This window comes from Callospermophilus lateralis, chromosome 2 (assembly GCF_048772815.1).
Source record: "Callospermophilus lateralis isolate mCalLat2 chromosome 2, mCalLat2.hap1, whole genome shotgun sequence".
Lineage (NCBI taxonomy): Eukaryota > Metazoa > Chordata > Mammalia > Rodentia > Sciuridae > Callospermophilus > Callospermophilus lateralis.
In genome coordinates this window covers 73,032,452-73,288,175 of record NC_135306.1, presented here as the reverse complement: position 1 = coordinate 73,288,175, position 255,724 = coordinate 73,032,452, and the positions used below count along the sequence as shown (strand labels likewise).

The 255,724-nt window shown below is 36.9% G+C and overlaps 1 protein-coding gene and 1 non-coding gene across 2 annotated transcripts; one reads left to right on the top strand and one right to left on the bottom strand.

Annotated features, from left to right (window-relative positions):
• Positions 1–21,487: 21,487 nt before the first annotated feature.
• Rorb (RAR related orphan receptor B) lies at positions 21,488–197,859 on the bottom strand. Its single transcript, XM_076843494.1, has 10 exons — positions 197,237–197,859; positions 74,147–74,232; positions 68,210–68,351; positions 60,331–60,732; positions 44,750–44,871; positions 43,193–43,325; positions 39,646–39,753; positions 38,058–38,168; positions 35,105–35,217; positions 21,488–21,959 (listed from the first exon to the last, which is right to left on the bottom strand). Exons 1-10 carry the CDS (start codon positions 197,241–197,243, stop codon positions 21,804–21,806), a joined length of 1,380 nt encoding a protein of 459 aa, XP_076699609.1. The 5' UTR covers positions 197,244–197,859; the 3' UTR covers positions 21,488–21,803.
• Positions 25,464–25,541, top strand: LOC143393296 (small nucleolar RNA SNORD121A). Its single transcript, XR_013090590.1, has one exon. It is a non-coding gene; the product is annotated as a small nucleolar RNA SNORD121A (small nucleolar RNA).
• Positions 197,860–255,724: the final 57,865 nt, after the last annotated feature.

Sequence of the window (255,724 nt, the reverse complement as noted above, 5' to 3'; positions counted from 1 at the left end):
CTTCATTTGTTGTTCAACTTCTAATTTTTCCATTGGGTGAATAATTTGTCATTTTTGAAATATATTGAGAATTTCTTTGTGACCCCAAATGCCATCAATTTTTATGAATGTTCCATGTGTTTGAAAATAACTTGCATTTTTAAAATTATTGGGCACAGAGTCAAGTACTTATATATTATATCAAACTTGTTGGCTGTGTTGTTAAAAACTTGTCTAAATTTTCTTGAAAAAAATAGAAAAAAGGTACACTCATACATTGCTGGTGGGATTGCAAATTGGTGCAATCACTATGGAAAGCAGTATGGAGATTCCTCAGAAAACTTGGAAAGGAACCACCATTTGACCCAGCTATCCCACTCTTTGATTTATATTCAAAGGATAAAAATCAGCATACTACAGTGACACAGCTACATCAATGTTTTCAGCAGCTCAACTCACAATAGCTAAACTATGGAACCAATCTAGATGCCCTCCAACAGATGAATGAATAAAGAAAATGTGGTATATATACACAATGGAATATTACTCAGCCTTAAAGAAGAATGAAATTATGGCATTTTCCAGTAAATAGAAGGAGCCAGAGAATATCATGCTAAGTGAAATAAGTCAATCCCCCCAAAAAACAAAGGCTGAATGTTTTCTCTGATATGTGAATGTGCTAATTCACAATAAGGAGGAGGGCTAGGGAAAAATAGAGGTACTTTTGATAGGTAGAAGGCAGTAAAGAGAGGGGAGGGATATGGGGACAAAAAGAATAGTAAGAATGAATTTGACATTATTACCATATATACATGTATGATTACATGCCCGGTGTGATTCCACATCATGTACAATCAGTAGAATGAGAAGTTATACTCATTTATGTATGATGTGTCAAAGTGCATTCTACTGTCATGTGCAACTGATCAGAACAAATTTTAAAAAAACCTCAATTCTTCGATCTTCTAGAATCTGAGCTCTGTGGGCTTCTTGTTCTCTGTGGTATTTTATTTTTCCTCAGAATTTTAATTGATTTTGCTTTATGTTTCAAAACTACAGGGTTGGGTACATAAAAAAGTAGATTAGTAACTTTTTGAAATACTAAATAGTGCACACCATAGTTTTCTTGAGTTCTGTTTTGTCTAATTGCTATTTCTACATCCTTAAGAAGATCTTTTTTGTTAGTATTATCTAGAAATTTTTTAAATTAATTTATTTCCAACTTTCCTATGTCAACTTGCTTTAAGTTTCTTGTTTAAAACATTATACATTTAAATGTTTAAAAACTTAATTTGTGATTATTTTTAAAAGTGTAATTGCCCATATTTTAAATTACTAAAATGCATTAACTTATTTTTGTGTTTTGTTTCAGTTTATTATGTACCTATTCTTTCTTTTCTTCCTTTCCTTTCAGAGATAGTGTGTTCCCCCATGTTCTTAAATATTTTTTTTCTGCCTTAGGATAAAATTTTTATAATTTTGTTCATAGAGATCCTATACTTTTATTGTTAAATTTATTGGTATTTTGTGGTATTCATTACTGTAGTATAAGTTTTCTTTTTCCATTTCACTTCTTACTAATATAGTTCTTTTAAATGTAGATTTTTTTACATACAGCCCTATAATTAAATTCTTTTAAATTTGAATATATTTGTGAAAAGTAGTCTTGCATGTCACAAAATTTTTTCACATATACAATTTATATCATTTACAATATAAAGATGATTTTGTTTCCTTTTTCTATATTTATTCTGATTAATTCTTTATCAAATTTAGCTTTCTTCTAGTCATTTATCAATAACAGTTTTTATTAAGAATGTTTTTTTTGGCAGCTTTTATTAAAATTGTTAGCTTCTCTCCCCAATTTGTTCTTATACAATATTTAGTGGAATGCAAACTTACTAGGTAGGAAGTTTAGAGCTTTTAAGAAGTAAATTATCATCGTATGCAGATCATGAAGGGATTATGTACTACAATAATAATGCAATGTGGCATATAATATATTTTAGTGGTAGGATTAATTTTCATAACTTTATAAATGGTCTTAATCTTGAATTTCTAGGACTGTTAAAATCTGAAGGGCTTCCTTATATTCTTCAGTCATACTTTGCTTCATTTAAGTGGGAAATTACACCCCATAGCTGGATTTTGGAAGTACTGCCTATAAATACTGATCCTCTCTATTATCTGTTTTTCTCTTAATGGGCTGTTATAGTGCTCAAATGAAGAATGTATGTGAAAGACACACGATGTGAAGAACTCTACAACAGTCTGTCTCCATTAGTATAGTTGGCATTCAGTCAGCATGAGTTAATTCTATTTGATACCCAACTTGGCCATCCCATGATTTGGATCTGGAATGTTCTTGAAAAGCTCTAGTGTTGAAGACAATGAAGTATGTCCAGAGGTGGAGCCTTTATGAAATGATGGGATCATGAGGGCTCTAACTTCTTCTGTGGGGTGGATAAATTCATTTGATGGATTAATAACTTGAAGGGATTGGTTGCACCAATTTGTAGTCCCACCAGCAATGTATGAATGTGTCTTTCCCCCAACACTCTCGCCAAAATTTATTGTTGCTTGTATTCTTGATAACTGCCATTCTGACTGGAGTGAGATGACATCTTAGAATAGTTTTGATTTGCATTTCCCTAATTACTAGGGATATTGAACATTTTTTTATATTTGTTGATTGATTATATTTCTCTTCTGAGAAGTGTCTGTTCAGTTCCTTAGCCCATTTATTGAATGGGTTTTTTTTTTTGGTGGTGTTTTTTTAAAAAAATATTTTATTATTTGTTGATGGGCCTTTATTTATATGTGGTGCTGAGAATCGAACCCAGTGCCTCACACATCCTAGGCAAGTGCTCTACCACTGAGCCACAACCCCAGCCCCTGGTATTAAGTTTTTGAGTTCTTTATATATCCTGGAGATTAATGCTCTATCTGATGTGCATGTGGCAAAAATTTGCTCCCAAGATGTAGGCTTTTGCTTCATCTCATTGATTGTTTCTTTTGCTGAGAAGAATCTGGAAAGCAGTATGGAGATTCCTTAATAAACTTGAAATGGAACCACCATTTGACCCAGATATTCCACTCCTCAGCCTATACCCTAAAGACTTAAAAACAGCATACTACAGTGACACAGTCACTTCAATGTTTATAGCAGCACAGTTCACAATACCTCAACTGTGGAACCAACCTAGATGCCTTCAATTGATGAGTGGAAAAAGAAACTGTGGTATATATACACAATGGAATATTACTCAGCATTAAAAGAGAATAAAATTATGGCATTTGCAGGTAAATGGATGGAGTTGGAGAATATCACGTTAAGTGAAGCAAGCTAATCCCCCAAAACCAAAGGCTGAATGTTTTCTCTGATAAGTGGATGCTGACCCATAATGGGGGGGGGATGAGTAGAATGGAGAAACTTTGATTGGGCAAAGGGGAGGGTGGGAAGGGGAAAGGGGATAGGCATAGGAAAGATGATGGACAGAGATGAACATCATTACCCTAGGTATAGGTATGACTGCACATGTGGTGTGACTCTACGTCGTGTACAACCAGAGTAATGAAAAATTGTGCTCCATTTGTGCACAATGAATGGAAAAGCATTCTGTTATCATGTATAACTTATTAGAACAAAGAAAAAAATTAAATAAAAAAAATAACTTGAATGGACTACGGGGTGAAAACTATGGGGGGGGCATGGTTGCAGGAGGTAGGTCCCTGGAGACCTGTCCTTGGGGACAAATTTTGTCCATGGTCCCATCCTCTTTGTTTATATATACTTCCTGGGTGCCATGAGCTGAGCACCTTCCCTCTCCTACATCCTTCCACCACAATGTTTCTGCATGTAGCATCCAACACAGACTGAAAACTTTGAAACTGTGAGCCAAAATACATTTTTTTCCCTAAGCTGTTTATGTCAGGTATATTGGTCACAGTGATGAAAAGCTAACTAACATAGCCATCTTCGTCACATATTTCCTTTTTCAATATCTATGCCTTGTTAAAAAGGGATATGAGATTTTGTGCCCAGGGACATTTTGGATAATGTGGGATTATTTATTTAGAAATGAATTACGACATATAGCTTCCTTTTAAAGGCAGACTTTGGGGTCTTTTTTTTTTTTTTTTTGCTGCTGATTCCGACAACACATCTGTGCAATACATGCTTCCCATGGTCATTTTGGTCAAATACGAAGCTGAGCAGATGCTTGCTCAAGCCTCAGCCACCTGGCAGGCCATTGTTGACTTGGCAAGAGCCTCTAGACTGGGAAATTTGAGGAACACATTTTATCCCAGATGAAGGCAGGATTATGAGTCGATGATTTACTGTGAGACCCAAGGTTTACTATAGGCACCATTCGGAATGGAATGGGAAGCTTGGGGATTTGCATTCATCAGGCACAAGGACCAGGAGCCAGGAGGTGAATTGTAGACCAAAGCTGTTTCACCAGCTGGTCAGACTTAGCAATTTAATTCCAATCCAGGTAGAGTTGCATTCATTAACAGAGGGCAAGCAGACAAGCTGGCAAAGACTTTGCCAGGGTTTTTGCCTACAAGGAAGAAAGAATCTTTCTATCAGGCAAATGGATACTTCGAGGAGATACCTTCTAATTTCTCTTAGATTGAGTTCCATAAATCACTTCCCAAGTAGAGAACCAGAGAGCCTAGATAGTTTTCCCTTGCTCATGGTAATCAGATGTTTCAGGTGTTAGAGCTTCTGGGGATTATGTTGCTCCTCTCAAACAACAATAATACAAAAATATTTTTAAATATTAATATTCATCATAAATTAATGATCATTTTGGTTTAAATATTATTTCATCCACAGTTAAATTCTTGTATAAATAGTATTTAGCCAAGATTTTCTTCTCCTATGAGATTCAGCTTAAATATACAATTTCGTGACTATGGACATTTAATCTCTTCCATAGGTCTCTGTGGATTTCTGTCAAGTAGTATTTAAATCCTCAACATCACATAAACCATTATGAGTGATGAAAATTTGGGGGTATGTGTGGGTGCCATATTGTTCACTGAGCAGGAAATCACCTAAAACCATACATTAGTCATCCCTGTTCCTAAAATCTGGGCCATCCTGTCACAGTTTCCCATGGAACCACTCACCCATTCAGGTTCCAGGTTCACAATCTCATTGGCTCCTTTTTTGAGGTCTCCTTCCCATTTCCTCAGGTACTTCTTTCCTCTTGGAGAGCCTCTGTGTGACGGTTAATCTTGTGTCAACTTAGTTGGATGGAGAGATGCCTGGGAAATTAGTAAAGCATACTCTGGACTTGTCAGTAAGTGTGTTTACAGAGATGATTGGCACATGGGACAGCAAACTGTAGCCTTGAATGTGAGCTGCATTGTCCAATAGGCTTGAGGCCCAAATGGAACAAAAGCTATATAGGAGGAAGCCCTCCTGTGGGTGGAAGCTCTGCCATCTTCCATGAATATCAGACTCCGGCTTCTTCAGCCCTTTAATGTGGACTCACACTAGCAACTGTCTAGGGACCTTCTCTATGTCTAGCCTCAGACTCAGGATACATCATTGGCCTCTCTTTTGGGGGGCTTCAGCTTCTTGGATTGAACAGCTTCTTGGTTTCTCTGGCTCTCCAGCCTGCAGGTGGCCATTGCGAGACCATCTAGCTTCTGAATGTGTGAGCCCATCTCATAACCCCCCTTTGATAATTATATACACACTCTCTTGGGTCTGCTCCTCTAGAGACCCTCACTGATATACTCAGAAACTCTGAGTTCTTTTTTACCGGCACATGTAAGTTCAAAGCTATCAAGTCTCAACAGATTTGAATATTCTCTCTGTAGTAGTAACTGTCTTCCTGAGTCGATAGTTGTGAGTGTAAGTAACAGATCTTTTTTCTTAGCACACCAATATAGATGAGTGGTAACTGTTCCAATGTTTTAAAAAAGAACCATAAGGGAAAACAAAATGACTCTGATTCAGCTTGTAGATGACCAGTTCTGTGAGGGCAGAGTTGTAGAAATATTGAGATAAAAATGGACCTCTCAGGCAGGCATTCCAAAGTTTTCTAACAGTCTGCTTTTGACCTTTCTCAGGGTATCTTCCATCATTGTTCACCATGTTCTCAACTCCCTATGGAACCAGGCAGGTAAGAAATAAGTTGAGAGGAAAATTAGAGAAAAATGTGTCTTGTTTAAAGGGAGCAGTCTTGACTGGGCACTAGTCAATTTTTCCATGTGTCAACATGGGAAATTGTTGCCAGATTTTTTTTTAAAACATTGGAAATTTTGATTTAATATGAAATTTCCTAATTAGTTCTAAACCAAACAAAACATGTCTGGGGTAACATTGGAATGCAGCTGCCAGTTACTCTGCATTCTAGACTTCTCTCTCTCTCTCTCTCTCTCTCTCTCTCTCTCTCTCTCTCTCTCTCCTTTCTTTCTCATGTTTCTTCCACTAAATGTTCTGATAAACATCATGTTATTCAGAGCATTGTTTAAATAACAGTCTTTCTGTTTCCCCATTCTACCCTATAGCTATTCCCAAATACCCTTAATCACTCCTTTTCAGTTACATGTATTTGAAAGCACATTTATCAAGTGTCCCTTTATTTGTTTGTTGTTCTATCTGCCTTGCTACATACACTATGAAAACCTCAAAGAGAGGAACCATGCTTACCAAATCTGTTATCCTGGGAACCTGATATAATATTTAACATATAGTAAGCACTCAATTAATGTTTGTTGAATGGGTGAAGGGCCATGAGTCCTTGAACGCACATCTCTCTGCTCTACCTGGCACATTCTTCTTGCCCAAAGGCAAGACTTTGTGACATATCTCTTTTACACTTGATCACAATACCTTGCCTTTTGGAAATTATTATCCCTGATCTTTGGGGATAAGCAGAAAAATAGCTGATACAATCTATGTCAAAAATCACTGTGAAAAAAAATTACTTGTTGTTTTGAGCAAATGTCTGTGGTTTTTTTTTTTTTTTTGAAGAGTCTATTTTTAAAACTGTTTTATTGTGCAATGCATCAAGGGAAATTTGGCAGGCATTTGTTCTCACCAGGAAGGAAGGATATGTGTGAGTGAGGTAAAAGCTGGAAGTTGGATGGAACCATCTAGATAATATCAAAGACTCTTTTCTGGATTGCGAATTAGAGTAATCTGACTTCTGCCTTGAACCTGTTTGGATCAGACATTTAAACTCTGCAGAGAAATAGACGAGTCTTTGCCTGAGAATGGTGCCACTTAACCATTTGAGAGATGAGGTCTCCACAAGTTCAGAAAAAATTACTTTTAGAAATTCAAATCCTGGGGCTGGGGTTGTGGTTCAGTGGTAGAGTGCTTGCCTAGCATGCAAGAGGCACTGAGTTCAATCTTCAGCTGCACATAAATGTGAAATAAAGATATTGAAAAAAAAAAAAAGAAAGAAATTCCTGCTGGGTGTGGTGGGTGACTTGGGAGGCTGAGGCAGGAGGATTGGAAGTTCGAAGCTAGCCTGGGTAACTTAGTGAGAGACTGTCTCAAAATAAAATTTTTCAAAAGGACCAAGGATGTATCTTAGTGGTAGAAAGCTCCAGGGCTCAATCCCCAGTGTAAATAAATAAATAAATCCTAACTTCATTGGGAATGACAGTTTGGAGAGAAAGATTAAGGATGTCCAGAGATAGAATTTTGCACCTTCCTCCCCCATTAATCTAAAACAACTCGTCTTGATTTTAAAAAATCATCAAGGTGAAGATTTTCTGTTACTTGGATGATATAGAATTAAGATGTATTCCAAAGGGATTATTTTAATAGTAAACATTTTGGTGAATTCTTCCTTCAAGACCAGGAACATCTTAGGGCTCACTGGCTTTCAGTATAAGACAAAAAAAAAAAAATCAAGTTTCTATATTAGTTATATTTTTAACTTGTGTGGTGTGTATCAGGGAATTTCAAGGTTTAATGAACAAGAATTTCCTGGCCAATGATGTGGATGTGTGGTTTGGGAGAGGAAGTTTCTGGGAACTGAGGGGCATGAGAATTACTATTTGTTTTGAGAAAATTTTTTCCTGATTTTACTTTCCTCACTTAACCCCCCACCCTCACCCTGAGCCTGCTCCATCCCACTTTAAAATGATGATTTATCATTTTAAAGGGAGGATTATCCAAATGGCATTATATCTGAACACATTTGAGGACTGCAAGAAGTTATTACATCCGTAATGTGTGGTGGGGGTGGAAAGTACGGATGGGGAAGTTGCTGACCAAGTCTGGAGAACACCAAGTGGTAGCTGAGCGTGGAACACCGCTCTGGTCAGGCTGCCTCGTGTTTGGTCCCTCTCTTCTGCCGCCACTGGAGCTGTCAAAGGGCTGTTAATTCCTGGCTAAATATTTTTACCTGCCTGTGACAAGGTGTTGTAGATCTTCTTGTTTTCATGCTTGGGTTCATAGTGGGGCATTTGGTCCCTAGAAAAAGTCCATGGAAGGGTGAGGGGAGGCTTGGAATTAGGAGTCACGTTGGAGTCTCAGAATTTCCACTTAATCCAATTAATTCTCTCAAGGGTCACTTATAGCTTTCCTCAAATGATCTTGTCCCTTCCCTCTACCTTGTTAATTTCTTATGCTGCTTGATTCTTATCTTTTTCAGAAGAAGCTGTGTGATTTGTGGATTGATTATCAGTCCATAAATGCCTATGTTCAAAGAAGACCTTTATTTTCTTGAAATCAATTTGAAATATCATCATCTCATTGAAAGGGGGGAAATTACAAAATATCCCTGGAATGCACATGATGAGAGGGGAAGAAGCTTGTCTGTGAAAGAATATATTGTGGTCTTAACCCTTAGTACCTCAGAATGTGATCTTATTTAGAGGTCCTGGGAGGCCTGCACAGTGATGAGCAATGTAATACAAGGTCATTGGAGTGGGTCCTAATCCAGTATGACCGATGTCCCTATTACAAGGGAAAATTTGAGCACAGATGTGCACACAGGAGGAGGGACAAGATTGGGGGTAATGTTTTTATAAGCCAAGAAATTCTACAGATTGCTAAAATAAAAACAAAATGTTCCCAGAAACTAGGGGAGAGGCATAGAGCAAGTTCTTCTTCATAGCTCTTGGAAGGAATCAACTATGTGGATATCTTGATCTTGGATTGTATCCAGAAATGTAAGATAGTATATTTCTGTTGTTTAAACCACTCAGTTTGTGATATTTTATTACAGCAGTCCTAGCAAACTAATACACTAATGATGTGTACACTTTTTGGCCATAGTAGGTGCTCAATGAACAAGCACCGAATGAGTGAGTGAACTGAGGTCCCTCACATGGGAGGCCTCTCATTCCTAGAAATTGAGATTAAGTGCTTGTGTTCTGGAATCATCATGGCACGGTTCTTCATGATCCAAACATTGAAGAAAGGAAATTCTCCTTTTTAGTGCCCTGTGTTAGACAAAGTGTAACTTTTGCTGGGGCAGAGAGCTCAGAAGTCAGAGAGTTTGCTTTGTACCTTGTAAACATTCTTGAGATTAGGAGTTGCAATGAGCCTTAGGTATAAATTTGCACCGAAAGGAGGGAAAATACAAAAAATTTTGGAAGATTATCTCAAAAAAAATTTTTTTTCCATGATGGGCAGATATTGCTCTGTTTTTCTTATATAAGGTATGGGATCAGATATTTTCTTTCTTTCTTTTTGGTACTGGGGATAGAACTCAGGGGCACATTGTCACTGAGCCACATCCCCAATCCTTTCTAACTTTTATTTTGAGACAGAATCTCACTAAGTTGCTGAGGATCTTACTAAATTGCCAAGGCCGTAATTCTCCTGTCTCAGTCTCCCCAGTAGCTGGAATTTCAAGTGTACTCCACTGTGGCCAGCATGGATCAAGTATTATCTCACTGTGAGTCAATATGCACAGATCATTTTGTGTTCAGCACCTCTATTGTCCTGAAACTCTGGCCTCTGGGGCCTTGCTAGCCCTGGAAATATTGCCCCTCTCCGGACCAGAAAATTCCCAGAGATAGAAAATGACTTGCTTGTAAACCCACTTTTTATATGCAAAGCAATCAATCCAGAGCCCAAACCCCGACTATCTCCTTTATTGAGTTCTTACATGTGGTGCCACTACCCTCCTGGCCTAACCACGTAAGGGTTGGGTACTAGATAAACTAGAGCCAGCCCCTATTTCCAGAGATGACTAAAGTAATCCAAATTGGCTAATCCTTAACCTGCATACCATGCCTCCCCTGTTCCTTTCTGTTGAAGGAACAGTTCCTCTTGCCCCTTCTGCGTCCTGACTGGCCCCAATAGTGGTACTTCCATGGCCCTGGGAGATGTGGCATGCCCTCTCAGGAACTGTGAGTCACAAACTATCTTTTCAATGGTGAGTGTCTTCTGATATCTTGACCTCACCGTACCTGAATAGTAACAAAACCTACATGTTTAGGCGCAAATGCCTACAAAAGCCATGTTCTCTATGCACATATGACCGACACTGTTGACATAGATAGGATCCCTGACTGATCGTGCATGTGTCACTGATATGTATTACTGGTTGTTCTAATGATTTCCAAATAAACAGATTTATGAGAAAATTAAATTGTGAGAAACATTTGGGATGATCAAAAATCTTTGGTGTGTAAAAAGTCAAGTGGGAGTGAGGACTGAAAGATGTATCTATTTTGTTGACTTATTTAAAAAATTTTTTTAGTTGTAGATGGACACAATACCTTTATTTATTTATTTATTTGAGGTGCTGAGGATGAAACCCAGTGCCTCACACATGGTACGCAAGCACTCTACCACTGGGCTACATCCCCAGCCCCTTATTGAAGGTATTGCCATCACAAAGATAGGTCTGGGTATGCTCTTGCTCTGTGTGATCTCAATGACCAGATCTAACCAAAAATGGAGGTAAAAGATATGAGAAGGAAGATTTTGTCTTTCTTCTAAGAACTTAATTGAACAATCAACATTGTTTAAAACAGGAAAAAAAAACCCAAATTGGTTATGAAGGGTGATAATGAGTTCAAGAGGAGTATTTCAGAAATCCCCCATTCTAGTGTCTGAGAACAGGATGCCAAAGATGAAAGGGGTTGTGACACTGAGGGAAAAAACATGGATAGCCAGGATTTCCCAAAGTGCAATTTATTGGAACCTTATAAATAGAAATGTGTGTCGGTTGGCAGCAAGTTGGGGGGATCTCTGTACCCTGAGGCAGGAGGAAGGGGTTTACATGGTGAGCCAGACAAAGGGGGGCTGCAGCCAACAGCAGTGTACTTGGATTTTCTCAAAAACTATTAACCTGTCAAATGTCAGTCAAGAAGCTGCCTGAGCAGCCACATCTGGTATTCCATGCTTGGTTGATTAAAGACTTTGTGTGTCCTATAGGGTGTGGAATGGCAGTTCACCTGGCAGATAAAATGGAGGTGATAACCAAAACATGACATGTAATTCATGTCGCATTGGATCCCTAGAAGTAGAGTAAAATAGAGAATAAGTGACAATATGTAAGGACTTCTATGATTTTTTGGTGAAAATTATTATTAGATTTATGATTATTTGTTATGCCTTTGCCATCTAATTTTTTACACACCTTTATTGAATTCTATTCTTAGCATTCTATTTTAATGTCTAGAGTATAGATTCCATAGATAGAATCTATACCTGTCCCGTGTTACCATTGTAGTCTTGGTGTCTAACACATAGTAGTGGATTAATGAATATTTATTAAATAAATCAATTGAATAGACATTTATTGAAATATCTGATGAAATAGGATTAGAGACATTTTTAGAATTTCTTTTATATTTGGAACAGGTCTGTTTACTAGTCCCCACACCCTGTTTTCTCTTCCCTGTGGGCACACAGCTAGACTACATTTCTCAACCACTCTTTTTTTTCTTTTATGGTTCTGGGGAGTGAACACAGGGCCTTGTTCGTGTGAGGCAAGCACTCTACCAACTGAGCTATATCCCCAGCCCTTCTCAATCACATTTACTGATAGGTGGTGCCATCTGATTAATTCTGATTGGTGAAATGTGGGTAGGCCTTGTGCATGTAAATCTGCCATGTAATCCTGCAAGTTCATTCTTGTTCCCCTCATATCCTAACCATATTCAAATCATCTAGTGACTAAGATGACATTTAAGATCGCATTTGACCCGCTGTTTTGACTGATGCAACAGAAACACATGGCTACAACCCTAATGGTTTCCATCTCTTAAAAAAAAAAAAAATAGGACCTTCTCTTAAGATTTCTTACTTATGCAACAGTACAGTTTATTAAGTAACCAATTCTCCAAATTCTTTCTTTTTGAATGAGATTTAATGATTTGATCAAACCGCACTGGAGGGTCTGAAAGGGACCTGCTGAGACCACACTTTTATGTTATGTTTGTTTTTACACGTTAGGCTCTCTGATCTCCCTGCTTTGTTTCCTGCCAGCTGAGTCTTCTGTGAAACTCTGAGAAGATTTGTATAATATCTCCTCTCCCAGCTACTCAGTCTCCTTGTCTTACTGCTCTGGGCTAAATTGCTGGAGAAGGGAAGGGAAAGAGCATTCTTTCCCTGCTCATCACTAAATATCTACCCTCTTTACTCACGGCTTATAGTGACAAGCATGTCTATGAATTGTGCCTGTGCTGCAGGATGATTTGATCAAGGGTGAAACCAGTGAAATGACAGCAAATAGATAGTTGGGCAACTAAAATTAGAAAAAGACCCCAACACATGTAGCTCATTGAAGGCTTACGCTAATGCCAAGACCTTGTTTGACTTAAAGGTCTATGAGATCTAGCTGTCAAGAATTGCATAGTCTTTTAGAATAACATTTTTTTTCAATCAGTTAAACTTATCAAGTTCAAATCCAGAAAACAAGGAAAGAAAATTTTTATAGCATGGTCGCTTTGTATTTGGAGACTCTACCTATAAGGATGGCATTAAAGAGTTTGCTTCACTTGTTGCTCTTTTCCAATTGGGTCAAGGAGCTATTGCCATGTAGGAGAGGGAGCCAACCCTGGGCATTCCTTTGGTACCTGACATGGCTTACACACACCAGTGCATCATCAATGGTGTGATTATGGGAACACAGTTCCAGTTCTTGTCCTTAAAGAAAAGAATCTATGACTAGACCCAAACTTTGTGCATCCAAAGGGGTTAATTCATAATTTTTGGTGATTCTATCAAAGGTTAGTAATTGTGATAGAGTATGGTACCAGCTGAGTTTCAAACTGGTAAGTTTCATTTTGTATCTCACTGCTTTCTGGATCTAAGTTTCTGAAACAATTTACACGACTTTAGAGTGAAGAGTTCTGTAATTAGTCATTGGTGACAATTGATAGGAATCTAGGATAGGTTCTGATAATTTGTTTGCCAGCTGATTAATTACTGGAAGACCTGATCAGAAACCCAAGGACATAAATGGTACTGTCACAGAAACATCAGTGCAGTACTGTTTCTGTGTCCTCTGAGCAGAGCCTTGTGGGACCTGAATGTTTAGAGTAAAGATGGTTCTTGAAACATCCCACAAAGGGTTTCCACTAGCTCCAAAGCCGAGTTGGAAGAAACTTTCTGTTGGCTTCTACAGGCTCATCCTGTTGTTTGAGCCAGGGCTTCCACTTTTCAAATTTGTTAAACCTTGCTTTAAGCTACTGTTCTTGGAGCATGTTGACTCTGGGGACCCCAACTTGCAGAAACTTCCAAGCCCCTGAGAAACTGCTGGCCTCTTTTAGAACTGTTTTCTTCAAAATCACTGGGAGGTTGTGTATCTTCAATTGTTATCCACTGTAGGATGGCTCCAAATAAGATTCATGCAGGTGGCATTGATTTCAGTGGTGCTTTATTACAAAAAGATCCAGAGACCTGATACATAATTATTGTCAGAAAGCTTTCATCAAATGTTGGGATCGTCATATTCGTTTGGAACCCATTGCAGCTTATTTCAGCAAAGTGTTTGCAGGGGAATTGCTTAGGGCTCCAATAGCTGGGACTTCTTTTTATGACAGGGTTGAGATGAAGATATTTATTATCTTTGAAAGATGGTGCTTTCATTTTAATTGCAACTGGTTAAGGTGTATGGCTAGAATGAAGTCTGGATCTTTTCTCAATGAACACTTTGACTCAGGCCAGGTCCATGAGGACTAAAGAATTTTCAGAAAATAAATGACAAATCATTTACTGAAAAAAGAATAATTGTAGGTAAGAATCTATGATGGGACCATGTTTATAAAGGTAAATCCATCTATTATTTTCAGCCCCTTTTTGTTCTCTGGGAGTTAAGAAAACCACTAGGCAAGACTTTTTTTTCTTTTTCTTCTTTTAATTTTGTTCAGCATTAAAGGAGGGAACTTCATAAACATTGATTGTCATTTACAGAAAACATTCAGAAATCATGTGTGCATTATCCGGGAATGCTAACAGTTTTCAACTAATAATTTACAGGACATAAAATAAGGACAAAACCTATTACATTCTAAAGTAATATAAAACTCTTTTTTAATTGTTAGGGAGTGCTGTTTTAATCTAGTATATTTATAATTAAAAAAACTCAATGCTTACTTCCTAAATGACTCAGGCTGCAGTTTTACTCACATACACAGAAATTAGGGCTTATATATTAAACAAGGAGAGAGAGAGAAGAAAATTGTAGATTTAAAAACTATATATGTCACTGGGTTTAAGTGTAGTTTGCTTTTTGCCTCTATAGGCTGATAAGAATACATGGTGATGATGTAATTAAACTCCAGAAAAATCAATGGTTGACTATAGGAGGCATTATTCTTTTAAAAAGATATAATTATTATGCATTTCAGAGTGAAGACTTTTATTTTACATACTCATGGCAATGCAACTTTGGTGCATTGCCAAGAGTGGTGTGCATGCTAATGAGATGCAAACTGTACCCCTTCCACACTGCCCCTGCAGGTGCAATGGTGGTTAGTGGGGACAGCCTAGCCCCAGACAGACCATGGTGTCAATCACTGGAGGACATGGAGTCCCTCTGCACTTTGAAAGTATAGGCTGGAGCTAAGGTAAAAACATTAAATCTCTGAACGCTGGAAGTAATGAAAATCATTTCTCTCAATCCTAAACGCAAGGAAGCATTGTCAGGGATTTAAAAAATATTGGAAAGTCTCATTTAAATCTAAATATCTTTTATTATTATTATTATTATTATTATAAATCGATCCTCATAAAATACTAGCCTTTTAAAGTCATATTTGGGATGCAGGAAAAGCATCAGTTTCATCGGACTTGCTCCTGCCTGTGATTCTATATTAATGACACCTTGGATTTTCCTCCCTCTCAGTCTCTCCCCACCCTCCCCCAGGTTCTTTACAGCATTTATTTGGTGAAGGTCAGTTATGGCTTCAGCGAATGAGTGGTCTGACCTCAGATTATTAATAAGAAATAAACGCGTACAAAAATATTTTGTTCATCAGAAAGCAGAGTTTGTTTTCCTTAAGCTATTCCATGCAGAAAGGTTTTGGACAAAGCCATTTGCTACAAGGAAAGATGACTTAATTCAGACAATGATTTTTTTTTTAAACTTTTCTTTTTCATATCATCTAGTTCAGATAGAGTTTGCAGTTCTTAGGCCAATCTTCAATTCAAATTCTTTGGAGCAGATTTAATTGACAGCCCTGTCCCTTTCTCTGTTGTATTACAAAAAGAAGCGTACACTTAACACGGATGACCCGTCAGGATGCTTAAACTGTTACAACCAGTTTCCATTAAAAAACCGAGAAGTACATGACACTCAGAAAGGAAGCAAGTACATATTTGCTCTTTGTTGTTTTCCCCCTCTAAAAAAATTGTTACAAAGTCTTATGCTTAAACAGAGACATAGAAAAATCAGTGTATTCACTGCCTCCAGTTATTTACAGCAAAAATTAGAGACAGCATACATTGTATTAGACCTTCCACAAGCATATATTAAAAGTAATTACATTTGAAAAAATATTTTATTTTTCCTCTACATTTCTACAATACATACTCAGTTTTCTGTGGGTGTAGTTTTCATTCTCGTGTGTGTGTTAATCAGATGAAGCAGACGGTACCGTGTCTGGATGTGGGATTTGTAGCTCTTCAGACATACCTCACGTGTGTCTACATATGGTAGTGACAGAGGTACGACAGTGCTTACCATCAGCCACAGCCAGAAGAGAGTAGTCGAATAAGAGATAAAGTGCTGCTCAGCTGGGGAGCAGGCACCCTGTGTTCCTGAACTAGGCTTATGCAATTCCAGTAACCCTTGTGCTTTCCTTTTGGCCATGAGAATAATCACTGAGCTGCTTTCTCTGATCCGCTGGAGGTCATGCTTATGGTCATGCAAGAGGCAAAGATGACCATGGCCCAGTCAATTCAGAACAATTTCAACATCATAGGAAAAAAGTGCACAGACAACCCCCACCTGGTGCATAGGAACCTGAGGTCTGCACTTCAGAATGTGGGGGGACCACACTATCAATGATTACAGAATAAATTCTTCAGATGCATCCAACTGAGGGAAAGTAAGAACTTGTTGCAGATATTGAAGCCACACAGTGAACCACACAGGTTGAGACTTGAAAACACAAAAGTCATGCATTTGACTTTTAGAAAAAAAAAAGTGGCAAGAAAGCTAGCCCCCTGGCTATCCAAGATGGAAATTTGGGCAAGACAAATAGAAGTATCCTTTATTAGCCATCGGTAAGTTGAATTGTCTTCATTTTTATACCAACATTTTGTTCAATTAACCTCTAACTATATCCTTCAGTAGTGATAGTTCTATATGGAAACTTAACTGAAAGCCAGAAAGGCAAGATCTCTCCTTCCTTCCCTTCCACACTAGTGTTATTCTAATGTCATCCTTGGATGAATCTGGCCACATTTTCTACAGCTGAATAGGCTGCTAAACTGTGATTTTGATTTAAACCAGAGGTTGCAGCTGGCAGTCTCAGGGGACCCTTCTGTTCCCAGGTATGTTTGTTTGGTCTACACTCTGCATCAACTGCCATTATTTACAACTCAAGACATTTTACAGGACTTGGAATCTCTAGCAATGCTGAGCTTCAGCCTCACAGTGGATGTCCTCTTTAGGTGGGTTATTTCCTTGCTAGCTTGCTGCTGGACTGCTTCTCTAATTTGCATCTACTCCCTGGTCCTTTTAGGCTTTTGAATTTATTTGGACATGGGCCTGACACTTGTACCCCCTTACCCGCTAAGAGATTTCAGGTCTTTTCTGAAAGCTCCCCCTGGTTTCCCTTATCAGGCCTTCAGTTCTATTTGCTGTTTGTACTAGCAGTTGCCAACATATCATCAAATAGCACTTCATCTAAAACAGATGGACAGCTTTTCCCTCTTCTTTATAAAGGGACTTTGTGCAAAGTTTCACTCCAGATGCATGCTCTATAGTTATTGCTGTTCTATTGACTGGTGCTTCTGTCCCATTATAGATGTCCCTGCCTGAGTTAACTACCTATTGTAGTAACTTCATTGGAAACAACTGTTTAAAGAGAGAGAGAGAAAAAAAAAGGAATCAGGAAGAAATTATTTTCTCTAATTTCCAATAGCAGTAGAATTTTTCTTTGTTTCTTTAATAAACAGAAACAAAGAATATGGAATGACATTGACATTATTTGCCTCCGACTCATGTGTTTTTTTTTGGGGGGGGTGGGGTGGAATTTGTAAGTTTTCTGTTGACCTTGGAACATAAGAATTGTTTTTGCACTCAGGCCAGGTACACGTAACAGGGTGGAGTGAATGTGCACTGGCTCTCCATCTGCCTGGTTCTCTACAGTTTAGTTGGACTGTTGGAAGTTAGGGGTTGAACCAGGCAGCCAGCCACAAAGGAAATACACTGAATGTCTTTCTCAGATGTCTTGTTGACATACAGAGTTCATTACAATTTAGGGTCTCTTAGATTCTGCCAAAGACATCTACTTACCCCAGAGACCATGATATTCCTTTTTGTACCTACTCAGAGGTCCTTTTATCCAGAACCCTGAAGTCAGTGTTAAGACAAGGGAAATACAGAAGAGCATTTTTACAGTACATATCTTCCCTCAGATTTTAGTCTTTGAGAATAAAAGAGCCGCAGAAAAGGGGCTAGTGCAATGACGCAAGTTGTCATGTGGGATGTGAAAACAGATTTGGAACCTCTTCTTCTCTTCTTCTTCTTCTTCTTCTTTTTTTTTAATTTTTGGTACTGGGAATTGAACCCAGGGATGCTTAACCACTGAACCACATCCTCAGCCCTTTTTATTTTGAAACAGTGTCTCACTAAGTTGCTTAGGGCCTCACTTATAATCCTCCTGCTTCAGCCTCCCGAGCCACTGGGATTATAGGCATGCACCATTGTGCCAGGCTTCTCTTATTTTCCTTTCAAAATTTGCTCTTTCTTCTATGGACACAGATACACTGGCACTCAAATCTGCACAGCTTTACTTCCCTTGTTAACTTCATCCAATGCCAGTTAGATTCCCTTCTTTTTCTTGCTCAGGATTTGCATAGGAAGCTTGGATTTTCTGGGGCATATCTACTCCTAAAAATGGAGCACCTGATTATTTGACTCTTAGAAGATTTTAGAAAATAAATGTAAGTTTTCCTTATTCATCTGCAATTTTTAGACAAGTCCAAATAATGAAGGCCAGTTCAGTTTACGGCGTGAAGTAATTACACATGGGTCTGAAAGCCTTGTCAGAGAGGTTCTCTCACTGACATATTTAATTTGTGCCATTGAAATTTTGTTGTCATTTTCCTGTTTTTCCCCCTCCTTCTTGATGTATATTTTTTTTTATTATTTTATTTTTTAAATGAAACATCCCTGAGCAGAGACAGTGCAACATCTGCAGTGATTGTCATTTACGAAGCACGAAGTGAGGAGTGCAGACTATGGATTCCTTCTTCCATTGCACACCTTATCAGGAGTGTGTTTGTTAGTTCTCAGGGGGAAAGGACAAAGTGCTGGGATTGTATGTTGTAAAGAAAGTCGTTCTTAACCAAATTTTCAAAATATCTTGACATGTAGTCACAAGAGATGTTCAAAGGGCAGCTCTTTAAGGCTTTGTAACTGTGAAAAACATGACTTGATTCTCCTGTCAGGGGAAATTTGGCAACTGTAGCCAAAACTGAAAATCTCTTTTCTCAACTGAAGTGGGCTGAGCTTGTGCTGGTTGGTTTCCATTGCATTGTTCTGGTTCAGTTGCTAGCTCTGTTTCCTGTGTCCCTGGCTTCAAAAAGTTCGTGCAGTCCCAATGAAATGCTTGCACTAGTGGAAATGACACAAAATCAAAACCAGTGTCTCCCGAGACAAATGCGGGGAACAATCTTTTTCCTACACCACCCATGGGACAAGGGAGGAAAAAATTCTCAGCTACTTCATCAATTGAGCCAATTTAAATCCTCTAAGGTAAACTGGAGGCAACGAATGATTCCCTTTGCAACAGAGCAGGAATTACAGGCTGACAATGGGAAGCACTAGGCCAACAGAACAATGAAAACAAAGTTTGACATAAGTTCAAAGCTCAAAGGGAAACACCAAGTAGACACATTAAGCATTGCCTATCACAAGCCAATCATAAAACATACATTGCATTTGGAAACGGCTTGGTTTAATTGAGTGCCTTCCATTACCCTGTTTTCCTAGCAATCAGTAAAGTAATCTTTCCATTAGAAGGAAATATGACTCTTGGAATTAATTCTTTATACAAAGAGCTAGCAGGAGTGACATTTATACCAAAAAGAATTGAGTCCCTGTAGCAGCATAATAAGCAGTCTACAGCTGTCTTCTTAGAACCAAAGGTAATTTGGTTCAATGTAGTTAAATTAATTGAATATAACTAGTTGAGAAAGAGATTCATTATTTTAAAGCCTTTTTGTTTTTCCCCATTGGTTTGGAATTCATCAATCATGAGGTGAGAAAAGCCTTCGTTTTCTAAAAGGAAAAGACTAACACTACTGTTTTGATCATCAATCAGGAGTTCTGAGGCATCAGGGAGATGGCACTCGACCATGAACTTTAGGAGATCATAGGAAATGAAAAACAGTCAAGGTCCCCATGATTTGAAATTTACAAAACAGGTGTGTGTGTGTGTGTGTGTGTGTGTGTGTGTGTGTGTGTGTGGAGGGGGGAGCGCCCATGTGTTTGACAAGGGAAAAAGGGCAGGTCTTTATGCACAGGCTGGCCTACACTTAAGGAGATTGTAATTTTCACTGTCTTAATGTAAATTTCTCTCATAGTTTCCATTTTTAACAATCTTACTGTGGCTCAGATAATACCAAAGACATAGGCCTCAGGGACATGGACAAAACAAATGTCTTGGAATTTATGCTTAATTTTACCTGAGAATAGATGGAGAAATGAGAACTTATACAAGAATGCCCAAATTCTCTGATCCTGATGATCTTGCATCTTACATTTTGCATTCTGTAAGTTTAAGAGTTCCTAAAAATATAATCTAGGATGGATGGATAATGCAATTTCAAACTGCAGAGAAAGTAGTTGTGGCATTGGGTATATTCCTTCCATAGAATAAATAGATATTTTTTAATCTGTCAAGTTTTTGCTATATTTTAATAATACAGTGTTTTGGAGTTGAAGAAATTAGAAGCCCCAGGCTAGAATGACATAGAAAGCTCTGCCTCCCCCATTTTATTGTTGGTTTTTCTAACAAATACATACGGATGAATATCAAGAAATACTTTTTAACCTTGTATGTTCTACTTCTGCCTCTTGGCCAAAAAATGATTAGAGAGAAAATGTTCACCCCAAATGGCTTTGGACACTGGGATATGGTTTACTTTTTTGCTGTTATTTTTCTAGAGCAAATGGCTGGTGGTAATAATGCACAGACCGTAATTTTTTGGTTGAAGACACTGAGCACCAAAATCAAGTTTTTGTCACAACCAGAAATCCAGATCCTAAGAAAAATAGTGTTTTATATGTTCTGGTATAAAACAGGAAATGTCTAATTGTTTGGTCAAAACGCATCCCATGCCTTTTAATATTATCTGCAGCCCAATTCTCAAAACAGGAAAATGGCTCCAAAGTCTTTCCCCCAACTCAGTATGGACCATCTTGACAAGGCTTTGATGTCACTGATAGAAATAAGAGTTTTTATACAGAGGCTGTGCTTTACATGGATTTCTTTGTAGACTTATTTCTGAGCTGGTACCGATCTGCTGTTGACTATAGATGAAAACTCTGGCTGAAAAAACAAAACCCTGATTGTCTAACATAAAAGTAACACATAACACAGAAGGTAAATAATATAAGAGAGTCTGACCGAACCTCCCTTGCTAGTAGGTATGGTATTTTAAGCCACAGTGCGTGTGCATGTATAAGTAATAGTCATATATAATATTCCACATATTATATAGTTATTACATACATGCACAGTACTTGCCAAGACAGCTACAAATTTACACATGCATCCACTATCTAAAAACATAGAAATAGATAAGCCTATTAAGTGGAATTTTCTTAAATTATATTTGAACAATCAACAGGAAAAGTAATCATGTAAAGTACCGCTCTGTTCTCGTATATATCTACAATAAAATTCTATAAACAGTTGTCTCCAAAACATACCCGAATAAAATTAAAAAAAAAAAAAAAAGATAACACCCGGTGTCCTATATTTGTATATTTATGGTCATTTCAAAACAAACAAACAAAAGAGCCCCACTCAGGTGCATATTTACATTCTTCAAACTGTAGCGGTGAAAAATAACTCTATGAAGTGCAGGACATTCCTAATGTTGCAGTAGTGACATTTTTCTTAAGTCTTCATGAACACATTGCTTTCGTCTTAATGGTGATGTACTCCACGACTGTGAGCCAGTTCTCTCGTCCCCTTCATTTGCAGACGGTGGCACAGTCAGGGTTAAAGAGCTCCTTGTATAATGGAGGAAACAGTGTATTCACTATGTCAGGATGAGATTGTTTAAATACCTGCAGCTTCTCCCCGTGCAAGTTGCAAACTGCCGTGATGGTTGGTATCTTGGCTATTAACTGCAGAATGGAGAAACAGGGAGGGAGACAAAGAGGGAAGCTCATTAGTGCTCTGTCTTCTCAGTCTTTCCTAGCCCCAGAAAAAGGCAAATGGCTTTGGAAAAAGATGTTCAGAAAGAACGAACGCTCACTTTCCGCTTCTCTTTAGAATAAAACAAAACTACACCTCTCCTAAGGAAAAATTAAGAGAAGAAAAGAAAGCAGGGCCAAGCTTTCTGATTCACTGTTTGAAAAACAATGTATGGGAAATCGTCTGCTTTAGTAGTTAGGAGAGGGTACTGTGCAGACGGGATGCCTGAATGGAAATCCTGCTTCCAAAATAGCCTAATGATGCTGTGGCTGTGACATAATTCTGTCTCAGTTTTTGCTGTTGTAAAATGGGTTTACTAATGGTGTCTACTTTGTTAGGTTCTTGGGTGAACTGAACAAGTTAATTCTTAAAAAAGTGTTAAGAATGCTGTAGGTGCAGAACATAATTATTAGATAATACTGTTATCATCCATCAACTCCTACATACTTGTACGACATGAATATTAGATGTTTTGCTGTAGAAGGTGATAATGTTAGGTAAGTTTGACAAACTGTGTGAGGTAAAATCCATAATTATCTGTATTGCTGACTCTCCGATTCTCTAAACTTACCTGTGCCTCTCTAATCCCTTTCTATTATAAGGAATAAAATAAAACCTATGCCTAATCAAGAAAGATTGTGGGAGGTCACTGGCATTTAGCAACTTTAGGGAGGTATTTAAAAATGAGTGGGAGAATATTCACTTGAAATTGCTTGATTTTGATGTAAAGGTCTCATGTAGGATGTAACTTTTTGAGTTAAAATACCCCTAAGACAATGTTTTATAACCATTTAGAAGGTTTATAGTTTGTTAAGTGCTGGGCAGGTCTAGGCAGATGAGCAATTCTAGATTTTAACATACCTGCATGTTAGGAGCACATCAAATCTATCCTTTAGTGTCAAATTAGCTTAAACAAATGTCCTCATGGACATTTTACTTACTGTGAGGAATGAGGTATATTCTTCTATACAGAACACTCTATAAGTGTGATGGTTTATATAGCTGACTAAAGATACCCTTGAAAATGATGATGATAAAGTACAATTAAATAAAACCAGTCTTATCACCAATTAAGCTCATTGCACTTCCTGTCCCATTAAATGACAAAAATCCATTTCAGCCTTTGAAGTAAAAGAGGAAATAGTTACTTTATGGTTTTTCAACATTAGAAAATTGCACTCTTTCATTAATGTTCCTTTTAACAACTAATGACTGACTAAGCATACTATGAGCAATTTTAAAATGGCATTAGGATTAAAGCTGTTTATACACTAAAAGGATCGAGAATCCATAAAGATGTTTGGGGGTTCAGACTTCCCAACCTAGCCATCTCCACTGCTCTATAAAAAGGGATACAAATGAAAACTGTGGAATCTTTGTCTACGGAATGGATGTGAAACTTTTGATTGAGAATGCAGACTTTCTTTCCAACATTATGAATTACATTTTTTCATTCATGATACTCCACAGCGATTAATTGCATGTTTACTATGTGACAGGTCTTCAGTTACACACCAGAATGCACAAAATAGTTATGGTTCTTGTTTGTAGTCTACTTGTGAAGACAGATGGGAATAAAGTTACCACACTGTCAAACGCAGATGGAAAAACTGTGGAGCGCTGTAGAAGAACGGCGGCCCGACGGTGGATAATAGGATGCCCTCCCTTCTTGTGGCAGGCCCAGGGAATGCTGCCCTGAGAAGGTGTCTGTGGATCTGAGCTCTGAAGGAACAGTGAGAGCTAAGTAGGTGATGGGGAGGAGATACATAATATACCCCCAAATCACAGGCAAAGATGCTGTGGCACTTAGTGCCTTGGAAGAAGTGAGGGCAGCTCAGGGTCGTTGCAGCAGTAGCTGAGCATGTTTGGGGATAAAGATGGAGAGATGCACATGGCCACATTATGGAAGCCCTCATGGTCTATGTTGTGGTCTTTGAAAGAGTTTTAAGTAAAAATAAAGATAATCAGAAGCCCATTCTGCAAGTCTCACATTGAGACCGTGGTGGAAAACTTTATTTTCTAGAGTGTGAGGGTGTCCACTTAACTGAGTCCCTTGGGAAATTATTCAAGCTCTCTTAACCAGCTGGCTCACCCAGAAGGAAACTACAACAATTTAGGAACACTTCCTGCACATTACAATTCTCCCTGAAATAGCTATTGAATGCAGAGAGGCTTTGAAAGCTTTCTATAGTCATCTACTATTGAATTGATGTGCAGAGCTCCTGAAACTTCCAGATGCAACTCTATAATGACTGTCAATCTTTAGTGTGCCTAAGAATCACCGGGGTGCTTCCTAAAAAGGCAGATTGCTGGGACCTACTCCTCGGGGATTCAGTTTCAGTAAGTCTGGGTAGCACTCAGATTCATGTTTGACACAAATATTCTCCACAAAACTCATGTCTATGGAACAGACTTTGAGCAACACTGCTTTGGTTGTTCATGTCTTATAAATCTACAACTGGCTTTCAAAACTGGAAAGTAAACTCTGTATTGTATTTTAAACAGTCCTGGTAGTTGAGTGTCAATCTCTTTTTCAGAAGGCAGATGAGGACATTATTATGATCTAGAAAGAGAAAGTTGAGGGTCGGTGATGTAGCTCAGTGGTAGAACACTTGTCTAGCATGTGTAAGGCCCTCGGTTCAATCCTCAGCACCAACCCTACCCCCCAAAAAAAGGAGAGAGGGAAGGTTGCATTCTCCTAGTTCTATTATATGGCCAGGGATAAGTAATGAACTTCTAGAGTTTTCCCTGTGACACACAAAGAGTCTAGGATAAAGAACATGGACTTTCAAGTCAGACTGGATTCGGATACTAGTTCTGCCATTTACAGTTATATGACTTTGGGTGAGTCACTTAACCTCTCAATTATCTTATTGGTCAAATTCTGATTGTAACATTACCTTCCTCAGAGGGATATTGAAGGATTTAATGAACCAACACATAAGTTTCCCAGTGGTGCCTGGCACATAGTGGTGTCACACACAAGCAACTGCCATGCTTCCATTCCTACAGAATCCTTCTTTCAAGGAGAAAAATTGCCAAGGCCATCCAATTCAGTCAAATAACTCAGAGGGGCAGGAAACCAACCTCTAAAAATCGAGTCTTTGTATATTGTGTGTTAGTGCATGGGGAAATCAGCTACTTACTTCTATAAAAATGAAAAAGCAAAATCATATTGATTTTCCATTTTCTTATAGCAATAAAACAAGTTGCTCATTTTATTAACTGTGATTTATAAAGAAGAATCCTATGTACTATAGTTCTTCAAGCATTTTTCTTCTCCTTTAATGAAGGGAAGGTATGAGAAATTAAATGCAAAAGAGGATGACTGAGATTCTTCAGCGATTGCTCTTTTGACTGGAAATATGTAACAGTGTGTTTTACTATGGAAAGTGAATATTGGACTCTTGCCCCTTTATGCTAAAAGTTGGTGTCTCGAAACAATGATGAGATAATTTCCAAGCACATATCTGATGTTTCCATGTGGAATTTAAATACTGAGTTTCCTTGGGGCAGGAGGAGCTGCTGTCTCGGAAGAGCCTGGTTCTGCCATTTTTTTTTTTTATGGGCTTTGGATCCAGTCCCTTTTGTTCATCTGTAGAATGGGTCGAATGGTCAAAGAGCACCTGGACAATTTCAGCAAGGTGTGCTGAAAAAGCAAAACTTCCTCAACCTCTTTAGTACCAGAAGAGGCTGGTTGAGAGACATCCAATCAGCTGCAGGTACAGAAGTGCTGATAGTGACATCCACCACTACAGCATGAAGGGCCAGGAGGCCATGCGAAGGCAGTGGCAGCACTTGTCAGAGCCCAGAAGGGCCTGGTGGGGAAGACAGCGGGAAGTCACTTATTGCTCATTAATATTATGTACTGCAGCTGGGGGACCCCCATTTCAAAGGGAGCTCAGAGCAGCCTCAGCAGCAGTTAATGGCTCAACAACTTTTTAAACAGCTGGGGAGGTGATCCAGAAGCACTTGGAGATGGAGGGGGTAGTCAATTTCAAATCATCATGAAATTCCTTCATGTTTAAATAATCCCCATAGCAGAAGTAGACAGAGGGTCTATAAAAAGCCATTTTCACACTCATCTCTTTCTTATGACAAGCATTTCTTATAAGAAGGAAGCTTCAGCTTATACCTACAGGGGTCTACAAGAAGAAAAAGCGGCTGTTTGAGAAGAGATAATAATCCTATGCCTCTCTCCACAGTGTGGTTTCATGAGAAAACTCACAATTTTATAACTGGCACATTTGATGTTGGAAAAATGGGACATGCAGAGGGTAAAACTAGTAATCTTGTTCATGTGGGTTTCCAGGCCACCAGGAAGCCAGGAAGCCAGCAATGGTGTGATCAAAGTGGAAGAAACTTCGGAAGCCCCGATAAAAACAGGGTACATGAAGTGAGGCTGAATACATCCATGTCGCCTGTCCGTTCACATTGCTCTTTGTGATTTTTGTTTGACCAAACCTAGATACTAGGATTCGAATTATGATATTGAACTTGAGATGCATTTCCAGGTCATTAGCCCTCTGCCCACCACCCCTACACCAATCTTGGCATCTGTGTTATGGGGCATATTCTTTCTACCCTGGACATTGTTGGCTAAAGTGGAAGTGGACACTTCAACTTAACTGGGGCTGGAACTGGGAATCAGACAGAGCCTATAAGGTACTTTCTAAATGTAGCAGAGACTGCAAGTAACCTAAGGAGCCAAGGGCTGGCTGTATTTCACCATGTGGACCAGAGAAAACTGGTGTTCAGAAAGGGGGGACACTGAAGTAGATATTTAAAGTAGGAAAATATGTATGAGATGCAGAGTTCCTAAGGCTTCTCAATTCCTTATTTTATTTAGTACCTTCTTGAATGGGGGGGGGCGTCGAAAGCTTGATTTTAGGTTTTGTGATAAATTCTTCATTATTTGTTATTTTATTATTTTGCTTAAGCTAGCTGGAATTGGTTCCTGTTACTTGTAACCAAAGAATCCCAATGAATGTATTAACTTGCAACTTGATGAGTGCGGAATAATACCCAAACCTCTCTTCTCATTTACAGACCTTTAATCTGATGGACAACCCTTGGAATTTTAGGGTGTTGGGCATATAGTGTATGCTAGCAAACTGTCAACTGCTAAAATAGACTGAACTAATCGAGCCTCTCACTGGTGTTCTTTAAGGAAACTGCCATGAATCCTTCACCATTTTCTCCTTGTACCTGGCATGTAGTACATATTCACAATGAATGTAGGTTCAAGTAGAAAACTGTCCCAGGGGAAAGCTGGGTTTCTTGAGTATAGATTTGAAATTTAAAAATTTGGGGGCTCTGTTGAGTTATTTTCTATAATTTTGCCTATTCCTGTGGTTTTTTAAATGGGTATTTACTATATAGTAGAAGCCAGGCGGGGTTCTGGAGTGCCCCAGAAGTGGTTACCAGGTAGGTTAACTTTGTAACAATTCACTGAGATATGCAGTAATGATATTAGTACTTTTCAGTATATGTGTTTTATTCTAAATGAACTATAGACTTTTTAAAAAAATGTTTTATTTTTTAATTGTAGATGGACACAATATCTTTATTTTATTTTTATGTGGTGCTGAGGATCGAACCCAGGGCCTCGCACGTGCTAGGTGAACGCTGTACTGCTGAGCCACAACCCCAGCCCTATAGACTTTTTTAACACATAAAACACATTCCTGGCAAACAGAATGAGGAGGTTGAGACCACAAGTCACATCATCTGGGAAGTGGCTCCTCAAGTTCTGATTAGCCTGCACTAATTTCAAGATGAAATTAAACCAGAATCTTTAGTCCCACCTACTGAAAATTCTAATATAACATCCAGGGCCTTGCAGGAAGATTAAGCAAGGTGCTGGATTTAGGCATAAACATTCCATTATTAATCGCAGTGTGGTCCGTTTTGATCTCATGGAGAAAGTACTGAAAATCAGTGCAAATGACCTTTTTCAGTTTTCATGATCTCTCAGTGTTTGTTCCATAGAGTTTCTGAGCAACGTGATTTTTTCTTCTTATTCGTATCATAAGAGAACTACTAGCATGAGAGTGGCCAAGATGAGTCGTTTCAAGTAAAATTTCAAATATTCACATATACATGGGGTTGTTGAAGCCTTCCATCTTTTAGGCTTTGAGTCAATAACTTGGTATTATCATTCACTGAAAGACAAGCTTCCTTTTCATGTTGATGAAACAGTTTTGTTATCTTTAGGCTGGGACAGGAATTAAGGAGTTAGTGAACCTGTTGGCAGGTACCTTACCAGCTTGATTTACTATAAGTTTGGGGGGAAGTTGGAAGTTTCCAGATACCTGAGCAGAAGTGACTCTTTCTGAGCCTCTCAAACATTTAGGAGCAGCTCCCCACGAATTAACTGTTCAGGTACAGAAATTGGCCTAATTGGGTTCAAATTCTGGTCTTACCTTTTCAAGCTAGTTAACTTTGGGCAAGATACACGGTTGCTTGAATTTTTAACTTTCTCTATTTTAAAATGAGATAAAGTTTTGAAAGTTAAATATCAGTACATTCAGAATCCATCAGTATAGTTAGTGCATGATCCATGGTAAATGCATTATTGCCACTGTTTTTATGTGTTATATGATTTCAATCATGCATTGATTTTCATTTTAGTCATGGAGATACTTTGTATTTTCTCTCTGGGTCATGTAAATTTATAGCTCCTATACGTTTATATATTTTGCATATTTGAACTGCAATAAATATTTGTTGAGTAATTAAAATGGATGAAACTTAGAAACCTTCCCTACTTTACCTATTTCCACGTGAGTCTTTCTTTTGCAGTTTGAAAGCTGTGGCTGATTGAGGCTGTGTTCTCTAGAGAGTGCCTCACCTGGAAGGTGAAGGCAGTGCTCTGGACCCTTACCTAGATAAGAGATTTTTGCTCAGACAGAATGATGGCCTCTAGAGGCTGTGTGTGAAGTAGGCAGGAGAGGTAAACTTCCCTTTTGTCTGAACTTCAGAGAGCCCAGATTAGTGATGCTGAATAGAAATATAATGTAGGCTTTAGAAGTAATCTATAAATATCTAACAGCCACACTAGAAAAAGTAAAAAGAAACAGGTGGTATTAATTTGATTTAACTTAAAATACCAAAGTGTTATTTCAACATATAAACAGAGAAAGTACAAATGAGACATTTTACATTGTAGGTCTTTAAGATCGGTGTAATGTAGGCCTAGAGGCCAAGGAAGGCGATCTCGAATATCTTGCAATGCAGGTGTTTAAGGCTGCGTTCATGCCTAAGTAGGTCAAAAGACCAAAAACAAAGGCAGGCCCCTCCCTCACCTTCCAAGGCCTCCTGGAAAGCAGTGCATGTATGCTGTGTTGGGTGAAGTTGGAACATTTAGCCTGACTACTTGGATTCAGGTTGATCCCCTTTATGCCACAGTCCATATGTATTATTGTCTATTTGAAAAGTGGGACTTTGCAGTGATGCTGTGGGGAATCAGGAAAACATTCTGGTTTTTTCTCTGGGGCTGTGCTGAAAGGAAGCAGCTGTCTCCACAGTAGCCCACTTGGCCATGTCCATAAACGAAGCAAAAGATCTGAGATGGAGTTAAACCTCAAAGGAGGAGATTTGTCATCACTTCTTCTTGACCATAACTAACCTTAAATCTCCACTGCATTTTTTTTTCTCCATTCCTCTCTCTCAGTGCCCCTCTCTTCCCACCCCTTTCCTGTACTGGGGAAATGATTGCATAAAGGGACATGGCTGACACATGCTTATGTGTAGCAAGAGCTTAAGAAGACTAACCAGAAAAGAGAGGGTGGACAGACAAGAACTCTCTGGCCAGCCAGGAATAGGAAGAAAGAGAGAAATGAGATTCTGATCCTCAGCAAAATTACTACAGATACTACCACATGCTGGAAGAATTAGAAAGGATTATCAGGATGCAACTGTGGGTGTAAAGCCACTAGAAGTATGGAGAAGTATGGTGTGTCCCAGGATTCCTGGAAAGCTGGCATCTGTATAAAGTGGCAAGGCACAAGGATTTAGACAGATTTTGAGATGTGAAGGGAAGGCATGGATTCACTGACGTGTTATATCTGTGGCAAAATGAAAAGCAGAATTCCCTCTTGGTGTGCACATGGAGGACTGAGTGGGCTTTGAAGTCTGAGGTACTTCTCCAGAAACTTCTCCTTAGTTTGCTACTTTACACTTCTCAGTATAACTTTGGTCAAGAACACAACGCAGGAGTGTTCTATCTCTTTTCAGGAATGCTGGGAAAAAATACATACACTACCTAACAATATTTCGTGACTCTAATTATCCAGGAGGCACAAAAAGAAGGGCTTAATTGAGAAGTATACATCACACCTGCCTCCAGTTATGGGCCTGACCCAAAGACTACATTTTGAAAAGAGTTGGAAACATGCACCTGAGGGCAAGATGTACACAAGATATACAGATCCAAGCTTTGCCCTTAAAACAAAACAAACCTTTTCTCCTCATGAGTTGTTTACATCAGGTATTTTGTCACAGTGGCAGAAAGCTGACACAGTATTCATACACTGAGAGTGTATTTGTCCTCAGAATGTTAAAACAGCCAGTGCTTTGCCACAGCCTGGCTTGAGGACCGGGCTCCTCCTCCAGTTCGTGTCTCAGCAACTTCAGTCAGGGCAACAAGAAGGGCAGGTTTAGTGACTGGTAATGAAGTTGCCAGAGAACTGAAGCACCTCTAGTCATATGGTCTTTACAGTTCATGTGTTCCCAGTGATTTTCTACCCTTTTCTCTGCCTCAGCAGGGACTCTGACATTCTCAACTGAGAGAAGCAAGAGTACCAGGTTCTGAATTCCCACAGGTCCTCACCTAGGAAGAAACTCCATCAAAATGAGTCATGGCAGCACTAAATACCCAAGGAGACGGAGTCCCTCCTGGAATCCTGACAGAGATCCTGACCTTTGGCTTTATAAACATTGTACACTATGCAGCTTTGGGGCTAGAAGACCATCTCAAATTAAATGATCAGAGTGCACAGAGTACTAATTGGAATCAGCAAGACATGGCAAAATCCGTCTTTTTCTTCACTTTTTTTTTTTTTTTTTTTAATAATGGCAAAACATCTAAAGAGTCCTTAAATAATCACACAGTACCCTGGACTGGAGGGTAAAAGCTGTGAGAAGGAACCTTTGTTTCTCTCTTCTGGGCATGAAAGATGTTATACTGAAGGGACCTTAAAGACCAGGCAGTCCAACCTACTCATTTCCCAGACAAGAAAAATGAAGCCCAGAGAACAGATGGGCTGCCTCCTCTAGTCATATGGGGCTTAAAAATATATATGTATATTTATTTTTTTTCATGAGCTTTAGTGAGAGTGACCAGTGTTATCTCATTTCCTGGCTTCTCAAATCCGGGATCCAGCCAAATCTAACTATTATTTATAGTCTGAACATACCTTATACTTTTCTACCTCCATACCATCGCCCCCATCACGTGGAATGCCATTCTTTACTTCCCCAACCTCCCAACTTCCATCTTTCGAAAAGTTTTCATCCTTCAGTGATTAGCCAACATATACCATCTCTTGGATAAACATTTTCCAGATGAAATGAGATTTCTTCTGTCAACTCCAACAACTATTACAATAACAGCAACAGTGTTCACATGTTACCTATTATGGATTAGGCAGATTACTTATATTTCATCTCATTTAGTCCTCAAACTAACCTTTTGACATTGGTGCTATCTTTAGTCATATGGAACTAAGGAGGAAATGGAGAGTTTAAATCAGAGTCCTGGATCACTTGGCTAGTAAGTGACTCTGACGGTTTAATATGCTACATATCATTATTATGCTGAGAGAGGAAACTAAATTCTTTAATATGATATTTTCTCTAGTCCCCAATTCACCCAACAAAAAAACAACAACAACAAAAAAGCTAGTTAATATATGGGAACTCAAGCTTCTTAGTTTATGGGTACAGGATCTCTGCAATTTCAAAGTTTAAATTTCACAAAAACACTGAACTTTAATTTCAGGAAGTGGGTGTATAAGAAAATGTGTTGGAGTCCTTTTACTTTCAGGATGATGTTTATTGACTGTATGTCCCCAGTATCTGATCCTGATGTCTGTTGTACCTGTTTATGGTCAAACTGGTCAGTGGTATAAATAGTCTTTCATACCATACACAGAAAGGAGATCTAAATGCTAACCCCTCCCCATCTACTGGAGATCAACTGGAGCCTCCAGACTTGAATACCACATTTTGTGTATGTGTGCCTTTTTCTAGATAGGGGTTTTATAGTGTTCACCAGATTCCCCAGAGGTTCTATGAATAACAAATATTAAGAAGAGTCATCACTGTCTCAGGGGTATTATGGAGGTAGAGGAGGTCCATGACTTGAAGAGAGAAGAAGTCTCCTGAACGGATGAGAAGAATCTGTGGTGGGTGGAAGAGTTCCTCTTAGGTCCGAACAAAACTTTTCCTTTGGGGGAGTTCAATAAAAGGGCATCTGTGATGGTTGAGATCTTAAATGCATCTCAAAGGCCCAGATTCTAAAGGCTTGTTTGCAAGTCTATGGCACTATTGGGAGGTAGAACCTCTAAGAATTGGGGCCTAGTGGGAGGAGGTTAGGTCACTTGGGGTGTGCCCTTGAAGCAGATATTGGGACTCCAATCCCGTCCTGTCTCTCTGCTTTCAGGTTGCCATAAAGTGAGCAACTGGGCTTCACCACATATTCCTTGTTACCATGTCTGCCCTGCCACAGACCCCAAAACAACGAAGCCAATCAACTGTGCCCTGAAACCTCTCAAACTGTGAACCAAAACAAACCCTTCCTCCTCATGAGTTGTTTATATCAGGTATTTTGTCACAATGTCAGAAAGCTGATACGATATTTTGTATACTGAGAGTGTTTTCAGAATGTTAAAACAGTCAGGAACTGGAGAGATTCACCCATGGCACCAGCCTTGATGATAAATCTGAGGCTCACACAAATGGAATCCCATATCTGAGTCCACACCATTCAGAAGTGGTATAAAAGAGAGTCCAGTTCTCATTTCATTTTATAGTCCTTCCACTTTAATTCAAATAGCATCCTATTAAAATTATGACTGCTACAAAGAGGGGTCCATACAAAACCCAATATCTGCATATGGCTTGTGGAAGCAGTTCTTTGTGAACTGGATCCAGGGAATTTTATTAAAAACAAACAAACAAACAAAAACTTCTTTTAATGTTTTCTCTGGCTCCCTACTTTATAACATTATCTCTTCATAAATAAAGGATAAAATTGTGTGTTTTTTTCCTAAAGATGGCAAAAGGAGAATTGAGCTAACCTATAGTCATTGCTGTAGTTTTTTTCTTGCCATCAAATGTCTTTTACTTTTCAATTTCTCTGTCTTTTTATATAAAACCTCAAATACTTCAAATCCCCACAGGCCACCAGGATGTATAACAAGGTGTCCACATGAACCTTTTACCCTCCAAGGGGAGAATAATCACAACCCCACAACACATCTTTATAGGAGCAAAAAAAGTGTAATCCTCCTTCTGTAGATTAAGAGACCAGGGTTTTCAAGCAAACTGACAATCTCACCAAGTAAAAGAGCAAGAGCTTTCATCTAACTCAGTTTTCCTTTTCAAGAACTTTACTTTAGAATGGTAAACATGGAGACCAAAGTCTTCAGGAGATCTCAAATGCAAGAAACACATCTCCACATTAATTAACCAGGTGTGTTCATGCATATATGTTATCAAGCAATGACAGAGACACATGCTTATGATCCTGTTACCATTTTTTCCTGCCCAGTGAATCTGAAGGCAAGTTAAAGTTTTGCTCCTGACTGGGAGAAAACTGAGGTGCAGAAAGCAGGTGGCTTGTCCTTGATCACATAATAAGTGAAAAGTTACATCAAAGAGAGTTATCACTGCACAGTGAGTGTGGAAATGTTCTTCCTAGTGATGCATTAATTTTAACAAAATGTTACCATAATGAAGTAGCATATTTAACTCTTGGAGGTTTTTTATAGCAGTTCTCTGTATGTGCAAAGTAAAATCTGATGATGTCTCCAAATAGAGTCTTTACCCTCCCCCCTTTTTTAAATAAAGAATTTCAAGGGCAGAGTGGGAGAATTTAATGATAAAAATATAAAGAGTAGGATTCCTATTATCTTTAACCAAGAATAAGCTCAATTTTCCAGTTTCTTACTCTCTTAAAAAAATCCAGTTCTTAAGAAATCAGAGATACTTCAAAATTGAAAATAATATCCCTCTAAAAATTTTTTGACTTCTTAGGAAATTAAAGATACTTTAATATTTAAAATAATGCTAGCTATCAATCATTGAAAATTACTTCTTCCTTTTATGATTATGTTTCTTTGGTAAACAACTTTTCTCACTACTCTTCTTAAAGATCATCATTCTTAATTAAGCTAAATCAAGAAATTGATGTCATGTTGCATGTATTTGGCTCCTGGGACGCTTCACCATTTTGAAAGAACCCCAGAGCAAGTCTTGCATGAAGAGATTAGAGTTGAAGGGAAATTTACAAGTCATCAGACTAATCTTCCACTTTGGGCAGAAAACTGTTATTTACAATATGCCTGAGAGGCGACCAGGCAGTCTCTACTAGAATGTGACCAGTGACAAGGAGCTCACTACTTCACACAGTAGTCGCCCCCACCACTCTGTTCAACAAGTCTCATTGTGTGACACTAATTCCTAATTTTCAATAAAAATCCAATTACTCTTAATTGTGCCCAGATCTGACTCAGGACCTGGCACAAAGGCTTTTCTTTCTTTACATATGAATTTCAAACACTTGTTTCCTTGCATCAAGCTTGTCTTCCTTTGAGGAAACACCCACAGTTCCTTTGCTTTGTCTTCCTGCACTCTGAGTTCAGACCTGCCAGTATCCTCCTCCTCTAAGAAAGCCATCCTTCTCTCCATCTACCATAATTTACTGTTCTCCTTTTAAAAATGTACACCTCTAAAGTTAAGCAGCTTTTGGTAACTTTCAGAAATTTTTGCTGCTGAGAAAATTCCTTTGCTTTGTAAGAACCCTGCACTCTCTTTTGGTGACAGTGGGTTTGTGATCTGAGGAACTTACCTTTGCCAAGGTCTCATCATCCAGGTGATTCTTCTGAATCACATGTTGAAGTGCAAAATAAATTTTTTCCTGAAGTTTCTGGACCTTCCTTGGTTCTATCAGCCAGGCTCGGTCTGACAAAAGAAAAAAAAAAAATGGGTAAGAAGGTAGGGCAGGATATAGCTTTGTTTTATTTCACCTACATATACAAGTGCTGAGTTTTAGATTCATTTCAAATTATGTAGTACTAAATTGCTTCTGAAGATGTATAATTATATATATAAAACATAAATATTTTATAAGCAATAATACCATGAAGTCAGTAATGCATAGTATAATGAATGACTTAGGGCATATATTTGGAGGAAAAGACAACGGTTCAAATAAATTCCTTTTTGTTTCTTATTGTCTGTGATAGTCTGCATGTCTCTTTTCTGGATGCTTTGAATTTCTTTCAAAGTAGATATTAGTGATTTGTGAAGAAAAGCAATGATAGCAGTGAGAAAAAAATATTATACAGGAATATTGTTGGTATACATGATCCCTTCCTTTTCTCAGATTATTCTTTCATCACATACAGAACTGAAGTTATGTTATACTTTATGCAACATAAACATGAGTTGATTTCAAAAATTTACCCTGAACCCTATTTTTCTTTTTAAAAATCCTATTTTTTTCTATACTGAATGTTTAAATGTGAACAGAATAATCTGTCCTTTCCTTACTTGCTCCCTCCCTGCCTTTCTCTCTCCCACACTTCTCTCTTTTCACCCTTCTTCCTACTCCTTCCTTCCTTTCTGCCTAAAAGCTTTATACACCCTAGTGATAAAATGCAGCTTAGCATCAATGCCTTAGTTTGGTCCTTCAATGAAGAGACACCTAGAAACTCTAAATGCTGAATAAATACTTATGGAAAATAACTTGGCATGATCCTCCTGAACACAGTTCAGGTCAGGTGAGAAACCCAATTCTGTAACCCTAGACAGGGCAAAGACAAGTCTAGCCAAGAGTTAAGCAAACTCTTACGTAAGTGAACACAAAGGCCTTCAGTGACAATTTTCAATCAGAATAAATTAAGTTCCCTCCCTTCCCCTTCCCTCAGCTATTTGGAGTTGAATAGACAGTGACTACTAAGTCAAGAACCTGGGGAACAGCTGGGATAAGCATGAGACAGACACAGACTGGAATCTCTTCCCAGGTTTTGAACATGGCGCTAAGCCAGAGTGGCAAATCAGGTGTTTGGTATTGTGCAGCCTCTGAGTGTGGGTCTGCTCTCAGGGCTGGAAGATTCCACACTAGGCAGAGCTAGCCAGATCTCCTGCTTCCAAACTTTATAAAACTTGATGAGAGCATGTTATTTTGAGATAAAGGCTAAATAGCTCAGCTGATTTCCAACTCATAAAGACCAGCCCTCCTCCTGGGCAATCACTTTCACAACTCATTTAAGTTTGATATGTCATGTGTTAAATATTCCTTGCTAGGAATGTACTGACTTCCACACAAACATATGCACAGAGGAAAGAGATCCTTTAAAGCTCTTCCTTTGAGCAACCAGGAACCATAGCGAAACCACCTTCCTCACCCTTAGATCCAGACTTAGATTCGGTCTCCTATTGAACTATACTCAATGAAAACAACCCAATACAATTAAAAGGAACATTATAGGAGGAACATTATTTGGAATATAGTTGTTCCCAGAAATAAATGTCTCCTTTCATTTCTTCCATCTATCTTTGGGCTTTCAGGCCTGTGAAGCTTTCTAGAATATATACAAAAGGCCCAGAGGAAAAACATGATTTTAGAGTCATAAAAGTAACTGTTGGTAAAAGTGATAACTAATTTTCATTTTTGAAAAAGTGGTTAAATAACCAATTATAGCAAGTTAAAAAAAACTGGAAAATCAAACTCTGATAAGACCATTAAGGAATCATGTTAGGAATAATAGAGCCTGATTTTAAAAAAGTATAGAGGTTGGTATTATGGGCAATTTTAGCTAGAATAACATATCAAAGACCTAAGGTGTAGTCTCATATGACATTAAGAATTATTTCTTCCAGCCTCACTGAAAACTATGTTAGTGTATGAGGAAAAGTGATCTACCTCCAGAGACAAATTGTTAACAAAAGAAATGAATCTCTTAATCTTAAAAACTAGGCAGGAATGTGCTCTTCTCTCAATAGAGTTGTCAATACTGCTGCTGCTATCTCTTGACCAGGAATGTCACTAAACAGACTACAGAGGGACTCTGAATTCTCTTTCTGGTTGAAAGGGATGCACATATTTATTATTATATTATTTTTATTATATTATCATGATTACATGTTTTACGCTATTTATTATTACATTTTAAGCTGGCATATACTTAAAAATTATTTCAATTGCTCTAGTTGATCCATAAATATCACATATTAACTTCTTTAAAACTTTTTGGCAATTTGTTAACATTTTTGAGCTAGGGAATATTTCCTTTATTATAGAATTCAATCCCCTTACTTTGTAGATGAAGGAACTAAAGCTCTGAGAGTTTGAGTGTTTGAGGATAAATGATGAGAAAGCGTTCTTTGGTTTTTTTACTCATTTAGTCCTTATGTTGGATCTTTCATTTAGGTATATTTCTGTAAGTTTCACTCTATTGGATTTTTTTTTCTGTGTCCTTTATTAAGGTCAAATAAAACATAGCCATTAACTCAGGTCATTATCTATCTTTATTTATTTACTAAGGAACAATTTTGCTTATCTGGATCTGGAATGATCCTTACCATAGGTCCTACTCCTGTTTTGAGGGCAAAATTCATCATTTGAAAAAACTTGAGGTCGCTTCTCTTTGCATTACCCGAAAATATCAAAACCTTGCTAAAGAAAACACAGTTCTTTCAAAGTTTTTCCTGAACCCTTTGGCTTGGGTGGGTATAACTGATGTTAAACATAGTAAAGCAGGTTTTTTAAAAAGGTAAGGGATCCGAGGCCTCCCTACCTGGAGATATCAGAACAGCAGATGAGAACAAAGCAATCTCCTCTTCGGTCAGTTGCAAGGAACACAAATTCTTTGCAAAGTCAAATGCTTCATTCACTAGGTCATCAGAACCTAGAAGGAAAGAAGGAAAATGGCTGAAGGTGGAAGAGTAAGAAAAGTCTCAGGATCAAAAACTTATTCAAGGATTTGGATACTAGACAAGTAGAAAAGACATTTTTAAGCACCTAGCCATAAATGGTAATTTTATATTAATTATAGAATGGGGAAACTTGGCGACATCTTGGCCAGGTGACTGAGGGAGCGTAATCAGTGAGGGGGACATGGACGTGGTATGGGAATACATAACCCGAATCCCATCCTATAAACCTGAAATTATTTCCATCTAACAAATTACAAATAAATGACTTGAGAATATTTTTATAATAGAGATAGCATTCATAGAAAACCCAAAACATTACATAAAGGGGCTAAGGACTGCCAGTGTTAGTGCCGTTTGAACCTAGCTATAGATAGTGTTTAGGGGCTTCAATTGAGATGTAAGACACTTCTCACAGGATGGAAATGAGCTTTCTGTCAGTTTGGTAATTTCTCTGGCTATCTGATTGAGGAGCACGAGTTATTTATTTTGACCTTCTGATGCATGATACACAGGTCAGTTGCTTAGCCACTGTAAATTTTGCCAAGACAATAGTGCCTCTACACCTATCCTTGGTAAATGTTTATTTGATGAAGATGGAAATATACTAAAGTCTCTTGCCAAGGCTTTCCCTACTTTCTTGAAAATCTAGCCTTGGGGACAACTTGGATGTGTGTCAGCTGTGGAAGGGAAACACTGCCAGCCTCCATGGGCTGGTGGCTGACTACCGTATCAGCTAACAGCACAGGAGGTGAAAGAGCAGGGACCTTCTTTGGTGTCCATGGACAGGATATGGAACAAATGGCATTATCAATGGTTAAAACCTTTCCTGGCATCAGCCCATCTTTGCTAATGCTCTTCTTATCCCTGCTGCACACTGATGACTGGACATGATGATACGCAGCCCTTCCAAACACAGACCGACTCTATCAGTGCCTCCGGTGACAATGGTCTGAGAATCATTTTGACCCCCAACTCTATAGGTGCTCCCAGAGTTTCACAAGTTCACAGGGAGAACATCATTACTCTGGGGGAGAAACAAGTGAAGAGTTTCTCTTTTAATTATCTTGACTAGTGATTATGAATTTACTAAGAAATTTAGGAGGTCACCTCCATAGACCACCATATAATATAATTTGTAAAGCAGTAAACAGCAAAGAATGACCTACAGTGCCTCCCCAATTTTTCAGCATCAATTTTTATTTTTCATGAAGTTTTAGGCACAGATTCAATAGGGCCCACAGTTCCCTTCTTCCTTTCCTATTAGATTAGCCATAATTGTAGGACCAGCAGAGTTGGATGAAGTTCAGAGGCTCACTGTGCCCTACTCTTACTGAATAATGAAATACTAGCTTGCATTAAAGAATCAAGACATTTCACTTGGCAGTTCAAGTCCAAGTGGAGAAGTTTATGGTAGCAATAAAATTGTACCAGCGGCAAAAGGAAGCTTACCTAAGGCTTTGAACATCTGCATTCCTCCATATTTTCCTTCAAACAGAACAGTGTTGTTTAATGGGTTGAAGGCACGACACATTCTCACTAAAACCACTTCCAAGCAACCTAAGATTAAAAAAAAATTAAACCATTTATACGTATCCAGAAATGAAGTAGTTATTACTGAGTGTAAGTGAAGATGTTCAAGAACTTTAACACAGACCCAGATGCACACAGACATCCCAATACAGAAACCCTTCAAGATTCTTTCCCCTAAGATAACTATTTTAGAAATAAGGCTCTCCTGATAGTCATGTGAGGAAATTAAAGAGAAAATATACTTTAAAGTTGAAATGGAGGGCACCAACAACACTTTTTTGGGGGAAGCATTTCTTACTATTTTTTGACTAATATTATAGGTAGTTTCAATTCTTGAATTCACAATTGATGATAAATGGCTCAGAAAGGGACTTTGCAGGAGGTGAGTCTTGTCTATTGTCTTTTAAAAAAATATTGTTTACTTGTCAATGGACCTTTATTTTATTTGTTTATATGTGGTGCTGAGAATCGAACCCAGTGCCTCACACATGCCAAGCAAGCGCTCCACCACTGAGCCAAAGCCCCAGCCCTTAGCTGGGGTTAACGTCCTTAGTCTTTTGTAGAAGTTATGGTATTGGGGAGATATTACTCTCTGCTTCACCTGCCACATGGAGTTTCTAACAGGCTCTCTCCTTATTTCAGCACAGGATGATATTAAATAGAAACTCTGTGTGTTTCTTGAGAGACACCATTTACATCTAATGCTCTTTGAAATGAATGTTTCTCGGACAAATAGGTTTTTGCAAAATGCTAAATTATCTCACTCCAGAGAGATATAATCAACATTCCCAGATCACAGGCTCTGAGAAGTTACAACTGAAGAAGTTTGATTAACCTTAATGAACTTAGAATGTTTTTGAGTTTGCTATCAGCTCAGTGAGGGCAGGAACCTTGCCTGCAGCAACAGGCAGTTGAGGTCATTGCACTCACTTTTGCATCTCTGGGACCACAAAGAGTACCTGGCACATAGTAGGTGCTAAATGATATTTATTAACTTTGTTTTTCCCTCTGAACATTTATTGATATCATGAGGAACTATTGCTGCAGTTTCTCCACATGTTGGAGAGATGGGCTTTTATCCCACAGTGTATTAGAAATTGACAACTAGACTCCAAAGCCCCAAATATGCATGACAGCATCCTACTGATAATTTGGCTACATCCTTGGTGTCTTCTTATGGCATCACTTTATATTTGTCTAAGTTTTATTTCCTTTGCTGTGCTAATTTCTCATTGCTTCCTAACATAGGGACTTCCACACATGAGAGAATTTGCAAAAATGTATTGAAGCAAGGCTTTCTCACACCAATAAAAATGCTCACCATTGACTGATGTTCTACATTATAGAAGGCACTGTCTTTGGCCCCTTACAATTGTTATCAGGCTTACTCCTTGAAATAACCATTTTAGGTGAGTTTTATTATCCCTGTTTTATGAATGAGTTACAGAAGTTTTAAGGATATTAAGTAGCTTGTCTTTTATACTGGAGTCAACATATTTACAGCAGGGAGAGATGTTAAAGAATACATAGTTTCAGAGGTTTCCAAATGTCAGTCCATGGATTGGTGATATCCGAGTCTTAGAAATACAATGAATGGGGCTCTCTTCCAGGAGGTTCAGATTCCCTGGCTTGTGATGATGGCTGTTTCTGAACTGTCAACAACCTCTTCTGGTGCTCCTGATACAACTCCAAGTTTGGAATTGATTATTTCTCGTATACCATTTTAATTTACAAATGAGAAAACTACCATCTTGAGAGGTTAGTTCAAAGTCATATAATAAGAGGGATAGATTTTATTTTTCAAAGCGAGTCACCAAAATATCTCCTACTCCACATGTTTTTCTAGACCTGACCAAATCAAGAAGTTGTATCCACTTCTGCTACCCCTGAGACCAGGTAGGCTTTTGTTACTGCCTTGAGTGAAGGGTATGGTGGAAGTAAAACCATGTGATTTCTGAGGCTAACTTGGAGAGGTCTATGCACTGTTGTCTTGTTCTTTCAGAGTGCAAGCTTTGGGAACCCAGTGACTATGTCACCAGGATGTCCAAACAGTCCGTGAAGATGCTCATATGGAGGCCCCTAGCCCAGAGCCTAGTCTGAACTCTAGCTGTCAACAAGCACACTTTGCAAGCCATGGGATACAACCAATTTGAAAGTAGGTACTTTTCTCCCCAGAGAAGTCACCTCATGGCACAGAGATAAGCCATTCCTGCTGAATCCTGGCCAAATTGTAGCTTTAAGAGCAAAATAAATGATTGTTGCTGTTTTAACTAAATTTTAGGGTTTTTAGAAAACTGATAATATTCAAATTAGCATGGTTTTTCTCAATTTCCATCATTTGGTAAAGAAGCAGCAACATCGTAGAATAGTGATCATATTTAACCCATGTTCAAACACCAGATTGCCACATATTGGCTTTGTGATATGAACACAGTCTTTCACTTCTCTGAATTTTTACCTCCTCTGCTTTAAGATGAAAATAACCTCAGAAGACTAAATGCGATGACATAAGTAAACATGAAAATGCATACGTATATTGTGACATGTGAAAAAGGATGTTATTATTATTACTGTGTCGTGAAGATTATCACCAACACCACATTGTTCTTATTTTCTGTTTTCAAAGGGAGCAGAGTAAGACAAGTCATCATTTTTCCTATTAAGTAATAGCATCTGCACAGTAAGTTATATGCAGAATTTCTTGGGCTACTTCCTAAGTGATTGCGAGTATGTGAGAATGTACCAGAGAAGAGGTGGAAAAGATTAGAGCATGTTGGAGATTCTCCCAGCATACACTGGCTGCAGGCTATCCTCATTAAAAAGATTGGAAATGACCACAGAGGCAGAGCTCAGCTAGCCTGTATTTTTTTTCCCCCTCACAGAAGGCAAGGAGTAGGTTTTAGCGCCAGCTCAGCAATTCAGCCACCTTGACACACTAATTACTTGCACTGCCTGTTAAGCTGGGTATCTCAACCTACACAATTAATAGCTCCACTTTCAATAAGCAAAATTGTATTTGACTTCAAAGTGGACTGAATGGGGATCAGGGCGTTTGCATTACTGGGCGTTTCCTTTGGGAGTGAGCTGACAATGTGGGTGGTAAAAAAACGGGCTATCGAAAGAATTTTCTAGAACCTTCATGGAGCTAAAGATTGACCACGTCCTGGTCTAAAATTGAGAATATCATGCTAAATGAAATAAGCCAAATTCAGAAACTCAAAAGGTCGAATGTTTTCTCTCATATGGGGAAACTAGAGTAAAATAAAGGAAAGGAGGAAGGAAGGATAGGATACCATTTAAAAAACCTATCAAATGTAAATTAATAGATGAGGGGAAGGAAGTCTAGAGGAGTAGAGGAAGGAGAGGGGGAGAGGGGAGGAAACTCAGTTACTATGTTTAACTATAAAGCTCTAATAACAATAAAAATAAAATCAAATAAGCCCCCATGATTCTACTCCTTGCTCACCTGATTTCAGAAGCAGTATCTGATCATTTTGGCAGAGTTCCATGAAGCCTGTTATCCGTTTTGCAAACTCCACCACATACTGGATGGCATGAGTGATCTGGATGGCACATTGCTGCCACAGTGCTTCCCTGGACTTCAAGAGAGAAAACACAACATGTAAGTAGAGCCAGGAACTTCATGGAGAATCAAAACAAACAAACAAACAAACAAAAAAACACTCAAGATTGCCTTATGGATTACCTGTCACTTGGGACCCAAGGTTGGAAATTAGGAAGAGGAGGGCAAGTTATTTTTATATTTATGTTAGATTTATTTGAACCTCAATATGCCACAATGATCAAAGTACTGAGGCTGAATTGGTAGAGTGTGTGAAGATAGTTATTTTCTTTACTAATTTCACCCCCCTCCTTTTTTAAACTCAAGTTTTGGTCCATCATATAAAAGTAAATCCTTGCTTTGAAGAATAGAAATTTAATTCATGGTCCTCCCTCCTTCCATAATGCCATTTTCACAGGTAGTTGATGGACATTAAACTTGTAATATTTTTATGTTGTGTTCTTTTTCTAGAACGTATGGAGTATTGTTGTTGTTTGTCTGGGTGTATGTAGTACTGAGGATCGAACCCAGGGCAAACGCTCATCCACTGAGCAACATCCCCAGTCTGAGATTCCTTTTTGTATAAGAAGAATTCCAAGGTAAGAGGCATCTGATATATTAAATCACTCTCATGAGTAATACAGAAGCCCAAAAATATATCTCAAAGTTATTTTCTTTAAACTAAGAAATCTAATTCCATATGTGTTAATTCTGCTTTTTACTGACCATAGCAATATCTATGTCTTTGTTTCCATATTTATATAAAAGCAGTAAGAGTTAGCTATTATGTTAGAGAAAAATCAGTATTTTGTTTAAATCATACATTTAGATGCACATGTACATAGTGTGTTAAAATTCCACCATCTACAACATCTTATGATTGAAGATCTCAATCCCAAATTCCAGTAACATGAATACTGAACAGTAAGAATAAACTCTTTCCTTTAAAATCTTCTCCAATGTACGCAAAACAATGCTACTAATACTAATAATATGGGGAGAGTTGTCCTTTTTCCTTGGGTTTCTTTTAATTTTTAAGGCAAAAAAAAAAAAAAAAAAAAGGTTTAGAATGCCATGTTCCACATCTTTGTTGTCTAAGTGTGATATGATTATTGCTGCTCTGATTACTCAATGGCTCTTGCTCTTTGCCTGAATCCAAGAAGCCAACATGAGATGTCCTAAAACCACCTGATGAATGTCGAATCTCTCTGGTCACTACAATGGGACGCTTATGCCTCCTGGGGAACACTGCAACATCTAGAGACATTTTTGGTTGTCACAACTGTGTGAGGGCGGTACTGTGTATTTACACCTAGACAGGGATCCTGCTAAATATCCTGTCATGCACAGAACAACCCTCACAATAAAGAATAATCTTGCCTAAAATGTTGATAGTACTGAGACGGAGAAAATCAGAAGTGGGGTAATCACAGAGAAGTTTCCTGTTGTTTCTCAGAGTACCTTGCTTTGATAGGCTTTGATTTCTTCATAGGTGTGGGTCTGCCATGCCAGCTGGTGCAGCTCTTCCATGGTGTACTGACATGTCTCCAAGTGGGACTTAATGATGTTCTGTGCAATTCGATCTGTGAGAAAGAATATCAGTTCCAGAGTTTGTGAATAAAATAATTCTATTCAATCAAAATTGTCTTTATATGTTAATATAGAATTGCCTTTTAGAGATTCTCCGAGTGCACCAAAGTATCTTTAATGTTATTATCTATCTTAAAATCTCCAAATTTTTTCCTTTTTTCAATTTTCAGTTCTCTAATAAAATTTTTCTGCCCTTTCTCTTTTCTGCCCGCTCTTGCCCACAGCCTTGGTGTCTTACAAATTGTTAAGCATTCAATTAACTATTTAATATTAACACACACATGAAATTACTATACTGCTTGCTTTGGGGCCTAAAAGTCCACTAATAGTTTTAATACACATACTCCAAATACTTTTTTTCCAAATGTTTTGAAAATCACTAAAATCCTATTTTATTACAGAACTAAGGAATTAAAATAGAAAAGCATTTGCTCATCTTTGAAAAATGGGATGATATGGGGACTAGAGGTGTAGTTTAGTGGTAGAACATTTGCCTAGCACATGCAGGCCTGGGTTCAATCCTCAGCACTGTGAAAAAAAAAAGTAAAAAAATAAAATAAACATTTAAAAAAGAGAGGATTAAATAATAAAACTATACAGAAAGAGGGAATAGGGTGGAAGGCAAGAGATGGAAGCAAAACTTTGATGATATTAGTTATAGATTTGGTTTTGGTACCACGTATATATCTTAAGATGACATGATTTGGACCAAGAGTTGATAATTACTTAAGCTGGCTCATGAGAGCCATTATATTCAACTTTATTGTCTTTTGTATGATGACATCTTCCTTTAAGATATTTTAGAGAGGACTGGGAATGTAGCTTGGTGGTAGAGCACTTGCCTAGCATGCACAAGGTTCTGGATTCAATCCCTAGTACTGGAAAAAAAGCTTTAGAGAAAATGATTATATTCATAAAAGGTAGTAACAAACTAAATTAATCTTAGCAGGCAGTCTATCCTAAACGAGTTGTATTTTACATTGTATCTTAAACATCAATCATTTTGGCTTTGGAGATGTGAGAGTTGAATGATGCAACCAGATGCGAGAGCTCTTCTGACAAACTTGCTGTGTCCCTTGAAGTTGCACAGAGCTGGCAGGAGGGCCTTCATACTCCCATCTGCTATTTGAATACATGGAAAGGGGGACAGCTTGGGAAACCAAAATACTTGGGAATTCTGTATGTGGGGTATGCATAGAACAAAGATGACCACATCCGCCTGATAACAGTTGTTGGCTCACCCAGAAATGGAATCTTTCTTGTGTTTCAGGCTGTCCCTTTGCATGTGCAATTTCTGTTTTTTTCTTTTGTTAGATGGCTGTATTTTGTTTCTCCAGGACAGCCCTCAAAGAAGTACTTGGGCACTTTCCTTTGACCTCACAAAACTCCCCCTATATGTGGTGTGAAGTAAATTGAGTTGCTGTGCTATGGAGAATGAGAAATATACATTTAAACTTTGGATGAAGTTTCCCAAATAAAACTCTCCTTAGATGATTGCCTGGCATATTGTATACACTGAATAAACAGTAGCCCAAATTATCATTATTAGGGCATCTTGTGCAGTTTGTTGTCAGGGAAGAAATGTGATGACTGCAAGGGAGAAAAAGCAGATATCTGGTTTTGCAATCACTACTACCAAAGGAAGACATTTCAATATCTTTTAGAGCTTTTCATCAAAACTATAAATGGAGAGAGGTAGAAGATGCAACAAAATGCTAACTTAAGATCATAGTTATAGTCTATTAGTTTCAGCACTGGACATTTCTAGATTTTCATTGCTTATCATATTACAAAATCCTTTCTTTAAAAAAATCTTATATTCAAAGTTTTATTGAATATTTCTCAGTGTTATAAAAAAGGGCAGGGATGATTCTATACATCATATAAAAATAGATTGTCAAGTCATAGCTCATCATTTTTCAATTTCATCTGGGCAGTCTAATTATTTAGATTCTAAAAAATGTATCTGCTTTCTGGTAGGCATATAAAGAAAACACAAGGTTTTATAGCTACATGGCTTTCAAACTTTTATCTTTGTGGAGCAGTTTGTTTTCATCTTCAAGGATATGCTGATTTGTTGGTAATTTATAGGCTCCAGGGTTTATAAGCAAATCTGGAATTGCTAACTCAAAATTGCATTATGAAAAACTATCTGCTCTTTTCGGTTATCTTCTGGGAACTACTGACCAAAGTGAAGAAATCTCTGTCCTTCTATCACCAAAACTTAGGGACCTACAGGGTATGAAGAAGAGCAAGCATAATAAATATGCAGGCAGGCTAATCAAAATTGGAAGTTCAATCCACACACGTGCTCCTGGTCAGGTGTCCATTCCTGGTGAAGTCTTCCCTGCCTCCCTTGACCTCCAACAGAAGGACTGCTGCTGGCATTTGTGATTCGACCCTTTGAGTCATTATTCTGGCAAGGGTTGTTCTGGGATGATTTATGTGGATCTGTTTGGCTCAGATCCTTCAAGATTGCAAGCTCATCAAGAACTGGATGGTAGAGTCCAGCAGCATGGTATCATCAAATGTTTAGTCAACAAGTATTTTTTTTTTTTTTTTAGCAACTACTATATACTTGATTAAGGTACACATTAAAACAAAAGACACTGCCTTCACTCTTAAGGAGCTTCGAATCACATCATATCATGAAGTAATAAGGGCCCTGAGGTATTGTGGGAGCCCAAAGAAGAGAGGATCTGGCTCAGCTGGGGGAGGCAAAAAAATATAACCACAGAGGAGATGACGTGGGTCTTGAAGGATGTACAGGAGTTTGTGACATGGAAGAGAGAGAGATGCAGCTCAGGGAGAGGGAAAAATACTCTGAAGGTACAGAAAGAAAACTAGCTGTAGGCTGGGTAGTTTCAGAATTATCTTACATCTTTATAACCCTTATTTTGTATAACCAACCCCTCTATCCCTGAGGAGACAAGTGAGGTTCAGAAAGAGGGAGTGACTCTGGACCAGTCTTTTCAGAGTTAGCAAATGGTGCTTTGAAATTAGGTCTGTGTTTTCCGGCAAGAGGTCTGGTGTGTTTATAACACAGGGAACCTGGGGAGAAACAAGGGGAGGTTAGAAATTGTGACTGGAACACAAACAGCCAGGTAACCATGCTCCGGAATTTCAATGTCTAGGATTTAAATTTTATCTTTGTATTTTTATCTTGTAGTCAACTGGAAGCTAATGAAGTCATGACACTAACATAGGCATTTTTTTTAGAAGAATGATCTTGGCCATGGTGAAGAGAATGAGATGTCATAAGCAAATGAATGAAATTAATCAGGCTGTTGTGAAAATTTGGGTAAGATATGATGAGATATTCCACCAGGTGATAATGACAGAGATAGTGGAGGTGGAGGGTTTGGATGCAAGACAATTATGAAGGAGAATGCACAGGACCAGTCGAGAGAGTGAGAAAACATTAAATAGAGTAGGCACTTGACCAATGTTGAATTAGCGTAGATAAAGCTGAAAATGTCTATCAATCTATGCAAACATCCTTCCACCTTCTGCTTTATTTCAAAAAAGAATTTGAGAAAGTTAAGATTGGCCCTAAAATCTTTGAAGTCAATACTAAATGTGCATTGCTAGTTCCTGTGCCCTTGTGGTAAAAAAAATAAAACGGAGATCTCTTTGGGACATAAGATGTATACGTGGCCATGAGGGCCAATGTGCTGTAGTTGCAGTTGCAGATTCCATCGACCCCTCTGCTCTCTCCCACTGTTGCAGTGCAGAGGTGAGCCACGTGCAAAACCCAACTTTGACTCTCTTGAGGCTCAGGTCGATAAAGCATACAGTAAAGCCAGACTTGGTATCATGGGAGCAGGGCCGGAGAGCTCATTCTGTCCTTTAGAAAGATGCTTGAACATCAGAGGAGACGGTTTGCTTGGACTGAGAGTCTGCAGTTGTGAAAAAGGGAGAAGGGCTTAAAAAAGAAGTGACAAAGGGAGAAACAATGAATACAGTATGCAAAGTTCCTGCTGGGAGCCAAAAGAATGTTCAAGAGTCCTTGCCTGGAAAAATAGAAAAGGTAATAGTAAACGCAGTCCTCTCCAGGGACCAACCACATGAGAAAGTCCAGACAAAGAGACTGAGGCAAAAGAGCAGAAGAGATGGAATCTACTGGGGCAACCGCACACCCTTCATCTGTTGCCCTGACTTGGATTGCAGCTATTTCTCAGAGCTGAGTTTTTGTTGGATTTGTTCACTGCTTGGGCTGCAGACAATACGTGTTGAGTAAGGAGCTGGCATGCTCTGGGCTGGGATAATGAGTCCAACAGGAATATGGGGGAGAAAATGAAATCATGAGAAATTCTCTCACCTCTAGAGGTGATGTGCATGGACACTACTACACTCTGGCCCACCTGAGATCAGGGATGAGGCTGGTAATTTCTTAAGTGGACGTGGAAGGGAACCTGGAGTGAGAACCACTAAATCGCCTCAGTAAAGATTCTGTACACGTTTAGTTACACAAAGGTTTGTCCAGATCACTAAGAGGGCAAGAGCTGCTTTGATACTTCATAAAGGATGAGGAAGGAGAAAAAGAATTTCATATGCTCAGTCCACTTCTTTATTTTCAGCCATGGGGAGGAACAATGTCAGTATTGATGTAGGAAAGGGAAAGCTGGGTGGCATCACAGGTACACACCAAGTCTGTATTCCTTGTTTTCTATGTAGTAGTTTCATGAAAAATAACTTGGTCTCGTTCTCTCCCTCCCTCCCCTCCCCATTTCCCTTCTGTGGACCCATATGGGTAAACATATAAAACTACCCACCCCCCGCCATAACTGTTTTGTCTGTCTTTTGGTTCTATCTTGTCTTGGGGGTAAGCCTTGTTGAAACCCAAGATTTACATTCAAGTAATATAATCTGGAACTTCATATATCAACTAACTTTTGGGGATGAAAGATGACAATGTGAGATTCAAATGAAATGAAATAACTGAGAATAGCTTTAAACAAATTGACCTAAGTACTTCTCTATCATTTTGATGAAAAAAAAAAAAAAGTAAAACCATGTTGTGAAAATTGTCACACTTCCTTAAAATTCTTAAGGGTAATCTTAATTCCACTTATGATGTGGGCAATAAGAAGAGGGAAATTAATTTTTTGAAGAGAGAAATGGAATAAAATTGGTGGTAATTCTCAGTGGTGTGTGCAATAATTACAGAACCCTGGGGCTGGAGATACCCTCCTTCCTCCACTTCCAGATTGACTCTCTCTAAATAATCCTAGAAGGAAGTCTCTCTTTAAGGCATTTACAGCATGGTTGATAGATATACGTGGCAAAGTTGACGTAGCTCAGTGGAATTTTAAAGGTCAATCATATCAGACGATGTAAAAAATGTAAGAAAAATATTTTGAAGTACTGTTGAGAGAACTGCACAGAAAACAGTTTTTCTTGCATATTGATCCAATAATAAACCAAAGTTGGGAAACAAGTTATCTAATTACTTAAATGGGATGTAGAAAGCCGGCTACCTCTGCTTATTTCAGTGAGAAAGGAGTAAACTGACAAGCAAGGTGACAATTTCTTGTTTATAACTGTGATGCTATAAAATGAGGACCAGCTTGCAGCTACTAAAATAGCAAGTGACCTTCTGCAGCTCTGATTTCAACCACTCAGCGGGTTTTTTTCCACCAAAGGGGCTTATTTTAGCTCTCACTAGACATTTTAGCAAATGGCGCGCGCTCCAAAGGCTACAGTGTCCCAGACACGGGTGGTTTCATTAGAATCCCACATCCTGCGAGTGGGGAAAGTTAAGTATATCTTTAAAACTGCTGCTTTCAGTGTTATTACCAAGAGCACCCGCGGCCCAACTGCACCAAGGCGAGAAAGCTGAGATTCAAAGCTATACATAGTGCAAGGGGTGTTGCATCTGAACTTCCTAATTCTCACCTCACCTTCTTCCTCCCCGCCCCCCAAGCAAAGATGGATGGTTTCTTCTTGGTGAACTATGCCCTCTATTCATTTTTCTCCACGAGGGATTTTTTTTTAAAGCTTGGAAATATTCTTCCTAAAATACTATATCTCAGCCTCAATCCAAATGGTTAATGAATTTTTAATTTGTCACTTGCCTTAAGGATCTACAGAACCACTGAATTCTCTGTTTAGTTTATACTACTAGTGTGAATGTAGAATTCTGAGGGGATTCACTTTGAATTAATGCCAGGATATCTCTATGGACTTGCTCAAGGCATGTTTTAAGTGCCTGCGTTAGGTTTTCCTAATATCAAGATTCCTCAGAATCCCCACTCTGAGTCGGTAACTGTGATATATTAAGACAATTGGCTAAAAGGGAAACATTAACCAAATGCACACATTTTGCTTGGACACCAGTTTTATAAGTTTTCTGTCATTAAGTGGGACAAATTAGTAGGTGTATGTGTATTATAGATGACAATGTCAGAGAAGACAATGTTATTTAAAGACCTCTCTGATTTTTACTTTTTGCATAAATAGAATTGTGTTTTCACAATAAAACCAACAATAACATTTAAACTTAACACAGGATATATAACGAGCTATTAAACTCCAAAGAAAATAGTAGATTTAATATTTATGTTTTAAAAATTCTTTCCAGTATGAATGGGTGGAGGCATCAGTAACTGGTTCCTTACTTGTTGACTCAGTTCATGGTCCACCCACTCATTTTCTTTCATTTTGGAAGTGGGGATTGAACCCAGGGGTGTTTTATCACTGAGCTACGTCTGCAGACCTCTTCATTTTTATTTTGAGATAGGAGCTCATTAAGTTGCTGAGGTTAGCCTCAAACTTGAAATTCTCTTGCCTCAGTTCCTGAGTTCTTGGGATTATAGGTATTCACCACTGCGCCTGGCTGGTTCAAACACTCATTACTCTCTTTCTCTAATGAATCAGAATAGCTTTCAGTTTCCTTTTTATGAAATTTATGTTGTCAACTCATATCAGAGAATGGCATGATTGAAATCTTCTTAAGCATTTTTCAGAAAAAAAAATTTATCAAGATATAAGATAATATTTTTAACTTAAAAAATGCTGAAATGTGATAATACACAATTGAATTAAATATGTATTAGAGGAAAATAATTTAAATAATCAGATTAATGCAAGAAATAATAATAGATTAAAATAATAATTAATGCAAGAAATAATAATAATAGGTTAAAATGTTCTCAAATTCAGGAAACTTGTGTAAGATAACATTTTAATAGCAGGGAAAAAAAGCAGGAAATTAAGCAGAAAGAAGAACTGAAGAAGAAGAACTGAAAGAATCTGATTAAGCCCTGTATATCCAAAAGGGTAAAAAAAAAAAAAATCACAAGCAGCAAAAACAAATTAACTAAGAGGATGCCTTCTTTATTATTGAATAACAGAAAGCTGTTTTGGATCACAAGTGTTTTGTTGCAATAGTGCATGTCTAATTTTTGGGAAATTAGAGTTTCCTTTTTTGAAACTAGTTGACAAAATTGGGAAAGAATCTATTATGAAAACACTACATTTCAAAGTTAACTTTCTTAGTAAAAGACCGCCTTTGCAGAGCAATCAGGGAAGATTAATGCATTTAAGTGTCCTGGAATAGATGAGTTCTGAGGGAGCTTTTTGGTAAGATGGGGGAAACGCACAAGGCCCCTTTCAGACATTTAGTTTGTGCCTCTGGGACAGTCACTTAACCTTTAAAAGTCTTGGTTTCTTTGGGTTTGATTCTCCATCCACAGAAGGATTTTGGCAGCAGCGATGTTTTCCAAGCAAGAAAGCAAGAGCGTCTGAGCGGCTACGTGGGAATCTTTTTTTGTTTGGACTCATATGGGAGAAGACTTACAGGGTTACAGAGGGTGAATGCACAGCTTAGTCTTAAAAGCACTTGAAGAGTCTTAGATAGTACAAACAAAAATGATACAATCTAGAGCCCATTAAAAAATGTTGCTTACTCTCCTTTTAAAACTGCACCTCCGTATACTGCCCAAAGGACGCGTGGGTCACAGATAATGAAACCTAATTATAAAAGTTGCTCAGGGCCATCATTAGGATTGATTTTTACTATGTGAATTTTGTTGACATAGGGATTGATTGTTAATTTAAACAGAAGCAATCTCTCCCCCATCTCACAACCCTTTCAGAAGTTTAGTCAATGTATTTCTGACCTTTAGGAAGAAATAATTTAGGAGTAATCTTTGGAGGCCATTTTTATATTTCCAACACATAGCCGAAAACTTGAGTGCTTAAATAATGCATTTAATTGACTAATGTTTTAAAAGAAGCATTTTGTAAATAGTCCAAACCAAATCACTCCAGAACAAACCTTTATGAAAAATAGCAGTTCCCCAGTAAGCCTCATAAATATGGCTCAAATAGTAAATTTATTCTCTTTAGTATTGAGGTATTATTGTCAAAAGAAAGCTTACATCTAGAAATAAATCAAATAAAAGAAAAGAAAAAAGACCTTTCATTGGGGAACTTTTCCAACAGGTTCTTAAATTTGCAAACATCATAGGCTTTCTCTCCTAACCTGCACAGGCTTTCTCTCCTAACCTGCACAGGCTTTAGTTCTTCAAGCTCTCCTATGCAGGCTTTCTCTCTACCATGTGAATGAGGCCAGAGTGCATTGACTTCTGTTAACCCACTGATCAGTTGGCTTCACTGTGTTCCATGGTCCATCTGGTATTTTAACCCTAACCAGCTCTTCTAAAATCAGGTGCTTGAAAATGTAGCCAAAGCAGTACATACCCACCCCAACCAGTGGCAAAGCAATTCAGAGCTCCTAGCCAATGTTAAAGCTTGCAATGCCTTAAAAACACAACTTGCTTTCAGTATAACATTTTGAAATGCGATTCCACGGGGAAACTGTTAATAGGGGCTGTTTTGAAGGCCACTTATAAGTACCAATATTCCCTCCATTTGCAAACCACAGGCAGCACCTCCTGAAAGTGCCTTTCCTTTTCCTTATTGCAGAATATTTCGTATCTACTATGGCTTTTGAAATTGAGGGTATAAAATGGAATTGGTTTTCCAATAGCTTCTCAATAACTTTTTTTTTTTTGGACTGTTAGATTTTAGAATCTTCTTATGAAGTTCTGAATCCGGAGTCAAAAATTAATCCCAAACTAGTAACTCCAGGGAAAGTGCCCTGAGGAAGACCAATTTTGCACAATTTCAACCCAAAATAGAAAAGGTGTTTCAGAAGATTTACCTAATCTAGTAAATGCTAGCACATTAGGAAAGCTGCATTAGCAGAGATACGAGCACCTAGTGACTAGCACGTACTTACGTACTGTAAATAGAGATGTATGCTTATAAGAACTTGAATTGAGCATATATGTGTATACTGCATGCGGTGTCAATGATCTTTGCATTTATTTGTAGCCTTGCTGGTCACAGCATGATTTGTATATGTTATACCACTTACTCCAATCATGGGAAGTCAATGCACTGAGCATGCCAGGAGACCCACTGTGAGCATGTTACTGGGTGGTTTTAGATCACCTTTGGGAGCTTATTAAAAGATACCTAGAAAGATTTGGATGTGAATGACCCCCAAGAAGAAATGCAGAGCCTTTGTCATGGGTCCCCTCTAGAGCGATTCATGGCTATGCACTGGTAAGTGTCAGAGTTGTAATCATGGTAGAGATCAAAGGGGTTGCAGCAAACTGGGTTGATCAAGCCAGCCCACGCACTCAGGGAGTTCCTTTTAGAGATAGAAAACAGGATTCTGGAACAAAGCAGCCTTTGGGAGATGTTCTGTGGTTGATAAAGAACACGGTGGTGTTAAAATTTCACCTGGTTACCACCCTGTCCTTAAGCTGCTCCTGGTTGTTCTTGATTTCCATTTTAATGCCATCTTTCCCCTTTTATTTTGCCTAGGAGGGTAGATGGAAAGAAGAGATTTGGTAGTCGTTAGTAACTCTGGGACTGGCAGGGTCATTTCACCCATCGAAAAAGCCCTGAGTGTTTTCTGACTCCTTGGAAGAGAGGCTTGCTATATATGCCATGGGCAAGTTGCTCAGCCTACAAGTCCCCTCCTTCCTACTACCACTGTAGGCTTCTTGTAAAGTGACCATAACAAAGGGGAATATCTATTTACATGACCAAGGATCTTTGGGAGATGAGAAAACTGCAATGCTTCAAAATCATTTAGTGCAACTGTTTTAGTTTTCAGATGATGAGACCAAGCCTGAAAAGGCTGAACTAGTTTTGAGTAAGCTTATGCAGGTAGCTTGTGGAACTTGGGCTCCCGTTTTCAGTGTACCCTGCCTAACCTGCCTGCAAAGGGTGTGTAAGGGTGGGGGTGGGGTGGGGGCTTGGAGAACAATGGAAGGTCATAAGGTATTCTCCCTCAAGGCATGAAAGGAAAAACCGGATGCTGAATTTTCCTTTCCTTACACTATTTTGAATGATTCTCTTCTGACTAATTTAGTCTCCTCTTACTTGTTTCAATGCCTACTTGTTCCAGGTGCAATGAAAGGACATATAAAATACATTGCGAAAGTCAACTTCTCTCTACCATTTATGCATGGATAGTTAACTATGTATAATATTTTTAAGCAGCTATAAAATATTTACTTGTAAAAATGCATATCATTAAAAGTGTTCCTTTAAGACTATAGCAGTTGCTTGGGGTTCTTAATAAGCAGCAATCACAACTATCACAATCTAACTTCTATAGAAGTGTGCCAAATAAACACTACTGGTAATATCTTATGTGTTTTTCTGTGGCCCTGACAGAATGAAATAATATATTTCAGGGACTACATCACTTTTTGGCCTTTTTGTAATCTCCTCTAACTAGTAATCCTTAGCTTTCACAATACGTGCATTTAAAATGAGGTTTTTATTTTTATTTTTGATACTTAAAATTTCAAACTCCAGGAAAAGTTTGAACACAAAGGCATATGAAAATATCTGGGTTTAAGATTGTATAGGAGGAGACCAATGAATTTACCTTCCATTGTCTTTATATGGAGAGAAAATTATTCGACAGAACACCAAACTCAGGTGGTATGTGTAAAAGGCAACTTATCCCCTAGCATTACAAGAAATTTGATGGATATTTTGTCTTCTTTAAAGGATGTTGTTTGGCAGTTCGAATAGTCTTGCTGTCTGGTATCTCTAGATACATTGTCAATCACATCTCAGCTTAAATGAGCTTTCATTAAGAGTATTAGACCTGCAGAATCCCACAAACCATCTCAAGAGCTTTAATGGAGGAAAGCAAGCAAGAAAAGAGGTTCCACCTTCTTTGTCTGCTTGTTTGCTGAGTCTTCTTTAACTAACTTCCTCTATCACCAAGCACTGCAAACTCCTTTTATTCTCAAAACATACAACACATGCATAGGAGAGCTTGAAGAAAATTTCCAGCTGAGCCCGATTAACACTGCTGACTAAATATTAATTGACAGCTGATGTCTGTCCTCTTATTTCACGGTTTCTTTCTCCTTTGGGATTTTGGAACACCCAGGTGTCTAATTTCCGGAATGTTTCATGTCATTTCTTTTCTCTTACCTATGTTTTGCTTTCTATTCTCAAAATTTCAGGAATGAAACTTTACTCATGAGAGAGGTGGCTCAGAGTAACTGACTCCCACCAACTCTCCCGAGCCAACTCTCTCATCTCCAGAAGGATGCAATCCCAGGATGCCCAGGACTGCCCAGGACTGCCCAGGACTCCCCAGGACTCATGACCTATGACACTCTGAATTGTAATTACTTATTTTCCTGTGCATTTCTCAGATGGTGAGAGCAGAAACCATGTTCTGCTTGGGTTGAGTGTGTGGCACATTTCAAAAATAAGGTTTTGAAAGAATGCCTGGCAGTCTAGGGTAGTGGGATGGTTTCAGTTAGAATGAACTTTAGCACGCAGCTAATTCTGTGCCCAAGGACAGTCTCTCACTATTTCTGACCCTTAGTTTCTTCATCTGGACAATGAGGTGGTTTCTTCACTGCTGACCTGACATGCTGATTAAAGCTCAAGATGACTAAAGGACACAGAAAACTTTTCTTTATTTCCTTTTATATATGCAGTGTAATTGCTGGGGTCAGTAACCTAGGAAGTTTGAATTCCTTCGGTGCCCTTGGAGTAAAAGAAGTTGTTTTCTTGGCAGATATTCCTGACTCTGATAACATTCATGTAACTGACATCTTGGGATTTGAATGTAGTTGCTTATGTAATTGTGTTATAGTTTATTAATGTACTTTTATTAAAATTTCAAAACTGTAATACCTTATTCTGCATACCCTGATCTGCATACACTGTTTTTTTTTAAAGATCTGTTTTGTAGATGACTCAATTTTAAAATAATGACCTAGTTGTACAGATTTCATCATTCTTTCCAAAACCAGAAGAAGTAGATCAGGACTTCTAGTTACCAAGAACAATGTTAAACAATTCTTTGGTGTGATACAACCTCACATTCACCCAGTCAGAATGTGGCTAAAAATCAGATTTCCTGTTTTCTCTGCACAGGGTTCTTTCTATGACAGCTTGCTACTAACCAGCATGGCTTAGATATTTACTAATCAAATTGAGTCAAAATGTCACCAGGCAGACTCAGTAAGCTCCAATTCCTTCCACCTCGAAGGACTTCAGGTACACAGCAAATATTAAGCATGTTTTGCTGTGGGAATGCCAATTAGCCAATTAGTTTCCTTTTTATGATGAGAGGAAATATACTACAATGGTTAAAAGAATGGGTTTGGATATTACTAGACATGTGTTCTTTGTTTTTACCAAGTTATGTAACTCCCGAGCCTAATTTTACATCTGTAAAATGAGTAGACTAATGAGTAGGCATACTAAGATTGACATAAGAATTAAATATAGGACTTTGCTTAGCAGAATTGGTGCTCAGTAAAAGATCATTATATTTCCTGATATAACCAGTGATCTTAGTAATTATAATATCAATTATTTTATTACAGGTATAACAGATGCTATCCTAAAGAGTCATGAATATTAGCTCATTTAAACTCCCCTTCCCAAGGACTACTGCTGGCCCAGGTTTACAGGAAGATTAAGCAAATTGCCCAACGGAAGAGGCATAAACAGGTTTTGAACTCTGGCAGTGTAACTCCAGAGCCAGAGTTCTTAATTACCACAATAAACTAATGATGCCTCCCTGCATGATGGTACTATTATGGACTTAGTGAGTTAGTGAAATGAGTGGCAATATTTTGTTTAGGAAATATTGCATCACAGTTGCGGCTTGTCATAGGTACCTAGATTAAATACGCATAGCATGGGTTTGTGTCCACTAGGTGGCATTGCTGTTTTAATAAAATGTGAACCAAGTCAATATTTAGACTTAGGACCTGTCTGCTGAATCTGAAAGCACTCCCAGGACAACCTAAATGCACCCCTTAAAGTCTGATGAAAGATGCCTCCAAAATTTAGAGCATATTCAGAGATCTGTAAAAACTAATGATATGTTGAAATGATCAAGGGGAATATATTCTAGTTAATTCTGTGTGTCCATGTCTATGCAGAAAGATTGCCTAACAATTGTGAGTTTTTGTTTCTTTAGAATTTAAACATGTTCCAAGCCAATGATAGACTCAAGGACTTACATATTAAGTAATAGTATAAAAAGTGGTGACTTTGTTATTTTCTTTTTTATAAGCCCTTTCGGAACAGCATGTAAAAAAGAAAATAACAACAACAACAAAAAATTATTAATTTAAAAAGACTGACCCTTTCAGTTGACAATACAGATTGTGCACATTAAACCCCTAGTAAGCAGCAGGTTAATGGATGAATATGAGGACCCTGGCTTCAGACTGCCTGGGGTGGACACTGGCTACCCTGGCTGTATCACAGAGAGTAATAGTAGGACCCTGGGAACTCACAAGACAACTGTAAGCCTCTATTTCCACAGTAAAGTGGGAACAACATTTTTACTTATCTCTTCAGATGTTTGTGAGAATTAAATATTTGAGAAGTGCCTGTGATACAGTATAAGTTAAGGATAATGAGAAAATCGAGAAACTTTGCTATTGCAGTTGATGTTTGGCTTCCTGTCTCAGTTGTGCTCTGTCAACAGCTGTACTCACTGTCATGCTCTGAGCTGCTGAAAGGGAGAAACAACATTTCAGGTTTATAACTTGTGTCACATGGCTCCATCCTTCAACCAGATGGCACAGCTAGCCAAGAATATGACCATGGATCTCACTATGCATTCACAACAACTTAATTTAAAGCTCCTGTGGGCTTTATGCACTCATTTGAAGGTGACTGAGCACATGGGATATAAGTAATAATAATAATGAATAAATAATGGCATATAAATAATAAAATTTCTAAGAGCTTTCGAACACTTGCCAAGTGTTGTAATTCTCACGACGTCCCCAGAAACTATGAACTAATGCTTTTTCCCTTTTAGAGATGGGTGAACTGGGATTGAAGTGCTTGTTCTAGTTTAAGTCATAAGCCACAGAGACAGGATTTGAACTCAGGGAGCCTGGTTGGTAGACCCTCTGCTCTGCCACCTCTTAGGTGGGAAGGGAGGAGACTCAAAAGTTCTGGAGCCCTATGTTGCTTCTCCCAGTTCAGTAAATGACAACCTTGGAGCCTAGAATGGCCATTGTTGGTTTCACTCTCCTAATCTGCTAGGAAAGTGTGACTCTGGTACCCAGGAGGGCCATGTGTTAATTCCATGTCAATATTTTTATGGCAGCTAGTTAATGAGATTAACCAGTTAAACAATCAATGGACTCTTGAGCTTAACAGGGTGAAGCAGAGTGGCAACAGGTCGGAAGTGAGCTTGCCTCGGACGGACGGGGTTTCTGCAGGATCACTCCCTGGGAACTGAAAGGCATAGTTGCCCCCAATGGATCAGGTTGCTGATGCTATGGGGCCCGCCTGTGATGAGCTCATTTGTCACTCATATTCTGTAACATTCCAGACCACACTCTTCCTAGCTGTCATTAAGAATCCCATATGGAATTCATGAATTCAGATTTATGAGAATCTTAGCAGTCTTTTTGTCTACCCCCAGTCTTTACAAAGGGGGAAAAAGAAGACCGATTGCTCAAGGTTGTCCCCAACTATCTTAAGAGGGAGAGTGGACCCCTGTTCATTCGGTCATTCCGCATTGCCTCTACATCCCTTAGGGCTATATGGCTTTGGAGAGCATTGTTTTGGATCCATGCTAAAACTTCTCTGTTTATACCAATAACATTTTTTTTTTTCATCACTGAGAACCCGAATTCAAACAGATAGCATCTGTTCTTTCTTTATAGATAGCATCTTTCTATTTATAATTTTTTTTTCTTTTTTCCTTTGCTCAAAATAAACTTTTATGAGGGCAAGGGAACAATGACAATTTATTAGAATGTGTTTCAAGGTCACTTTACTTTCTCCGTAGAAGCCACGAGGGCAAATCATTCAGTTTACATCTAAGAAAATGACCCTATTTAGATAGGACCAAGGTGACTTCAAAGCAGAACTTGCAAAAGTGAAACTTGGAGGAGACTCCTACTCACCGATTTCTGTCATCGTTATCCCTGGTGCTAACTGCCCGTTGTTGAAAGAGCTATAGGTAAACAAGTTGGGTACGGATGTGAGGTCATAGATAGGTTCTTGCTTTATCTGTTTGATTCCAGTCATGTCAAGTCCTGATTGATCGGGGGATGGCTGACCGGAGTCTACGCTGTAGTAACCTTCAGACTTGGGCAGGTCGATGACATGCCCGTTGGCGTAAGTGCCGCTGGTCTCATTGCTCAGGTTGCTCAGGCCGTTGCTGATGCTGCTGCTATACACCCTGGCAAGGGCTTCCGCCTCCCCACTCTGCTGCTGCCGCTGCTCCTGCAGCCGCTGCTGGTGCTTCTGCACCTCAGCATACAGGCTGTCCCTCTGCTTCTTGGACATCCTCCCGAACTTCACAGCTGGGTCGGAGAGAAAAGCACAAAACAGCACCTGTGGTTATCACTCTGAACTACTTCAAGTCTAAGAATCATGATGGCTGTCCTTTCAATGTCAAATAGACAAATTCCTAGCACCATAACCTAAGCATCCATTCATTTACACTTTATGATTGGTGAAAGGTCCTGTTTGGGGCAGGCCTATACTGGTTTAGGTCACAATGAGAACTAAATCTGAATGTGTTAGTCAGCTTTCCAGCACTGTGACAAATACCTAAGATACTCAACTTATAAAGAGAAAAGGTTTGGTTTGGCTTATGATTTGGAAGATTTGGGCCATATTATGTAAACCCATTGTTTTGGGGCCTGTGGTGAGGCAGCACATTATGGGGGGGGGTAGTGTGTAGCAGAGCAAGCCATTCTCCTCATGGCAGGAAAGCAAAAGGGAAGCAGAGGAAGAGGCCTGTGACCCATTATTCCCTTTGGGAGCACACCTCCAATAACCTGAGACCTCCCTCCTCTGAAGGTTTCCACTACCTCCCAATAGCACTAAGCTGGGGATCAAGCCTTTATCACATGGGCCTCTGGAGAATATTAAGGATCCAAACTATAGCACTAAGATTGGAAGAAATGAAACAAATTTATACGTTTTTTGTTGCCATGAAGTTGGAAGGTACATTTGCTTCTTTTTCACTTATACAAAAACCAAAACAAAACAAACAAGAGACTCCTCAATACCTACCCCTACCCCCCCAATACCAAATTATACCTGCTATTAAAATGTCTACAAGACTCATTACTAACTTCCTTCCTTAAGCATTAGGATTACTGGGTTGTTGGAAAGGACCTTATCATGTTACTATTGGATCTATTGTGTAATTAGTGTGTTGGATAAGACCAAGGATGTGGGGCAGGGTGACAAACACATTTAAAGTAAACTCCATCATTTATCTCCAGATGAATCTAGGGATCAAATGATAAAAATATTGGAAAACAGCAATTTTGTGCATCCAATGCCTAGCAAGTGAGCCAACAGTGACTACCTTTCCTCATTGTACCAGTCCCAACTTTTATTTTGCCTGTTTCTGCCAGTGAAATTCTCAGCCATTTTGAGGAAAAAGGAGAAAAGGCTGTGGTCACCAGTAATATAAAGTGACTCCATTTCAATGTGTTTCTTAACTCGTGGAGCTAAGCCTTCTGAACTGCTGCGGATATTGACATTTTTCCTCACTTTGACTTTTGTTGACTTCCTTTTTAGCATGTAAACATCCTGTTACCAGCATATTCAGGGCTCAGGACTGCCCATTGTGATCATCAAGCACTTTTCAGCTCACATTGGTGGCAGGAAATATGACAAGTGCAGAGGCTCCCCTCTGATTTTCCATTTTCTTTTCTTTGGTGACAGTGTTCCTACTACTTGTTAGTGGTGGAAGTTCCAAGAATGTAAAAAGAAGGAAGTGGAGGGTTCAGTTCCTGGATTCCGTCCTCAGAGTTGTTGCTCTTCCATGAATAACGAAAGGGTGAAATGTTTGAGAACTCTCTAGCTCAGAGGACCCACTCAGGAGGTTCCTGCTGTGAGAGACTTGCCATTCACTTCCCCCAATATTCCACCAAAATTGATTTTCTCCTCCCACTGCAATGGCATAGAGCTACCAACTTTTATCTGAGCATGGACTGTTGAGAATGAACACCATACTCCCTAGCTCCCCTCCCTGAGAGGCATGGCTATGTGATTAAGTTCTGATTGACAGGAAGTAAACAGAGGTGGCCCATCTACTTCCAGGTCGAGGAGCCATGTTTTCCTCCTCGCCTCCTGGACTGTGCATGTGAGGGCTGGGCCCAAAGTCTTCCTATTTCTTCTCAGTCTTACTAAATAGCCCTACATTCTGGCTTTCTGATGTTGCCTAAGTAGGAAAATGAAGTGGTAATTATCCAGTAATTTTTCTGAATGAAGACAAGCAAGATGATTAATCGCCATCAATCTCTCCATCTCAGTGTTGCTTTTATAGGGTCTTGAATCATTTAGATCATTGTGTTTAACTTAGTTTGTAGAGATGCTGCCTTTATTAGATTCTGTTTCTTAGAGACACATTTATTTGCTTACTAATTGCAGTGATATTTCCAGTTTGTTTACGGACAGAATTCTACAATAACTTTTAGGGAAACCTTTCTCTTATATATATATATATATATATTTTTTGTATAAGGAATAACTAAACAATAATAAATATTGATTGAAAAAGAAAATAATGGACATGCTTGTTTATTTGCTCTTCTTCTGTCCTTTTGCATTTATTTAAATTCAGAACGGCTGTTTGTTGCAGTTAAAGAGGTGAATATAAGCACGGCTTCTATTCCTATGGATTACATTTTTTGTTTTGTTCAGGGGAGATTTATTTCCTGACTCATTTTAGTAGAATAGTTTTGTATTTATTTATTTAAAATTTATAAGAATTAGAAATTGTCAATGAGAAACTCGTCTAATATGGAAGTAGAAAGGTAGTCTCTTTAAAAATCAATTTCCTTTTAATCCTGGCTTTAGATTTCTATATGCTCTACATTTAGATGAAATGTATGGTGAATGGATTGCCTTAATATCGTCAGTTCTTCTCACCTGTTCCCTTCCATGCCCTTCTCTGTGTCTATTTGCAGAGCCCTTTCATTCTGTGCAGGCCTGCTACCCACCCCTTGACTCCTGGCCACTGACCTGCTCTAGGCTAATGGGAGATTGACAAATGTGAGACAGACAGAGGCTTGAAAAGGGCTTGTGTGAAATTGGCCCTCAGCTTGGAAGGACATGCCTGAGCTAACCTGCTGAAGAATGAGATACGTGAAGCTGAGGTGGCCTCCTCAGTCGTCTCAGGCAAGGCCAGCTATGGTCAGCAGAGTTGCAGACCTGACCTGCAGCTGGCACAAGCAGAATTGTACTTTCAACCAGAGTCCTCATCATTAAAGTTAACAATGTCAAAAAAGTATGCTGACAAGAGCTCTGCTCGGTTGAACATCTCAAAATGCAGCAGAGAAAGGCTCTTTTCTAAGAGAGATCAACTTCTTAGGCCACCGAGCAACTAAAATATTTAGAAAGAAACAGCTTAAAGCTCCACTTCTTTTCAGGATTATCAGTCTTTATCCTAAATCAAGGACTTCATTGATAACCACTGTAATACTATTCTAGAACAAATTTTCCATTCATTTCAGAAAAATGATAAGCCAGTGTTTCAGGTTTGTGTTCCTCCCTGCAATAAAATTGTCGACATATTTGGGGAAAAATTACAGTATATGCCCAAAAATAAACCTACTGAACTCTTCTGACCTATAAATTATCCCTAGTCACTATGTGTAAGTACACGTGGTGTATTCATCAACCTATTTTAACAAAGGCTATATTACTACAATATTTTCAAGTATTGACAGTCTTCTTATCCCTACCCATCGACAGAAGGCACATGTTTTAAGAGTTTGCCCCCTCAGACTTGAATTGTTTTGTTAATGACATTCACTTGAGCATAGAGGCATCCTCTTGTTAAACTGCTAACTCTTAAGGAAACTTGCACAATTATGTATGTGTTACAAGTACTTTATAAATACTCAGTAATGATGGTATTTGCTCATGGTACCTGTTAATACTCCTTTGTACTTCACACTAGCAAGGAATAATTTTATTCATAAGTATCAGAAATCACTTCATTTTTGTTTGTATTACAGGATTCTAAGTGGAATGGAAATTTTCAGAATAATGGAAAAATAGAGTCATTTATTCCTTGAAGATTTCTGCTTAATACTTCATGACATCAAGACATGTACATTTGGTTTCAAGAAAACTCACTTATACAATGAATATCTATGCCTTTCTATAGTCATTCTGAAAATGATTATATCTTACTATTGTTGGTTCAAGCATTTCTATGTTTACATATTGCTGTTTACCAAATAAATGGATCTTAATTTAATTCTTTTCAATTTTACAGATTTGCTCCCCTTTTTTAGTGCTCTAGTCTGATTCAATGCACCTAACTCTATTCAGTTTAAAATCCTCTCTTTTATTTCCTACTTTTTCTCCAGAAGAGCTTCTAGAGATGGAGGGTTCTCTTGTGTGGCAGCCAGCCATAAGTCACATGCAACTCTTAAGGACTCGAAATACAGCTAGTGTGACTGAAGAACTGAACGTCAAGTTTCATTTAATTTTAATTCATCGAAATTTAAATGATTTAAATGGAAACAGTACAGTTCTGGATAGAAGAAGCCTTATCTGTGAAGCCTGAACCTGTACAGGGCAGTTTCTATGTTTTCATAGAGACACACCTTCTAAGAGGATACATTCTAGATTTTTAAAAATAATAATAATTTTTTTAATCATCTAGATTCTTTGCAAGGTGAGTATTGTGTTTTCTTTTTGAGGGATGATATTTTTCTACTGATATCAAACATTTTCCTGAGATTCCTTTGTAAAAGGTCACTAAAAGGAAGATGAACAAAGATGGTAGAGAAGGTTCTGTGGGCATAGCCTGCTGTCCACCCCTGCCACCCGCCCATTTTCACCTCTTTATAGACACAGACACACGTGCATGTGTTTAAGTGGATTTGACTTTTCATTCTTTGTTTAAGGTAAATTTGAACAAAGTTGTTATTTCTGAGTTTGATGTCTACTCTCAAGTGTGCCATGACTAATAAACTAGTATATGATGGGAATTCAGGAGAGAATGAACATCCAGTGAGTTAAACTGTTATGCTAAGATATCAACTTATAGCCATGTACTTGCAGTGATTAGATAAGAAGGAGACATTCCCCGAGCCAGCATAAGTGACAGAGCAAACACATAGACTGAAATGAAAATGTCACTTTATCTCTGAGGAATGGTAGGGGGTTGTAGAAAGGAGTCAGCTGTGAGTACATTGTACCTTGGCTTAGGTATTACTGCTAAAGTACTTTGAAAGTATTTGCTTAGTCAGTAAATGGTAGGAAAATCAATTGGTGGCAGTAGAAACTCCATCTCTCATTCTGATTAGACATAGCAAACCAGCCATAACTTCAGGGCTTTTGAATTCCTTTTTGAAAAATTCAATTTTATTTTGAGACAGGGTTTTGCCTAGTTGCTAAGGCTGGCCTCCAACTTTCGATCCTTGTCCACAGTCTCCAGAGTACCTAGAATCACAGGTGTGTGCCATTATGCATGGCTTTCTTTGGAAATTCCTTAAAGGTACATACTGGGCATTACTTATCAACAACAGAGAAAACCTAGCCAGCCTCCTAATATTGGTATTCTTTGTTTGTGTAAGGTACTCTTTAAAATTAAGGTTCTGACCAACTTCCTCTATATGACATAGTAAGGAAGCTTTATTCATCCTTAGAATCTCTCTCTCTCTCTCTCTCTCTCTCTCTCTCATCTTCTTGAGCCCCTTCCTCTTTGCATTCCCAACCACCACTCCCACCTTGAATATTTTTCTTTATGAGTGGTTTGACATAAGACATACTTAGGAGGCATTTTAAAGATGAGCCTGTATGTCTGTGGGCAGAGGATTAAGTGGATCATGTCCTTACTCTCCAGTATCCTTAGACTCTATATTGCTTTTACTTGCCTAGAGGTATATGTGCTGCAGTGAAATTTTTCTCCTTGAGAACAGACTGAGGCTCCATCCACTAAATGACCCTCACCCTGCCAGGACCTGTCTTTTATGTCATGGGATTCAGTCAATCTCCTAGACTTTGAGCTGATTTTCTGAGAGTGCTGACTCTTCCTGGAAAATATACCCATCTCTTGTTCATGATTCTGTTCTCCAGATTCACAAGACTCAAGCTTTTAGAAGACAGACTTCCTTGATTGTAGGAAGAAATACAACATATGAATACACCCAGTGGCTTATCTCTTTGCACAATTATTAATGGGTGTTTCAGAAGATATCGATTAATATCCTGCCTCCATATGGGAGAAATGAAGTACAAATTCATCAACTCAAATACCCATAGACTTTTCACTAAATAAATCCTGAATAACATTTAACCCCTCTCTATTCACTTAATTTGCCTTCATTTTATAGAAATACACAGTACTATAAATTTACCCTAGGAGTAAATTTATGTGCTTAGTGAGCCCAGAAAAATAAATAACAAAAAATTAGTTAATAGGAAAAATTTGAAAATTTAATTTCTGCAATGTTAGAAGGAACTTAGAAATTAAAGGGCTAAAGATCAGATTCTTTTAATATATTTTTGGGATAAATTTGTCTTACAGGTATATTTTTGTGCAATACAAGTTTAGATTCATTGGGAATTAGAAAAAAGGTAAAAACAACAACAACAAAAACAAACCTAATAACTGATTAAACCTGAATGTACTAAGTGATAGTGAATACCAACTGACTATTTTTTTTTAAACTTGGATGTTTCTTACTTTTTTAATCCATCTGCTGAGAATTTGAACTTTACTAGAGAGAATGTGACTATAGGCACAGAATCTAGAGTGATTCACATCAAGAAAATAAGTGTCAGAAGTAATGGCTATGTCTCAAACTACAGGTAGTCTGAGAAGAAAGTGCTGTGAGTAGGTCATTTAGCAAACATTTATGTGTTTGATTTAATTTTAATTTTTTTCCCAAGGCTGAGAATCAAACCCAGGGCCCTGCCCCTGCTAGGCAAGTGCTCTCCCACCAAGCCACATCCCAGCCCAAGGAGTTTACTTTGAATCACTCCCTCAGGATACAGTGGACACAGGACAGGAATGGCCCCAAGGCTCAGGGACACTTATAATCTGCTTCAGGAAAATCTCAGCAGGGAAAAAAATGAATGTATATGAGTGCTCAAAATATAAGAAAAACTAGGTGAAATTCTTTGTTCATCTTTTTTTATTTGTTCTCTTTCATTAACCTAAGAAATTCATTCCTAGGAGCCAGGCCACCCAGTTTGGTTGGAGTGCACACTTGCGTCATACTCCTCCGAGTGGGACGCCACCTACACAGCCCTTGTAAGACTTGGACTTCTGCTGTAGCCTCTGCAATCCTCATCACGGCTCAGAATAGTCCAGATGCTCATCTGGGTATCCAAGCTTCTGAACTTCCCAGAGAAGCATATTCTGCTCCTTAGAATCTGCCTGTACACCAAGAAACTTGTGTGCCAGGCAGACCTCCCCAGAGACCAAATGGCTTTTGTTTACCAGGGACTTTCTGGTTTTAGTTCTGAAAGTCTCACATGCCAGGAGACCCCTCTTTACAAGTAAACCTGGATGGATGGTCACTTTCCACCGATGCTTACATTGCTTTCACTTAACCTAGATAGCATAGGCTGATGGATGAGCTACAGTAAAACCTCCCCCTTCTTCTCATTTCTTGAGGCAATACTATATTTTATATGTTCCTACTTTACTTCTTAATTCACTTCCAGAACTATGGTTTTCTTTTCTTCTTATTCCCAATTTCCACATTTAAATCCTTCCAGTGGCTCACATAGCCTCTAAAGAGGCATTCCTTTGAAAACCCCAAAGTAAGAAATAGGAAGGTGTCACTATACCATCTCTCGACATTCCTAGGGCAAGACACTTCTGCAGTCGGCAGTGTTGGCAACGGTTTCTGTTGGTTCTGTCAATTAAACAGTTTCTCTGCCTTGGGCAGGAGTAAGAAGCATTGTTCTGCTGGCTCCTCCTGAAGAATCCCTAGAGGGAAAAAGAAAAGGGGAGGGAAGCAGGTTTAGAAAGAAGGGAAACATTAACTTATACACTTGCTACAATTTCTACACTGAACATAACTGAGCTTATTTTAAAAAAAAATCATTTGGGTACTTCTCCTTGGATAGCTTACAGATGTTCTATGCAGAAAATATGTGCTATCTGCAGAGAGAAGAAGGCGTCATTCATTCCTTCATTCACGTAATGAATGTGTACCAAAGATATTTATGAACTGTGCTGTCCTCTGCAAAGGCAACAGAGTGTCTGCCCCCAAAGAGCACTGGGGACCAATTTACACCAGCAATGTATGAGTATACCTTTCCCCCCACATCCTCACCAACACTTATTGTTGTGTATTCTTGATATCTGCCATACTGACTGGAGTGAGATGAAATCTTAGAGCAGTTTTGATTTGCATTTCTCTAGTTACTAGAGATATTGAACATTTTTTTTCATATATTTGTTGATTTATTGTATATCTTCTTCTGAGAAGTGTCTATTCAGCTCCTGAGCCCATTTATTGATTAGGTTGTGTTTTTTTTGTGTGTGTTAAGTTTTTTGAGTTTCTTTATATATCCTGGAGATTAGTGCTCTATCTGACGTGCATGTGGCAAAAATTTGCTCCCAAAATGTAGGCTCTCTCTTCACCTCATTGTTTTTTTTCTTTTGCTGAGAGGAAGCTTTTTAGTTTGAATCTATCCTATTTATTGATTCTTGATTTGAAAGCAGTATGGAGATTTCTTAGAAAACTTGGAATGGAACCACTGTTTGACCCAGCTATCTACTCCTCGGTCTATACCTAAAGGACTTAAAATCAGCATATTGTAGTACAGAGTCACCTCAATGTTTATAGCAGCACAATTCACAATAGCTAAACTGTGGAACCAATCTAGATGTCCTTCAATAGATGAATGGATAAAGATATATATATATATATATACACACACACACACACACACACACACACAAATACACACACACACACACAATGGAATATTACTTAGCATTAAAAGAGAATAAAATCATGGCATTTGAAAGTAAATGGATTGAATTGGAGAAGATCATGCTAAGTGAAAGAAGCCAATCCCCCAAAACCAAAGGCCAAATGTTTTCTCTGATAAGTGGATGCTCACCTATAATGGGGGGGGCAGAATGCGGAGAATGGAGGAACTCTTATTGGGCCAAGGGGAGAGAGAGAAGGGGAGGGGACAAGCGGGTAGGAAAGATGGTAGAATGAGACAAACATCATCATCCTAGGTACATGTATGACTGCACATGTGGTGTGACTCTATATCATGTACAACCAGAGAAATGAAAAGTTGTGCTCCATTTGTGTACAATAAATCGAAAAGCTTTCTACTGTCATGTATTACTGATTAGAACTAATAAAAATAAAATTTTTAAAAAAGAGCAATGAGGGAAAATAACAAAAGAAGTGTGTTGTTGCTAAACCAAATGTGATGATACTTGATGGGGACAAGGACTGAGCTTGTACCAAACTCAGTGGTGGTGAGAAACTTAGGGTGCTGGTGGCAGCTGCATCACTGAGGAATGTGTGCTCAGTATGTGCTGCTGTTTTCCTAGTTTCTAAGATGCATTTGGCTTCATTGGGGAAAAAAATTAATGTGGTCAGAACATATGTGGAAAGTTGTTTTTTAAGCCAGTGATATATTGCCTATAATAAAACACATCTTGAGTAAAGGAAAATAAACAATAAGTAAAAACTGAACAAATGATTTCTGCTTAGCCTTAAGTTATAGCATATAAGGGTTTTCATAGAAGTGTGTTTGGGTCCTTCTGGTACAAAATGAAATGTCATGGACCATATACTGTCCCTCTAAATAAATCTGCAGCTGAGTTTATTATTATTTTTTAGTTCTCTGCCTACCACTCTCCCTTAGTATCTTACAGAAAACCTTACTGAGAAATGCTGGAGAGGATGTGGAGAAAAAGGAACACTTTGACACTGTCGGTGGGACTATGAATTAGTACAACGCTATGGAAATCATATGGAGGCTTCTCGAAAGACTAAGCATGGAATCTTATCACCCACCTACACTACTTCCTGGTATTTACCTTGAAGAATTAAAGGCATCTTACTGTAGTGATACATGCATACTTACATTTATAGCAGCACAATTCACAAAGTCAAAGTCATTTTGACAGAATAGCTAAACTATGGAACCACCCTAGGTATCCGTTGTTGGAAGAATGGATAAAGAAAATGGATAAAGAAAATAAATAAAGATAAAGAATGGATAAAGAAAAAAATCCATATACACAATGGAGTTTTATTCAGCCATAAAGAAAAAAAATGTCATTTACAGAAAAATGGATAGAACTAGAGACCAATATGTTAAGTGAAATAAGTCAAACTCAGAAGGTTAAGGGTCCTGTTTTCTGTCTTATGTGGAAGCTAGAGAGGAAAAAGGTAAACAAGGGTCAGGGTAGATTTCCTAAAAACCAGAGGAAGATCAGTAGAGGAAAGCGTCCAAAGAGTAGAGGTGGGGAAGAAGGGGAGAGGTGTTGGGGAGTGATATTGGCCAAATTATATTGTTATCTTGTGTGCATTTATGAATATGTAACCACAAATCCCATCAGTAGGTACAACTACAATGCACCATTAAAAATGTGGAAAAAGTAAATAAAAATAAAAAGGAAACCTTATGAAAGAAGACAATCATTTCTCCAGAGATATGAAATGTTGTTTATCCATCCACTCCCCTACATAATCAGTTTCCCTTATCATTTTTGAATTGCCTACAGCAAAATAGCAAACGTGCAATTGCCATGAGCAAAAGGATGATCTAAAATAGATGTACCAAGAGAAATTTTAGGAAATGATAACAGCATCATGTTTTGGGGGGAGGAGTACTTAAAAAGCCCAGGAATGAAATAAGCTTAATGCCTATCTTGCTGAGAAGCTTGAAAAAGTTCCTCTGACTTCTGTCAAATACTTTCTGTGTTCCACAGGAGGAGAAGCAGAGCTGGAACTAGGTGAAGCTAGTGTGGCAGTCACCTTGGTTATGAAAGTTATGGTTCACCAAAAACATTTGGTAGTTATTAAAATAATATTTTAATTCAATGTATGAAAATAAATATCAATGCAGAAAATTACCAATAGTTTAAAGAAAGACAGGATTGATCTTATCAATTTTCCTTTTGCCTTGGATTCCAGTGTGTCCCAGTTTGGCAATGTCAAGAAAACTTGGACAAACTGTAGGAACCTCAGGAATGGGTATGTGTCCAAGGATCTCTTAGAGAAACAGTCTCAGTTGGTTGTGAGGTTTAAGCTCAAAGTCATTCAACAAAAACTAGTTTCATCTCCATATCTCCATGTGCATTATTTATCTACTGGACCAGTGATAGCAGAATGAAATTGTCCATTTTGATTGAATTTACAGAACCCCTTAAAACAGAGATCATGATAAACCCCAGGGACTGAAAGAACGTACTCCATATACCATGAGCCTGTCAGACAGTATAACCTCAGCACATCAGACCTGATTAAAGATGACTTGAAATTTACATTTTTAAGAAAGAATTTTCAGTTTTTAATCTTTGGGTACTATAGTGCTACTGAGCAAAAGAGACCAAAGAAAAGATTTTCCTTAAGTTACAAGCCTTAATTTAAGGCCAATTTGACATTAATTATGAGGTATTTGTTGCTTATCTGTTGCTTATTTTTGCAAATGAGGTTTATGACATGAGACAGAGATTCTGTTTCAAATTTTATTGAATGAATAGGAATTGAGTAAGTGTGTGAGCTGAACTGATGTTATTTTTAAATAAGTTGTTTATGTTTACTCAAAAACAGCATCATAAAAATTCAGAGGTTAATTCTGAGTATGATGATATTGACATCTAATCCTAAATGAGATTTTTTGAGTTTTCTATTTGGAGAAAAATGTAGTGTATTTAAAAATGTGAATTTTTCCATGAAAAATTTTCCCATAAAAATAGTGTGGTGTTCAGTCATTTTTAACTAAAACATCAGAGTATACTTCATAGTAACTGCATAATTTCCTTGATTGTGGATTCTTCTTCTAAATAGAAAAGATGACAGAAGCTTAAACACTTGTTCCTGGCTGTTGACCTGTTGGATTATATTTGTCTAGTAATTAAAGCTTTTAGAAGTTACTATTTAAAATGTTTTTCTCCTTAACATAAATATATCTCCATATTTTGAAAATAGAAAATTTCCAAAAAAGGCTTATCCAATGAAACACTGAATATTTTCATTTTGACTTTGATCTAAAAAAATTTTTTAGTGGATATTATGTAAACTAGACTGCAGCTCTTAAAATTGCAGAACAAGTCAACAGACTGGTAGAAATGCCTTCAGTGGAGAGGGTTCTTCTGTTTTCAAAATTACTAGTGTTTATGAAGAAAAGTTTGCCTTCCTGCCCAGAGAAAATAATAACTTAAGGAGGGTAAAAAAAATGCCACCTTATAATTTTTCTATATTGTTTCTTATTAATGAATTTAAAAAATTGCATTAACGTGGACAACATGCATTTCTTAATTATAGCTCTGTAGGAACAGAATGTAAGGGACATCTCATGATGTTCACATATGGATTATCACTAATCATCTCTAAAGCAGATCAGTATGTTAATCTCCCTCCCTCTTCCATTCTCATTTGTTCCTCTTTTCTTTGCTTCTCTCTGTTTTCAATGGCAGGAATCATCCGTTTTGAGACTCTTAATTAAGACACTGTCAGTTTCCCACACAGCATCAGTATTTGATTGCTACTGTATGTTTTACCTTGTTTACTTTTGAAAGTCTCTTAAGATCAGATTCATGACTGTATTACATCTAATTTAGTTCACTGACCTTAAATTAATGTTTCATTTGCTCACATCTTTGATCAAAAACATAATTGCTCTTGCCAATAAGCCAGCACATCACCATTTACCCCAAGATCATAGGTGGGTTTTCTTGGTTCTGGTTACACATGGCCCTTTTAAAATTACTTGTAAACTTTTTGCTTTCTCCTTGCTATTTAGTTGCTCATTCTTTCCTTCTGAGGATTAATTTGAAAAAGTTACTGTTGATTTTCAAATTTCTCTTGTTTCAGATTAAACCGAGGTTGACTGTTCTCCCAGCTTTTTGTGTTAGAAGGAATTTCCTCTCTGGTATGTACTTGCTGTTGAGAAGGGTTGGTGAAATCTGTCCTGGGAAGGAATATGGGACTAATTGAAAAAAACTAGTGTTATGGTCAGCTTTTTACTCTCTGAATCAATGATACTAATCAAGGATATGATATTGTTTATCCAACAGGACCTCATTGAACAATGTGGAAGTTGGGGGAGGTGACTTTTAATTTACTTGGGGATTATTTGGTCACTTCCAACATCCCATACTTATAGGTTTCTTTTCTTTTCCAGAAGGTAAAGGATGGCCATATGTATATTGTGGCTGTTACCTCAGTGTTGTCTTTCTTAAGCAGTTAGATAAATACATACCATTAGCTTACACTCTTTATTTAATCCTTTAGTTTTAACATATACTAATAAGTGCTCTGGAGTTCACTGGGGACAAGACTGCTAAAACACTAAGACTCTGTATTTATCTCTGTAAATGTGACTAATTCAAGCCTTCAAATAAGAATGCATTTCTAAGGATCTGGCAAAAACAAGAAAAAGTCAAAAGAACAGAAAGAAACAAAAGAACACCACCAAGCCAGTCAGAAGAGACAGGAGTGTCCATCAGCACCCTTCTTTAAGAAGGGTGCACAGGGGCCTGAAGCATGCACCAAATAAAGTAGTGACCATTCCTACCTTGCAGCCTTCACACGTGATGACTCCGTAGTGGATCCCGGAGGATTTATCGCCACAAATTTTGCATGGTATCACTTCAATTTGTGCTGAAAGGGGAAAACAGTTTGAGTTTACACAGTTTCTTTCTTCAGTCTTCTTATCTCTTTCTCCTCCTATCCCAGCCATAATGTTTGTGTTTGAGGATCCCAGGGTGGGAGTGGTAGCGTGCAGGTCACCCACTGCCAATTTGAAAGTCTTCAGAGACTTTCTCTATGTGTTAGGGCATCTGTTTGTCACTGATTGCTTTTCTTATTTTATTTTTTTAATTTATATATATCAATGGAATGCATGATAACTCTTATTACATATATAGAGCTCAAGTTTGCATATCTCTGGTTGTATACATATAGTATACTCACACCAATTTGTGTCCTCATACATGTACTCTGGATAACTAAAGAACCTAAATAAATAAATAACCAGAGATCAGAAGTTTTCTAAAGTCTTGTTTTCACTGTTGTCTCCTTTTAAAACTTGAGCTTAAAATAGAGTAAAACAAAAATCTCTTGAACCCATGACTTTAGACTTCTTATTTTCCTCTTGAAACTGAGAGCAGCTTTCACATGGCTCTATCTCAATAATATTTTAAATAGGTAAAGAAAGTAAAACTAGGGTGGGGATGTGTGGCTTTATCCATTATGTGGCTGGATGTTCACTCTGGAAAATACCAATAAGAAATCAGATCAGGGCTGGGGATGTGGCTCAAGCAGTAGTGCGCTTGCCTGGCATGCGTGCGGCCAGAGTTCGATCCTCAGCACCACATACAGACAAAGATGTTGTGTCCGCCAAATACTAAAAAATAAACAATAAAAAAAAGTCTCTCTCTCCCTAAAAAAAAAAAAAAAAAAAGAAATCAGATCATTAAGTGATCATGTTCTATCTATCCACTAGGATACTGAAGGCTGATGACACAGGAAAAAATAAAGTAACAATTGTAGTAATGCAATTAGTGAAACAATGTGAATACGTGGAGAAATCAGAAAATGTCAATTACTTGATGTTAAGAATGAATTTAATAGGAATTGAAATAGTTTTATTGGAAATTATGTGGAATTTGGTCAGGCTAAAGGGAAAGGCAAAGAGCATTCAATAAAAAAGATTGAAGGTCTGGGGTGATTGTGACTCAAAAATCATAGCATTTGGCTATAATGGAAATGTGGGAAATGTGGTTGCATTGAGGGGTGATGCCAGATTTTGGAGTTCCTGGGGTTGGGTAGAGTTTTTACCTGATCCCACTTGCCATAAGGAACAAAGAAGGGAACTAGATGGATAAATAATGAAAGTGGTAATTTAAGCACTCAGAAAGGTGAATGTGGAAGGCTAACCAGAAAAAATAAAGGTCATTCCTAAAGTGGGTGTGGAGCTGAAGCATAGGTCACATCAGTGGCAGAACAAATGGAGAGGAAGAAGCAAGAACAAAGATGGTTTAAGGGCAGATGTCAGATTATATGATGACAGAAAGGACATAAATTGATGAAGAATCACAGCTTCCAGCTTCCTGGGTTTGACAAAAATGGGGTGTTTGTGGGATTTGATGGAGCGTGGGATTTCCATTTTGCATGTGTGCAATATGGTGTGATGTTTTGCAGGCAAGTCTGTGAGAGTGTATGTGTATATGGACATGTACACATACATACACACATATATGTATATATATATATATACATATATGTGTGTATGTATGTGTGTGTATATATGCATATATATACATACACAAAACATCTCTTAGAAAAATGATCTTAAGTCATCTTTATAGAGATTATCTAGAATATAGTAGTCTCTGATAGTATTCTAAGAGTTGTTACAATTACGCACACTAAGAAGTTCTTCTATTTCCTATCCCAATTTAAAATAATTATGTAAAATATACTTCAAAATTCTTTGTACATAAATCTGCCGCTTGGATACATTCTATAGTTCTTCATTCTTAAATACACAAAACAAATAGATGCAAGACATAACCCTCTTTTTTATTGTTTTACTTTAAAAAATACTTAGCTTTAGAGTAGCACATTAAGATTTTCAAAATTGAATATATTACATAAACTTTAAATCATTTTAGAAAGCAAAAAAAATTCAATGCTATAAGAAAAAATTGAGGATCCAGGTTGTCAATGATATTTTGCAGCTGAGGTGAGAAGTGATAACCCAAAATTAGGCACATTTCCTAATGCTTTGATTAGTAACCTATTCTATGCCTTTTACAAACCAAAGTAAGAACACAATTTTGAATTCTTATATTAGTGCAGAGCAACAGATTAAAAAGCTAATGATAAAAACATCAGAGGAGGCAATTTCCTAAAATACTTTATTTAGGCTCAGTATTTCTGTTTGCTCCTGCTTCTTTTAGTTTTCCTTCAAGATTTTGTGATGGGGGAAAGATAGGAGATTTGATATCATTCTGTTCTGTTCTCCAGAATTTCAGTCCTTAATCTATTAATGATTGAGGTCATTGCCAAGATAAAATCTATGATCTTATGTTTTCTGGTTTATAAATATAAACCTTAACTACTACTTCATAGATTTTTGAGGATTGAATGAATATTTTATGTGGAAGTGCCTTATAAATAGTAAAGAGCTATAAAACAACTTAATCATCATCATCATCTTCACCATCATTATCATCAACTGGTTTTTCCAATGCTACCGGACAAGAAATAGAACAAGCCCCATTGTTATTTCTTTATTAAAGATCTTGTCATTTTAAAGTAATCTAATGAATGATGCTATAAGTTATTTGTATTATGGATTTCTTAAAATGATAGCCTTTTAAACAGTGGATTATTTATAATGATTACAAAATTGACTTTAAAAAAATCCCAGGTATCCATTGTACAGTTTTTAGCTTATATGATATTAAGTTATAGACTCACTTTGCATAGATTACTCCCCAGGGAGTAGCATACACGTGGGGAGAATCTGCTTCAATAAGTTCTTAATTATAAAATGATCTAACTTTAAAGGAAATGAAAATAGAGGTAATTTGCCCCCTGGGGTGTGAGAAGATGTTTTTGAAAGGCACAAAGGTTATCTTATACAATTTCGGAAATACAAATGAGATAAGGAACATTCAGTGGAGCATCTGCATATTTATACATATTTATAATCCTGGCTCAACATGTAATCCTGAAGAGCTATAAACACTTTAACAGCATTTTTAAAGAGAAAGAAGTCACATAAAAGCGTATATATGTTGCTGGTGTGGGAAAGGGATATCGGGTAGAAAATCTTATGACTGTTTTTATTCATTATGGCAGAATAAATCATCTGAGGTTTATTAGAGGTAAGTACAAATTTAAATCATTTAAAGTCACAGTCCTTATCCTGTTCTCCCATTAAAAAAAATTAAGATGCTTCTGGTCACACCTTTATGGTTCATACTATATGTTTTATAAAGCAGATTTATAAGACAGTGTATTTCAGACACTAATTGGGACAACAGATCCCAATATTGCTCCAACATCTGCCCTTTCTAAATGTCTTGCCATGCAGTCACTTAGAATTATCTTGCAGTGTATATAGCCCTGGTAAGATGTTACATATCCTGGCTCTGGCTCCGAACTGAACATCCTGGGAAGATCTGATGGCTTGGACCTCCAGCTGTGAGAAGGAGGGTGATGAAGGGAACTGAGGAAGGAGTTTGTCCTTTGTATTTTTCTTTACTCATGGATTTATTCTACAATAGTATTCCTGGAGATCAAAACTTGGCAGAGCTGAAATACCCTGAGAGGCGGTTTAAATTTGATCATTTTTTCCATTTCTTAACAGATTTCTCTTTCTTATAGTTTTCCATTGATAATCCTTTGTGTAGGCAATAGTTAAAAACTTTCAACTAAATGTTTTTGTTTCTGAAAGCAATTACATGTAGGTTTTTTGTTTTTGAAATAATATTTTTGCAGCATTGGTGTCATAAAATATTTGAAATAAATTGATGCTGTATATACTATTAAAATAATTTATAAAGTACAGTAAATTCCCATGATTTGGTAGGCATAGCCTATTCAATAATATTGAAATAAAATTTTCTCCCTCTTTGGAGATGCCAATTCTTTCCCCCGAGTATTCTTTGCTTAGAGTCTCTGGTCACAACTTCACATGAAGTCACCAAGTCTCAATTCTTTCTGTTTATCAAAAGGGTTAGTTCTGCTTCCTTCAAACCTCCACTGGTGATGGCATGTGTTAAGGTTAGATAAAGTAATCCAGGCTAATGAGTTAACTAGAAAATGCAACACTTTGATGCAGTAAATACTTGAACTCGTTAAATTATTCACTGGGGATGGCAGTGACATTGACCTTTCAGGTACTTTCTGGTTGAAAGAAACATTTTACTGCACGTGCTCTTGTGGCTTTCCATGCTTACCATTCCAACTTTTACAAATTAACCCACCCATCTTTATATTCTGGCCTTCTCAGTTGGGACAGGGATAAGGTCATATTTCTTTTTTTGTTCCCAATGTTGTCTAGAGGAGACTTTTTAAATTCCTTTCTTTCTAAAATTCTTTTTTTTTTCCCTTTAGTGCAAACAAGAGATTTGACATCCTTTTATAAAAGAGGCTTTAAGTAATACTGATTTTCCACATTTGGGGTGAAAAGAAGAAATCAGAGTCTTGAGATTTGGGAGGAGTATATATTTTGGAAAAAGCCTGCAAGTGATTCTGATATGATAGGGTTCCCATTGAGAATTAAAATGAATAAAGTTATTAGCTAGTAATTTTCTCTACAAGTAAACCACCTGTAAAGGTGAGAAAACCTGGAGGGACAGGCCAGATCTGAGAAAACTCAGAAATGGTGAGTAACTTGGATTCCTGCTTTTGGTTTGGGGCTTTACTCACGCCATCTTTTGTTTTCTGCTTTTTGTTTATTACTTATTTTTGCCTAAGGGAAATAGAAAGCACCTACCAGCCTATGAGTCCTCCACCAGACACTGTGTTTCTGGATACTATGCAAGATATGTTCCTGGACATTGGGTTTGCCTGTTTCTGTTTCCTATAATTTTGTAGTTATGCTAAAAGTGGACAGAGCAATTAAATCTCTTAATGTCTGAGTGAAGCAAAACTTAAACACATATAAAAATTTCCAATAAAGATGACTATTTTGGTTAAAAATCCTTTTGCAGATGGTCTCAGTAGCCCAAGATGTAGCTCAACTACCATCTGTGACAAATCCAAGTTAAAAATCTCTGTTTATACTCTTTCTCTTTTTCACTGGCAGACTGATAGGTACCTACCTTTGTAGGTACAAAATTTTCTGATGTCACTTAACAAAAGCCCAAGGACTGTGTTGAAACAGGTATTCCAGGATGCAGTAGAACTGTGATTGTGATTCATCCAACAAAAGCCAGCAGGATGGGATGGGATGGGATGGAAGTGTGGAGAACTTAGTCCCCCAGGGGACAAAAGGAAGAGTCCTGAGCTTTGAGTACTGTATCATGCTTGATGGTGATTCTAAAAGATTCCCGACATTGGGTCAAGATGCTGTCCTTGTCCTTGTTTATCTCATCAGAATAGAATGCATCTTAATGCCATCTTCTTGCCTAAATGCCCAATACAGTATATAAAATTTGGCGTATTTTTTTTTGGTACTATGAATTGAAAATGGTTACAGTTATCCAAGGTCAACCATAGTCTGAAAACAATAAATAGAAATTTTATCTCTGAGCTACCTCCCCCGCCATTTTTTTTTTTTTTTTTTATTTCTTGAGATAGGATCTTATTGAATTGCCAATGCTGGCCTCGAACTTACAATCCTCCTGCCTCAGTTTCCTGAATTACTGGGATTCCAGGCATGTGCCATCATCCCAGCAGTGCTCTTTGATTTCTACTATAACACTCTGACATCTATCGACATCTGTGTTCTCCATATCGTCTCAAACATTTCTCTGTAATATACTGGGTGTTGTATTCTGTTTCATTCAGTTGATAAATAGCTTCTAAATGACCTAGCAATGCATTTAGCTTTATGTTATTATAATTCCCTGCACTGTATGTTAATGGAAGCCAGATTAAAAAATATTACTACCATGTGATAAGGGAAATATTGATTTTTTGCAAAGGCATAATTTGTAGGGTGATCACAATGGGGACTGATTTATATTTTACATATGAGCATTTATCCTAAAGAATTGCCTGCCTACTCCTACTCTGTAGAGGACTGAAACAATAGAAAATGAGACCAATAAATAGTAATGGCAGCAATTAGTATAGTCATTAAAAGTCGTTATAATAGCACCCCTATCTACAGTTCTGCTTTTCATGGTTACAGTTATCCAAGGTCAACCATGATCTGAAAACACTAAATAGAAAATCTCAGAAATAAATAATTCAGAAATTTTAAATCCCATGACACTGTATAGCACAATAAAATATGGCACTGTTCCACTTCATTTTGCCCAGAATATGAATGATAGCTTTGTCCAGTGTATATACTACCTGCCTGTTAGTCATTTAGATGCCATCTCAGTTATCAGATCTATCTGTCATAATTTCAGTATATTGCTATAATTGTTTTATTTTACTACTAGTTGTTGTTAAGCTCTTACTGTGCTTCATTTATAAATTAAACTTTATTACAAGTATTTATAGGGAAAACAATATATATATTATAGAGAGAGTTTGGTATTATCTATGGTTTCACATATCCATTAAGGGTCTGGGACTATATCTCCCATGCATAAGGGGGCATGACTCTATTGATAATAAGAAGCTAAATTTTCCCTTCATCATCAAGTTATATCACATCTATATGTTGTAGTGATTAATTTATGAATTGATTCCCATTAAACACATTTTCTGTCAATGTTTTAATCATAATGAGATAATATGTGTGTAAGACTTGACAACATTCTGGTTGAGAGCAGTTAATGTCTTCAATGACCATTTAAGTGTGGTCCATAGACCAGGGGTTTTGGTTTTGACCAGGGGCATATTAAAAATGCAGACTGTCAACGCTCATCTAAGATCAATTGAAGCAGAATTTGTTTTCTAACAAGCTCCCCTGGGCAGTTTTAAAGTATGAAAAGCACTGTTCAATGATGTTCAGGTGATCACAGTTGTGACTATTCTGAGAACTGACGGACTTTTTTAATTTCCCTGACATTAAGATAAAAAACTTCCCAGGATTCTGGGAAGCAGTTTCTGCTATTGCCTTTTAGGCACTTTCTTTTGTTCATAAGAACAGTAGGATAATTGGAGAGTTAGGAGGGGGAAAAAAACCCTCTTCAAAACTCTGGTGACTAACTGACAAGGCAGAAGAAAGAGAAGCCAGCATATTCTAGAAACATCTTGTATTACTGTACTTAACACTCCAATCTATGGGGTTCTTTACAGATGAATCCATTGTCAGCTACCCAGGGTGATTCTGGAAATGCAACACTTGAAAAGCTACCCCATCTCATTGAGGCATATTAACTAACGGAATTTAGCAGTCATGATAGATATTCAAGGCATTCCTGTCCTAAAGCTGTTCTGAGGCTTGCCAATTCAAAGCGTGGCCCCTGACCACCAGCACCTATATGACCTGTGTGCTTGATAAGCCTGAAGACACTTGGGTCCGTCTTTGTTCCTAACTAATCAGAATCTGTAACCTAAAAACTAGAGTGTGATTCAAATCTCAGTAAAGTCTTGAAGTTCTCTTACAGAGAAAGGCAAGAACTTTTACAATGTATGCCTCAGGATGTCTTCTCTATCCCTGTGTGTGAGAACTCAAACTCCATTAAAAAACAAAAACAAAAGTAAATAAAATCCTCACATGTACTTTACTTGATATTTGATTTTTCCATCTATAAAAGAAAGATACAGCAATTATTTTGCTTCAGTAAAACTTGTCTCTCTATAGCTCTTTATTTTGTTCTGACCCCCCTTTCCTGGTCTCCGTTTAGTTGAAACCTTCAACAAGAGGTTTATATGTATGAGTTACCACCTTCACAGAAGGAAGGCTGCAATGGTGGGACTCACAAATCAGGACCAACAGATGACACAAGATGAGCATGCAGAGTTCATTCTCTGCAGAGTCATTTAAAAAAGCAAGTCCACTTCTGTTCAGAAAATGAAAAAAATTACAGCTTTTCTATGTTAAAAATCAAATTGCACAAAAAGTATGAAGAGAAGTCATGGTATTGAAGAAAATATTATAAAACATGTATCTGATAAAGGAGGTGTTTGCAAAATACACAAATAATTCCTAAGTTGAAAAAAGGGCAAAATATCTAAACAGATACTTCATAAAAGAAGATATATGAATTATAAAGAAGCATATTAAGAGATGATCAACATCATACAGGATTTCAAATTAAAGCAATGAGATGCCACTCCACACCAGTCAGGACGACTATAATCTGAAAAACTGACATTTTTTTTTTATGCTGGAGAGCACGCAGAGCAAGAGAAATACTTGTTGGTGGCTAGTGGGAGTGGAAAGTGACATACCCACCTTGGAAGGCATTTTGACAGTCCTTACAAAATGAAGCTTAGCCTCACCAGCAATTTTGCTCCTCTGTATTTACCAGATGAATTAAAATCTTGTGTCTGCATGGAAACCTGCATGAGGATGTTTATAATTTTATTCATAATCACCCCAAACTGGAACTAACCAAGATGTCCTTCAGTAGGTGATTGGACAAACCAACTGAGGTATAGCTATGCAGTGCAATACTAGGAATACTGTTTGGCAATACAAAAAAAGAGCTAGTACCCCATGGAAAGACTTGGAGGAAACTTAAGTGTGTATTGCTAAGTGAAAGAAGCCAATATGTTTCCAACTACACATGCTTTGAAAAAAGCAAAAGTATGGAGACAATACAATAATAATAATAATAGATGTCATGGGTTTGTGCTAGGAGAGGAGAATTAATAAGTAAAGCACAGGAAATTCTTGAGGTTATGAAACTATACTGAATAATACTGTAATGACAGACATATGTCACGAAATATTCACCAAAACTATAGGAAATGTAAACTGTGGTTTATATGCAAAATATTAATAATAGAGATTATATGTGGGGGACTAGTGGGTATATAACTATGTAATGTGTGTTCAATCATTTTTTAAATATAAAATTGTATTAAAAGTGTTTATTAGCTCTTCAGAATACGAATTACACTGATGTGCTTCTTTAACTGGAGGGAGTAGGTTTATCTGAGACTCTCTAGCAAAGACAAAAATACTTTAAAGACAAGTCAGCAAGCATCTGTTTACCTTAGACCATAGATAAATACAAAATCAAGTTTCTAGCTTCAAAATTAATATGATTGAATAGCTGCAAATATACCTAAATAATCTGAATACAGAACAGACAGATAACATCTGAAAGAATCTGCAAGAGGAAAATGATAACTTCAATTGTGGGCAACTCAGGTTTGATGCTGTGAGGCTTTTGAGCCAGGTCTTGGAAAGCCAGTAAGCAGGCTATAAGTAGGGAAAAGGTAAATTTAAAGTTGGTGGCTAAAGAGTGAAAGAGGAAAATCCAAATACAAGAGTGAATTTCCAGATGAGGTATCTGAACTTATTTTGAGGATCTCATTAATGGAGTTAAACACAAGTAAATTGTAGGAGGATGCATCTAGAATTATTACACAACCGCCAACTTTATCCAGTAACTTATCATATGTCAAGCTGACTCAGATGAAATTGCCTTCTTTTTGTGCAAAACTTGTAGACATTTGCGATCATATGATTCAATCTTGTAGTATTCACTATGTTCTAATATGTAGTTCCTATACTGCAGGGTTTTCAAGAACATTTGAAAAGATAAAAGGTATAGGAACACTTATGATGAGTATAAAAATAAAGCCATTAAATCGTACATTTGGAGTCAGACAATTCAAAGGTTGGACCATTAAAGTGAGAGAGGCAGAGAGAGAGAGAGAGAGAGAGAGAGAGAGAGAGAGAGAGAACACAAGAACACAGTGCTATCTCTCACTTTCCTGTTTGATAGAAGCTTTAATGACCATTCCTAAGTTCCCAGCACTTGATCGGGAGTTTGAAAATAAGGAAAGCATGTCTATTTTTGGTGGGTGTCAAAGAAAGAATAAATCTCTTAAAGTACATTTAAAAAAGAGAGAGACAAGCCAGGACTGCAAAGAAAAAGAGGAGAATATATTCTAAAATATAGTTATTAGAATCCAATTTCAATGCCTTTGATCTTAAAAATCAAATCCTGGTAACATAAATTGACATAATGTCTTCTTATAAGGTATCTGGGTAAATTATTGCTCCACATTAAAAAAATGTCCACATAAGATCAGAATGTTAGTAGCATGCTTACATTTCTTTTCCTAATCCAGTGATAATTTATTTAACTGGCTCATAACATCTTATGATTGTCTGGGTGGCCGAAAGATAAGCAGTAGTATTATTTGTCACTTTTTCATGTTTACACTCATATTCACTTTTTTAAAGGTGCCCTTAGCCATATGTGCAGTAAGTAATATATAAACAAACTACACATATTTACAAACTAGATATTTACATATGCATGGGCGTGTATATGTGAAAGAGAAATACACACGCACACAGAGAGAAAGAAAATAACACCAATGATGTCAATAAGAACTCAGATTTTAGGAACTCATTTTATGTTTATCTGTGAGAGCTGCAATTGTTTTTAACATAGATAATGCTACAAAGGCCAAATATATTGCAAACTTCTTCAGAGAGAATACATTACTATATCATTTATGTCTAGTAAACTTGCTATTCAGTCTCCATTGCTTCAGCATTGAATCCTTAAATGAAAAGAAATAATAGAATTGAAGAGACAATTTGGATTCCTAATTTCATCTCTAGAGACTAGACAATTTCAGCGGTCAGAGAAAGATGTTTGGTTTTAGTCCATCTTTACATGTATGGTCTTATTAAAAAAGTAGACATATAGAATTTAAAGGAAAGTATTCTCGTCTGCATGCAGCACCAGAAATTATTTCAGGGGTAAAATGACCATTCCAAATGTCACTTCAGAAGCTCTGTCTTATATTTTTCACCCTGTATTGAACTTCACAAAGGCCTGTTGTCAGTGTGGGACTGAGACAGAGGTTTAGTCACCGACACATATAGAATTAGTTCCAGCTCCCTCAGAGACTGAAGGGCCTGTTCTGCTGATACTGCACACTTTCTCTAAAGAGATTACTAGCATAATCCTAAATATTACAGGACCCAAGCTATCTTAGTTTTGAGCTCATCAGATCCAGCATGCTGCACATAATCCCTAACAGCTTTATTCGGTGTCGATGTAAGCTCATGACGTTGTTGAACATGATGACCACACCTTCTCACTGCTAGGGACAACATCACTCTGTGTAATTGACACAGAATTTGTACTAAGAATAATATGATGATTTTCAAATTCTATTTGAACAAATGTCCTCCTTTTAAACCATTTCTTTTTTTCCTTTAAGGAGAACATTCCTAACCATTGTTTAACAGTCTTAATATAATTATTATTTAAATGAAGGTGTTTATGGTCAACCCATTAATGTTTCCTATACATTTTTTTTTTTTTTTTTTTTTTACTGAAGGCCTTTTGATGCTACCAGGTGGATTGAACTGGTATACATGAGTTGTTTTTGTGTTTTTTCCTCTCACTTGTTTAGAGGTTTGAATTAATTATAAAATTACAGGGTTTTTTTTTTTTTTTAGAAAATATTAGAGGAAAAGATAGTGGTGAAAACTGGAAATTGCTCACCATAACACCATATATTCTGTGGTAACTTTTAAAAAGTTGCAACTTTAAGTTAGGATAACCCTTTAATTCCACTGATATTTTAGAGAAAAGAGAAAATATGTAGTTCTCTTTGTAAAGTGTAAAAAAGCATGCATTCTCATAGTTCATTTAAAAAATGATTTTTGTATGTCTGTATGTGCATATAAAATCCCTAAAATCAAACACTGTTTTATGTAACTTTATAATAGAACGTAACTACATGCTTGCTTTTTTAAAAATTCCAAATCAGGGAGAAAGAAACGTTTTTGTTCACCTGTGAGCCTCTGTTAATTGTGATTCAAACCCAAAGAGGATTAAATACATAGATGTTTAATACATTCGGTGTTATTAATTTCTGAACAACAATAGCGACAATATCCAGAGTAAATCTGTCCAGTAGTAAGGATAAATCATTGTTTAAAGACGCCGTTGATGTCAGAACTGCAATCTGTTAGCCATGGCTTATTTCAGCAATAAAATCTTTACGCACATACCTATATTTTGAAATACGTAATTACATAGAAATTTTTTTTTTTTTCTAAAAATATAAGCACTGGGAAGCTGTAAGCTGGAAAGATGTAATTCTGAGTTTATAGATTTAAAGGACTTTGTGCTTAATTAGTAACTTTTGGGGAACAAATGTAAGGTTTATATCATTCAAAAAATTGTATCATTTTATATTTTAATATTTCTAATTGTTGCTTATAACTATCCAGTATTAGCAAAAAAATCACAATAAATCATTTTACCCTGAAATATTTTTTAAAAACAAATGCTCAAACCTACCCATGTTATGAGATAATGGGTACTTAGTTGTAAAAAACGTAGGAGAGAATATTATAATTCATCTCTTTGTCAATAATCTTAGCACCAGTTTTTTTAAAAAATGGATTTCTTACATATAACAATATATATATATATATACACACATATATACTAATAAACTGCTATGTAAACTAAACTATTTTTAAAGTAGAAAAGTCAAATAATAATTATTACATTGTTAATGACTAAAATCAAAGCTATAAAATCATGATAAGGATATCCATAGTGTTAATCAAATGTTAGTATGACTGACAACTATTTGAATTTAATCTCTAAGGTATGCACGTGATAATTCAACTCAGGATATGACAATATTTATATATAAATACCTTTTCCAGTGTAGAATCAAGCCTGAATAACTGGCTTACTGTATGCATTCCCAGTCAGAAACAGTTGATTTGTCCCCATACCTTGCTATCAATTTATTTTGCTTAGAGCTTATGCTGTGCCTCTTTTCTCACGTCAGAAGAGAGACAGGAAAAAAAAAAAAAAAAAAAAAAAACATGCAAAACTCACCAGTGGCGTCAGCTTTAGTTTTGAGCTGGTTCTCACACATGTTGACGTTGCAATTAAAAGTCTAACTGAAAAATATTACACTTTTCACTTGAGATCTGATGACTGCCCCTATGTTATTCCACAACCAGATCCCAACAGACTGCATTAATGAGATTAAATGAAAGAGGAGTTAAAGGCATCACTGTTCCATTTCATTAAGTAAGGGCGAAAGGCTGCTTGGGCGAGGAAGGCAGAAGGGACAATATTGGTTTTCCTTTGTGATACTACTTATTTGCTAAAGAATGCAACGTTTGCTAAATTGCATTCAGCAGTTTAAAAACATCACACACCATCACAGCGTTGGATAGATACATATTATTTCTGCATTCAAACCTCCCTTTGTTTTCATCCTATTGAAAACAGATCCTATATGTGTATGCCAAGTAACAAGAGTCAATTCTCGAGCTGGGATTGTGGCTCAGTGGTAGAGTGCTTGCCTAACGTGTGTGAGGCACTGCATTTGATCCTTAGCACCACATCAAGATAAAAATAAATAGAAATAAATGCATTAAGAGAAAAAAGGAGTCAATTCTTGTAATTATAAATGTTTAACATGGATTTCCTTCAGAATTATTTCTCCCCAGTTATTTTTGACTCTCTTATTGAGGTTTAGTGTGGAAGAGTTGCATTTTCCAGATCTTACAAATGCTGGATCACAACAGTCTATGCAATACTTAATAGAACACATAAACATTTTACAGTTGAAAAAAAAAATGTGTGCTTTACAGCAGCAGAGGCAACAAAGCCTGGGGACCAATAGGGGACTTAACACCAGATTGGACCTGGCAACCCCGCTGAGGTCTAAAGACTGCATTCCTCCAGCGTGCCTCAGTACTCTCACTTGTAAAATAAGAACCGGTAAAGACACACAAAGAAAGTTCTGATCCCAAACCTTGTCACTAGGAAGGATAAATATATAGATATGTAAAAATTGCTTTGACTTCCATAGCAAAAAAAACATGCTTTTTATGCGAGAGCAAAATGCTTACATAAGTATCAGCTTTATTTAACTTCTGCTTAGAGTTGCTACATTGCTTCAGTGATGAATCCCAAACTTTTCTCTGTACCCTTTACCTCCCCCTACCACTTGTGAGAGCTTTTGTTTTGTTCCCATCAATCACTTATTTACAAGTAATTTCTTGATCTCCTCCTTTTCTTCTCTTGAAGGTTCTGTTCTTATCTGGTCAATATTATAGTAGAGCTGCATTTTGATGGGAAGAAAGGTAAGGGGTGGCCAGGTGGGTGTGAAGGCTGGATAGTCCATTCAATATGATTGTCAGTGTAGCAGAGCCGACTGAGCCCAGTGGTTCTCAGCCCTGGTTGCTCCTGAAGCAACCCAGTGAGCATAAAGACATTCCTACCCAGGGATGCCCCTCTGAACCCTCCACTAACTTGTTTGGTGCGAGGCCAAGTCTTCTGGAGTTTTAAACACTTCTGAAGTGATTCTAATAGGCAGGCAGGACTGATGGCCCTGGAATGTTCCCCAGAATCACCAGAGATATATTTTTATATTCTTGACCCCACCAGCTGAAACTGAAGGAAACCCTCTAGCTTCACATGCTTTCAGTTATTTGATTTTAGTAAATTTTTAAAAATCACTAATTTGGAAGGTCATGCAGCTGAGCAATATATTTTTAGCCCCCACTGGCTTTGCCATAGAGGATACCTTTGATGTGCGACTCATGATGATACCAATTGCTTAGATTACTTTTCAGGGACTTGAAGGCAGCTTTTGTTGAAATCACTGACCCCTTACTTGGCCCTCTATGGATGTCTGATGGGCCACATTTTGACATCAGAGCGCTGAGAGCTCCACCCCAGATCATGTCAATACTGCTGTTTTCTGAACCTGTCCCGTGCAGTGTCATGGAATTTGATTATGCATGTGCAGACCACTGATTACTTCAGCTCTAATGGTAATTACCATTCCCTATACCTTAAATCACCCCACCCCTTTGATAAATATCCTCAAACTCTGTCCTCAGAGAGATGAATTTGAGACTCAGTCTCCTGTCTATGCATAGCTACTTCGTGAATGAACTCTTTCTCTTTTGCAAAATTCATCATTTCAGTGATTGACATACTATGGTGGCAGGCAAAACCTGCCTGGTTTGGTATCAACCACTGAATTGGACTCTGAGACCAGGTCTGGGAAGCTATGGTGTTAAGTATTTAGGTACTCGTTACTGTTAGATACATTTGAGAAAACTGGAGGAATGGACCCTGGACTTTGAGTTGGCAATTTGGTTGTGAATTCTTGGGTAAGGAACTTAACTATTTTTTGTGCCTCAGGCTGTGTATCTCTGAAATAAGATAGTATACCTACTTATCAAGTTGTGTAAGAAGTAAGCATAAAAATGCTTAACGTACTGGAATATGTTGGAAATTCAGTAAATACAGGTGAATACTGAGACTACCTTCCTCTGTTTATTTTGGGGGTATGCATTTAGATTTTAGACTCTTGTTATAGTCTCATACATTTATTCATTCAATATTCACTATAAGTCACTCATGCTATTTATACTACACATGAGGAAATAAACACGATGAGGCTCATAGTTACAAGTATATTTAAAATCTATGGATTTAATTCAGTAAATCCTTTCATTGTCATTGTTAGTATTCTATAAAATCCTAAAAGATGTATATATTCTTACAAACCTGAAGGTAATATGGACAAATAAGAAGAATTATAAAATGAACTTCCTTTTTTTTTCCTTGTAGAAATCAAAAACATTTAGGGAATACTGAGTGTTTCATGTGTTATAGTTTAAATATGGAGACAGAACTAGCCCCTGCAAACTATTTGAAGATTATAATCTTAATTTGTTTGGGGTGGAATTTACAGGCACTGTTCATAGTGGATTGAAAGGCAAATGTCAGGAGTAGAAACTTAAGCCTCCTCATGCCTCCTGAACCTTGAAAAAAAAATCCAGCTCCTACCCTGGCTACTTAGTTAAACCAGAATTGGTAAAATCTTGACACGCCGAGCACCCTCTCCCTAGAAATGAAGGATTAGAGGGAGCTAAGAGCTCATGTGTGAGGGGATAGTCCAGCCTGTTTTCAGGAAAGATGAGGGAAATGGTTGGTAGTTTTCTTGCACCAGTATATATATATATTTAACTAATACCTAGTCTACAAGATAAACCCAGGCTCCTCCTTGGCTGGGCTCATTACTCACCTGGTCAGCTGTCTTCAGTGCACTCACATGTGATCCTAGGCCCAAGCTATCTTTTCCCCTGAGCCACCCTGGATGTCCCCTCCTCTCCTTTTTCACACCACTTCTTCCTTCTCAATGTCCTTCTGAGGCCCTCTCTACACTGCACCCCAGTTACCCACATATAACTTATTCTTGAGGACCCAATCCAACTCTCACCACCTCCATGAAGCATCCCCTGAACCTCCACCCACAGTGACTATGCTTACCCTGGACTCCTATGTCTACCACTTATTCAGTCCTGGCATTCTTCATTAATCCTATTTATATGCTTACCTTTCACCTTGAGTGTAAGCTCCTTAGGGATTAAAAACCTCTCTTTGAGTCTCCCTGTATCTAGCAGGGATTCAGTAAAATATATGGCATCCATGAGGGGCTGAGAGCATACTTGCTGATTAATTGCAACCCTGGGGGAACTATACATGAGTCTTATTGCCTCCGCATACAATTTCCCCTAACTCATGTTTTTACATTGATAGTTCTGCTTATCTCTGTGGTGCATTTGCTTGCTTGCTTATTACTCTACAGTGGACAAGAGGGTGAGGTTGAGAAGGAAAAGTCCTTGCTCTTTTTTACTCTTTATTTAATCCTGGTTTGTTCCTGTGTAAGAACAAGGTTGGAACAGAATATTTTCTCTTGATTTCCTGTTTCTCTTAATACACTAGTTCTCCTTTCATCCCTTTTGACATCCAATTGTCACTTAGAATGGTTGCACCATTGGTCTAAGTCTTTCTTCTGTCCTGTCAATAGATTTCTTTTTCTCTGGTTATGGTTATTATTGTTAAGAGGTCAAGTGAGTTTGTGTCTCTTCTGAGTGGCTCTCCCTTGATCCTACCCCACTGAAGGCAGCAATCATTGTACATTCTTTATATCAACATGGTATTTGGGGACTGTCCCTGTTATCACAAGACATAAAGCTATGGGACAGAAAAATGCTACCAAACTCCCCTAGGATTCAGAGGGAAATAAGGAATGAATCTCCTTAAACAAAAGAAATGTCATAGAAAGAAACAGCTTGATTTCATAGGAAGTTGTTCTAGTTGAGCACAGTTTATGATGTAGTGCCTGGATGAGCAGGGTCAACAGCATCGCTGGGAACTTGTTAGAAATGCAGATTCCTGGGCCCTTCTCCAGACCTGCTGATTCAGACACTCTGGGGGTGGCGCCCAGCCATCTGTGTTTTCACCAACTCTCCAGATGGTTCTCTTGCATGCTTATGTTTCATAGCGCCTGGTTTGCAGCATGGGTTTTCAAGTCAGAAGGAGCTGCATTTAGTTCATAGCTCTGTCACACATTAGCTGTGTGCCTGGGATAGGTTATTTGATCTTCAGATGTTTTTGTTTCATCATCTGTAAAATGGCAATGCTGTGAATCTGCATGTTTGTGTCCCCTCTCCCACCTCAAAGCTCATGTGTTGAAATCCTAATTCCCAAGGTCATGATATTAGGGGATGGGGTCCTTCGGGAGGTGATTAGATAATGAAAGCAAAGCTCTCATGAGTGGGAATAGTGACCTTAAGAAGAGATTCCAGAGAGCTGCCTTATCCTTTCTACAATGTGAGGACACAGTGAGAAGGTGGCATCTGTGAACCAGAGAGAACCCCAGACATCCAATCTGCTGGTGCTTGGACTAACCAGCCTGTAGAACTATCTGAAATAAATTTCTGTTGTTTATAAACCACCTGGTCTATGATACTTTATTATAACAGCCTAAGTAGACTAATAGAAGCATAAGAACACCTACCTACCTGATAGAGGTGTTGGAGAATTTAGAGTGGATACCTTCTATAAAGTATTTAGTGCAATCCTGGGCATGTAATAAGCATTCAGTGACTGTGAGCCATTGCTATGATATTACTTTAGTGGAGACTAGAAAGTGTTGCATACTTTAAAAGTGTCTGCCAATTTTTCTCTATACAGCTCTCAAAACCTGACAGGACATTAAAATCACTTGGAGAGCTTTAAAAATTATCTGATTTCCAAGAAACTTAGGACAGACTAATTCAGTAAGGATTTGGGGAACTGACACCAGGAATTTCTATTTTTACAAACAATACCAAGATGATTCTGATGCTACAGCATAAGATAATGTTGTAATGTATTATAATCAGTATTGCTGTAAGAGTTGAGAGATTTAGTGCAGATAAGAATTAATCGTTGATAATGTGTAACGTCTTGTTCATTTTGTCCATGATTTTGCTCAATTAAATTCAGTGGTAGAAAAGTACAGAGAAATGCCCAAAGACAGGTTCTAGAGACAGGTTTCCCTCTGCAGACACTTCAGGCTATATGGTTCTTTTTTTCTGGGGAGCTGTTCTGTGGAATTTAAACATCTTGGCTTCTATCCACTAGAGGCCAGCATCAACTACTCCCTTTACTTGTGACAATGCAGAAGATTTCCAAAATATTGCCACATATGCACTGGGAACAACATAGTCTTCAGGTGACAATCTCTGTTCTGGAGTTTTAGTGCTCGGCTACAAATCTAAGCCTTTTTTTTTTTTTTTTTTTTTTTCTTCTTCTTCTTCTTCTTCTTCTTCTTCTTCTTCTTCTTCTTCTTCTTCTTCTTCTTCTTCTTTCTTCTTTTTTGTTATCAGGGATTGAACTTAGGAGCACTTGGCCACTGAGCCACATTCCCAGCCCTATTTTGTATTTTATTTAGAGATAGGGTCTCACTGAGTTGCTTAGCATCATGCTTTTGCTGAGGCTGGCTTTGAACTTGTGATCCTCCTGTTTCAGCCTCCTGAGCCACTGGGATTACAGGTTTGTGCCACCACACCCGGCAGGCCTTATTCTTAACAGTATGATTACAGTAAGTTACTTTGCCCTTGCCCCATGCCTCAATTTAATCTCCTGCATAGTAGAGATGGTAACAGTACCCAACTCGAAAAATTCTGTTTTGCTGTTTGAGAAATAAAATATATGTGAAGTACTGACCACCATGGTAAATATTCAGTAAATGTTAGCTATCATTTATGTATGTATTGATAATCTCATTTTGATTCCAAACCATTGGAAAAAATCTTCTCTTAAGGTCTTCACATAGAAGTTGTATATCTATTCCTTAGTTTATCCTTTGAGTAGAGAATCGGAATGACTAAGTACTTATACACATTTTAACAGACAGACAGATAAAAAAGAGCAAGGGTGTATCAGAATTAGACCAGGGCTCCATTTCCATCCCCCCCACTTTTTTTTAGCAGTGCAATTTTAAGAAGGAACTTAATCTCCCAGAATTACTGTTTCTGCAATTGTGAATTGCAGAAAATAATTTCTATTTCATGATTTGTTGAGAATTAAGTCTGATAATTCATGCAAAAGCATTTAAACCAGTATCTTGGTATGTGGTAGACATTCATGAAGCATTTAATTCCCTCAAAATTATAGCAGATGAGAGGATAGTAGGACACAAGGTTCACATTCTTCACCAATCTTGAATTTGTATGACATCATTTCATCCAAATGGGTAAGTAAGCTGTAAGAAAGATTTCTCCAATCATGATGGCATTTTTCCTGCCAAATTGGATCTATAAGATGAGATATTTGAAGGGTAATTAGTAAAATTAAATATGTAATTTGATGCAGTATAAACTGTATAATGTCCAGAAGTCTAAGAGTATGCCCTGGGAACAACATAGTTGTTATGATTAATCTAAAGCTAAATTATTCTGAATACTGAATTTGCAAATATTGTAATTTTGACTTAAACCCATATTATTAAAAAGCCTTTGAGGTTTTCAATCACTTTTCCTATAATTATCCTGCCTATTTTTTTTTCATCTAAGATAAAGTTTTATGGGTAACAGAATAGAAAACTAAGAGACTAATAAGTATTTTATTGAATGACTTGAGGAAAAGATCCCCATATTCAAACAGCAGAAATCCTGATCCCTGATTGCTGATCTATTAACACATTTCTCAGTTTCCTTCCAATGTTGCAGGTTGTAAACTTTAAGAAAATTAACAGGAGTGACTTCACAGTATCAAGTAAAATACATTCCTTTCATTCTATGAGTAATGTATATAGAAAAAAAAGGGCAGATATTTAGGAGCAATTTTTATTTGCATAAAAAGTGCTGAATATTTTTGATATTAAGCAAATATTTTCTAACTCAGCAGAAATCCAAGCTATTTAAGACTATAGATCTAAGTATTAGTAAACAGCTGAAATGCAGTCACTTTTTTAAAATTTGACATTTGTTCATTTAGCAAATACTTGTTTGTTGAGTGCATATTTCAGCAAATGAAGTAAGTACCCCATCTCATGGAAATTCCAGCCTATAAGCTAATTGTGTAGGAAGAGGATGGATTTGCCTGGTTCTTGTTCAGCATCTATTTAGTGTCACTCAGTGATGGGGAGTTCAGCACTTTGCAGGACAACCAGTTTCCATATGGTGATTTCTGCTGATCAATCACTCATACATCACTATGATTCCCTCCAATTCAAGTGACCATAGAATGCCCACAAACTTTGCTGAAGTTTAAAAAAAATCAGTGTTATTTTGTTGATCTTATCAATATAGTAAACTCTGTCAGAATTGCTAAGGGTTGGTGCTGGGGTTGTGGCTCAGAGGTAAAGCGCTTGCCTACCATGCATGAGGCAACAGGTTCAATCCTCAGCACCACATAAAAATATACATTGTGTTCACCTATAACTAAAAAATAAATATTAAAACAAACAAACAAAAAATAAATGCCAGAGGTTAATTTGTTATTACTCAAGTTCTTTTGTGACCAAGATGATAACCAGTGAAACTGCTCTACCTACAGAGTCCTATGGCTCTAGTTAGTAATTTGTCCTAGGGCCTTGTTATTGAGCCTTTATAGCATATATATATATATATATATATATATATATATATATATATATATATATACACACACACACACATACATACATACATATTTGTAATTATGGTTATATATTTATACATTTATTTATGTATATGTAATATAAACAAATCTCTCTATATAGCATACTCACATTTATATATAATTTACTCCTCTCTACTTGTTTTTGAATGTGGAACATGCTACTTATTTCTAATTCTCTCAAAACATTTCAGTGCTTTAAAAATCTCAGATTGCCATGTGGGAAGAAACAAATCTGTAGTCCCCAATGTATCTTACATGTAGAGACTTGAGTTTACCCAAAGTGGCAAGCTTCACCATGTAACCCCCGTCTGAAGGTCATTTTCCTGTGCAGAGGAGATATAGTTCTTAAAAATACATAAAAGTCAGGCATGGTGGCATACAACTGTAATCACAGTGACTCAGAAGTCCAAGGCAGGAGGATCTCAAGTTCTAGGCCAGCCTAGGCAACTTAGTGAGATCCTGTCTCACAATAAAAATTTTAAAAAGGCTGGGGATGTAGCTCAGTGGTAAGGTGCCCCTAGGTCAATCCCCAGCACTACACATACACACGTATGTCCTTCCCAAGGGATCTTAACTTGGGAAGCTGACCTCTAAAGGAGTTCATATGTGATAAGACTACTATCATCTCGTGTCAGCAGGTGACAGAAGTAATATTGTGTGTTGCTGAACATGCCACATTCACAGGGTGAGATTGGATTGTTTTGGTCAGGAGACATGGCCATCAGCTGCTGTACTTGGGACCTATGTAATTATATGCCTCTTGCATTAGCTTCGTCCACATTAGCTCAGAACCATTCTTACTTTCTCAAGAGGCTTCTTCCATTGTGGCCATGAAAACAAAAACAAAAACAACACAACAACAATTAAAACAAAAACAAAAACAAAAACAAAAACAACTTCTTTCTTGAGACACACTAGTGATTTTTTTTAACCTGATATATCTGGGTTGGGTTCATTTATTACTATTGCTTAGATTCTATTCTGTTTTTATTTTTTTCTATCTGTACAAAGGCTTCAACAACATAGCCTTATTTACATGAGAACAAACTAATACAGTTAGAAAGAATTCAGGTACAGTTATTAGTGCTAAACCAACTCAGCTTTACTTCAAAACCAGCAAAAGAGCTGACTTTCTCATCTTATATCTTTTAAAAAAATTTTTAAAAGGTTTTATTCTCTTTAATATTTTTTTAGTTGTAGGTGGACACAATACCTTTATTTTATTTGTTTATTTTTATGTGGTGCCAGGAATCGAACCCAGTGCCTCACACATGCTAGGCAAATGCTCTACCACTGAGCCACAACCTGGCCTCATCTTATATATCTTTTAAGGAACATATTCCCCAAGAGACAACCAAGCCAGCAACTTTACTTAAAAATGTAGAAGAGTCCAAGAATGGTAGCACTATCTCTATATGCAGCCCAAGATTGCACTAGCAGGAAGAAATCTGTCCCTGAAGTATCTTACAAGGTAGAATTGTGCATGGTTCTTTCCTCTCATTCTGGGGCATCTTACAGCATCTTATAGTCAACTAAAACTGTGAATATTTTACTGAACAAAGTGAGAAACAAATAAAGACTATAAAACCACATAAACAAATCCCATGTTGCAAAACTAAATGTAGATTCTTTTTTTTTATTGGTTGTTCAAAACATTACATAGCTCTTGACATCTCATATTTCATACTTTAGATTCAAGTGGGTTATGAACTCCCATTTTTACCCCGTATACAGATTGCAGAATCACATCGGTTACACATCCACATTTTTACATAATGCCATACTAGTAAACGTAGATTCTTGAAGAACAAAATCTTTCTAACTCAAAACAGCAGTTTAGTCTGATCTCAGATTAAAAGGAGAAAACCTAGAGAAGCAATCAAAGAAAATATATCAAGGTATTTATTCTTTTCATTTCCATACTCCTCAAGGGTACATAGAATCAACAAATAATCACAGCTGGCATAGATTGAGAACTTTGTGTGCTCAGGGCACTGAATTAATAGGTTTAAACGAATCACCTCATTTCTCTATCATGACAACTCTGGGAGGTAGCTGTTAGCACTCTAAAGTAACTGGTGAGGAAACTGAGGCATGGACAGCCTAAGGAATAGAATTTTAGAGTTATTTCTCCATCACCTCTTACCTCTACATTACTTGTCAGAAGTACAGATTCTCTGGCCCACCTCAGACCTAATGAGATGAGTTCACTCCAGAAACTCAGGAAGTAAACCATCTAGCAATCTCTGCTTTGAGAAGCCCTCCCGCTGACTCTCATGCCTGCTAAGATCTGAGAAAATGACTTAGATTACATAATAATGGTGGATCACTGTTTCACCTTTTAAGCCCATTCTCACAACATACAGATTTATTCACAAAAGTGAGTGATAATTAGAAGCACTCCAAGAAAGATATACTTTTAAATGTTTAAATACTATGTGTTACTTATTTCTTCTATTTGAAGAAATCTGGAAGAATTATTTTTCCAAATCCTGTAATTTCAGCAGGGCTTGGGTTGTTCTCACAAACCAAAGAAAGCCTGCATGTTACACAAGTCTTTCCCTCTTGAATAAAAGGAGCAGACGGACACTGCCATCGTCTCCTCCCAAGTTCAATTTAGTGGTTGCCTTGGTGGATGGACTGCTTGTACTGTGGACAGTTGTTGTTGGTATTAAAATTTCCCCAAATGTCTCCCTTGGAACACTATTTTCTATGTGAAGTTACTGACCTACAACACCATGAGTTTTGGGTTTTAAGTTTACCTCTTTATCTTCCCCTCCTGAAATTGTACTATCTGTCATAAATCAGTGTCTCTGAAAGAGAATTAGAATCGTGACCTGGTTTCTTTTTATACCTTCTTTTTTTTTCCAGTACTGGGGATCAAACAACCCAGGGTCTTGCACATGCTAGGCAAGTGCTGTACCACTGAGCTCAACCCCCCAGCCCTCTTTTTCTACCTTTTCCATCATGGATATTAGACACATTAGACTGGGTTGGCATTTTCTTCAATAGTAATTTTACTTATTGTCATGAGTACTTGTGACATTTCATATTCAGTATTATTTCTGGAACTGAATGGAAAGTTTAAACTCTTCTTCCTAAAGAAAGATAAAAGAAAGAAATACATGTTCATGATGATCTCTCTCCTTTGCTTTCTAAGATAACAGGGCTGCCTTATAAAACTTGGAGGCTTTACACTATTTTGTTGGAACAAAGGGGAAAAAATACTGAACATGGATGAACTACTCAGTGAATATGTGGTATCTGCAATCTCATTGTATTTACTCATTTTTGGTTCTTATCTTTGAAACTTATTAGGTGTTCAAGTTGCTGTCCTTAGCACTATTAAATGGTAAATTAAAGTTATTTTCAAACTATTTAAAAAGCATTATCAAAACATAGCTGCTTTGGGGGTCAACAAAGCCTGGGGAATTTTCAGTGATAAATGTCATACCAACAACTTACAAGACTTTTTCTTTAACCCTATTTAAACTTTTCTTTTTTTTTCCTGTGCTAAGATAAAAATTGCCAAGTAGAAATAATTGCTATTTAACATCACCACATTTACTAACAGATAATGATAGGATGATTCTGGAGGAAGAATCATGGAATTATTGTTTTATGACTGAAAATTAAGAACTGTGTCCTAATGACTGAAGAATTTTTCAGATGAGTAAGGCATGAATGCTGTGGGAGAATTTCAATAAATAAAAGCTGATATATATCTTCTATTTGGTGACAAAAACACTCACAGAGTGAATAATCCAATTTGCCCATGCCCTTGCAACTAATGGGTCCAAGAATAGTTAGTGCTTAGAATCTAAAAATCATCTTTTGTTTGCTAAAGGCAGTTCAGGGTGATGTGTTGAAGAAGCAGCCGCTTTAGGTATGTTTCAGAAAAGTGCTTATTCTGATTTTTTGAAGAGACACTAAATGGCCTCACTGAGGAATTTATACTGCTTAGGGTATGAAAAGGCAGGCTGGTTAGGATATTTGAAATAAGAAAGGAGTTGAACAATATTTACTCAGAAAATAAATTGACATAAGATTGAAGACACAGCTAATCATGAGCATTGGATGTGCCCTGCCTTATTTGAGATTCTAGATCATTAGTTCAGAAGCTAACAATGCAACATTCTTCAAGGGGATCATGTTCTGTGTAAATGCTAGATATATGGGGAAAATAAAATGATATTTAAAAATAATATTAATTCTAAAATAATATAATCATACTCTCTTCCATACACATACAAGGGAATAAACTCCTTTCTCCTTTCATTTCAGCATAGTAGTGAAGATAATGGTACTCAACATTTTAAAAATATTTATTGCAGCACACTAAAGCAAGGCAAGGACAGCACAAGCCTCCCACCCCACCCACCCCCATTTTCTAGTGGATTTTCAACTGACTGTAGAAACTTTACAATAAAAATTTACAATGTGACATATTAGCCTGAATTCTTAGTGGATTAATAAATAGAAGCCATAAGCTATCAAATAGCATATTAATTTTACTTTGTGAATACCAACATTTAATAACTTCTAGTAATCAACTAAATAAGTTCTAGTGAATTGGTCCTCATTCTTATGTAAAAATGAAATGCAATAGAATTGTCCTTTGCATATCATAAGACCCTAAGAAAAGGCTTTTAATATTTATTTGTGGTCTGGTCTGGAAGAACCATGACTGGATGAGACACTGGGAAAGACTGGTTTGTGGCACAGGCTCTTGACCTGTACTCATTTTCTGACTAGTCCACTGAAGAGATTCTTAGTCAAATGGATCAGCTTTTCTGTGTTGAAGGTTTCCCACTTAACCAACTGGTATGATGAGTCCTACTTCATAGGATTGCCAAAAGAATGAAATGAAGTCCTGTTCAAAGGTGATTGACCCTTGTCTGGTACATGGAAAGTGTTCAGTATAGGGTGGCCTCATTAAGCATAGAAACTGCCACCCCATAGCTGAGCTCACTGCCACTGCATGAGAAAAGAGCCACAGCCCCAGACATGTTGGGTGCCTGTGTTTCCTCTTTACTGGGGGCTGAGAGTCCTCCCAGAGGGATGACATAGTTGGTGTGGTGTTTGGGGGTTCAATGCTTGAAAGTTTTCTGCCAGTTCATGCATCATGCAGAGTTGCCCTCAGACCATGCATTCCTTCCCTCAGAAATGACTCATGCTAACTTTCACTTCCAGTAGTTCCATGACAGGGAAAATTACACCTACTGATTAATTCAGCAATAAATTCTTATCAAATGTACACTAACGGCCCAGGACCCTGCTCATTTACATTCACTAGTTGCCTGTTATTTTAGGAGAACATTATAAACATTATCATTCTTATACTAATTATAAGAGCAATAATAGTTATCATAAATAATAATACCTTATATTTACATGGCACTGTACATTTTTTAACTTGAAAAGTTTCACTATTTGTAAAATGAAACCAATTTACATAGTGAAGAATTTCTCAGCACAGCACAATGAAAGGTATTAAATAACCAAAAAGAGAGAAAGTAATTGTTGACTAAATTGGAGTTCATTGGGGGGGGTACCATTTAATTCAAGGGTTGTTCATTCCCCCCACCCCAAGCCAAAGGGCATGAGGGTCTGTGAGTGAGGTCAGTGGCTAAGTGCAGAACAACACTCACACATTCTGAAGTCATTGGTGTTTTGGAACCAAACACTGCACCAAATCTTCCTCAAGCACAAGCTCAGAAGTTTTTCTTTTCTCAATACCAGGTCTTGCACCTGAGCTGTTTTTACTTAATACAATGTGCAGTACCAAAAGGTATCGTGCACACATCTTTAACACTTGTCCTTTGAAACAACAATACAGAATTAATTCATTTAGATATTCCTTTGAAAATTATTGAATGCTTATTGTGTGTTAGGTTTAGAAATTTGATAAACAGTTTGTATAACAAATTTTGCATCTTATGATTTTAATGCAAGGAAGGAAGACAGAATCTCAGCAGAAAGGTCATTGTGGAAGATTATTTTAACCTGTCTGGGGAGATGGCAGAGGATGGTTGCTCTCCAAAGTTTGTGAAGCTTTCTGTAAGGAGAGCAAAGAGGTATCATTGATGGAGGACCACCATGGAAATTGGATGTTACCCCATGAATAAGGGCAAGACCTTTGCCTTAGCATGAAGGAGAGTGGGAACAGTTGGTCCTGGAGTGACCAGCACATACTGCTGACTTGTGTTATGCTAGATTCAGGTTTATTTTGATTTTAAGATGAGAATGTAGTTCTTCCTTGTCACTGTAGCCAATACCAAGATTTGGAGGTCACCTTGCCTATTGTGTACATCTCTTCTAGTGGGTGAGTGGTTCTAGACTAGGCTTAGAGAGAGGACATCACTTTCATTCCCATCCATTCATGAAAACAGAATCGGCTATTAGGTGTTTAATGGGAAAATATTTATATGACTAAACCTCTTTATTTCTTTTGCTCCTATTCAACAGGGTCCTATCAACCAGTGGGCAAATAGGATTTGTAGTAATGTCATATGGTATGAAGTCCTTCTACATTGAAAAGTTTGTAAACTTAATAGGAAGCACTATTGTGAGACATAAGACTTGAGTTAGTTATCTTGTTTAAAGCTCCCAATTTAATATATTGTTCTCAAGGGAAAACAAACTTCAATTTACACAATTTAGAACTTACATATGCATAAAATGTATATTAGATGATAAACAAACATGATATTACCTTTTTTTTTTTTGGTATCAGGGATTGAACCGATGGGTACTTAAACACTGAGTCACATCCCAGCCCTTTAAAAATTTAAAAAAAATTTTTTTTGAGACATGATCTCGCTAAATTGCTTAGGGCCTCAGTAAGTTGCTGAGGCTGGCTTTGAACTTTTGAATTTCAAGAGGAAGGGGATAAATATGTCCAGAGCTTCCCTGAGAACCTTGACTGGCATCTAGTCGTGATGAAGCAGTGGCCAAGTGCTGGTTATCTAAGGAAATGAATTAAGATTGGCAGGAGAAGGCAACATAAAATGGGAAGCTAGAAATTTGCTAAAGAAAATTTTAATATCACATTTTGCCTAACACTGGTTCTTGTTCAGTTTATTAATTGGTTATGGGAAGCTTCATAGCTCCTGGTTTTTAAAATGGCTTGATTTTGCAGGCTGTTTGAGGTTGGTCCCATAGTCTGGCTCAGGGTTTTGGACCTCCTATGAAGACTAGATATGGTACAGGTAGAACCAGATCCTGGAGGCAGAGTCCTGGTCCTGCCACTTCTCACATTTTTGACCTTGGGCATGTCACTGAACCTTACTTCTCAATGTATCTAACTATGTACAGAACTTACAACATGGTTAGCAGAATAAAGCAAAGCACTTCATTTAAAAACGTTTGGTAAAATACTGGGCAACTTCAAAATGAATATTATTGTTAAGATTACTATAATAACTAGTGACACTCTGAGATTTGGTGATCTAGTGACAGTAGAAGAGATAGTGGATAAAACTCATAGTGTTAGATAATTTGTGGGTTTGTTTTAATTTTTCAAAATATGCTAGTTTTGCTTGGTCAAAGTAGATTCTATATTTTTAAATTTGGAAGCCACTGAATAAAATTGGCCTTTTAATTTGTGGCATTTTTATGACTGGTGGAAAGAATATTTGGAGTTGGGAGTCCAATGCTATATAGAAGAAAAGCAAGTGCATTCTCACATGGTGTATACTTATGTGTTTCAGAAGTTCAGTCCTTTTAGAATAGTGTGTGTGGGCCTGGCACACAGTCCTCTGTGGCTTTAGGAGATTCAATCATCATCTTACTTTTTCTCTGAACTGCAGAAGTAGAATAGGCTGTCATGATCTCCAGAGGGGAATAATTGGCAGGTTTGCCCAGTGTTTGGAGGAAAAACAGAAGAAAAAGGATTATCTCCTAGCAGGTTGTCTCTTAGGAATCACAGACTTTTAGAGCTGTAAGGAGCCTTAGAGATAACTAATCTACTCTTCCCCTTCAACGCCGGAGCTCCAGTTGATTGATGGGCAATTGATAGACCAAGAGAGTGTGGTTAAGTTCTAGGTTAACACAAGACAAAAGAAACATAATACAAACCACATATGTAATTTAAATTTTTCTACTAATCACATTTAAAAAGTAACATACACGGGTAAAAAAATTAGATATTTTATTTAACCCAGTACCCCTCAAATATTATTAGGCCATCTAATAATCTACATAAAAATTAATGGGATATTTTGCCTTCTTTTTTTTAATACTAAAAAAATTGTTTTCATTTAATTTTCTCAGTTTGCTTCAGTGTTAAAGTTTCCATGGTTCAAGTAAACTATAGTCCTGTCAAAAGAATACAGTTATGCTTCATAGAAAAAAATTTATGCCTTTTTAATATTTAAATGTAAATTGTGATTAGTTAAAATGAAATGACATTAGTTCTTTCTGTGCATATTTCAGGTGCTCACTGGTCACATGTTGGCAATGGCTGCTGGCTTACTCTTTCTTATACAACAGTGCTTCTCAAAGCATCGTCCTTTAATTGGAGCATCTGCATCACATAGGGTATTATTAGAAATGCCTTGGGCCCCTATTCCAGACCTACTGAGTCAGAAACTCTGGGACTGAGCCCCAGCAAACTGTGTTTCAACAAGCTCTCCAAATGATTCTGATGCATGCTTAAGTCAGAACTACCACTATAGGTCTGAAGGAGTCTTCTTTTCCTTGAAGCAAAGGGATGCCAAGAGAGTGTAGTGGCTCATGCCTCTAATCCCAACAACTTGGGAGGCTGAGACAGAAGGATTGCAACTTCAAGGCCAGCCTCAGCAATTTAGCGAGGTCCTAAGCATCTTAGTGAGACATTGTCTCAAAAAATGAAAAGGGCTGGGGATGTAGTCCAGTGGTAAAGTGCAGCTGGGTTCAATCCTGAGACAATGAAAATGTCCTATATCTGCATATATCCAACACGGTGGCCACTAGGCAGATGACTATGGACCAACTGAAATGTGGTTAGTGCAATTAAGGAATTAAATCTTAAATTCTATTTAATTTTAATTAGCTTAAATATAAATGTAAGCAGCTGCCTGTGCCTAGTGTCTAATGAAACTCAATCACAAACAGGTAGGAAATGCATAGGGCTCCATTATTGTGATGGGACATCTTTGATCCCAAGTTAGAGTGAGTTCAGGGTTAACTTGGAGGCAGAACTGATTAGGTAATCATCCTGTCTGCTCCCGAGCTTCTCTCTCAGAAGGGAGAGATGTGTTGTAAACCCAGGATTAGGGTGATCAAAACAACCTGTAGCCCATTGCCTGATGCAGACCCACGGACTTACTTTTCCAGGTCAGAAGTAGAACCATGTTGCTTGCCAAGGAGGCCACAATTCACAACAATCATATTTTGTAATTAAAAATTACATAAGCTGTTTTCTTCTTTTGACCCCTGAGTTATCAGAACTGGCAGTCTATTAATTTATTAATGGTTCGGTCTATCTGGCTGTGCTTATGGTGACCTTTTCTTATTCCTTAATTCTCTTTTCTAAAAAGTGCTTTCGGGAGCTGACAAATGTCTCCACCTTTGTCCCCAACCCTTTCTTCCTCCACTGTTCTTGGGCAATTACTATGATTTCCTGCACTTCCAAAGTACAGGCGTTTTCCATAATGACACAGAGAAAAAGAAAATGACTGGGTTTCAAGGGATGAGACAGAAAGCCCTCAGTGCCACAGCTCTTATTACTTAAAATAAGACTGAATAAGAAGAAAAATGACTTGCATTTTTTTGTTGTTGTTGTTCAGGTCATCACACCTTACTTAAACCAACTCAAACCCCTAGTTTCCTGGTCCAAATCATATTTGATCATGAAATTGAAGTGGGCACCATGGAGCTGGGATGTGGTTCTTGAAGAAATTTTTACCTGGTACAAGAGAGAGGCTGCACAGGTCTGGGGGACCTCTGGGCAGCCTATCCCCTTAGAGGGTAAGTGTGACCCCCAAACAACCCTACCTCCTGAGCGTGGTACCCTTTCATCTATCATTTTCTCAAAGAGAAAATGTAGTTTGTATTTAGTTGTAAAACTTATAGCACAGATAAGTCATTTTTATTTGCAAGTAAAAGCAAAAACCAATATATTATGAATGGAGGGTATCTTGTAAACTGGCAAAATAATTCTTTGACAAAGGGCAAGGTGATCCAAAGCTGTTGTTTTCCATATGTCCACCTGAAATCTTCCTGAACAGTGTTCTTGCTCTACCTCATCGATCTAATGCTTTAATTGGCAGACAGTAAAGTCTGATGGGAAAATAATGGTCTCTTAAATACCTGAGAATGAAAAGCAAATTAAGTTAGCATGGTGTAAAAGGCAAGTAATTACATGATGTCAATCCCATTTTATACCGTTTAGATGTAAACAGCATATTAAAAAAAGAGCAGGTTTAGGAGAGAGAGGGGGAAAAAAAGATTGTTTCTGTAGGTGACTCAGGCCCTGCTTACTTGGTGAGCAGAGAGCTTCAGGGGAAGTTTCTAGAACCAGAGTTAGCCTGTATCCAAGGTCTTCACTTTCTATGGCCTATCTTAATTTGTATCAATCTGAGACAAGGTGACCACCATTGTGAGCAAGGCTTGTTTTTTGGTTCACAGACAAGTTCCTGAATTAGAAAGCAACCTAACTGCATTGTGGGATACACCCAAGACTCACCGGAGGACTTCAGGTTGTTGGGAGCCTAGTCTCGGCTGGTGGAAGGTCTCCGTCCTCGACTGTGACTGAGGCTTACCTTGAGACTCAAACAGGTTTTCATCCTTAGGGACTGGATTTAATCATCTACCGAATAGGAACATCTTTAGGGACTGATATGTAGAATAATCAATGCCAGTGACAGTAAAGCCCCATACAAATAAAAGTGCAGGATATTCTGATGTGGAGAAAGATGAGGGTCACCTGATAGGATGAGCTGCGATTGGGAGATCAGTGGGCCAACTGCCTTCACTCTCCCAGTTCTTTCTTTTTCCTTCCCTCCTTTCCTTCCCCCTTCCCTTCTTTTTTCCTCCCAAATGAGAAGAAGTTTCATATTTATGTGTATGTTTGCAAGTTCATATGTGTATGTATGTACTGTCTACAAATATTTCATTGAATAAACAGATGTAGGATGAAAGGAAAAGTCAAAGTCATTCTATTTCTGAGAAAAATAAATCACTGTTAAGAGTATAGAATCTATTTTTAGGGACTTTCCCCATGCCTGTTCCCAACTCTCTGTCTCTCTCTGCCTCTTATATATATGTGTGATAATATAAAATATATATCTGTATGAAATACATCAACATACATATTATATATAGATTGTGTGTGTATATATATATGATTTTTATTACATTTTATACCCAAGTATTGTCATTTTTAAATGTTCCTTAAGGAGTAAGCAAATAAGCATTATGGTTCTTTTGTCTACAGTTTCCTGGAAGTTTGATGGAAGTTTGATTGAATTAACCGTCAAAGATCTGCAAACAGGGACTGAAGTATGAGAAGGGTGTGGTGACAGCTGCGAGACCTCAGATGTATCCTGAGGAAACGCCAGGCACTGTTCATAAATGTACAACTGGGGCTGATAATGCATAAGCCTCGCTCATGCAAGAGATATAGAGATAAATTAGGGTCCTTCTGAAGGAGCGTTCCTTATTTCAGTCTATTGATATTACGCCGAGAGAGTTTTGCCCTTTTAAAAACACACTGAGTCTGAGCTATTCAGAATTTTATACATTGAGCTTTTGCAAATTCCCTAAAAGTACTGTGGTCGCTATTTCAAGCACCATGATTTCTCTACTGGTACCTCTTTAGAGATCTTTCTAAAATATATTACATAATTTTTTATTTTTCTTGAATGTCTCTTTCTGAATGTGTGCTTTTTAGACTCAGCTTCTACTCAGGCTCTGGATCTTGTGAGGTGTGTAAGAAATGTTGGTATCATCACGTAGATGGCTCCAGAGTGCTGTGTTTTCTGAGCTCTATGTCTTCTATCCATAGGTCTCCGTCCCTTTATTTTCTGACAGTCTATTACTTTTCTGACGGGATGATGAGAGCACTTTCCTGCAGTGACAGCATTTATTGTCCTGTCCTTTTTTTTATCTACTCCAACTCATTCCTCTCATGGAAGTCCTGGAGACCAGATAACCAAGCTTGCCGGTATACATAAAATAAAAATGGACATTAGCATTAGGTCCAACATGGAAGAGTAGAGAGTTTTAATAGCAAACTTTGCTGACCATTTTGACTATCTCCTCTTCCTCCTCCTCCTCCTCCTCCTCCTCCTCCTCCTCCTCTTCCTCCTCCTCCTCCTTCTCCTTTGAGTTATGACTATAGCACCTGGAACATGCAATATTGCTTGAATGTAATGATACCTAATTTCTGGTGTTCATCTAAGGAGCAACATCCCCAGATAGTTGAGTGATGATGGGCAAAGAAGGCAACTTCAGTAGAAAGCTGTTGTGACTTTCATCAGCCCAAGAAACAGTTTATAGGCACAAGAAAGACCTTTGTCCAGAAAGTTCCTCATGGTCTGTCCCTGACCCCACTCCCTGGTTTTCTGCCTCACTTCATCCCTGAATCATGAATCTGAGCCTCATAGGCTCAGAATGCTTTCTTATTTATCATCCACTGTAGGCTTTGGACCTGCTGCTGACCGTTACCACCCAGTGTGGTCTGGCTTCTTAGAATAGTGAGAGTAACATCTGTTTACCTTTGAGTTCCTCTACTTTCCACCTGCACTTAAGTCATCTGTTCACAGAAATTTGGTCCAGGCAATGAATAGTAAAAGAGGAAATTTTTCTCCACTCTGTTGGCAATTTATTACTCTTCGGTCCTACAGTAATGTCCTTGGGATATGCTAAAGAACCCTATGACCAGCGGTGTCAGGGAATCTCCTAGGGCAGTAATGCATCTACAGATCACTTTTAAAATGGTGGACTCTGGTTCAGTAGGTGCAGGATGGGGCCTTAAAGTTTAGCATTTTTGATAAATTTTTCTACTTCAAATTCTATACTTTCTCTAGCAAGAATGTGATCCCGCCTTGTTGTTTCTCAAGGTTGGCATTTTCACTGTTTATTTTACAGCATTGTGTGAATGTGGAAAGCAGGAGACCAAGGGTCCCAGGAAACTGCATATGGATAGCTATGGGAAGTGTTTGAATTATGAAAATATGGGCCATTGTAGGTAGTAATCTACTTTTTATTTTCCAAAAACCAAAAGTCATGAATAGATAATGACACAATGTCAAAACAAATACAGACGGTCATCTCATGTAACACTCACACACATACATATACATAACCTCTCAGTAACATTCTGAGGACTAGAAATGATGAAAAACATATTTAGTTTAAAAAGGGGGTCAAGGTCTCTTCTACTTGCTGTATGTTAATAAATGAAATGTCCTTAATCTATCTACTGGAATTTTTAGAATGAAAACAATTTAATGTGAACACATTTGGCTTCTAGTCAATGAATTTAGGTAAGTCCAATTTTGAGAAAGACATATTTGATATGAAAGACAATTTCAAATTTCATGCAAGCACCTATTTATTATCTCAATCATACTACATTACTGCAGTAAGATGAATAATCAGAAAAGTCACCAGGACTTCATGGTCTAAGTTCATCTGTTAAAAATTCTTCATGAAAACTGAAATAATCCTTAAAGGGCAATAATGCACTTCTGCAAAATACCTCCTGGTGCCCTGTGAAGACCAGAACACAGAGCTGTCTGGGCCAGAGATTTTCCTTGACATGACAGTAAATCACGACAAGAGCTGACTGTGTGTAAGCCCACATACTTAGCATTTTATATGCATGAGCTTAATTAATCCTCATGAAAATTCCCGTTTATAAGTGGTGAAATAGAAGATTATGGGGGCTAAGTAAATATCCTAAAGTCACACAGCAACTATGTGGAAGAATCAGGACTTGAACCATAGACAGGCTGAAGTCAAAGTACAGATGTGATTGTTCTTTTTAAAACATTGTTAAAGATCTCTTCAATTTTGAACTCTTCATATCATACAGAAAGTAGCTCAAAATTCAACAAAAATTTTTGACATATATTTGGTCATACATTGCTCTAGCCAAAAGCAAATAAGAGTAGGACAAAGGAAATATTTGGACAGTAAAATATTCATGTTATTTAATTACCCAAATTCTTGAATATAAATCTATGTAAAGTTGGCTGTAAAGACATGATCATGAATTCTGTGTCTCAAGAGTAGAGGGTCTTAACAACTATAGCTCTTAGATCATACGCTCAGACAATTGTATACAACCAATAAAATAATTTATACTACATTTTTAAAGGACTTATAATTGATCCAAATTGTCTGTCAACCAATGTACTTGAGTACCTACTGTGTGAGAGGAACAAACCCAGGCACTGAGAATACAATGATAAAAGAAATGTGGATTCCAGTCCAGTAAAGAGTACTAATGCTTCTAGTAATCCTAGTAAGAGTGTAGTACTAGTGCTGCTGCAGCTATAACTCCTACTACCATTACTCCACAGTAAAACTTGGAGTTCACTATGTGCAGCAGGACCAGAGGACATTCAGTGCTTTATATATATTACTGACCTCACTGAAGTAGGTGATAATATTATATTCATATGACAGATAAGCAAACTGCAACAATACTAAGTATCTGCCCAAAGTCACACAGGTAGTGAATGAAGAAGGTGGAATTTGAATCCAAGACTGCTGCCAAAGTCCACATTCTTATCCACCACAGAAAGCCAAGAATGATAATGAATGAATTAATAAGGAGTGGCAAATTGTGGCAAAGAAGAATCGGGAGTAAGTAATCTGGTGCCAGTGGTTTAAAAACACCTCTCTAAGAAAGATGTGATGCTTTTGGTTTGGGGTAGAGTTAGCCAGCTCAGTAAATCCCTGAGGGCCTGGGAGGAACCCTCTGAATTTGTCTCATTCAATTTTTTTTCTTTTTCTTTTTAACTTAGTTTTTGTAGATGTGGAGATGAGGAAGCAAAGTATGAAAAAAAAAAGACATATTTATTGAGTACTGGACACTTAACTAAATGCATTTTATACAATAAATGATTTTTTTTATTCTCACAATGTCCCATGAGATAAGTCTTGATATCATTTTAAGAAAGAGAAAACTGAGGCTTACAAATGACTTTCCCTAAGCCACAGAAGAAATAGGTCAAAATCAGAATTTGAACCAGTTCCTGGTCTGGTCTCTTATCGCTGACCCTGTTTGAGAGGAAAGCTCTAAGCCATGGTGTGTGTGTGTGTGTGTGTGTGTGTGTGTGTGTGTGTGTTTTGGACCAGGGACTTTTGTAGTCATACTTTAGTAGTGGAAGAAACGAGAGACAGAGAAACCCAATTACACGTTCCTTTAGGTTCATAAATTCTTTCATTTGATCATTGAAATTCCCCACTTCCTTAATTTCACTTCCTGCTTTTCCTATCTATTTGCAAAATCACTAATCCTTAGATTGAATCTAAGTGTGAAGAAATGAGACCAGGGAATATTTTGACTTCAAACTGGATGATTTTTTTGAAAGTGGTTTCTAAAGGGCTTTGTCATCTATGTCCAGTGAGCACTACCTATGCTACTTCATGAATGTTAACACCGGGCTTCCTTCTAAAGGAAAATCATAGTTCAGATCGCTTTTGCCAAGCCTGTATGTAAAGCTTTCACTTATTTCTGAGTCTCTGGGTTAAAAAAAAAAAAGAAAAGAAAAAATTCATCAAACAGTAGAGCCAAATGAAAACAAAAAGAAATAAGAAACGTTAACAGTAAAAACAGGCCAGAAAAATATACAACTGTTTTCCTCAGAGGATTTAAAGTATCTTGCTTTGAATCACTTTGTACCCATACAACAAGGTAATACATGCGCTTTAGCTGACTAAACAAGATTCCATTGATAGCTTAAAAGCTCCAGTTCTTATGTAATGAATATACTATTTCATGTACTAATGGCCCAAAAAGAATGAGAAATGTTTTTTATCTTTCCTTCAGAAGGAAAGTTAACTGGATGATGAATTAAGAGTTTAATACCCTTGTTTTAAGTCAAAGAATACCCAACCATAATGAATGATGATCTATAATGCTATTATACTATATATAATGGCATTTATTAGGATGAGAGGTAGACTCATTTCCATCACTAGCTTTGGCTTTTAAGAGCATTATTTTATGTGTAGATTAAAAAGTAGATATTGATTCCTTTGGAGACAAACATCATAATTTATTGACCCAAGTTTGTCAAGGTCAATATTTTTCTCATAGGGCAATATATCCATATGTTTACTGAATCACAGAATCAATTTTTTACTGTTACACATATTCTAGATGTTTTATGGTTTTAGAATGCAAGAATCAGAAGGAGGTTTAGCCCAAATCCCTCAATTTCTAGGTGAGAAAATGGGGTCTCATTGAAAGGGAGGAACTTGTCCTAATTATTCCACAAAATGCCAGTTGAAAAGCGGGCCTGCTTAGATTTATTCTGCTATTCTTGCCACAATATTCCCTTGGCTTCATTAGGTATTTTGAAAGTTTTCCTCTAAGTCCAGAGAAATCTTATTTTTAAGAAATTCCTATGAGCAACTTAAAATCTTGAAGCATGGATGAAGGGGGAGAAATGATCAAAATCCAGTGACAAAGCATACAGGATGATTTTTCAATGAAATACCGAAAAAAGAAAGTCCTCGAACTGAACAGAATTCTCATGCTAGCATGGTCTGGTAGATTGTTGCAATAATGTTCCTCCATTCCAGTGGCCCTCAATATTTCCCTATATCCCTACTTTCCAGTAGTGCCTCCCACTTTGATTTTAGGCTTGGCCACAAGGTGTGCTTTGGCCAATGGACAATAGCAAACCTGACAGTAGCAGAGCTTGACATGTGTACATGCTTGCGGCTTGCCATCACTTGCTGTTCTTTGGAACACAGAGACTTCTTGGAAAGAAGACTGGGATAACTCATGAGAGAAAAGTCCTGCCAGCTAAGGCCCCTCCACCATCCATCCTCCAACCACCAGACATGTGAGTGAGTGAGGTCATTCTGTATCATCTATCTCTGGTGGAGTCTTCCAGCAATCTTAGAGATCAGCTACACTGGCTCAGAAAAGAGGAACTACCTTGCTGGCCCACAGAATCACAGTTAGTAGTACATATTTATTTTTTATAAACACCAAAGTTTTGGGGTGGTTTGTTATGCAGTGAGGCTAACTGATATACTTGGCTGTATTTTATGATGGCATTACTACATGTGATTGAAAAGCATACAGAAAAAAAAAAACATAAAATAGGCAAGAGGGTGATTTTAGGTTCATTTGGCAATCTAACGATTGTTAAATTATTATAAAAATGATAAACCATCCCAATTCATGCATCTTTAGAGGTGCTAAAAGTTTTGTGCAACAGTAACTTTAACATAGGGTTTGGTGCCTTGCCCTGGGAGGCACTCAGGAAAGAGATTGAATGGAACTGATAGGAACATTGAGACTGTGACCAGTTAAGTTCCAAATCCTGAAACCATCAGTTCAGAGCACCATGTGTCTGTGAAGCTGAACTTCCATTTTCGATATTTATTAATTTATAAGTACTCTATCATTTATTATATCACTACAAGTTGACATGAAGTCGTTCATTTCACTGTCAGGGAATGCTGAAACACAAAGTTAAGCAATCTACTCTGCAAGGCAATAGCAGCTAACATCTGTACCAAGAGAAGAGACAGATGGGATAGGAGCTCAGTGGGCATCAGATATGGCTTTTAACATGGAGCATTAGATAAAGAAGCTGAACCATGCACCTGCAGTGACACAGAAGGAGAGGGCTATGTTGTTAGTTGAATGATTAAATCAGTTACATATTTTGTTAAATCTGACCAACCTCCTGAGTGAAACTAGCACACATTAGTCGTGTTGTCGCCACAGTCTATTCTAAGTTCAAATACATGCAAAATACAAAAAACCTTTGCCAGATTCACAGAAAATATTCTGGCTTTGTCCATGTGGAATAGTATAAATCAGAAGAATATGTAAGTTTCCAAAAGAAAAATATGCTGAAAACACACTCTCTCACACACACTTACATGTAGACATTTACCTGAAACAATAATAAGAATACAAATAAATGAACTACATTTCTCTACCATTGAAGTTGTCTGTTAGCTCTAGAATCTCATATGTCACTGGCATCTGTGGACCATTAACACTATGGTAAATTTATGGGTAGCTTATGCTTTAATATCCTCTGTGAAAAAAAAGAGCATTGTGCAGCTTATTTTTAAACATCTAACTGCTCATGAACTCCATAAGGTGAGAATTGAATGAAACTATGAACAGCCGAGTGCCTAGCTTTTCATGGGTGAGAAAGAAGGGACTTGTCAACAATATGGTGCCAGTGAGGCTATTCTTCTTCATACTCTAAAGGTAAGGACAAAGAAAAACGGTGGACTCTGGCTGTCAGCTGCATTCTCTCTAAAAAACACTAGGGAGAAAGCTTTCCAAAATTTGGAATAAAAAGATCTGCTTTAGAGTAGGCCAATTTTCAGACTTATCTTAAATTGTACTTTCAGAATCTGTTGATAGGGAGGATTTACAATTATAAAATGCTACCAATGCACTTACCAAACCATCTCCATTTGTAAAAAGGTCCCATTTATTTATATGAAGTGATATTTATTCAGATTTCAGATGCCATTGCTGCCATGTTGTTGGTTAGCTCTTCTGTTATCATGAGGATATCTGGTTGGACCATTCATTGCGTTAAGGCTGAGATTGAGAGGGGGATGGAGACCTAGATGGTTGCTTCTCATCCAACAACCTAACTTTCCATTCACCAATAGCCACTTCCCGGGGCTGGGAGCTTTTGCTAACCTGTTGATTCATTCTGAAGTCAGCTTCTAGACTCATCCTGCTGCTCCTGCCTCCCGTTTGGTGATAGCTCTATTAGTCTGAGGGTCTGTGACAGTAGCCACCGAAGAGAGAACTGATACTGTTGCAGACCCTGTGTCTCCACTACCAATGAACAATGGCATTAAACAGACTAAGCTGAAGTCTAGCGGAGTCTGTTCTTAATGGCTTTCTGTCCTCTGTGATATTGAGCTGATGTGAGGAACACTAGACTCCAGACTCTTGAGAATCAATAGCAACCCTTTCTGATGCAATGAATGGTACTGTGAAAGCCCCAGACTGTTCTTTAGTGCCAAGTACATCATACTTCTTAGAGAATAAGAAGGAACTTACATTTGGGGGAAGTGCTTTCTACATGCCAATTACTGTAGTAAATCCTATTTCATGAATCATCTCATTTAATCCTCACAACAACCCTGTAAGTGATTACATTATTTTCAGACCCATTCTGAATAAGGGCATTGAGGCCCAGAGAGGTTATGTGGTCCATGGTCACACAGCTGGTACAACCCCAGACTGACTGGCTCTAAAGGAACTCCACCACTCCACCATATCTCATACTATCTACAAGTGCTGTTGAAATGAAGTGGCAACTATATATATTTGTTACATACATACATACATACACGTAGTTGTTATATGTATACATATAGCACTTAATTGCTAATACTGTATAGGGGATGGTAAGAAAACTGTATGATTTGCTGCTCTGAACCTATCAGTTATAGTCCATTAAATGATATTACTATTTTTTTAATTCTTGGCCCATCTAACCAAAGTATCAAGGTTGGAGAGAACATTTATGGCTTATCAAGATTGACACACAGACAGAGAGAACTTGATCCTCTGAATGTTATCTCACAGAAAAGTTTCATTTTTATGTCAGTGCAACACAAAGTCTAGCACCCTCCAAGTGACAAGCCTGTTTCCTGTAAGCTTATCTTGGCTGGGAAGTTTACGAATTCTGCCGTATACAGGAAAGCAACATCTCTAGGAGACTGCCCACAGAACTAACACTGAGCTATAGGATCTCAGGGAGCTGAGGGCTTAGTGCTAAATCGTGTTTACTGCTTCAGTGTTGTGGTCCAGCCATGCTCTCCCCTCACACAAGCTTGAGTTTTGAAGAAGGAGTAGTGCTGGTTTGAGGTCTGAATCACTTATCTTCTGGAACTGACTAATCATCACCCTGGGGTAACTTTTGGAAGTCTATTGGACTGAAAGTGCTTCCTGAGTGAAACAATTATTTGGTTAACAAAAGAGATTATAAACATTTGGAAATATAAATAACATGGAAAAGAGAGGTAAAGCAGTATCTGTTTTGCAGAATTGCCAAGCTGTGTATAGAAAATGGACCCAATGTTTCTGTCAGGACTGACGAGTTGTTCTAGAAGATGCTTGGCATGTGCAGCTGTGGGAATTGTCTGCATGAATACATATGATTTCTCTTTAGTCCACAGGCCTCTTTATAACCAGCTACTGAGGCAATAGTAAGTTTGTACAGAGAAATATTTAAATCAGCTTTAAACTGGAAAGTGGGTTCGTGTCAGTCCTTGACGTGGTGAGCCTTGCAGAATTTTAGGGAGAGGGGGTGGGTACAGGGAGTGACATGTGTTCTCCACACTTCCATTTGTGCATGCCAGGATCCAGTCCACAGGCCACACAGATGATTTATGCATGAGTAGAACCCTTAGGATGAACAATCCCAGATAGACACCAGAGCAGGAGACTGACACTGGTCGAAGCTTTGGAGTTGTCTCTTGAACATATCATAGCTCTCACTTTTTTTTTTTTAATCCTTCAAAGCACTTTGACCCTTAGAAATGAGTGGATCTTTTTTATTTTTTTAAAGACTATCCAGATCCTCCAACTTTGTCTTGTGCCTTTAGGAATTTTAGGAGGTTGCAAGTTCAAGAGTCCTCTGAGATTTTTTAGATAATGTGTATGGTTGCAGGGAGATGAGCAGAAGACAAAGGGTGTGGTGGGGACTTGGGTGAAACAGTAATCACACACCATTCAGAGGAGCTGCGGCTGCTCAATCCAGCTGAATGTTGCTAAGCAAGGACATTGACTTATCAGGCAACCTAGATTTTTGTGTGACATCTTCTGATCTTTTAATGTTGGTAACTGGCTCAAGTGTTTTTAAAACACTGCAGAGGCCAAACAAAACATTATTGTGAAAGTTATGTGATAGGCAGCCTGCCATTTGTAACCTTTGTAGGTTTTTCTTTAATTTAATGATTTGCTCACATTTGAGTGACACGGTCATTCCTTATCTGCCATTTCTAGGAGATGGACTTGGAGTCATTTTTCTAATACAGGTAAAAACTTTCACTGACCCATTTCCTTTCTCAGCCAGTTCTTTTTTTGTATAAATACCAAAAGTCAGCTAAAATTTGCTACTTCAGACAAGGAAGAGATAATTATTCTAGAAATGCTAACTGGCTCATAATATCAACCCTAAACCTTGGTCTTATGAATATGGTGGCCTAACTAGCTAAGTGTAGTTATAAACTTGCTTAGTCTTATACTTTTTCTATTCTACTTAAAGTATAATACTATTTTGGGTGTTATTTCTTCTGATGGAATGCAATATTTTATCCATGCTGTTAAGTTCAAGAAGAGATATAAATAGACACTCAATAGATGATAGAATATTTATATTGTCACTACAAACCCAAGGAATCAGATTTCTCTTTGAACTGATTGATCCGGATGAGAATTCTTTATTTCACTTCATGAGTACAGACTTTTAAAAGTATAATAACAATGCTATCCTTTTTAAAAAGGTAAAATAATAATCTACACATGTATGAAGTACATAGAAGGTGCCTTTTAGTTTCAAAGGCTCTGGAGAAACAGTGCTGTAAAATATATGGTCAAATAATCCATCAGAGGGATACCCCTATGTTCTAATGCCTACTGGTAGTCATGAATTCAATATCAAATGATGTTTGGCTCTCAGGGGGAATCAATTCATTATGAGAGAATTTCATTGCTGCCTTACACAGACTGGGGTCTCTGGATTGTGGATGCAGATACTCGACACTTGTTGAGAGACTGGGATATTTGAAGAGGATATTTAGGCTCACGTTTTGTGGTGGAGGCCCCTTTCTCCTTTGCATTTTGACATGAGGCCTGCCCGCTTTTCTCTCTGCATTCGGAGATATTGCTTGTCATTTTGGTGAGGCTGTGAAGACAACCAATTCATTTCTGGCAAACCTCACCTGCTAGTATGAGCCTTCCTTAGGTCTTAAGTTCCTGGTATAAGAGATGAAAAACAAAACAAACTTTGTTTCCTTAGTAAATGATCTCTTCTCCATCTCCCTCCTGAAACTAGTCTTAGTTTATTAATCAGCTGATGTTGAAGGGAGCTCACTGGAGAATGTTTGTTTACAGCTCAAGGAAGAGTAGCCCTTGTGGATCTTATTTCATGCCCCTGACCTCCTATCACTATCCTTTTTATGTCATGGACACAATTTTGGTACCTGAAACTGCACGGAGCCTTTTCTCTGATGTTTCGGGCCTTGAAGAAGGTATGGTTTGAGGAGTTTCAAGGAGATTTTTTTTTTTTTTTAAATGAGGGAAGAGGGAAGTTAGTAAGTACCTCTTATTTCAACTTAGGGACACAGAGAAATAATGGAAGGCTCTATGGTTCTGAACTAACAGGGCAAGGGATTACTCAGGAGTGAGCCCTTAGGCTACAGGGAAGGAGTCAGCGCCTCTCCATCTGCACCTCTGGCTCCTCTCCCCAGCCTCAGGGGGCAAATCTTCATGCCCATCAGGAGATTCTAAAGGATCCATCACTTTCCCTTACTTATGTGTGGACTTCCTAGAGAAATTTTCCTCCCCACTAACTCATTGTTATAGGAATTACCATTCTACAGTCAAAGTATCTAAGGCCTGGTTTATTTCAGTGACTTCTTTTTGGTGAGGCTATGTCGTTATAAATCATTGGCAGAGTATTTTTGACACATCACTGGGCTAATTTCTGTGAACTCCTTGGGATTGGCAGTCTGCGGAAGACAGAACCAGTTGTTCATTCTACAGTCCCTGAGGAACACATTTGGGTGGGCTTCATCCCTTTGAAGAAAAAGAGTATGCTCCTTTAAAATCACTGTGGAATTCTTTGAGGGGCACTGCAGTGACAGATGATAAGTGATTCTCTTTCTAATCTTCCCATGGCCAACATAAATTAGTTTATCAAGGAGACTTGACTTCTCTTTATGGTGGAACAATAACTCTTGGAAAGATAATGCTGGGTCTCTGCCCTGCGCCCCCACTCCCCCCCCAAAAAGAGAAAAGACCCATCAGGATACTACTTTCATGAATACTCATGCCAATCTTAACAAGAGGTAATGGTGTCTTAGCAAATTACCACAGAAGAGCTTAAAGTCCATTTCATGCCTATTTTGGAGACTCTGTCACAGGAAAGTTTATCTTCAGCTGGCTGATGACACCCTCATCCCTCCAGTCACACCCTTGTTGAGGATCATACACCTGATTTCCAGATTTTACTCCTCCTCAATGACAACTTTTGCTATAGTTTGAATCTAGAATGTCCCCCAGTGGTCCATATGCCAAATGCTTGGTCCTGAGAGTGACATTACTGGGGAGGTCGGAGAACCTTTGGAAGTGGAGCCTTGTGGTCACCTGGGGTCATGCCCTTGAAGCAGGGGAGCATGGCACTTTTCTCCATAATTTTCCTTCCTGGCCATGAAGTAAATAGTTTTCTTCACCATGTGCTCCCCACCATTGCCAGAGATAAAAAGCAATGGGTCAACCTCATTTTGGATTGGAATCTCCAAAACCATGAGCCAAAATAGCCCTTTTTTTTCTTTGAAAGTTAATTATCTCAGGTGTTTTGTCTTAATAAAGGAAATCTGCCTAATACATCTTTTAAGGTTTATTCATGAACTACCTTCCCACACCCTTAATGTTCTGTGGTCAAACAAATGCCCAAAAGGAAATTGACAGAAGAGAGCTCAGACTGATTGGGATGAATCAAAAATTGAATCTAGTATTTTCAATTTGTTGCAGTTGGGGCTTTTGAAGGTCACTTCTTGCCTTCTTAGAAGCTTTATTTACCATCAATATTTTAATCTGTGTCAACAAACTCTTGTGCACTGTGACACTGTAGCTTTTAATAAAACAACAAGGAATGACCAAGCCCATAGAATTCATTTGGGAGGAAAACTCTTGGGAATTTAGCCTATTCACTAAGCTCAAATATGTTGCCAAAAATTTAAAACAGAAAAATAAAGGAAGAAAGAAAAATAAGTAAAAGTACAATCTGCAATATGTGAATCATTGTTATAGTACAAATAAATAATTAATAGTAGTTTTGCTATGATTTGTTCAGCATTTAATATCTATGTGATTTTAAGTTCAACACTCATATGCTTGATTTACTGAAAATCCTATAAGATGGGAATTCTTTTGTAAGATGAAATCGTTTAATCAAAAATTAAATATTTAAGGAGATGTAAATGGTTACTACCCCAAGTTGACCATTATACCCTTAATACATATATCAAATTATCATACTTTACCCTGTTTGTACAATTAAAATAATTGATTCAAAATAAAAAAGTACCACCATATCCCCCTAAAGGACTAGACATTACTTATTTAATGTACATTATTACTTATGAATCTAGAAGAAGAAATAATAGAATAAACATTAGAAAACCATAAGAAACCAAGAACTTAATGATCAACTGATATAGTCATATGTATATAAGGAATTTGGTATATAATTGGTTCACTGGGGAAAGGTATCCATCTACTCCCCTATAGAAAATCAAGGTCAGTGAGTTGCTGTCCTTTCACATGCAGGTAATTGCTGAGTGGTGAGTGAAGCAGGCAGGACTGGCAGAAGGAAGGGGAGAAGGATGTGCGAAAGCACAGCACTTGGCAGAGTGTTTGATTGACAATCTAAATTCATGCCAATGAATCATTCGGCTTTCAGAGGAAAGATAAAGCTCCCAAAGTGATCTAACCCAAACAGACTTGACATGGAAATAGTATAAAAAAGACTAAGGGATTGCATGATTTTAACCAAGTCTTTGGAACACGGCCAACTTTGAAAATTCAAAATAAGATTTTTCAAAATATCATCTTATGACACAATTTTAAGAGTTTTTTTGGTAGGACCCTTGTGTCTCCTGGATTTAATAATTGGCTTTTCTGAGTTCTTCAGGCTCTGGACCCAAACATACTTCACTGAACCAAATAGTGCCTCAAAAAGACCATCCCTAAGAATAAATTCAACTTGGATCTTAATAATGCACTTTGGAAAGGATTTTTGCTCTTTCACGCCCGCGTGAGCCATTGATGACCAAATATACCCCATGCTCTTTCTAGAACACATACTTTGTTTTAGGATCTTGGTCACTGGAAATGAGACTGCATAGAAAGAGAATTGCTCTTCGCTGACCCCTACTGGTCTAAGACTTTCAATACAAAAAAGTAAAAAGAAGTAAGCACTATGGAAAATGTTCCAGAAGGAGCCAGAGTAGTTAGTTCCAATTTTATCTTTATCACTTGAGCAAGTCACTTACAGGCTCAGGTCATCGGTTTCCTTATCCGTATATAGTGGGTAGAGATTAATACCTTGTCAGTCTAGGCCTGATACTGTGGGGGGTTTAAGTTCTGCTACTTAAGTTTCTTTGAGTTGAAATATGGGTGCCACAGGGCCATCCTCAAAGACAGTCAAAATGTTCCTTTTAGTCAAGGGACCAAAATGAACAGATGCACTTATTGCTTGGCTCTATAATTAATTAATCAGCTACTATGGTCCAGGAACTTTATACAGGTTCTCAGTCAGTTCTCACTACAAACCTATACTGTAACTGCTTGAATTTTTCCAGGGTTGAACAATGAGAATCAGCAAGACTAAATGACTGGGAAGTAGGAGAGCTGGGGCAAACTCAGTTTTGTTTGGTTTCTTGTCTCAGCACAGTTTAACTTTGTACCCAGAACAGATGTTACCCTCTACCAACTTTCTCTGCAGAAGTGTTTTACTTTCAGTTTTGAAGTCAGATAGCATTGCAGTTGAGTGTCTGTATCATCCTATTTCTTTCAAACAGAACTATGCACACTACTTTTCTTATTGTCTAGCATTTCTCATTTGAGGACTCATGTCCTTTGATACCTTCTAGTGCTCCTTAGGGTAAGGTATAACAAATGAAACCAAATAGATTCCTAAAGGGAGACCGACTGGCACTCTGCATTTAAACTCCTGGCTTTAACTCAATGTAGCAATAATTTGGAAGACAAAGGAAAGACACCAAGTTCATTCTTAAAAGCACTCTTTTCCAGAACTATTTTGACATCAATGAAAAAAACTAAATGCAATGGGTAGAATTAATTGTACAAGCAGAAACTGAAAGACACAAAGAAACCAGCAAAATTAAATAGTTTTAGTGCATAAGAAGATATACAATATAGTTTTTAAGGGGTAAATATTTTCATCCTGAGCATACCATTTAAGTAGAACATGTAGACACACATACATATCATTCTTTCTTATAAACTCCATACACCTGAAACCTTAATCATACTATCTTTGGAGGCAGGAAGATGTGGTGGGAAAGAGCAAGCAGTCTGTATCCAGACTACCTGGACATGAAAACTAAATTCTCCCATTTTAGGCTGTGTGACCATAGAGAAGCTGATTTACAAAACTATGTCTCGTAATTCTCCAGTACAAGAATTAATTGAGTCAACATACATGAAGCACTTGCCAGTACAAGGCATATAGTACACACTAGTTAAGTGTTAGCTATTATTATTACATAAAAATGTTCTGAACAAAAGCCTTTTGGAACCCTCCCAGAACAAATATAAAAAGACGTTCAAAAAAATTTTTTTTCCTTAGCTCATGAATTGCTTCCATGGGTAGGTTCAAAAACTACACACTGATTAAAAATTTCAATTTAAAACGAAGCTATACAGACTAATGGATAGTTTTCCAAAACGAAATCCAGAGATTTCCTTGCTTAAAAAAAAAAAAATGTTTGCATTATAATCATGGTGACATGGACAAGGACAATTCCATTTTCTCCCTCCTACTGAGTCCTCTTTTGTCCACAATGAAATCTTGAATTCCCTTCAAGTCCCTTTCTCCCTAGGCCTAGCTAGTGCTGTGGTCTGCCACCGTTGCCCTTAGCCCCACTTCTGTGATGTTTCCATACTTCAAGGCAGGCCACAGAATGGCTGGCATACAACCGGGATTGCCTGCAAGGCTCCCCAAGTTAATGGTGATTAGCTGCTACACACAGGAGCCAGGACCCGTGTAGACGGTCCCAAACAATGGAGTCTAACGCACGTCCACAAAAGCTTTCATGTTGAGAACATAACCTCTTGTGAGAGATAACCAGAAGTCTCAAGGTAATTGCATTTTACTGGAATCAAACCTAACAAGTATTTTATAATTAAAGATCATGCTGGTTTCCTTCACTATCACCTGCAACTTAATCATGTACTTGAAGCTTCCTGCAAATAGAGAGACTGTTTAATATTTATTGAACATCCACAATTACCTTTACATTCGTTTCTCTGGAAACACGCTCCTTTGGTTTGGCTTCTAGGGACCTTGAAGAAGACCATTATTTTATTAAGAACGGAGGCAGAGAAACGCTGTTTGATAATATTAATAATGCCAGCTCACTTTTTCACAGGCTTTTTTCATTTACAAAGTGCTTCACATGCTTTATCTCATTTGATCCTCACAAAATTCTGTGCTTGGCTTGTCCTTCCTACTCTGTGGAGCATAATATTCCTTGTAACACTCGATGGGAGACTGCTTTTTACCCCTCCCCATTCCAACTTTTAATCTATGCAAGATTTGAAGAGGCAAATCTTACACACAGGAAACCACAACTGTTTTCTGTCACCTGTTTTGTGAGCTGTGGCAATCAGATCTTTAATGATTGAATCTTTTGAAATAGCCCATTTCTGGATGAAGGTCCAAGTGTCTGCAATTGTTTTGGAAGATTGTAATAGTAAAGTTACTGTACTCGGTGGCTGAGGCAAGTTGATTGCAAGCTCATGATCAGCCTCAGCAAGTTAGATCCTGTCTCACAATAAAAAATAAAAAATAAAAAAATAAAGAAGCAGCAGCACTGCAGATGTAGCACAGTGGTAAAACAACAGTGGGTCCAATCCCCAGTATCCGCCCCCTGCCCCCACAAAAGTTCTGCAGGTCAAGAATCCCTTATGCAGAAATGCTCGGGACCAGGAAATTTTGCCATTTTTTTTATTGTTACATTATTATTGTACATAATTGTGGGATTCATATTTGCTACATATTTGAACATGCATAAAATATAGCAATATCATTTGGACAATATCACTCCCCAGTATTTCCCCTTTCTCTTCCCGCCTACTCTCCCCCATGGGTCCAAAATTTTTTTGAATTCAGATTTTTTTTGAAGTTTGGAACATTCACATACACATGGTGAGATTTGCTGTGGATGGGACCCAAGTCTAAACATGAAGTTCATTTGTTTTCCACATGCCTTATACACATACCATGAAGGTAATTTTATAAAATATTTTTAGTGTGCCTGTGTCTTGATTGCCACCCATCAGAGGAGATCAGGTGTGGAATTTTCCATTCATGACATCATGATGGTACTTGAAAAGGTTCGGATTTTGGAGCATTTGAAATTGAAATGAGCAACTCTGGAGTCACCAATGGGGCCGAGACTCACTGTTCTTACTTCTAAGACAAGAGGATTAATATTTACAGGATGATTATAGTGGTGAACAAGATTATTCTTTTAGATTTAAGGCACAAATAACATGGTCTTGCAGTTGTCATTGAGAGAGAGGCGCACTACGTTTCCTATGCTAGTAAATATTCCAGGCGTCCATACTCATTTTTTGACATGGCTCAAACATTTTTTCAAGTGTTTGCTATGCACTGCAAGTAATTTAAATTCCTTATGGTTATTTATGTCTGTATTCTTCCAAAGCAAATAATTCTTTGCCCTGACAGTGCCAAGCTTTTACATGAACAGTGCAATTGGCATAGGTGATACAAAGGGGCTCTTTCGTGTCAAGAGTACTCCTTCATGACAAGTTTCTCCCCCATTTTTTTTTTTGTTGTTGTTGTTTATAATTCCAGAAGCTACTAGAATTTTAGGATTTCTTCTTATTGGTTAATACCAAAATCACAAAACTGTTGGCTTGAGTGCTCAATTGTATGACTAGTACAGGGCCTTTTTATGTATTTTCAAGTTCCAGGTTCACATGGTAAATTTACCTATCAGTTATACATGATCTAGGAAAGCTGACATTTTGGCCCAATTCTAACGTTGTAGGGCTTTGTGATTTTACAATAATCTGGTTGCACCATAGTGTGGAGGATGGTAAATGCCCCCAAACACACGGGTAAGCATGTCCTCAGCAGATTTCATGCTTCACTTCCTTTTGGAGCTCTTTAAAGCTATGGTCATTATGCAACTGATGTTAACAGTATGTTTAAATTAATTTTAAAAAAAAGCAATATTAAGGAAAAACATCTATAAGGGAATAGAGAGAAGATAATTTGAGGATAAGCATTGAAGGAAGCCCGTTTGGAGTATTAAAATGACACAGCACCATGGGAGAATAGTGGTTCTCTTTACCCTCACAAACTCTCTCCAAAATAAGATTGAACTTTATTTATCTGACATTGTGTTTACAGAGGACTTCTGAAACTGACTCAGTGCCGTGTCTGTTTGTGGATCAGATGGCAGGAGGCCTGTAGGTGAAGCAAAGCTGTCCTTGCTCCTTTTGCGGGGAGGACAGGGAATGATAATGAACCTGCCAGATGATCAGGAAAGAAGCCATGGGGAGGCAGTCAATCAAAGCTGTGGAAATCTAGAATGGACATCGTCTTCATCTTGCTGGGGTGGTGCAGGCATCATAATGGCTCTTCTGTTTCTTTAAAATGCTGCTCAGATAATGGCCCGGGCCTCCCACGCATTCCGAGAGGGTGCCTCTAGCTTTACTGAAACCCTATCCTGACCGCAGACCTTATTTCCCCTCGCAGCTTTGATACCCTGTCCAGCCAACGTATCCTCCAGAGACGCAGTTGCTGTTTCCCTCCATGTGCTCGACAGTGGCTTCAGAAACAGCTTCAAGAGCACCTGAGGACAGAAATCCCTCTGCCTTCCCTACCCTTTCCCTCTCATCACGGGCCTTGTCAAGTGTTTCATTAGTGAAGTCCTTCAACACTAATCTATGGAGACAATCTGGCAGTTGGCTATTGCTCTGAAAAGCAACCAAAAGGAGTTGGAAACCAGACTGCAACTGGGAGATTTTGGCCAAGTGCTTTGTCCTTGTGTGTTTTTGAAGCAGTGTAAGTCATTAGCGAGCCTATGCTAATTGAATTTGATTTCACATCAACACTGTCACTGTCACATACAGCACACCAATAAATCCCATCCCTGTTTGCCGCGATCATTAGGCCTAGTTTTTCAGACAACGGAAGCTCTGCCTTTGGTTGAAGGTTGTCACATCAAGCTCAGGGAACGCAATGGCCCTGGCTTTCCATAGAATAAATTCGAACACTGAAGTTGTCCTTAGAGTGGAACCAAAATTGAATGGGAAAGTCCACTTGTGTAAATGACATGCACAAGTGGCTGATGGACTTCTTATCAGTGTGTGATGTGCAACCCCCTCACAATAGGGACGAATGATGCCCAAGTTCTTTACAAGATGTTAAATATCCCAAATGGTACCATGTTGTATCTTGCTTAAAGTGACACCAATAGAGTTAAGATGTGAAAAACTTGCCAATCTTCAGTAAATAAATGTGAAACTTTCATTACTCTTACCTCAAATTATATACTTTAGAGGTTGGGAAAATGGCGCACTTGACTGCTCACCAGATTAATTTAATACAGAAGAGACAAGATCCTTGTGATCTACAATTAAAAGATTGTAAAGGGTGAAAATTACCTTCTCAAATTCAGCTCCAATTTGCTCATTTTTGAACAGTCATTTGATAAGCAATTACCTTACATTCTTATCCTTTTTGCCACACATGAGAGGAAAACTGGGAATGTGTTTCCCGAGGTGGCACTGGGACTCGTTTTAACTTACATTGTCATGTTACACCTGGATGAGGAAACATATGAAGTAATTAAATAAAACCTACTGAGGAAAAAGGGAATTTCAGCTGAATTTAGCTAATTAGTCCCAAGACTGGCCCCAAGTGTGGCAGGAAAACATATTCCAAGGGGTTTTTCCTTACCAGGTTTAATTTAGCGCTGGGCAATGGCAGTGTGCTTCTGCCCGTTTTGTATCTCATTACCCTCAGGAGCACCCTTTTTTCCTCCTGTGACCTGCACTTAAAGGGTGATACCATCGCCTCATCAATTGCCAATGCCACCAGTTCAATAGCCGGCTATCACAGTGGGGCATCTTTCTCGATGAGAAGCAACTGCAGGTCTTGGCTCTCTCCAAAAATAGCCTGCTCTGCAGTGCCAGGCTCATTCCCAGATTCCCTCAGTCATTTAAGCTCAGGAAAAAAAAGAGCTCATCTCTCTGCTTTCTTTGGGATATGTTCATAGTCAAATAAAGATCGCATTTCCTGTGACTTTTGTATTGAGACATAACTGACCATCATATTTTCTTTAATACTGGCCCTTATCATTCCCGTTTTCCTTTAAGACCAGTGACAATTGCCTATATAAATAAATGTTATCTGTGCCTCTCCATCCCATTGAATTTAGCAGCCTGAATTTTAAAGAGAGAGAGAGTGAAAGAGAGAATGAGAGAGCTTTTCATTTAGTATCGCATGGTATAATAGGAGTTCCTCTAGGGAACTTGCTTTCACTAAACCCTAGCAAAAGTCGCAAATTGATATCTCGGGTGGTGATATGTTAGAGTTTAGCAGTCCTCCCCCAGGTAGGGAAAGCCAGTTCCCTAGAGGGTTCTGTATTATGTGATATAGCATAAGGTGTAAACTAGGTAAGAGCCTCAGGAGTGCAGACATGGTACTCACCAGGAATGTCGACTGAGGAATTAACACCTTTTAGTTCTGTGAGGAAGATGTCTTATAGAGCATTTTCTACATTGTGCTGGAAAGGCTGCCTGTCAGCTCTGCCTTTGCTCCAGCAGAACTGGGCTGTATTTATGACTGCAACCTCCCCTCTTATGAGACTACAGGGATGACTTCATAGAAGACAGTTTATGGTGTTAGAAAGCAGCACTTTTGTTTACTAAATAAAGGTCAAGTTTTTTTTTTATTTGTTCACTTTTTTCCTATTATGAATTGAAAAGGGAATTATGACAAAACACTTCTTAACTCTGAGTATTGCTAGGTTCCCTCCAACAATGATAATATATGTCTAAAATATCAGAGATAATAGGGTTTGGGGATAAAGCTCAATGGTAGAGCACTTGCCTAGCATGATGAAGCCCTGGGTTTCAACCATCCCCAGCACCGTGAAAACAAACAAACATCCCAAAACACCACAGATAATTTAAGTCAAATAAAATACATGAATTTAGTTTTTAAAATGCTTTTCACAAGCGTAGCATTTTCTAGTAAAGATGTGAGTCAGTGAATAGAGAATTCTACCCTCCTTTAAAGAGAACAACTATTCCTCAACTCTGGTAATTAAAGCTATTAAGCTTTTAAAATGGAAAATAGCAAATACTATATCAAAATATATTTGCTCCCAAGGACTCACTTGCCAGCTAGTATTAAAACTCATCAGGTTTCACATGTCTGCATATCACAATAGTTTAAAATAAGTCCAGAATTTGAAGTAAAAAAGATTAGTCATGGCATGGCATAAGGTAAGTTTTTTTGTTTCAAATTTAATTCAAATAATATACATTTAAAATCTTTATTTTGCTGATTGCTTTTTTTTTTTTTTTTTTTTTAGGAAATGCTGACTTTGCTGTCGATTCCAACAGCAACCACACGATGTCACCAATAACTACAGTACAGACCTACAGCCTTGGGGAAGAAATGAACACATACATTTCCCTATAGGTTAAACTATGTTCTGTTTTGTTCATGAATTTTCTTTTGGTCTACCAAATTCATTTACATTTGCTATTAAGTTATTACTATTATTATTAATTTATAACCATCATGTGACTCCCAAAACTTACACATTTTCAAAGTTTATTCAAACCACTAGCCTATCAAGATGGTTTGTTAACCTTCATATATGTTAGATGATGTAATTTGAATGGAGTAATAATTAGTCAAAAGATATGTATTGAACACTGTTTTTCAGGCCCAGTGATGGTTGCAAAAATAGACACATCATAATAACAACACGCACACACACATACACACACAGGCACACAAATATGAGAGCTACAGTACACATTAGTCCTAGTTGACACCACCTTCTAGAATCCTTTTCTTAGGTGAAAATTTGGAAGAATAGGACAATCTTGAAATTGTCCCTGAAACTGAATCAGTCATGTTTAATATTTGTGTTATATAATTACTCTTTTTGGCAAAACAAGGTTAATTAAAATAACGTTTTTTTCTTTCACATTTCTTTGCAAAGATAAAGCCAATTTTTTCTACCTCCAATTCTTCTGATAAATGTATTCTGAGCATACAAGGTTAAAAAATAAACATATTGTGATTGTAAGACCAACTTTTTCCCTTGAAATGGTTTATCATAATATTATGCTTAATTATGCAAATATGCTGGAGGCTTTTTTATGGGTACATCAGCCAAATTCAAATACATTAAAGATGACAAATACATATTCATTTACACACTCAGCACATATATGCCTGTGTGAAGCATTCTATTAATTTAACAAATAATGGCATGTAATGATATAAATACTAAAACATAAAGACTGGAACAAAGCTGTTGGACAAATGCTTATGAAGAAATTCTTTGCATCAAAAATAACTCCAATTTCTAAAAAGTTACATTTATTTTATCAATTATTCTCTGCGTCATTCCCAAAAAGATTTCAGAGGAAGAAAGAATTTTAGTCTTATAAGATTGGCAGAGTTTTCTTAATCCTAAATAATATCAGCTGGAGTTTTATACTGTTAAAATGTGTATGCTGTTCTTTTTTAAGGTGCATGGTAAAAAAAAGGGAGAATAAAAAAAATAGGATCCTAAACAAATATTTAGTGATGTTTAAAAAAGGAATAAAACTATCAAATGTTTCCAGATATTTGGCAAAGAAAACATATAGCTGAATCCCCCACTGGATATGCTGGCTGTGAGGCCTTATTTGTATACAGTCAAAGAAAGAGAAATTTGCATCTATATTGTAGTTGTCAGAGAGTCATATTTATGAAAAATGCAGCACATAATATTTTCTATTTGTAATTTCTCAGAGGTATTTTAAATTATTTATAAACAAAAATATCAAAATTTCTTAATGTTTTAGGTAATTTTGGGAGTCACCAAGTTGTTTCAATGTTGAATAGAGCTTATGAAAATAGCACACACTTTACCTTTAAGCACAATATCTGTGACTGGCCTTTCTGTTTGTTGTTTCAATGCAAAATATCAAATTTGTGAATTAATCTTGTCTTCAGACATTAAACAGTACAATAAAAATATTTATTATCTCCTTGTGTGTAACAAACACTCTTGAATTGGCATCAACACAACTTTGTAAGCTGTCATAATGATCTTTACCAAAAAACAGCATTGACATTTTTAATAAACTCACCTATGATCACACTGTACATTATGTACTTTAGTATATATGCTTTATTGAATACAGCCCTTTTAACAATAATTTTTTTAAAGAATCATTTCATGGGGCTGGGGTTGTGGCTCAGAGGAAAAGTGCTTGCCTTGCATGCGTGAGGCACTGGGTTCGATTGCCAGCACCACATAAAAATTAAATAAAGATATTGTGTCTACCTACAACTAAAGAATGAATGTTTTAAAGAAAGAATCATTTCACATATTCTCCAAAACTAAGAAGAAAAATAAATGCAAACTTTATCAAAATAAAGCTTGAAATGAAAAATAGTTCATTGTATTAATTAATAAAACTTAAAAACTGGGCTTATAGAATAACAATAATTTCATCCTACTAAAATTTTTTCCCACTGTGTTGTGACAGAAATAGCTTGACATATGCTTTATTTACACAATAACATCTTGATGGTTTATATTCATCCCAGCAACAGCCTGTGAATAAAAACTTTTAACACTTGTACATTTCATGCTAATATGACTAGCCAGGTAGGGATGCATCTCTTAGTGTTATTAGAAGAGGATTTCTTCTAATGGAAACTTTTTTGAAGTTGTGATTTTTAACATTTGGTAAAAGATGAAAGATATTTATAGCTATACAACTATGACAATGTAAATAGACTGCAGAAACTGCAAATATTTTAATACTCATAAATGCAGGTTTAGATTTAGATTTTAAGTGGTCAAGTCACTCTAAGTGATAATGCTATTTCAAACCTTTATGACATTTTTAAGACAACTTTCTAGTTTATCTTCCTGAAAAGAAGTGATTGCTACTCTTATAATCATCTATTTTGTTAATTTTTATCACTGTAGGGGACTTCTCTTTATATCCCCGATGTAATAACCTAAAAAGATCCAAAAATTTTGTTAGGTTTCTATTTTCAGAAAATTTATATAACTTGGTACTTCAGGCCAGTATGGAGACAGGGCCCTTTCCACCTGAGTCAAGCAGCTGTCGTTGGGGAGTGCTGTCCAGTGCTGAATTTTATTTTATTTTGTTTTGTTCAGCAAAACTGCACACTTTTAATATGTAAAATATTACTAAGTTTGGAACATCTGGACTCTATTTGGTGGAGAAAAGGAAGAATTGGGAATGGTGTGTTATACTGGTAAGCATCAGAATTTATCCACGTGTATTCAAGGTTTATGGTTGATGAACACATAGAAACCCCTATGAGTTGCTCCAACTCTGACTTGAAAAAATAAAATGAGACTAGGCTTAAAAGCACCCTGAGAGAAGTCACCAAACAGTTCTTAATGTTTGCTGTTTAAATGGTCAAAATATGTTTTCTTTTTTTCTGGCACTTGTATTCCAAAGGAAAAACAGATGTTTTCAATGCCTTTAAATGACAGCACCCGCTCACTCTGGGAAAGGACTATGCTGCTTCACTTTGGAAAGTAGGACTGCTGAGCCTTAGTGTGCATGAGTCCTACTGTTTTCCTCATCCCTGGAAGCAAAGTTTCAGAATAAGGGGAGGTTCTGTGATGAATGGATATGATGAGTCTCATTATTTTTGAAAAGATGGCACCCATCAAAACTATGGTTTCTCATCATCACTTCCCCCCACATTTTGTCTTGTTCCTCTCCCTGAAAGCCATGATATTGGGAGACTCTGTTTTTTCACCCTTGCTATTTAATACCTTCTCTGAATTCCTTCTCTTTTTCCTACTGTGATTATGTGAGCTCAATGACCAAGAAAACATGAAAATAAGAAAACATGAAAGTCCAATTCAATTTTGTCTCTTGTCCATCTCTCCTTCCTCTTCTTTGGAACTATCCAGCTTTCCTTGGACAAGAGTCTGCCCAAATGAGTCAGGTAGAAGCCACAGCTTTTAGAAAGCCAAAACAATGCATAAAACACATTCCTTGAAGCAGAAGCTTTTGGGTTTTTTCCTTAGGAAGACAATTCATATCAAATGGCAATGTCAATAAGGCTGAACAACTGAAATACCAACTTCTCTGATTTAACTTGGCTATCAGCCTCACATCTAACACTTTCTCCAGATAACTTAGGAAGGAGTCACCTTCCAAAAGGTAAAGATTTAAGGAAGGGTATAGGAACTACTGTAGAACTATAAAGCTATTGATAGTAGTAGGCCCACGAAAATAATAGAAAATAACATAAATAATAGGTTCTCAACACATGAGAAGAAATGTATGTGTATTATCTCATATCCTTCCAACAACTATATGAAGCAGGATTATTTTGCGATTCTAATTTTAAAAATTTAGATTTCATAAAGCTGAGAAAGTTGAAGAGCTGTAAAAGTGTTTGATGAAAGGCTTTAATGGAGAGCATATTTTAGCTAATGGATTTCCCTGGTCTTGGATTTTATCATTTCCTCACGCATCCTTTCATCATTAGAGGTGACAGGGGTTGGTAAAAGAGAGAAGAAGGAAGCAGATTTTTCATCTCTCTCAATATATAACAAATACACGCACGCCTATGGTCTTTTTCATTTATATTTTGTCAGTGCATGAGAGCAAATTGCAGTATATGAAGTATTTTTATATAACCTTTTAACAGGGAATTTTAGGATTGGAGATCATCAGAATGTCTTGTTCAAAGAGTACTTGTCATTAATCAGGACAGTTTCATTCAAATTAGGCAATTCTGATATTCATCTAAAGACAGGAAGGGAACCGTGTGACTTATGGCAGAGATAGATGATAACACTCTAGAAAATCTCACTGGACAAATGTCCACAGGATAATCCTATATATATAATCTAAAATTTGTTTTGTCAACACATAAGCAGAAAAGCTCAAATAAAAATGCATGAGAAAAGGATGCTTTTAAAAGAAAGTCATGCTTTAAGGTAGCAAGACAGGTTTTTACACTCTGCTATTTGAATAAGTACAGATAAATAATCTTGAGCTTAACTTTACATTCTATAAATTGAACTGCTAAGAGGTCGCATACCTGCTTAAGAAGGGAAGACTCTTTAAAAATAAACAAAATCACAGTGACCTCAAATGTATAAAATGTGTATGAAAAAGTCTGATGTTGATATCAGCCAGCTAAAGTGAAAGCTGGCAATGGACAGTGACCAGAATTGTCATTTATACAATTTTAATCAACATACTGATTTTGATGTGTATAAGTCTCAAGTATTTATTCTTCTCTTGTAAGAGGTTACTAAATTTAAAGCAAAGAGAAATAGTTGAAATCAACCCATTAGTTTTCTCGGTCAATTATCAAACAGTAATAGTATTTGTAGAAATTTATGAATAAATGGATTATGCACAAGGAGCTCTCTGTTAAGTGAGTATATCGTGCTGTATCCTTGGAAAGAATGGGTGTTGCCAGCTAAGAGTTACCCTGCTACCTGAGGTTCATGTCCTTAGGTCTTCAACACTAGATTCAAGTAACAAAAAATAGGAACCACCACTATAACAGAGAGTTAGCGATATAATAGGAAATTTGAAGAAATATTTATTTTCTTTCCATGTATCTGACAAGTGCCAATTACATTAAAGACAATTTGTGATAGTCACTGCTGCTCAACCATGCCAGTGAACCAATATTTACTCAACCCATGCAGAGAGGTTGAAAGTGGAAAGATGCTTTGAATGTTTGCTGCCAATCAGAAAGCTGCACTTTCTCAGTTCTACCAATTCAAAGCTAAGCTCCTGTTAACATCTTGCTTTTTTTAAGTTACTAGAACTGAGATCCTGTTAAAATCTCCACTTGCCAGTGCTTTATTCCATTCCCACTAAAACAACAACTACAAAAACCTCTTTTCGTTTTTAAGTTCCTTGGAAACCCAGAGGATTCAATATGTATATGCTTTTTAAAGAAACATACCTGAAAAACATACTTCAATTCATTCTATCTACCTCACACCAACTGGATATTTACTTACTATTGAAAGAATCATAAATCAACCATACAAAGTAATGATGGCAGAAATACAAAGAGGCAAGAAAAACAGAGACTTCAAGAGATAAACCAGCTAAATCAAGTACAATTCTCTTCAGAAATATCCTCAAATGTGATAAAATGACAAAATACAGTTATTTTCAAGTGATGCAACTCCCCAGCAAGTAGTAAAGGAGTAGAGACTACAAAGCTATACTACATGAGAAAAAGGTTCTCGTAGAAGATAAATCTTCTAAAGAGGTATGGAAATTCTTCCTTTGATTATGAGACATAAACACAAGTCATGATGCTTCATTTGCTTTTGCTTTTAATGAATAGTGACTAACTTCATAACTCTACACCTATTGCAGAACATGATAATCTTTCTCACTGCACCATGTAGGAGATGGACAGTCAAAGGATGTGTCTTTACAAGAACTCAGAGGGTCTAAGTATCTGGCCTAAGTTAACATGTTCAAAAGAGGTGACACTGGCAATTGAGCCCAGGTTTTCCAATTCATAGTTTAGAATTCTTTATATTTTACTGTGTAGAACATTACCTACATTATACCTTACAGCTTGATGGTATGTGCTAATTAGAAGAGAAATGAAAAAGTAGGAATGTTAAGATCAGTAGCTATTCTTCATTGCCTACTAGATCCATTCTCTGCTCTTCTTTGCCTTGCTTTGGCTTGGAGAGGCTGAACTATATCACTGGTCCTCCTTGCCTTCTGGCTTTTCATTATATTCAGCCACTGAGAGACATCTATCTGCTCCCACTCATACTGAGCTGGAAATTTCTCTATCCCTCTGAAACTGTTGCTTTTCTCTGTTCCCCTTTCCCCAGCCTGCCCCCTCTGACTTTCTAACAGACTCCCCTGAGGTAGTAGACCTTCCTTTGTTACTAGCTCTGAGTGTCCCTGTGTCCCCTGCTGATTTCCTCTGCTTTGCCCAGACCTGTATACTTAGTCCCCTTGTTATGAGTGTCTCAAGACATGTCACTTAAAAACACGTAACTTCAATCTAACCATGAGGAAACATAGGGCAAATCCAAATGTGAGGGACCTTCTACAAAATAACTGGCCTTTACATTTCAAAATGCCAATGTCATAAAAGAAAACAAAAAACAAAAACCTGACTGAGGAAATACTCCAGATAAAAGGAGACTAGAGAGACAGGACAAGTAAATTCAACATGTGATCCTGGATTGGATTCCACACACGAATCTTATCTTTTGTGATAAAGAACATTACTGACAAAGAAGATGAGATACAAAAAGGTCTGTGCATTAGGAAATGGTAGTATATCCTCGTTAATTTCTTAGTTTTGATGATTGTACTGTGGTTATATGAGATAATGTGCTCGTTGTTAGGAAACGTACTTTGAAGTATTTATGGGAGTACAGGGACATCATGTTTTTACCCAACTTTCAAATGAAACAAAAAAATAATGTGTATTGTTTATATACTCACAGACATACATGGAGCTGGGGGAGGAGAGGAAAAGAGGGACACAGAATGAGAAAATGAAAGTGATAAAGTGTTAGCAACAGAGAAATCTGGGTAAAGCAGACGTATGAGTATCTTGTACTATTTTTGCAACTTTTCTGTAAATAAAAATTATTTTAAAATAAAGATAAAATATTTAAAAAGTTTTCAAAAATTCTAGCTGAATGACCCTGTCTTTCTTGCCAAGATCCCTACTGAAAGGGATTGCAATCTCTTTATCAACTGATACCTCTTTAGAAATGAATCTAACATTTAACCCTCTCATAGCTTTAGAGCCACCTGAGCCAGCACCAGGTTGTGCTGAGGGGTAGAGTAAAGAAAATGGGCACATCATGCCTAAGAGGAAGCAAATTAGCAGCAAAGCAAAGGGGGTATTCTCAAAGCATTCAGATCTCTAGTCCTGCTCTCCAAGGGGATTTCCAAACATGCAAATTTATGAATTTCTTGATAATTTTGGCATGAAACTCATCAAAATAACATCAAGTATTACAAATGCAATAATATATTGAAACACTCACACTGAAAATTTTGCAGGGATAACAGTATATTACAAAGTCTTTTACTTGAATTCCTGCTCCATTACATCTAATTTTGAGATACTGAGAGTAATATCTTAACATCTCTTTATGGGTAATACATGATGTCACATTCATCAGAATTGGGTGAACAATAGAATATTAGTCTTAAATATGCAGGAGCACATTTTGGTATGGAAGTTTTCACTGGCGCAAAGATATTGGTCTCAAGATTACCAGTGGTTTGGAAGGCCCTATGTTAAGCAAATGATTTGAGTAAATGCCATCCATATGACAGAATTACCAATAAGCACTACCCTCTGATAGAATTCAGAGGAAAGAACACAACATTGCTTTTCTGATCAAAGATGCATCTTTGACAAAGATTACGTGTTAAGACAACTTTGCATATCATCACTATGCTTATGAGAAAACATCAGCCAAACCCAAATTTAGTTGAGTGACATTCTACGTAATACCTGAACAGTACTCATTAAAATAACTAAGGACATGATAGACAAGAAAGATTGAGAAATTCATAGATTAAAGGGGAATATCATCAGCTAATTACAATGTGGGATTCTGGATTGGAGGCTAGAAGAGAAAGAAAATATTAAAGGAAAAATTAGTCAAATATGAGTAATGCCTGAAAATTAGTAGTATTGGAACAACGCTTATTTACTGGTTTTGTTTAAAGCACTCTGGTTATGTAAGTTATTACTCTAGAGGAAGTTGAGTAAAGGGTATATATGAGATTTCTATATTATTTTTGTACCTTTTTATAAATCTAAAGCTATTCAAAATAAAAAATAAAATATTGCTAGGAACTAATCCTCCTCGATAAAACTATGACAATTTTATTTTCAGTGGTTCTAATTTTGTGAAAAAATGCAACACATCAATCAGTTGTCCCTTTTTAAAAAATTTCTGGGAATATTTTGTTGTTATTGTTCTTTTTTCTCCATATTTCTTATCAATGCATTATAATTACACATAATGGTCGAATTATTATTATATATCTGTACATGCACACAATATAATAATCTAAATTGGCCAATATAATTCCTCAGTATTTCTCCTTTCTCTTCTCCTCCCTCCCCCTAAAATGTTATTTTAAACTAAAAATAAAAGGTTTCAAATTTTAAATTCATCTTCATGTAGTTGGAACTTACAGATAGATACCAAAATATGGTTGTTTAAGCTTTTGTTAATACAAAAATAAGATATTTACTTTGAGCATATTTCAAGAGAATGTGGTGTTTTATTAACTATTTTCCCCTGATATTTCAATCCTCATTTTGATTGACATTAGAACACAAAACACAGAAACCTACAACACAGGAGGTGCCAATAGGTGAGCTCAAATAGTTCATTCTTCAACTCCGGAAAAGATTCAGTTGAAAGCATCAATTTCTATAGCTGCAACTTGACTCTAATATTTCTTCTTATTCCATCCATTGGAATCTGTAGAAAAGTGGGGCTTATTTTCGTACACAGAAATGGAAGGAAAAATGAATTTATTAGAGGCAACATCTTTAATTTGAAGTGGGAACTTGAAGGAATAACAGCTACCTATATACCCTGTGGGCTGAAAGCTAAGACTATGGCCTCATGATGAATTTCAAGGCTTACTCTTAATACAAAGTACTTTCAGTTGGCATTATGGCAGAGAGTGAACATTTCCAGGGCTCTGAGAGGACCATGTGAGAGAATCAGAACCCACGTGGTTGTAGGAAAGAAGCAATTACAGGTTTTACTTTTGATTTTTTAGTTGGGCAAGTAATTCTGAAATTATAGATAAGCTGTGGACATAACACATCATTTATCAACACTGAAAGAAACTTAAGTTTATTATATATAGTTATTAGATAAATTACTATTAGATTTGTTGTCAAATAAAATTTAAAAAGATGCCCAAGATCTTTTGAATCAGCTTTAATATTTAATCCAACAATCTTTGGTCTCTCTCTAGAGAGATGCTCAGATGCTTTTGCCAAATTTGAAAATTTGTGAGAATCTCTCTCTGTATTTTCTTAAATCTATGAATAAGCAACTCTCTTCATACTTTCTTCCCTGGTGTTTTCGGTTCAATCGTCTTGCTTGGAGTTAGAGTGATCTGGGAAGCGCAATTGTTAATTTGAGGTGCCACAGTGCTCTTTGATATGCTTTGGGTAGGGTAACACTCTTATACCATATTCTGCTGGAGAATTCAAGAGACTGTGCTACAAGGAACTTTCTGCCCTTCCTCAGATTCTGAACACCCTCATTAAACCACACTCAAAGCACACAATAGGTTTAACATACATTGCACTGGAAGATGTGGCCTGTAATTTGAACTTCATAAACCAGCCTGTAAGAAAAACAGCCAAAGGATGCTTCTAGAGACAGATTCTCACTCTTACATAACATGTTGTATGAGAAGCCTGGAGGCTTCTATTCATATGTCACCAAAGAATAGTGAATACAAAAGGGTGAGTTCTAGAGGACACAATTGCTCAAGTTGTCTTAATATTTTCTGAATATCCTTGCTTTAGTTTTTTGAGACACGTGAATTTCAAGCAGGATTCATTTCATATGACTACCCAATGTTAATACATACAAATGGGATTGTATAAATGATTTGCAATGTAGTTGTATGCCATTTACATGAAATTCTTAGATCCTTCTGTAAAGACCTTGAGAATACCAATTCAACCACTTCCCACATGACCTTGAACAATGTCTTAAAAGAAGCAGACCTTGGTTTTCTCATAAACAAGGAAGGATAACAATATTACATCTATTGTATGGAATGTTATGAATATTGCAATATCGCTATCAGGGTGCATTTATCTCTTTGGTTAAAAAAATATGTGATAGAAAACCAGATATTACCATTATCATCCCATCTAGCCTGAGTGAACTTTAAAGCCCAGAGGTCTTATTTTCTTGTATAAAAATCCAGACTGAAATATCTGGATTTGTTTTTAAATCTCATCAAATTTCTAGCTCATTCAATAATGTGGAAAGTCAAAGGTGATACTGTGGCTATATTAAAAAGAAAAGTAACCCATAGAGACACAAAAACAGGCGAAGAAAAATGGTGGCTGAGGTTATTGGGGCTATGTTTTGTGGGCTAGGGTCAAGGCAGTTGTCCCTCACTAACTCCACACAATGCAAGTCTCCTTTTCACATTTTGGCAGAGGCAGCTAGCTCTGAGTTGTCTGCCTTCCATTAGTTTCTGCACCTTGGAGCATGGGAGGCAATGTATGGAGACTCACTCTACCTTTTTTCTTTCTTTCTTTTTTTTTTAGTTGTTGATAGACCTTTATTTTATTTACTTATATGTGGTGCTGAGAATCGAACTCAGTGCCTCACATATGCCAGGCAAGCTACGTTACTAGCTGACCCAGCCTATATACCTCTTGGGTTTAACGAAATGAATTTATTAGCTTCTACACTAGAAAGTGTAGAAGTAAATAAAATTATTTGTTAAAAAGACACAAATAAGGGCTCAGTAGTAAAGTGCTTGCCTAGCATGCAGAAGGTACTGGATTTGATCCCCAGCACTGCAAAAAAAGAAAAGGAAAGGTGAAAATAAAAGACACAAAAATACAAGGAAATATGGTTTACAGAGATCCTGTGCTTTGGATTTTTCAAAACAGTAATTTCATATATTCTGCCCCCACTAGGCCATAGAGGTTATCAATTCTATGCCTTCAGCAAAATATGGCTACCAAATATAACATTTTTAAAGTTGACAACTCTGCTCTAGTTCAAGAGTCTTAATTAAATGGGCCAGTCACGCTCTCCCTAGAATTTTCTTCTCATAATTGTTGCTAACAATGACCACTTACATGTGTCTGCTTGTAATGAACTCTCTCCAAGGGGGATTTTTATAATAGTAGACAAGTGCTCAGTTCCTTTCTGGAACTAAAGTCCCAGGATAGCTGACAAATAACCAGTCCTAAGGCTTATGAAAAACTATATCGTGTAAGTTTAAAAGCTGCTGAAGAGAAGTGGGGCTTGCAGATGCTCATTGTTCCTTTCTCTATTTCTTTTGGAAACGAATCTTTTGCTTCTTGTGTCATATATTTGTCCAATCCAATAGACTGGAAACCCTGAAGACAGGATATGCTGATCCATTCATTCCTTGCTAGGGTGTCCCATAAGTATGTGCTTAGTGGAGGATGAACAAGGGATTGCAGTGCATGATAAAAAGTGAGTCTCTGTTCACTTCAGTTATAAAGTCAGTCTGTGTGTCATTTTAATGTTAATACTGAAGTAGGGATGAGCACTAGATGAAAAGGTAGAGAAAGAGGGCAAACTAGCAGTGGTGATAGGCATCTGTCAAAGAGGTGCCAATGCAAGGACAACAGATCCTCCATGAGGAATAATACTCCCAGGCTGTGACACCTGTCCCCTCCTGCTCAGGCTCAACTAAATATCCTTTCATTCCTTGGTATACAAGCTGGTCACAGCTACCTGAGGAGAAGCAGCCACAAAAGGAAGGGCATCTCTGAGAGATGGTACAATTCAAATGGAATGTAACATTAATCAAGACATTTGCAGCATGTGAAAAATATAGCAGTTCAAAGAATAGCATGCATGTAAATATTAATGAAAATGTGTACTCGATGATAAGAAGCAAATTACATAATCATCTGCTAACAATGGTTAACTCTGGCAACTGAGACTGTGATATAGGCTATGATACGTTGTTTCTAAATTTTATATAGAAGTTGGTTATCATAGCTTAAGTTCAAGAAGTTTAAAGTTTATGGAAAATACAACATGAACCAATAAATGAGCCTAATATTAGACAACTAGAAAAAAAAAATCAAACGTGATGTTTTCTTGTGGCCAAGCAATCAAAACCAAACCCATTAAAGAACAAGAGAGAACTTCTGCTTCTCGGCTTATTTCTGTTGCAATTTGTACACAGAGGCCCCTAACAGTTTTGTCTTTGAGTGATGTTACAAAGTATTCTTGGCTATTACCATAATAAGGACAAAGCTGTGGAAAGCCACCTTACCAATGATCTAGGATCCTCTGTAAAGTAGAACTACTTCCCTAGTCCAAGTCACTTGTCTGGGCATATTTACATATCTGAGCACATCAGGGTGCACCAGGTGGAGTGCTTTCAAGTTCAAGTCACAAAAGTCCTGACTCAGATCAGCTGAAACAATTACATTTATTAACTCACTGAAAACATCCAGGTCAGGAAAAGAGATTAAGGCACAATACCATTAGGGTTTGGCTTGTTCTCTAGGCATCACATTCTTCCAACTGTGAGGCTTATTCTTCAAGTTGGCTTGTTGTATTTTTTTTTTTAATATTTATTTATTTATTTATTTTTAGTTTTCGGCAGACACAATATCTTTGTTTGTATGTGGTGCTGAGGATTGAACCTGGGCCGCACGCATGCCAGGCGAGCGTACTACCGCTTGAGCCACATCCCCAGCCCCTGGCTCGTTGTATTGCTTCAGGATGTATACCAGTAGCAAGGGGGGCCACTGGCTTCCTTATTCATTTCTGTGAAAGGCAAGAGAACCTCTCCCCCACATGTGGATAAAAGACTTTTCCGTCAGTTTACCTGAATCATCAGTGGTGTCTGAGAATGGCATATGATGATTGGCTAATGTCTGTTTCCTGAACAAATCTCAGACAAGCACAGAGAAGGCTGCTTTGATTCATGCAGACTGATTCAATCTGATAATAGGGATGGGAAGAGAACTACAAGGGGAAAGGTTTGTTCCTGGGTAAAAAATAAAAAGAGGGTGGTGGGGGAGAGTTCTAGTAGAAAGGAGATGGGACAATAAATACTGATGAGGCAAGTAACAGTATCTACTATATGATAGTATATTCATAGTAGGGAGGAAAAAATCCTCAAGATAATGAGTCAGAACATCTAGAGTCTATTTCAGGGATAGACATTAACAAATCATTTATGAAGAAAGTCACAAAAATTCTGGGTCCAGCCACTGGGGCAATAGCAAGATGGTGTAAAAATATTTTAATGGCCTCACCCAGCTCCATCCTCAGTATTCCTCCCCACCCTGGTAACTTACTCCCCAACACACAAAGCACCCAATACAGGTAAATACTTCTAAAGGAATAACTTTTCTGGTGATTTTTCCCCCTGTTTATCTCATGGCAGATCAGCCAATTGCTATGACCCAGCAAAGCAAAACTGTGTGGTGCAATTATCTGGGAAATACAAGACCATCTATCGCATCAGATAATGCAGGAAGGGTGGGCTTTGTTTCCTGAACAATCTGCCTGGTCACTGTGGATGGTCCCCAAATCCTCAGATAAATGGACAGGGCTCCACTTTTCTTTGACTGCATAACTCCAGCTCTTTGTGAATCAGGATCAAACTCCTTGCTGTAGCGATAAGATCATTTATGCTACATTTTAAAAGCAAGAGTTCCTTTAGAAAGGCTCATTTTACTTTTTTAGTGTCATATGACACTGTTTCACTATAAGAGAGTCCCAAGACCTACAGCAGAGGCTTTTGTGTTTTTACAATTATATAAATCAATAATAAGTATATAATGTAAAGGAATTGATTCCATAGCATGCCTCTTTTGTCTTTCTACAAGTTTCAGGAACTCAGAGAAAGCATTTCAACCACAAGTCTTTGCACTGATGGCTATACACACATCTATATTTCTGACATTATTTTGTATCTATTTTAAAAATACAATGGTAGACCAACCTGGGAAATTTAATCTTAAAGAGGAGTGAATAAAAATCTTTTTTTTAAAAAGTATACACACATAAAGAACCATCAATATTTTATAACTCAACCAGTAAAAATAAAAAAAAAAATCACAAAAATACATTTTTTTTTAAAGGAAACAGCCTGAATTGTGGAATCAGATACATGAGCTTGAGAGGTGACTTCTCTGAGAAATTTCTGCCGGTCTTACAGATGCTAATACCTTCTTATTTTCCCACGCTGACATCATATGCAAACTACCATGTCAAGGACGCATTTGCAGAATACATAAGTAGTGGAATGAAACATTATTAGTTCTTATTTGCAGCTGCTGCCAACCCCTGAGCCCAAGCTCTAATTGGAATTACAGTGAATTTAAAAGCAGTGGACACTCCAGAACCTGAATAACATACTCCTAGCCACTATCCAAGACATATGCTTTTTTAAAAATGCATACTTCCAAAAACTCCGAGTTAACTAAACCTCTGTGCTTCCTGACTTGGCAAATGCAGAGTTTTAAAGAAACTGTTTAACAGTTGAGACTTCAAGTCCTTGCAAAATTATATGTGAATTGGTTTGAGCAATCACAAATTACAAATAGAAACATACCAGGTACTTAGACTTATTAAGGTTTTATTTTTCTTTCACCAAAAATAATTTTTAGAGAGCCATTGGTTTCTAGATTTTTCTCCACTGAAATGAGCAAGCTCCCACTTTAAATGTCTCCTGATTACTGGCTGCTTCTCAGGCTAATAAAAGCTGCTAAATCATTGCTAGGACAAAGGTCCCCACTGTGGTGCATGAAAAAGAAGATTTGCAGTCATATGCTATGCTGAACAACCTTGTCCAGGGCAACACAGCGCCCTGCGTCTGTGACAGGCTAAAACAAACCACAGGCCAGATCTGATTTCAGACTTACATAAGAGGCCAGCCAGGCTGGACCCTCAGTGCTTAGGAGAACAAACTGGAATAGGAGGGGGCTATGAGGAAGGATGAATGGGGACCATGCCATGCAAATAGCATGTGCCTTGCTTTAATGACTGATTTCTTCAGATAGCCAATTGCCAACATGGATTTTGCTTCTCTGCCCATTTTTCTAAGTCTTTCTCTGCTTTTCTCTTCTGCACACAGAAACACTCTCAATCACTCCTACACTCCAGAAACAACCATCCAAATGTTGGGGTAACTGTATTGTATTTGGCCATATTAACAACGGCAGAAAAGAGATGCCAGGTAAAGTTCTAGAATGACAAGATCTCTTTTTAGTGGGAACTGAATTCGTAATACCATCTTCCTAGCAAAGAAAGCAAGGGGGTACACTGCTATGGCCTGGTGCTACCAAATATTCACTGGTCATCTGAATTTTCAGGCTAGTGTTTCAACTGTCTTTCCACATCTACTGGGACCTTTGTATTAATTCATTCCTCAACAAATAAACAAACAGAAAGCTTGTATTGAAGCTATGATCAGATAAATGCTTGGGAAAATAGATAGTGGATCTTATTCTTTTTTTTTTTTTTTTTTAAAGTTATTCAAATTGCATCTGGAAGAGGCTGGACTTTGAGCAGTTCCGTGCTCCTTTCTAAGGTTTAGCCATAGCTAAACAGGGCTGGCTATGTCTGCTCATTTTTTATGCATCTTTCAAACAACAAACTCCTGCAACTGTCCAAAAAGAAACGAAAGAGCCCAAGTGCTTCAGTGAAACATACCTTTCTCTGATGCAGGGATAAAAAGGCACAAACAAAAAGCAATGACGATTGGGGCCAACCTGGGCTTCTCGGGTTGCGATTGCAGAGAAAAGGAGGAAGCACAGTTCAGGATGTAAATACATGGCACGAGGAGCCAGGAGGCCCAGGTTCTAGACCTGCTTTTAGTGCTAAGCTGGGTCATCTAGAGCAAATCCCCTTATTTCTCTGATTCTCAGTTGTCTCATCTGGGCAATCCAGAGTTTGGAGACTAGTGGTTCTCAAACTGAAGCATGGGTCACTTTCACACAGAGGGCTTGTTAAAGCACACATTATTGGGCCACATCTCTCAGTCTGAGTGAGCAGGTCTGGAGTGGGGGCTGAGAATTTGTATTTCTATCAATTTCCTAGGAGACACTGATACTGTGGGTCAGGAAATCATTCACTGAGAACTGTTGAACTATGTGAGCTCCAAGGGATCTTTTTTTTTTTTAACTTTTTTTTTTTTTAGTTATAGATGGAATTAATATCTTTATTTTGTTTGTTTATTTTTATGTGGTGCTGAGGATTGAACCCAGTGCCTCACATGTGTGAGGCAGGTGCTCTGCCACTCTGCCACAACCCAGCCCCTGATCTCCAATGCTTCTTTGAGTGCTGAAGTGCTGCACATCATTGCCTGTGAGTACCAGGCTGATGTATGTTGCCCATGCCTGGGTTGACAAGACTGAGGGACAGCCTCTCAACTCATATTCATAGTCTCCTCCAGGTTTAGTAGCAAATCACCAAGTTCCCATTTTATTTGAAGTTATTTGCTTGATAGATAAAGCAGAGGGTGATGACAAATATCTACTTGAGAGTGAAAATCGATTCTTTTTAAATAGGCGAATAATCCATCAGTCAATAGTTACACAAACTGGATGTAATGGGAAATTCATTTGTTAAATACATGTTGATGGAATCGGTGCTTCCTTTTTAAAATCTATTTATTTCTTGCATCTAAAAATGACATGTGTGACATAAATTTCATCCCCCCTATTGAGTGCCAGCCTTAGTGCTTGGTCTATAAGTGGTGATCAGTCTAGTTGCTGGTAAATTATGTGATTCTAACTCTGGTTATTTTTCTATTATTGACAAAAATGCAGTCTTGGAGAAGTGATTCTTACCTGTGATAAGAGCATTCTTGTCCAGAATTAATACTATTTATGAATTTGAAATTCCAAATGCATAAATAAATGAAATGTTTGGTTCCTGAAACAGAATCAAAATATAAATGAAAAAGGAGGTAAACTAACTCTCTTCTGGTGGCTCAAGACTCAGGGGAAAAAAAAATAACCTGTAGACTTCCATCTTCAACCTCCAGGATGGCTCAGAATTGACCTTCCTGCTTTCAGTTCTGCTCTCCACCCCTCCAACAGCCTCTCATTGCCTCAGAGTAAAACCTAAGCTCTTCATCAAGGCTCCTTCTCCTCCCAGCCTCACATGCCTAGGCAGTCCTCCCACAGCTTACTAAACTTTACATGACCTTCTTTCTGATCCTTGAACATTCCAAACGTAATTCCATCTCATGGCCTTTCCACCAAGAGCACCTTTTGAGATTCAGATCTTCAGAGAGGCCTTTTATGATCCAACCCCCAATCACTTTCCATTACTTCATCCTGTGATAACTGAATAGGACTTACGAAATATTTTCCTTCTTGTGTATTTACATTTTTATTGTTCATCTCTGTTCTCATCTCCCCTGGAGAATGTAAATTTTACAAGGGCAGGAATCTTCTCTGTATTGGCCACTCTATCCCTGGCACCTAGCAGAGTGTACAGCACACGATATGTGTTCAATATATTTCTTTGTTGAATGGACCAATGAATGAATGAATGAATATTATAAACATAATGAGAAGTTTTTTTACTCTATATAGAAACATGAGCTTGCATTAAACTAGCTATATGTTGTACATATCACATGCTACACATTTTTAAAGTGTTTTATGAACATATTAACATTTAACTCTCAAAATGAGCTTAAGATTCAGTACATCATCATATTCCACATTTTCTCAATGAGAAAAGAGAGGAAGAGAGAAGGTACTTGATTGCTCAAGGTCAGAAATGCATGACTCAAACTTGGATTGTCTACTTTCAGTTTGTGCTCTTAGTCATGGTGTTATAAATGTTAAGATGAAACTCTGAAAATGCTCCCACCCCCCAAAAAAATCTGTGCCATATGATTTCCCCATGTATGCCTAATCACTTCCATTGATGTGATTCTCATTACTTCCTAAATCAGCCCATTTCTTACACTGCAAACTCTGATAAGAAATTCTCCCTTGTTTTGACTTCATTTTTTTCCCAAAGTTGCCCCCATTCTTAAGCCCAGCTCTGCTCCTTGGGGACTCCAGAACATATTTAGCCCTTTTTCTGTATGGTAGCCCTCCATGAGTCTCTCCAAGCCTTTTCTTTAATGTAACCATCCTGGTTCTTTTGTAGAACACATTGTTGACTTTGTACTATACAAGTTTTTCATCTCCAAATAAGCCTATCTATTCTCTATTACCTAAAACTTTCATCTCAGTCTTGCATATAATGTGTCTGGTATGGTCTGATCAACATGGGAGAGTGGAAAAGCACTCCACAATAAGCTTTTGAAAATCAAACAAATGGTGACTTATGTAAGTTTCTTTTTCTAAGACACACTTAAAAATTATGAAATAAGTTCAAAAGTTTATTTAGAAAAGTTTTTTGTCCATATTTTATTGGTACATTATAATTGCACATATGATCAGATTTGTTGTCACATATTCACACATGCACACAATGTAACAACATAATTTGGCCAATATCACTCCCCAGCACTTCCTCTCTCCGCCTACCTTCCACTCTGAGTTCCCTTTCCTCTACTGATCTCCCTTTGATTTTTAGGAAATTCACCACCACCTTTTTCTTTTTCCTCTCTAGTGTTTGCACATGAGAGAAAACATACAACTTGACCTTCTGATTTTGCCTTTTTCCCTTAGTGTGATGGTCTCTTTCCATCCATTTTCCTGAAAATGCCATAATTTTATTTTGCAAGACAAACATTTTGTGTAGCAATAACTGAGATTTTTATATACATCAATGAATAAACATAAAATGAAACTATTCTAAATTTCTGATTGTATTGTGTAATTTTAGATACCTAAAATTAATTTCTAATACTGTGAAAACAAATTTAATTTGCCTCAGTGGGCAAGATGTATTTCTAGATTGTCTGTTTGATAGAATCTAATGCAAGACTCAAAGCTACATTTAAAAGAAAGTAAGAAAAACAGGTGAGATTAAAAATGTACTTTAATCTAGCATCAAAAATTATTTTAATATGCAAAAACATAAAAATTAATGAGACGTTTTTCTTTTTTGAAGTCAGTCTTCAAAATTCATTTTTCACTCTATCCCTATGCAATGTGTCGATGTGGACTGGCCACATTTCTGCTGCTCAATAGCCATATGTGCCTAGTGGTATCATGTTGGACAGTGCACCTTTCAATGTTCTTTGGAAGAGACAATGCCCAACATCCTTTAATTCCCTGGACTGCCCTTTAAATTTTGCTGCTTATGACCACCAACATATAGAATTGACTTGACAATTGCTTTCTTCAAGAGTATCTATATAAGAAGAGGAGTGAAATCCTCTCCTGTCAAATGTATTGTCAAGTGGTAACTGAAAAGTGAAAGGAACTAAAGTTGGCACTGGCCAATTAACAGGAGGTTGCAGAGAGCTGGAAATAAAAGTAACTTTTCTTCCATTGGAAACTAATAGAAAATTTTTTCTCAACCCTGGCTAGGCTGTACGACCATTTGAAAGCTACATGTTACCTAAGCCCCACCTCTGATCTGCTAAATGAGATTCTCTGGAAATAGAGTCAGGTGATCCTTAACCACTATCATAGTCAGCTCGAGCTGAGAGAAAGATTTCTCCAAAGAGTGAGTTCTGTTCTTTACTGTCCTATAGTTGGGTACTTGCAAGTGACCTTTCTTTAATTATACTTTTAAAAGCATTATAATTTGATACAATTACTTGGTGTGGCCAGAAGAAAGGGAATTAGAAATAGCACATGATCCTAAAAGTGGTAGAGTGAGAAAAGCAGTCTCAAAGAATATGGATGAGAAAAAAGTACTGATACTATTTGATTAAATATTTCCATTTTCATATGGTCAAAGACTTAAAGGGTTGGAAATTTAGATGAAAGACTGGAGTAGAATTATTTTTGATAGATTGTATTTGTGAAAACAGAAATATCCAATAATGGTGTAACTATTAAACACACATCCACTATCCATATTATGGGTCATCTTGCATGTTGAAAATACTTTATTTACTTGAAAAAATTATTTAAGATATGGGAAGATCCTTAAAACATTTTACATAAAAATTTGATTACAATATAATCTCAGATTTGTAAAACAAAAGTATGTATTTATACATATGTATAGAAAAGAAGGCTGGAAGAGGATCCACCAATGTATTTACTAATGTTTATTAACTTATTGCTAAATTTTTATTTGTGTGATTCTGCATTTTCAATGTTCTCTGCAATGACTGGTTTTTAATTTGAAGCTCACATTTGCTTTCAGGATAGTTGCATCATGACTCTCCAGAAGTGAGAGTTTACGATGTAAGCTGACTTGTGCAGTGTGTTGTTTGTGCAGCTGTAAGCAGCAGCCCAGATTATGTTGTAAATCCACTTATTCTGAAAAAGTAAATTGCAAAATAAGAAACACTAAAAAGGCTTAATCTGAACAAAAAATAGTGAATTCCACGGGATAAAGAAAATCTTCTGTAACCAGAAAGCTTTCATTTCCAATGTAGGGTTTGTCCCTGAGTTCTCTTGGAATTATATTTTTCTTATACTTCTCTGCCAAAGGAAACTGCTGTTTTAGAGAAGATGAAGTTGTGAAAATACTTTTTTTGATTTAAGAAACCAAAACCAACCCATTAGCTCAATAAAGGCAATACCATTTAATGTAAAAGTAACATCTAGCAGTAGAGAGGGGGAACCTAAGAAAAGCACAATAACATTAGCCAATTTACCCACATTAACTCCAGCTTTGCATCAGATAGGTCCTCACAGATACCATATCATTGGTAATGCTATTTCCGTGGCTGCCCATAATAAAAAAAAAAAAAAAGGAGGGGGTGGGGCATCATTCTTAATTGATCATTTTTTTTACCCCACATTCAACTTATCAGCAAACCTGATGACCCTTTCTTTAAAAACTACCTTGAATTTTAGTTTAGTTTTTTTTTTCCAGTCTGTGAAGAATGTCATTGGGGATTGCTTTGAACCTGCATATTGCTCTTGGTAATAAGAGAATGTTAACAATATTAATTGTGCCTATCCATGAATGTGAGCGGTCTTTCTGTCTTCTAGTGTTGTCTTCAATTTCTTTCTTCAGTGTTCTGTGATTTTCATTGTAGAGGTCTTTCATCTTCTTGGTTAGATTTATTTCTAGGTATTTTACTTGATTTGTTTTTTGAGGCTATTGTGAATGAAATAGTTTTCTGGATTTCTTTTTTTCAGGAAATTTATTTTTGGCATATAGGGAAGCTATTGATTTTCACAAGTTGATTTTGTATATTTCAACATCAAAAAAAATAAAAGGAAAGAAAGAAAGAAAAGAAAGAAAGAAAAAATCAATCCCTTCTCAGAGGTACATTTTTGGTCCAAGTCACTCTAATTTCTGGCCTGGATCATTGCAATAGCCTGTCAGCGGATCCCTCTGCTTCTTCCTCACTGGCCTTCTTTCAGCCTTTTCTTAGCAGCCAGAAAGATTCGTCTAAAACTTGGGTCAAATCATGTCACCTTTCTGCTTTAGCCTCAAATGGACTCCCCTCCTTCTCATGCTAAAGGTACATTTCTTAAATGAAGTATGGGATCTTATGTAGTCGGGTATCACTGGATGCCTTTCTTTTCCCTATTAATTCAATGGCTTCATCTCCTTGTTCATGGCTATTCTTTTGACACACAGGTTCTCTCCCATTCCAGGGCTTTTGCACTCACTATTCCTTCTGTCTGGGACATGCAGCAAATATCTATATCCCTCCCTCCATCGCCAGCTTCAAATCTGAGTGCAAATAACACCACTTCAATGAGGCCTCCCAACTGCCCTATTTAAAACCACAAGGTTCCTGAATGTACTATTAGAATTTCCCAGTAGTTTCAAATTATCTCCAGTCTTGATTCCCCAACCCTAAGCAAGATCTCCTTGGAAGATCTTTTGTGCTTTGTTACCTGACAGGCTTTTAATCACTGAAGTTGAGGTCACCTATTTTTCTTTCCTCTATAAATCATAATATGCTTCACCTACACTTCCTCCTTTCATCCTTCTTCCCTCCAATGAAGATCAATTCTTCTCCTCCTTATTTTAAACCAGGTTCTATATAGCTCACATCTCTCCCCTGTCTCCCTTCACCTGGGCAATTCTGAGTGAGCTCTCTCACAGATATTTTCTAGTAGTTTTCATTCTGGTTCCCAACCTACACATAACTGTGGTTTCTCAGCTAAAGAAACCAAAACATCCCAACCAATTTTGATCCAGATTTTCTTCTCTCATCACTCCTTGTCAAAATTCTTAAAACACAGTCTGTTCTTTTGTTTTACATCATTAAGCTGACATAGAAGAGCTTTGGGCTCCATCCTAACCCAACTGCACCAGCATCTCCAGGTAACACTTTGTAGCACATGCCTTAAAACATCATTACCAACCTTCAGGTAACTCAAATGCACAGTACAGCAGAGACCTATCCAGAACCACTGACTCAACTCCTAGCAGTCTGTCTGCTCCCTCTTTTTTAGAAATTTCCACTCTGAGCTTATCAGTGATTCAATTTCTGATCACTAACACCAATAGTTTTTGTTAGCTTTATTCTTTCTGACACCTTCATCAGCTTATGATGATGTTAGCTACATCCTTCTAAGACCATTGTCACTTGCTTCTGAGAGTACACTACGCTAGTTCTCTACCTTACTGCATTCTTTGTTGTAACCCCATCTTCTTTCTGCCTCCTGAAGAGAAACCATCCTCCAAGAGTCTCACTTAACCCTTATCTCCTCTCTAAGTTCTTTACGACAAATACCAGCTACTTAGGCAATTTCAACAATTATTTCTTTAAAGATGGCTCCTCCACACTGACATATCTCTCCTTTCAAGTTGTAAACCCAAATTTCTACCATTTTTCCACTGAACCTCTAAAATACTCTGTCTAAAGTCAAACTCATTGGTCCCAATGCCATGGTTTGAGATCTCCCAGTCATTGTCAGATTACTTTATCAAAATCATCTCCAAATATCAGAGACTAAAGCCTAAATTTTTCCTTCTATTGTTCTTAATATCTGTCCGTTTTTTCTATTACTATGAAAATGCTCATTACTATAGCTCTTAGGGACTAATACAATACCTCCAAATATTCTTCTTATTACCAATTCCTGTTCTATTCCTTTTGTCTTTGCACTTTGTGATATCAATTTCTGAATCAAAATCTTGTTTGTGCCCTGCTTTATTTAAAAATTCAACCAATAATCTATCTATAATTGGCCATTCCAATTAAATAGGCATTTGTCTTGCTGTGGTTACAAAAGTGTCCCCTATTTATAAAGGCTTTTTTGTTAGCCTGTGGCACTACTGAAAGGAACCCTTACTGGTATGGTCTAGTGGGGATATGTCCTTAAAGAGATGATTAGCACCCCACCCCCTTTTCTCTTTCCGCTTCCTAGCTGGCATGAAGTGAGCACCTTCCTCTGCCACATGCTTCTGCCATGGTGTACCACCTTGCCACAGGCCCAAAAGCAACTGGACTATGAACTAAAACCTCTGAAACCATGAGCCAAATCAAACATTTCCGCCTCATAATTTATCTCAAGTATTTGTTACAGTAGTGGAAAGTTGATAGATACATATCTTTTTTTTAATGCTATTTTAAAATAAAATCAGGTAACCAAACTGTACTTTTCATATTGTAGATTAATGTTCTCTGCCTCTACCCAAATAAATGCTGCAAAGAAGTCTTACAGTAATGGAAGTAGAGGGAAGGCCAAATTCATATTTACCTAGCACATAACAATTTCCATAGAACTTTCAATACATTCCCACATTTAAGTTGCAATATCCTGTATTGCTAATCCCAATTTTAAGATGGGGTGAATGAGCCGCTGAGGAATTAAATGGCTCCTGGACTGCACCCTACTGGTTAGTAGCCATGCCAAATGCAAGTTCTAAAGATTTGCTTCCAAAGTTTATGTTTATTTCTCTGGATATGATGGGGACCTGGATATGGCATCTGCGGTCCTTCTGCAGCTGGGGTTTGGCCCAGCTGATTGAGTTGTCTGGGTAGGGAAAACCTTCTCCTTTCTGCAGTCCTGTGCACACAGAAGAGAAGAATCTATGTACAGTTTCTGCTAGGATATATATATATAAAAAAAAAAACAAACACAGAACAGAACTGGTTGTGATGGGTGCACCAGTCAGGGACCTCCACGAACTACAGCAATGCCTGATAGTTGGGGTGGGCACGAGCAGGAGTCAGAGGGCAAAAATTAAGAATAGCCCAGAACTAGAGCTCTAGACTAGATTGCAGTTCTCAGATTGCATTAGGTTATTTATTTATCCATGATATGCAAACGTGAAAACGATAACCACAATCACTGGAGCACAGCCCTTCCCCGACCATTGGTTTTCACAATTTTCAGTAGTGAATTGTGTGCAGAGACATCCTCCGGTCACTGGAAACTAAAAACATAGTTTTTAGGAGTGTGTGAGAGTGAAGAAAAGAGGACCAGCCATACTAGTGTGGGACATTTCAGCCTCTGCCACGTGACCAAAGAGCAATCAACATCAATAGCTGTGTCCTCAAATCAGAAGGATAATGATAGAGAATAGAGCAAACAGAGGTACCTGCAGAAGACAGCCTGAGAGTGTTTGGAGGAGGAGGGGGTGAAGGCCGAGTAAGGAAGACAAAATAAGACAGTGGAAAGGTATTGTGTGCTGACAGTGTGCTTCACTGGCTCTCCTACACCAAAGAGAATGGCTGGTACAGTATCCTGAAAGAGTCCATCCAATTTAAACCCCAGGTCAGAGGACTGGAAGCAGAACTCTAGCAGCTTGGGTCTAGCTTCGAGGTGTTCTATTTAACAGCAAGCCCAATCACTTCCCAGTTTATACCTATAGACGAAAATAGGTTTCATTTTATATACATTTAGCTGAGAGTGTATTTTCCAGTAATTTCTTCTTGTACCCTGATGATTGATATTCATTTCCTTTGCACAGCTACAAAGCAAAACACATCCCAACTCTCTTTTAAGCATCATTGATAGCAGGTTATACTAATTTTTGATTTGTGTGCTTTCTTTTAACATAGTTTGAACTCTTTGGCTTCCTCCTCTCCCAAGCTAACGTTTTTATTTTGAAACCCAAATTCCTTTAATTTATGAATTTACCTGGAGTATTCTTTTGGAAGCAACCTCCTGACTTCTTGGACCCGATGTGGTCCTAGTCTGGCACATATTAAAAAATTAGCTCAATAAATATTTTTTTGAATAAATAACGAATAATGAACAAAGAAGATTCTTTGAAATTAGAACAAATGGGCTTCTGTTGTCTTCCCACAAGTAGGAATTGGGGGAGCAGCACGAGGAGGCAAAGGGGAGCCTCCTCAAGCAGGCCTTCCATGCCACCCTGTTGTTGGTATCTGCTTCACCTGCAGTCTGTAGAATCTTCTGGTGCAGAGACCAGGCCTTGGGGATGGGCTGGCACTGCTAATTTGCCACATGTGGTGGAAGGAGGCATTCTCATCTCTGTCAGGCTCCTTGGTGGGATTCAGAAAAATCAGTGAATGAATGAATGGTGCAACTGCACTCAACAGAAGGGCTACAGGGGACCCTTTGTCTGCAGGCTCTCAGGATCAGGCACTGTTAGAATGTATGATGTGGGAATGGAACTAACAGGTGCTGAGTACCTGAAACATGCCAGGAAGCATGCCTATGTGCTACAGTATTTAAGGTTCATACTCTGTCTTTTAAAGTTGAAATCCATTATTCCCATTTCAGGCACAAGAAAACTGAATGTCAGACAGATTAAGTAAATTACCTGAAACTACCCAGACAGGATATGTAAATACCAGGCCTTGATCCAAGTTCTTAAACTCCTACAGGTTTTCCACAATATCTCGCTGACCTTTAAGAAGGCTCCCAGTTCTTGGGAGAAACCCTGGAATTCTTGGATAATAATATTAGAATTACAAGTGTTGTGAATAGAATTCACACAGAATTTTTGGGAAAAGACATTGAAGAGGAAACATGTAAGTAATGATTTTGCTGAATCTAAGGAGCAATATATTTTATCAGTCGTGAAAAATTGCTGACAGTACCTTTCTTAAATATTGCCTCTGTCTTACTTTCTCTTTTTCTGTGATCCTGAGAACTTAAGTTAGGCTTTATCTTCCACTTCTCTTCCTTTCTTTTTTGTATTTCCTGGCTCTTTGCCTTCCTATGATGCATTGTGGATAATGACTTGAAATATGTCTTCAGTGGTTCTTTCAGTTGTGTCTAGTTTTCAATTTAATATGCCCATTGACAATTTCAATTAACGTATTTTTATTTCTGAAACATTTTTTGTTTGTTTTCAAAATGCTGTTTTTATTTTCTCTTGTTTCTCACTCACCTACTATGTAGTACTTTTATTTCTTGAGATACAGTACATATATTAATTGCATATTTTGGCTTTATAAATCTAATATCTGAAGTTTTCATAAATCTAAATTTCCTAGTTCCTTTTTTCCTTTTTTTTGGGGGGGGTATGGGGGATCGAACTCAGGGGCACTTGGCCACCCAGGCCTATTTTGTATTTTATTTAGAGACAGGGTCTCACTGAGTTTCTTAGCCCCTCACCCTCCTGAGCCACTGGGATTACAGGCATGTGCCACTGTGCCAGGCCCTTGTTTCCTTTAATGTCTTTGTTAGGTTTTATAGTTATTTTACATTCCTTAGAACTTTGTGTAAATTCTTCAAAGTCTGGATTGAAATTTTATTTAGACTTGCAAAGAAGATTACATTTGCTTCTAGTAAGTATCAGAGTGTTCTACCAACAATTTAAATCAACATTGGGATTGAAGCCCCCCCAATAAGTATTATTAAATTTGGCTGCAAATTCATAAGAGGACTACTTTATAATTATTAATTCTCAAGATATCTTTGTTTCTTGCAATGTCAAGGTAGAGGCATTATTGATCTTCCTCAGCTTTATGTCCAGGGTGGTCTCTCATTAGAAATTCCATTTAGGGAAGGTCTTAAAATTACCATCCTATCTCCTGTATACCCCATAGCCATAAAAAATGGCAGCTCATGTGGGCAGGCAGATGGCTAGGGATAAAGCAATGTAGATGCTCCCACCTCTTCATCCTGGCTTACATCCTTACAAACCTGTTTGTAGGTATATTAGAGGGAAAGCTTATTTTTCTACACTACATTGTGTATAAATATTGAAAGTTCCTCTCAATTTAAACATTCATAAAAATTATAACTAGACATTTTCCTGGATTACCTCATTTCTAAAACCACAAATCAGAACTTAGGGAAAGAATTAGTCACAGGTTAAACAGGTTCAGTTTAAGAAAATGAAGACATGTTGGAGGACAGAATGGTTATTCACAGGGGCAATTTTCCTTTTTACTGTGTACATCATGCTTGGTTTTTATTACAAGAATTATTTTATCCTTTAAAACTGTCTTTGAAAGCATAATAGCATGATCTGTCCCATTTCTCCTAATTCTATTTCACATTTTTCCCTCTCAGAAATCTTTACTTTTTCATTCAACAGTTTTTCTTTGTAAATTTTAATTTATTGTTTTGCAGTACTAAGGATTAAACCCAGGACCTCACGTGTGCCAGGCAACTGCTCTCCCATTGAGCTACATCCCCAGTCCAACAATGTATTTTTAAGATATTTTTTTCGGGTGCTTTCATAGATTGATGGTGGGATACAACTTGGTGCATTCATTACAGAGAGCAGTTTGAAAATATTTATAAAGTAACAAATGCACTTACCCTTTGAAACTGCAATATTTAACATTATCCTATATTATCTCATTTCCAGAAATCTGTTGTGCAGATTTTCCTGCACATCTATGAAATGATATATTTATGAATTTCTCATTAAGGCATTCATTTTTTGGTACCAAGGACTGAACCAGCATTATATAATAAAGGTGGAAATTGGCAATATATTTTCTTCATTATTTATTTATTTGCAAGCACATACCTTGTATATTTTATTTGTTAAGAACTCTTCTATATAATTTTATGGATATTAACACAATTAGTCCTTAATAAAACTTTTTGATGTGTATATTGTTACTCTTATTTTTGCAGATGAAGTAATTGAAGCACAGAGAGGTTAAGTAACATGCCCAAGATCATATAGCTAGGAAGTAGATGGATACACAAAGAAATTATAAAAATTGTAAACTAGGGGAAGCAGGTTGGGTGCAAAGGTAGAAGACAGGGTAGGGGGTATGAGCAAGGAGCCTCGATATATATGTTTTTAAAACTCTGGATTAATTACATACTCTCTTTTTTGGGGGGGGGGACTGGTGATTGAACCCAGGGTTGCTTTACCACTGAGATACATCCCCATCCCTTTTTATATTTTATTTTGAGACTGAGTATTGCTAAGTTGCTTAGGGTCTTACTAAGTTGCTAATGGTGGCTTTGAACTTGCAATGCTCCTGCCTCAACATGCTGAGTTCTGGGAATACAGATGAGAGCCCCCATACCAGACATGAATCACATAAACATATTTTATAATGTCTATTATTTTTAGTTTTTTTTCAGTAAAAAGTACATGGCTTACCATATTACTGGGATAGAAAGACACAAAGAGTTGATTGTAAATTCTGTTTATTCCAGCCTTCCCTATCTGTTACACTGACTCAAAGACAAAGAAAAAGAAGTTGAAGAAAAATCAAATCTAAACAAAACAAAGCCCTTTTCATTCAAGTAAAATAGTCTTTCCCATCTTAAATTTGAATTTGGGAGATAACTTAGTAGTGAATCAAGAAGGAAAATGTCTTCATTTTTCTTTGGAAACTTGGTGTTTGAAGGGTTGAGGTGGGTAGGTGATTTGGTGAGTTGTCTGCATAACTTAAGGATTTCTGTGATTAAGCTTGAATGTAGTCATTCAGTTCTGCCTATGCAGAATTCTTAGTAGAATTTCATCCCATTGCCAGGGTCTCCTGCCAGTCTTCATTCCATCATCCGGCTGTAGTGGTTTCGGAGGCCTTCATCAATAACTGCCCTTTGGGCTGGGCTGATTTGCTCAGGGCTGCCTCCTCGCGGCAGGAGCTAATGAAGCGCCATGAGGGCGAGAACTCTCCCGCTTCTCACTAAGGTTGCCCAGTGCGCAGAAGCAGCCTCCATTTCGCCCAAGTTCAGTAAATATTTGTGGAAGTTATTAATAGAAAGTTCCAGTTTACATTCAAAGTGGGCACTTTTTTTTTTTTTTACATTTTATGTTTCCTTTATTGGTTTTCATCCAAATACCAATCATGAACTATTGTGTACTCATTTTCATGGCATTTTAGAATTAGTCTATTAATATGTTGCATTTTGAGGGGTGTTAAATAGAAAAAGTAGAAACATCTATATGGAATCTAATGCAAAAGACACCTATAACTTGAAGCATATAAATATGTTGTTAGCTCCTATGTTTGCTTAAAATATTCTGATGTGGTTCTTAAATGATTGCTCAACATATGAAGTATATTCATGAATACCACTCTATAGGATTTGTTTTAAAATTTAACTTGACCTTTCTAACCTCACAGAAAATTAATTAACTTTAGTTCAACGTTTGTTTTTATATTTCTGTATAATCACCAGTGGGGCAGAGAGTGTAGGTCAGAATTTTGTTTTTGTGTTTAATTGCAGAAGACTCCATTAGCAAAGGCATTTCAGAAATAAAAACAACATCAGCCACCATTATCTTCTTTGAGGTGGACATTATTTATTATGCTTCTTTTATCCATTGAGGAGCCAGGGATCAGGGGGGGTTGAATAAATTGTCCAAGGTCACACAGCTAGACAAGCTTGGATTCAAACCCAGTTTTATCTGACTCCAAGGACTTTGCTGTTAATTATGACAAGATTACTTCCCTTTCACTATTTAACTCTTTTTTTTAACCCTATTTATTTGTTTAATTTTTGCACCTTTGTCTTTTGCTGTAAACTACTCCAAATTGTATTATAAAGCACATCAGATATAATGCATGCATACATGCATACATACATACATATATACATCTATAAATAAATACCCCCAGCATTCTATGATTTTATTTGAATATTAATTGAATGATTTATTAATAATTATTTGCAAGTTCATAATTATTCATTGTAGTACACAGTCTTTATTGCTGTAGCAAAACACCAACTTTTTAAAAATAGTGTCAAATAAATAACCTCTTAAAACTGTTTTCCCTATATCCCTTTAGTTTTCTTTTTATTTAGCTTTTTTTTTTTTTTAATTGAGGAGGTGAACAGTGGAAACATACAGATAAATTTCTGTAGTGACAACATTTCTTTTCACTATTTTAAGATTATCCTAGAGTGCTTCTTGAGAACAAGAGTATTGTGTATTTCATCAGTTAACGAAAATCTTTTTATTATTTCTATGTCTGTGCTGCTTAAACTCATCAAATGACATTTGAAACTTCAAATGGCAGGCAACTAGTCAGCAAGGAAGCTCTTTGAAAATGTTTCATTTTGAACTAATGAATAAAATGCTTACTTTTGAAGCAGAATGAATAAAGTTAAATGTCATTCTTGTTTTTAAGAAAACAAACACCTGCTTGAAATTTTTTATTCAACTGGAATTGAGGGTTTCATGAGGAGAAAACAAATTAGCCTTTTCAAGTTTCAGGAGATGCTAAGGGATTTTTTTTTCGAGCAGGCAAAAGTGAGTAGAAGAAAAATAGAACATTTAAGATCTAGAAAACCCCATGCAGAAAAGTCTTTTCTTGGCTTTTGGATGCTTAATACATTAATGCCTTGGTTGCCTCTGTTAACTACACTGTAAGAGAATGCATAGTCTTTTTTTCTTCAGGTTCACAAGCAGAAATAGATTTTTGTGCCAGGAAGCATTGAGAAAGAGGCAGCAATGAAGGAGGCAGCCCCATATTCTAGGAAACATTAAATTGGGGGTGGGGGATAAAGGTCTGCATGCTATTTTTAGCTTGTCTCTTAACTGGTTCTATAACTTTATGTCACTTAACCACATGGGGCTCAGTTTCCTTATTTGCAAAATGGGTCTTACACAGTCTGATGTATATTACCAAATGTTTTTTGGGAATCAGTTCAAATAGTAAGCTGCATGTGTGGAGGTTCAGTGTCAAAAGAAGAGAACTTTTCCTTATGTGGGTCATGGGAATGGTTAAAGCATTTTAGGAAAGGTTAAAAATTCTTTTTTTTTTTTTTCAAGTTAAAAGCTTTTCGAAAGGCAAGTATTAAACTGCTGTCTTTATCACTGTCTTCACCAGGTGACCTTGAACTCGTCAGCTGATGTTTCCCCTTTATAGTTTCTATATCTTCAGAATTTTCTTTTCTTTTTCATGCCATGGGAACAATTTAATAAATGACTCCAGCTACACAATCCATTTTTGGAACCTTGAAGTTACCAACATGGTCTTATTACTGCAGGACAGTCAGAGTGAGCAATTGGTTTGGAATAATATAGTCGATTATTGAGTTTGTTCCAGAAAATGAGGGAAAGGGAGATTTCAAGTTGTTTAAAACCTTAATTGACCAAATGGTACTTGAATGTCTTAAAAAGAGATGAAGGATTTATTTCAGTTGATGTATTTCCAAGTACTTAGATAAATTCAAAGAACTAGTTTGCTAAAACAGCGATCTGTTCCTAAATCCTATAGGGAAAGGATTGACATTATTTTACTAGTGTCTTCTTTTTTTTTCTACCCCCCCTTCCCCTCCCCTTCCCACTCAATTTTTTAAGGTGTTATTTTAGCCCTTTTTTGGCACAGTAAGTGTAGCAACTGATTCCTTCCTTTTTTAAGCCTAAAAGCAAGGTTTTATTTTAGTTATCAGAAGCAGAATAAACCATCACCTGAAAAGGACCTTGTCATTTTCTAGTAGAAGTAACTTAGTGGAAGAATTCAATACTTTATATAAGCAGAAAAATTTGTTATATTATGAGATTTTGTTTTGCCTGCTGGGGATTAAATCCAGGGGTGCTTTACACTGAGCCACATCCCCAATCCTTATTTTGAGACAGGGTCTTGCAAAGTTGTTGAGTGTTTCACTAAGTGACTGAGACTGGCCTTGAACTGAACTTGAAATCCTCCTGAGTCCTGGGATCACAGGTTTGTGCCACTGTGTCTGGATGAGAATAATTGTTGAGTGAGTGATATAAAGATTGTCCTAAAACCATGGATTACTATTTCTTATGCTTGTAATTTGTAGACAATCAACAGCAGCAAAAGCAACTCCTCCTATGGCTGGGGTTGGGTCTTAGTGGTAGAGATAATAAATAAATAAATAAATAAATAAATAAATAAATAAATAAAAGTATTGTGTTCATCTATAACTAACAATTTATTTAAAAAAAAACAACAATTTCCCCAAAGTTCTATATCATTATCAAGTAATTTATTCTTAGATTAAACTTTTTATAAACTAGCAATGATAAAATACATTTATTTTGTGTACTACTGACCTATGAATTCCAAATACCATATTATTACTAGGTTTCTTTTATTAGCAAATTTCTACCTTCTTCTGAATTTGGATAGTTCCTGGAGATGATTGTTGCCTTATACCTTGAAACACTCTGAAGCATTCATATCTCTTATTTGTGAACATGTTTACCATAAAATGACAAAGGTCTCCTCTGAAATCTTTGCAAATACCAAAAGCATTTCTTAATGTTCTTATACTGAGAGATAAAAAATGAAAGGTTTTGATTTTATGAGGCAAGCCAAAACCTCCTGAGATTATTATATTTTACTAGAAATAGGAGGAGAGAGATTGAAAGTTATCCCCAGATGTTTTCATTCTGTCATTCTAGGCATAGGCCTGGAATCCCAGAGACATGTAACATATTCTCATTAGCCAGACACTCCCTTGCTTTGTCATTGTGAGTAACTTAGAAAGGGTGGCGGGGAAGAGATCTGGAGTTTTTATCCAATGGGCAATGTAAATTCTTTTGTAGCACAAAGATTTGTTTCTTCATCTCCTTTCTCTGTGTATTTTAATAAAGTCACTTTTTGTAAGATGACACACACACACACACACACACACACACACACCACTGTATTTGCTCTGGGGAAGACTGTAGTTTTCATGTAAAATAACTGCATGTTTCACCTTGTTCTCCAGGGCTCCAAATTGCCAATCTTGTGATGCTCTGTCACAACTTATGCGTGACTGACTGGTTACAGAGCCCGCTGATCTATATGGAGAGGTGAGAATTTGTCACTGTGCATAAGCAGAAAGATCAGTCAGATACAGTGATAGATCTGTTCTTTGCCTGGATTCGTCTGCTGCTATATTAGGGTAGCTCGGCAGCTGCCAAATCCAATTGTGAACCTGGTTTCATGGTTAAAAAACAGAAAAAGAAGAAATGATGTCCCAACATAGCCACTTTGGGGTACAGTTGCTGCAGAGTAAACACATTATTGTAATCATTATGTCAAAATATTCCCTGGTTCTGTACCCAACATCAGGGCTATGACAACTACTTTAGCATCTTTTCTCAGGCAGAGACAGTTTATATTTCATGGTTTTGGGGTGCAAGTTAGCATCTGGGATGGGAGTGAATGGACAGATTCACACAGAACTCAGTGTTGGTTTTCCAGGTCTGCTAATTAGAATTAGCATCTGTAATTAAAAATGAAGCCATCACTCCAATGCCAAGGGCAAAATATGGTCAAATGACCCTTAAACAAGCTGCAATAGTGTTCTATGAAAATATTACAGATTTTGCAAAACTCATTAATGATGCTAAAGACAATGTGCTCATTAGATTGGAGGGTATAAAATGCTCACAGTGGCTTATCTGCTTTTGTGTTCATTCGCTCAGCTGTGTTCATTACTATTCATGTGGATTAAAGAGGGAAAAAAGAAATAAGATCAAAGAAATAATATCAGGCCATTATCAATCATATTTAACTAGTGCCCTTTAACAACCAACCTCCATTCAGTATTCCATATTTGAGAGAAACTTGTTTCTCAGAATTCTTTTAGCTCCCTACGGGAGTGCTAAAAGACATTTTGTTTATTCTTTATCCCTGCATGAACCTGGCCATTTTAACCATTGAAGGAAAACAGCAAACACAGGAAAGGGATACTTACGAAATAGGGGGAACTTCCATCAGGAAAGTCACATTTGGATTCAGTCCGTCGCCAAACACCCAGTAGAGATATGTATAGTCTTGTCAACAGAGCAGCTCCCTGGGCAGCACAGTGGCCAGCCACTATATGGATGGATTATTTTTCTCTGCACTACTGATAGTTCAATGCCTCTTTTTAATGGGTCCTTTACCAACCTCATTGGGCAATTCTTTTTTCAAGAATGTTGCCAATTTTTAACTTTTTAGTATGAGAACAAAATCAGTTTTTTTTGAAAGTCTGAAATTCCAGCAGCAATGCATACATAAAAAAGAATTAAAAATATTTCTCTAGGTTCCTCCTAATTAAAGAATCATAACTAGTATAGCTCATGGATATAGAAACAAAGCCAAACTTGTGAAAATTGGTGCCATTGTCTCTCTGGACTGATGTTCAGCCCTGAGATCGATTTAAATAAGCTTGACAGGCCCGTCCATATTAAAATGAGTTTTAAAAAATGTAGAAGGGAGTGGATTTTTAAAAAGACAACAAAATAGGAATTAGAATTTTTTAACCTTGGAGAACTGTATTGTGGTTAAAAACGTGCATGTCAAAGCACTTTGCTTCTATCTTACTGTCATTAGCACTACTCCAGGTTGGGGATGCTACTGTAACTGCCACTGTTAGTAATTTTTCAGGACATTTTATAGAACATTTCAAACAATGCAGATCTCATCACGTTCTCAGAGTGGGAGCAACTGAATGAGGACTCTGCAGAACTAAAAAGTCTGCAAAATTTTGCATACATATGAGGAAAGCCACAGGAACAACATTTTGACATTGACTGGATCCTATCAGAGGAAAGCATCTATCATTTTACCTCATGGGGAAGTGGCATGTGTGAGATAGTTCTATAAAATGGATTAGAAAATCTTTGAAGAGTATTTGTATGGAGCAGAGTTAGCCCTCGAATGCCTAGAGCCCGGCAGGAAGTGTAGCGCGCTGAGCAAGTTCAGTAAGCAACCAGGCTATCACAAAACTGTGCCTGTCCATCCAAAGATGGAAGCCAGTTCGTAGGATAAGTTATTGTGTGGCCTGTAAAAAATGAGGATTGAAGGTACTGCCTTTAAAAAGGAAAGGAATTGGGACTGGGGGTTGTGGCTCAGTAGTAGAGTGCTTGCCTTGCACTTGTGAGACATTGAGTTCAATTCTCAGCACCATATAAAAATAAATAAAGGTATTGTGTCCATCTACAATTAAAAAAATATTTTTTAAAAAAGGAATTGGAGGGGGCTGGGGATGTGGCTCAAGTGGTAGCGTGCTCGCCTGGCATGCGTGTGGCCCGGGTTCGATCCTCAGCACCACATACAAACAAAAGATGTTGTATCCGCCGATAACTAAAAAATGAATATTAAAGTCAGTCTCTCTCTCTCTCTCTCTCTCTCTCTCTCTCTCTCTAAAAAATAAATAAATAAATAAAAAAGGAATTGGAAATATGGATTTTTGCAAAGTTTTCTGGTTTTAAGATGAAGGCAACTTATTCAAAATGAGCCCAACAAAAACTAAACACATACACATACACACACACATACACACATACACACACACACACACACGCACACCTGTATCTATATAGGGTTCAATGACACTAGCTGTCATTTTTAATTTGTGGAGTATGTTATCACACCATCCATTTTCATAAGAGTTTCCTCAACATAAAGCTCAGTATTGATGCTTTGAGGGATGCATTGGATATGAAGGATATGTGGAAGATAAAGATTTTTACTTCCAAAGAGTGTGATGTGTAGTTGAACCAATTAAAGAAAGTAGCTCTCCACTGGTATTGCAAAGCTACAGTACAACATTACATTCTTCCTTCAAGAATGTAATTTGAGAATGTAGGTCCCTCTTAAGAGTAGGACTTTTGGAAGAATAAAGGACAGAAAGAATGAATGAGGCTGGAAAGCAAAAATAAAAACCAATTTTACACTGGCACTTTGGGGCTGATAATATCAGACCTGATCACTGAGAAAAAAGAACAGAGGGGTGGAGAATCTGCTAGATTTAAATGGTCTTCACATACACCTCTCTAGTAGTGTGCTGTTGAAACAGCACACTAATATAAATTGCACTTATATTTGGTCATTTCCCTTTTATATTGAATAACATAGGAAAGAATTACAGAAATATTACTCAGGTTTTGATTCTGAGAAACGGATAATAACTTTAGAAGCCATGGATAGCTGATCAAGGATAGGTAAACTTGAAACAAAATTCCTGATTGCAAACAGTTCTGTAGAATTACATGTTCTTTTATTTTTATTCACAGTGACAATGTGTCAACTTAGATGAAAAGAAACACTGAAAGTTTTCATAGGCTTCAAACATCACAAGGCATTAATTCTGGTGAAAAATTTTCATGACATAACTTTAAATGGCAATAATTTTGAGGCTGTGAATTTCAAGACTAGGAATTCGTCACCCTTCCCATATAAACTGCACCCCATCTGCAAGAAGATTTACCAATCTTTATAAAAAAAATTCTCATGTAAGGTTAGCAGGTTTACACTCAAAATTTACAGTAAAAGGATAGAGAGAGAAAAGCTATTCTAACTTCATTGGTATTTACTTTTCTTTCAAAAGACGACAACATAAAAATATTGAAATTATTTTTTTTCTTTTATATATTAAGGAAGCCAAAATGAGGATAAAACTTGATTGTCACTCTATTTATAAAGAAAGCAATTATGTGGTTTGTGCGTACACACACACACACACACACACATGCATATGTATAGATATCTGGAACTCAGATGTCTGAACCTAGATGTCTGAGCCCTATAGACTGATCTCATAATAGAATTGCATTTCACAAGGGGATAAAATGGCATCAACCACCCACCAGCTTGGTATTTCTGAGATGGGAATGTCAACTCACTCGAGAGGGGAAATTTGGTCTCCCCAGGGCTTGCAGATCCTCACCTTATACTTGGACATAACTCATGGGACCTCAGAGCTTAGGACTGCTCTTATTATGGGATGCATGGGTCTAATCTGAAAGTAGATTCTTGTGCCCATTGTAGGTAGGCAGTTTTGTGGTTATGGCTGCATCTTCAAAAACAGAAAGCTTGATTTAGTGTTTCCCTCGGGGCCCTCATCATCACCTTGGTACAACAATCAGTGAAACCCCGATGTTTATGTTGCCAGCTCTTATCTTAAAGGTGTATTCTCACTCACGAGGACTGAAAACTGTTTCTTTTTTGTTGTTATTTTGGTTTTGGTACTGGGGATTGAACCCAGGGCCACTCCACCACTGAGCCATATCCCCTGCCCTTTTTGTATTTTATTTAGAGACAGGGTCTCTCTATGAGTTTCTTAGGGCTAGCCTCAAACTTGAGATCCTCCTGCCTCAGTCCCCAAAGCTACTGGAATTACAGGCTTGGACCACAACACCCAGTTGAAAACTGTGGAAGAAGGCTGCCTCCATAATGCAGTGTTCCCATACATTCAAGATTTCTTCATGAGACCAATAGTGTTGATCATTATCTGAAAGATCATGCTTCCCAATTCTCTAACAGCATGTGGAATTTTTCTGAAGTATGAAATATTTGCTCCTCACAATACTTCTTCCTTCATTCCTTAACCATCTCCATGGATAGAAAATGTGGCATTCGTCTTTGAAACTGGTCACATAAAGAGAGGCCAATCAATATTTTGTTAAGAGAGTCTTTATGAATTTGATTCCTCAGGTATTGAATCCCAGCTCCAACACTTACTAGTACATAACCTTAGGAATGTAATTTTAAACTTCCGTAGGCTCTTATTCCCTCATCTAAAACTGGCATCAATGATAGCCTCTGCTCCATGGGATTGTTGTGAGGATCAAATAAGATAATCTGAAACTTTGGGATAGAGTCGGCACGTAACAAACGTGAGTCACTCATTTCACCAATTCGACAAAACTTAAAGGACACAGAAAGAGCAGGAAGTAACATTTTATTAAATGCTAGCTCAATATTACAAAATAAGTAATAAAGAAAGAAATAAGAAAATAAGTTTAGTAACATTACAAAAGAAGATGTTACATTCAGAGGAAATAATTTTTAGGTTGGCCCTCAAATGGTACTGGAAACCCAATTATACTCAGAGTGTAAAAAGTACTCTAGATACCCACAGCCTGTCTCTGTCTTTCTCTCATTTGTTCATAGTTTACAAGTACAAAGGGTAACAAGACTTTAGCCTGGCACACTAAATCCTGGATTCAAACATCCAGGCTGCTGCTCTCCCGCCGCCAGACGGACGGCTGTGCGAGCAGAGATTAGGAGACACTTGAGACATTGGTGCCCGAGGCTTGCAGTACTAACCCTAATAAACAGTTTTCTTTTTTCAGTAAACCAAATATGAAGGGAGCAGCTGCCCTAGGAAAGTGGTATTTTCACAGTTACTTCTAGTAATAAGTGCACTTTAAAAGTGTTTCAACACTTGGGCTCTAAGAATCCCCTACTCCCATTACATAGATTACAGTTTAACTCAAATTGGGTAATTACTGTTCCTCTTCCTTCCAGCCTTCTCTGGTCCTTGACACAAAAGAAAAATGATCTCCTCAGGTTGTATGTTACTAACGTTTATGAAAAAGGGGGTAACAACTTTGGGGGTTCTTTTAAAAGCACATAGATAGTTTTAAAATAAATGAGAGAAAACTGTATGCATAAGATACAGGATCCAAAGCACTGGCCCATGTGTGAATGAACTAGAACTCATGCCATGGAAATCTCAGACAGAAAGTGAACTGCTATGGGTTCTGTAAAACCAGGGGTTTGAGATAAGTTGTACTGAGCACATGAATTCTAAAATTTAATTCTTCTTATATAGACTGAAAAATAGCAATTCCCAATAACTTCTAATCATGCTGGTACTCTTTAGCCTCTTTCTTGCTCTGTCTTTGTAGAACTTACCACCAATGCTAATACCATTAATTTTACTTTTTAAGATATTATTATTGTCAGTCTCTCATTTCTGAAATGTAGGTTTCATTTGGGTCAGAATTTTTTTTTCTTTTTTATCTCTTTTGTCACTTCTACATTTCTGGATTTTGGAACACTGTGTGACACATAATAGGTGCTCAGTAAATACTAAAAGAATGAATGGGTCTTATAATTGGCATCTTGTTTTCTGTAGTACAGGATGGTAATTAAAGCTTTTCACATCCTATCTAAAAACAAAGTCTGAGAAAAAATTTATTTAAAATTTGAATGATAATCCCAGTGCTTTCATGATGAAAGATGTACTACTAGTAGCAGATAAAGGTCAACAGCTCATGCTTATAGTTTCTAGATGCAAATTCTCCTGAGCTTTATGCCTAATTTTAATTAATTAGGGTGTCTTGCCAAATTATCTCTTGTGAATAGCTGTACGTATACGTGAATATTGGCACTGGACAGAATTCAGATCTTTAATTCCAACCTTCCATTCAGAAAGGTTCATATTTTCAAGCCACCCTGAAAAGCAACTATTCCAAGATTCCTTACATGCCCATTGATACAGCCAACACAGCTCTCTTTGTTGTTGTCCTTTATTGCTTTTTTGGTTTGTTTCAAAGCAAAGACAGGCACATTTGCCTACTTTTTCTTCTGATCAGCCATGATGATCTTTCATCTTTGCTTAGTGATTCTTTTACATTATTGCAGATGTGTGTGTATTTTAAATTCATTACAATTACATAATTTTAAAAAAACAGAAATCATGGCAGCAAGGCCACACATCACAGCTCATTGCCTAACCAACAAAGTACACCTTCTCCAAATTTCTGGCACAAACTACTTTTTGGCAGTTAACATCAAGTTTGCATTGGATGTCTCACATATACACCCTCAGTAGTTTGAAATAGTCCCAGGGAATTCTGAGAGGTTGGGGTCATAATGTGAACTCAATTTCTTGACCTCTATTTAACCTACAAATAACTCAGTAAATAATGTCATAAAAATCACCATAGAGAATAACTTGGGTTAGATAAAATCATGGCATTTGCAGATAAATGGATAGCATTGGAGAAGATAATGCTAAGTGAAGTTAGCCAATCCTCCCTGCCCCCCCCCAAAAAAAATGCCAAATGTTTTATCTGATATAAGGAGGCTGACTCATAATGGGGTAGGGAGGGAGAGCTTGGGAGGAATAGATGAATTCTAGATAGGGCATAGGGGTGGGAGGGAAAGGAAGCGGGCAGGGGATTAGCAAGGATGATGGAATGTGATAGACGTCATCATCCAAAGTACATGTATGAAGACATAAGTTAGGTGTCAACATACTTTATATACAACCAGAGAGATGAAAAATTGTGCTGTATACGTGTAATAAGAATTATAATGCATTCTGCTGTCATTTATTTTTTTAAAAAAATCAATTAAAGAAAAGAGAATAACTTGGGTCAGTATTTCCAGGTGAGAAGGTGAATTCTACCTATTACTCTGCTTTAGTTTGCATGACTTTAATGGAAATGGACCCATTAATTGTGCCAGCCTAAGGAGACCCCTGAAGGGGGAGCAGGCAACGATATGAACTCCTTGCCAACATCACTGTCCCCAACTCTTCCACCAAATCTGGACAAGTCTCATAGACCTTTGCTCATTGGTTGCTTGAACTGCAAAATTAAACATAAGGCCTTGTCTTTCTAAGGGTAAAGAGTCCCTCAAGCAAAGTAATGAATCTTCAGCTTTAGCATGAGAATCCTTTTGAGGTCTCTGGAAAGTAGAAATTCTGTTAAATTATTGGGCCCATCTGTTAGAGATTTTGATTCAGTCATTTTCATTTTGAATAAATTTCTCCTGGTGGTTTTGATGCAAGCCAGGTGCTGACCAAAACTTTAAGTAATTCCAAATTAGGTGACTTTTAGCAGTCCTTTTGATTTTGTTTTTGTGAAAATGGGCACGTGTGAAGACACATTTACACTGAATTTATCTTTACATTAAATTTGTAGGAGCAAATTTAAAGTTACTATACTCAATTCTTGCATTTTTCCAGCTACTCCCCTTTACTTCAAAATAGTGATCAACTTCAGTGTGTTTGTGGTTTGTTTGTTTGTTTTTCCAGCATCTCTCTGTCTTGGTTCTATGTTAGAATCACCTGGGATATTTTAAAAAGAGATTCCAACTTAGGAGAAGATTTCAGGAAACAAACAGGAACATTCTTCATGTTACTGGAATATTCTTCCATGCTACTGAAAAAAGGAATACAAAGCAAAACAGTGGAATCCTATACTTACTATAATTATTGAAAATATATGTGCTTTAACTTACTCATCTTCCCATGGGAACATCTGAACTTAAATCAGGTTTCCCACATACCCTGCTGTCTTGCTGTTTGTGTTCACAGAGTGAAAATTCTAATGTGTAGGCATGGAATCTTCCTGTCCTTTCAACAGAGACCCAGCAAGACAATCCTGGCTGGTTTAATAAAATGTGAAATACAGGATGGGAAACAGAACACTGCTTGTCCAATTACAAAGATAAATCTCTAGCTTTCTCTAAGAAAGTGTGAAAGTAAAGTTCCACTACCCTACTGCTTAACTTTATTAACAAGACTATACAAATGTTTGGTTTCCTACTGATTTTTTAAAAAAAGGATCTTGGAAACATGACTTTTCCCTGATTTGATGTTAGAATCCATTTTTATATGGCATGCGAGCTTTTAGCTGGTAATGAAAAATCAATATAACCAACTCTTATACCTTCTGTGTTTTACTTGCAAAGGAATTAGTAAGCCACAGGAGGGATTATGGCACAGAAACACACTCCTCTCTCTCTGTTCAGTTGACAAAATGAAATGTCACTTGGAAAATCAGAAATTTAACGTTGTTATTCTTAATCTAAAAATTATATGGGTTGGTTTAATATTTTGTATTTATTTACCAGCATTGGGGATATAGGTCAGTAAATAGATTTAACATTAAATTAAATATAATTCAATGAGTAATTTTTGAATACCTTGTATATCTTTAGCTTTGTGTTACAGCAAATCCAAGGTGAAAATAATAATTTCTTTTTGCAAAAGTCTTCCTTCTTAGATTACTATAGTGTAGGATTATTAGGCATTTGGTAATTAAAATCAGAGATGCATTTTCCAAAATTATTTTTAAGGTTTAAAGAAAAAATATTAGGTTTCCAGATGTGATCTTTGCAGGCTATATAATATTACCATTTATTTTCCCTTTATATTGTTGAATATAAAAGACAAATATAATAATTTTTTGAAGTTGGCCTCTCATATTCGAGTTATGACAGTTGATCTAAGCTTTGGTTACCAGACAAGGGAAGAATCAATAGTGGTTGAAAAAAAGTATTTACATCATGCAAATAGAGAAGCGACCATGGGAGTAGTTTGAGCAAACAAGAGGATAAATATTTAAACATTATCTTCTTCTATAAATTAGTTGAACATTTTCATGCATGCGTTTAAACCAGAAGCTCATCTTTTAGAAAGGAAATCAAAAGGTCAGCAAAAATAAAGGTAATGAGATTTTCAGTAGAAGTCAAGACCTTCAGGTTTCCTTCAAGATCTCTCAAGACTGATTGTTTAAGAGATAATAACGATATAGCTGTAGCATCAATCTTTCAAAGCAAATTCTTCTCCTGATTTCATTATCCATCACATTTAGTAAAAAGCAAATCACTTTCAGACATTGCTCTTGCTTAGGCTGACCTTACCTGTTGCTCTCACAGAAGGAATCCCACTTTCCTCAGGACTTACCACATGCTTCCTTTCACCTGCCACCCTTGGTGGACTCAGTCCCCTCCCTGTAACTTCCCAGCCCCTTATGTAATACCCCACCCTGGTGTCTCATACTGCTTTGGCATTTCTGGTTGGTGGTATCTCTGTCTTTCTATACATGATGAGATCTTTACTTTATTCCTCTGGTCTCCCTAAAAACTAGTGTAGGCCTTAGGATATAATAGTTTCTGAAAGTGTGGTTGATATACTAAGTGCAGTCATGGATATAATTTCCACACTGCAAAGTTTCAACTCTGGTATGGAGTAACACTGAGTTATTCTGAAGAGTATTTCACAGCTCAGGAACTGAAAACTAAGCATAAACCCAAACAACCTCAGCTACATAACTGGTTCCTTGAAATAGGCCCTTCATACTGATTCTAGAAGATTTGACAGGAAACAAAGGATTACTCATCCTCATTTAATCAAATTAAATTTTAAAAGTTTTTGGAGTAACATTCTTCTAGATGAAGAGTCTAGCTAGAAAGCTAGTTTGGAAAATATTATGGGTGTTTTTTTTTTCCTTTAATGTTTTTGTTATGGGGAACTAACAATCAGGTCAATAATTTTATTTTGAAAGCTCTGGCTGGAGTCCTCTAGTTGTGAGATGTTCAAATATGTAAAACAACACAGATGTGGGACAAACATACCATTAAATCAGATCCATAGCAAGCAAATATGGATTTATGCTTTGCATCTGACCCAGTTTAGGAAGGTACAAAAAGAAGATTTTAGAATCTTCTCTTCATTAATCCAATGGTAGTTTAGGTACACTTTTGCCAAAGATGGAGGCATCTAAAGAGAAGAATGAAAATTATCTGATTAAGAAAAGGGAGAGAGGGCTGGGGATGTGGCTCAAGGGGTAGCGCGCTCGCCTGGCATGCGTGTGGCCCAGGTTCGATCCTCAGCACCACATACAAACAAAGATGTTGTGTCCGCCGAAAACTAAAAAATAAATAATAAAATTCTCTCTCTCTCTCTCTCTCTCTCTCTCTCTCTCTCTCTCTCTCCCTCCCTCCACTCTCTCTTAAAAAAAAAAGAAAAGAAAAGGGAGAGGAGGAGGTAAGCTAAGCAAACTCTTTCAAAATAAATTAGGAAAAATTAAAAGACTAGTGACATACAATAAATGAAAGAGAAAAAGAGCAAGATGAAAGCAATGTAACAAAAGATGACAGTTTCCAATCAGTTCCAAGGAGAGCTATGAGACAAGGGAGAAACTGAGAAACGACAGGGGGAAAATACATAAATTTGTGAGATGAAGTAAATACAATAAGAAACTTGGTATAGAAAAGAAAATTTGAGAATTAACAGGTAACTATCAAATTCAAACTTAAAGATATATTAATTCAACATTACTGCTTGTTAAGCACCTAAATTCAAATGGCGCTATTCCTACCCTATAAATCAGTGTGCTAGGCTAGGTTAATAAGGATTAGATAGAGCTAGAAGCTAGAAAAGAAGTATTTACATGCATTTTACGTTCTGCTTCTATTTTTAGGTTAATAGTGATCTGCAGTGATGCCTTTATTCATCAAAACACTTCTTTCCACTCTTTATCATCTGGGTAGAGTGGACATCAAACAATGACTTCAGCTTACAAGTTGTTCTTGGGAAGAATAAGCTACATGGATTCTGATTTATGCTGTTCTGCTTTTTGGTAACCATTTTTAAAAACTGAATATCAATACTATCCTGTGAAAAGCAAGTTACAGACAATGCACACCATTTTAAATGATTTATTTTTAGCAAAATCAAAGAATTAGGCTCTGTTCTATTAAGGTAAACAACCAGACATTGCAGAATTACCAGTTCGCAGTCAGTCCTTGGGTTAGTAATGTGAGCTCAACTTCTGGGCTTTTGTTTGACTTACATATAGATTAGAAAATAATGGAATAAAACTCACTGAATAGAATAAGTTTGAGTCAGTATATCTTGGCAAGAAGATGAATTCTACATCTTACTTTTTTAATGCTTGTGGAATTTTAATGTCAGTGACTTTGGATATAAAAATGCTTGATCCCAGTTATTATATTAATCAGGTGATGAGCATTCTCAACATGCTTAATGGAAATCAGTAGGTTTAACACAACACATTTCTCTAGAGACGGTCAATTAAAAAAAATTTAGATTTTGATGAACATTTATTTTATTCATTTATTTATATGTGATGCTGAGAATCAAAACCAGTGCCTCACACATGCTAGGCAAGTGCTCTACCACTGAGCCACAACCCCAGCAATCCCTTCCCCCACCCCACCATGGTCAATTTTGATAGCTGAACATGTAAAATTGAAATTTAAGGCCTTGACTGAATTTATAGCTAAAATTCAGTAATTATAAACCTTTCCTGGAGAAAGGTATTTGTCCATCCATCCATCCATCTTCTGCTTTGTTGGAGAAAGTTCTTACAGAATGGATAAACACATTTTTATTGAATGCACCAGTAGTGTGACAACAGAAAACGAAAGCCAGGAAAGAACAGCACCAAAACCTGTTAATGCCAAAGTGAGAACTGGGAGACATGGAAGATACTGTACAAGAAGCATTTACAAGACTGGAGGACTACAGCAATGTTGTTTCACCTGTCCTTATAATTTTATAGTTAACCATCCCAAAGGGGTTGTCTGTGGTTCCATACAGCTAAAGATTGGAGACAAGGCAGGGTTCCATTTCCTTGGTGCCTTCATTCAACAACTAATCATGTTGTCCATACTCTATTACATGCTAAGAAAAAAAATGGTGAAAAGTTAGCCTTGTGACAATTTGACATTAGGAAGAATATGGTTCTCTTTACTTATCAAGGTCACTAACTCAATAGTTTCCCCAGAAGACATGACCAATTGGTTTTAGGAGATTCTGAGATGTCATTGAGATATGAAGAGTTCTGAGATATGTTATTGAAAGTTCTAAGATACATTATTTACTACAGAGATATTAGCTTTTGTTCAAACTTTTATTTGTCTTGAAAATTTCTTTTAAAGTTTTGGAAAAGACTCATTGGAGTGTGTATTTGAACTTTTTATTGTTGGTCCAATTTTAAAATCTGAATTTGATTTTGTACAGCAAACTATGAGTCCCTGATTTATCCAACTAAAGGTCATGGGCCAATCCTTTTGGATTATATTGAGGGAAGAGGAACACTTTAGTTAATTATAGAATGAGCTTGCATGATTTATCACCCCTAGATCTGTTGTGGAAAACTTTCAAGGGATTCAATATACATGTGGTTCTTTTTCTGGATGATACCTTTGTTGTTACAGCTGGACTTCACCATCTGAATCATCTTGGACTTATAATTAGACCCTTAAGTGAAACATTATTTTAAATAAATCATCTTCCCAAAATTAAAAAAAAAAAAAAAAAACAAGGGCTGGGGATATAGCTCAGTTGGTATAGTGTCTGCCTCACATGTATAAGGCTCTGATTCAATTCCCAACACCACACAAAATAAATAAATAAATAAATAAATAAAATAAAATAAAATAAAAAAACAAGAGTTTCAGCTCAAGTTTGATATTAATGCAGTGGTACAATCAAGTTTTAGTTAACAGCAGCATTTCAAAGTTGGGAAGATGTTTTGTCTATGTATGTTTCTAGCTGGCAGGGAATGCCAGTTACCACTTAGTTGTCTACTAAAATAAACACAGGTTTTGCTGTATGTGGATCATTGCCTCAATTTAACACCTTGACCTGATTAATTAGTCTTTCAAGTCACTGAATCTTACCATTTATTTTGTTTTCATATCTAGCAGGCCTGTAGTGGTGTGGAGCTATAAATAGTAAATAGACTACAGGATGTGAAAGACTCTACCTTTAGTGATAAGGCTTCAGCTTGTTATCAGGCAAGATGCAAGATCAACAGAACCACAGGCAGAGTCACAGTGTGCAGAAAGTAAAGCCAGTCTCAGCAATACAAATAGCATATTAAATGCAGTGTTCCTGTTCGAGGCTAACTTTCAAAAGTGCAAATATTATATGTCATTGCTGTCTTTCAGATAATCATATAATCAATAAAGTTCCTGATAGATTTGATATTTATTGTCTCATTTAATTTTTGTACTTATCCAATTAAGTAGGTCCCATTCTCCTATTGGACAGGTGAGAAAATTGAGACTCAGAGTAGGTAAATGATTCCAGGGGACTCAAAATGTAAGTAGGACAGAGAAACAGCTGATTGCAAAGCTCAATGTTTTCAGGGATTTTTTTTTTTTTTAAATTCTGCTTTCTGCTATTCAACTGCTACAGCTATCCACAAAAGTAATTTGGGCTCTTGCACTAACAATTTAATAATGTGGCAACACTGCTCCTGAACAACAATTTATTAGACTTCATGGCTGGAGTAGATGAGAAAGAATAAGAATGTCTAGGTTCTGCTCTTCTCCCTCCCACTGATTGCCTGGTTAAGCCACTGATTTATTTATTTATTTATGTTTGGACTGCATTGCAAAATTGTCATTCTTCATCATCTGTGAAAGACTTAAAGGCAAGCTTTTCCCCCTACCCTCTCTCAAAGTCTCTGTGTGCTTGGAGGAGCAGTTAGCAAAAATTGTGCCTTTCACTCTTCCAAAATGACAATAAAGAGTGCATGATTGTACCTGCTTCTCAGGGGTATTTTAATTGATATGTAGTGAACAAACCATGTCGTGATGCTCTTGGAAATTGCTGTAAAATGTGAATAAAAAATGATCAACCATACCAGAGGGCACAGTATACTGGCCATGTTTTTAATTTGCATTTATGTAACTTTTCTATTTCTGGGCATCCTTGGGAGGACACATTTAAGAAATTAAAAGAGAAAATTTATTTTTCCGAAATGTTTTCTGACCTTCACCGCATAAAAACCAATGAACCCAAGCCTTGGAGACGACAGAGTCGGGAATTGTAAAGATGCTTCAGACCTTGCATTGTTTGGCGGGAGGAGCTCAGTTTTCCACGAAGAGAAAAGTCTAAGTCAGCATTTACTTAGAAAATTTCTTTTAAAAGAGTTACAGAAGCAGTCCACGAGTATCAATATTCCCTGTACAAACTCATATCTTTGTTCTGTTCTCTTGCTCTTGTGCCGTCTCTCTCTTTTTTTTGATTTTCCTATAAAAGCTAAATTAGGTCTCAAGGGTTCTGCACCACTGAGCAAGGATCTCTTCTAGTCCATTGTGATGGAAGTAAATGTACTCAGGAGGGAGATGTACTTGAACGAGAGGCTAAAGTGTCTCCCTTCATTGAATTCCCCTGTCTCCTGCACAAGCTACCCACCCTGACGTCTCTAAATACCTCCTGTGTGAGCATGCGCACACCACACTCCAGCGAGCCCTCAGCAAAATTGTGCAGGAGGTTGGATATTTATCTTAGATCAGCACAACCTTTCTGTGTTCAATCCATCTCATCTCTGTCAAGAAGGGATGGAAGCATCTTTCAAATTTTCAGGGCTTCAGATTTTCTCCCTGTGTCCCCATGAAAACGTGTTCTTGGCCAAGGATTAGATTCATTTATCAGGGTGCAAATGAATTAGGTTAAATTTCCCTGTAGTATACCTTACAATTCAAGAACAATCAGATTCTACTTTTGTTATGTCACCCTTACCTTACTATAGTCCTAATAAATAGTGGTGTTTTATGAAATTATGGAACTATGTAGAAACTCACTATAGTTCTCACAAGGTGGAAAGTGGGTATAATTTAGAGGACAAATTTATTAGATTTTGGAATCACCAAGGACCCTTCAGTTTAGGATTTTGGTATCATGGTCCTGAAGTGGAATCCAAGCTGCACATCTTACACCTGTTTGGTTTTGGACAAGTTATCTAGTCTATAAAAGTCTGTTTCCTCAAAAACTAAAACAACTGAAAACCAATCCTGGCAACCATGTAACAAAAATTTTATCCTTAAGGGCATCAATCTCTAGACTGAAAGCTGAAAGGAGATAATTTCATCCTACATTTTCATTGAAATGAGGAGGTGGGGCCCAAGAGGTGACTTGCCCAGGGTACATAGTTAAGGGCTGCAAATGCCTCCTGATTTAAATTCTAGAACTCTTTCCACTGAATCCCCAGAAGACAGTCTGCCTTTTGTGCAACAGCAGAATACCATTGTGTTGGATTCTGCTTGCATTTGGGTGTGAGCCACATGGTCTCAAATTGAGACAGGTTGCCTCAGGGCCAGGTGCAGTGTATGGTCATTGGTGATCATTTTTTTTTTTTTTCCACAATGCACATTCAATAAAAAGACATGCTTTCCAATGATTTTGAGGGGTCATCCTGTCATTACAGATGTTCAGTTAATGGTGTGGAGGAGGGAATTCTTAATATTATATACATGACTTACGGAAGAAGATGAACTGCAGACCATTTAGCTTAGCTAGAGTCAGTGAAGCCTTTGAAGACTGTGTGCCTTTGGAAGGGCTGCTGAGGCAGACAAAGAGAGAGCAAGAGGAGGAAGTCAGCCTCAAGTGTTATAGGTGAATGATGCCAAGAGATAGCTGTTACAGACCAGGATTCAGTCCTAGCTTCTCCTGTGTTATCTGGATAGTTCTGGACAAGTCCATTAGCCTTTCTGTGCTTCATTTGCCTCCTCTGTAAAATGAAATTTAAGATACTACCAACTCCAAGGATTCTGATAATCAACTGAGCTAATTCATATAAAGTACTCACTACAGTATCTTTCCCTTAATGTTCAGTAAGAATTAACCAAGATTAAGATAAACAAGAAATTTAGATTAAATTTATTGGAACTTATAACTTGGTTTTATTATTTATTATTTTTTACACACTTATAAGATCTTTTATACAAGGTTTCTTATCTTGTAGTGGCATTTTCAATATAAATTTCCTCTTTTCTAGAAAGTGAAGGTAAAATAATGGTTTGGGGAAACTGCCCACTGTTTTTTATTTTTATTTTTTTAAATATTTAAAAAAATTTTTTTAAGAGTACTGGGTTAGCTTTTATTTTTTTTTAATTAAACATGCCCATTAAGAAGATATTTATTTTTGTGCATATGAATATAAGTTCTCAAATGGCTTTCAAATATTACAGGTTTTTATTTATATTAAACTTTGTATTAAAAAATAGGATCTGCCTGAGAAATAAGGTTTTTGACTGCTAACAAGGTGCTGATATCTGTACCACATGCCTTACCTCTCTGCCCATTGACTCCGTTTGTATTTAATTAGATCATAAGATTGGGCCTGGAAGGGTACAAGTTATATAAGTTTCACAATTTAGATCTTCTGACATTAATACCTTCCACTGTAGTGGAAGACACCATCAAAATTATGAGAATATGGTCTGGAGTTGTAGCTCCATGGTAGAACTCCTACTTAGCAAGCACAGGGTGACCCTGGGATCCATCCCCAGCAGCACATGTACACACAGGGGGGAAAAAACAAGTATGAGAATAAATAAAATATTGAATTAAAACACTGATTTATTTTCAGAAACAATGCAAGAATTTCAGAGTTTTTTTTTTTTTTTAAAGGTGGTATGTGCAATTGGCAGGTGTATATTTGAAAGCAGACTTAGATAAAATTTTAAGCTTTTCTAATATAAAGCATAGATTTTAGTGGCAAGAATGGGAAAGACCAGACTTTTAGATTCTTGGAGGGATCTTCTACAGTTGTGTGTAAATATGATAAAGTAAAATACTAGCTGTATCTGCCATGTGAAAAGTGGTGAGCTGCTTCACAGAACAATCTCTTGAAGGAACAAATCAATCTTCCATAGTTACAAAAAAATCAAAAACCACAAAAGGTTTTATATTCAGTGATATGGTATATAGGGAAACAATGCAATTTATACCTTATAAATATATCTATGGAGTTTTTTCAGCCAGATAATGATAAACAAATGTAAATAAACATAAGGAAGAAACACCAAACTGCAATCAAGTGTACAGGGTAGGTTCAGAACTGTCAGGTGGGGGTGAAGACTCTTGTTTTAAGATGGGTTTTGGGGGTGGAACAGTTGTCAGCTGGACCTGCCCACACCATGCAAACCCACTCTTCAGACCTCCCCTCTGCCTTATGATTGACTCCTCTTTTTACCTGCTGATCCCTAAAGTGCTTAGGCAAATTTTATACACAGGAACAGTCATTTATTTCCTCTTTTAATCAAAGATCAAACAGTAACTCCCCTAGGTTCTCAATGTATTTCAATACAACAAACTCCTACTTTGTCATTCCAGCATCTTCCAGTTCTTTAGCCACACCTCTACATCCCAGTGAGAACTCCCTTAGAAGCCTAGTGTACTTAGAAAATGATGCACATATTGTAGACATTAATCTGTGACTTTGGAGCCTCAGGTTTCTCATGGACAATATGAAGGTACAACACAAAACATTTTGTGTGTGATGATAAAATTTCAAGGACAACAGTAAACTAAGGAGGGCTTGAAAACCAGGCACTAGGCTAAGAACTTTATAATATTAACTACGATGCAGGTATTATTACCCTATGATGCAGGTATTATTTATCTCTATTTTACAAACATCTGAGGTTCAGAGAAGTTCAGTAACCCAGGAAATAGTAGAGTGGGTATTGGAGGTTGGACTGCCTCGTTCAATGCCCCTAGGAGCTGGAGAACCAAATGCAGCATCTGACATAGGGTCAGGGTAAAGGTTGGTTTTGTCTCTTACATTTGGAGTGGTACAAACACAAAATTTCTCCCCCAAGCTTTTGTCTACTCTGTCCTTCCACCTGAAAGGTTTCTCCATGATATTTTGTCAATAAAATTCTACATAATTTGAAGGTTCAAGTGACTTCCCATGACATCTTTCTTAATCTTTGTAATACCTCCTCAAGCTTTTATGAGTCACAGGTGTCAGTTGGCAGTGCCATATTGGGTTGTACTCTTGGTTAACACTTTAGATCTGTCATTTTGAAGCCTTAGAGTTTCATTTTTTTCAAGAAAAGGACAGCATTTTATAATGGGCAAGAACATACACTATAAGATAACAGATCTGGGTCTGAATTCCAGTCCTGCATTGATTAGATGTGTGACTTTGGACACGTTACTTGACTCAGAGCGGCTCCCCACATTTCAGTATCTTGGCTTCCTCCTCTATGGAAGGAACCTAAAAAATGACACTCATTTACCACACATTTGCTGTGAAGATTAACTGGGTTAGTATTTGTTAGTAATTAGGTCAGAACATGACACATATTCAAGTTCTATACAGTTTCATTTGTGTAATAAATACTTTTTCATCATTGACTATCCTCCAACAACTATGTAAAGCTGAAGTCAAACTAGACCACTCAAATATTTGTTAATTGGTTAGTTAAGTTGGTTACTTTTTAATTTATCTTTCTTCATCCATAGGTAATTTCTTTACTTATTAGCAATAATCTATAGATTTGATTGGGGATTCAAAGATGTCTGATCTCAAAAGAGCTCAAATATAATGAAAACAAATATACGAAATGTTTTACTTGAATATTAATTAGTTATTTAATATAGGAATGTGCATAAATAATATACTGCAGCCTCATCCCATTAACTGTGGCCAGGCTGCTCGGTATTTTCTAGAAATAGGACTCCTTGCCTAATTCCTAAGCTCTATTAGGTTTACATTTCTCCCTCTTTTTCTCTATCCTTCATTATAATTCAGCATATTTTAAATATACTCTTATCCTCTTAAGGCTTGAATACTCTCACACATTTATCGAGAGTCAGGTTTTGTGCTAGATGATGAGAATACTAAGTGCATTAAGACATATATCCTGTCCTCATGGATTTCACAGTCCAGTGTGGGGGTCAGCAAACTTCCAGCCACCTAAATCTAGCTCACTGCCTGTTTTTGTAAATAAAGCCCCTTTGGATCATAGCCATGGTCCTTCATTTACACACTGACCAGGCTGCTTTTGTGCAACTCAGACATTTTGTGCTATAATTGAAGTGACAGATATCACATGGGACATACAATTAAAATATTCACTACCTGAGCTTTTACAAAAAAAAGTTTAGAGACACCTGGGCTAGTTGAATGTACTGGAGACTCTTTTCGGGGGAGGATGTTGTGTCTTCCTCAGGGTTGCCGATTTTGAGAAATGGTAGGCACCATTTCTACAGAGAAACTGAACTTGAAACACCTGAGTGAAAATAAGCAGCTGTATATTGTCCCAAATCTCTCAGATATGAGTGTGCCTTGTCATCTAAGAAAAGTTTGTGAAGAATAAGTTATTATTCAGAATGTGAAATAGTTGTTGCCCAGGTACTCAACTAATACAGTTCTAAAGCAACTAGGATACTAGGTTAATATGAACCTGAAATAATATGGGAGGCCAGCATGGGTAAAGGAGTCATGGGCGCTACCTATGGCATTCTCTTCCTTCCTGGAACTATTGCACAAGCTGACTTTATAGTGCAGATGCTATGTCCGCAAATGATGTAATTTCTGAGACATTTTTAATTCAGTCTTTTAAAATAAAACTGACGGATTGTTCTGTAAATCTACTAATGGAATCTGAATCTCAAAATGTTTTGATAGCCATGTCATACATTTGAAAAGAAAAATGCACAAACAAACAAACTCTTCTTTAGCAGGAATTTTACAGTACCTGATTTTCTCCTGGAATTCATATTTTTTATTTTCACAACAAAATTCTATTCTATGGTCAAAATTTTCATGTTTGAAAGTCGTTTCTTAATCAACAAGTTGTACTTCTCTGCAACAATAATGTGTATTAAATTTAACCTTTTTTCTCTGTGAACATAGTTTCTGAGATAAAATTTCTCTTGAAATATTATTATTATTAATATTAAACACAATTGGTAAAAATGAAACAGATTTGCTACAAATTTTATATTTAATAAATAAATACTTAATTGAAATTTGTCTCTTAAGTATGATGACCCCTTGCCCTTAATTGTGCTACTTATTTTTGACTAATTATCTTGGTACTAGAATAAAATGGGGCTTAGCATCAACTCTATTTTTATTTTTGTTTTTAGAAACATGTGTTGAAAACCTTATTCATATAAATATGTAGAGGAAAATGGAACTAATTTTATCACAGCAATTGAATTTATTTCTTTAAATTCCTTCTGAAATCTATGCTTCAAATCACATAGCATCCTGTTACCAAAAACTGTTTTAATTCTCTATAACTGAAATATTAATAGATTTTCTTGAATTTTGTTGAAATTAAAGAAATGGTAATTATCTGACTTGAAAAAGGATGTTTTGTTTATTTATTAAAATCACTCATTTCCTCAGCATCAAAATCAAATTGCCTCCTGTTTTGGTGCAATGGAAGTCTTTACATTTGGGGAACCACAAACACATCGAGCTTTGAAATGAGTGACAATTCAGTACACAATTCCATTCAGAAACCCTTCTCAAACTCCTGCAGCTGTGTTTCTCACTGTCTGCACCGGGCCTTTCTGGGACAGCACAGTTCTTGTCTTTGTGGGCTATCTCATAGGATTTAACGTGGCATTCCAGACTTCTACCTATGGGATGCCAGTAATATCTCTGGGGCCAGGGGTCAAAATCATCACCAATTCTAAACCACCATCCTGGGGGTATGAGTGTCCACGTATGTTCAGTGGCTTTGCAGTGAACATCATATTGAATTTGACCCTAAATGCTAAATACTGTTGAGTTTCCAACTATCTTAAGGGAGAATTGTGATTCCTCATCTACCTCAAAGCATCAGAATATTTAAAATATTCCCATGACTCCACCAACAGGAATCAACTCATCTTCAAGATTTTATATTTTCAGACCTGAGTATGTCAGTGTTGGTATTCTTCAACATCCCTAGAAATTGCAAAGCCTCCCAGTTTTGTCAGGGGATAAACAAAACTATTTTTGTTAGGGGCTACATGTATAGAGGGAAAATGGAGGCAAACTAAGTAACTTTTCTATATGAGTATCCTGCTCTTTGCTCCAGCACTTGAAATAATACCTCTCCAAAATTAGTGTGAGACTTCAGAGACAAAAAGGGTGGAATTAACACAGACATAATAAGGACTTAATAAGGCAGAAAGTTGCTTCTCCCAGTGATACGCAAAGTGTTTCAAGCTTCTCGTCCTCCTTCTCTTCTTCCTCCTCTCCTCTGGCTCCTCCCTATTTACTGCTATTTCCAGTACTTCTTATGAATTACAGCATGTGGTCTTCAAGAAGCTTTGACTTTCAGCTCTTTAGAACACGGGAATGAATCCTGTTCACCTTGTATCTTCAACTCTTAGTCTAGTTCTTGGTGCATAGCAAGTCCTTAATAAATGTTTAGGGATGAATGAAGAAGTAGTTGTGCGAACATCAAGTAACCTAATTTTCTCAATGAGCCATTAAACTTTAAACTTTCATCCTATCAGCAGACTAGATGAGCTCAGGCGAGTGGATAAGCAAAAATACAATGAGTCATAAAATACAGTCTTACTACTATGCCAGAGTAAATGAGCATTCACTTTGATGCTTAAAACTAATCTACGAAGACTGAGTAGGAAATTTGGAAAGAAAAGAAAAGAAAAATGAAAATAATTATCTAAAATCTTAATATCCAGAGATTACTTTTAACATTTTTATGTTTTCCTCAATTTTTTTTAAATTTTATGTTATTTAGATCATAGTGTACAGTTTTGCATTCTAGTTTTTCTTGTTAGGTCAAGGATAACATTTTATTGCTTACCATTCTAGCTCCAGTTCCTAAAACATAGTATTAGGTAAATGTACACACAATGTTGGTGAGATATATTGAACATGTGGCAAATACTTATGCAATACACATGAAATGAAAATGTGTTATGAAAAGCATTTCTGCAAAACTTTCCCTTGTATTATCAAAAACCTCACAATGAGGGTACAGTCACAGTCTTTATTTCCTTTGGAAAGATTCAAAAAAAATGAATTACTGGGTCAAAGAGTATTATTTTTAAGGGTACATGTTTAAAAATTACGCCAATATAAGATGCCACTGTAGAATATGAGAATAACTGTCTGTGTATGTATGTATGTATTTATGTATGTATGTACCTATCTATCTATCCATCCATCCATATATCCATCTATCCATTCATCCAAATGAGCTCTCACCAAATTTCCCAAGCTGAACTCACTCCTGAGTTCAAGAGGTCCTCCTGCCTCAGTCTCACAGGTAGCTGGACTATAGGCATCCACTACCACACGAGGCTCAGAATATTATGTTTCAATTCATCACACTTGCAGTACATTTAACAGGTGAAAACATCATTCATATTGTTTTACTTCTTTAATAAGTGAGGTTGAACTGTTTTTCCCCAAATGATTATCAGTCATTTGTATTTCGTTATTTTTTATAAACCAAATGTTTATGCTTTTGAAATGTAGAAACTGCATATTCAAACCATTTTTAAATTCACCCCATTTATATTTGGGGGTTTTCTTTAGCTGAGCCCATTCCTCCTCACACATGTTCTGTGTATCTCACAAAATTGCTGAGTGGATCGAGATGGGGCCTGGTGACTACATAAGCTCCCTGAGAACTGTAGAACACAGAACACGGGAAAAGCATTAGAATAAAAGTTTTCCACTCTTACATTTGTAAAGAGATGAGACTGCATCTGCTAGCTCCTCTAAGCTTTCCATATTTCCTTTCTTAAATGTTTTCAGAATTATCCTTAAGTACAAAGACGACTTCAGTACAAGGACAGACAGAAAATGTGTGGAAACAGACCATTATTTCTACCATAGAGCAAAAGTGGAGGGGGTTTTACATGAAGAAAAACAAAGAGGATCATCTGAAATAGGTTTATGATCTTTTCCAACCTAATATTATTAAACACAATGGATATAAATATAAGTTGAGGAACATCCAATGCAGTTAATTTCCTTGCAGATAGTATCTGTGGTCAAATTTTGGTGACCAACAGGAGTCAGGACCATTATATATGATCAATTTGAGTAGCGGGAAATAAATGACAGGGTGGTATCAGCATTTAATGCTGTTTTGTACAACATAGCTTACACTGAAGAGGCCTAAAAATTCAATAACAGTGGGCTAATAATAATTATGCTTTTAAAGAAATGCAAATAGACTTAATTTTTAAAAGCATAAAAATTAGCCATATAAATGATAGCTCAATGTGAGGAATATTATGTTTCAGCCAAAATGCAAAACAAATTAAACTGCAATGTTGTTAAGGAGGAGTGGAACTCTGTATTTTTTGAGAATTAATGTTAAATTTCATTTTTTTTCCTTTATAAATCTGGGCACAATTAGACATGGTACCTTCTTAATATTGTCAGTTTTCTGTCCGTAAGAAAAATATACTTGTACAAAACACAGAAAAATGTTTATAGACCTTTGATATAAATAGTGTGATGACAAGAGTTCCAAACCCAGTCAATTCAACACAATTATTAAAGTCAGGTGGGTAAATGTGGTATGCTGGGCTATCCCACCCATCCCATTGCTTGAAATGCATATGACCAAAGATAGATGGCCCTCCCCTTGATAAAAACCAGAGGAAAGAAAGGGCAAGTTGAAGTGATAAATGAGTGCCTTCACATCACAGACCCAAAGTGCATGTTGGTTATTGAATCAAGAATAATTTTGTATTTAATCATCAATAGGCTTCAGAACTATCTCCCATAAAATTGCTTCCTTAGAATAGATGCAGATAACTAATTATGGGGAGAGTCTGGAAATATGCAACTTTACCAAAAATTTGAAATATATATAAAAGAAGACAAATTTAAGTTTATGAAATTAAAATTGTGGAAACTTCAAGGAAATATTTATGGTAAGACAATTTTACTATTTAGGCTTTGGATTAGATGTGACTTTGGCAGGGTAGTACCTATTCAGAATCTATAGATTTTTCTATAATTCTTACCTTAACTTTTCCTGAGATTGGTAAATACTATCATTGCTATTTGGGTAGTAAACACTGAGGAGAACTCTGTTTGTCCATATATTTGGATGAATATACAGCTTGATTAAATTAATAGTTTTATTATATCTTTTTTATTCTTAATATGGTCAAAACGCTCATGGGAGTTGGAGTGAAAAGTTTCATCTTAAGGGTCAACAATAGCCAAATTGTAGTGAAGGTTGCATCTGGACTTTGCAAGTGATCAATGCCATGATTGAGTAAGAATGTCAACTATGGCAAAAAGTGGCGTGGACTAGGAGAGAGCATAGATGACTGAAAATACAATTGGACTTTTCTAAAACCCTTGTTTTAAGTCAAGTTCAGGTATCAACAAATAATTATGGTCAAGTCATCTATTTGTCTCATTTAAGAAATAGGCACATGATCCATATTTGACATCTGAAAAATTCATGTGAAATAAATATTATCTAAGGAATTTTTTAGGATTTTTATAAGAAAACCATTTTTTTTTGTGCTTGAGATTGTTATCATATAGGGCACATTGTAAGCACCCAGTAATCAAGATTTGTTGAGTCATATTTAAATCTGACCCAATATTGAGGGTGTCACTTATAATTTTGTCATATATTTAATTTCACTTTTTAATTGTTGTATTACGAGAAAAAAGGTCAATCTTTGACTCCAGTTCAACCTTCACATCATCTATGTTAGATAACCTTTCAAAAAGCATTAATGAAAACAAGGATACAACAAAATTTTGGAAGAAAGAAATTCAGAATCAATTTATTTCATTATCAAAGAATACTTTTCAAAACCAATAATATTAATTTAAATAGATTCTGACATGGGTGGCAGTCAGACCAATCTTCAGTTATAGTAGTAAACAAAAACAAAAACACAACAGAAGGATATTAATGCTACCTTACTAGTGTTCTCAGTATTGAAAAGTTTTAGCTGTCTTTGAAAAGATTTATTCCAAAAGCCTTTTTCCTTTGATACTTAACATTTTTTTAATAACAAGAATGAAAATATATGTGTAAGGAATGAAAGTGCTTAGAATTCAATCTATTAAAAAGTAGTCAGCATTAAAAGGGAGGAAAACCCAGAATATGATACTGTTTGTTTTAAATTTAATGTTAGAGCAAACCAACTAATAGGTTGAGATCCTAAATTTTCTAAATAATTTATTTAAAATATTTTGTTGTTTTTTTTAAACAAATTTTTGCCAGGAAGCACGGTACCTTAATGATACCATGTGTTTTTCCTGAGCAAATGTTCCTCTTTTCTACCAGACTGTGTGGCATTTGCTCATATTCAACAACTGTGGAAATTTGGAACAAGGTTTCTTCTCCTTTCTTTAAAAGTGTTTAATTCCTTTGCATGTGCCAGGCACAACTTATGTACAAGTTAACAGGGAAGGTTCTGTGTAATCATTTTATTATTTGACCTGACAATGATCATGATAGCCAATTATTCATTAGAAACTCAGCATGTCCAAGTTCTTTAAACTTGTGTGTTATTGTTTGATTCTGAAATCTAGAAACCAACAGCTGCTGGATGGAAAATATGATTGGAGTGCTTATTCTGGGCTCAGGCTATACAATGAAATTTTTACTTGGGAAGTTTAGAGTATGGGCTTTCATGCTAATGCAGAATTATAAAACCCATATGAAGCACTTTTGTGATCCATGCCTTGAATAGGTGAAATGAAACATTTTAAATGTAGCTTATCAAATAACTGGTTTCACTTATTATCATTACACTGTTTAGGTAAATAAAAATAGCACGGCTGTCTGAATTTGATGTTCTCAGAGTTAATTACAGGCAACAATGCATTCTGATCCTATTTAATAAGATTGCTTTTAAATAGTCTCTTTAATGAAAAGATCAAAATAGTGGTTTAATGTTTACTAAGTACTAGTCATATTTCTCTAAAAGCTAGACTTATGTTACATGTAACAGTTCAAGTAAAACTACTTGGGCGTGTCCAAAAAACCAATTGTCTTATTAAATGACTGTTCAGTCAAAGCTAATAAAAGCAATAGGGGCCTTCTACTCTTTTGCCTTTTTAGAAAAGCCCCAAGAAATGTGATCATTCAGCCACTTCTTGAATTCTTCCAGTTGCAAGAAATAAAGAGATCAAGTACCATAGTTAGTATGTTATTGAAATGTTGTTATAACAGGGGAATGCAATTACTTAGTCTAATAAATTCTAGTTAATAAACAGCATTAAAGAAAAGAATCAGTTTTTTCAGGACTGAAAAAGTATGACTGTGATCTTGTTCACCGTGACTCATGCTAAAGCACAGGATTATGGCTAGCAGTGACAATTAGGCTGCCTGGAAGTTTCAAATAGTGGCATTTACTTCTGTGAATTCTCCCCAGCTCAGTCTTTTTTTTCAGCTTTGAAACTTGACCTTGCCAGTGTTTCAGAGTGGATTAGACATCAACATGAGGACCCACGTTAACTAAGCTCAGAAGAGGGAATAAGTATGACCAGAACGATAAATTTTTATTTCAAAATGAGGAGAAGTGTACTGACATTTGTTTCAGCCTGATCAGCAATTTATCCATAAACAGTGCTGGGCTGGACCTGGCCAATATTTACCTCTCACACTCAGGTTTTTATTATTGAGTCTTCAGAATTTTCCTTTTAAATATGCTTAAGAGAGAGAATAACTCAAATATCAGTGAGACCACTGTGTATTGATTTTATAGCTTAATTTTTAGAGTACCATACTACATCCAAGTTCTTGGGATGGAAGAGTTTGCAGGATATCACTGTGGGCCTCAGACACTGCCTACATACTCTATTACTCCAAGGGATTTTATTCTCCCTGATATCTGGTAATCTAAGATACTCCCTAGAGTAGATATTGCTACTTTCAGATAATAGATTAAACATTAAAGAAAATTGTTGCAGGGAGCAACATAAAATCAATATATATCAGCCACTTCCTTACTTTAAAAATAAGAATTTCCCTTACAAAACAAATATATAAGGATATTTTAAAGTATTTCACATTTCTTCTTGATGATGCTTTTTTAAAAATAAAAATTTATACTCTTATTCATACTAGCAGTTGTCTCTAGAATTTTTTTTTAATTGTAACTTTAAGAATTGCCTTAGACTTGCGGGTATTGTTTTTATTTTTAATTTTTACTTGAGCATATTTGAGAAAAGTACTTGTTCTACATCAGGTTATTTCCTTTTCTGGATAGCTCTGCCTTAATAAACTCAATTATACATAGTATCAACTATATAAGGCAACTGAGGAATACAACTATCAATAATTTAAAAGACCTCATTTATGGTGAACAAGTTAACTGAAAAAGGGACTTCACTCATCCTTTGAGACCTATATCAAGTATTGCTTCCGCTGTGAGAGCTACTCTGACTTCGGATAGCATCCCTTTATAGTTTAGTTTGTTCTGGCTTCTACTGCACCAGTGGACCCTGCTTTAGCAATGTGAGCATCCTTGGGATTCCATGCTATACCTTACTTTAGGGTGGATGCTCAATTATTTTTAAATAAATGTGTGACTTACATGTATTCCCATTAGTATGTATACTGATGTAAATGATGACATTTTTGAGCCTATCCCTTTTAAAATTACAGCTGAAATGGAAAAGCTCTGGCAAGATGATCTCGTTCTTATATATGAGACTAAAATTTAACTTCGGTTCCTAGAAATGAGTTGATCAATGAGTTTGAAGTTTTCACATCAGGAGAGAGGCAAGCTTAGGTATTGCTAAATAAGAAACTGCATTTGAAAACAAGTATTTTCAAGTTGGTCTAAAAATTAAGATGAGAATCTACTTATTTTTTTTCCAGCTAATAATACTCATTTAGTTCATGCCAAGTTCTTGTTATAAATGCCAAGGCCTTTTTGAAAAGCTACTGCTCTTTCATTTTTAAGGATCATTTTATGCCAAAATTCAGAAAGCACTGTTCAGACTTCTGATTCAATATTAAAATATTGCATATCTGCTGTTGTCACATGACTGCAACATAGTCTAAGCAATTCAGGTAATGGTGTACCAGTTTAAAAGAAGGATTCTTTATTGAAGATTTTATAAAAATTTTAAATATAACTGAAAATGTACTCATTGCATTAATTTTGAAAAAAAAATTTACTATGAGGTAAAATCTATCTCACAGGGTTTTTTTTTTTTTTTCCTTAAACATCCCAAGTCTTTCACATGCACCACGGTGCCAGGGTGTTTGGTTTACATGAACATACAGCAGTAAGTAGGCTAGTAACAAAAAACATAATACGGTAAATATCCAGATTAATGTGTTCTTTCTTTGCCGATGTCAATGAGTCCTCTCAATTAGAGAAATATAACCCAGGACCACATAACATGATAAATAATCACATAAAAAGTGACATTAATGAATGCCCATTCTAATAAAGTAATTTACAAAGTCAGCATACCCAGCCAGTTAATAAAATATTCACTATGCAGTGATGAAGACACTCAAGTCAAAGCAAATTACTTTTGCTCTTTTATAAAAGCATGCTTTTGAATAAATTTTTAGTCCCATATTTCAGCAAAAAGTGACACGTTCATTTTGGCTTTTGTAAGAACACGCCTATATAAGGGCATTCTAATTTTATTTTAAAATAAAATTTATTATCTAGTCATCATTATAAAGCTATAATCTATTTCCAATATTTATAAAATAACCACTAACCAAGAAAGATGCCTTCTATATTAAGTATAGAATACTATGCCTCCTGCTATTTTTAAATGTGTACTCTATAAGGTGTACAAGAATGTGGGTAAATATATATATTGACTAACGCATTTTAGCTTCTTAGGTAAACATTAATAAAATTGCACTTACTGTAATGTGACCAAACCTTGGACTTGAAATATCAGTGACCACAAGCATATATTTTAAAGGTTACCTGAGCAAGCCAAAATTCCAAGTGATTTGAAATATACAATAATTTTGTGACACTATGGACACAATATTTCCTTTTATAAGACTCTGCACACAATGCCATTAGTTAACCACATGGTTATTATATTTAGCTTGATTCACTATAAATGCCGTTATAACACCTGTGGTTTCCCTCATTAAGAATTGAATGGACGGGGTCAGGGGTTGAAAGGGCAGCATATGCGCCATGAAAGAACTAGTTAACATAGCCTATTATATTGGTGCACTGGTAAATCTCATTTCTATTCATCAGATGATTAGTTCAATCAATATTTATTCCTCTATGCTCCCTTTGTCTTGGGCTACAAAGGAGACATCCTTCAAATTCATGGCATAAGCCTTGTTATCTATGAATTTGTTGCTTAATTTGAGAGAGAATATTTTATTTATTTGGCAGTTCTGAATTCTTTGATTCCCTTTCCCTCTAATTATCATTAGGTAGTATAATGGAGTTTTGTGTAGATTATTTATAAATAGATGCTATTAACAGTCCCTTTTTTATGCGACTCAAGTACCACATGTATTCATATCTTCCCTCTGAACACTCTGGAAAGTTGCTTCTGTCTCTCTAAATATGTTTGAGTTTGGAAGACTGGATTGTGAAAGCAAAGATAAGAATGATTTTCTCTCTCAAATATTCATTCTTTTTGTCTGAGTGGGTGGTTTTAGGCATATACATATACATATTGCGTATCAGTGTGTATCAACAGACGCCTCCAAAGACTGCTATTATCTGCTAGGGATTCTGTTAAGTCAGAGATTCTATTCAAAGTAAGATAAATATTTGCAAGAAGCTGAAAGTGGAAGATGATTATAAAATTACAGGAATAATACTTTTAGGTAGAGTGAGCTCATTTTATCAAAGGTCATCATTCATTACTTCACAAAAAGACCTGTTTCATTAGTCTGTTTAATTTCTATCCTTTGGATAGGAGTGGATGGAATAGTAGAACTACACCTGGAATGAAAATCTTGTATTAATTATTAAGCACAATTTCCTTTTTTATATTTACTGTCCTATATAATTTAGCAGCATAACATGTTGTATTAATATCAATTAAATTGATGCCAATGTAATTAAAAGTCTTTACTTGTTTTTGTTTTTGTGGAATAAAGATTGAAATAGTTTATCCTTAAGAAATTTTCATTATAGTACTAGAATAAAAAATATTATTTTAAGTCACTTCAGTTGCTCATAGTTTTTACATTCATAACATATGTGCATGTACCTTTAAACCAAGCTTATTTTGATTTGGACAAAATATGACTTTGGCATTAATTTTCTTATTTCACAATACATTTAATTGTAAATCTTAGGCTTCACCAATGCATGACTAGGCTCTGATTTTAAACCTCAATTTTGCAGAATCACAGTGACTCAAATATCTATAATTTAAATAATAAATTACTAGAATAATTTTAAACTATCAATTAAATATTTTAATATGCATTTAAAATTTGAGGACCATTGTTAATTGCAGTGAAAAAAATCTGTTTAATGTCCTGTGATTCACACTTTTACTTCTTAAAACTATTGTAGCAAAAGTATAAAAATTATACAGGTTGTTTGATATTCCTCAAAGGTGAATACAAGTTAATAAAATGTGAAACAATAGCTAAAAAAAGCACTTTACTTTTCTTTTTGCATAGAAAAACTTCCTGTATCAAAATCCCAGGGTCAATTCTGTTAATGTTACTTTTGGAAAAAAGAAGATATTTTACAGGATTCAAATATTATTTTCATAATGTCCAACAGTAAAACTTCATAATTTCTTGTTGCGGTAGAACCTTCGTTGCTGTGAAAATAGGTTTTAAGACTTTGAAACACTTAAAGTACAATCTATGCAAATGTACACACGAATAATAGCTTTTAAGGCTGTTAATAGTTTGCTATTTAGCAAACTGTTACCAACATAAGTAAATGTTAATATTTGTATTTGGCTAAGAGTATGAACTAATGAGTAATTGACATTAATGTTAAACTGTCACATAAAACCACTTTAATAATGTTGCAAAAAATAATCATCTTTAAAGGATTCTCTAATGATCAAAAGCTATACTCCTATTGGTGGAATATCTAAGGACTTGTAAGTTTTAAATGAATACTAACAAAGGAGTTTTAAGTCTATGTCCCTTGTTTATGAAGCCTGCTGTTCAACATTTCTTCCTTTACATTTCAATCCTGGTTGCTCAATTCCTGAGTCTCTACAAATTGAGAAAAAGAAAAGCCATGGCTGTCTACTGGCTGTCCTGAAGCCCAGGGTTGTCAAGAACCTCTGCTTCCCAGTACTTGTTAGAAATTCACCCAGGATATCCAGTGAGGGGGTGGGGTAAGTCACTAGATGTAACCATTTAAGAAAAGATTTTATCTTTCTGTCTATGTAGTTTTTCAACAATACTTGAAATACAGCTTTAGGATTTTTCTTTAAACTGATTGAATGATTACTTTTCTTGGAGTAGAGACAGTTTACTGATGATTACTTAATGAGCAATTATTAATGGACTGCTGAGATGTCCTTCCAGCAGTGTTTTCTAATTGTGGGAGGTGGAATGCTGGTTGGAAATATTTAATTGGAATTTGTGGAGGAAATTAAGAGCAAGAACTTGTTCAAAAAAAAAAAATATATATATATATATATATATATATATATATATATATATATATATATATACATATTTTTTTTCCCTAAAGGCCCCCTAGCAGGACATTCAGAGCTACATACTTTTGAAGGATGGCCATACCTTTGAGAGCAAACTGCCTCTTTTCTAAAGTTTTGCAGTTAATAAAAATTAAACTACTTGAAATAATAGATGAAAACTGGACTCTAGAAAAGCCAAGCCCCATCCTTGTTTACAACAAGCATAAAACCAGATTTCTAATCCGCCCAAGCGACAATCACCTATTGATTGCGACGACATCTGTGCCCCTGTTTTTGGAAGCAGGGTTTTCTGCGGAGGAAGGACTGAAAAATCCGACTATTCTCGTGCCCTGTGTAATACACAACTGGCAGGTTTTCCAGGAAGCAGCCTGGAAACCCACACCTGCCTGTGCTCACTCCTTTCTTACCTAGGGATGAGTATAATCAAAAGTCCTTCCTTTCGCCTTCAGAAGTCATTTCTTTCGATAATGCCATGTACAAAGAAGCATCTCTAGAACTCATACGGTACACTCTCGCAGACAAAGGGTGAAATGCTTTGTGCGCCACCAAGTACAACCTCCTCCGCCCCAGGCCAGGGTAAGCCACCGCTCCGCGTCCGGAACACAGTTCAGCGGTGGGGCAGGGCAAGAACTCAAAGAACAGAGCCTCTTAACCTCTTACCAGGGGGCTTCCCAGGGAATAAAGTCTTAAATAACCTAGGCGGAAGCGGGGGCAGGGTGAGGGGGAACTGGGGTCCGGGTAGGTTTGCTGGATTGGCTCGGAGGGGGAATTACTGAATCGGGACCCACGTTTGAGTAGCACAAAGTGCCCTGACTCAGGGCAGTTGCCAGCTGCAAACTGTAGAGCCAAAGCAACCACCAGACCACCTGGGGATGGGGAGGACGCGCGCGTGAGAGCGCGCGCGCGCGTGTGTGTGTGTGTGTGTGTGTGTGTGTGTGTTTTCAGCGCGCGATTGTGTCGGAGGCAGGGGTGTATGGGAGAAATGGAGTGGGTACGCTGTAAGGCTAAGTTCAAAACCCGCCCCTCCCCCCAAAGTTTAGTAGCACTGCGCTAGGGAAAGGTGATTCCTTTTACCTCTTGTACCTCTCAAGTTCAAACTGAAGTTTAACCCCAACTCCCATGGGGAGTCTGGCTGGTTCCCATTCTGTCCTTAACAAACATCTCCTGATGGTGGGGCAGGGCATTAGAAATGTGAAAAGACAGTGGAGGAGAGACAGTAAGAGGTCCAGAAAGCATAGCCAGGGAGGGTGCCAGAAAGATTTAGCCCTTACTTTTTCTCCACAAAGTTCTTTCCAGGCTTCCTCCAAGGAATCCTCTCAAATTAGCATTGATAAGTTGTCCTGCCAGCCTGGTGAAGCTGGTGCCCTCTGGAACACGGTTATGGCCTCACACTGTATTTCCCAAGGTAAGCATGAGGACTAGCCCTGGCTTTCAATACTTGAAGCTCCTGGAGTCCCTGAAGCAACCACCGCAGTGAACAGCAGACTGTACCCAGCAAACTACTCCTTCAGGAGCTAAGGGATCAAGGTACAACCCACACCTGCCCTGTGCCACTCTCCATTCTACAGTGTAAGAAGAGTGAGCAGTTTTTATGCTTGAAGTCCTAGTGCCTGGTATGAACTGAGGTGGCACGTGGTTTCAGACCTTCACCCAGCTGTAGGGGGCATGTTGTTAAGGGGAAAAAAAAAAAAATCGGGAAGGACCAACTGGCAGCTTCAGACTATGCAAAGAGGAACTGAAAGGAAAATGGATGGGATGGTGAGACGGGACCCAAAAAGAAAAACAAAGACTGGGGCGTCTCTCACTAAGTAAAAGCTCTCTTCGCAGCATTTGCCCAAGTACAGTTTCTTGAAAGAATCTGGATAGTGAAGCCTCTGCCTGATCTCCAACTAGGACAATTAGCAGGAGCCAGTGCGCACACACAGGTTGATCCCATACTTAGAGCGCGCAGGTCAATCAAGATCATCCCACCAGAATATCCTTGTCCCTCATCTACACTTTTCCCCTAGCATCCCATGGGCAGCCTTTCTCCGTCCCTTTTCCTCTTTCCCTTTTCTGCCACATCAAGTCCACAATCCCTGTGTGTGCCTTTGGGGTCAGACTCGGGGCTCACCGCGGACAGACTGGGTGGAGGTAATGCCCACTGCTTCCTCGAGAAGCTTGAAGTCTGGGGTGGGAGTGGAATATAGCCTGATGGGAGGTGCAAGTATTTGCAGCCCATTCTCCTAAAGGCTTCCTGCATAGGCTACGTCTCTCAGGGTCCAAGATACAGGAAGGTCCTGAGCAGACCATTTCCCACTTTTTGTTGTCAGGATTTGGAGGGACTTGTGAATGGGGAGAGAAGGACCTCCAAAGAACAACAGAGTAGCCAGGAGGAGAGACTCGGCTGTAGGGATGGGTGCCCAAAGGTGCTCTGATCTCCCTATCAGGCGGGCACCTGGCCCCTTCTTCAAGAAAGTGTGAAGTTGTGGCTAACCAGAAAGTGAGGGAGAAGGGGCCCGAGCACAGAACACAGGAAACCTGGAGGTCCCTGGTACTACAGGAAAGGAAACGGACAAACTGACTCCCAACTCCCCTGGTAGTCCAGGGTGCAGTCAGAGCAGGTGTCCGGCCTCTGTCCCCGCATGCTGTCCCACATCCGCCAGTTTGCCCCGGGGTCCCACCGCCGCCGCCACTGATCACCCGGGTCTTGACAGGAGGGCTCGCGCTGCACCACCTCCTAAAGCGAAGAGAAAGCTCCGGGCTCCTCTACCGCCGCGGGCAGAGCGGTCTCTAATCTCCGGAACTTTCTCAGTACAACTTTTTTTTTTTTTTTTTTTTTTTTTTTTTTTTTTTGCGGGGGGCGGGGGGCGGTGCGGGGAGTCGCTCTTGTTCCTGGGCAGCACTGGCCAGGGCGCCGCGGCGCCGCGAAGGAGCGTCCTGCACCCGCGTCCAGTTCGGCTACGCCACCCCTCTACCACTCCAGGGAAGGGAAGCGTCAGCTGGCTGGGACGCTAAGGGGCCTTGTAACCTGTCAAGTGAATGTGCCCCAGCGAGTTCGCCCTAACGCCCTGCACGCCCACCTTCGGCCGGCGACCTCTGCGTGTGGTGCGCTTTCAGTTACCTCTACCCCAAAACATCTCTTTCCCGACTCGCCCTCCATCCTGCCTCAGTTTCCGCACCCGCCAGCAACACGCAAAAAAGATTCCCGGTAGGAACTCAAGAACCCGAGGAAGCAACTAGCGCTGTTCGCCTCTCCAAAAAAGCGCCCTCCCGCGTTCCTCCAGAACTCCCGAGAGGCATCAAAATCTTCCCACAACTTTCTACGCCCAGGCCATTGGCAACCCCACCTGCGAACGCGAACTCGGGAAACTGCGCCTCGCCAACCTCTTTCCCCTTGGGCTGAGTGCCCTCCCCTCCCCCATCTCCCCATCTGGTTAGAGTTGGCCGGACGGCTGACCCAGGGCGCCCGCAGGCTCGCTTACCTCGCATGGTGTGGCCGCTCCCCCGCTCCGCGTAGTCATGAAGCTGCTCCCAGCCCGAACCCCAGAGCGCCCAAAAATCCCGCTCAGCACGAGTGAAGGTGGTCGGCGAAGAGCTGCGCTGCCGAGGAAACCATCCCTTTAGGCGGACGCTGTGGCCTCAGGGTGACGTTTGCTGCCGCCGCCGCCGTCGCAATGTGAACAGTTTTTGGTGTTGGTGACGGTGACTGTTTTGATGGCTGTTTGTTTGTTTGTTTGTTTGTTTGTTTTCAGGAAGGGTGAAAAAATGTCCTGGCTGCTGGTGTCTGGGTTTTTGTTTTGCTTTTGTTTTTCTTATTTCTTTCTCTCCAGTGTGCTTGCTTTTTAAAAATGCCACCGCCTCCGGCTCGGAAGATTTCTTTTGTGATCACTTGGACTGAGGAGGAGGAGGAAGGGCAGCAGGAGGAGGAGGAGTTGGTGGTGGTTTTGTTAGTTACAAAGAAGAGGGAGAAGGAGCAAGGGGAAAAAAAAGAAACAGAAAGAAAAGAAAGAAAGGCGGTGTGGATGGCAGAGCATGTGCGTTTTCACATGACATCTGTGCCTGTTAGCGGATCCACAATGTGAATTTTCACTGTTCAGTTACCGAGAGGAAGGGAGCGAGGGAGAAAGAGGAGAGAGATGGAGAGAGCGAGCTGAGAAGGGGCTTATACGCGAGGGCGGGTTTGGCCGCGACTTCCAGGCCCCGCCTCCTGTCAGCGCTGACGCCAATCAGCTCCCGGCAGCGTTTGGAGAGGCTGGGACCTCGGGGGAGGGGACGCGACCGGAGGCAGAGGGCGGGAGTTAGTGACACTCGCTGGAGTCGCAGGCCGCCGGGGCAGCGACTGGGAATTAGAGACTATCCGAACTGGGTAGAGGAGAAGGAGCGACTGAGAAGGTCAGGCAGATCTGCAGGTGACATTCATTTCCGACTCCAGTAGTATGGAAGGGGACTCCGGGCAGTCCTTCCGAGGAAAGAGACTCGGTACTCTCCAGGTCCCACCTTCCCTCCCTTGCGAGACATCTGTGGCCCCGCTTAGTTAGTTTTGAATTTAAGGCAGTGCTTTGCAGAGTTCTTTTTCGATAAACGCATTTTTTTTTGACAGGAATTTCCATGGCGGGACGCTTCAGTTTAAGTGGTAGAAGAATGCAAAATCATTTTTTCCCCTCACTTTTAGCATAACTATAATGCAATTCCATGCAGGTAGTCATCAGTTTTCTTTAAAACACTGTTCAGCTGCTCCTTGCTTCCCTTTTCTTTAAAGAGATTTGAAGGAAGGAAAGAAAGAATTTTTGAGAGAGAGAGTGTGTGTGTGCTTTTGAAGAGGAAATTGTTTTTTATTAGCTTTTGAAGAATCCTATGGTAGTGGGCTACTGGACTCCAGGATAAAGGCCTACATTGGCAGTGTGGTCCCCTTAGTGATGGAGCCACCTAGCAAAGGTAGGATTGTGTTCTTTTTAGTGAATGAAGGTGTCAGGACTTAAGAGGAAGAAGCTGTTGATTTTAGTTGCTCCCTGAAGACATTTACCTATATAGAGGACAATAAAACATAGGTAAGTTATTTGTATTCCATAGGTGAAATTTGTCATCTATGACCCTTCATTTGTATTCTGATAAAAATCTAATGTATATATCAAAACTGTTTCTTTGCAAGTCTTTCCCTTTCTGTGGACAAAATAAATATGTCCTTTAGATGATTACATCTACTTCCTTCCCTACAATAGGGAATTTCTTAAATACTTTGGTTAACTGGTAACCCTAAAAGACAGGGAGATGGAAAAAAATTGTCAGATTTACTCAATTTTAAGGCACTGAGACATATACTTATTAGTCTACCTTTAGGCAGGTTCCATCATAATTTAGGTACTCAGATAATTTGATTCCTACCTGTATTCATAATGTGTCAACTAACACAAAATATGATGTAATTACATAACTCTACACTGCTAAGTAGTTTTGCCTCCTGATTAAATGAAAAATGGGTTTCTTGCTGAATCTTTACCCTTGTTATATTGACACAACCTTGCTGCATGCCCTTCCATTTGCAAGCCATTGTGTAAATTAAGACAATTTTAGTATTAAGAGTGAAAGTTGATTGAGTCATTAATTAAATAAAGTGAACAAAAGGAAGTTACTGTTCAGAATAGTTATTCCCTTATAAATACCTTTCTCCTAGATTTGTAATTGACACAGTAGTTAATCTTTTAAGATAATATTTAAGGCTCCCTGGTTTTATCATTTTTAATCAAGTAAAATATATTCATCATAACTACATTAAAGCTGCACTAAGTTATGCCTAATTTAGTTGCTTCATTAAAAATTACTGCATATAAAATAGTCAGGAAACAAATTGTGACTATATCATTTTAATTTTATGTGCTTCAAGCAGAGACACAGGAATATTAAAAATTTCAAAGCCTTTGTAAACATTGTAATTATTATTGTTATTATTTTTAGTTTTCTATTTCTCATTACAGTAAAGAGAAATTTCAAAATTCAAAAATTTTAACTCTTTTGTGTCCTCTTGAGTTGCTGTTTATTGAATTCTAAAATTTGCTTTTACAACTGAAGTATCTATTATCTTTGAAAATGATAGTAAGTATATCTGAAGAGTACTTACCCCTTACACATTTTTATATGCCCTTTGTTTTGTGAATTCAACAAAGAATACTTTTTGTTTAGAACATACTTCTTGATTCCTTCTGAACATTTTAAAAAGAAGTTGTTAATGAGAAATGAGAAATAATTTGTTTTTAATTTTGCAAAATTGCATTATATATGGTGATATGAAAATATTTTCTCTTTTAGAATGATCAGGGGTTTAGATGTGGTAATCTATGACACTGGGATCTTCCTAAAAATTTAAAACTGAGTTGTTCATTTTTTTCTAATAAATTTCACATTTATTTCAACTCACATTTGTGTAAAGCAAATATTCAGTATTTAAATGAAAGAAGTCATCATTTTCTAAGAAATCACAAAATACTTACATGTCATCTGGTTGTTTTATTACTTGTGAGCAAATATTCATTTTTCAAGTGGTGTAATAATAATATAATATCTTTGTTCACATGAAGTACAATGTATTAGTCATATTTTCATCACTGTGACCAAACTACCTGACAAGAACAACTTTGAGGAGAAAAAAGTTTATTTTGAGCTTACTCTTTCAGAGATTTGGTCTGTGGTGGACTGACTTGATTGTTCTGGGCCCAAGATGTGGCAGAACATCATGAAGGATGGACATGGTGAGGAGAGATGTTTGTCCATGATGGTGAGGAAACACAGAGAAAGGGGAAGGTGCTTCAGGGAAGAGGAACCCTTCCAGGGGACATTCCCAGTGATCCATCTCTTTTCAGCCACATCCCACCCCAGTTACCACCCATTTAGTCCACTCAAACTAAAATGCACTGACTAGGTTACAGCTTTCACAATCCAATCACTTTACTGCCAAACATTTCTATATTAGCACAGGAGCTTCTGGTGAACACTTCATTCCAAGCCATAACCTATAGAATCATTAATTTTATTTGAATAATTTCCTATTAACTTGAAACTTCACTTTTGTCTCTGGACCTGAAGAATGTTCAAAGCTGGTAGTGGAATTCTGATTAATTTCAATGTCCATCTCAGTCACACAGGGCTGTGCTCAATCTCAAGAATTGATGTAATTTCAACTAAATGTTGCCTGCTTCTGCTCAGTCTAGCTGCAAAGCCATGTATAATGATAAGAAGTATCATCAAGGAGACAAAGCTTTAACATGAGCCAACCACGTAGGGTGTTCGTGGTGTTTAGGATTATTTCAATCCTAAAATGCTTGAAGCCCAAGAGTAAGTCCTGATTAATTATATTCTGAGATGGTCCATCTATACATAGTGAGTATCTTAAATAATTGTGACTCTTGGAGAGATATCGGCAATAATGATAACAATACTACACTAGGAATGACTGAAAGATTTGAGTGTAGTTAGTGTAGTTTAGCAAGCTGTGTGGTTGTGAAAGTTGAGAAAGTGATATAAAGCTACCTTTAAATATTGGGAAGGACAGAATTTTTGACATTTGAGCCTATTAGAAATGGAAGTTGTAAAATACTGAGCTCTCTGTTGCTGAAGACATTAGTAACAAATTCTGTAGTATAGATTTTTTGTAATAGATAAGAAATTGTATCTCTAGATATATTTACATTTAGGAAGTTACCACTGCCTCAGCAGCCATACCAGAATTTTTCTTCCTACTTGAGGAGGTCAGCTCCCTGAGAGCAGGAGCAAGGATTTCCAGAGCTTCAAAGAGCTCCTGGTTGGTACTTGATAGGTACTTGACCATTACTGATGGATAGAAAGCTTCCTACTGACTTTTCTGCGGGAATTGAACCACAAATTGGGGCAAATATCTGAATAAGATGTTTTCTGTCTTCGGTTCTGAAAAATAGGAGAGAGAAATAAAGGGGGAGCAAAAATAATTGTTGAGATTGGTTACATAATTATAAAAGAAAGCTAAATTTAGTCTCATTCATATTAATTGCTATTCTCAACTTTATTCATAAGTAGAGAGTCTTCATAATCTATTAGTACTTTAGTTTTGGTTCATTTTAAAATGTGAATACAAGCTAAACAAGTGTTCCAAATGAAAAAAGAAAATATTAAAAATCTGTGGTCTGTACTGTATGTAATAAACTGGAAAAAGTATCATGGGCCCAACATAAGTTAACCTCATTTTATGGGACAGACATGAGTAAGGTCCACCTCAGGAAAGGGGCCTAATATGCAGGAGGAAACTGTGGTCAATCAGTCTAATTTTTATTTCTTTCAAGAGCATACAGGTTACACATTATATGTCCTCCCTGCCCTTCCCACCCCATCACTTTTACTCCCAGATAAAGGGACAGAGGCTTGGAACAGTTAAATCACTCGTCTGAGATCAGAAATCTTACGATGCTGGGTCCAGGACTCAAACCAAGATATAACTACTAAAATATAAATTCTATAAGTGCAGGAATGTTTTTGATTTTATTTGTTTCTGTGCTGAATTGACAGAATCTAGAATCTTGCCAGGTAAAAAGTAGGTGTTTAAAGTATGTGTGTGAAAGAAGACTTTAATACATTTGAACCCTATTCCATTGAGAAGTACTACATACCTACAATCTAGGCACCAAGTGACATTAAGTAAAGAACAGTGAATTTTGACTTAAGATATGAAAGGTTACTGTGAAAATTTATGAAACAAATATTAGCCTGATTTGGTCCATCATGAAGTTTAGGAAAATACTTTTGTAATAAATATTTCATGTCATAGATAATGTGAGACTGAATTAAACTGGCACCAGTAAAAATGAAAAAAAAAAGTCTCAGGACACATTTTGCCTACAGAAGCTACAGTGTTTAGTGAATGATACATGGGGTTGTGTGGAACGTGTTGGTAAAAGTTAGGGGGATGTCAAACCAAAGCTTTATGAGTGAATACATTCACAGCTCTTTATCAGAGCTTCTCTTTGTTTTCTTTATAGCATAGAGTAATAATAAACATCCTATTTATAGAAATAAGTAAAGTGGAATTGATTCTTTAAATGGGGATAAATATTGAGATTAATTTTCAGTTTTGGTACATATCAGTGATAATGTACAGCAGAGAGCTGCATATACTGAACTGGAGATTGAAATTGGTTAGAAGCAAGAGTAATGATTTATGAGACATTCAAAAACACTAAAGAGAAGAGAAATAATATGAGAGTTAAATGCAAATGAATAGGCTAATAAAAATAGGATTATATTTTGTGTGTATTTATATAACTGTGGATAGTGAGAAACTTTTCTAAATCAGGAAAGCAGACACTATAAAAAATTTAGATATATTTTTCTTTACATAGGTTAAAAAATAAATATTTGGAATGACAAAAGACCCCAAAACAAAGTCAACACACTGGAGAAAATATTTGTTGCACACTTGACAGACAAAAGTTTAAGATTCTTTATAAACAAATACATGCAAACTTTAAAATCAAACAAAGACTTAAACAAAAACTATCAAAAAATTGAGGTCAGTGAGAAGAAATTGGAGATAATTTAGTGGATAAATTTTCTCTTTATGGTACTTGCTACAGGTGAACAATTTTTCATATTTGTAGTTTCTTTTCAGACCACTCGATGAAGCTTTAACATGTTTTTTTCATATTTGTTAAAATATGAATTAAAATGCATGTGCAATATTTTGTATACCTTTGCTGTTGTGGCTGATTATTCTCTGAAATTTATCTTGAATTGGCTAATTTCTCTGTCTTTACTGTATCATCATTTTAAGCTCCTATTCTTTTTCCCTAGATGAGTATACTATTCTCAAATCTGTCTATCTCCATTTTTGCTCTTTACTCCATCAACTTTCCAATTGGTAGTTGGAGAGATCTTTAAGAGTATAAGTCAGATAACAAGTACACCCCTCCCCCACCCACTCCGGCTAAAACACTTTAGAGTCTTCCTATTGCTTTAGGAAACTCATTCCAGGCGTGCATGCCTGTAATTCCGGCAACTCTGGAGGCTGAGGCAGGAGGATTGCAAGTTTGAAGCCACTCTCAGCAATTTACCAAAACTCTACACAACTTAGTGAGACTCTGTCTTAAAATAAAAGAATTAAAAGAGCTGGGGATGTGGCTCAATGGTTAAGTGCCCTTAGTTTAATCCCTGATACCAAAAAAGAAAGGAAAAGAAAGAAAGAAAGAAATTCATCTGTACTTGTACTCCTTATCTTGTTTTGGAAATTGGGTGAATACATATTATATTTTGCCTTGAAGTTCTAAATACTTAAAAGTACCTCTTCATTTTCTACTTTGGGCAATAGAGGATAGAGCTACCCTAATTTTGAAACTCTGCTGGCAGAAATGTTATCTTCTCAAAGAAGTTTATCATGCCACCCTCAAAAATACTCACTTATAATTCTTTATCATAATATGTTTCTTTTATACCAGATATCAGAATTTATAATCATTTATTTATTTTCTTTTATTACTATCTAATCAAGGGAATAAATAAATTTATAATTAATATTAACTGCACAAAGTGAGGACCACTTTTTTCTTGTTTCGTACTCTTTTATCAGTGCCTAGTATGATCAATGATATCGTAGTTCATACTTCAAAAAATTTGTTGAATGAATTGCTATCTTGGACTAATTATTACTACTGAAAGAATTAAATAATCTTTCTTTTTTATTTTTGAAACTCATTTCACATATTTGCTATGACTTATTTGTATATCATGGCCACATTAAAAAATGGGTAGAATACTGATATTTTCTTTTCAAGGCAGTTGACAGATATACTGGAGTAAAGTGAAATCAACACAAATAAAAGCTCTATTTAGTTCTCAGCTCTGTGATCTGTAACATAGCTTCTAGCGTTTACTGTCTACATGTTTGCATCCATTTAAATTCATTTGTTGAAGTTCCAATCCCCAGTGTGATGATACCAAGAGATGGGGCCTTTGAAAGGAGATGGAGTTTAGATGAAGTCATGGGGGTGGAGCTCTCATGGTTCCTGATAAGAAGAGGAGACACCAGAGTTTTCTCTTTCCACTCACGATGATACAGCAAGAAGGTGCCATGAAGATAGGAAGATGGCCTTCAACAGACATGGAGTTGCTCAGTATCTGGGTCTCGGACTTCTCAGCCTTCAAAACTGTAAGAAATAAATATTGTTAAAGACATCTTGTCTCTGGCATTTTGTTGCAGTAAACTGAGTATACTGAGACACTGTTTGAATTTCAGTGTGTGTGTGTGTGTGTGTGTGTGTGTGTGTGTGTGAGAGAGAGAGAGAGAGAGAGAGAGAGAGAGAGAGAATGGGGGGAGGAAGGGAGGGAAAGAGAAGAATAAACTCAAAGGGATGAAATCAGATCTACCAATATATTGCTCAGGGTATTATAATTAAAGCAAATATTATTAGCTACTGGTCATTGTTGTTATTTGCTTGGGAAAATCTGTTTCATGAATTAGCAGCAGCAAATTTTCCAATTCAGGTCAATTAGACTTTGCTTGTTGGTCACACTTCTAAGTAATCAGTGAGTGCAAAGAATATAAACTAATTTAATATTTAACACATCAGTTCTCAGTTTGATTTTTCTCAATTTATAATACAATTTTTTCACTTTCTTATTTTAATTGATCAATTGTCATTATTTCACTTATTTCCCTTCTATTGGCATGCTGGTTTTACACCTTTTTCACTATTCTTATAGGAATTCAGCTAGAGACCAAATATACTAGGAATGATATAAATTATTACTTATACTACATTCTAGTCAATGCCAAGACTTCAAACATCCAATTCCATTAACCTTCTCCAACCCACTCAGTGACTGTAGAGTTACTATTGTCATGCATTTTAACTCAACATACATCTTAACCCCCTTAAAATGTCATTACTATTACTATTATTTTTTATTTTGTATATCCAGTATTTCTTCAGATTTGCTCCAGGTTAGATAGACTCAACTAGATTGGATAGGCTAACATTAGATAAATTATTTTTTCTAATTTTCCTGCATTTTGTGTTTTTCTTCAATATTATTTTCCTTCTTTTGGAAGAACTACCTTTAATGATATAGTTGCCCTGTTATCTAAGTTATTGCTGCTAAATATGCTTGGTCTTTGATGGTCTAGAAGTATTTATGGTGCTCCATTTGGAAAGATGTTTCCACTGCACACTGATTTCATTTTTCATACATTGTTCATGTCCGCCCACTGTCTTTTGTCTCACGTCATTTCTGTTTGAGTTAGCTGTCACTGGTAAGTCTGCTCCTTTGAAAATAATGCATCTTCCTTTTTGGCTATTTTTGTGATTTTCTTTCTTTGTCTTTGTTTTTCAGCATTTTTACTGAGGTGTTCTTGGGTGTGGCTTTCTTTTTAATTTACTGTCTAGAGTTGGAGTGCTTCTTGTATCCTATGGCTTGCTACCTTTCATCAAGTGGAATGTTCTTGATGTTCGCTGTTAAGCACAGCCCTCACCTGTCTCTTTCCCTTATGGAGAGAGAGAGTCTTGCAGGATGTGAGATACTCTCACCATGTCCCACTGTCTTTTTTTCTCTTCTGTGCAGTTTCCATCCTTCTTCCTTTCCAGAATCCAACAGAATATTCCACACTTACCTGAATTCTAGTTTCCTAATCCTTTCAACTTTGTCCAGTCATCCTCTTTGTTGTTAATCCTCTCTCTCAAGGCTTTAATTTCAGTGATTATATTTTCAGTGCTTGAATTTCCATTTGGTTCTTCTATGTGCATTCTAATTTTTGTCTGGAAAAATCCTCTGTCTGGTCATCTATTTTCCTGAACACATAAATTTGAAGTAACTTTAAAGTTTATGTCTGATAATTGCAATATCCAGGTCATCTGTTTTTTTTTGTATTGTTTATTTGTTCTCCAGAATTTCTATTGATTATGGATGTAGGTTGCAAAATTAAAAAAAAAATCTAGATGATCATCTAAATGGTACTTTTCACAATGGTGTTTAGTACATTTGGGTTACCATATCAGAGTATCTGATGTTGGGTCGTATATGAAGTTAAAAGGTTTATTTGGCTCATAATTTTGGTAGCTAGAAAGTCCAAATAGCATGGTGCCACCATGTGTCTACATTACAACACGTGGGAGAAGCAAAAAAGTAACTGGTTTCATGCAGAATAAGTAAGGAAGCAACCTACCCTTGCAGGAACTAACCTGCTCTCACAAGAATAACATTGTTCTCCTCCACTGGGGTAGTGCTCCATGTTCTCTCATCTCTTAAAGATCCTCTACATACGAGACTTTCAACACACGAACCTTGAGGGGACAAATCATATCCAGATCACACAAATGGTATTTATCCTTCTGTTTCAGGGAAGAGTGGAATGGACAAAGAAAACAGGGAAAGAAATTTTTGGAGATTTGAATTTGAAAAAAAAATGTTGAAAGGCATGTATATATACACCAAAATTTACTTTGCATTTTCCATTAAGATTAAAGAATTTCCTATGTGATTCCATTGTTACTGGTATATTATTGTTACTGGTATATTATTGCATGTATATAAAATCATTAAAAATATTATTCTGTCCTCAATTCACCCAAATCAGATCATTTCTTAGTACAAAATGTTATTTTCATTTTCTCTATTGCTCAAAGGGGCAATAGGGTCTGCATTTTCCCTTGAGATTCTAGGATGATCCTTGGAACTTAATAGCACATTTCTTCTGTTAAAAGAAAGAATATACAGCTAAGTGAACTCGCTTTAAGAACCAAGACTACAACCAGCATGTCTTCCCCTAGAAGGAATCCATAGATTGCCCAGTCGAATGCTTGGCATACCTGAGGCCTGACAGCATTTTGATAGACGACTTACATACATAATTTGAAATTTTTCAATTGCATTGGCAGAGACAGGAGATATTTGTGTTAATTGAAAGCATTTGTGTCAATTGATTTTCTGGATTGAAGCAGACAAGGCCGATGAGGAGGCCTACAGAATTCATTCAGTGAAAGGAAAGAGGTTGATTTAAGATTCACTCTTTAAATGAGGGCCAAGTACTTTATCAATCTAAACCAATTTTGGAGGAGTCCATCTTCTTCTATTAAGGGACACTGAGAGTAAAGGGATAAAATCATTAAGCTTTTTAAACAAACAAACGAAATTTAGCATGTACATATAAATTCCCTATTGGACACTCAGAATATCAGTCAGCTGGTGTCAAACGTGCAGAAAAAGTTTTATGTAAATATGAAAAAAGTTTTATGTGAATATAAATTCTGTTAAATCAATAGCCAGGATAAGAAGGGGAAGGGGAGGGGGAAAAGAAAAAAGGAACAAACAAACAAAACATAAGAGTGAGACCAAAGGTGGGAATAAAGTACGGGGAAAGGAATGAGAAGAGATTTAAAAAGGCTTGAGAGAGGGAACGTACTCCTATGTCTTTAATGGGTTGGTAGTTGATTTGCATTGTATATTTAGTGGGACATATTTCAGCTTAATCACTGATGAATGAGGAACAGTGTGGCTGGAGCATAAAAATGGAGGGTGGCAAAGAAGAAGAGAAGAGGGCAAAGGGGCAGGGGAACTTTGGTTGTGCTTATTGGCTTCTGCAAGGGGCAGTTAATCACTGAAGTCTAGACTTGATTGTCTGATTCTCTGAGGAGGGTGGTACCTGGGTTTTGTTTGTTTCTTTGTATTTGAGGCAATTGTGTCTGCTGGGTATTCTCAAAATCACACCTCTAAACTACCATCCTTGTCTTTTAACCACAGTGGTCTATCATGAGGAAAGGGAGCAATGACCTTTTCTACTTGGATTAAATCAATGCAGAATATGTAAGTATGAAACTAATAGTACAGAGTGCTATTTCTAGTCCTCCAGTAAAAGATTCAGGAAGAACTTTATTTTCTCTATGGTGACATGAACTAATGGTCTCTATGGTCACGAGCTAAACTGTTTTATGAGTGTTTTTCAAAAAATTATTTTGATAAAACTAATATTTCTTATTTGGGGATTAAATAATAAAAATAGTTCTTTGAGATTAATATTAGCTGTATGCTCCAAAGGAATAAAATATTCTTTCCAAGTACTAGTGAGTTGACAGAAGGTACAAGATATAATACATTCAATTGAGTTTTTCTTCCCTTTCCCCTTCCCATTTCCCTATCTCCTTCCCCTTCCATTTTCTTTTCCTTTTCTTCTTTTCTTCTTCTCCCTTTCCCTCTCCCTCTTCTCCTCCTCCTCCTCCTCCTCTTGCTCCTTCCTTCTCCTTCTTCCTCTTCTACCAGGGATTAAACCCAGGGGTGCTTAAACAGTGAGCAGCATCCTCAGCCTTTTTTATTTTGAGATGGGGTCTTACTAAGTTACTTAGGGCCTCACTAAGTTGCTGAGGCTGGCTTAGAATTTACTATCCTGCATCGTCAGCCTCCTGAGACACTGGGATTACAGGTGTGTACCGCCATACAAAGCTGAGTCTTCTTTCTTTTCATTCCTTTCTCACTCTCTCTCTTTCTATATAGGTTTGTTGTACTCAAAGTGCACCAGGCACAGGAATAAAAGCATTTTCTAAAAGAATTCATCTTGGGGACCCACACATCTCCGTTATGTAATCAAAGGCCAAACAAAAACATAAGGCTTTGAAAATGATTGGTAGTGTCATACTTTAACTTATGTGCAGATTGTCCTCAGAGAAGGCTAATGATGCTATTTCATGTATTTAAACTTGAGAGTAAGTTGATGAAGAGTTGTAGAGACTTGCCTAGAATACCTGTATCTGCTTTCTTTGCTTCTGGGGATACTGGTAGGATATAAATGAAATGGGTAAGTGGAGGGATGTGGGACAATAGACATAATGTTCTCTGTTCTACTCCAAGGGAGCAGTTGCCTAAATATTCAAACTGATTTGAAAATGCCAGAGAAGCGCCAGCAGAGGGCGCAGTGCTGGTAGCAGGAACTGACTAGTAACCAGTTAAATCCACTGTCTTAGAAGGAGCCAGAGAACTTAATCACACAGATGTGATGGCAATAAAAGGGACCAGCTTGCACTCTCCCATACCTGGGGAGCTAATTGTAGATCCTCAAGTCAAAATTTTAACTTTAAGCTATTTAAGCTCAAAATCAGATGTAATGAACCATACTCATCTGCCTTATGGGTTGTTTTATTTTGTTTTTATTGAAGTAAAGCATATATGAATAAGGAGCTATCAGGGAAATGAAGATAAGCCATTGTCTGAACATTTCCCTCAACCAAGAGTATCTTACTACATTGTGTCATATATTTTTCCTATGTTATGTATCCATAGTGTCAATCCACACCCGCCACCTCCTGAAATTCATGTTTCATTTAAATGTTGAAACAGCTGAGTCTTTAGGAACCTGGCTGCATATTGGTCTTTTTATTATTATCATAATCTTGGAATACTACTTCTCCTGTGGAATAATAGATCCTTATACGAGCTCTTGGAATGCTCCACAATCTCCAAAAGGGAAATATTTTCCCCCTAAAGGTCTAAAAGAACTTGGCAATAGCAAAAAGACAGTGATGGAAACATTAAAATGCCTAAGGAAAAGGAAAGCAGATTTTCACCCCATGGACTGCAGTGAGTGGGCCAGTTCACTACCGGTGCAATAATCTTGAACTTAAGAGAAAAATGTGGAAGATCTAGTTACAAATGATTGAGGGGAAACTCAAGGGAGGAAAAAGGGAATTGTTTTTAAAAAGTATGGCTTAAAATATTTTATGAAGTTATCACTATATTTACAGATGGGTTTTTCATTGTTTTAAAAAATTAATATATATATGTATGTGTATATATAATATATATACTTAAGCATATATATTTAGTAAGTACACACACACACACACACACATATATATATATGTATATATATATATATATATATATATATATATATATATATTTATTTTTTTTTGCTTTTAAGTAAAATTTACCATTTCAATGCTCAAACATTTCAACAGAGGTCAAAACTTGAGTAAATTCTGTTACAAAGACAATGGAAATTGTTAACAACCAGAAGCAACTACATATATATTTAAATATTGATCCTTCCATCATTATGGAAATATTATAATATACATATAAGCGAGTAAACAAAAAAACATTGCCCTATAGTTTTGCTTTACAATTTGTGTAAAAAAGTTTACAAGAATTTTACAAATGAAAATAGACCACAACCAAAAATATAAGAAAACAAAATAAAATACAAAACTAGAATTCATTAATGTGATTTTATGATTTACATTTTTAAATTTTTATTTTTAACTTTTTCTAATTTGTTCTAGTTATACATGACAGTTCTAGTATATGGAGTATAATTTCTCATTCTTCTGGACATACATGATGTAGTGTTACACCTGTCATGTAACTATATGAGCACATAGGGTAATAATGTCTGATTCATTCTACTATCATTTCTAACCCCATACCCACTTCCCTCCCTTTACTCCCCTCTGTCTAATCCTAACTAACTCTGTTTCTTCCCTAGCCCTCCACCTTACTGTGTATTAGAATTCAAATAGAAGAAAACATTCAGCCTTTGGTTCTTTGAGATTGGCTTATTTTGCTTAGTAGGATATTCTCCAGTTCCATCCATTTACCTGCAAATGCCATAATTTCATTCTTTTTAAAGGCTGGATAATATTCCATTTTCTTTATCTATTCATCTGTTGAAGGGCACCTAGTTTGGTTCCATAGTTTAGCTACTGTGAATTGATCTTCTATAAACATTGGTGTGGCTTTGTCACTGTAGTATGCTGATTTTAAATCCTTTGGGTATAAACCGAGGAGTGGAACTACTGGGTCAAATGGTGGTTCCATTCCAAGTTTTGGGAGGAATCTCCATATTGCTTTCCAGTCCCACCAGCAATGTATGAGTGTACCTTTCCCCCCATATCCTTGCCAATGTTTATTGTCGCTTGTATTCTTGATAATTGCCATTCTGACTGAAGTGTGATGAAATCTCAGAGTAGTTTTGATTTGCATTTCTGTAATTGCTGGAGATGTTGAACATTTTTTCATAGATTTGTTGATTGATTGTATATCTTTTTCTGTGAAGTGTCTGTTCAGTTCCTTAGCCCATTTATTGCTTAGGTTATTTGTTTTCTTTTTTATTAAGTATTTGAGTTCTTTTAATATCCTAGAGATTAATGCTTTAATCTGAGTTTTTGCATGTGGTAAAGATTTTCTCCCATTCTGTAGGCTCTCTGTTCTCATTTGATTGTTTCCTGTGCTGTGAAGAAGCTTTTTAGTTTGATTCCATCCCATCTATTGATAGTTGATTTTACTTCTTGCGCTTTAGATGTCTTGTTAAGGAAGTCAGTTCCTAAGATGACATGATGAGATTAGGAGCTATTTTTACTACTATAAGGCACAGGGTCTCTTCTTGTGCTTAAGTCCTTGATCAAATTTGAGTTGATGTTTTTTGTGGGGTTAGAGGGTTTTAATTTCATTTTGCTACATGTTGTATTTCCAGGTTTCCCAGCAACATCTGTGTCCTATATTCTGTATCATTGGTCTTCATGTCTGCTGTGGTGCTGATACCATGCCATTTTTTTTCTTCTTTTTTATTTTATTTTATTTTTTTATTGGTTATTCAAAACATTACAAAGATTTCAGAATCACATCGGTTACACATCCACATTTTTACATAATACCATAATAGTAACTGTTGTATTCTGCTACCTTTCCTATCCTCTACTATCCCCCCTCCCCTCCCCTCCCATCTTCTCTCTCTACCCCATCTACTGTAATTCATTTCTCTCCTTATTTTTTTCCCATTCCCCTCACAAACTCTTATATGTAATTTTGTATAACAATGAGGGTCTCCTTCCATTTCCATGCAATTTCCCTTTTCTCTCCCTTTCCCTCCCACTTCATGACTCTGCTTAATGTTAATCTTTTCCTCCTGCTCTTCCTCCCTGCTCTGTTCTTGGTTGCTCTCATTATATCAAAGAAGACATTTGGCATTTGTTTTTTAGGAATTGGCTAGCTTCACTTAGCATAATCTGCTCTAGTGCCATCCATTTCCCTGCAAATTCCATGATTTTGTCATTTCTTAGTGCTACGTAGTACTCCATTGTGTATAAATGGCACATTTTTTTTATCCATTCATCTATTGAGGGGCATCGTGGTTGGTTCCACAGTCTAGCTATTGTGAATTGTGCTGCTATGAACATCGATGTGGCAGTATCCCTGTAGTATGCTCTTTTGAGGTCTTCAGGGAATAGTTCGAGAAGGGCAATAGCTGGGTCAAATGGTGGTTCCATTCCCAGCTTTCCCAGGAATCTCCATACTGCTTTCCATATTGGCCTCACCATTTTGCAGTCCCACCAGCAATGTATAAGAGTACCCTTTTCCCCACATCCTCGCCAGCACTTGTTATTGTTCGACTTCATAATGGCTGCCAATCTTACTGGAGTGAGATGGTATCTTAGGGTGGTTTTGATTTGCATTTCTCTGACTGCTAGAGATGGTGAGCATTTTTTCATGTACTTGTTGATTGATTGTATGTCCTCCTCTGAGAAGTGTCTGTTCAGGTCTTTGGCCCATTTGTTGATTGGGTTATTTGTTTTCTTATTGTTTAATTTTTTGAGTTCTTTGTATACTCTGGATATTAGGGCTCTATCTGAAGTGTGAGGAGTAAAAATTTGTTCCCATGATGTAGGCTCCCTATTTACCTCTCTTATTGTTTCTCTTGCTGAGAAAAAACTTTTTAGTTTAAGTAAGTCCCATTTGTTGATTCTTGTTTTTAACTCTTGTGCTATGGGTGTCCTATTAAGGAATTTGGAGCCCGACCCCACAATATGTAGATCGGAGCCAACCTTTTCATCTATCAGACGCATAGTCTCTGATTTGATATCAAGGTCCTTGATCCATTTTGAGTTAACTTTTGTGCATGGCGAGAGGAGGGGATTCAGTTTCATTTTATTGCATATGGATTTCCAGTTTTCCCAGCACCATTTGTTGAAGATGCTATCCTTCCTCCATTGCATGCTTTTAGCCCCTTTATCGAATATAAGATAGTTGTAATTTTGTGGATTGGTTTCTGTGTCCTCTATTCTATACCATTGGTCCACCCGCCTGTTTTGGTACCAGTACCATGCTGTTTTTGTTACTATTGCTTTGTAGTACAGTTTGAAATCTGGTATCGCTACACCTCCTGATTCACACTTCCTGCTTAGAATTGCTTTTGCTATTCTGGGTCTTTTATTTTTCCATATGAATTTCATGATTGCTTTATCTATTTCTACAAGAAATGCCGTTGGGATTTTGATTGGCATTGCATTGAACCTATAGAGAACTTTTGGTAATATTGCCATTTTGATGATGTTAGTTCTGCCTATCCATGAACAGGGTATATTTTTCCATCTTCTGAGATCTTCTTCTATTTCTCTCTTTAGGGTTTTGTAGTTTTCATTGTATAAATCTTTCACCTCTTTTGTTAGGTTGATTCCCAAGTATTTTATTTTTTTTGAGGATATTGTGAATGGGGTAGATGTCCTCATTTCCAGTTCAGAAGATTTGTCGCTGATATACAGGAATGCCTTTGATTTATGCGTGTTGATTTTATATCCAGCCACTTTGCTGAATTCATTTATTAGCTCTAGTAGTTTCTTTGTAGACCCTTTTGTGTCTTCTAGGTATAGGATCATATCATCCGCAAATAGTGATAATTTAAGTTCTTCTTTTCCTATTTTTATGCCTTTAATTTCTTTCGTCTGTCTAATTGCTCTGGCCAGTGTTTCGAGAACTATATTGAATAGAAGTGGTGAGAGAGGGCATCCCTGTCTTGTTCCAGATTTTAGAGGGAATGCCTTCAGTTTTTTTCCATTTAGAATGATGCTAGCCTGAGGCTTAGCATATATAGCTTTTATAATTTTGAGGTAAGTTCCTGTTATCCCTAGTTTTTCTAATGTTTTGAACATAAAGGGATGCTGTACTTTGTCGAATGCTTTTTCTGCGTCCACCGAGATGATCATATGGTTCTTATCTTTAAGTCTATTGATGTGGTGAATAACGTTTATTGATTTCCGTATATTGAACCAGCCTTGCATCCCAGGGATGAATCCTACTTGATCATGGTGCACAATCTTTTTGATATGTTTTTGTATACGATTTGCCAGAATTTTATTGAGGATTTTTGCATCTAAATTCATTAGGGATATTGGTCTGTAGTTTTCTTTCTTTGAGGTGTCCTTCTCTGGTTTGGGAATCAGGGTGATATTGGCCTCATAGAATGAATTTGGGAGTTCTCCCTCTTTTTCTATCTCCTGAAATAGATTATGGAGTATTGGTATTAGTTTCTCTTTAAATGTTTTGTAAAACTCTGCTGTATATCCATCCGGTCCTGGGCTTTTCTTGGTTGGTAGTCTTTTGATGGCTTCTTCTATTTCCTCCCTTGATATTGATCTGTTTAGGTTGTTTATATCTTCCTGATTCAATCTGGGTAGTTCATATGTCTCAAGGAATTTATCCATGCCTTCACTATCTTCTATTTTATTAGAGTATAGGGTTTCAAAATAATTTCTAATTATCGTCTGTATTTCTGAATTGTCTGTTGTGATGTTGCCTTTTTCATTCCGTAAGCTAGTAATTTGGGTTCTCTCTCTTCTTCTCTTTGTTAGTGTGGCTAGTGGTCTATCAATCTTATTTATTTTTTCAAAGAACCAACTTTTAGTTTTGTCAATTTTTTTGATTGTTTCTTTTGTTTCGATTTCATTGATTTCTGCTCTAATTTTAATTATTTCTTGCCTTCTACTGTATTTGCTGCTGATTTGTTCTTCTTTTTCTAAGGCTTTGAGGTGTAGTATGAGGTCATTTATTTGTTGGCTTTTCCTTCTTTTAAGGAATGAACTCCATGAAATGAATTTTCCTCTTAGTACTGCTTTCATAGTGTCCCAAAGATTTCGATATGTTGTTTCTGAGTTTTCGTTTACCTCTAAGAATTTTTTAATTTCCTCTTTGATGTCTTCTGTAACCCTTTGTTCATTCAGTAGCATATTGTTTAATCTCCATGTGATGTAGGGTTTTTCCTTTCTCATTTATTATTGATTTCCAATTTCATTCCATTATGATCAGATAAAATGCATGGTAGTATCTCAACTCCTTTGTAATTGCTAAGCTTTGCCCTGTGACATAATATATGGTCTATTTTTGAGAAGGATCCATGTGCTGCTGAGAAGAAAGTGTATCCGCTTGATGTTGGGTGGTATATTCTGTATATATCAATTAAGTCTAAGTTATTTATTGTATTATTGAGCTCTATGGTTTCTTTATTCAATTTTTGTTTGGAAGATCTGTCCATTGGTGAGAGAGGTGTATTAAAATCTCCCATGATTATTGTGTTGTGGTCTATTAGACTCTTGAACTTGAGAAGAGTTTGTTTGATGAACGTAGCTGCACCATTGTTTGGGGCATATATATTAATGATCGTCAAGTCTTGTTGGTGTATGGTTCCCTTGAGCAGTATGTATTGTCCTTGTTTATCCCTTTTGATTAACTTTGGCTTGAAGTCTATTTTATTTGATACAAGTATGGACACCCCTGCTTGCTTCTGGGGTCCGTATGAGTGATATGATTTTTCCCAACCTTTCACCTTCAGTCTGTGTATGTCTTTTCCTATCAGATGAGTCTCCTGTAGGCAGCATATTGTTGGATCTTTTTTTTAATCCATTCTACTAGCCTATGTCTTTTGATTGGTGCATTTAAGCCATTAACATTTAGGGTTACTATTGAGATATGGTTTGTATTTCCAGCCATATTTGGTTATGTATGATACTTAACATGATTAGTTTTTCCTCTATGCTTAGTTTTTCCTTTATTGTACTACCTCCCGTTGTTGGTTTTCATTGTTATTTTTCTTTTCCTCTTCCTGTAATGTTTTGCCAAGGATGTTTTGAAGAGCTGGTTTTCTAGCTGCAAATTCTTTTAACTTTTGCTTATCGTGGAAGATTTTTATTTCATCTTCAATCCTGAAGCTTAATTTCGCTGGATACATGATTCTTGGTTGGAACCCTTTTTCTTTCAGCGTTTGAAATATGTTGTTCCAGGATCTTCTAGCTTTCAGAGTCTGTGTTGAAAGATCAGCAGTTATCCTGATTGGTTTACCCTTAAATGTAATCTGCTTCCTCTCTCTTGTGGCTTTTAAGATTCTCTCCTTATTCTGTATGTTGGGCATCTTCATTATTATATGTCTTGGTGTGGATCGCTTATGATTTTGTATATTCGGTGTCCTGTAGGCTTCTAGTATTTGGATTTCTTTTTCATTCTTTAAGTCTGGGAAGTTTTCTAGTATTATTTCATTGAATAGATTACTCATTCCCTTGGTTTGGACCTCTGTACCCTCTTGTATCCCAATAACTCTTAGGTTTGGTTTCTTGATGTTATCCCATAATTCTTGGATGTTCTGCTCATGATTTCTTAACATTCTCGCTGAGTTGTCTATGTTCTTTTCAAGTTGAAAAACTTTGTCTTCGTTGTCTGAGGTTCTATCTTCCAAGTGTTCTACTCTGCTGGTAATACTCTCATTTGAGTTTTTAATTTGGTTTATTGTTTCCTGCATTTCCAGGATTTCTGTTTGTTTGTTTTTTATATCCTCTATCTCCCTATAGAGTTGATCTTTTGCTTCTTGGATTTGTTTATGTAATTCATTGTCAAAGTGATTTTTCATTGTCTGAATTTGATGAATAATGTCTTCCTTGAGACTCCAGATCATCTGAAGCATGTATATCCTGAACTCTTTGTCTGACATTCCATCAGCTGCAGATATTACCTCATCTAATGTTGAATTGACCTGTATTGTTTGTGGTCCTTTCTTTCCTTGTCTTTTCATACTGCTCATGATTCTTTCTAGCTTTGTGAAACTGTTGAGCTAATGTTTTTCCCCTTATATATTTGTATTGTTCTTGAATAGCTCCAATATCCCTCTTTTTCGGAGAAAGACAATGTTAACAGATCCCAATATCAACAGTACATTATCTAAGGACAAGTTTTCATTATTAATACATTTATAGTTAGATTCTAAGACTATAGATATTGGATTTAATTATTACTTAAGAATATATTCCTTAGTTTCATAAAAGGCATACCATATCTGGTGGCATATAGAAAACTTAATGTTTTTTGTGGGGTTAGAGGGTTTTAATTTCATTTTGCTACATGTTGTATTTCCAGGTTTCCCAGCAACATCTGTGTCCTATATTCTGTATCATTGGTCTTCATGTCTGCTGTGGTGCTGATACCATGCCATTTTTGTTACTATGGTTCTGTAGTATAGTTTAAGGTCTGGTATTGTGCTTCCTGCTTCACTTTTCTTACTAAGGATGCTTTGGCTATTCTGGGCCTCTCATTTTTCCAAATGAATTTCATAATTGCTTTTTCTATTTCTATGAACAATGTCATTGGGATTTTAGTAGGAATTGCATTAAATATGTAAAGTGCTTTTGGTAGTATGGGCATTTTGACAATATTAATTTTGCCTATCCAAGACCATGGGAGATCTTTCCACTTTCTAAGATCTTCTTCCATTTCTTTCTTTAGTTTTCCTTTTAGAGGGCTTTCTCCTCTTTTGTTAGATTGATTCCCAAGTTTTTTTTTTTTTTTTTTTTTTTGTGTGTGTGTGTGTGTGTGTATGTGTGAATGGAGTGGTTTTTCTAATTTCAGTTTCATCACTGATGTAGAGGAACACATTTGATTTATGGGTGCTAATTTTATATCATGCTACTTTGATGAGTTCAGTTATTAGTTCTATAAAGTTTCTGGTGGAATTTTTTGGATCTTCTAAATATAGAATCATGTCTTTGGCAAATAATGATTGCTTGAGTACTTCTTTTCCTATTTGTATCCCTTTAATTTTTTTCTCCTGTCTAATGGCTCTACTTAGAGTTTCAAGGACAATGTTGAGTAGACATGGTGAAAGAGGGCATCCTTGTCTTGCTCATATTTTTAGAGGAAATGCTTTTAATTTTTTTCCACTTAGAATGATGTTGGTTTTGGGTTTAGCAAACATAGTTTTTACAATGTTGAGATATGTTTATATTATTGCTAGTTTTTCTAGTGTTTTGAACATGAAAGGGCACTTTATTTTGTCAAATTCTTTTTCTGCATCTATTGAGATGTTCCTATGATCCTTGTCTTTAAATCTGTTTATGGGATTATTTACATTTATTGATTTCCACATGTTGAACCCACCTTGCGTCACTGAGGTGAACCCCACTTGATCGTGGTGCAGTAATTTTAAATATGTTTTTGTTTGTATGTTATTTCCTAGAGTTGCTTGGGAATTTTTTTTTATCTATGTTCATCAGAGACATTGGTCTGAAGTTTTCTTTCCTTGATGTGTCTTTGTTTCGTTTTGATATTAGGGTGATACTAGTTTCATAGAATGAGTTTGGAAGGGCTCCCTCTTTTTCTATTTCATGATATAATTTGAGAAGACTTAGTTTTACTTCTTCTTTTAAGATCTTGTAGAGCTTGGCTGAGAATCTATCTCATCCTGAGCTTTTCTTAGTTGGTAGGCTTTTGATGGTGTCTTAAATTTTCATTGCTTGAGATTGGTCTGTTCAAATTGTGTATGTCTTCCTAGTTCAGTTTGGGTTGGTCATATGCCTCTAGAAATTTGTTGATGTCTTCAAGATTTTCTATTTTATTGGAGTATAAATTTTTAAAATAGTTTCTGATTATCTTCTGTATTTAAGTAGTGTCCATTATATTTCCTCTTTCATCACAAATTTTAGTAATTTGAATGTTTTTTGCTTTCTCTTTGTTAGCATAGCTAAGGGATTATTAATTTTATTTATTTTCTCAAAGAACCAACTTTTCATTTTTGTCAATTTTTGGTTTCTTTATTTTGTTTCAATTTTGTTGATTTCAGCTAGGGTTTTAATTATTTCCTGTTTTTTACTACTTTTGGTGTTGATTTGTTCTTCTTTTTCTAGGGCTTTGAGATATAATGTTAGGTCATTTATTTATTGACTTTCTATTCTTTTAAGGAATGAGCTCAATGCAATGAACTTTTCTCTTAGCACTGCCTTCATGGTGTCCCAGAGATTTTGATATGTTGTATCAGTGTTTTCATTTACCTCTAAGTATTTTGTATTTCATCTTTGATTTCTTCTGCTCTACATTTGTCATTCAGTAGCATATTATTTAGTGTCCTGGTGTTGGAGTAGTTTGCCATTTTTATTTCATTGTTGATTTCTAATTTCATTCCATTATGATCTGATGGAATGCAAGGTAGTATCTCTACTTTTTTGTATGTATTTGCTAAGAATTGCTTTGTTGTATAAGATATGGTCTATTTTAAAGAAGGATCTATTTGATGCTAGAAGAAAGTGTTTTCAATTGTTAATGGATGAAATATCCTATATATGTCCATTAGGTCTAAATTATTGATTGTATTATTCAGTTCTGTTATTTCTTTGTTTAGCTTTTGTTTGAAAGATCCAGTAGTGAGAGATGTTTGTTAAAATCACTAAGTATTATGGTGTTGGGGTCCATTTGATTCCTTAAGTTTAGAAAGTTTTGATGTACTTAGATGCTTCATTGTTTGGTGCATAAGTATTTAACATTGTTATGTATTGTTAATGTGTAATTCCTTTAAGCTATTTAAAATCTTCTTCTTTGTCCCTTATGACTAACTTTGGTTTTAAGTCCCCTTTATCTGATATGAGGATATAAACCCTTGCTTGTTTATGTGATCCAGGTGAGTGATATGTGTTTTCCCATTCTTTTACCTTCAGGCTGTGGATATCTTTGCTTATGAGGTGAGTCTATTGGAGACAGTATATTGTTGGGTCTTGTTTTTTAATCCAATTTGCTAGTTTATATCTTTTGATTGACAAGTTTAGGTCATTAATGTTCAAGGTTATATTGAAATATGATCTGTATTCCTGGTCATTCGGTTTATTTCTAGTTTTTAATTTAAATGTGGGGAAAAGGCTACACTTGTACATTGCTGGTGGGAGTGCAAATTGGTGCGGCCAATTTGGAAAGCAGTATGGAGATTCCTGGGAAAGCTGGGAATGGAACCACCATTTGACCCAGCTATTGACCTTCTAGGAATATTCCCTGAAGACCTTAAAAGAGCGTACTATAGGGACACTGCTACATCGATGTTCATAGCAGCACAATTCACAATAGCTAGACTGTGGAACCAACCTAGATGCCCTTCAATAGATGAATGGATAAAAAAATGTGGCATTTATACACAATGGAGTATTACTCTGCACTAAAAATGACAAAATCATGGAACTTGTAGGGAAATGGATGGCACTAGAGCAGATTATGCTAAGTGAAGCTAGCCAATCCCTAAAAAACAAATGCCAAATGTCTTCTTTGATATAAGGAGAGCAACTAAGAACAGAATAGGGAGGAAGAGCATGAGAAGAAGATGACCATTAAACAGGGTCAAGAGGGGGGAGAGAAAGAGAGAGAGAAGGGAAATTGCATGGTAAAGGAAGGAGACCCTCATTGTTATACAAAATTACATATAAGGGGAAGTGAGGGGAAAGGGGAAAAAAATAAGAGAGAGAAATGAATTACAGTAGATGGAGTAGAGAGAGAAGATGGGAGAAGAGGGGAGGGGAGGGGAGGGGGATAGTAGAGGATAGGAAGGGCAGCAGAATACAACAGACACTAGTATGGCAGTATGTAAAAAAGTGGATGTGGAACCGATGTGAATCTGCAATATGTATACAGGGTAAAAATGGGAGTTCATAATCTGCTTGAATCAAATGTATGAAATCTGATATGTTAAGAGCTTTGTAATGTTTTGAAAACTAATAATAAAAAAAAGAAAAAAATAAATAAATTAGTTTCTCCTTTGATTATCCATTCCTTTAGTATAGTTTCTTTGCTGTTTTTCACTTTTTCTTTCTTCTTCATGGGACATTTTGTTGAGAATGTTCTATAATGCAGCCTTTCTAGTTACAAATTATTTTAACTTCTGTTTATCATGGAAGGTTTTTTTTTTCCATCTTCAAATCTGAAGCTTAATTTTATTGGATATAAAATTCTTGACTGACTTTCATTTTCTTTCAAAGTTTGATATATGTTGTTCCAGGACCTCCTAGCTTTGAAAGTTGATTTCCCTCTATTTGTAATCTTTTACTTTTCTTTTGCGGCCTTTAAAATTCCATCCTTTTTCTATTTGCTAGGCATTTTCATTATAATGTGCCTTGGTGTGGGTCTTTTGTAATTTTGTATATTTGGGGTTCTGTAAGCCTCTTATATTTGGTTTTCCATTTTATTCCTTACATTTGGGAAATTTTGTGGTATTATTTCACTAAAAAGATTGTGCATTTCTTTGATTTATGTCTCCGTGACTTCATCTATCCATTAAATCTTAAATTTAGTCTTTTCATGTTATCCCATAGTTCTTGGCAGTTCTGTTGATGGTTTGTTAACATCTTCTCTCTGTGGTCAATTCTATTTCCAAGATTATATATTTTATCTTCATAGCCTGAGCTTTTGTCTTCCAAGTGGTCTAGTTTGTTGGGGATACTTTCTAATGAATTTTTAATTTGGCTTATGGTTTTCTTCATTTCAAGGATTTCTGCTTGCTTTTATTTTTCAGAATATCTGCCTCTTTACTGAAGTGATCTTTTACTCTTGTATTTTCTCTCTGATTTTATTCCTTATACTGTCCTGTACTTCACAGATCAGTTTAACTATGTATATTCTCAACTCCTTCTCTGACGTTTCTTCCACTGTGATGTTGAGGGATGCTATTATTGGAGTATCATGGTTCATTTGGGGTGATTTTTTCCCTTGCTTTTTCATGTTGTTTGTGTGTCTCCCCATCTAACAGTATGGATCTGAGGCAGTAGAATTTCTACCCTTTGGACTTATAGTGTCTTTGAAGGTTTCCAGAACCTCACTGTTTAGGGGAAGACAAATAATACGAACAACCAATGCAAACAATATACAGCATTAAACCCAATAGTTCCTACTGTGATGCCTGCAATGTTAGTTATCAGGATAACAGAAATTATATGATCACTTATAGCTTACAATAAAAACAACAAGTTTGCAAATGGGTTTACAATTTCAAATGGTGGACAGGGAGAGAAAAGAAATAATACAGGATATGATGATTATGAGGTAGGAGGAGAGAGAAGTAAAAATTAAAGGCAGTATGAAGAGAAAACAATAGAGGTTAGCTGTTACTGGAAGAAAAGAGAGAATTAAGGAAAACAGAAAAAATACATCTAAAGTAAAAAATTAGAAAGAATGCCAATACTAATTCACAATGGGCGAACTAGGGAAGAATACAGTTACTTTAGATTAGGTAGACGGGAATGAGGGAAAGGGAGGGGATATAAGGATAGGAAGGATAGTAGAATCAATTAGATATTTTTGCCCTATGTGCATATATAATTATATGACTTGTGTGATGTTAAGGTCTGTAAACAAGTCAGATTGGCACCTGTTATTTTGCCAGAGAAACGTTAAGAGTCTGTAAACAAGTCTGGATGGCGCCTGGCAAAATGCCAGAGGGAGTGGTTTGTGAAGTAACAAAAGCGAGCCATTAAGTGTGGAGATTCCTTATTGGTTGACTGCTGTATCTATTTTATGCTAATTAGATAAGCTGTGTAAAATGTATAAATATCACTCAGATCCTACAATAAACGGCTCTCACTCCTGCTGCATCAACGTACACAAGTTATTCGTCACCCCCCGACAGTGTGATTGTGCATCATGTACAACCAGAAGAATGAGAGATTATACTTCATTATATATGATGTATCAAAGTGCAGTCTACTGCCACATATAACTAATTGAAACAAAAAAATTTTTAGAAAATTAAAAATATAAAAATTAAAGAATACAAAACAAAACTAAAATATACTAATCAAATATTCTAGTTCATAAAATACTAATCCATGAAAAATAACTGGTGTCAAAAGTGCTAGAAATGAGAAAAAATATAAAAATGTATAAATGGCCATGTACCATTAAGGTCACAATTAAACAGAGAAAATTAAAAAAAAAGGAAAAGAAAAAAATTGATGAAAATTTAAAGAATTCTTTCTTTTATGATTTAATTTATTTTCAGCTTCTTTTCTCAGCTGTTTTAGGTGAGGTCATCTGGACTGTGATGCTCCACCCTCTGGATTGCTGGAGTGAGCGAGGTAATCGTAAGTAGGTGGAGTTCCTGGAGGCATGGTTTAGTTTTAGGTGGGCTCCAGGCCCTTTGTCGAAAGCTAATTGGTCTACAGATTTTAAATCTGCGCACCCCTACCACCCAGGACTTGCTGTTCCACACAGGAAGACTGTAGCCCAGGGATCTCCCCTGGGTTCCACTTGTAAGGTAGGTGAACCAATTCTAAGTCCCCTATGTCACCTGCAGACCCCATGTTTCCTGGTCTCAGGTTCAGTTTCCAAACCATCTCTCCCACTCCTGCCGTTCTCAGTTCCTAGCCAGATGCATCTTTCCCAGCCTGTCCTGCAAGCAGTTGGAATGGAGGGAGAAGGGTAGTGCTGGGTGGGTTACTATGACCAGTTGTCCCCTGTGTAAACCTCTCTCCACGTTTGATTTTTATCCTGGTCACTTAAGCACACTCTATATTGTTCAGTGTGTGTTTACTGGGTCTGTATTTTGGGCGAAACTCAGGTTTGCAAGGAATTGGCTTCTTCAGCTGCTGGTCCCTGTGTCATAGAAGGGAAATGTTTCCTTCTTTTGTGCTCTGCATGCAACCTGGAGAGATGGCAGCTTCTTTCCCTGAACATGGATATTATGCGTTGCATTTTTCAGGTTTGTTGGGCAATGTCCTTGATCTCTAAATGCTTGGTACCCAGACACTCCTTGGACCTCTAAAAAATGTGGGTTCCTTTAATTCCCTTATCTCTCTACTTTGCTCACAGAGAAACTGCTCTGACTGGAGCTTCCAGCCTGGCCACTGCAGCAGGCTTTGCTGCTGGGGATTTTTCCCTTATTTTATTATATCCAACCTCCTGTGTCCCCAGTCTGGTTTGAATGTCCAGCTTCAAATTCTAGTAAATCCCTCCCTCCCCTTTTTTTTGTTCACCTACTTTACAGAGCAGCCAAGAAAGCGACCTCCTCTATTCCACCATCTTGAAAAACTGACCATGAATTACATTTAAATGAGAATTTTTAATACACTTGTTTTTTAGAGCAGTTTTTAGTTACAGAAAAATTAGGCAGGAAGTTTAGGGTTGACATCTACCCTACCCCACCTTCACTTTCATAACATTTCCTCTATTAATAACAACTTGCAGGGCCTGGGGTTGTGGCTCAGTGGTAGAGTGCTCGCCTGGCATGCACAAGGCACTGGGTTCCATCCTCAGCACCACATAGATGTAAAATAAAGATGTTGTATCCACCTAAAACTTAAGAATAAATATTAAAAAATAACAACTTGCTGTAGTATGATGAGTTTTTAAAATTAAAGAACTAATATTAAGATACCATGATTAACTAATGTTTATAATTTACATTAGGGTTCACTCTGTGTTGGACATTTTATAGGTTTTGGCAAATGTATAATGATGTATATCTACCAATGTGATATCACACAGATACAGAGTAGTTTCAGTGCCCTAAAAATCCTCTTTGCTTATCCTGTTCATTTCTTTCCATGCTCTAGCCCCTGTCAACCACTGATCCTTTTACTGTCTTCATCATTCTTCCTTTTCCTGAACATCTTTTTGTTCTAATCATATGGCATGGAGCCTTTTCAGATGGACTACTTCCACTTAGTAATATGCATTTAAGTTTCCTCCATATTTTCCCATAGCTTGATAACTCATGTCTTTTTAGTGCTGAATAATATTTCATTGCCTGGATATAACATAACTTATTTCTCCATTAAGGCCATGTTGGTTACTTCCAAGTTTGGGTGGTTATGAATAATGCTACTGTAAACATCCATGTGCATATTTTGTGTGTATGAAATTTTCATCTTGTTGAGTAAATACCATGGAATCTGTGATGGCTGGATTATATGGTACAAGTATGTTTAATCTGTAAGAAATCACCAAATTGTCTTCCAAAGTAGCTGTGCCATTTGCATCCCACCAGCAAGGACTGAGAGTTCTCGTTGCTTCACATTCTCACCAGTTGTCACCATTCTGGATTTTGGCCATTTAATAGGTGTGTAGTGGTATCTTATTCCTATTGTACTTTGTAATTCTCTAATAACTTTTTGAGTATCTATTTGCCTTTAATATGAATTTTCACTGGTGTGATTTCTGTTTCAGTTCTTTTGCCCCAATGTGATCATTTTAAATCTATAAAACATATATCATGGGCAACAGATAAAGCTTATAAAAAATAAGAATATTTTTCATGACACACTTAACTTAATGTTATTTTTGTTTTTCCTTTAAATATTTTTTCCTTTTTGTTCAAGTGCATATGGATTTTACATAATTGTCATTGCTCAGATACCATTTTATATGTTCCTTTTAAAAAATAATATAACATCTTATATAATTATTAATATAATTTACTGTAAATATGTAGATGAATTACAGTTTGTATACTTATTTCCCTCTATTGGAAATTTAGGTTAATTACATTTGTCATGCAATGTTTTAAAAAGTTTCTTTTAAGAAAATAAACTTATAGGTTTATTTTTAGTTGAAAGAGGTAAATGCTGCTAAACACTTCAGATTAAAATGATCTATGTCTAAAATTCATAATTATTTGTAGAGATTACTATATAGAAGACATTTTGGAATGGAACTTATTTCTTATAAAACCAGGGACACAAGACTTTTTGATAACAATAAGAGATCATAGCTCAATAGACAGAGATGATTTTAACATGTAATAAAATATTGACAAGGTTTTTCCCTGGTGGAGTCTCCAGCATATGATATTTCAACTGATGGTTGTACAAAAATGAGAGGATAGGGAAGGGTATGACCTAGTCTTATGATGGTGCCTATCCAGGGATTCCACCACCAGCCATTCTTTTGAGAAGCTTCCCAGTAGTGGCCTAGTTTTAAGCACTTGAAATTTTAATATGTTTTCTGTGATCTTGACATTTTTAATTAGAACATAACATTTATCACAATTTATTTCAATCTGCACTGGTGGGGAGCTCTGCAACCACTTTAATATGGTAGCAGGATGCAGGTCTCTGAGCCAGAGGAAGAATTCGACAAGGAAAGGGTGAAGATTTAAAGTCAGAAGTAAGTCATTAACTTCTTCCTGGTCCTCATCTGGAGCATCAATACAAAAGAACACTTTAAATTCACTTTTTAAACAAAATAATAGTAATAATAGTTCGTATTTATGGGAAGCAGTGTCACAAATTGATACATGTATATAATTATAATGATTACCTCAGGGTAACTCACTTTCCCACTTCCTTAAACATTTATTATTTCTTTGTGTTGGCAACCTTCAAACTTCTAATTCTTAACTGAATAAGAGGTTGTTGTAAACTAGTCACTCCACTGGACTATTGTTGAGAGCCACAGCTGAAGGGGCCCCAGCAAACTTTCAGACTGCCAGCTGATGATTGGCTTTCAGGCCACGGAGCTGCTCATTGGGGGACTTTTTTGGCTCCACCCACGTGACCCAGCCAATCGGCCTTAAGAGCAGGAGGATTGTGGGAGGTGGAGAGTCTGGTGGTGGGGGGAGGGGCTTGTGGGAAGCCGGTGGTGGCAGTTGGGCTCTGAGGGTTTTTCCTGAGGAGCTGTTTTGTTTGGCGTGTGTGGTTCTAAAAATAAAGTTAGTTTCTTTTGACAAGTGGCTCCTGAATTGTGCCCAGCCAGACTGCGGCAGACTATATTACATAAGAACTTGTTCCTTTGATGTACCTGTATTTTGAAAACCATTATCCAAACTTCCTCTGTCTCCTAACCTTCAGTGATCACTCTTCAAATGTCCACATCTATGAAATCAATTGTTTTAGCCTCAACATACAAATGAGAACATGTGGTATTTGCCTTTATCTGGCTTATTGTACTTACCATATATGTTCATTTCTATTCATGTTGCAGCAAATAACAGTATTTTGTTTATCTTTTATGGCTAAATAATATTCTGTGGTATACATATATCACCTTTTCTTTATGCATTCACCCTTTGATAGGTTCATTGGTTGATTCTTTATCTTGGCTGTGGTGAACAGTGATTCAATAACCATAAGAGCTCATATAACTACTTCTTTATACACTTACTCATTTCCTCTGGATATAAACCCATTATTGTGATTGATTGTTGGATCATATGGTAGCTATATTGTTAATTTTTTGAGGACCTTCCATAGTGTTTATCATAATGACAGTACTAACTTAAATTCCCGCCAACAGGTGTTCTACTTTCTCCTTATCCTCCCCAGCTACTATTATTTACTTTTTGCTTAGAGTCATTTTAAATGGGGTGAGATAACATTGTGGTTTTGATTTGCATTTCTTTAATGATTAATTATGTTGACCACTTTTATGTATTCTTATTAGCCATTTGTGTATCTTTTTAAAAATGTGTATTCAGCTCATTTGCCCATTTTAAAATCAGATTATTCATTGTTTTGCCCAACAGGACAAAAGTTATTTATCATATGTGAAAGCCTCTGGCATTCAATTATTATTATTGAACCTTAATATTTTTTTTTGATACAACTGCCCTCATCTATTCTTCTTATTCATGGTTTACTGATATTCTAATTGTCAAAAATGGATCCTCACTGATATATCTGCATGGTCAGAATCCTGTGTGTTATAGTAGTCTAAATACTACTCATATAATACAAAATTATCACCAGCTCAAAACAAAAACAAACTAACAAAAAAAAAACCCAGGAAATTTGTTGATTTATGGCCAGAATTATCACTCTCAGATGGTGATCTCATACAATATCATCAGGTTTGTCACTTCCCTTCTTCCAACTCTGCCTTTCTCTGGATTGACTTCCTTCTCAGGGGCCCAGATGTTCAAGCTTACATTATTCCACCTGAATGAACTTCATGCAAGTAAAATATTTCTAATACTAGTATAGCAAAAGTCTCATATCTTATGTCATGTAGCTTGCCTTATATCACATTCTTACCTTGAATCAGTTATTGTAGGTTCAATCAGTAGGTCTGGAGGAGGTTCTTGGAGATCTTTGAGGAGGTCATCTCTGTTGGAATTATGTGGCTGGAGAATGTTCCCAAAACAAATTGAGCTTGGCAGACAAAATAGCATATGCATATTACTGCATATTCCTGTTGGGATTTGTTTCATGGCTCTTTTTAAGGAATATTGCAGGAAGGAGGGAAAGGAAAAAGAAATCTATTCCCACTTATTCTCCCCTGATGGGAGAAAGAGCTCCTGAACTAACTGCTTCTGCCACATGAGTTACAAGAGATCCACACAGTCTTCCCTTCCCACCTTGCTATCTGGCCCAGTTCTACCCCATCTCTATGAATTTCCACTAAATAAGTGAGGATGGTGCTCATGAATCACAGGAAGACCAGTTCACCTGTGGATGAACCAAATATGGAGTTCATCTTTCATAGTAAAAGAAGGCCAGAGGCACTTAGGCCAGCAGAGTATTTTCATGATTCCATCAGGGACACAGGGGCCTTCTGTTCCTTCCTCAGGCATCTGTAGAATATGGTTTTGGTCCTCAGGCTTTTCCCCTGGCTACCCCAAGATATTTTCTCCACTGCTTAAAACACATCATGAAGAAGTGGAAGGCAGGGACCCAGGAGCCAATGGTGAATGCCAGTTAGCTGTCTCCTTTAGGGAAAAGGGGCCCTGGCAGCCAGGAACTGGCTTAGTGTTGTCAATGGGCCTTGTTGCTAAGAGTTGGTCTGGCATCCACAGCTATGCCTTGGCAAGTGAAGGACAGCACTAGAGATACCAGAATTTAGAGAGTTGCATAGCAAAGAGGTAGAAAAAAAAATTTTGACTATGCACAATTTGGACTAGATTTGACCTTACTCTACAGTACTATCCAAGTGGACTACTGTAAATACGGTCAACAAAGTTAAATCAGTTCTCAATCTGGATTATGTAAATAGTCTCAGAGAAAGCAAACTGAAAGAGCAAATGGTAAAACTGTGAAATGCATTTATATTTGCAAACAGGAGAACTTAGTTTTGACATTTTATCAAATAACCAAAATTTACTCTTTAAAAAATTAAATAACACAACTTCCTTACATAATTTATTTTTCTTCATCAATCTATGTAATTTAGAGCAATTATACTCAGCATCTTGAATCATGCTATGCTAGAAGGCAGTGGAGCAAAAAGGAAACAGTTTATTTTCCAATTAGCTGGTGGGTATTTTTTTAGTAGTCTCTTTCTAGGATTAAGAAATAAGGTGGCTGGGATACTTTTCCTATGAAAGGATGGATCCTCGTATCAATCTGTTAGAACCCATAGAAAACCTCAGGACTGAAGTTCTCTGCCCTATGCTTTGCTAAAACCAGATTTCTTCTCTGTTGGTTTCTCATTGTGTCTTGGAACATAGGATACCCTACAAATCTTACATGGTTGCTGTTGAAACCAGGGAATCAGATGTTTGCAGATCTTTCAGGCATTAGACGTAACCCACATGCTCATACACCTCTTCCCCAAATGCCCTACATGCTTATTACTGCTTGAGACTCCTCAGCTGTAAGTTGGCTGAAAAAGGAAGCAAGTGATTACATCTAGACACCATCTTCTCAGAATTACCTCTGATTTTTGATGGGATTATAGTCAAGAGGACATAAGGCTTCTGTATTAGCTTTCTGCTGCTATAATACCTGAAATAATTAACTTATAAAGACAAAAAGGTTTTTTAGCTCACAATTTCTAAAGATTTTAGACCTTGGTTGGTTGGCCCCTTGCTTTGGGGCCTGTGGTGAGGCAGTATAGTGTGGCAGGAGCACATAGTAGAGGACGTAGCTTATCTTAGGTGGTTGGGAGACAAAGGGGCCGGGGTTCACCCCTTCAGGGTATGTGCAGTGATCTAACTTTCTTCCACTGGGACCCACCTACTAAATATTCCACCACCTCTCATTAGTGCAGAGTCAATGTCCACACCTTGAGCACATGGGCCTTTAGGGACATTACAGACTCCTACTGTAGCATTCTGTCCCTGGATCCCATCTCACAGTGCAAGTACTTTGCACTGGACAAGAGGAAGGACCACTTGAGGGCATCGCAGAAGTTAGCAAGCCCATCTCAGTCTCAGAGTTGTAGAATTATAAACTCCTTTGAACTTCACTTTGAGAATCCTAGAGCACATGGCCACCTAAGGAATGTTTTCCTGTATTTATCCTCCAAGATACACAGAGTCTTAGTGCTTTTATGCCCTTCAGCCCTAAATATATTGCTCTTCAAAGACATATCCTTATCTCTTTTATCTTCTCTTCTTTTCCTCTTTGATGAATCTTGTCTAGTTCAATAGCTTAACAATGAAGATGACTCTCTTTACTTCTATGCCTCTTCCAAGTGCTTCCATTTCCAATTTTATTGATACCTCAGTTGTCTTATCCCATTAGCATCCCAAACACCAACCATTCAAATCTAAGTCAATCAGTTCACTCTCCTCTTTTTTTTTTTTTTTCCTTAACTTTCTATTTTTTTGGAAGGCATTGATTACCAACTACACTTAAAGTCACAGTTTGACTTTCATTTTTTGGGGTGGGGGGCATCCAACCAAAAGGTTGCCAAATTCAGAGGCATTTGTAGTTTATGAAGATTTTGCAAATATTCTGTCCTTTCTAAGCTTTCTGCAAATACCTTAGTTCAGATGTTACAAGTCATCTCACTGGTCAGCATTTTTATTCAAATTTATTTCTTAAAAGAACTCATTTGGTTTCCTAGAATTAATTTGATCATAATACACCATTGTTTAAAACCTCAAAATTTTCCCAGTTTCTCCCCAATAAAGCCCAAATGCATTATCTGCCATTCAAGAATTTTCATCAAGACCTACAATGCCAAACCTATTTCTAACTGACTTTCTTTTTCTACTACTGCTTATTAATTATACAGAATAATGGGTTTCATTATGGCAAAGTCGTACAGGCATAACACTTACTTTGATCATAGCCAACCACCCATTTTCCTCCCTTCCCTGTACCTCTCTTTCCCCCTTATTCCTAATAGTCTCCAAACAACTTTCATGTTGTCTAATTTTTTAGAATCCACATGAGAGAAAATATATAACACTTTTCTTTTGGGGTCTGAGTTATTTTGCTTAACATAATGATCTCCAGTTACATAAATTTTCCTGCAAATGACATGAGATTTTGTTCTTTTTTATGACTGAATAAAACTCCTTTGTGTGTATACGCAATTTTTATCTGTTCATCTATTGACAGGCACCTAGGCTGATTCCAAAACTTGACTATTTGTGAACTGTGAGGCCATAAATGTAAGAATACAAGTATCTCTGTGGTATGCTGACATTAATTTGTTCAGATATATACCAAGGAGTGACAAAGCTGAATCATATGATTGTTCTATTTATAGGTTTTTGAAAAAACTCCATAATGATTTCCACAGTGGCTGTACTAAAACATCAAAGCTGAAAGTATCACAATACCTGATTTCAAAATATCCTGCAGAGCCATAGTAAAAAAAAAACCCAGCATGATACTTGCATAAACATTAACACATAGTGGAAGAATATAGAGTGCACAGAAATAATACCCAGGCAGCTATGGCCATCTAATTCATGAAAACCCTGCCAAAAACACAGATTGGAGAGTCAGTGACAGTGGCACATACCTGTATTCCCAGACACTTGGAAGACCAAGGCAGGAAGATCATAAGTTTAAGGTTAGCCTTGGCAACTCAGCAAGGCCCTGTTCTCAAAAAGAAATAAGAAAATAGAATGGGCTGGAGATGTAGCCCACTGGTATATCTCCCTGAGGTCAATCCTCAGTATCTCTCCCACACCAAAGCAATATGATTGCTGGGAAAACAGGATATTTGTTTGCAGAAAATTAAAACTAGATCCCTCTCTTTCACCCTGTAAAAAATAAACTCAAAATTTATCAAAGAGTTAAATACAAGATCAGTAACTTTGAAACCGTTAGAAGAACACATGAGGAAAATACTTCAAGATATATGCACAGGCAACAACTTCCTCAATAGGACTCCAATAACTTAGGAAATAATTACAAGAATTGACAAATGGGAATGTATCAAATAAAAAAGCTTCTGATAAGCAAAGGTAACAACAGAGTGAAGAGTCTTTAGAATGAAAGAAAATTTTTCTAACTACTTTTTGACAGAGGATTAATATTCAGAATATATTAAGAACTAAAAAAACTTGCTAAAAATGAATAAATGGGCAAATAAACTTAACAAGCGCTTCTTAAAAGAAAAATAAATGGCTAATGATTAGATGAAACAAATGTTCCAACACCTTTAGACATCACATAAATGGAAACCAACTGACTTTCTTTGAGGGTCATAGATGTAGTCAAATTCTTCTCTTGCATACCTTTTCACTTTATATTTTTTATAATACTGGGCATTTTTCTTCCTATATTAAAATATCCAAATTATACTTATCCATAAAAGTCCAGTTCTAATATAGTCTCTATTATACTATGAACAAAAGCTTATCAATATCAGCTAAAACAGAGTCAGAATTTAGTTTATGCTAGATTCTGTGCTTAGTGCATTATCTAATTTAATCATGTTGTCTGATTTAATATAACAGGATATTATTATTCCCATTTTATATGAGAAGATTAATGCTGAAAGGAGGTGAGCAACTTGTCCAAGTTCATTCAGCTAGTAAGGAGCAGCATTGATCATGTTTTACCACCTTTTCCTTACCCTTTTCTTTCCATCAAGGATAGTTAATATCTTTTTTTTTAACCCAATTCCCATAAAATGTTACTTATACTCTTATGTACTTCTTTTTAATTATGCTTATTTATGTGTTGGTTTTGTTTCTCTTTCCAAACTTGGGAAGAAGCTGTATTTATTCCTCTTGATATCTCTCACAATTCTTTGGGGAAGGTAGATGACCTGTCAATATGAATTCACAAATGGAATACATCTGTAGTGTATCCAATGACTCTATTCTATTTGTGCCTACTATGCATTGCCAAAAGGACTGAAGAGAGCTTGAAAAATTTACACTACAATTTAAAAAAGAAAATAATACTAAAGAAAAGAAAAATAAAGTAAATCCATATGTAAGATTGATTCATAGCAACCATGTAGTGTGGTCTAGTGTAATTTGCCAGACGTGGGCCACAAAGTTGGTGGGGATCCAAGCCAAAGAAAGAAACACAAGCTTTTACTTAGAGTAAAACCCATATTCATAAGATGAAAATAAGCAGGTTACTATCCAGAAGCCCCATTATTCTTGATACAAGGCTTGAAAGATATTTTTCTAAGATATCTTCACTAGGAGGATTCTGTTTGATACAGCAAATATCATCCTCATCAACAAAGTATAGAAGAGACATCATTTTAAAACCCAAAACTATCCTCTGGGCTACCTTTTTCAGAATGATAGGTAAGTTATCCCAGCATAGAAACAACTGTATAATAAATAGTCTCATTCCAGGAATAACAGAGAGAGTTACACATTATTCAGGTGACAATTTTATTGAGCTGTTTCACACAAAGTTTAGAGAGCATGATGATATACTTCATGTACTATTTCTTTTTCTTCTCCCCTTTTAAGTAAAAAATGAGAGAGTGATTCAGTATTGTGGTGGGCTACTCCAGATTCTGAGAAGCTATCAGTTACATAGAGTGTCCTTGTTAGAACACTTCACATTTTAGAAGGAATGGAAAATGCTATCATGATATGATGATAGACATCTGTGATATCAAAGCCATAATCATAGATGCTATGACCAGCAATGACAGCAGTCACTATAGATGTATTATATAATATACAATATATTGTACCCATACATATATACATATATGCATACATGTGCATGTACATGTAGATGTGCATACACACAAACATATTTCAGTATATAGTCATTGTAACTTCAGCAAGAAGTCTATAGCAAGCTATTTAAACTCAGCTTTCTTATTTCTTAAGGCTTAATCTATTTTTGTCAGATAATTGTCTCTTATAATGATTATTCTGCTTCTGAGATGATTAGACATATTTCATTGCTACAAATAAAGAAACTTCTTAACCAATTACTTCTAAGAGTAAATAAGAATTGTGTGTGCTGACATCAAAAAATCCTTGAATCTCCTACCTGATGTTTACTTTCAAAAATCACAATGGTCATTCAAACAGGTTCTTATAAGGAAAAATTCTGTTTGTTTGTCACACTTTTTCTATTAATTTAAAAACCAGTGAAAGCTTGAAAATACTGGGAAGTGTGAAAATAACCCCCAATTTTGAGTTTTCAAAATGCCCTTGGGAAGCACATTTTGTGGATAATTGTAAATGCTCTGCAAAGAGGTTGAAACTGCATGAGTTTCTGGATTAAATATGTATCATTTTGAGAGCAACAAACCTTTTTTACACTTTCTCACATTTTTTGTTTAGTAAGCCTTGTCAGTCCATGCTAGTGATGAAAACTGATTTGCTCAAACCACTCCACACTGCTTTCTAGTTAAAAGTCTCCTAAAAAGCATGAAACAATTAGTTCCCAATTTTTGAAAATTAACATCTTCTGGAAATCTGAAAAATAGTCCAAACAATGAAAGTGAGAACACCTTATATAACCATGATTTTTATGAAACTTGTATATTTATAAATTGCTGATGACATTGTGAATTGTCACAACACATTTGGAAAGCATTATGATATTAAATAGCATTTATTATTATCTAGCATATATTGTCTCTGAATCACAAAATGTCCATTCTCTTCAATATGACAGTTTCTTCCTGGCTGGTCAGTCAGTCCCTAGATTTGGTAAGATGACAAATCTGTCTAATATTTCCTATTAGATTTAGGGAGCTACTGGAGTGTGTGTGTGTGTGTGTGTGTGTGTGTGTGTGTGTGTGTGTGATGTCATGCTTGACATTATTTAGTAGCAATTATTTTTACTAAAGAGTATGCAAGGTAATTTATGTACATTATCTCATAGTTTTTATGATAATCCTGTTTGATAGATACCACGATACTAATTTTAGAAATTATAAAGTTTGACCTCAGAAAGATTCATTAACATAGCCAAATCACAGCTAACAACTGACAAAATGCAACTCTAGTCTCCAAGGTATAAAGCCTCTCCTATTGAATTATCTTTTTAATTAAAAAACATTTAACAGACTAAGTATTAGAGATTACCTGCATTAAATCTTACTTCCCCAGTTGTGGATTAAAGAACATTTAGACTTGTCACCCATAGTCAGAATCACATTTAAAGAAGCTGTTGATACACCATACAAACCCACTGTGTGTGGAAAAGCTGTGCTTTCCTAACTGTCTGCACATTTCCCAGAACTTATCTGTGACTCCCTTTCCAAGACTAAAAGCTAGGAAAACATGTCATGTGTGGACAGCATGTTCCTCCCTCAAAGTTCTGGACTATGTTCAGTGTGGGCTGCCTCTGTGTCATCCATACAGCTCTGTCATCTCTTTATATCTAATACCTTGTGTCCTTTAACTGTTCGGTGGTTAGATCATTCTGCAGTATGACCACAATTTCCAAGGAGCAGTGTCTGCCCTTTGGTTGGTCTTAGACTGCAGATGCCTCAGAAGAACTTAACTCAGAGCTGCACCATAGCAAGTTCACAGGGTCCCTTTTCTTTTGTGGAGATCACTTTGGTCAAGGCCAATTCAAAAGGCCATCTGTTAGTGACAAAGAAATTACAGAAGACAGCATCAAAGAGGACCTTTCACTAAAGAAGTAAGAGAAATGTAACCAAGATATCCTTGTGCAATGAAGTGCGGCTGGAAGATGAGGAACTTTGAGGAGTCTAAGTAATATGCTCTTCATGAGAATAATCTCATTCATTATTCATGACAGCTCTATTGGTGGACCTATTCATCACAACACTCACCATGTTGTGGTGCTATTTGCCCATTTCCTTTGCTATATAATATTCCACAAAATGAATATGCCACAATTTCTCTGACAATGCTATTGTTGATGAACACTAGGGTTGTTTCCTATCTGGGGCTGTTTCGAATTATGCAGCTATAAAATTCTTGTACATGTCTCTTAGTGGATGCACATGTGCATTTATAGGACTGTTAAAAGAAAATCTTTAGATGGAATACATTTAACAGAGTTTATTTGGTCAAAGAATGATACATGAATGCTGCACACTCAGAACCAGAACACAGTGAGAGAGCTCTGCCTTGTTCTAGGAGAGTGATTTTGTATAGGTTTAACATGGAAGCAAGGTAGGAAAATCACCTCATTGGCTACAGTTGGACATCTGCCTTATGTAGATTGGGTGATCAATTGGCTGACTGTGATTGGCTGAAGCTCAGCTGTTAGTGATTGGCTGAAACGCTGCTATTTGTTACAACTATTCAATTAAGTAAGCTACCAGGTTTTTGTTGTTCTTATTGTTTAACATACTAACTTAGGTTATGGTTTCTTATGTAATAACTAAAAATATGAAGACAGACTCCAGCCAATAGCTTCCTGCTTATTTTGTTTTAACATGGTTACATTTTAGGATTGAAACTAGTAGTCATAGGGTATGTTACATTTAACCTTAGGATATATTGTTCAACAATTTCCCAAGTGGTTGTGTCAAAACAGCCTTTTTGTGATAGTTCATTGTGTCTCTTTACCAATACTTGGCATTGTTAGTCCTCTTAACTTTAGCTTTTCTGGTTGTGCTCTACTATTTTATTTATTTATTTATTTATTTATTTATTTATTTATTTATTTATTTATTCATTCATTCATTCATTCATTCATTGGCTTTGATTTGCACTTCCTTAATGACTAGTGAAGATAAGTATACTTACAAATGTTTATAAGTCATTTTTATATCTTCTTTTGTGAAGTGCCTCATCAAGGCTTTGAATTGTATTACTGAAGGATTTGCGGGTTCATTATATATTGTAGATACAAACATATTCTTGGTTATATATGCTGCAAGTACTATCTTGTATCTATTGTCTATCATTTTGTGATTTTGATAACCCAATGTTCATAATCTTAATAAGATTCAATTTTTCGAGTTTTCTTTAGCTATACTGATTATAATATCATTTTGAAAAAACTCTCACATCTCAAGATCATGAAGCTTTTGTAATAAACTATTTTCCAGATGCTTTATTGCTTGCCTTTTACTTATAATTCTATTTACCTGATGTTGACTTTTGTCTATGGCATAAATTGGGGGTCAAGTTTCTCTTTCCCCACTTGTATATCTCATTGACCCAGCACTATTTAAGGAAGAGAGTGTCCTTCCCTATCACTCTCCAGAGCCACATTTATTGCAATTCAAGGGTTCTTGCATGTGTATCTGTTTCTGGTCTCTGTTTCCTATTTTTCTTTTGTTGGTTTAGCTGTTCTTGCACATAGTACACATTGTCTTAATTGCTATAGCTTTGAAAATAAGTTGATGCCTGGTACAACAATACTTTCCTAGAATTTCTTCTTCTTTCAGTTTAATTTATCTATTCTTGACTTTTTCTATTAAAAAAATTAGGATTCATTTGCCATTTATACACATGCACATACATGCACACACATTTGCACATACATTAAGACACATAGAAACACGACTACCATTTTGATTGTGATTGAATTGAATTTATAATTCAATTAGATAAGAACTAAAAATTTTACAATATTGTTTTCCAAACTTTAACATGATATATTTCTCCAGTTCTTTGGCTCTTCTTTAGTTTATCTCAATCATGTTTTATGATTTTGTTAGAGGTATTTATATGTTTGTTACATTCACACCTAGATATTTAAATTTTGATGTTATTATAAATGGTATAACTAAAACATCTCATTTTAAAAAATTTGACTGTTGGGCTGGGGATGTGGCTCAAGCAGTAACTCCCTCGCCTGGCATGCACAGGGCGCTGGGTTCGATCCTCAGCATCACATAAAAATAAAATAAAGATGTTGTGTCCACTGAAAAAATAAATACTAAAAAATTCTCTCTCTTTAAAAAAAATTTGACTGTTATATACAAATAAAATCATATTTGATATTGTTGCATCCTGGAGCCTTGCTAAATTCATAATTAATTCTAAATTTTTCTCTGTATATTTCTATAAATATTTTGCATTGATAAACATATTATTTGAAAACATTGCAAATCTTCATCCCCAATTCTCTTTGTCATGTCTTTTTTTAGCCTTATTTCACTGGCTAGAAATTCACTCTAATATTAAAAAGAGTAAACATCTTTGGGTTATATACGGGCTGAGAGAGGGATCTCATAACCTTTCCCTATTAGCTTTTTTGTTGTTGTTGTTTTTAAAAAGATAGATAATCTTCATCAAATCAAACAAGTTTCTTTATTTTTCTTGGTCACTAAGAGTTTTACTCACAAAGTGATGTGAAAATTTATACAGTACTGGATTTTATGTTTATTCTGTTAATATGGTCAAAATATGTTTTACTTTATTCTATTAATACAGTGAAATATACTGATTGATTTTCTAAAGTTAAACCTATATTGCATTCTTGTACTTCTGACATAGACAAGGCTTTAAAAAATTATTATGCACACCCCAGGTGCTATATGTTAAATATATACTCTAAAGTAGTATATCAGTACTTTTATTGTTTGAATCTATATCACACATGAGATTAACCTGTAATTTTTCTTTATTATAAGGTCCTTGTCATGTTTTGTTTTATGATTATTTTGTTCTTGTAAAATGAGATAGACACTATTTCTAATTTTTAAAATTCTCTAAAAGCATTTTTATCACTTGGTATAAATTCTTTTATTTTATATATGACATATTCAATATTTACTAGTGTGACCATACAGGTCTGAAGGTTTTGTGTATTTGCATGAGCATAGGAGAATTATCAAAACAGATTCGAGAACTTTAACAAACAGAACAATTATTCATATTTTCCATTTTGGGTGTCAATTTTAGTTGGCTTTTATAGGAATATGGTTCTACAATCTAAATTTTTAAATATATACAAAAATATTATGATCATCTTTAAGAGATATAGCTTTTTTGCCCCTTTCTAATTTTGGATTTTGGTTGTTTGTGTTACATTTTTTGGTTCATTTGTTCACTTTTTATATCTCTTGAGAAATTTATTAATTTAATTTTTTAAATAAATTAGCTTTTACTTTGTTAATATCTATATTTTATATTTCTTTTTTCTTACTGTCTGACCTGTATTTTTTTTTGTTTTTACTTCTTGTGAGTATAATTTACTGATTTTAAAAAAAGTTATGAGTGCTTAGCTCATTGATTTTAAACCTTTGTTTGGGCTAACACACAATGAGAGGGTCACAAAATGCTTAAATTATGTTAATTTCCTTCCCTACTTCTTAAATGTGATTGTTGTGTATTTTCCAGTAAACCTGAAAGCTATAATAGTAATTGCAACTACTATGCTTTTTGTTCCCATATTTCCTTCTAATCTAAGCTATCCTTGTGAGTAATAGAATGAGACAAATTGAAGTTGTGTAACATTCAAGGTCTGGGCCAGTCACTGCTGTGCCTCAAATCCAAGCTATGTGGGAGGCTGAAGCGCAGGAGGATGAAGGCACATCAGTCCACAACCCTAGCTAGTATTTCCATCCATAGCCGGCACTGGCTGCCAGCCACATGAATGGTCATCTCAGGCTTCTCTGTCCAGTTGAACATAACTGCATCCTCAACTGATCCCACATGGAGCCAAAGAATTGAGAAAGATAATTAAAAGTTGCTTGTGTTGAAAACCACAAAGTTTAACATGGTTTGTAGTGTTTTATAGATTACCAAAACAATACTAGCATTCAAGAATTGAGTGAATTAATACATATATGACTTCAAAAATAGTGATCAGATATAATGGTGTTTGCCTGGATGAGTTTCTGTCACTCCTTTTTTTAAAAATATTTATTTTTTAGTTGGACACAATACCTTTGTTTTCTTTATTTATTTTCATGTGGTGCTGAGGATCGAACCCAGGGCCTCACACATGCTAGGCAAGCACTCTACCGCTGAGCCACAACCCCAGCCCACTCCTTCAAATATTAAGAAAAAAGAAGCAAATACAGATTCAAGAAGGAGAGTGTAAATAAAAATTAGGTGGGCTACAGTGAAAGGATGGAAACCCTTGGAAAGATTTTGAGTTGAAAATAGCCTGGCTTCTCTGTAATGCAGCTATTATGTAAGCATAGACTTGTAACAAATGAATATTTCTTTTTCTTAAAACTTGTTCAAATTAGCATATTTCCTAATAAGAAAGCAAGCCCAAATTGTGAGTTAGGCTATCAGGTACATATTATAAACTCAGAAGTGAGCATGGGTGGACATTGTGTATTGTGAAGCTTAGCTATGGCTTTGAGTCCCTATTTTTTATTAATTTTTTCAAAAACAAAGCATCTTTTTATGTTCAAGAAACAATGTCAGTATCTTAATATTTATAAATTATCATGTTGATAGAATTTTAAAATAAAGTAGGCAATTATTTAGTTAAAACTCTGCCCCATTGTTCATAAATAAACCAACTATTTAGAGAATGAGAGTAATTATATTTTTCTTCAAGAAGTACAGAATGTACTACATTTTGTAGCAATCTGATAGCTAAATGTATAGTATCATCATTCATCAATTTCAGTCATTTTCCTCTTGGTTATTTTCTCTTGGAAATAGAAAAAAAATTCTTGTGAAGTCACAAGGATATTCAGTAATTAATGCCAATAGAAAAATTGATATAAGAGGTCAGAGAATTTTTTATTTTTTTGGAGGAGAAGGAAAGAATCAAATACAACAAAAGAAAAAAGAACAAGGTGATAAGCAATAAAAATATGCTGGGTCTTGAGCATTTAAAAATATCTTAGATAGACTTGCATAGATGCTCCAGTCTCCCTCACTGCCACAGCTTCCTTTTGCATAAAGAAATACTGAGTTTTGTTCTAAGGTTCTTGCAATTTTCATTCTCTATGTTGTAAAAGCTGTGCACATTTTAGCAGTGACAGACCCTTCATACTTTACATTCTTATTTTTAAGCAGAAGAAAAATTCAAGGAACCAAAGGGATATCAACAGCTATTTGACATTGTAAAAGACTGAAAATTTCAAGAAAATAAACCTCAAAGCCTTTATTATTTTTGATGGAACGGCATCTATTTTCCTTCCTAAGAGTAAGCCAATACTAGGACACAGGAGATTTTTACTGTTCAAATACACACTCATCTATTTCAGCATGAATTGCCTTATAGCAAGAATATTCTCCTATATAAGCAGAATAAATTATTATATTATACAAATTTACCGTCATCAATTCTGTCATTTTATATATAGTTACTATCCAAATTTCCACAATTGTCACGATAGTATTTTTTATGATTCCTTTTACTGTTTTTTTTTGGATTCAAGATCCAACAAAGACATGTATTACATTTTATTTTTCATGTTTCTTTGTTCTCCTTAATCTAGTAGTTTTCCATTATTTTATGTTTTTCATGATTTTGGCATTTTTAAAAAAACATCTGGCTAGTTGGGTTAAAAAATATCCCTCATCTTGAATCCATTCCTCACGATTAGATCCAAGTTAAACATTATTATTATATTTTTTTGGCAGAAAGACTGTTTAAGTGAGATTATGATTTCCATGTGTCATAGATTGCTAGTCTGCTCATTTGGGTTAAGGTGGTATGTTAATCAGCTTTTCGTTGCTGTGACTCAAATGCCTGTCTAGAACAACTTACAGGAGGAAAAGTTTATCTGGGGCTCATAGTTTCAGAGAAGTCTTTTCCATGATCAGCTGAGTCCATGGCTCTGGGCCCAAGGTGAGGCAGAACATCACACAGAAGGGCCAGGGAGCAGAGAGAGAAAGAAGTGAGGAAGCTGCCACAGGGAAAATGAACCCATCCAGGGCATGTCCCTAGTGACCACTTCTCAAGCCATGCCACACCTGCCTAAGGTTACCACCCAGTCATTTAAACTAGAATGGACTGATTAGGTTACAGCTCTCCCAATCCATCACTTTACCTTGGAATATTCCTACAGTAACAGGAGTTTTGGGGGAACACTTCATATCCAAACCATAGCAACTGGCTACAATTAAATATATCTAATCTATCCATCCATCCATCCATCCATCCATCCATTCATCCATCCATCCATCCATCTCTGGCAGGGCAATAGTTTTTATGGTTTGTGATGAGTGGCAATAGGTTTGCTGAGACTTCTGCAAAAGTCACATTCTCACTGCCATAGGAGGTATCAGAGGGAACCATCACTCTTTCTCAGAAGATTCATACATTTTAATGGCCTGACTGACCATCCATCAAATACAGTGGTTATGGGTTGACTTGTGTCCTTACAAAATCCATATGTTGATGTCTAAAACCCTAGAACCTTAGATTTGGTAGATGGGCCTTTAAAGAGGTAATTAAGATTGAATGAGGTAATCAGGGTGGGTCTTAATCCGGTATTTGTATAAAAAAGGGATTAGATGTCAGGCACAGTGGCTGAAGCCTGTAATCCCAGCAATTTGGGTGCACTGAGGTAGGAGGATCGAAAATTCAAAGCCAGCCTCAGCAATTTAGCCAGGCCTAAGCAATTTAGCAAGACCCTATCTCAAAACAAAACAAAACATAAAAAAGGGCTCTGGCTCAGTGGTTAAGCATCCTGGGTTCAATTCCTGGAGCCAAAAAAAAAAAAAAAAAGAACATAAACACACAGGGCAGAGACCATATGAAGACCCAAGGAGAAAATGGACATGCTACTAGCCAAGGAGAGAGGTCTCAGAATGAGACCTCCTGATACTTTGATCTTGGAACTTCCCAGCCTCCAGAACTTTGAGGAAACAAAAATATGTTCTTTAAGTCACCCATTCTGGTACTTTGTTATGCAAGACATTGAAACTAACACAATCATTACTGTGAGATCTGGACTTGATGGTGGAATTTCTAAGCTGTGGGAGTAGTCTCTGGAATCTAAAAGTGAAGGCAGAGCCACAGATGGCAGGGCAGAGAGCTTTGAGGAACAGTCTTGGGTCTATTAACTGAAGCCAACCCTCCTACAGAATATTCAGTTGCATGAACCAGAAATTTCCCTGAATTATTTAGGATACTTTAAATAAGATTGTCCTCTCCAAAGGGATGCACATCTTGTGGCACCAGCAGTTAGCCCTTTAAGTCTGGCCTAGAGTTGCTGACTATCTTCAGGTTATCTGTATTACACAGGGCAGAGTTGACATTTCCAGATAGAGGCTAACTCTCAGGAGCACTCGAATGAAGACGCTCAAGAGTTTCCAATGGAAGGCTCAGAACCTAGTGATCTAGGGTGGGACAGGGCCAGAGTCTTCATGTGATGGATATGCTATGACCCAAGGGCAGAGGTTCAGGTTTTAAAAGGGATACTACTGCATGTGTGTGCAATCAAAGTTCAATGGATAGAAATTGCATAGGAAAATGAGAACCAGGTTTAATCTTAGTTCAGACAGTGACCTGCTACCCTGTCTCCAGTTTCACTATCACATTGTGACATCTATTAGTCACTTTTCACATTTTTTCTGTCTCAAAAGCAAGTGGTGCAGATGAATTAAACAATTTTCAGTCCATTTGAAGTTTCTTAAAGAAAAATCCTTGACCTCCAGATGTAGGTTTTCACCTGCATTCTTCTTATTTAATGTATCTTTGATGGTGATTTAGGGGTAAGCAACTGGAAAAACAACACACATAAAGATTCATGGATAATTTATGTGTTTGTTTCGGTTCCCAATGCTGATTAAACGTGTGATTCCTAGTGAATCATGTATGCAATTAATAATATCCAAATTATGCTCATGTTTTCATACTTCTGAGAAAAACTGTGGAAAATCTAGTTAAATTCTTAAATTCAATTTCTAAGAACATAGGGAAGTTCCTTTAATTCATGGCTTAATCATTAATTTTGACTTAACATTTAGGTATTGTTTCTTTGGTTTGAGGAATCAAAACTTATCATTTTTAAAGAAACAATTTTTCTGTAGATAAATAAAACATCCTCTTAAATTCTACAAAGGAATTCAAAGAAAGAGACTGTCAATCTAGCACATATTTTCAGTTTAATGAGCTGCCTCTAGAGCCAGTACCTGGTGGAATACAAAGCAAATATAAAAGATGACAGGGTTATCTCAGTTCCTAGACGTTCCACGCCAACTTCTTCACCTTGAAGTCTCTTCTGTATCCTTAAGGAAAGCAGCAAATGTGTTAAGTAGGTGTTCTTGGAGGCACTCTGGTTGGTTGCTTAGGTGGTTCAGGTTTTTCATTTTGGTCGCCACTAGGGGCAAAATTTCTCCTAGTTAGCTGAATACTTTAGGGATCCAGGGAAGGAGGCTGATTCTTAGTGGATAGGGAGAGAGAGCATGGGAGGAATAGATCCAAGGATCATGGGAGGAATAGACTCTAAATAGGGCAGAGGAGTTAGAGGGGAAGGGAGGAGGATGGGGTTAGAAATGATGGTGGAATGTGATGGTCATTATTATCCAAAGTAAATATATGAAGACACGAATTGGTGTGAATATACTTTGTGTATAACCAGAGATACGAAAAGTTGTGCTCTATATGTGTAGTGAGAATTGTAATGCTTTTGGCTGCTATCTCTCATATATATATATATATTCTCATGGCCAGATCCAGAAGCAGAATGTGAGTACACTGCAAGATTACATGGAAAAGCATGAGTATCCAGGAAGGGATAAGGAACTGAGATTTTTTTACCGTTATGTAGTTCTTTGCTTTACAAAGGAAGTGACATTTTTAGTGGTTGTTGAAAGATGAATAGATTGTTGTAAGGAGGAGTGAGACAGAAGGCGCGAGGTTTAGCATGGTGAAAGTGCTTGATAGTTTCAGAAATTAGTGAATAAACAAGTATGTTTTTGTGCAGAAAACAAAAACATTGTACCTAAGTAGTTGTGTTTCAGGGTTTTAAATTCCAAGGGGTTAGATTGCTAATTAATATGTACATCTTATTTGAAGCAGATTTGGAATATGAGAACAGATTTTCTTCCCAAATATTTGCATAGATAAGACATAAAGAAATCACAATAGTCCGAGGAGGGCGATAGCTGGGTCAAATGGTGGTTCCATTCCCAGCTTTCCCAGGAATCTCCATACTGCATTCCATATTGGCCGCACCAATTTGCAGTCCCACCAGCAATGTACAATTGTACCCTTTTCCCCACATCCTTGCCAGCACTTATTGTTGTTTGACTTCCTAATGGCTGCCAATCTTACTGGAGTGAGATGGTATCTTAGGGTGGTTTTGATTTGCATTTCTCTGACTGCTAGAGATGGTGAGCATTTTTTCATGTACTTATTGATTGATTGTATGTCCTCTTCTGAGAAGTGTCTGTTCAGGTCCTTGGCCCATTTGTTGATTGGGTTATTTGTTATCTTATTGTTTAATTTTTTGAGTTCTTTGTATATTCTGGAAATTAGGGCTCTATCTGAAGTGTGAGGAGTAAAGATTTGTTCCCAGGATGTAGGCTCCCTATTTACCTCTCTTATTGTTTCTTTTGCTGAGAAAAAAACTTTTTAGTTTAAGTAAGTCCCATTTGTTTATTCTTGTTATTAACTCTTGGGCTATGGGCGTCCTATTAAGGAATTTGGAGCCTGACCCCACAATATGTAGATCGGAGCCAACTTTTTCTTCTATCAGGTGCAGGGTCTCTGATTTGATATCAAGCTCCTTGATCCATTTTGAGTTAACTTTTGTGCATGGCAAGAGAAAGGGATTCAGTTTCATTTTGTGGCATATGGATTTCCAATTTTCCCGGCACCATTTGTTGAAGATGCTATCCTTCCTCCATTGCATGTTTTTAGCCCCTTTATCAAATATAAGAAAGTTGTAATTTTGTGGATTGGTTTTTGTGTCCTCTATTCTGTACCATTGATCCACCTGCCTGTTTTGGTACCAGTACCACGCTGTTTTTGTTACTATTGCTTTGTAGTACAGTTTGAACTCTGGTATTGCTATACCTCCAGATTCACACTTCCTGCTTAGCATTATTTTTGCTATTCTGAGTCTTTTGTTATTCCATATGAATTTCATGATTGCTTTATCTATTTCTACAAGAAATGCCGTTGGGATTTTGATTGGCATCGCATTAAACCTGTAGAGAACTTTGGGTAATATCGCCATTTTGATAATGTTAGTTCTGCCTATCCATGAACAGGGTACATTTTTCCATCTTCTAAGATCTTCTTCTATCTCTCTCTTTAGGGTTCTGTAGTTTTCATTGTATAAATCTTTCACCTCTTTTGTTAGGTTGATTCCCAAGTATTTTATTTTTTTTGAGGATATTGTGAATGGAATGGTTTTCCTCATTTCCATTTCAGAAGTTTTGTTGCTGATATACAGGAATGCCTTTGATTTATGCATGTTGATTTTATATCCTGCCACTTTGCTGAATTCATTTATTAACTCTAGCTGTTTTGAGGACCTTAAAAGAGCATACTATAGGGATACTGCCACATCAATGATCATAGCAGCACAATTCACAATAGCTAGACTGTGGAACCAACCTAGATGCCCTTCAATAGATGAATGGATAAAAAAAATGTGGCATCTATACACAATGGAGTATTATGCAGCACTAAAAAATGACAAAATCATGGAATTTGCAGGGAAATGGATGGCATTAGAGCAGATTATGCTAAGTGAAGCTAACCAATCCTTAAAAAATAAATGCCAAATGTCTTCTTTGATTTAAGGAGAGCAACTAAGAACTGAACAGGGGGAAAGAGCATGAGGAAAAGATTAACATTAAACTGAGTGATGGGAGGGAAAGGGAGAGAGAAGGGAAATTGCATGGAAACGGAAGGAAACCCTCATCGTTATACGAAATCACATATACAAGGTTGTGAGGGGAAAGGGGGGGAAGGGAGAGAATGGAACAACAACAGATGAGGTAGAGAGGGAAGATGGGAGAGGAGGGGAGGGGGGATAGTAGGGGTTAGGAAAGAGCAGAATACAACAGTCACTAATATGGCATTATGTAAACATTGTGAATGTGTAACTGATGTGATTCTGCAATTTGTATTTGGGGTAAAAATGGAAATGCATAACTCACTTGAATCAAATGTATGAAAGATGAAAAAAATAAAAATAAAATAAAAATAAATAAATAAAAAAAAGAAATCACAATAGAATATTACCACCTTTATGGATGCAATCTGGGTATCTATGGATAGTTGTCATGATGACTAATTCTGGTTACCAACTTGACTGGAAGGAGGAATTCCAAGAAATTATGAAGCCATACTTTTCTGTGTTTCTGTGAGGGTGTTTCCAGAGAAGACTGGAGTGTTCTAAATGTGGGGAGCACCACCCAGTAGGCTGGGGTCCCGATGGAATGAAACAGGGGAAGAAGGGACAAGATCCTGGAGCAAGCTCAACCCTTCTTGAGCAAGTGAATTTTTTAGATTCTTCAGACTTTAAACCAGATTTGTACCAGTACCTCTCCAGGGAGCTTCCAGGCCTTCAGCTTTGGACTGGGGCTGCGTCACTGGTCCCTTTTGTCTTGGGGTTCCAGCTTCTTGAACTGAGCAGCAACCTGTATACCTGGCTGTCCTTTTTTTTTTAGAGAGAGAGAGAGAGAGAGAGAGAGAGAGAGAGAGAAAGAGAGAGGGAGAGAAAGAGAGCGAATTTTTAATGTTTATTTTTTAGTTCTCGGCGGACACAACATCTTTGTTTGTATGTGGTACTGAGGATCCAACCCGGGCCACACGCATGCCAGGCGAGCGCGCTACCGCTTGAGCCACATCCCCAGCCCCTGGCTGTCCTTTTGATGGTCATTATATGGGAATATTTAGTCCTGATCATGTGAGTCAATTTAATAAATCCCCTCTTATATTTATACATATTCTGTTGGCTCTGTTTTCTGGAGTGCCCTGATACTTGTCATTTGGATAATCCATCAGCATTCTAATTTGTCTTGCAGTCAGAATTCTTCCCCTTTCATTCTCCAAGTCCACACCAAAATGCATTTCCTTCACCAGGATCAAGAGATCTTTGTAACATACTTGTAATTTCAGGCTAAACTTGTTAAAATGGGAGAAAGGGTGACATGCAAAGAGCTCTTACCTCTAGGTAGAGAAACTCATAGGAACACTAGCAAGAGTGCTATTGGCTTTCACTTAAAACTCAGAGATGGAGTCAAAGTCTAACAGAGTCACAGAAATAGAAGAGAAAGACTTATTATTCTCTTTGACTTTTCTCTAAAATAAATCTCTGGGCCTGAGACCTTAGGCCATAAATCTCTATTCTCTGAGAATATCCCATGGAGGCTTGTTGGGAACACCCCTTCTTCCTGTAGCTTCTCGCTGACCCTCTCTCTTCCTTGGCCCATGGGCTCCCATTATGAATTTGCATCCCCTCCTTGGATGCTTCCTCCAACCTGCTCTAACATGGGGATTCTTCTTATTTTAACCTTCATTAGTGGATGAGATGGAAATAGAATTGAGTCTTTTGGGTTCTGAGAGAAGAAGAGGGGAGCATGGGTGAAGCTTTACCATTTGGGATCTCAGGTTTAATTCACTCTAAAAATAAACCTTTACCCTTGGAAGATCTTTTTTCCTTCCAGTTTTTGTCATGTTAAAAGAACTGTTTTGGGTCTTTCCTTTACCTTGAATGATATTACATGGCTTACCAGGTCATTCAGGCTTAGCAGATCTTAGGACTTGATGGATGGGACCACATGTAATTAGGCCCCTGCAGCCCTCTGCTGTGTCCTTTCAGTCCTTTTTCTCTGCCACTTCTGTGCTATAGCTATATTGGATTTTCCTGGTTTGGACACTCAAGGTTGAGGTACACAAATGTTTGGGCTGAGGATATTTTTCTCATACCTCACAGTCCTCATTTTATCCCAGACCTCTTCTTTACCTTTCAGGTTTTATCCTACGTGTTGCTTTCTGAGGCAAATCTCCTCGGAGACCAAGATATATCCCTCCTTGCCCTCCCAGGTCCCATAGCATACCATACAACTCCTTTGCAACAAACATATTTTTTTAAAAAAAATTGGGGCTGGGATTGTAGCTCAGTGGTAGAGTGCTCACCTCCCATGTGGAAGTCACTGGGTTCAATCCTCAGCACCATATAAAAATAAAGGTATTGTGTCTGTCTACAACCAAAAACGTGTTTAAAAAATTTAATTGTAAGTTCATAATTTCAAACTTACAGCGAAGTTGCACGAATAGTAAATAGAATACCCTTAATCCGATTCACCTGTTGTTAATATTTTTTCATCATTTGCATGCTCTCTCCCCCTCAGTCTCATAGAGAATATAAATACATATAATATTATTTTCTGAACCATTTAAGTGCCAATGGCATACATCAAAACTTTTTCTTCCTAAATACTTCAGTTATGTATGATCTAAGAGGAGTGACATTCTCTTTCATAAACACTGTGGAGTTACTGTGCCAGTAAACCTAGCATTGATTCATTGATACAACTTTTATGTAAGTATCACCTATAAACCATTTCATTAATTCATATACCAATGACCTTTTGTAGCTATTAAAAAATAATACAGGATGCAGTCTAAATCATTTAATTATCTTGTCTCTTTAGTTTCCTTTAATTCAGAAAATTTCCATGACATTTTGTTTTTCAAGAAATTGATGTTTTTGTAGAGTAAGATCCCCTTTTTCTTTTAAAGAGAATTTTTTTTCGGTTTTTTTTTCTGATGTTTCATTATAATAAGGTTTATGTTCTGCATTTCAAGTCAAAATAATGAATACGTGATATTGCATTGTGCTGGGCATTTCATTAATTTTTTATTTCTTTTTAAAGATTTATTTTGACATAACTATATTTACCAAAATACACTCATACTGATTAATAGGATTCAATTTAAATTTACCTTATCCTATACACCTTTCTTTATGTCTGTTCTTCCAGGTAGGTAATGACTACCAGAAGGGCAGTGACCAGCTTGTCCTCTTTGCAGTTTTAGCTCCTGAGCTGACCACAGGGCCTGGCATGTTATACGTCCCAGTGGGCATAGGTACTAAGTGAGTATTGGATGACTCAGATTACAATATAGATTTTTACCTAAGTTTTCAGAAACCTGCCTGAATTCAAGGTGCAGTTTCATAGATATGTAGAATCATCTTGTTGCTACTAAATTAAAATAAGCCAGGATGGGGACCACATGCCCTTCCTCCTCGATTCAGAAGTAGAATTGAACTAGAATTACCTCCTTCTCCAGCCTCTTCCTTTTACTGCTATAAGTGCACAGTTTTCAGTGATCAAGTGAATCTGCCCTATTCTGAATGGCCTTAGTGTGAGAAAATACATATTTCTCTTCACTTTGCCAAAAAAGCCAAAAGCATTTTTTTTCTTAGACAGCAATGAATGCATATTAAATGAACTGTAATTGTCTGCTAAATGTATTTCATAAACAAGCAAACCAGAGCTTTTTTTTTTTTTTTTTTTTTTTGTTCAAGCCTTTAAAATACTTGGGATACTAAAAATAGCCTGTCAACCTTGAGCACAAAGCTGTCAAGGCAGAAACATTAAGCATTTCTGAAAAAGAATTCGGAGGAGGTTGGTGGAGAAACATTGAAATTCATTGTGAATCTCATTTTTTTTTTAAGAATGAGGAGGCATCTATAACATTGATGCATATTTATCCTAAATGAAAAGAATGAATGAATTTCACTCATTGGTAGGACACACAACTCTGAAATTTTGCACATTCTGGAATTTTCTCCTTTTGCTTTTAGGGAGTGTTATCTGTGGTTGGTTTGTCAAAAAAGGTATGTCATTAGAATAACGAGGTTAAAGCTTAAATATTTTAAAATAAGGATATGTCTATATGTTTACATACATTTGAAGAAGTGTTGCTACATATGAAAATGTCTCAAAATGTTTTGCAGAGTTTGACAATTTTTTAAACACTCCCATTTGAAAAGTATCTGCAGTAATGAACTGCTAGTCAGAACTAAAACTGAGAAAGGAAAAAAAAGTAAACCAGCGGCAGGAGTGATCCTCAGTGAGGAGTATTTTCTGCTGGGGAGTCCATTGGCATTCAGTTGTCTCATTTAATTATCCCTTGTGTGATTCAACCATTATTTATGAGCTTCTTCTTGTTCTTAAAGAGCTCTGGGCTCTGCTTGCCAATGTTATGGCATATGACGAGGCACAGCTATGCGGCAGGGGGGTGTGCATGATAATGCATCGGTCCACACTCCTGGCATGTTTTCTATCTGAACTCATCAGCTGCCAAAAGGATGCAGAGCTCTCTCTTTAAAGATAAAACGGTAACTGAGGTTTTAACATTGTGTGGGATTTGGCAGGCATCACATGCTCCTGCATTATTTAGGTAGAATACAGTCCCTAAAATGTGAGCAGTACATGTTCAATAAAAATCATTTGCATGGGATTTACACCAGTTTCTGTCTGATAGTATCTATGCCACTTGCAATGAGGAAACAAATTTATAGAAATTGTCTGATTTTAATTAATGCAGTTGTTAGATGTATAATCAATTGAACGATTTCATGTTTTTTTTTTTTTTTTTTTTTTTTAACTTTCAATCCAAACTCCCCTCCCACCTCTATCCCCAGCTTGAATTAAATACTCCATTATGGATCTGCCTTGTTTTCTGAGTTAGTGTTGGTATGAAATGCAAAAGCAAGAACCACCCATCCTAATAGTTTGAGGATGGAGAAAAAAAAGAGGAGGGTAATGATTAATAGTGGAAAATGTTGGAAAAATTCAGTTGATGAATGTTATCAATAGAGACACAGCTGTTGAAAACAAAACAAATTAGAATCATTGGTTTAGAATATAATATGAAGGTAAATAGTCACTAATAACGTTAACAGTGATTTTGTGATTAGTAGCTGTACTTTACTTTACCTAAAGCTGAATAAGAAGTCATCATTTAATAAAGACTTTTTAAAATGAAAATTTTGTTTCTGTTAGAAGGAATTTGTACTTAGTATATTTTAATTTAAATGGCATGTCTATTAATAACTTTTTTCCTTATTGTGGAAAAAGTAGATTATTGGAAAAATCTCTAGTTGACCAGGTCTCCAGGATGCCAGTAAACACATTGTTTAATAGAATCATTAAGCAAATGGGGTGAACCATTAATTTTGCCAGTCTATAACAGTTTGCTAAATTGTATTCTCAAAGTAGATCAGCATGATGCAATAGAAACAGCTATAATTGAGAAAATTATTAAGTTCTTATTTGTGAATAACAGACCTGTTTATTAATGTCACAGACATTATTGAATTGATCTACATTAGTTTCCTAAGATACAAGATATTAGTAAGAGGGGGTTTACATGTCTAACTAATCTCTTCTAAGAAACATTAAAGACTTGAGGATCATTAACAAAATTTGCAACTTTACCCTCTCTTTAAAAGTCTGGACCCACTTCCTTCTAACCATCTACAACATTAAGGCAAGAATATAGCAAAGATTTTAAAACAAAAAAATCTATTTACCATCAACGTACTGGATTTATAGCATGCAGATATTCCCACCAATTATTGGACAAATATGTGCTTTTTAATATGTTTTGAGGAATGCATTGTTAGTTGATTTTGTCATTGTGTGTGAACATCACAAAGTATACTTACACAATCTCAAATGGCAATGACATCACTGGGACATATAATCATCTAGGACTCTTACAAGTAGTGATCATATGAGGTCCATCATTGAAAAGTTATTATGTAGCAGATGAGTGTGTGTCAATGATTTAAAGTTTGAATTATCTACTGTCAGAGTTTCAGCTCCATAAATTGATAGTTAAGTTGAATAACTTAAGGAATCCGTAAACAATTTCACATTTAAAAAATCCTTTTTAAGCTTGTCTTTGAATTTATAATCTGAAACAGACATTCCACCTGTGACACTTGCTTCCTCTCTATTCCAACTCCATGAAATAGATTCAAAACAATAACTAATTAGAAGGAATATTATTACTAATGGTAATGTTCACATTATTTTCAATATTTGCATATAGGCATAAATAATTCTCAAAGTAGATCAGCATGATGCAATAGAAATAGCTACAGTTGACAAAATTGTCAAAAATTATCAATTTCGTCTGTTTTATTGATTTTACCTCAAAAATGGTTAAGATTTTAGTTAATCTGTAATTATTCATTTGACCAAATATGATCATCCTTGTTGTTAATATACTTTTGTTATATATTAGCTTCCTTAAATACATTAGGGGAAATTAACATTTTAAGTTATTTGTAAGGACCCATTTCAAATGTGGAGCAAGCTACAGAGAAGGAATGTGACAAACTCTTTTGTACTCAGTATCAGCAAATGTCAACTGGGCCCAGTGGTGCAAGCCTGTGAATCCAGTGAATGGGGAAGATGGGGGTGGGGGGAGAATTGTCCAGTTCAAGGCCAACCTCAGGAACTTAGTGAAATACTGTCTCAAAATAAAAAATAAAAGCACTAGAGATGTTACTCAGTGATAACATGCTCAATCACCAGTACTACACCAAAAATTTCCTAAAAGTATTGGAAAATATCAATCTTTGCCATATCAGCTGTAGATAGTCTTCAATTTATTCCTATTCAAACTACCTTCACTTTTAATTAATTACTACCATGAAATTGACATGTGTCCTCTTGACTGTATTTTGTATTTTACCCCATACTTGTGTGCCCATAGTACTATGTTGTGTATTGTTTTTTAGACCATATGCATCATTCTGTAACTTGATGGGCTCAATATTGTTTTCAAGATTTATTTATAATGCTACTTAAGGAATTTGGAATTTTGATCTTTTTCTGGAGTTAGCAATGTGTGCTATAGTATTCTGTTGATGCTGAGCAGCAGTAGTGAATGGCAGCTCCTGATCAGTTACATATCCCAAGGAAAAACAACTTATACTCTGCATACAGTGTGCTGTGTTGCTCAGCTCTAGGTGTATTAAATGCATCTTCAACTCATGATATTTTCATCTTATGTTGCATTTATTGAACCCTAACATCACTGTAAATCAGATAGTATCTTTAGTTTTTTCAATTTAATTGTCTTGTAACATTTGTTCTGAAAGTGTGAATCCTGAGTTAGCAACATTGATGGTACCTGGGAACTTGTTTAGAAATGCAAATTCTTTTTTCCCCACATTTTTTAAAATTGCTGCATTGTAATTGTACATGGTAATTATACACACATTATACAATAGAACAATATAATTTGGCCAATATTACTCCTCAGCACTTTCCCCCTCCTTCCTCACCTCCTGCTCCTAGGTCCCTTTCCACTACTGAGTTCTCTTTCATTTTCATGAGGTCCGTACCCCATTTCCATTTTTCTTTGCCTTTTTTCCTATTTAGCTTTTGCATATGAGAGAAAACATTTTGACCTTGAGTTTCACTGGTTTTGCTTAATATAATGGTCTCTAGTTCTACCCATTTTTCTGAAAATGACGTAATTTCATTTTTCTTTAGGTTGAATAAAACTCCATTGGGCATATATACCACATTTTCCTTACCCATTCATCCATTGATGGACACTGAGACTGATTCCATAATTTGGCTACTGTGAATTATACTGCTACAAACATGGGTGCATGTATCACTATAGTAAGATGACTTTAATTCTTTAGGATAAATACCTAGGAATTGGTATAGCTGGTCATATGGTGGTTCAATGCTTGGCCTTTTGAGGAAGCTCCATGCTGATATCCATAGTGGTTATATTAATTTACATTCTTCCCAACAGTGTAAACGTATTCCTTGCTTTCTGCATCTTTTCCAGCATTTATTATTACTTATATTCTTGATGACTACAATCTGATGGTGTGAGATAAAATCTCAGTGTAGTTTTGATTTACATAGAGATTCAGATTCTTGAGTGCCACTCTAGACCTACTGAATTGGAAACTCCAGGAGTAGGTCCAACCAGTTGTATTTTGATAAGCCTCCAGGCCATTCTGACATGGAAGTGACAAAGACTGGGTATATATACTGT

Coding starts and splice junctions, on each gene's coding strand:
- Rorb (XM_076843494.1), bottom strand. Junction 35,218..38,057: donor TGCTGTTCTGATATCTCCAG/GTAGGGAGGCCT, acceptor TTCTTTTGTCAG/ACCGAGCCTGGCTGATAGAA. Junction 21,960..35,104: donor ATGATGAGACCTTGGCAAAG/GTAAGTTCCTCA, acceptor TCCATTCTGCAG/TTAATAGCCAAGATACCAAC.